Source organism: Gorilla gorilla, chromosome 14 (assembly GCF_029281585.2).
Source record: "Gorilla gorilla gorilla isolate KB3781 chromosome 14, NHGRI_mGorGor1-v2.1_pri, whole genome shotgun sequence".
NCBI classification, from domain to species: domain Eukaryota; kingdom Metazoa; phylum Chordata; class Mammalia; order Primates; family Hominidae; genus Gorilla; species Gorilla gorilla.
The window spans coordinates 35,786,241-36,020,000 of NC_073238.2; the positions used below are offsets into that span (position 1 = coordinate 35,786,241).

General features: G+C 39.8%; 3 protein-coding genes and 2 non-coding genes across 6 annotated transcripts; 1 reads left to right on the forward strand and 4 right to left on the reverse strand.

Annotated features, from left to right (window-relative positions):
• Positions 1-553: 553 nt before the first annotated feature.
• Positions 554-112,098, reverse strand: MICU2 (mitochondrial calcium uptake 2). 2 transcript variants are annotated; one of them, XM_004054244.5, is made up of 12 exons: positions 111,738-112,098; positions 74,546-74,693; positions 47,419-47,450; positions 47,060-47,135; positions 30,364-30,411; positions 29,007-29,089; positions 22,129-22,194; positions 17,864-17,961; positions 10,783-10,954; positions 3,896-4,004; positions 3,019-3,176; positions 554-1,216 (listed from the first exon to the last, which is right to left on the reverse strand). In XM_004054244.5, exons 1-12 carry the CDS (start codon positions 111,945-111,947, stop codon positions 1,112-1,114), a joined length of 1,305 nt encoding a protein of 434 aa, XP_004054292.1. In that variant the 5' UTR covers positions 111,948-112,098; the 3' UTR covers positions 554-1,111. The 2 variants fall into 2 exon arrangements, with proteins under 2 accessions (XP_004054292.1, XP_063553257.1); XM_063697187.1 differs by lacking the exon at positions 22,129-22,194 and having other exon boundaries at positions 111,738-112,005.
• On the reverse strand, positions 35,544-35,644 carry LOC115930494 (small nucleolar RNA U13). Its single transcript, XR_004067130.1, has one exon. It is a non-coding gene; the product is annotated as a small nucleolar RNA U13 (small nucleolar RNA).
• On the reverse strand, positions 59,067-59,173 carry LOC115930510 (U6 spliceosomal RNA). The gene has a single exon (XR_004067141.1). It is a non-coding gene; the product is annotated as a U6 spliceosomal RNA (small nuclear RNA).
• Positions 112,099-137,339: 25,241 nt separating the features above from the next.
• Positions 137,340-137,980, reverse strand: LOC115930422 (small ribosomal subunit protein eS7-like). The gene has a single exon (XM_055360188.2). The coding sequence runs from the start codon at positions 137,940-137,942 to the stop codon at positions 137,340-137,342; it is 603 nt and encodes a 200-aa protein (XP_055216163.1). The 5' UTR covers positions 137,943-137,980.
• Positions 137,981-179,792: 41,812 nt separating this feature from the next.
• On the forward strand, positions 179,793-213,467 carry FGF9 (fibroblast growth factor 9). Its single transcript, XM_004054245.5, has 3 exons — positions 179,793-181,150; positions 189,974-190,077; positions 210,173-213,467. The coding sequence occupies exons 1-3, from the start codon at positions 180,874-180,876 to the stop codon at positions 210,416-210,418; spliced, it is 627 nt and encodes a 208-aa protein (XP_004054293.1). The 5' UTR covers positions 179,793-180,873; the 3' UTR covers positions 210,419-213,467.
• The last annotated feature ends 20,293 nt before the right edge of the window (positions 213,468-233,760 follow it).

Genomic DNA, 233,760 nt, shown 5'->3' on the forward strand with positions numbered 1-233,760 from the left:
CTCTGGCCTCATTAATTTTTGGTGTAAACTCATGAATTCTTATTTCATTCAATAGGCTATAATCTATCAATGACATTAATTATTCTGACCCTCAAACTGAACCAGATTTGACAGGGGCAGCCCCTTCAAGCTGGCTTTGTCCTGACTCTTCACCATTTTGTGAGGCCTTCTTTACTTTTAGGCACAATATATTCTAGGCTTATCTTGGACTTTCCCTGTCACAGCCTTGGAATCAGCCAGTTCTCTAGAGAATGGAACTGGTTTTATATATTTGCAATTTTCTAAATTGTGTGTCTGAGACACAAGTTTTTTTAATTTTTATTTACCATGTTTTAAAAAATGCCATTTGATATTTAGTTTAATGCCAATTACCTTCTGGCAACATTTGTTTCCCACAACCTAATATATCCCATGAGACCCTGACCTTGGGATCAAAATTTCTCCCAACTACACCAGGTTTTAAGAACTAATGAGGCTGGCAAGGGATGAGAGTATTTACAATTTTTTTTAAAGTAGTTTTAAAAACACATGTAAAATAAAAAGCACCTCAGTATTTTTTGTATCTACGTAAATATTTTATTCTGCTTCCAGATAGAACATTGAAGTTTACATGTTATTTTAAAGACAATAAACAGCTAAGCTACTGACATAAAATATACAATAAATTTATGAGATATAAGGTACAGATGAGAAAAATCTGAAATAAGTTTTTAACTTCATTTAGCCTATTAGGAACATGAGGATGTCTGGAATTGATGCTGGCCTTGGTCTCAAGTACTTTTTCCCATAGGTACTTGTTTTATCCTTCCAGAAAGCATATCATATTAGAGTGTCTAAGAAATCAGTGAATCACTAAGTTTTCCATCTTACCGAAGTACAAAACATTATTTCAAACCTAGGCCTTCTGACAGAATCCAATATCTATTTTTATACTTACTTTTCTTTCTACTAAGTTCTTTAATAAAATTATGAATCAGAAAGCAAGTACAAGACATGCTTATATCACACAGAATATCAATGAAGACTTAAGAAGATAAATAGCAAGTACTTCTAAAAAATCACAAATTTTGACATTTGGAACAATATAATTGCCATACTATTATATCTTTTATTAAAAAAGACCTTTTCCAGCTTGTTTCCAGACTTCTTTTACTCCTTTAATGCTTTCTTTCTTCACACACTTCCAGTATTCTTGTATACTCTGATGTTGTGGTACCTGTTAACCGAAAGTAAAAATCAAGGGGTCATTGTCTTCAAGGTTAAACATGATTTCATATGTACTTTACGTTACTGTTTATTTCCTTCCCACACTCCTCCAAAAATAGTTGAGGGTGAATTATGTTGTAAAAGATGATCACAACAGAACTGAAAATGAGGGTAAAAGACAAAAAGTGAATGTAACTACGCTTAAGGTTACTAGGGAGTGGAACCAGACTGAGCACACATTAATGGAGTTTCTTCTCTAAGAGGGTAATGAAGACTTTGGGCCATCTCTTCTTTCACATACTGGCTTTTAAATTTAATTACTTTATAATGTTTTCCTTTTATAATGTTTTATAATCTTTCCCTTTTTTTCTGGTGAACTTTATTTAGCTATATAGAATAAAATTATAAGCCTAAAGCTTTAACATTGGCTAAAATTAAAAAAAAAAGGTCACAAAATATTTGATGAAAAGCTTCAAGAAATAATCTAATTCATGGAAGTGTTTTGTTAGCTAAAAATACATGTGGATTACTACTACTCTCAACAAAATGAGAAGGTAAAGGTTAGGAAATATTTGGATCCGGGGGACCACAGGAGCATAGCACTGATGAAAATTAGCCAAGTGGAAGCAAAATTCTACTCCAGATTATATATGTTCTTTTTCTTATGACTGATTTACAGCTTTTCTTTTTAATGTCGTCTGAGAAAGGGCAAAGAGACTCCCAGGTACACTCAATTGTGAACTGAAAAGACTGGCTTAATTTCCCGGAATATATTTATGGGTGTTGGATAACTGCAAAGCTTATAAAATATTAATATGTTTGCTAATGAAAATAATATTTATTTTTCCCTAAGTTATGTTTGTTGCAGGAAATGGAATTGCTTTTCTAAGTTGTAAATAGCTTTATTTTCATGAATAGTACCATATTCTCTCTCTCTCTCCTTCCTTTTTTCTTGCCTACCTACCGACCATGTAGATTCTCTTTGGACCCTAGTCTTCCCCTGGCAGACTTCTTTTCTGAGAGTGCTTCTAGCACATTCTAATCTGAACAAAAATCTGAATTTGATTTGTCCCACAAGTATAGACTCATATGTGACTTTGACTGAATAATGCTAATAGTGAAATTTACTTCATAATCTCAGCCACTATACTACGTATTTTACATTAAATTCTCACAATAATGCTTTACGGTAGATTAGTTTCCTCATGGTATGGGTAAAGAATCTGAGACTAAAAAAAATTAAGTGGCTTTGCAAGATTAAGCAGTTAATAAACAGTAGAGCTGGGATTTGAATTTACATATATCTAATTACATGTAGTTAGTCAAATCCTAGGCTATGATTTTTTTTCCTTTGTTTGTAGAAACAGAGTCTCATGATGTTATCCAAGCTGGTCTCGAACTCCTGGCTTCAAGTGATCCACCCGGCTCAGCCTCCCACAATGTGCTGGGATTACAGATGTGAGCCACCATGTCCAGCTAGGCTACATTTCTGAATAGTAATTTCTTTTTTAAAAAATTATTTTTTTTTGGAGACAAGGGCTTGCTCTGTTGCATAGGCTAGAGTGCAGTGGTGCGATCGTAGCTCACAGTAACTTTAAATAGTGATTTCTTATTAGATTCAGATTATTTTTTAAAAAGCAAAGATGTTTAATCTCATATATAAAATATATTTCTGTATTTCAATTACAGCTTATAGTCTTTTTATAAGTGATGAAAACTCCATTTAAAGACTGTACAATTGCCCAAATTCTAGGTTTAATATCATTCAGTTAATGACAATATAAACATGTATTATATAAAAAAATCTGTTACCCATAAACCTCGATGCATTCTGTTTTTTAACACTCCAAGAAACTCTTCATGACTAAGACATTCATCACCATCCAAATCAAAGATCTTGAAGACAGTGTCCAAAATATTGTTTGAGAGTTCTTGTCCTGTTGCTACTTTCACAGCTCTCTTAAACTCGGCTAAAAAACAAACATAAAACAACTTATCAACTATGTGAAATAGTCTAAGTGAAATTAATCTAAATTTTCATTATTTGAGAAAAGCAAATCCAAATTTTTATTATTTGGGAAGTAAAAACAAAAATACCCATGAAGAAAATACTCAAACCATAAGCTGATGAATGTCATGAGAGTCACTGCAAGACAGATGAGCTATTGTAATTTAATCAATGCTCTAAACATATATTTGAGATGAATCTTGCTCGTCGCCCAGGCTGGAGTGCAATGGCACGATCTTGACTCACTACAACCTCCGTCTCCCGGGTTCAAGCGATTCTCCTGCCTCAGCCTCCTGAATAGCTGGGATTACAGGCGCCTGCCACCACGCCCAGCTAGTTTTTGTATTTTTAGTAGAGACGGGGTTTCACCATGTTGGCCAGGCTGGTCTTGAACTCCTGACTTTGTGATCCGCCCACCTTGGCCTCCCAAAGTGCTGGGATTACAGGCGTGAGCCACCATGCCCGGCCTTCTTCCTTCTTTTTAGGAGAATGAGAAAAGTATAGAAAGTAACCATTAAACTGGAGTACTGGTATTCTAAATCTAGAATAACCACACTGAATTAAAAGGTCAATCAACTATTTTTACTTATAATTTGTTCCTTGATTGGTAGCATTTAGTTGGAGAATATAGTAAAACTGTTTATAGATGATAAAAATTAAATGGTTTTTCATATAACTTACCTAGTCTGACAGGACGATGAGCTAAACTGAACATCTGCATGGCAATAGCAAAGTCTTCCAAGTGGGTTGTAAAATGGCAAAATGACTTGAATTCATCCAAACTAATGCTCTAATAAAGTAAGAGTTTTTATTACAATTTTGTAAGTACATTAAATAATCTTATAAATGTTAACTATGAACTTTCTTTTCTACCATAGAGACTAGTATCATTCTAAGAGGAAGAGATAACAGGGCTTTCTCTGTCCCTTTCTCTCTGTGTGCACACAGAAATGGCCACACAAAGGGCACAGTGAGAAGGTGCTGTGTGCAGGCTGGGCAAGAGGCCTCACCAGAAACTGGCCCTGCTGGTGCCTTGATCTTGGACTCCTGGCCTCCAGAACTGTGAGAAATAAATTTATTGTTTAAGCTGCCCAGCCTGTGGTGTTTTGAGGTGGCAGCCTGAAGAGACTAACATACTCTGTTAAGTGGTCCACTTCTGCTACGTTTTATTAGTGGACATAGCACTGAGTAAGAGCACAGAGTTTTGGAGTTAGATGGACTTAATGCTGAAATTCCGGTTCTGCCCTTTACAACGTGTATGACCTTAGCCTCTCTAAGTCTTAGGTAAGTAACGCTTCAGGGGTTATGTAGTTTGCCCAAAGTCTACTAACTGGAACAATCAGGATCTGAACCTGGGTCCATCTGACTTCAAAATCTGAGCACTAACAAATAAAACAAACAGCGCGGGCACGGTGACTCACGCCTGTAAGCCCAGCACTTTGGGAGGCGGAGGCGGGAGGATCACGAGGTCAGGAGATGGAGACCATCCTAGCTAACACCATGAAATCCCCTCTCTATTAAAAATACAAAAACAAAAAAATTAGCCGGGCGTGGTGGCGGGCGCCTGTAGTCCCGGCTACTTGGGAGGCTGAGGCAGGAGAATGGTGTGAACCCAGGAGGCGGAGCTTGCAGTGAGCCGAGATCACACCACAGCACTCCAGCCTGGGCGACAGAGCGAGACTCTGTCTCAAAAAATACATAACAAACAAACAAACAAACGGGCTGGGTGCTGTGGCTCATGCCTATAATCCTAGCACTTTGGGAGGCCAAGGCAGGCAGATCACCTGAGGTCAGCAGTTCAAGACCTGTCTGGTCAACATGGTGAAAAAGAAAAAAAAAAAAAATTAGCTGGGTGTGGTGGTGCACACCTGTAGTCCCAGCTATTTGGAAGGCTGAGGCAGAAGAATTGTTTAAACCCGTGAGGTGGAGGCTACAGTGAGCCAAGATTGCGCCACTGCACTCCAGCCTGGGTGATGGAGTGAGACTCCGTCTAAAAACAAACAAACAAATAAATAAAAAAGTTAAAAGAAAACTCAGTTTTTTCCATTAAAACAATAAAAGCTGGGTACGGTGGTTCCTGACTCTAATCACAGCACTTTGGAAGTCTGAGGTGGCTGGACTGCTTGTGCTCAGGAGTTGGAGACCAGACTGGGCAACATAGTGAAACCCCCATCTCTACAAAAACTACAAAAATTAGCCAGGCACGGTGGCATGTGCCTGTGGTCCCAGCTACTGAGGAGGCTTAGGCAGAAGGATCCCTTGAGCACAGGAGTTTGAGGTTATAGTGAGCTAATTGCACCACTGCACTTCAGCCTGGGCAACAGAGCAAGACCCTGTCTCAAAAACAAACAAACAAAACAAAAGTAAACAAAGTATGAAAATTCTCTTAGTTTTTATTTTGTTTTTGAGATAGTGTTTCACTCTGTGACCCAGGCTGGAGTCCAGATCACAGCTCACTGCAGCCTTGAAATTCTGGGTTCAAGCTATCCTCCTGCCTCAGTCTCCCAAGTAGCTGGGACTACAGACACACAGCACCACACCCAACTAATGTTTTTATTTCTATTTTTAGTAGAGACGAGATCTCGCTATGTTTCTCAGGCTGGTTTCAAACTCCTGGGCTCAAGTGATCCTCCCACCTTAGCCTCAGAAAGTGCAGGGATTACAAGTGTCAGCCATTGTGTCCAGCTAAAAATTCTTAATTTGAAAGTAAATTCTTCCCTGCCTGAAAAAAAAAGTTTCTTTTTGTAGGATGCTGAGGATCATGCCCTCTGTAATGTGTGTTCTTACTCAAGGTTCACTGGTTTCCAGCTTTTGTGACTTCATGAAATTTTTATTTTTAAGTATTTCAATAAAGTTTTTGAAAAAGTAATATGTGCACATGGTTAAAAATTCAAACAACATGAAGGATAAATGATGAAGAGTTCTTCCACTCTGATTCCCAGTTCCATTCCCCAGACATGAGTTACCAATTCCTTGTGTCTCCATCCAGAAATATTCTATTCTTTTTTTTTTTTTTTTTTTTGAGACAGTCTCGCTCTGTCACCCAGGCTGAAGCGCAATGGCGCAATCTTGGCTCACTGCAACCTCTGCTTCCCAGGTTCAAGCAATTCTCCTGTCTCAGCCGCCCGAGTAGCTAGGACTGCAGGCACCCACCACCACGTCTGGCTAATTTTTGTATTTTCAGTAGAGATGGGGTTTCACCATATTGGTCAGGCTGGTCTCAAACTCCTGACCTCAGGTGATTCACCCGCCTCAGCCTCCCAAAGTGCTGGGATTACAGGTGTGAGCCACCACGCCTGGCTAATATTCTATTCTTATTAAAGTGTATACATGTACACACACGTCTCCTTGTTTTACACAATGGCAACAATCTCTTCACATATGTCTGTACCTTGCTTTATTCTCTTAACAGTATATTTACAAGATGATAGGCAGAGAGGAAAAAAAGAAAAAGAAAAAAACCAGTGTATTTATCAGCACAAATAAAAGAGTGGCTGCTTCTATCATGACCTCGAAGTAGGCACTGGGTGCAACTTTTTTGATGTCTGCTTTTCTGATAGATGAAAAATGGTATTTTATTAATGTTTGAATTTGCATGTCTTACGGAGTCTTGCTCTGTCGCCCAGTCTGGAGTGCAGTGGCGTGATCTTGGCTCACCAGAACCTCCGCCTCCCTCATTCAAGCAATTCTTCTGCCTCAGCCTCCTGAAAAGCTGGGATTACAGGCATGCGCCACCACGCCCCGCTAATTTTTGTATTTTTAGAAGAGACAGGGTTTCACCATGTTGACCAGGCTGGTCTCAAACTCCTGGCCTCAGGTGATCCACCTGCCTCGGCCTCCCAAAGTGCTGGAATTACAGGTGGGAGCCATAGGCTCAGCCTGAATTTGCATGTCTTTAATTGTGAATGAAGTTAAACATTTTTCACATGCTTATTAGTCATTTGTGGATTTCTCTTCTTGTGTCCTGTTTATGTCCTTTGCCCAGATTTCTAATGGGTTGTTAGGTAACTTACTGTGCAAGACCGTTCTCCATGGGTCTCACATTTCTTTTTTTTTTTTTTTTGAGATAGAGTCTCGCTCTGTCACCCAGGCTGGAGTGAAGTAGCACAATCTTGGCTCCCTGCAAGCTTCACCTCCTGGGTTCACACTAATTCTCCTGCCTCAGCCTCCCGAGTAGCTGGGACTACAGGCACCCACCACCATGCCTGGCTAATTTTTTGTATTTTTAGTAGAGATGGGGTTTCACCATGTTAGCCAAGATGTTCTCAATCTTCTGACCTCATGATCTGCCCGCCTCGGCCTCCCAAAGTGCTGGGATTACAAGCTTGAGCCAGCGTGCCCAGCTGGGTCTCACGTTTCTGTACATCTATCAGAGGCACCGACTGCATTTTTGTTCCAGATTATATCTTCGAGGATTTCACACCTGTAATCCCAGCACTTTGGGAGGCCGAGGCGGATCTCTGAGGCCGGGAGTTCGGGACCAGCCTGGCCAACACAGTGAAACCCATCTCTACTAAACATACAAAAATTGCGAGGCATGGTGGCATGCGCCTGTAATCCCAGCTACTCAGGAGGCTGAGGCAGGAGAATTGTTTGTATAGCGGACAGCACTGTTCCTCAGGAGCACAGGACAGCTTTGCTTACTGTCCAGTATCATGAATACACAATGCCTCCCACTGCAGCAAAGCTCAGGAAGGCTTGTTTACTTGCCCATTACAAAACATTCAGATCACTAAGATGAGGGTCCTCAGCTGTGATGTGAATCTGCTGTGTGGGCAGCATCTACCTGGGCCTCTCAGCATCATGCCCATGGGGCTTGGGAGGCAAGGGGGAACTGACACAAATAAGTTACTCATGTTGTTGCTACATTACGATAATAAAATTCTTTGTGTCTGACTCAATAGTCTTGTATCTTCTGCAAGCATCCATGAAACTGTGCAGGCTAACTTGCAAAGGGATAAAATTTCAGACACTTTACAGTTATTCACATGTTGATTTTCAAGTTCTCATGATATATTAAATAGGGAAAAAAAATCTCAGACCATTTAAAGTTCTTGATACTTACTGATTTTTTTTTTGTTTTTTTTTTGAGACAGAGTCTCACTGTTGCCCAGGCGCGACCTTGGCTCACTGCAACCTTTGTCTCCCAGGTTCATCCAGTTCTCCCGCCTCAGCCTCCTGAGTAGCTGGGACTACAGGTGTGTGGCACCATGCCCGGCTACTTTTTTTTTGTATTTTTTGGTAGAGATGGGGTTTCACCATGTTGGCCCGGCTAGTCTCGAACTCCTGACCTCGAGAGAGCCACCCACCTTGGCCTCCCAAAGTGCTGGGATTACAGGAATGAGCCACCACACCCGGCCAATCCCTACTGATTTTTAAAGATCCCATTATAAATTAAGAAAATTGGTCTTTACATATCAATATCTCCCCCTTCCTCATGTTAACTTTTTCTTTTGACTCTGATTATAATTTTTGCAGGGGATGAGGTGAGGCAACAGAATTTTAATTTTTAGGTATTTCATCAAGTTTTCTTTGAAAGGTTTTGGGTTTTGCTTAGAAACGTATATAACCTAAGATGAAACATTGTTTCCATGTTTGCTTCTACACTTACTCAGTTTCATTTTTTCAACATGTAATTTTTTGATTCATCCTAAATTTATTTTAGAGTAATGAATGGTGTAAAGATTTATGTTCATTTTCTCCCTCAGATGGCCAGTGAATTATCCTAATGCCATTTATTAATAATTCTTTTACCCAACTAATTTAAAATACTATTTCATAATTACTAAATTTTTCATATGCTTAAGTCTATTTCTGGAGTCTGTCAAATTCATTGTCAGTAACAAACTGTTTTAGTTACCAAGGTTTGATAATATATTTTAATATGTTGACATTCTTTTCATATAAAGTCTTTTTTTTTTTGATACAGAGTCTTGCTCTGTCACCCAGGCTGGAGTGCAGTGGCGCAATCTCAGCTCACTGAAAGCTCTGCCTCCAGGGTTCACACTATTCTCCTGCCTCAGCCTCCTGAGTAGCTGGGACTACAGGCGTCTGCCACCATGCCTGGCTAATTTTTTGTATTTTTAGTAGAGACGTGGTTTCACCGTGTTAACCAGGATGGTCTTGATCTCCTGACCTCATGATCTGCCCGCCTTGGCCTCCCAAAGTGCCAGGATTACAGGCGTGATCATATAAAGTTTTATAGCTTGTCTAGTTTCTTCCCAAGAATTCAATGGTATTTTTATTGAAACCCACCAGTGTTCACCAGTATCTGGATCTTTTCTGATTCCTGCACGTATGAAAGACTGAAGTTCCTTGCCTCCCTGCATTCAGGTGGGGTTATGTGATTAGTCTGGCCAATAGCCAAGTGTCATGTGATGTTTCCAGGCCGAAACATTTAGTTGCTGGATTTTGACTCCCCTCCTTTTCCTGCCACAGCCTCTGAGCGTGGTACTTCTTTCAGATGATGTAACTCCAAGATGGCACAGCCTCAGAGAGTCTAGACCCCTGAACGGGTCTAGACCTCTATGCGGACAGAGACTCCTATCAGTCCACAATGGAATTGCGGCATGACTGAGCAAGAAACTCAGTGTCAGACAGGGGGATTTCAGGGTTAATTTGTAACTGCAGTAAACTGGGCTGTTCTAATATAACCATTACACTTATAGACTAACTGAACACAGAATTGCTGTATTTATAATTCTAAGACTTTCTATTCAATAATAGGGGATGTCTTATAATTAGATAAGTTTTCTTTTTATATCCATCAAGGCTATTAAGTTTTCTTCTTTTTTTTTTGTTAAATTTATTTCTAATTGTTATATATTTATCTTGCAGTTATAACTGGGTTCTTCTGCAATTTATTATCTTTTTTCTTACAATAGAAGTAACGTTTTAAAAAGTTACATAAAATACATGTCCATTGTAAACATTTTTTTGGAACAATACATAAAGGTATAAAGAAAGAAAGTAAAAATCACTTGAAACCTCACCACTGTACATGAATAATTATTAATAGCTTGGCAATCATCATTTCATACATCTCGTATATATATACACACACATATGCATGTCATTACATTTTCTACTTGTAATTTGTATATAGGAGAGCTGCTGCTTCTTATATATTAGCATTGTGACAGGTACTTTATTGAATTCTTATTGTTTCTACGGTTTTTCTACTGGATTCTCTTGGGTTCTCTAGGCATATAATTGCATCATATAAAAACAAAGACAACTACTACCCCCTTTCACATTTTTATACTCTTTTAAATAATCTTGTTAATTTGGACTGGTTAAGATTTCCAGAATGATATTAAATAACAGTGGTGATACTTGTCTTATTCTTGACTTTACTGGAAATGGAAAACTTGTAATTGCTACACTGATTCTGTCTTAGGCAGTAGTTTTCCTTTACAGGAGAAGAGCATGTAGAGAACATTCCTCAAGTTGATTTTATATACCATCAAGGGTAGCACAGTCTTGGTTAATTCAGAAGTTACTTTATGTAAACATGTCTAACTTATTATTTCATCTTTATCACATGCATAATAAAAGGGTATACCAACCTCTCCTGCTGACAACTTCTCTCTCACATTTTTCCAATAAATATCTTTATTTTCAGTGTTAGTGAAAAAAAGTAGCCACTCTGCAAAGTCTTCTTTTCTCATGAAACTCAAACCTTTAGAAAACTGAAGGAATTCCATTTCTTGAATCTCTGTTTGTAAATTTTCCATAAATCTGAATGTTAAAATACAAAATTAGTAAGGTAACTAGTGGCATTCAACCTTAAATATTGTAAATGGGTCTGCAAAGTACCTTCACTATTACCTACTGAGTGGCTGCCTCCTGATGGTGAGCAGGATGAAGCATTAGTGCTGTGCAAGGATTGTGGGGAGAGGAAGGATGCAGAGAAACTGATTAAGTCCAACACTGGCTTCCATCAGTAACTCTCTATACTCAACTTGTTTGTGTAAGTTATACCTGGCAACCTACATTCTGATAAACATAAAGACTTAAAAAAAATGTCAAATGTTGCTTTGATACATCCAGAGAAAATAACAATTCCATGGAAACTATTTTCCAATACAGAAAAATTATCAATAATCAGATAAATTTAAAATTGAGGTGGGACACTGCTTTTAGAATGTTAATCATAATTACTACTTCCTAATATTTTTCAAATACCAAAGTTAATCAGTGTAATCAATGGCTTGGCATCAAAAGCTTACCTGTATCTAAAAACATAATCTTTTTGACAATAATACATGTCGATATGACTCAACATTCCTTTCTTATAAAAACAACATGGCACTTCGATCAAACTGTCATCAATGGCTTCCCAGGAAAGGGACATGTTGAAAAGATATCAGATGAAAATATATCTTCTTTGAACAAGAACCCAGAAACATTGCACTTGATTTATTCATAACCTAAATCATGTGAAAAGTATTATCATCTCCATGAATTTTAATATGCTGCAGATCCCTTTATTCACTTTTCCACATGTTAAAAGATCGGTACTATCTGTCATGTCAAATTCAAATGAAAATATACATGGGGTGATAGAAGAGGGACATTCCAGTTCAGTGGGAGAAAAATCATCACTTAAAAAATGACTTGCTTGAAGTTCTACATTTATCCCATAAATCTTAAAAGCATGAAGGAGGAGTTTGATCTTAGACTTCTGTCTACATGGTAGGCAAGAGTTTGTTACTTAAAACATTTTCTGAATGTACTGAATACACGGATTCATCAATGCCATGTTTCTTTCTGGGTCAAAGCAGAACTTTATCTAAAAATTGAAGTATTTCAAATTTGGACTGATAGAGCAACAAAATATTTTACTGATATACTTTGCCTTTTATTTTGTTGAGTTGTCCTGCCCTGTATACTGTAACGACATTCAACTGATTCTTATTAGAACTGTTAAATGTATGCTTTACTTGCAAATGAGTGTACACTGAATTAGGCAAGCAGAAGATAGGGTATAAAAACATTACTAACTTGTTCCTTTCCCTTTTTTCTTCAGGCTCTATGCGAGCCTCTACCAGAGGCTGAAATATTATAAACTTAATTGCTGTTAAACTATACATTGTCTGGATTAAGCTACTTTCATCTTACCTAATTACACTACTTTTAATGAATATAAATCCATTTATGATGATAATCTTTTCCCTTTAAGCCTAAAATCATATTATCTTGTTATAACATGAAAGTCTGGAACATGAGCTGAACATGCATATATGAATTGGAAAATTTATAGTAGATAAGGCTGCCAGACACATTGTGAACAAATTACATACTTTATAAATTAGTGGGTTAATTGGAAACAATGGGAGAGATCTGTTTTTCCTTATTGGAATTGCTTAGGCAGTGTTGTACTGGAGTGGTGTGTACAGGCTGTGAGTCTATCATGCATGTCTTCCCACCTCTGCTTCATGCAGGGGAGCTTGACATTGGCATGGTAGAGTATTTATTTATTTATACTACTAATTGGCAAACACTACAAATCAAGGCTGTTTTTCCTGAGACAGATGATTGTTAAACATATTTACTAGCACACCACTGCCTCTAGACACCTCTGAATTTATAAAAATGCTTCATGAAACTCAGAAATCCTCAACTAATAATTGGTATTTCAGAATTTTTAACAATCTCAGCCCTAAAAAATACATCAGTATCAATATCCTCCCCAATTTTTCCTGACGAGAAGACTTGAGGCCAATTTTCTTCCCTCTAACCATTATATATCTTAAGTCACAGGTTTATTTTCAGTTTAAAAAATTCATTGGAATAAAAAATGAGGTCAAATGTGTCAGAATAGAAATAAACTCAGGGATTATTTCTGGTCACTATCTTTAAGGCTAATCATGGAGTTTAAAAGAAGAGAAAAGAAATGCAGAAGAAGAAAAATCACCAAAGAGAGTAGGAGAGAAGAGTAAAAAAGACCAGAAAAACAACAAAATTAGAAGGCACTGAGGCAGGGCGGGTAAATGCCATCAGGAGCTGCCTGAGTAGCCCAAGAGTCACAATGCTTTCCCCCAGAACAATACGTAGTAGGTTGATAGAAAACTCAGTTTTCAGAATTTAAATTATCTGCTGCTTTCATAACAATAAAAGCACACCAAAATTCTGGGAGACAGAATTAAATTACACTGTGGTTTTTACTTAAACGGTTAAGTGATATTTCAGCTGGAAAATCTTTTTGATTAGTTGTATAAGTAAAAAAAAATCAGAAAAGAAGTGACAAATTTTTCTTTAACTGATGAGTTTCTTTTGATCCGTGGTAGTATCTACTGAATATGACTGTCCTTCTGGTAACCTAGTCTGGTACTTGAAAGCCCATTCAATGCACCCACCACCCACCAGGGAACTGTGGAACTCTTTCAGAAACTACATGATCACTTAAACCTTTCATGAGAAACCTGAATCTCGCCTCTTCAGTTTCTAAAGTATGTGATCCTGTATCAAGTCCCTCAACCTCATCAGATTCTAGTTATAAAGAGAAGACACTTACCTCACCTCGTAAGGATAGGTGAGATGACACATATGGAAAATACTTAGAAAGACGCCATGCACCATGTAAGTACCTGCCAGTTGCTGTGATGGTACTGAGGATGATATGTAACTATCTTTTCGTTTTCATTCTTCATGCCCAGACTCACTTTTTTTTTTTTTTAAAGACAGGGTCTCACTCTGTTGCCTAGGCTGGAGTGCAGTGGTGTGATCACAACTCACTGCAGCCTCAACCTCCCTGGGCTCTGGTGATCCTCCCCACTCAGCCTCCCAAGTAACTGGGACTACGGGTGCACACCACCCCACCCCACCCATCTCTTTTGTAAAGATGAGGTTTCGCCATGTTGCCCAGGCTGCTATCGAAGTCCTGGGCTCTAGCAATCTGCCTGCCTTGGCCTTCCAAAGTGCTGGGATTACAGGTGTGAGCCGCCGCGCCCAGCTCCAGACTCCGCTGTTAATTGCTTTCCACTTTCTCACCCACAACCTCAGCTCTAATGGGCTGCAAAAGGCCTTCTTCAAGTATGGCTTAAAGAAAACCATACTATAACTAACTGCACATAGTGGTATTTGCACAAATTCATGGTGCATATTTTCAACTGGGTCCCTGACCCTTACAGACACTCTTCTGCTAGCCTGGAAATGTGTCTTTTTGATTTTACATAGAGGCTATTTCATTTTCACTCTCTTTTCTGTTTATCCTCAGACTGTGACTTTGCCCCTGCTTCCTATAGAAACTAGAAATCATTGTTTAATAAATTCATTCATTTTCTTATTGTCACTAAAAATTGTAACAGCATCCACATTCATCCTTTTCCCCACCCTCTTCTTCCTGTCACAACAGATGGGGAGTCCCTTTTCCTGTCGATGGCTGCACTCTGAATCTCACCTATATTCCTGTACTTCCTTCCCTTCAGGGACCTTGCTCTTCTAGCGATACCCTGTCACTCCTGTATTTTCAGCCTTTGCCTCCTTACATCATCAGTTAAACATGTTATAACATTATACTCCCAGAAACACAAAAGTATAAGCTCAAAATAATACATATGAAACCATTTTTGTGAAATATCAATGATTAATTTGGCTAGTACATTAGTGTAAGCTTTTGAAAATATTAGAGGCCATTTTCTGTTATTTTATGACTTAACAAAATTTAAGAGATTATCTTATGATTGCCATAAATTCCAGCCTAGTATAATTACAATTTTACCTTTAGGGACACTTTGCAATATCTAAGAAAGCTCTTGAAAAATTTCATTTTTAAAGTTTTTGTTAATTTAATTGGATTAAAAAAATTGCATGATGGTATGACAAATTTCACAGTGCCCATAATTTATAGAAGAACTAATTTAAAAAAATTTAAAGTAAGAATTCTAAATAAAATCATTCCCATTGAAGAAAAGTAAGGTGAGAAGCAACCTTAAAAGTTAACAAGTTAGGGAATCGTAAAGTGAAGTAGAGTGACATATTAGTATCTCTGTGAATACGGTTTGAAAAATTATCCCAGTAATAAGACAATATCAGTATTATGATAATAGCTTTCCTTGTTTTAAATTATGATATTTTTGGAACGTGAAAAAACATTGAGAGACTGATATTTTAAATATACAAGAAGAGGTATGATTTAAAATTTTGTTGAAAAAATTGTTCTAGAGAGCTTAAATGACTCAGTGTAGCCATCAGGTAAACTGGGATTAGTGGGGTTAGAAAAAATCTAATTCAGAAACTTAGATTTTTTTTTTTTTTTTGAGACGGAGTCTCACTCCATTGCCCAGGCTGGAGGGCAGTGGTGCAATCTTGGCTCATTGCAACCTCTGCTGCCCGGGTTCAAGCACTTCTCCTAACTCAGCCTCCCAAGTAGCTGGGATTACAGGTGCCTGCCACCTCGCCCGGCTAATTTTTGTATTTTTAGTAGAGACGGGGTTTCACCACGTTGGCCAGGCTGGTCTAAAAACTCCTGACCTCGTGATCCGCCCGCCTTGGCCTTCTAAAGTGCTGGGATACAGACATGAGCCACTGTGCCCGGCCAGATTTTCTTTTCTTTTTCTTTCTCTCTTTCTTTTTTTTTTTGACAGAGTCTCACTTTGTCACCCAGGCTGAAGGGCAGGAGGCACTTGGATTTTCATGCATTCTTCTTCGTTCCTTAAACTAATCAATCACTGAGCCCTACAATTTTATCTCCTGTGTCTGGAAATCTTTTCTACTTCAAAATCCTTATTGCCACTACACTAGTTCAAGGCTCTTCTTTCTTTCTTTCTTTCTTTTTTTTTGAGACGGAGTCTCGCTCTGTCACCCAGGCTGGAGTGCAGTGGCACGATCCTGGCTCACTGCAAGCTCCGCCTCCCGGGTTCACGCCATTCTCCTGCCTCAGCCTCCCAAGTAGCAGGGTCTACAGGTGCCCGCCACCATGCCTGGCTAATTTTTTGTATTTTTAGTAGAGACGGGGTTTCACCATGTTAGCCAGGATGGTCTCGGTCTCCTGATCTCGTGATCCACCACCTCGGCCTTCCAAAGTGCCGGGATTACAGGCATGAGCCACCACACCCGGCCCAAGGCTCTTATTTCTTTTCTGGAATATCTGAATGGTCTTCTCTCTCATAAAACCTATCCTTTACTCTGCTGCCAGAGTGATGGGCACATCTGACCAAATACCCTTCACGTGGCCTTCTTCAGGGCCTCTCATCACTGAGTTAATCAACAAGCTACCTCTATCTTATGGTGTATAAGACCTTCACACAGGTAAGTTCATACTTCCCAGCCTCCATTCTCCTCACCTTATGCTTCCTACTTTATCAACTCTACTGCTTCTAATTCCCTTTACAAACCATACACTTTCATGCCTCTACGTCTTTGCTCTTGCTGTGTTATCATTCCCTCAAATGCCTCCCCACCTAAACCACTTTTGCCTGTTAATCCCGGCTAGTTTGTCAAGATTCAACTTACTATTTCTTCTGGAAAGCCTTCCCTGATCACCTAGTCCCAACCTTCAACACAGGGTACACTAAGTGATCTTCTGTGCTACCCAAATATCCTATTTATCTAAGAAAGCACTGACTACAATGTATTTAAATGTTTTTCTGCATATTTACTAGATAGTTTCCAGAAGGTACTATCCCTAGTGTTTGAGGGGTAATTTGACACATAATAGCATATATCACATTCAATAAATCTTTATTAAACTAGATTCAGCTGAATAAGATGCAGGTCTCCTGCCTCCCAAGTCAGTGTTTTTCCCCACTATTCTGTACTGCTTTTTGATATCTGTTTTAAGACTTTGGTTAGTGGAGTAGCACAGGGAGGTGCACTGTCTCACTATGCATGGCATTATTATCATTGGGAAGATGGTAGACAGGACACTGTATTTTAATGTTTATAATAATCATATAAGGTAAGCATTATTATGTCTCCTTTTTAGATAAAGAAATGAGCTTAGGGAGGTTAAATAAGTACTTAAAATTAATGTTAGTATAAAGCTTTACTGGAACATGTCCGCGTCTATTTGTTAATGTACTGTTTATGGCTGCTTTCACACTACAACCATGGAGTTGTGTAGTTGTGACAGAGACCATATTTACTCTTTAGGCCTTTGCAGAAAATGTTTGCCAACCCTTGTGCTAGAGAATGAGAGATGACATGAAGCAGAGCTGAGGTGTCCCAGCTGAGACCATCTTAGAAAAGCCAGCAGCCAGCAAACCCATCAGCAGACTGCAAATGCAAGAGTACCGTCAAGATCAGCCAATCCTGTTCCAATCAGGAGAACTGCCCAACCGACTCAAAGACTCATAAAAATAACAAATGGTTGTTGTTTTAAGTTGGGTTGGTTTGTTTCGCCTAAAGAACAACTGATGCTAGGCGCATGGTTCTTTGTTGCAAACATTAAGTTACTAAAAAGAATTATTGTATTCTATGAAACAGATATTACTTTCTATAGTAAGGTACAATATTTTGAGCATACTAATTTTAGTTTCTATTTCATAGGTTTAGTTCTCAGAGATAAATACTATACAGATCCACAAAATCCACAAACAGTATTTTAGTTTTATGATCTGCAGTTCTAGAAAATGAATATATTCTGTTTCTCTTTATTTCTTACCCATAAAATTTCCCTAAATGAATGTAAATATTTGCATTTACCTTCGAAATTCTTTATAATGAAGTTTTCTTTGTCCTCTTTTTCCAAAGAAACGCATCTGAAGAGTTGTATTAATTTCAGGTTCTTTCACTATTGCTTCCTATTAAAAAATCACAATAATTTAAAATAATTATAAATAAGAATAAAAATAGAATCCCAAGAGTAGAAATCTTAGAATAATATCCAGAAAGGATTCTTCTTACAGCAACAACAACAACAAAAGTTGTAAAAGAGGGATAGAGCCATTCCTTCTGTTATTTTGCATAACACTCCATAACCATCGTTGTTCAAGTAGGCAATAAACAATAAGGGCTAAAATACTCAAGGTGGACTTCAGCATGAAACAAGATCTTAGATCAGGCCAAAAAGGAAGTTTAGAATAGTGAAATAAATGTTACTTCAAAATATGATCTCTAGGCCTTTACTAATGAAGCAGCACTGAGAGAGTTAAAGCAAGAAAGTCTTTGAGCTTTTGTTGAATGTTGGAAATACTTGGAAAACACTTGCTTTTCCTAATGATAAAATCAACAGGTGAGAATTCCATTAAATGTAATGAGTGAGGCAGATTCACACATTCTTCAATTCTTTACTAAAATAACAAAAATAACAAAACTGCTAAAAAAAAACAAACAAACAAACCATCAGCAACCAAACAACAAAAGGGGGTATAAGTTTAAGCCACCATTTTGAAAAACAGCAGTCAGAGAAACACTAGACTCAGGTGTGGGATAGTCTAGCATGTCTCCTAATCCTACCACCACCCGACCCTGCTTCTCAGAATGTCAGATTACTGCCTTAGGAGGAATTCATTAAAACCTTCAATTCTGCAATAAGTGGATTAACAGGGTGAGAAGACAACCCTGAGACAAGTCATGGCAAACTCTTTAGCAAGCTCCTCTCTGGAGCTTGGTGGGACTTAAGCAGAGTGAAGAAGGGCTTCAATGGCTTCTTTCAGGGCACTATGTTAAATTGAGGGAATAATCAGAAGCCCACAGGGTGGGATATACCTTGGAGGGTGGAGTGGGCTGTGATCTGGAACATTTTAATAGAATCACAGAGAGAAAGCAGAGTCTAGGTGCTCCAGTAACGGTTACATTTAGACCAGGGAACTTCCTTCTCTCCTTTAGTCAACAAAATGGTGGAGCAAAATGCAGCACCTGCTGCTCAGGGGAAAAGATAAATTAGTTCCAGATATGGTGGGAAGAGTATTAAGGAGAATATCATTCGTGCTCTACCAGAGCAGAGAGGGCCTGGATAGAGCATGGGCATGAGGAAAATATAAGGCATGACAACTATACAAAGACACTGTGGCAAGAAATAGAAAAAGAACAAATCAGGCAAAAGGCACAAAAACCCAGTCTAGAAGAACTGATAACCCAAGGAACAAATAAGTATTTCTCATGAGACCTTTAAAGAAAATAACTTTTTATTTTGGGATAACTATAGATTTCACACACAATGGTAAGAAACAATACAAAAAGATCCTCTCTGCCCTTTACTCAGTATCCTCCAATGGTAGCATCTTGCAAAACTATGGTGAAATATCACAACTTGACACAGTCAACATATAGAACATTCCTTCAACACAAGGATTCCTCATGTTGCTTTTATAGCCACACCAGCTTTCCTCCTGCTCCCACCCTCTTTTTAGCCTCTGACAACAATTAATGCATTCTCCATTTCCATTATGTTGTCATTTCAAACATGTTATATAAATAGAATCATACAGTTTGTAACTTTTAGGTACTGGCATTTTTTTTTTTTTTCCCAGCAATTCTCTGGAGATTCATTCAGGTTGTCGTATCTTTTGCCATATCAATTGTGTTTCTTTTTATTGCAGAGCAGTATTTCATGGTAATGGAGTCCCACAGTTTATTCAACAAAAGATATCTAGATTGTTTCCAGTTTGGGCTGGATGCTGCCCAGCTGAGCTGCTAAGAACATGTGTGTACAGGTTTTGTACGAACAATCCCAGGAGCACAATCACTATTTTCCAGAGTGGTGGTTTTACATTCCCACTGGCAATGAGTGATTCAGTTTCTCTGCATTCTTGCAACCATCTGGTGTGTCAGTGGTTTGTTTTTAGTCATTTGGGTGGCTGTATATCTCTCTATGGTTTTAATTTGCATTGCGCTAATGACTAAAGGTGGTGAATATCCTTTTATGTGCTTGTTTTTGCCTATTTTCTTTGGAGAAATATTAAAAGTCCTTTGTCCAGTTTTTAATTGGGTTGTTAATCACTTTGTGGTTGAATTGTAAGAAGAGTTCTTTATATATACTGATAGACCCTTATTAGATATGTGATTTGCAAGTATCTTCTTCCATTATGTTGGTTATCTTTTCACACTCATGATAGTGTCCTCTGATGAACACAAATTTTTAATTTTTTTTTTTTTTTGAGACGGAGTCTCGCTCTGTTGCCCAGGCTGGAGTGCAGTGGCTCGATCTCGGCTCCCTGCGAGCTCCGCCTCCCAGGTTCACACCATTCTCCTGCCTCAGCCTCCTGAGTAGCTGGGACTACAGGTGCCCGCCACCAGGCCCAGCTAATTTTTTTGTATTTTTAGTAGAGACAGGGTTTCACCATGTTAGTCAGGATGGTCTCGATCTCCTGACCTCGTTATCTGCCCACCTCCGCCTCCCAAAATGACGAATTTTTAATTTTGATGAAATCCAATATATCTACTTTTTCTTCTGTTGCTTGTGATTTTAGTATCATTATCTAAGAAATTGTTGCCAAATCCAATGCCATGAAGCTTTGCTCTTATGTTTTCTTCTAAGAGCTCTATAAGTTTAGCTCTTACATCCATTTGAATTAATTTTTATATGTGGTGTGAGACAGGAGTCCGACTTTATTCTTTAACACATAGATATCCAATTGTACCAGCAACATTTGCTGAAGAGATTTCCTTAGTTTCTGAAAATTGTGAATGGTATTATATTTAAAATTTTTGTGTCCCTGGTGTTCACTGATATATACACGTGACTGATTTTTGTACATTTTTCTTGTACCTAGTGACCTTCCTAAAATCAATTATTAGTTCTAGAAGCTTTGTTTTGTGATTTTTTTTTTTGCAGATTTCCTGGGAGTTTCTACAGAGACAATGCCATCTACGAAAAGAGACTGTTTCATTTCTTACTTTCCAATCAGTAGGCCTTTTATTTCCTTGTCTTGCCTTACTGGAGTGGCTAGAACTTTCAGCACTGTATTGAACAAGAGTAGCAAGAATGGACATCCTTGCCTTACTCCTGATGTCAGGGGAAAAGAATTCAGTCTTTCATCAATAAGTATGTTAGCTGTAGGTTTTTTGCAGATGCTCTTTACCAAGTTCAATGCCCACCTCCCTGCCCTATTTAATGAGTGCTTTTAAAAAAACTACGGGCTGGGCACAGTAGCTCACACCTATAATCCCAGCAATGTGGGAGGCTGAAGCGGGCGGATCACCTGAGGTCAGGAGTTTGAGACCAGCCTGACCAACATGGTGAAACCCTGTCTCTACTAAATACAAAAAATTAGCTGGGTGTGGGTGGCATGTGCCTGTAATCCCAGCTACTTGGGAGGCAGAGGCAGGAGAATCGCTTGAACTGGGGAGGTGGAGGTTGCAGTGAGCCGAGATCCCGCCACTGCACTCTAGCCTGGGAGACTGAGTGAGACTCTGTCTCAAAAAAAAAAAAAAAAAAAGACAACTTTACGTATATTAAGTTAAAAAAGAAGAGTATGGAACAATGTAGAGTATGTTACTGCTTATATTAAAACAGAAAAAATAATATAGATGTATCTATTTACTTCTTTACATGTATACTTATATATACATAAAATCTCTCTGGAAGAATACACAAGAAACTAAAAGTACTAATTGCCCAGGGAGGAGAACTGTGTGAATGAGAGGGAAATTCTGCTCTACCTACATACTCCTGTGCACCACCTGAAGTTAGGAACATGTAAATATAGCACATATATTTAAAATACAGTCATGTATTGCTGAGAAATGCATTGTTAAGTGATTGTCACTGTGCAAACATCAGAGTGTACTTACACAAACCTAGATGGTATATCCCACCACACACCTCTGCTATAAAGTATAGCCTATTGTTCAGACAACCACGTATATGCAGTCTGTTGTTGACTGAAAAGTTATGTGGTGCATGACTGTATTAAAAAAATTAAATTGCTGATACCAAATCTATTGGTAACTATCGGGAATATCTGAACAAACAAAATAGAGTAGCTATTATAAATATCAATTGTTTGGAAATCATCTGTACATACCTGATATCCAGTTTCATTAGTTTTCACTGTCATCAAGTCATCTTGTTTACTTATGATCTTCTGCAGCTAAAAAGATTGCAAACATGAGTTTACGTGTGTGCCTACCAGATTTTTCAAAACAACCTAAAAAATAGATGCCAACTTATTGTTATAAAATATATACTAGTTATTTGCTAAATATTAACTTCTTTTTTTTTTTTTTTTTTTGAGACGGAGTCTTGCTCTGTTGCCCAGGCTGGAGTGCAATGGCGCAATCTCGGCTTACTGCAAGTTTCGCCCCCAGGTTCATGCCATTCTCCTGCCTCAGCCTCCCAAGTAGCTGGGACTACAGGCGCCCGCCACCACTCCTGTTAATTTTTTTTTTTTTTTTTGTATTTTTAGTAGAGACGGGGTTTCACCGTGTTAGCCAGGATGGTCTCGATCTCCTGACTTTGTGATCCACCCGCCTCGGCCTCCCAAAGTGCTGGGATTACAGGTGTGAGCCACCGCCTTAAATTTTTTCTAATCATAACTCCTATTATCTTTTTCTCTTAGACAATGCAAGAATCAAAGGACAAAAGAGATAACAAAGTATTAACATTATTATTACTACAATCTTCTAAGAAAGTTAGCTTACTTAATAGATACATGTTCTTACGCAGCACTCTATAAGAACTTCAAGATTATGCTGTCCTTTCGAGATAATTTTTATTCATAATTAGTTGTATCACTAGTTTATGGTGACATTTTCAAGTATATAGGTTTTTTTTTTTTTTTTTTGAGACGGAGTCTTGCTCTGTCACCCAGGCTGGAGTGCAGCGGCACGATCCCGGCTCACTGCAAGCTCCGCCTCCCGGGTTCATGCCATTCTCCTGCCTCAGCCTCCCGAGTAGCTGGGACTACAGGCACCCGCCACCATGCCTGGCTAATTTTTTTGTATTTTTAGTAGAGATGTGGTTTCACCGTGTTAACCAGGATGGTCTTGATCTCCTGACCTCGTGATCCACCCGCCTCAGCCTCCCAAAGTGCTGGGATTATAGGCTTGAGCCACCGTGCCCGGCCTATAGTTTTTAAAAAGCTATTTATATCATACACATAGTCTTCCTTTTCCCTTTATGCATTTATAAAGCATTAAAATAATTTAAAGACTTACATTTCTACTAATTAGGACACTGTAAATAGTACTTTGAAATTGAGTACATTAAAAAACCTACCTGCCTTTCAGAATCAATTGTATCAATCCTCATATGGAAAGCAAATTTAAAAAAGAAAGCATTTTAAAAGAATCAGATGTAGACAAAATCCCAAACTATGGATTCAAATCAATTAGGAGACAAACCTCTATCCATTTTTTTCTGGGCTATTTAACAGTTTGAAAACTGCTGCAATTAATTCCGTATTAATTATTTTGAATTTAGCTATTTCTATTACGTTTGTTTTAGGCAAGTGGTTTATTTCTAGTTCTCTAAATCTCTCAGCCAGTTTTCAATGCCCCCCTTTCCCCTACTTAATTATTTTCAGGAAAAAAGTTAAAAAGCTTTATATTTATTTTACCTTTTATTTTTAAAGTTGACAATCAAATGATATAATGCCAAGTTCAATATCCAAACATTTCTCCCTGTGCTTATTCCCCTGGAACCTCTTATAAATTTTTATTACAGAAAATTTCAAACTTAAGTAAAATGAACAGAATTCTACAATAAGTCACCATATAAACATTATTAATCTTCAATAATTACCAGTATTCTGCCATTCCTGGCTCTTCTGTACCTCTACCTGCTCCCTGTTCCCCTCCCAATTATTATTCACAGCTCTTCAGGAAAAAATACATATATTAAAATGTACAAATATCAGCCATACAATTTTGACAAAGTTTCTTTGTGTCTCTTCCCAGTCAATCCTGGTTTCTCTTTTATTCTTGTTCCCACAGAGACAGTTCTGATTTTTTTCCCCACCTAAATTAGTTTCCCCTAGTTTAGAAATTCAAATAAATGAAATTAAATAGTATGTATTCTTTTGTGTTCACCTTCTTTCACTCAGCATAATGGTCTTGAGAGTCACCCATGTTGTTTGCCTGTCAGTAGTCTGTTGCCATTTATTGTTGTGTTTTATTACATTTTATGAATATACCACTATTTATTCAATCACCTGTTGATAGGTGTTTTCATGGCTCCAGTTTTTGGCTACTGTGAATCAAAATGCCACAAACATCTTTTACAACTCAATTTTGTGGACGTGGGTTTTAATTTCTCTTGGATAAACACGTAGGAGATAACAAATCTGTTTAACTTTATAAGAAACTGACAAACTATTTTCCAAAGTGAATTCTGGTTTCTTCATATTCTCACCAACATCTGATGTGACCAGTCTTTTTAATTTTGGTCATTTTCTTGAGTGTAGTAGTATGTCATTGTGGTTTTAACTTGCATTTCCCTGACAACTCATGTAAAAGGCATCTATATTTATTTAAAAATAACTCTAGCAGGTGTATTTAGTATGATAAAACTATAATGCTACTATATTAAGTGTGCAGTCCTTCCCACCAATATGAAAGCAATGTGAAATAAAAGGACCACCTAAGGAGCAACCGATACTAGGAAACAGACCTGTCATTAATCTACTGTTTAGAGAGATTGCACTAAAACCCTGGCATGTATCCCACATAAGCACATGTACCATTGATCAAGGTAAAGATTAAATGGATTAACCATTCCTGGCTTTGATCACAGTTGCTATTTTTTATTATTAGCTGACAGAGAACAGCTCACACAGACAGTTGCTATTTTACGAGTTCTTGGGATAAAGAAGTAAGCAATACACTTACTAACACAGTTTTCAGATCTGAATGTTAATAAAACATGAATATTTACAAAACACAAAAGTAACAAACTGAGGCAATCTGTATTTTAGGATATCTTCACAAGGCTTTTATTACCATACTTCATTATTACTTTTACATTTGCTACTCAAATCACTTTGTTACATTTATGTTTTAGGTATTAAAGTGATTCTCATTACTTTTGTAGTACATATATGGCGGGGAGAGCAATAAATAAAATCTACTAGGAAAACATTTAGATAAGCTAAGATAAATCCCTGCCTTTTAAATATGCTTTTTTGATGTGAAAAGAACTATTTGGTTCTTTGAAGAAAATCTCAAATATAAGATGCTACATACGGCCAGGCATGGTGGCTCAAGCCTGTAATCCCAGCACTTTGGGAGGCTGACGTGGGTGGATCACCTGAGGCCAGGAGATCGAGACCAGCCTGGCCAACATGGTGAAACCCTGTCTCTACTAAAAATACAAAAAATTAGCTGGGCACAGTGGGACACGCCTGTAATCCCAGCTACTCGAGAGGCTGAGGCAGGAGAATCGCTGGAGCCCGGGAGGCAGAGGTTGCAACGAGCAGAGATTGCGCCACTGTACCACTCCAGCCTGGGTGACAGAGCGAGGACACACACACACACACGCTACATACTTAGGTTTACTAACACAAAGATCATGGAAGTGAAAAAACTATTCAAATAATTAATGTAAATGTAGTTTTTCCTCTTCAATGCTGTTTTTTTTTTAAAATGACATGCTGTATCACGCTCTATGGGTAATCAACTTTAGTGGTTCATTTCTATGATCAGCACAAAGAACCTTCTTTCATGTTTACAACGGTGACCTTTATATACTTAAAAACAAAATCAATGATGTATCCTTACATATTCTTTTGGATATTTTCTTAATTCATGAGGTAATCACCCAACAATTTTGCAACATTTATGGAGATATCTGTGGTATTCAGAAATTGTTCCACACATTCAGCATGTTAAGCTATTGTGTGAAAAAATGTATTTGAAAAAATTTTAAAGTAGGTATGCATAACAAATTCAGGAGTAGAGGCTGTAGGTACAATAAGGACTGTATGGTAAAAGGCGCATCAGTGTAGCTCTGTGAAAACAACAACAACGATATGCCTTCTATTGCCTTTTTTCATGTTCAGTTTCATGCTCAGGATCTCCTTTGTCTACGGACTTTGTGATTTGGCCACATGTCACTAAACATTACCACAGTGCATCAAAACTTTGGTGCTGATGAGTATGACACCCACTATTATTATCAGGGGCTCCGCTATGCCCACTTTATAAAATCGCCTCCAGCTTTACTATTCTTGGATGTGTGTACAGTGGGTCCAGTAATTCCAAGATTTGGCTGTGTACCTTGTAACTCCCAAGAATAAAAACAGAAATAAAATCCTCCCAGGTCTGAAAGGATTATGGTAAATGCAAATTCTCACAGCTTAACTAACCTAATAGAATTTCACTTATTTAGGTATATGGCCTTTTCATACAAATTACCCCCGTATGAATAATAATAGTTTTAAATCTATCCCCATTTCTTGTCCCTGAGGTAGAATGAAGTAGCTGGATGGTATTTTGTGACTTATGGCACTGGTATTTCAGGTCCCACTTGTGCAAACACATTTCCTTCAAATATTTATTTGAGATATTTGATTAAGTCCTCAAATATCTCAAATGAATATTTTTATCTACTGCTACCAGTTTTGAAGTTCTATTCACTCCTCTTTAGCCTTTTGCTCTGTGGTGTCGGTCCCCACGACTCTTTTGAAACAGCTCTGTAATGGTTCCAACTGACCTACACAGTTTCAGAGGCTCTCTACTCAGTCCCTACCTAGCTGCCCACTTTTTATTCTTAAGAGTTCGGTGTCTTTTTTACTATTTCTGTTATTTTTTTTGAGACAGAGTTTCGCTTGCGATGGCACGATCTTGGCTCACTACAACCTCCGCTTCCTGGGTTCAAACGATTCTCCTGTCTCAGCCTCCTGAGTAGCTGAGATTACAGGCATGTGCCACCACGCCCGGCTAATTTTTTGTATTTTTAGTAGAGACGGGGTTTCTCCATGTTGGTCACGCTAGTCTCAAACTGCTGACCTCAGGTGATCCGCCTGCCTCAGCCTCCCAAAGGGCTGGGATTACAGGCGTGAGCTACCGTGCCCAACCCCGAGAGTTCACTGCTTTTAAACACTCCCTCTCCCATTGCTCTTGTCTTCCTCAGACTCCATTATCCTGCACTCAGACTCCATTATCCTGCACTCTCTGGGCTCTTTGGTACTCTGCTCACTGTTCTGCTCCTTCTCAGGTTCATTCGTTGGCTTCTCAACCTCAGTTTGACCTCATAAATGAAACACTGCTCCCCAAGTCTCTGGTCTTATCCCTTTTCCCTCTATTTCTTCCCCTTTGGGGTCATATACTTTCAGGACTTAATTATCACCCCTATGAGGATGTTCCCCAATCCTGGCTACATTACTGATCTCCAGTTGCTTGCTATTCTTGTCCATCTGTAGGGATGGCCATTCAGTTGCTCAAGCCCAACATTTCCAAGCTCAGAGTCAGGATCTTTCTCAACTCAGGCCTCCTAAGAATTCTTCAAATGAGGAGGGCTGACACTGAGGAAAGAGCAGGGGCTCTACAACAAGATGGATTTGGAATCAATTTGTATACAGTAAAATGTACCCCCTTTAAAACGCAGTTTTTGCTTTCAGGATCATGCACCGGATGAGTTTTGACAAATTTATATACCAGTGTAGCCACCACTCCAAAGAAGATCTAAAATATTTCCAGTACTCCAGAAAGTTCTCTCATTTTTCTTTGCAGTCAATTCCTGACTCTCTCCTGGCCTCAGGCAACCAGGGATCTGCTTTTAGTAGGTAAGTCCCCTTTTCTAAAATTTCAAATAAATGTAATCGTACAGTATGTACTCGTCCATGTTGCTGCATTTATCAGTGTTTTGTTCCTTTTTACTGTTAAGTAGTATTCTATTGTATGGATCCTATTTGTTTATCCACTCACTTGATGAACATTTCGGTTGTTTCTAGTTTTGGCTATCATGAATAAAACAACTATGCATATTAATATACAGGTCTTGGGTGAATATGTTTTCCTTGACTAAGTAAGAGTGGAATTGCTAGGTCATATGCCAAGGATATATGTTACTTTAAAAGAAGCTGCCAATTTTGTTTTCTAACATTTGTGTACCGTTTTATTCCCACCAGCAATGTAAGAGGTTCATTTGCTTCATATCACAAAGGCTTTAAAAAAAAATGTTGTAAGTCATTTATGTACACGCCTAATTTGTCATTTACATAAGTACTCATTAATTCATCAAGAGGGATAGCTAGTATGTGCTAAGCACTATGCCATATATATATCTATGTTTTCTTTTCTCCATAAAGCACTGCAATCGATTAAAAACACTTAACCCTAACTGGCACATACCAAACTGTTGATGTGCATTGAGGTTTTTTTTTTTTTTTTTTAATATTAGCACCAAATTTTTGGGAATGGAGTAAAATTTACTTGTTGGGTGTTCTAGAGTTACATCTTAGAAAATACCATTTAAACACGTTTTCAGCTCTTCAAATATTAGCCTTAGAGCAAATTCCTGGAAAATTTGCACCAATTTGTAACTATTGCAGCATTTTCACTTTTTTCCAATTCTTTATGAAGGCTTAAGTTTTTATTATGTCTATTCTTTTTATATATCTTTAACAATTTTTAGTATAATTTTAGCATATCAACACATATTCTTTAAAAAATATATATCCTATGAAACTCTTCTTACCATATTATTTGCTGAAATCATAAAAATGTAACCCTAAAAAACAGATGCTTATGCTTACTTCTCTTTTTGGAATCTTATGCTCTGTTCACTTACTGGTGTCCTTATGGTTGTATTATAGAAAATTTAATATTTTTGAATGTCCAAATAATTTCCTGATAGTTCATATGTAAACAATGAATACAATTTTGATTTTAATGGAAATGTAAAATTGTCACACAAACATCCAGGTATTTTATGATAAACCTAAAATAATTAGCATCTACTTACCTTAAAAAATTCCCTTTTTTCAATCATCTCATTACCATCTGTATCCAGCATTTTAAAAGCAACATGAAATCCAGAATGGGGTTCTGCAGTGAAGTGAAAAATGAATATTTAAATGTTGATGAAAAGCAAGTTATTTGTAGATAGATAGATCTTCAAATTTGACATACACTAGCAGAAACTGTATGAGTAAGTGCCTACACAGAAAAATAATGATTTCTTATAACAATTCCAAAGGCTGATATTTGGTGTTATGGCTTTGTTCCCTGCCTTCTTCAACACTCTTTCCATAGGTGCTGCTGCTTTGCTAGTAAGTGTTCTCCCTTTCAATGCAAAATTAGTTTGTAGGCTTAATTTATTTCTTTAGCTGTACTAGGGGCTTTTCTATATTCTTACAGTACCTTGGTTATTTTCAAATTAATGATTACTTTTTATTTCCCTTTCTCAGAGTACTTAAACAACAACAACGTATTTTGCAATCATTTTAGACTTATGGAAATTTTGTAAAGATAGTACAAAGATCCACAGAGTCCTCTAATTTTTCTTTTCTTCTGAGACAGAGTCTCACCTGTCACCCAGGCTGGAGTGCAGTAGCGTGATCACAGCTCACTGCAGCCTCAACCTCCTGGGCTCAAGCAATCCTCCTACCTCAGCCTCGACAAGTAGTTGGGACTACAGGTGTGCACCACCACACCTCGCAAATTTTTAATTTTTTTTGTAGAGATGGGGTTTTACCATGTTGCCCAAGCTGGTCTCAAACTCCTGGGCTCAAGCTAAAGTGCTGGGGTGAGCCCCCACACCTGGTCTTCCTCTAATGTTAACATCTTACATAACCACAGTACATTTATAAAGACTAAGAAATTAACATGGCACAGCATTATGAACTACACTATCGACTTTATCTGGGTTTTATGTTTTTTCACTAATGCTGTTTTCCTATTCTAGGATTAAATATAAGATACCATGTTGTATTTAGCTGTCATGTCTCCTGAGTCTTCTCTAATCTGTATCAGTGTCTCAGTCTTTTCTTGTTTTCCATGACCTTCACACTTTGAAGAGTACTGGTCAGGAATTTTGTATAATGTCAGATAAGCATTTTTAAAGCCTAGACTACCACTATGATTCTCTAGTTCAACAAACTTCCTATTAAAGAGACAATGCTATGGGCTGCTATAGTGCACAGGAGGCAGAAGAGACCCAAAGAGATAACCTAATCCAACGTTATCATTTTGCAGATATAGAAACTAAGGCATCAATAATGTTTTTAATGATAAAGACATAAATGCCAAACTTTTAAAATCCTGTTTGGTAAGAACAGAGAATTCCACATGATCTCTGAGAGAAACTGTGGGATACTTACTAGTGAGGATTGTAAGCAAGAAAAGATACTCAGTATATGAAATTAGCCCTGAAAGAGATAAAAACATACCAGAAAATAAGCTTTAGATGGTTTAGAATATACAGAGACATTAACATTGAAATTTCACCTAATTAAAACACAATTTTACTTTAAATTACCTCTCTTTGATACAGTGGAAAATTTTTATAATAGTTGAAGTAGAGGCCTAATACTTAAAAAAAGAAACTATGTTTCATCAGGTACTATTACTAGCAAGGAAGTTGTGATGGTTGGTTTTAAGTGTCAGTCTGACTGTGTCACAGACTGAACATCTTGAGTGTCCAGATTAAACATCATTTCTGGGTGTGTCTGTGAGATTAGCATTTAAATTGGTAGACTCGGTAAAGCAGGCTGTTCTCCCCAGTGTGGGTGGGCATTATCCACTCTGTTGAACAAAAAGCAGAGGAAGGAGAAATTCACCCTTTTTTTCTGCCTCACTTCTTGAGCTGGAACATCTTATCTTCTACCCTCAGACGGGTTTACACCATTGACTCCCCTGGTTCTCAGGCCTCCAAATGTGGACTGAATTACACCATCAGCTTTTCTGGGTCTACAGCTTGCAGATGGCAGATCATGGGACTTCTGTACCTCCATAATTGCATGAGCCAATTTTTCACAGCCAACCTCTATCTAAATCTCCTATTGGTTCTGTTTCTCTGGAGAACATTGACTAATACAGAAGAATCGAAGCTGGCTCACAAATAACAGGCATCCACTACAAGTTTTATTTACATGGCACTTTAGTTACTTCTACTTAAAGTTTTACTATGCATAACATCTCAAGTGAAGCAAATTTATAAATTCAGTAGAATAACAGAGACGGGATATACTGAGAGTCAAATTACATTATTTAAAACATAGTAATTAGTTCTTTGTAGCAGTAACTTGATTTTTCCTTTGGGAAATCATTCTTTGTCAGTCTCAAATATGCAGTTTGGGTAGGATGACCCTACCTTTGCCTCTGCAAGTAAATGCTAATTGGCTGAAGCCAATCACTGCATTTCTGTGGAATTGATGCAGGGATGGGCAAGTAGCTCAGGCCCAAGCTAATAAGGAGGTTGCACTAGTCTGGCTCCAGGGACTGGTTCAGGGATGGGCTAACACCTAAGTTGGGCCACTCAGAGTAGTACAGCAGGATTTCTGATGCAAATGCTGGATCACTGACTTTCACATTTTTATTTTGTGCTGAGCTTTGGTGATGTGAGAATGTTATTCTCAGGAATGTGAGGCAATGGAGAGAGTTCCTGGAACTGCCAGAAGCCAGTATTTAGAGCACAAGAGTGTAGCCAATCTTTAATTGCCAGATCTGGAAAATGAATATGGTGATGTTTCAGCCCTGGATGAAGTTGGGTTTGAAGCTAACTCTGTCTAGTCACTAAACTTTCTTGCTTGCTCAAGTACATTGTGTCAGGTTTTAGGCTGCTTACATAGAAACGATATCTCAAAAACCATGGCTTCCCGATACGCTAAAAAACAATTGTTCCCTCCGGATCAAAAGATTGGTATAATAGCAAAATGCACAATTAACAATTAAAAACACTTTTTTAATCATGGAAAACTTCAATCATATGCAACAACAGAGAGAATAATATGATGAATAATTATATATAATTATATTAAATAACACAATGAAACTCAGCACCAATAATTATCAATTCATGGCAGGTCTTGCTTTATCTATATTCCTTTTCACTCCCTACCTCCCACTGGATTATTTTGAAACAAAACCCACATATACATATCATTTCATAGTAAAAAATTCAGCCTGTATATCTAAAAAAAACCTCCCTGCCAGATAGTTACCACACCTAAAAAAGTATCAATAATTCCTTAACATCTTCAAATTCAAATCAGCATTATCAATTTTCCTGTTTTAGACAAGTTTTCAAGTGTGTTCAAATGAGCATCCAAAGAAAAGTCCTTACATTGCACTCAGTGAGTAGGTCTCTTAAATCACCTGTTTTTAAATATTGTGGTAAAATAAACATAACATACAATTTACCATTTAAACCATTTTTAAGTTTGGTAGCATTAAGTACATTCACGCTGTTGTACAACCGTCATTAGAAATTTTTCATCATGCTAAACAAAAACACTGTACACATTAAATGTTAACTCCTGAATCCCACCACCCATTCCTGCCTCTAGCCCCTGCAACCTCTATTCCACTTTCTGTCTCTGTGAAGTTGCCTATTCTATCTAGGTACCTAAGATGAATCATACGATATTTGTCCTTTTGTGACTTATTTCACTTGGCATAATGTTTTAAAGGTTCATTCATACTGCAGCATATGTCAGCATATCCTTCCTTTTTAAGGCTGAATAATATTCCATTGTACCTATGTGCCACATTTTGTTTATCCACTCACCTGCTGATGGACATTTGGGGTGTTTCTACCATGTGGTTACTGTGAATAATGCAGCTACAAATATTGGTGTACAAATATTTATCTGAGCCCCTGCTTTCATTTCTTTTGGGTATATACCCAGAAGCAGAACTGCTGCATCATACAGTAATGCTGTGTAATTTAATTTTTTTTTTTTTTTTTTTTGAGATGGAGTCTTGCTCTGTCGCCCAGGCTGGAGTGCAGTGGTGCGATCTCGGTTCACTGCAAGCTCCGCCTCCCAGGTTCATGCCATTCTCCTGCCTCAGCCTCCTGAGTAGCTGGGACTACAGGCACCCGCCACCACGCCCGGTTAATTTTTTGTATTTTTAGTACAGACAGGTTTCACCATGTTAGCCAGGATGACCTCGATCTCCTGACCTCGTGATCTGCCTGCCTCGGGCTCCCAAAGTGCTGGGACTACAGGCGTGAGCCACCGCGCCTGGCCAATGCTGTTTTAATTTTTGAGGAATCGCCCTACCTTTTCCACAGCAGCTGTGGAAATACAAATTCCCACCAAATTTCTCCACAGCCTCAACGCTTGTGTTTTCTGCTTTTTTTTTTTTTAACTGCCAACCTAATGAATGTCACGTGATATCTCATTGCGGTTTTGATTTGCATTTCCCTGATGATTAGTGACGTTGAGTACCTTTTCATGTGCTTTTCATGTGTATATCTTATTCTGAGAAATTTCTACTTGAGTCCTTTTCCCATTAAGAAAAGTTTTGTATAGTTCTTTACATATTCTGGTTATTATCCCTTATTATATATATGAATATATGATTTGAAAATATTTTCTCCCATTTGTGGATCTTTTCTTCACTCTCTTGACAGTGTTCTTCGATTCACAAATGTTCTTAATTGTGATGTAGTCTAATTTATTTATTTATTTATTTATTTATTTATTATTATTTTTTTTTAACAAGGTCTCACTCTGTTTCCCGGGCTGGAGTACAGTGGCACAGTAGTGGCTCACTGCAGCCTTGACCTCCCAGGTTCAAGCGATCCTCCCCACCTCTCAGCCTCCTGAGTAGCTGGGACCACAGGCATGTGCCACCATGTCTAGCTAATTAAAATACTTTTTTTTTTTTTTTGTAGAGACAGGGTCTTCCTATGTTGCCCTGGCTGGTCTTGAATTCCTGGGCTCAAGTGATCCTCCTGCCTCAGCCTCCCAAAGTGCTAGGACTGCAGGTGTGAGCCACTGTGCCCAGCCTTCCTGTCTCTTATGTCTCTCTTAATATATAGGTTTTCTCCCTTGTCTTTTTTGCCCCTACCTTTCAATTTAATTGTTGAAAAAGGTGGTCATTTGTCCTATAAAATTTCTAATAGTCTATAAAATTCTGATGACTGTATGTCCTTGGTATCATTTCACATGTTCCTCTACCTTCTGTATTTTCTACAAACGGTACTTAAATCCAGATGTGTGCTAAGATTCAGGTTTGATTTTGACAAGAATTCTTCACAGATGGCATTGTATACTTCCATTAGGAGGCCAAAATGCAGATGTTTACAGAAAATACTAGATACCATAGAGAGATACGAATAGTAAGAGTTACAAGAGTTTAGAAAAATGTGCAGGCATTTCCGGAGTTTAGATGATCAAAGATGTCACAGAGGAAGTAATTCTAACAGTAATCTTTGAATGATTGGTAAAAATTTTAATTAAGCGGATGTGGTACAAATGGGAAAGCTATTTAAGACAGATGAAGCTGAATATGAAAACTGCAAAGTGATTGTCTGAAATAATGCTCATGTGGAAGCAGCAATGGGAAAAAAAAACTACTATGGTAGTTCGGACAGGAAGAATAAAGAGCTGCAGAGGGTGATGACGGTGGGAATGTATTTACCCTTCTGTGCAGGACAACATACCCTAATGGCTCCCAAGCAAATAAAGGAGGGAGTCAGGGCCAAAGGTAGTTCAGAGCAAGGAAAGCAAACATGGTATTATTAGATGATTCCATGTTTTAACTATAAGTAAATATTTTAAATGTTTTCAATGGCTTCCTTTTTTTGAATTACCAACTTTTTGTTGTTTCTATTTTGGAGCAGGTGTACTTTTCTTTAACAAAAAGACTATAGTACATTTTCAGATTTTCTTTTGCTTTAAACTATTTAGTCTTTCTATAAAGGGAGAATAAATTAAATGTGTTTTGTCATATCTTGTACCTGAGAGAAGTGCTCTAATGTTAGCTGAAAGATCAAAGTATTTCATTCTTTGGCAGCCTTAAGAATTTTTCTCATTTTCAAAGGAATATGCCAATGTGAAAAAAATGGCCAAACCTCTAGACTCCACTGGGCTTGATGCCAAAAGGAGACCTTGCTTTTCTTCTCTTTAGACACAGGTACAGGTCCTTTATGCAAGCAGAACTTTTTGAAAAAGAAAATTCCAGGGTCTTTCTTTGAAATACTGACTTAAATAAAAAGCTTGAATAATCACAGAGTTGAGACAGTATAAAAACAGTACCTTTCACTCTCAAGGTGGGTTATAAATAAACAAGGTAGTTCTACAACAGCATTCTAGGCATTTGCCCTCTGAAAATGTTTTTAAAGAAAACTGACACACGAGAATATTGACAGGAGAAACAGCTTAATATATATTTGTTATATCTAATTGTAAAGTAAATGCTGTTAAATGGCAATGATTCAAAACTGCATTAGGACAGTATTTTAAATAATTTATGTTTAAAAGTTTGTTAAAGAATCTTTTAAGAGAGACACTAGGAGAAATGAGTAAGTTCTGACTTTTTCCTCTCTTCACGTCAGACAACCAATATGTTGTCCTTGTAAACAAGGTTTGAGGGAGGTGCATCTCACTCATCAATGTGAAAACCCAGTCATCACACTTAAGATGAATAAATTCTGTCAGTTACAATGCTTATCTAGAAATATTAAGATGGAACCATTCTAAAACATGACCGCTGTTAAGTACAATTTTGTGAATCCTGTTTTCCAAAGAGATTGGATTATCCCACCTATTGCAAGAATATATTTATATCTTACAACATATCTCATAATTTATATTCAGTATATTTTTGAGGATGGTATTAAAATTATGCTCACTTTAAAAAAAATATAATAACCTACAACTTCTTCTTCCTTATAATAATATGTGTTGGTAAATTATTTTCTTATTTTAGGAATGTACTACCTTTTGCTAGTTACGATAGAGTATACATTTTGATAGTTCTTATACGTGGTAAAATGGAATATTTCAAAGGGTCCCAAGTATAACTAAGTTTTACATTGTTTTTCTTCAAATCACTATTAACAGCAACAGCGAAGTATATCTTTAAAAAGTGTATCTTCTGAATCTTTTATAAAATAAACATTTAGTGTTTTTTTCTTTAAGTTGGAAATGTACATGTCAACTCATGTATTTCAGGGAACTAAAAAGTAACTGTTGTCTTTCCTCAAGATGTTTCCCTATTGCACTTGTAAGCACTTTTTTCCTATACTATCAGATCACAATCAACATTACAGACAAGATATACAAGAGTCTCAGCCCTTCCACTGTATTGGGCTTCCTCACAATTTAATAAACAATTCTACTGTTCTCTGTTTGTTCAGTCAAAAACAATTTATTAAGCATATACCACGTGCTAGCCATTGTGCTTAGACCTCATAAGTTTACAAAGAAAAGGGCCTTTTCCCTCAAGGAATTTATATTCTAAGAAGTTAGCAGATGACACATAAACCAGCAATTATAATAAAACGTGGCGAGAAAGAATATATAAAGAATGATGAGAATGCAGGGGAGGGAACAATTCTTTCTACTGAAGAAGTTAAAAACGATTCCCAGAAGAAGTGAAGCTTGCGTTAATTCTCCAATGAGCAGAAGGCTGGGAGAAGGTGGTGAGTCAGAGAGTAGAGGGGGAGATAGAGAACGGCACAGGCAAAGGGAAGAGCGTGTGCAAAAGTATGAAAGCGTAAAAAGACGTGGCACACTGTGCAGAATGGCAAGAGAGGGCAGCAGGGAAGCTTATGCAGGGCACAGGACACAAAGGGCTTATATACACCAAACTAAGGAAGTTAGATTTTATTTATTAAGTGACAAAGTTACCTGATCTGTTTCCTATTCTCTAGAGGTAGGGAGAAGAGAAGATGAATTCGATAAATACTTAGGTAAAATTGGAAAGACTTTGTGTTTGATTGACTATGAAGGGTGGGAGGGGCAAAGAGAGAGAGAAAAGGTTATAAGATATTTCTTGGGTTTGGGTGAGTTAGATGAAAGCTTTTACTACCAAATGAGATCAAGAATACAGGAAGTGTTGGTTTAGGGGGAAGATGATGAGTGCAGTTTGGCATATTCTGAATCCAAGGTAACTGAGAGAGATCCAAAACCAGGTGTCTGGCAGCTAGTTTGTAAATACACAGATGGCTGAGGCTCAGGAGTGTAGCCTGGGCTGGAAGCACTGAAAGAGATTTGGGAGTCATCTCATGAACGCTAAAACCAAGGAGGCTGAAGAAGAGTAGTAAGTGAAGGACAAAATTCTATGAAGTGCCAATGTTTAATAGGCAGGAGGTGGAAGAGGGCCAATGACAGAGAGAGACTAGGACAGTGTGGTTTCAGAGAAATCAAGAGGACTTGTGACACAAAGATTTGCCTAATTAACAGATCTTTTTTTGACACGATCTCAGGCACTGTGTCAGAAGTTTCACGTAAGTCACTGTAACCTTGAAGTAGATATTATCATCTCTATTTTACAGATGAAGTAGGCTTTAAAGCAGCTCATAAACCACAAGCTACACAGGAGCTGGGAGACTCTATACATTCAGCCTGTGAAGGCTTCTCACAATTAGGGACACTCTTCTTCCAGCTAGAATGTGGTACAGTAGATGTGTTGGAGGGATGGAGAAGGGGAAGGATCAGGGTTGAGACCCCAATCAGCGTGGGATAAAAGTACAGAGAAGTCTAAGTATAGAAAAGTCTAAGTTAAGGGTGGCCAGCATTTGGATGAATGGTGAGAGAGCAGATCTTACACCTTGCCCTTTCATGATACTTCTAACTCTTCCTAATTCTGTAACTCTCCAGTTCTGCCTCATCTTTTACCTGCCAATTGCTTAATTTTCTTGTCATCCTTAAGCTACATCTTACAGTCCTGATTTCCCTGCCAGTCCTTTATGAATGTAGGAATGTAAGTTGATTTTCCTCCCACAGCCACTGCATGTACATTTTAAAAATTTATCTTTGACTTTGTAATGAATGCTATGTATATTCTCTATCCTTACAGCCATTTACTGTTTCTGGTTCCTCTTAAAGCCTCCTTCCCTCACCCCTTACCCTCTCATCATGTTCATTCCTCTATTTCTTGTATGAATATCCTCATAGACTTTGCCTAAGGGGGGAAAATCCTATTTTTCTAATAGTTCATCACTAAGGTCTTTCTCCCAATCATCCGAAATACTGGGTCTTAATTCTCCTTCAAAAAAAAAAAAATCCTGGAAATATATGATTAATGCTGTTGTTCATTCTGAGAACATAAACAGTCCTCCAGCTATGTAAATAACAAAGAAAGAAAACTATCTAATGAGGAAAATGTGTGTGCAGGCTGATGAATTTATCTCCTTGATAGTTAGAAAGATTATCTACTATGTCTCTCTCTCTGAAAGTTAAAAAAATAAAAATAAAAATAAGTTACTGGGGTGGCCACTGAGGGGGTCGGGGAGGCTGCACAAGGTGGCAAGCCCAGACAGCCAGAGCAGCCCCCACCTCAGCCGTACCCACCACCGCCCCAGCAGCAGCACGAGGAAGAGATGGCAGCCGAGGCCAGGTAAGCCGTGGTGCCCCCATGGACGACGGGTTTCTGAGCCTGGACTCACCCTCCTACGTCCTGTACAGTGACAGAGCAGAATGGGCTGATATAGATCTAGTGCTGCAGAATGATGGCCCCAATCCTGTGGTCCAGATCATTTACAGTGACAAATATACACTCTGGAAATGATTAAACTAGTACCACATAATGAAAGTGCCTGCAACCATTTGAAAGGGATTTTGCAGGATTGTGGTCTTTCCAAATATCCTAATCTGTTAAGTCAATTACTTGATTTACAACCAAGTCATAGTTCCCCCTACCTAATTGCCTTTCTTGTGGATATCTATGAAGACATGCTAGAAAACCACTGTGACAAAAAGGAAGACATTCTTAATAAAGCATCAGAGTTATGTGAGATCCTAGCTCAAGAAAAGGACACTATAAGAAAGGAATATTGGAGATAGATTGGAAGATCCCTTCAAAGCAAACACAGCACAGAAAATGACTCACCAACAAATGTACAGCAATAACACCATCCAGAAAAACTTGATGGAATGCTTTTATTTTTTATTAAGGGACCCTGCAGGAGTTTAAAACGAGAGTGGTCCTTCCCTTTGCCTGTGGTGTCAAAGTGCATCACACAGGTATTGCTTTTTAACAAGAACTGACGCTCCTTGGGTGCTGCAGCTACTCAGACTAACTCTAAGTAATGGGATTCTTCTAAAGCAAAGTCACTGGATGGGAGGAGGAAGAAAAAGTCCCATAAAGGAACTTTTGTAGTCTTATCAACATGTAATCAAATCCCTTAGCATCAACTCTTCCCTCAGTAGTACATGCGTCAAGATTTGTAGCAGTAATAACTGCAGGTCATTTGTATGTAATGGATATGAGGTAGCTGAAGTTTGGTTCAGCAAGCAGGGAATACAGTGGTTCCATCAGAGCTGGTCTGCACACTCACGTTATCTTGCTATCACTGTAGCCAACTAATGCCAAAAAAAACGGTTTTGTAATAAAAGCATAGCTGTATCTAAAAACAAAAACAAACGAACAAAAAAAGAAGTTACCGATAATCTTTCTCAGTATCCTCTAAAAACAAGTACCTATTTTTTCTCCCTTATGGCACAGAGGCAGCAAAGCTGGTAAAGAAATACTACAATCCTTCTGGAGACCAGAATCCTGACTTCTGGATGTGACTACAATCTAACAGGATTCTCTGATGCAGACTAGCAGGAGGTATGAACTCCCCTCCCAAGTCTTCCTCTGCCAATATGAAAAGCTGCTCCACAAATCTTGCCCCTATACGCAGAGGCTGAATGAAGAGAACACTGATCTCAATTTCAAGAAGAAACTAAAGAACATCCACAGATTTTTCTTCTATCTGAAGAGTCAAAACTGTAATTAAACTGCAATAACTTTCTACCTTGTCTTCAAATCTCACTGTCACTTTCAAAACTTCCATTAACCCATTTCATATAATCTCCACTACCATTTGCTATCTTCATACCAAGAAAATAAAATGTTTGCTTACTGCTCTTTGAAATTCCAACTCTTTTCATACTTATGCCTCAAAAATATTACTTGTCAATAAAAAGAAAAAAATTTTACTTGTCATTTGCCAAGTACTCTCCCAATTTTCTCCAAAGTTTGTTAAATCTCATTCATATCTTCATTATCTCTCACGAGATAGAGAATTTCTCAGTGCTCTTTCAGGACTGACTAGTGAGCCCCTTCCTTCAAACTCACCCCACTAGAATGATCTAATTGTTTGCTTCCCCAGCTTAGGTGGTTCTTGTTGAATTGCATCAAAAGAGATAGAGAAGAAACAACTAGGATGGTGAGAAAAGCAATACAACAAAGCATGGGGTCATAGAAGCCAAAACAAGGAGCTGTTCTGATGTAGATAATATATCAAATACCGCCGAGGTCACATAAGCTGAGACTACAAAATGTCCTCATTGAACTGGTAACAAGGAGGTCACTGGTGATCATGACAAAACAGTGTCCATGGTGGAGTGGGTACCAGGCTGAAATGAGCTGAATGAATGAATGAGAGGTGAGGAAGTGAACACAACACACCAGGGAATATGGGGGTAAAGGAAAAATTTTTTACCCTAAAAAATAGGACATACTTTTAAGTTTACATAAGGTAGGAATAAGGTAGAGAGAAACAAACTGGTGATGTGGTAAAATAGGGAAAAATATCAAAGTAGAAAAGTCTTGAAAGGGCAAGAAAAGAGGCCTAGAGCAAATACAGAGACATGGGCTTATGTTGTACGGAATAGATCTATAAAGATAGCAAAGACAGACAAGATGGATGCAGCTGTAAGATGCAGATGCAACAGCAGATTTGGAGGTGAGTTCTTTCTTTCTTTAGGTAAAGAAAAAATGCCTTAAAAAGTTTATTAAATTCCACGGTGTACAGGATATACTTCATAATGAATCCAACTAATTTTAATAATTATCTTTATGATTCTGAGTATGGAATGATTTTATATATATATTTTTGTAATCAATAGTAAGGCAGTGCAATTTTTTTTTTTTTTTTGAGGCGGAGTCTTGCTCTGTCTCCCAGGCTGGAGTGCAGTGGCGCAATCTCGGCTCACTGCAAGCTCTGCCCCCCGGGTTCACGCCATTCCCCTGCCTCAGCCTCCCGAGTAGCTGGGAATACAGGCACCGGCCACCGCGCCCAGCTGATTTTTTGTATTTTTAGTAGAGACGGGGTTTCACCGTGTTAGCCAGGATGGTCTCGATCCCCTGACCTCGTGATCCACCTGCCTCGGCCTCCCAAAGTGCTGGGATTACAAGCGTGAGCCACCACGCCCGGACAAGGCAGTGCAATTTTTAAAAATTCTATTTGTGTTTAATACTGCCAGAATCAGATTTTTCTTCTTCAATTAAGTGACTGCATTTTGTGACTAATACACTTTGAAATAACTGTATACCGCATTAAATATGGTAATACATCGAATAGCCCTAATTTAAAAAAATAGCTAGGGAAAAGAAAAAATATCCTACTACAGTTGCAGGTCATTAGCTATTAAGCTGATAAAACATTGCTCATTAGGAGGCAGAACTTTCTTCTAGTATATCTTAGAAATAATTCACATCAAAGTCAAATATTTTGATAAAGAACAGATAAAAATTAGAGGATAATTTCATGTTTTTATTCAGATATTTGATAAAGAGGAGGCTGAGGCACGAAAATCACTTGAACCTGGGAGGTGGAGGTTGCAGTGAGCCAAGATCACGCCACTGCGCTCTAGTCTGGGCGTGAGACTCTGTCTAAAAAAAAAAAAGAGTTGATGCATTATTTCTAAAATGTATGAAAGCATTACTACAAAATGGATCTAATTTTGCTGACAAAATAATACCAAGTAATCCTTTTTAAATTTTTAAATATTTCCTTTTCCTTTCCTTTTTTTTTGAGACAAGGTCTCACTCTATTGCCCAGGCTGGAGTACAGCAGTACAATCATGGCTCACTGAAGCCAGCTTCTTAGGATCAAGTGATTCTCTCCCACCTCAGCCTCCCAAATAGAGGGTATTACAGGCGTGAGCCACCATGTGCAGCTAATTTTTTTATTTTTTGTGGAGACGGGGTCTCCCTATGTTGCCTAGGTTGGTCTTGAACTCCTGGGCTCAAGTGATCCTCCTGCCTTGGCCTCCCAAAGTGCTGGGGTTACAGGCATCAGCCACTATGCCTGGCCCCAATTAATACTAATTGGGAAGAAGACCAACATAAATTATTGAAAGTTTTAACTGGGAAATATTTAAAAAAACACGTGGTCTTCATACTTTCAATACACAGAAAGGCTAAAAGTGCATAGCAAAAATACTCAAGGGATTCACTGAAATAGATCAGGATAATTTGTAATTAGCATGTAGTTAATTTTAGATGAGCATCTATTATGTGTCAGAGAATGTTTTTAGGCAACATACCAAGCAACTGGGGATATAAAAATAACCACACATATTTTTCCACTTTGAGATTATGGCTTAATTAAGAAAGATTAGAAATCAGAGAGTACAGTATAACAAAATACAAAAAATGAGAAAGCATAAGACTGTTTATTGGTTTCACAGATGACTTCATAGAGTAGGGTAGCTGAGAAGTGGAAGCTGTTTAGCAGGGAGCAGGAGTATGGTATTCCATATAAAGGTCATAGGAGCACTTGAGGCACTACCAGGAGTCTGGACTGTGAATGCAGCGATGAAGCTGTACAGGTACTTCTTTTCAGAAGCACGGTATGCTTCTAAGGTTTCAAAATGGGGTTCTCTTTTCAGTTTTTAAAGATTAATCTCCTATCTCTCAATTTTTTTTCCTTAAGATGATTTAAATTTTCTCTCTTCAGTTTTTATTTTACTCATTTTTCTTGAAAACACTTTTTAATAGAATTTCTAAAATCACATTATATTTATGTAGAGTTTTACACAAAAGCTGAATTAATCTACTCTGGCTCTCATATTCTGCCTTTAGATCAAAATTATTATAGAACCCTCCCCAGCCTTCCTTACTTCAGGAAAAAACATCAAATAATCATAAGATAACTCAGTTTATATCCACAGAGATTATCTGAGTTTTCACAACTGGTAATATCTTTCTTAAGAGTCTCAAAATGCTTCCAGAAAAGTCTATATCATGGAAAGGTACCTCAAAGCCATAGCTCTGATCTAAATATTGGTACTTGAAATTTAAACATCTTGCTTAAAATCTACTTTAAAATGCCAAATTAGTAATTTCCTAAAGTAAAACCTTACAAAATATTTATTAACTATGATTTTAAAAATACCATTTATTTACAAACTCATTAATAAGAGGCTAAGGCTCAGTTAATATTAAATCTTACAAAAAAACATATAGCAATATTACCAATTATAAACTTAAAATGTACCAGACACACAGCAAGAAAACTAAAACCAACTTGCCCAAGGTTACACAGCTAATAGAGCTAGGAATCTAAACCAGGCTTAAAACCCACGTTCTTAATATTTTTTAAGGCTACATACCAGATACTATAAATGTTTAAAACATCTTATTTTATTAAATTCTTTCAACAATCCCATAAGGAAGGCATTACTGTCTTATTTTAAAAGGTGATGAAAGTGAGGATGAAAGAGATTAAGTAATTTCCCCGGGTCATAAAACTAGGAAAAATTTGAATTTAAGTCTGTCAACTTCAAAACATGCACTTTTGTTCACTAACCATATACTACATTCCAGTAAATTCCCACTATAAAAAATTTAGGAGCTTGTTAACCTCAAAGTCTATAGGGATGTTCTGGTGCTATGACTGGAAGGAATTGGTAAAGGGTGGGGTGAAGTGGGTATAAAGATAAGTAGACAGTTTAGTATAAGGAACTAATACTCGCAGAATATAATGAAAGTCCACTAAATATTGATACAGAATGTACAGAAATAGATATTTATCAATAGACAATAAATGATTAATATTGATTTTATGGAGTTATTATACCTTTGTCATATTTTTCTTCTCCATGGAGTGTTATATGATAAACTTATTCTCAATTTAAAACTAAATTTTTTTTTTTTGAGACACGGTCTTGCTCTGTTGCCCAGGTGACCACACACAGCTCACTGCAATTGCAACCTCAACCTCTCGAGCTCAAGCGATCCTCTCACCTCACCCTCCCAAGTAGCTGGGACTACAGGTGTGCATCACCACGCCTGGCTAATTTTTCTTTTACATTATTTGTAGAGATAGAGACTTGCTATACTGCCCAGACTGGTCTTGAACTCCTGGGCTCAAGCTATCCTCTTGCTTCAGCCTCCCAAAGTGCTGGGATTACAGGCGTGAGCTAATGCACTCAGCCATAAAACTAATGTTGATTTGAGAATGTTGTAAATCTCTTGAGGTAACTGTAAAAGCTCTGCTGCATTCAATGAAAGGTTATAAACCACTGATTTAGAAATTACATTTGTTTCTTAATTCTCCAATTCCTTCTTTAGACAACAGGAAACAATAATTAATTTATCACCAATCTCAGGTGAACACTTTTTCTACACTTATAAAATAGAGTGGTCCATCTCTCAGATCCTTGATAAGGTTCACTAAATTAACTATGCCAACTTCTATTTTAGCTGTCTATTTCTACGGTCACTCCCTGAACCCTGAAATCACCTGCAAGTGCTTCAGCTTAGAAACTGTAAATTCAGACACCTACTCTATGACCATGGTTGTTTTCTGCTCTTGGACATCCACTACATCTGTTTTCAACCTCACTGGCAGCTTTCTCTCTAGGCTTTTTTCTATTCCTGGAGTTTATCATGAAAAGGGGATTTTTTTCCCTCTTGACTTTCCTACCTTCTTTTTAAATTTTTCTTCCTATTTTACTTTATTCTCTATTGTCTCTGCTTAAACTCCATGGCTCATTAGTTAAAACCTCTCTTGCTCCTAACATTGTTAACTCCCTAGGCCGTGACTTCCTCCATTCTTCTGCCTAGCAAATCCTAACTGTCCAACTATTCTATTCTACAACTACACTGATCAATGACTCATTCTTTCATAATCTATGTTCTTCTAGTCCTTGAAGGATTCCCAGAAGTCTGTTTCTCTCATCAGTTCTTTTTCCATATCCCAGAAGCTACTTCAAACCTTCTTTCTCCATAAAGCTCAGACCTACTATATCCAACATTTTCTTTCTTTCTTTTTTTTTTTTTGAGACAGAGTTTCACTCTTGTTGCCCAGGCTGGAGTGTAATGGCATGATCTCGGCTCACTGCAACCTCTGCCTCCCAGGTTCAAGCGATTCTACTGCCTCAGCCTTCTGAGTAGCTGGGATTACAGGCACCCGCCACCATGCCTGGCTAATTTTTTGTGTTTTTAGTAGAGACAGGGTTTCACCATGTTGGCCAGGCTGGTCTCAAACTCTGTATCTCAGGTGATCGGGCTGCCTTGGCCTCACTGGCCTCCCAAAGTGCTGGGATTACAGGCGTGAGCCACCGCACCTCACCCTAAATCCTATTTTATAAAGAAAATCAAGGCTACTCCAAAACACCTCCCTCATTTGCTTGCCAGTAATTTGTAAATATCTGCATAAAATGCTCATTTGTTCACCCTTTTCTCCTGATACAGTGGGAAAGACATCCTCCCTGTGGAATGCTGATCCTTCCAATCCTGTTCTGAAGACAATCCCTTCTTTCCTATTTTCCAGGATTTTGTCCTATTCATACTTCCTTTGTCTTGTCCACCTCTCCTTCTCATCAACAAGAAACATGCTCACCACCTAAAATAAACCAATATTCTCTTGGCCTTTTTTCTCTACCCTTAGCTACTACCCTCTAACTCCTCTGTTCATGACCATGTCTCTCAAGAGGTCTGCGTTTACTTTTCTCATATCCGCCCTCACTTCTCAGTGTTCTGCAACTTGGCTTTAGATCTCATCCTACCACTGACCTGTACAGTCGGCCCTCCGCATCCATGCATTCAACCAACCATGTATCAAAAATATTAAAAAAAAAAAAGGTCTGGTGTGGTGGCTCATGCCTGTAATCCCATTACTTTCAATGGCCAAGTCAGGAGGACTGCTTGAGCCCAGGAGTTTGAGGCCAGCCTGAGCAATGTAGTGAGACTCCCGTCTATACTAAAATTAAAAAAAATTAGCCATGTATGGTGGTGCACACCTGTAGTCCCAGCAGGCTGCAGCAGGAGGACTGCTTGAGTCCCACAGTTTGACGCTGCCGGGAGCTATGACTGCGCCACTGCACTCCAACCCAGCAACAGAGCAAGACCCTGTCTCAAAAAAAAAAAAAAAAAACAAAAAAAACCCCCAAACAACCCACACCAATACAAATAAAAAGAAATAGAGTTACAGAATATAACAACTATATACATAGCATTTACATTGTATTAGGTATTATAAGTAATCTAGAGATGATTTGAACTAAATGGGAGGATGTTTGTAGGTTATACGCAAATATGATGCCATTTTATATCAGGATCTTGAGCGTTCTTGGATTTTGGTATCCAAGGGGGGTCCTAGAACCAATACCCCATAGATAACAAGGCACCACTGTACTTGTTAAAATGTCAAACACTTCCAGCTGCTAAATATAGTGGATACTTCTCAGTCCTTAGCTCACTCAACTCCCTACATTTACTTGGTTTTGACATTTGATAAGTTCCCTTTTTCTTTAACACTTTCTCTGCTTGGCTTCTGTGATAACACTCTCCTGGCATTCCTCTACCTCTCTGATTACTCTGCCATGACCTCTTTCCGTCCACTCCCCTAAGTGGTGGTGGCTCCTCTGGATGCCCTTGAAGGCTTCTCATCTTTTATTTTAGATACTCTGCCTCATACCCTCTCCAGGCTTTAATTAACATTGATGTTTTAATAATTTATCTGTAATTGCTCAAAGACTTTGAAAAAGTTACCTCCTACTTACTTTATGTTTTAAAAACACCTATTAAATAACATGGTACAAATCTCATACCTTAATTCCTTAATAATACTTCAGTTAAATAAAACACATAACTAGAAATTTAACAACAAATCAAAATTACCTTTATCGCCAAGGTCTCTGAAAAAAGTTGATCCACAGCCAGCTGTTTGGATCCCTGACAGTGTATCCTCGATGTCCTTTGAATACACATATTAAAATTAAACTTCTAAAAGTTCATTTTCTTTGTAGCTGGGACTACAGACGCCCACCTCCATAGCCGGCTAATTTCTTTTTGTATTTTTAGTAGAGACAGGGTTTCACTGTGTTAGCCAGGATGGTGATCTCCTGACCTCGTGATCCGCCCACCTTGGCCTCCCAAAGTGCTGGGATTACAGGCGTGAGCCACCGTGCCCGGCCAAAAGTTCATTTTCTATCTTACCAAACACAAACCCTGCCCCGCCCCCGCAACATGTTGCTTACCTTTTTTGTCAGCTTCTTGACTGAAGTTTTACCTACAACAAATAAGAAACATTATTTAGTATCCATATTCTTTGGTAAAACTCAACTTGCACTAAGAAAGAAAATTATTTAAAAGACAAAACAAACAACTAAATATTTATTTAAAAAGCAAAGGCTTGTAATTTTAGCTAATATCCTTAAGCCATAATCATGAGTCAGAGAATTCTAAGACTAAACACAAAGACACTATCATTTTCAATTTCACTCACCCTATTTCATACATATGAAATTGTATATAACCATCTATGATTTATCCTAGTTGTCTGAATCATATTATTAATTCTTGTCAAACATAATTTCTTCACATAATTATTAAAATCACTCTCTTTTTACTTTCATTGATTTAAAAAAAACACTCACGATTTATAAAGCTTCCTTTTTTTGAACTCTGGAAAGTCCTCTTAGGCTTATAACTCTCCAGTCAAATGTAAAAGTCTAGCCAACATAACCATCCATTCTAAAGTAGTTACTTTTAATAATTTCCTACTGGATAACAGAGATTTAAAATTCTTTCAGGTTTTCAGCCACCCTCTTTACTGCCTACATCATTTTCCTAATATCCACCATAATTCTAAAGCTATTACATTGTTTCTTTTTTTTAGGACTTATTCTGATGATAGCCTCAAATCATTTTAAACATCCAGAACAAAACTGAAAAATGTTTTATTTTGTTTCTTACATAAGCAATATACAGCACTAACTTTACTTATTGCTCTCAAAATTATCTTGTCTATGAAGTTCCTTCAGCACAATTATGCAGTCTGTGGAAATTCAGGTGGCACATTAAAAAAGAGTGCTTTTAGATGTGGCTTTTCTGTAGTTTGGGTTGTTTAATTTGGACGATAAATCTACAAGGGCAAATTCTATTATTTGGTATTAGTAAACTGTCAGGATTTTATTTTTACATTATTAGTCAAAACATTACTTGTGAATATGACTACATACTTTTTAGAAACATCTATGACTATGTTTGTAAGCTTAGGTGTTGTTATTTTGGGATAATTTTTATTCACTGGAGAAACTATTATGTGCCAGCCAAAGACAAGGAGCCCCAGATTCTACTGTTAGGTGTTGTTATAGTATCAGATAATCAAATAGATAAAAATTACCATTTATTGTACAAATCTAAGTGAGTGAATGTGTATATAATACGTAGTCATATAATGCTGATAATGAACTCCAAAAAACTGTGTAATACATGTATTTACTTATCTTTACATAGTCAATTAACTTAAAAAAGAAACTGATCATTATTTCTATGCTTGTCCTAAAGTTATGCCACAAATAGTCATTACCATGTACCCTTTTATTTTTAGACAATTAAAATTAGTCTTATCTGTTTTTAAAAGGCAGATTAATCCTTACATCCAACTTAAAGTATTCTAGAAAGCAATGATTGACATTTTGAAGGCAGAAGAGGATCAAGAATTTAAGGTAGCAAAATGGATGGTGTCTAAGAGTTTCTTAGAAATCAGATTATTTCTAAGGGGTGTTATCTGTTTGAAGGCTAGATTCCTTTTTGGTCTTTCAAAAATCTGTTAAAAAAAAAAATCCTTCTACTTGAAACTGAGTGAGTAAAGAAGGTAATGTTTGCTTCCCTCTAGCTAGAAGTCTGGCTGCCAAACAGCTAAGCCAATAAAATTCAATACCAGGTGAATGAAATACCACAATAAAGTCATGAATTGATTGAATAATATAACACCAGAATTACAGGTAAAAAGTAAATTATAAAATCCATGGAGGCAGATTTCATACCTGTCTTACTTTTATGTAGGTCAGTGCTAAACATTAAATATTTGTTGAATGAGTAACTGAATAAACAAATCAGAAAAAGATTTCACAATGTCTTCTTATCCAGGTCCCTGTCTTTTGGATAAATTATTATATCCCCACTTTACATGTAAAACAAATTGGCAAGAGGAATTAGGTAACAATACGGGCCTTGAAGGATTTATTTTCATATCTCATACAGATTTTTCAAAAACAGGTGTTAGACTCTTTGAATTCCATGATAGTAGTAAAAAGAGCCTGCGGCCTACTTTCAACACTTAACAAAACTGAATAATTATGCATGGTACGATTATAGAGGCAGTTTTTCTGCTTTTCATTATTTAATGTAGATTACAAGTTCTATTTGATATGTATATAAAAATTTGATCATCAAAAAGGAGAAAACCAGATACTTAATGCAGTTTAAGTTGTAAAAACATCTTTTTAAATTTTTTTAATTCAAATGGAATAAATAATTAGAAAATAATGAAGAAATTAACTTTCTGATTAAAAGTTTAGAAGCTAGTCTCTTACATAAAATTCATTTTTAGATTAAAAAAAAAAAGACAAGGCAAAGATACTAGGGATGAACACCTGTTCTCTCCTGCTTCCTCTTTCTCTTCAGTTAATGCACCTCTCCCTGAGTATTATGAGAGGTTGTGGTGTTTCTAATCCAGAACACTCTGGCAGGGTTTTCTTGGTAGACAGTTGTCTCACCCAGGTTGCTTACTCTATACTACTTGTTCATGGCTGAGAAGCAAAATAAGAGGTCCACGGTCTGACCTGCACAGCAGGAGCCATGACCTTTTTTCTCCCTACAGCAGTAACAAGGCAAGAGCATATTAAATACACCTAAGTATTTCTGGACAATATTTTTCTATTTAAGGATAAAACCCATCTGGCAAATAATCTAATTTTTCCTTCTGTTTTGGTTTGAGTTTGTTTTTTTCAATGTGGGGTAGGGGGACACTCCTGTCTCTCTTTCTTTGGCTATTTCCACATTCACACAAATAAAAAATTCAGTCTCATTATTTTCACAGCTATTTGATATGTATTCACACACTTATGTATGAAAATAACAGAATGGGGCAAAAAACAGGAAAAAAGATAGATCTAGAGTTGAGGTTGTAATGTTTCATTGTATGAATATGAAAACAAGAAAAACACATTAGGGGTTTTCGTTTTTGCAGGAGGCGGCATAGATCTTGAAGCACTAGGACAGAATTTTGGTTCAGGAAGTAAAATGTTTTAAAAGGATTCCACCTATATTAGAGATTCCACCATGTGGTTTTCACTATTTACAGGGGATTTATGAAGTAAAATCCAGATACAGCATATCCTGTTATAGGTAAGTGGGCCTTTTAATACTTAAAATAGTAAAGCTGCACTGATACACATTAAGTATTCTTATAGATCAAATAAATCTGCCCCTGGCCAAAATAAATTTATTTGATAATCATAATTACAAAAACAATACCAGCACTACATAACTTAATTTCATTTTGTAGAGGTTACTAGTCTAATACATAAAAATAAGACAATAGACACATTTCCTTTATTTCATAACTTTTTCATAAATATATGTGACAACTTGGCATCAATATTAGAATCGGCCTAAGACAGAGCTGATTATACTCTAATACATGCTTTTATTCAGTCACAGCTATTATGGAAACCAAGGCAGAAAATGATGCATTAGCAAAACTAACCTTCCTCATATCACTAATAAAAGTGGTAAGTGCTACAGCTAACATCATACTACAAGCTCTCAGCTTTTCTTCTAAGAACTGAAATGAGACAAGGATGCTCACTCCTTTTATTCAACATAGAACTGGAAGTCCTAGTCAGAGCAATTAGGCAAGAGAAAGAAAAATAAAGGGCATCCAAATTGGAAAGGAAGAAGTCAAACTGTTCCTATTTGCAGACAACATGATCTTATACATAGAAAAACCTAAAGACTACCAAAAAACTCTTAGAATAAATGAATTCAGTAAAGTTGCAGATATAAAATCAACATAGAAAAATCAGTAGCATTTTCTATATGCAAGCAATGAACTAAGAAATCAAGAAGGCAATCCATTTGCAATAGGTACAAAAACACATACACACAAAACAAATGGGAATAAATTTAACGGAGGAGGTGAAAACCTTCACAAAAATAACTACAAAACACTGACGAAAGAAACTAAGGAGGATACAGACGAACGGAAAAACATCCCCGGCTCGTGGATCAGAAGAATTAATATTGTTAAAAGGACCACACTATCCAAAGTGATCTATAGATCCAATGTAATCCTTATCAAAATAACAATGACACTCTTCATGCAAGTAGAAAAAAAAATCCTAAAACTTCTATGGAACCACAAAAGACCCTAAATAGCCACAACAATCCTCAGCAAAAGGAACAAAGCTCGAGGCATCAAACTACCACACTTCCAAATATACTACAAAGCTGTAGTAACCAAAAAACAGCATGGTATGGCATAAAAACAGAAACACAGACCAACAGAACAGAGAACCTAGAAATACATCCATGTATCTACAGCCAATTGATTTTAGTTAGAAGTACCAAGAACCTAATTTGAGGAGAGAACACTCTCTTCAATAAATGGTGCTGGGAAAACTAGATGTCCACATGCAGAAGAATGAAACCAGATCTAACCCCCTCACGTTATATAAAAATCAACTCAAAATGGATCAAAGACCTAAATGTAAGACCTCAAACTACAAAACCACTTTAAGAAAACAGGTGAAATACTTCAGGACATTGGTTTGGGAAATGATTTTATGAATAAGACCTCAAAAGCACAGACAACAAAAGCAAAAAATAAATTAGTGAGATGATACCAAACTTAAAAAATAAATTAGTGAGATGATGTAAAACGCTTCTGTTCAGCAAAGGAAACAAACAAGGGTAAAAAGACAACCTATAGAATGGGAGAAAATATCAACAGCAAAAAATAAAAATTCAATTAAAAATGGGCAAAGAGCCTGAATAGACACTTCAAAAAAGAACACATACAAAATGACCAATAAACACATGAAAAAAAAAAAAAAAACAACTCAACACCGATCATCAGGGAAATGCAAATCAAAACTATAATGAGGTATCGTCTCATCCCAGTTAGGATGGCTATTAGCAAAAAGACAAAAAATAAACTCTTGCAAGGATGCAGAGAAAAGGAATTGTTTTTTGAGACAGGGTCTTGCTCTGTTGCCCAGGCTAGAGTGCAGTGGCATGGTCATAGCTCACTGAGTCCTCAACTTCCTGGGCTCAAGTAATCCTCTTGCTCAACCTCCCAACTAGCTGGGACTATGGATATGCACCACCAGGTCTGGCTAATTTTTTGATTTTTAGTAGAGATGAGGTCTTGCTATGTTGTCCAGGCTGGTTTCAAATTCCTGAACTCAAGCAATCCTCCCACCTCAGCCTACCAAAGTGCTAGGATTACACTTGTGAGCCACTGCACCGGCCAGGAAAGGAACTCTTATACACTGTTGGTGAGAATGTAAACTAGAACATATACTACTATGGACAACAGTATGAAGTTCCTCACAAAACTAAAAATAGAATTACCATATGATCCAGCAACCCCACTACAGGGCATTCATCCAAAGGAAAAAACAATCAATATATCAAAGAGGCATCTGCATCTCCCCAGCATGTTTACTGCAGCACTATTCACAACAGCCAAGACATGGAATCAACCTAAGTGTCCAACAACAGATGAAGAACAGATAATGAAAATGTGGTATATGCATACAATGGAATACTATTCAGCCATTAAAAAAATGAAATCCAGTCATTAACAGCAACATGGATGGAACTGGAGGACATTATGCTAAGTGAAATCAAGCCAAGAACCAAAAGTTAAACACCCAATATTCTCACTGATATGTGGAAGCTAAAAAAAGTTTATCTCAGCCGGGTGCAGTGGCTCACGCCTGTAATCCCAGCACTTTGGGAGGCTGAGGCGGACAGATCACCTGAGGTTAGGAGTTCGAGACCAGCCTGACCAACATGGTGAAACTCAATCTCTACTAAAAAATACAAAAATTGATGGGTGTGGTGGCGGGCGCCTGTAATCCCAGCTACTCTGGAGGCTGAGGCAGGAGAATCACTTGAGCCTCGAAGGCAGAGACTGCTGTGAGCCGAGACCACACCACTGCACTACAGCAAGAGCGAAAACTCCATCTAAAAAAAAAAAAGAGTTGATATCATAGAAGTAGAAAGTAGGACAGAGTATACTAGAGGCTGGGAAGGGTGGGAGTAAGAGAGGTATAGGAAGAGATTTGTTAAAGGATACAAAATTATTGCAAGAATGGAGGGCAAAGTTCTAGTGTTCTATATACCACTGTAAGATAACTACAATTAGCAATAATACATTACCTAGTTTCAAAGATCTAGAAGGAGGAAACTGAATGTTCTCAACACAAAGAAATGATAAATGTTTGAGATGCACATACTAATTACCCTGATATGATCACTACATACTACATGTATTGCAACATGACTATGTACCCCATAAGTATGTACAATTAGTATGGGTCAGTTAAAAAAAAATCAGTAAATAAAACATTTTAAGTGGTAACTGAAGAAAAAAAGAGGACAAATTCAGTGGTGCTATTTTCCTTCAACAAAGTATATGGCTTGTTTATGTTTGCTGGAATATTTAAATAGTGGATGCAAAGATAGTCTCTGGTTGTATTTTTTCTAAAGGGAAACAAATGGTTATTCCCTAAAATACCTAAAACTGGCTTCCTTGCCAATTTCCAAAGTATGGTCTTCAAATACATTTGTTTTGGAAGCGATAAAAAGACTTTTTTTTTTTTTTTTTTGCAACCTCAAGCATTGTGAAATAATAAGAGCATTATACACAACAAATTATTTAATTAGTTTAAACATGATCTAAAGGGGAAATACAGCAGCTAAGAGATTATATAACGTGGGGGAGGGAGAGGTAAGGGAAAGCTTCTCCAAATATGAGCTGCTTAAGCTAAGATCTTAAGTGTATGAATTAGCTTAGAAAAGTGAGGTTAAAAGTATTACACACATGCTATGTGTAAGTTCTGAGATGGGTATGTGTTGCAATGTTCTAGGACCAGATGGCAGGTCCTGCCAGTCTCCTCTATTGTGATGAGAAGGCAGGAGAAGCTAAGTGCCAAGGCTAGTAGTTTTAGCAGAGGAGGCTGAGGTGGCTCCTATCTAATGATTTCCATTTTCTCTGTAGCTAGGTGGTTGGGTAATTTGATAGAGTGTGTAGGGGAAGGTGTTAAGGATAGCTAGAGGCTTGCAGAAACTCAGCATGATACATCTGAGATTGCTAATTTAAAAAAATACAACTGATTTTTATATAGTGCTGCTCAATCCTGTGACCCTGATAAACTTACTATTAGTTCTAATAGCTTTAATATTGATTCTTTGGCATGTTCTACATAGGTCATCATCCTGTACATAAACAAAGACAGCTTTATTTCTCTTTTAAATGTGTAAGTCTCATTTCTTTTTCTTCCCTTTTTGCATTGGCTAGACCTTCCATCCAGTACAATGTTGAAGACAAGCAGTGAAAATGGACAGCCTTGCCTAGTTCCTGATCTTAGGGGCAAAGCATTCAATCTTTCATCATTAAGAATATTAGCAACTGGCTTTATGTACTTACTGCCTTTTATTGCCTAGTCTCAGAAGTCTCTACTGCACATGCTCTATGAGTTGAGGCAGCCACAAAGGTTCAAGGGGAGGGACAAAGGCTCCACTTTTGATGGGGAGTGATAAGGTTCTGGATGAGCATGTGGGACCAGAAACAGTCTTTTCAATTTTGAAAATGCAAATGCTACAGCATCTTAATGATTTATCTCCTCATATGGCATATTCTCCCTTTTCCTGCTTTATCTAGGGAAATTCTATCCATTCTTCACATATCCTCTGTGAAATCTCTGATTATTCCAGCCCTCACAGATCTCTCTGCTGAAATGTTATCAGACTTTAGTCTATTACTGAAACTCTTACACTATATCATGAATTCTATTAATGTAATACTAGTATGTTTTATTCACCATTATATTCCCCAAGGCCTAACACAGTACCTGTTAACATAGGGTAAATCAAATAAAAATGTAAAGAAATGTATGGATTATAACTCATTATTTCATTATGTAAGAGTCTGTACTGATTGATGTATTTATGAATCTATCTGACTAACATCTGTGCCAGGCACTGTGCTAGGTTGGGAATATGATGTCAAGTAAGACAGACCCTGATGCGGTTAACAGAGGAACTGTGGATGGGGTAGGCACAGGTGTCCATGTGTACTTGGGGGTGGGGGTGGGGGCAGAGCATCTGCAGTGCATATAGAGTTGTTTACCTGAGATGCCTCTGGTACTTCTTAGAGATGTTCAAGAAACAAGGAATATTATGGGTCTCGTGGTCAGGTGAGAGGTCTGATCTGGAGATACAGGTATGAAAATCAGTGTTCAGGGAACAAGTCAATCACTGATGTGGATAAGATCATCAAGGAAGAAGAGTCAAAGATACAAGAAAAAGTATATTCACTATAGCATTATTTATAACAGTGAAAAAATTATAGACAAATGTTCTACCACTAGGGAACCAATTAAATAAATTATGGCATATTAATAAAATAGTATTGTGCAGTCACAAAAACAGTATTTTAGAAAAAATATTTGTTGACAAGGAAAATAACTCATGATCCATTATACAGAAAAAGTTAGGGTATAAAAACAGCACATAATGCATGGTCTCAAACTTTGTAAAAAGAAATGTGTTAATGTTGGTTGTTTCTGAATGGTGGTGACAATCTGGTTGACTTTATTTTCTGCTCTATACTTTGTAATGTCTTAGTTTCTAACATGAACATAGGTTTTATTACAAAAAAGTGTTATTTCTTAATCTAAAATATGTAGCTGCTAATGTTTACCTGATGAGTGTGGTTAAGATCTTAACACAGATTTTGTGGATAGAAGGCTTTAATCTTTTAAAATTTTAGACCTTTAATTGAGAATATTAATTTTAACCTATAGCAGCTACAGGTCTTCTCACATTCTCTAATTTAATCATCCCAACAACACTATATGGTAGACACTATTATTTTATAGATCTGGAAACAGGCCAGGTCAGGTAGTTTACCCAAGGTTACAACGGGGCTAGTGAAGCTGTGGAAAGAGGACTGTCTCCAGGTCCTGTTTGACTCCAATAAGCCACCCTTTACCACAATTGACACCTGGCATCCCAAGACACCTTCACATAGGTTATAAATATTTCTCAAACTTGTTTGATCAAAACAATCACCCGGAGGGTGCTTGCTAAGCATACAGGAATCTAAGAGAGGGAGGTAGATAGAAGGTGGGAGGGTTATACAAGGATTCTATCGCCGTATCTCAGACCTTCTGAATAAAAACTTCCCAGGGTGGGGGAGGAGAGAAGACAAGTTTGAGAGTTTTTTTGTTTGTTTGTTTTGTTTTTTGGGACGGAGTCTCCTTCTGTCACCCAGGCTGGAGTGCAGTGGCACAATCTTGGTTCACCGCAAGCTCTGCCTCCCGGGTTACACCATTCTCCTGCCTCAGCCTCCCAAGTAGCTGGGACTACAGGCGCCCGCCACCACACCCGGCTCATTTTTTTTTTTGCATTTTTAGTAGAGACGGGGTTTCACCGTGTTAGCCAGGATGGTCTTGATCTCCTGACCTCGTGATCCGCCCGCCTTGGCCTCCCAACGTGCTGGGATTACAGGCATGAGCCAGCGTGCCCAGCTGACAAGCTTGAGAGTTTTTAAACAAGGGCCCCAAGCAAATTTACTGTCAGGCAAGTTTGTGAAATTCTATTATCACATTAGATAATTGATACTCAGTTTTACAGAGCAGGAAGATGAGCCCCAAATCAGATTAAGCTACAGTATATGGTGGCAAAGACAAGAACTACACAGTTCAACTGCAATTCATTTTCAAATTTAAGATTCATTTGTGGAATTTCAAAGTCCAAGATAAATTCGCAAAGATATGGGGTCACATGAGCAACTCTGGCACGTGCACCATAATAAATTCTGTGGTCACCCTAATTACAACCCTTTCAGAGTAATCAACTGGTTAATCTGAATTTGGCTGTCTGGGTTGGCTGTTCATTTGTTTATTATTTACATATTTATTTGCAAAAAAATCTCATGTTGTAAGTTTAAATAAGGGCATACCATATATTGGTATAAGGAACAGTCAAAACCAGCATAGGGCAAAATTCCTGTGGTGTCTTTCTAAAGGCCTTATTTCTCTCTTCCCAGTTCAGCAACTGTGCAACTGAACATGGTGGAGAAATATAACCACAAGTATGCTGAATAGACTTACTTTATAATAATTAATAACCTCAAGTGGGACTTTAATAGTGGCATCTGTTCTGTGACCCATTTTTGCTTACACTTGGCTAATTATTAAGAAGTTAACAGAGGTTTAAGCTGTGACCTCAGGCTCGTGGATGTATGGAAAAAACCTTCAGGGAACTTAAGCTAAAATCATGGTCTAACAGGTGGTAGAATAGATACTTTTAAAGGGTAGGGCTAGCACTGTTTTAGTTTTCCCTTAAATATTACTACCAACAATGATTGTAAGGTCTAGCTGCACACACAAGAGCCACAAATATCTGCTTGCTTTAACTTAATAAAGACTTAAGGCAAAATCCACTCTATCATCTCATTCCAGACATTTTGGTTTTCCAAAGCTACATAAATTTATTAACTTTTGGTTTGCAGTTTCAACTTATGCTGAGTTACACTTAAAAATACTTACTGCCAGGTATGGTGGCTCACACCTATAATCCAGTGCTTTGGGAGGCCAAGACGGGAGGATCACTTGAAGCCAGGAGTTTAAGACCAGCCTGGGCAACCAAGCAAAACCTCTCTCTCTACAAAAAATTAAAAAATTAGCTGAGTACAGCGGCATGTGCCTGTAGTCCCAGCTACTTCGGAGACTGAGATAGGGGGATTGCTGGAACCCAGGAGGTTGAGGCTGCAGGGAGCTATGATCGCACCACTGCGCCCCAGCTTGGACCACAGAGCAAGACGCTATCTCTTAAACAAAACAAAGCAAAATAAACAAACAAAAACTTTTGCAGCGGTCTACCAATTATGGGAATAACGCTCATTATAAAACGTTTAAAAGCTAGATATAGAAAATATTTAAAAATCTAAAATCACCCATAGTTGAAGAATTCAATTATAATAACTGCCAATATTTTTGCATTTTCCTTAGTAAGAGTGACAGTTTCAGAGCCTCCTATGTGCCAGGTACTCTGCTCTTTACTTGTATTATTGAATCTTTACAACAACGCTTTGACGTAGGTACTATTAGCACTCCCATTTTACTGATGAGGAAACCTAGACTAATAGCTTTTATAACTTTGCCCACAGACACAATACTACTAAGTGGTGGAGCCAGTATTCAAACTCAATTTCTGTCCTATTCCAGGACCTGTACTATCAACTATACAATAATGCCCATTCTTTTGTTATTCACTTATGTGTGTGGACTCCAACTATCCTTTGATCTCACTGGGCCCTACAATCTTTTGAATCTACGACCTTTTCACTATTTCTCACCTGCTCATGTCCTAACATGCCACCTGGCTCAGCTTCCATGGTCAACCACCAGACCTGTTCCCTTGTGTACACACTGACTCCCTTGCTTCTCTTTCACTTTGTCATATGCTCTTGGCTAATTCCAACACTGCCTAGATCCAACTCTCTGCCTATTCCATACCAGCACTTTTGCAGCTGAACGCAGTGGAGAAAAAGAACCACAATCATGCTAAACAGACTTATATATTTTTTATACATTTAAAAAAATAAATGGAATGCTTCACGAATTTACGTGTCATCCTTGCATAGGGGCCATGCTAATCTTCTCTGTATTTTTCCAATTTTAGTATACGTGCTGCCAAAGCAAGCACATTGACTTCTTTTTAAAATTATTTTATTTTTATTTTTTAATTATTATTATACTTTAAGTTTTAGGGTACATGCGCACAATGTGCAGGTTTGTTACATATGTATACAGGTGCCATGCTGGTGCACTGCACCCATTAACTCGTCATTTAGCATTAGGTATATCTCCTAATGCTATCCCTCCCCCCTCCCCCCACCCCACAGCAGGCCCTGGTGTGTGATGTTCCCCTTCCTGTGTCCACGTGTTCTCACTGTTCAATTCCCACCTATGAGTGAGAACATGCGGTGTTTGGTTTTTTGTCCTTGCGATAGTTTGCTGAGAATGATGGTTTCCAGCTTCATCCATGTCCCTACAAAGGACATGAACTCATCATTTTTTATGGCTGCATAGTATTCCATGGTGTATATGTGCCACATTTTCTTAATCCAGTCTTTGTTGGACATTTGGCTTGGTTCCAAGTCTTTGCTATTGTGAATAGTGCCGCAATAAACATACCTGTGCATGTGTCTTTATAGCAGCATGATTTATAATCCTTTGGGTATATACCCAGTAATGGGATGGCTGGGTCAAATGGTATATCTAGTTCTAGATCCCTGAGGAATCGCCACACTGACTTCTACAATGGTTGAACTAGTTTACAGTCCCAACAACAGTGTAAAAGTGTTCCTATTTCTCCACATCCTTGCCAGCACCTGTTGTTTCCTGACTTTTTAATGATTGCCATTCTAACTGGTGTGAGATGGTATCTCATTGTGGTTTTGATTTGCATTTCTCTGATGGCCAGTGATGGTGAGCATTTTTTCATGTGTTTTTTGGCTGCATAAATGTCTTCTTTTGAGAAGTGTCTGTTCATATCCTTCACCCACTTTTTGATGGGGTTTTTTTCTTGTAAATTTGTTTGAGTTCATTATAGATTCTGGATATTAGCCCTTTGTCAGAGAGTAGGTTGCAAAAATTTTCTCCCATTTTGTAGGTTGCCTGTTCACTCTGATGGTAGTTTCTTTTGCTGTGCAGAAGCTCGTTAGTTTAATTAGATCCCATTTGTCAATTTTGGCTTTTGTTGTCATTGCTTTTGGTGTTTTAGACATGAAGTCCTTGCCCATGCCTATGTCCTGAATGGTATTGCCTAGGTTTTCTTCTAGGGTTTTTATGGTTTTAGGTCTAACATGTAAATCTTTAATCCATCTTGAATTAATTTTTGTATGAGGTGTAAGGAAGGGATCCAGTTTCAGCTTTCTACATATGGCTAGCCAGTTTTCCCAGCACCATTTATTAAATAGGGAATCTTTTCCCCATTTCTTGTTTTTGTCAGGTTTGTCAAAGATCACATAGTTGTAGATATGCGGCATTATTTCTGAAGGCTCTGTTCTGTTCCATTGATCTATATCTCTGTTTTGGTACGAGTTACCATGCTGTTTTGGTTACTGTAGCCTTGTAGTATAGTTTGAAGTCAGGTAGCGTGATGCCTCCAGCTTTGTTCTTTTGGCTTAGGATTGACTTGGCAATGCGGGCTCTTTTTTGGTTCCATATGAACTTTAAAGTAGTTTTTTCCAATTCTGTGAAGAAAGTCATTGGTAGCTTGATGGGGATGGCGCTGAATCTATAAATTACCTGGGGCAGTATGGCCATTTTCATGATATTGATTCTTCCTACCCATGAGCATGGAATGTTCTTCCATTTGTTTGCATCCTCTTTTATTTCATTGAGCAGTGGTTTGTAGTTCTCCTTGAAGAGGTCCTTCACATCCCTTGTAAGTTGGATTCCTAGGTATTTTATTCTCTTTGAAGCAATTGTGAATGGGAGTTAACTCATGATTTGGCTCTCTGTCTGTTAATGGTGTATAAGAATGCTTGCGATTTTTGCACATTGATTTTGTATCCTGAGACTTTGCTGAAGTTGCTTATTAGCTTAAGGAGATTTTGGGCTGAGACGATGGGGTTTTCCAGATATACAATCATGTCATCTGCAAACAGGGACAATTTGACTTCCTCTTTTCCTAACTGAATGCCCTTTATTTCCTTCTCCTGCCTGACTGCCCTGGCCAGAACTTGAAACACTATGTTGAATAGGAGTGGTGAGAGAGGGCATCCCCACCAGGCCTGCCCTAAAAGAGCTCCTGAAGGAAGCACTAAACATGGAAAGGAACAACCGGTACCAGCCACTGCAAAAACATGCCAAATTGTAAAGACCATCAAGGCTAGGAAAAAACTGCATCAACTAACGAGCAAAATAACCAGCTCACATCATAATGACAGGATCAAATTCACACATAACAATACTAACCTTAAATGTAAATGGGCTAAATGCTCCAATTAAAAGGCACAGACTGACAAATTGGATAGAGTCAAGACACATCAGTGTGCTGTATTCAGGAAACCCGTCTCACATGCAGAGACACACATAGGCTCAAAATAAAGGGATGGAGGAAGATCTACCAAGCAAATGGAAAACAAAAAAAAGGCAGGGGTTGCAATCCTAGTCTCTGAAAAACAGACTTTAAACCAACAAAGATCAAAAGAGACAAAGAAGGCCATTACATAATGGTAAAGGGATCAATTCAACAAGAAGAGCTAACTATCCTAAATATATATGCACCTAATACAGGAGCACCCAGATTCATAAAGCAAGTCCTTAGTGACCTACAGAGAGACTTAGACTCCCACACAATAATAATGGGAGACTTTAACACCCCACTGTCAACATTAGACAGATCAACGAGACAGAAAGTTAATAAGGATATCCAGGAATTGAACTCAGCTCTGCAGCAAGTGGACTTAACAGACATCTACAGAACTCTCCACCCCAAATCAACAGAATATACATTCTTTTCAGCACCACACCACATCTATTCCAAAATTGACCACACAGTTGGTAGTAAAGCAACTCCTCAGCAAATGTAAAAGAACAGAAATTATAACAAACTGTCTCTCAGATCACAGTGCAATCAAACTAGAACTCAGGATTAAGAAACTCACTCAAAACTGCTCAACTACATGGAAACTGAACAACCTGCTCCTGAATGACTACTGGGTACATAACGAAATGAAGGCAGAAATAAAGATGTTCTTTGAAACCAACGAGAACAAAGATACAACATACCAGAATCTCTGGGACACATTCAAAGCAGTGTGTAGAGGGAAATTTATAGCACTAAATGCCCACAAGAGAAAGCAGGAAAGATCTAAAATTGACACCCTAACATCACAATTAAAAGAACTAGAGAAGCAAGAGCAAACACATTCAAAAGCTAGCAGAAGGCAAGAGATCAGAGCAGAACTGAAGGAAATAGAGACAGAAAAAACCCTTCAAAAAAATCAATGAATCCAGGAGCTGGCTTTTTGAAAAGATCAAAAAATCGATAGACCGCTAGCAAGACTAATAAAGAAGAAGAGAGAAGAATCAAATAGATGCAATAAAAAATGATAAAGGGGATATCATCACCGACCCCCCAGAAATACGAACTACCATCAGAGAATACTATAAACACCTCTATGCAAATAAACTAGAAAATCTAGAAGAAATGGATAAATTCCTCGACATATACACTCTCCCAAGACTAAACCAGGAAGAAGTTGAATCCCTGAATAGACCAATAACTGGCTCTGAAATTGAGGCAATAATTAATATCTTACCAACCAAAAAAAGTCCAGGACCAGATGGATTCACAGCTGAATTCTACCAGAGGTACAAGGAGGAGCTGATACCATTCCTTCTGAAACTATTCCAATCAATAGAAAAAGAGGGAATCCTCCCTAACTCATTTTATGAGGCCAGCATCATCCTGATACCAAAGCCTGGCAGAGACACAACAAAAAAAGAGAATTTTAGACCAATATCCTTGATGAACATTGATGCAAAAATCCTCAATAAAATACTGGCAAACCGAATCCAGCAACACATCAAAAAGCTTATCCACCATGATCAAGTGGGCTTCATCCCTGGGATGCAAGGCTGGTTCAACATACGAAAATCAATAAACGTAATACGGCATATGAACAGAACCAAAGACAAAAACCACATGATTATCTCAATAGATGCAGAAAAGGCCTTTGACAAAATTCAACAATGCTTCATGCTAAAAACTCTCAATAAATTAGGTGTTGATGGGATGTATCTCAAAATAATAATAGCTATCTATGAGAAACCCACAGCCATTATCATACTGAATGGACAAAAACTGGAAGCATTCCCTTTGAAAATAAATAGACTTATTTTAACTTCAAAATTAATAACTTCAAGTGGGGACTTTAATAAGGTTACTGGCAATCATATTGTATTTCTCAATCCATCAACTCTCTCACTGTTTTATAAGGCTATTTCTGTAAACCTCAATACCTTCCCCCCTCTTCACTCTCAGCTGATAACCTGGCTTCCCAATTCACTGAGAAAAAAAGAAAGAAAGGTAATGACCAACTTGACCAGCTTCCATTAGATGTCATGTGGTGTGCATGCCTTTTCTCCTGGTATTATGAAGGAACTCTGTGCTCCTACCTAATCCAAGCTTCCACTGTGCTCTCAAACTCTTTTCCGTCTTGTCTTCACAAGGACTGTGTTTTAGAAATTTTTCCTTCTTCCTGCACTGCCAAGTTTTCCTGTCTCACCTACCAACACATATTAAAAGATCCTCTTGATCACATTTCCACCTCCATCTACTGCTTCATCTCTCTCTTTCTCTTTATGGCAAGCCACTCTGGAGTCTTTTTTTTCCCCCCATTTCTTCCTAAACCCACTCTAGTCAGGCTTTCATGTTTACACCAATGCACCAAAACTGTTCTTATAAAGGTCACCTATAACCCTCATATTGCCAAATCTAATGGTCAATTCTTAGTCCTCATCTGACTTGATTTCTCAACAGCATTTTTCATAGTTGATTACTCCTTCCTTGAAATGCTTTCTTTACTTAAATTTCACAACACTCTGCTTTCCTGGTTTTCTTCCTACCTTTTAGCTGCTCCTTCTCTGGGTTTTCCTTATCTCTTCACCTCCAAATGTTGGAATAACTCACCACTCAGTCCTTTGACTTATCTTTTCTACCCAAACTCATTTTTGAGATCTCATCAAGTATTTTAGCCTTAAACAGCACGTATATACTGAAGATTCTTAAATTTACATCTCTAATGTCTACGGAGTTTTCAGGAGAGCGAAGACATGAGACTATTTGGAAGTTTTAAAGAATGAGACAGTGGAGAGAAAAAGTGATGGAACTAGAGAAGGGGGTGGAGGAATCAGCCTTAGCAGGGCAAGAGCACTACTTCCAGTTTAAAAGGCCAGGAAGCATGTAGGCAAGTTCTCGGGCAGCAAGGGAGGGATCTGAAGAACTCCCTAGCTTATGGCCTTAATTTGCTCAGTTAAAAATAGGTGAAATAATATTATAAATGTGAAAAAAGGATGTGATAAAAAGTCTGAAAAAAGCAGCAAGAGTTGAGAAGAGCTGACGAAGGAAATAGGAGAAAGCTAATTCATGTGTAAAATGATTTGAAAACTCTAGGTGAAGGTGAAGACTATCAAAATTAGTGGCTCCGATCTGCACAATCACATGATTTTCTCCCAAAGTTGACAGCAGGCTAAGTCCGACAAGAACAACAAAGGGGAAAGATATTTGCAAGTAGTTATTAAACAGTGACAAAATGACAAACCTGTAGCTACAGGGGAGGAAAAATATCCAAGAGGAGCAGAGAGCTTGGGAATAATGGGATAGTTGAGACTAGAAGCTTTTATTAAATCTGAGAATAGGTGCATTGGGTATTAGAAAGTAGGCAGGGTGGGGACAACAGTAACTTGTTGCCAGAGAATGGGATTCTGCAATTTGAGATTTTAAAACTGGAGCAATTCCAGGTAATGGACGTGGGAAGTGAATAAGAATGAAGGTCACTGGAAATGAAAACTAAAGAACTATAAGGCTAAAGAAATTCAGTAGAAAAGAACGTAAAGAAGGGAAACGGTATTCTGGCTAGATAAGCTAGGTCTCAAAGCAGCACATTTGATGGTTTTTAGAGTGCACAATGGAGGACTGAGGATGACACTGATTTCCCTCAAGCCTACCATGGAAACAGGAAGAATGAGTATCTACTTGAAAGGAGCATGGGGAGATGGTTTACAGAAGCCTCATTAACTACTATTAATAAAGTGTATTATTTGCAAAAAATCCTAAAAGATACATACCAAGTAAAAATGAGTTTAGGATCTAATAAATCTTAGACTGTTTTGTATCTTTCTGTTTATTCATGGAGATCATGGGTCAGTGGGTTGGCCCTGTTTTTCCTTATTTTGCTGTTCATAATGATCTGTAGGAATGCAACCAAGATTATTATCCTTCTTATCCATGATGAAAAATGAAGATGAAGTACATCATATGCATAAAGGATGTATTATTTGGCCTGCAAAATTACTGAATTCTTGATTTAGCTAAATGCCTTCTGATAGTTTAACTGCATTCCAATGAATAATAAAAGTGGAAACATTATAATCTTTAATCATGGTTTATTTTAGTTCTTTGAATATATTTACAATGGCTATTCTAAAGTCTTTTTCTGGTATATCTGATATCTGGTTGCAATCACAAGCAGTTTCTGTTACCCGCTTTTGTCCAGTAGGGTCATATATTCCTGTTTCTTTGCATATTTCATAATATTTTGTTATAAAAACTCACATTTCAGATAATATACTGTAGCAACTCTGAGTACTATTAACAATTCCCTGCTCCCCCAGGGTTTTTACTGCTATCTGCTTATTTGCTATTTGTTTAGTGCCAAGCTGGATTATTTTAATGAAGACTATCGCCCCCCAGTGTTAAGCCTATGATGTTGCTCCTCAGGGAGGCAGTTTTGGGTATGCCTTCAGTCATCCTGGGATGAGAGTAATTTGGGCAGCACTCTAGTTTCCGTTTTCTTGACCATACCAAGATGTTAAGCTCCACTAATTTGGGGTCCTTTGAAGGAATAATTTCCATTGTCAGTGTTTAATATTTGTAATGACCCCAGGAGGGCTTCTTACAGCTGTCTCTTTCCCTAGTTCTCTTCTGCAAAGCAGCCAGCCTACAGTTTAGCCTGTTATTTTAATTGAATTTGTTAGTGTCCTCCCAATTACCTTTCACCACAACCTCCACCTGTTTTTGAGTGTGGATCTTAGGCTTGAACTTCTCCATTTTCTGTTGATGGTGAAGTCGGTTTCTTTGGGAAGAGATAAGGAGCTATTTGTTTTACCTGTTGCCCACACCCTCCACTTCTCACCCCACAAAATCTGTGGGCTGGGGTTCTGGGGTTGGGAGTGGGACCAATGGTGTAACTTCAGGTCTTCTTGACTTGCCTCTCTCAGTGTGGAATCTGTCTTACAAGTTGAGACAAGAGCAATCAGGGTCCCAGTATTCTGAGGGGTACAAGGCCCAAGGTAGAGCCTCCATTTCACAGGTGAGGGCTGGCAGGGAGAAGGGAGCTCCCACTTCTCAGCTGCACTCCCCAGAACTAGCCTCAGCAACAAGTAGCTGGGGGCAAGATGAGAAATGCTGATATCTGGTTTCTCTGGGAAGAAAGCCCTCTGAATGGGTACTGAGGGGAGAGGAAACCCTCTGTTCTTGGCTGCACCAGTTTGGAATAAATTTCCATTCAACAAACTGGGACAGGGTAGGGAGGGAGTTCTTAGTTCAAGCATCCCAGACTCTTAGTTTTCTTATCCAATTTTAGTAGATTTTCTTAAACAGATGTTTTTTAATGTGCTATACGACTCCAAGACCACTTCCAGAGACTTTAAAGGAAGGTCTTAAAATTTTTTTACCAGTTTCAGTGGGAAGTGGGCCAATGGAGTTACTCATGCTGCCATGATGAAAGTCGACCGTCTAAGTTTGTTCACTTTTACTCAGTAAAATTTCATTGTGTGAATACACTGTAGCACAGTTTATTTATCCAGTCTGTTATTAAGGGACAGTTGAGTTGTTTCCAGCTTTTGCTAATATAACACTGCTACTATAAGCATTCTTATACATATATCCCACTGCACAGGGGCAAATATTCCTGTTGCATATAGAGTGTATATATAGGAATGGGATTTGTATGTTCAAAAGTTATGCTAATGTTTAATTTTATATAACAGTTCTAAGTTGTTTTCCAAAGTAGGAGTTTCTTTCTTTTCTTTCTTTTTTTTTTTTTTTGAGACAGAGTCTTGCTCTGTTGCCCAGGCTGAAGTGCAGTGGTGCGATCTGGGCTCCTGGCAACCTCCACTTGTTGGGTTCAAGCGATTCTCCTGCTTCATCCTCCTGAGTAGCTGGGACTACAGATGCATGCCACCATGCCTGGCTAATTTTTGTATTTTTAGTAGAGACAGGGTTTCTCCATGTTGGCCAGGCTGGTCTTGAACTCCTGACCTCAGGTGATCCACCTGCCTTGGCCTCCCAAGGTGCTGGGATTACAGGGGTGAGCCACGATGCCCAGTCCAAAGTAGTAGTTTCAATTGGCATGTCCAACTAACAGTGTATAAAAATCTTTGCTGATCTACATTCTCTTCAACTTTTGTCTTTAACAAAATTAATTGTTGCTAATCTAATATATATAAAATTATATCTTATTGTAGTCACTAATAAGGGTAAACATATTTATGCTCTTTTTTTGCATACATTTCCTCTTCTGTGAATGCCTATTTACTACTTCTGTCCCTTTTTTTAAAAAATTGTCTTTTTCTTATTGATTTGTAGTTTTCTACATATACTAAGTATTGTCTTAAATTTTGGAAGTTTTTGGCTTACCTTTTCAATTTCTCTAAGGCAACTTTTGATCAATAGAAGTTCTAATTTTAATATGGTTGAATTTTATCAATCTTTTATGTTAGTGCTTTTTGTGGCTTATTTAAGGAAGATTTCTCTAACCTAAGGAGACAGATTTTAAAATTTTCTTTGAAAAATGTTTGCTTGTTTTCCATATGCATATCCAACTGCACTAGTACCATTCTTTGAACAGTCCCTCTTTTTCCACTGATTTATAATGCCACCTCTCTCATATATAAAAGTTCCCTTGTGTTTCTGGGCTCTTTATTCTGTTCCACCGGTCAGTTTGTCTATGCCTATGCCAATGCCATTTGATCTTAATTACTAAGGTTTTATAATAAAGCTCATTAACTGTTAGAGTTAACTTCTCCATTTTTTTTCCTTCTTTCAGAGTGTCTTTGCCAGTTCAGGCTTGTTTTTCCGTATAAATTTTCAAATCAGCTTGTTAAAAAACACAAACACACACACACGTGTGCATACATGTGTGAGCACACATTTACCTACCCCATTGGGATTATTGCAATTACACTGAATTTATAGATTAGGGGTTACAAACTAGGCCAACAGGCCCAATTATGCTTGTAGAAATGTCTAGGTAGCAGAATGTTCTGTAAAAATTTTCAATTTGAGTGCCTGTAACAACATCTAGACTCTAGTTAGCTATATAGCTTGTCCCACCGACTATATTATATTGATTTGATTCAAAACTATTCTTTTTCTGACTGGTCCTGTAAGGTTTTAAATTTTCCACTTGGTCATCTAAACTATTCTTGCCTAGAGTTCTCTTCTAGGGACCAAATACTCTTCTGAAGATGCCAGCTTCACTTTCATTGGTTGAAAATATTTTAAAATTTCTTTTGAGATTCCTTATTTGACCCATGTGTTATTTAAAAGTGTGTCATTTAATTTCCAAATACTTTGAGATGTTTCAGCTATCTTTTTGTTACTGATTTCTAGTTTAAGTCTACTGTGGTGTAACACCATACTTTGTATGATTTCTATTCTTGTAAATTTTTTAAAACTGTGTTTTATGATCCCAAATTTGGTCTATCTTGGTGAGTGGTTCCAGGTTAGCTTCAGAATGTATATTCTGCTATTGTTAGGTGAAATATCCTATAAGTGGCAATTAGATCCAGTTACTTGGTGGTGCTGTTTTATTCAGGTATATCCTTATTGGTTTTCTGTCTGCTGAATCTGTCAATCAATGACAGAAGGCTCTTGAAATCTCCAAGTATAATAGTTTCTAAGAACACATCTGTTTCTCCTTGCAGCTCTATCAGTTTTTGCCTCATGTGCTTTGATGCCCTGTTGTTAGGTATACATACATTACAGATAGTTATGTCTTCTGGAGTACTCACCCATTAAAAAAAAAATCACTACGCAATGCCTCTTTTTATTCCTGATAATTTCCCTCATTATGAAATTTGGTTTATCTGAAGGCTAGCTACTCCAGCCTTCTTTTGATTAGTGTTAGCAATTACTCTATCTGTATCTTTACATTTAAAGTGGGTTTCTTTTTTTTTTTTTTAGTCTTTTTTTTAATTATTATTCTACTTTAAGTTTTAGGGTACATGTGCACAATGTGCAGGTTTGTTACATATGTATACATGTGCCACGCTGGTGTGCTGCACCCATTAACTTGTCATTTAGCATTAGGTATATCTCCTAATGCTATCCCTCCCCCCTCCCCCCACCCCACAACAGTCCCCAGAGTGTGATGTTCCCTGTCCTGTGTCCATGTGTTCTCATTGTTCAATTCCCATCTATGAGTGAGAACATGCAGTGTTTGGTTTTTTGTCCTTGCGATAGTTTACTGAGAATGATGATTTCCAATTTCATCCATGTCCCTACAAAGGACATGAACTCATCTTTTTTATGGCTGCATAGTATTCCATGGTGTATATGTGCCACATTTTCTTAATCCAGTCTATCATTGTTGGACATTTGGGTTGGTTCCAAGTCTTTGCTATTGTGAATAGTGCCGCAATAAACATACATGTGCATGTGTCTTTATTGCAGCATGATTTATAGTCCTTTGGGTATATACCCAGTAATGGGATGGCTGGGTCAAATGGTATTTCTAGTTCTAGATCCCTGAGGAATCGCCACACTGACTTCCACAATGGTTGAACTAGTTTACAGTCCCACCAACAGTGGAAAAGTTTCTTATAAACCACATGCATAAAATACATATCTACAGTGACTGTTGATATATCTGGATTGATATCTACCATATCTAACTATTGCACTTGAGTTTTGTTTCATTTTTTTGTCTTCCACTCTTTTTTTGCCTTCTCTGATTTTAGCTGAGTATTTTACATAACTTAATTTTCTCTCCTCTCTTAGAATGTCAATTCTATTTATTAAAAATTTTTTTTAGTAGTTGTCCTAAAGTTTGCAATATATATTTGCAACTAATCTAAGTCCACTTTCAAATAACACTATACCGCTTCATGGGTGGTACAAGTATCTTATAACAAAAGTATTCCCAATTCCTCCCTCCTGTCCCTTATACCATTGCTGTTATATATTTCACTTATCCATACAATTTGATCATCCAATATTGTGTTGCTATTATTATTTTGATTAAACTGTTATCTGTTATATCAATTTTTAAAAACGTGATTTTATATTCATGTATTCCTTTTCTACCTTAACTGTCTTCCTTTCTTCATGCCAAGTTCCTGATATATCATTTTCCTTCTTTCTGAAGAACGTCTTTGAACATTTCTTGTAAATCAGATCTACTGGTGACAAATTCTCTCAAATTTGGTTTGTTTGAGAATGTATTTCTTTTTCACTTTTGAATGATAATTTTCACTGGATACAGAATTCTACATTGGTAAATTTTTCTTTCAAAATTTTATCCACCCTCTTCTTGCTTAAAAAGAAATATATAATTCTTACCATTGTTTTTCTACAGATAAGGTGTTTTTTCTTCTTTGGCTTCTTTCAAGATTTTTTTCTCTTTCTTTTGTTCTCTAAAATTTTTCTGGCCGGGCGTGGTGGCTCATGCCTGTAATTCCACTTTGGGAGGCCAAGGTGGGCAGATCACGAGGTCACGAGATCGAAACCATCCTGGCTAACACGGTGAAACCCTGTCTCTACTAAAAATACAAAAAATTAGTCGGGCGTGGTGGCGGGCACCTGTAGTCCTAGCTACTCGGGAGGCTGAGGCAGGAGAATGGCATGAACCCGGGAGGTGGAGCTTACAGTGAGCCAAGATTGCACCACTGCACTCCAGCCTGGGCTATAGAGTGAGACTTTGTCTCAAAAAAAAAAAAAAAAATTTCTGCAGTTTGAATATGATACACCTAGGCATTTATTGGTATTTATTCTGCTTGGTGTTTTTGTGAACTTCTTGAATCTATGGCTTGACATTTGTTAATAGTTTTGGAAAACTCTCAGTCATTATTATTTCAAATATTTCTTTTCCTCTTTCTTTTTTTCCTGGTGTTCCTGTTCCTTATATGTTACACCTTTTATAACTGACTCACAGTTTTTGAATATTCTGTTTTTCTCAGTCTTTTTGTTCCTCTTTGCTTTTCAAGTTGGGAAGTTTCTATTGACATATCTTCAAGCTCACTGATTCTTTTCTCAGCCAGGTCCGTTACACTGATGGGCCCAACAAATACATTTTTTTTTTTTTTTTTTTTTTGAGTCAGGGTCTTGCTCTGTCACCTAGTCTGGAGTGCAGTGGTGCAATCATAGTTCACTGTAGTCTCAAACTCCTGGGCTCAAGTGATCCTCAGCCTCTGAAGTAGCTAGGACTACAGGTGTGTGCCACCACACCTGGCTAATTTCAAAGGCATTCTTCATTTCTGTTATACTATTTTTGATTTTGAGCATTTCCTTTTGGTTTGTTCTAAGAATTTCTCTGCCTCTGCTTACGTTACTTTAAATGCTGTGCACTTTTTCCATTGGAGCCCTTAGCATATTAATGTTATTTTAAATTCCTGGTCTGATAATTCCAAATATCTGCAATATATAAATCTGATACTGATATTTGCTTTGTCTTTTCAGATTGTGCTTCTTCTTTTTAGCATGTCTTGTGACTTTTTTTGTTCTAAGTCAGGCATGATGTATTTGGTAAAAGTTACTGAGGTAGATTGGTCTTTTATGTTTATCTGGGTAGGAATCGGTTGTGTTTACTGTTTCCTGTAGTTGTAGGTGACAGAGGCTAAAATTTCCTCTGGTGCCTTTTTTTCTTCTCCCCCGTTGTCTTTTCTCTCCTTAAATAAAATCTAAGAGGTAAGTTCTTTCAGTACTGCCTTATTATTGCACAAGGGCCTGCTCTATGGATGTGGTGGTGAGGTGAAAAGAGAGGTAGGTATTGTACAGTCCTATGATCAGCTGTCAGTCTTTCAGTCGGACTGTGTGACTGTGAAGGGATGTACCCTTCAAAAGTGGTTCTCAGTTTTTTTGTTTTTCCACTCCCCTTGGTGAGACAAGAAGGCCAGAGGGGGCTAGATTTGGGGATTTCCATCCCCCTAGGGTGGCTGGGCTCCAGTAAAAAAGTTTCCTTTCTGTGCAGGCCTTTGTTAAGGAGAATGAAATGCTCTGGGAGTATCTAAAAATGGCTACTTTTCCCTCCCAATGAGGGAGAGGGGAGAGCATTTTTCTTAGATCTTCACTGTGAGAACCTGGCAGAGTTCCTCAAGGTAAAACTCACAAAAGCGTATGGGCTTCTCCGTGGCTGGTTCTTCAGGAGTTGTTATCTCTCAAGCTAGTTCACACTCAGATTCCAGCAATTAATTACCCTTTAAATATTCCTATCTGAAGCTGGCTCCAGTGGTGGGTTCTTAGTGGTTTCTGTTGGTAGTAAGCTGACTCTATGGATCTGCCTGCCTTCAGTTTCCAGCTCAAGTGTGACCTCAATTCTCTGATGAAATCTAACAGGAATTCACAACGTCCAAGTGCTTTACCTGTCAGAGGCTAAACTACTTTTTAAGAGAAATCTTTTTGCATATCTTTGATTACTTATATTATGAACTTACTGTACTAATGTGGGTAAATATCTTTAAGGTTTCTAGTATACACAAACTTCCCTGCAAAAAGCTGTAATAAAATAACCTAGGCTGGGCGAGGTGGCTCATGCCTGCAATCTCAGCACTTTGGGAGGCCAAGGTGGGTGGATTACCTGAGGTCAGGAGGTTGAGACCAGCCTGGCCAACATGGTGAAACTCCATCTCTACTAAAAATACAAGGCCGGGCGCGGTGGCTCATGCTTGTAATCCCAGCACTTTGGGAGGCCGGGGAGGGTGGATCACGAGATCAGGAGATTGAGACCATCCTGGCAAACACAGTGAAACACCGTCTCTATTAAAAAGTACAAAAAATTAGCTGGGCGTGGTGGCACGTGCCTGTAATCCCAGACACTTGGGAGGCTGAGGCAGGAGAATCGCTTGAACCCCAGAGGTAGAGGTTGCAGTGAGCCAAGATCGCGCCACTGCACTCCAGCCTGGACGACAGAGCGAGACTCCGTCTCAAAAAACAAACAAACAAAAACAAAAATTAGCCAGGCATGGTGGTGGGCACCTGTAATCCCAGCTACTCGGGAGGCTGAGGCACGAGAATTGCTTGAACCAGGGAGGCGGACGTTGCAGTGAGCTGAGATCATGCCATTGCACTCCAGCCTGGGAGACAGAACAAGACTCTGTCTCAAACAAACAAACAAAACCCTAAACATATTTTTACCACCTTATTTTTCTGCTCACAAACCTTCAATGCCATTCATCCCTGCCAAATACCATTCATCTGGTGGTTGGAGAGAGCCACTGAAATCTTCTGGATAATCCAGACCTTATCTGTTTTTCAATTTCATCCCTCACTACTGCTTAAAGTAATCCTTTCGTTCCAGTGATCACTGAATTTATTGTCCCTAGAATACACCATGATCACTCATTTTGTTTTTGTTCGTCATCCCTCAATGTTTATAATGCTGTCCCATGTTCTCTCAGCCTTTTTGAATTCAATCTATACTACTCTGACTGCTCACTTTGCTCTCACCCATTTCAGCTGCTGCATATTTATAGAGAGTATTCCAGTACACTTAGGAAGGCGTCAGAAAGCCAACAAGTTTTCAGACTACTTCTTCAATATGGGCACAGAGGATGGGGTCAAATCCACTCTATGCAAAGTGAGGACTAATTTAGATAATAAAACTAAGAATTTCTGAAATCTGAAACAAATGCAAGTTGGCTGCTTATTAAATAAAATCATGTAATTATAGTTTTTCAACTTCTTGTTTCTCATTTTTTTCAGGATTTTCTACCTGTGACTCATGACTGCATTAAGCAGCTCTCCTAACTTCTCAAATCTAGTTTCATTTTTTTTTTTGGCCCAATTTATAACATGGACAAAGTAATTACTAATGACATATTTAGTAGCAATTAAAACTTAAACTATTTTTCCTGTCTCTTTAGAGAAACATATATACAAAACAACTATTTCTAAGATAAATATAGAAGTATAAGTAGTGTCACAAGAAAAGTCTAAATAAGCAAATGCATGGTACAAAGATGATAATTAAAATGAAGAAAAGCTGTTATCAATCCTGAAAAACAGGTTTTTCAGCCCTGAAGTTTGATTTTTTTAATTAAAAAAAAAAAAGACCCAACTCACGTTCCATTTGCTCAAACATCACTGAGAAGAGGAAGTCTCGTGGTGTCATATAATATTCTCCTTCATGTTCGAGTGAAGAAAACTGCATGAAGCGCTGCTTACGAAGAGACGGTTTCCCAATATATATTATTCCATGTTCAACATTTTTCTAAAAGACAAATAAATTGCAATTTAAGATTTTTTCAGTGTTATTCCCAGTCACTTCTAGGACAATCTTTAAAAAGTAATTTTCAAGCTTGGATCTGACAATCCCCAAACTTTTAAAATCATTCATTTAACAAATATTAACTGAGTGCCTACTTCGCACTGAAGATACAATAGTGAATAAGACTAACTTGAGGGAAGTGACATTCCAAAAAGGGAGAATGGCAATTAATGAATAAATGTATAAAATAATGTAAAACGGTAAGAAGTACTACATAGAAATATAAAGCAGGATAAGAAAGGGATAAGGTGGTAATACCTTAAGATAGTCAGAGAAGGTCTTTCTAAAGAGGTAACATTTAGAGAGATTAAACGAGGTGGAGTTAGTGTGTCCTGGGGTTGGGGGGTCTCTGGAAGAAAAGCATTCTAAGCAAGCACAAAGTCCATGAGGTGGGAAGAACAAGCTTGGTGTGGTCAAGGAACAGCAGAAAGGCCACGTTACCAGAGTGACTGAGGAAAGAAGAGAGTGGCAGAAGAGAGTCAGGAGGGCAACAGAACATGTGAAGTTGTGCTTTCATAAAGATAAAATATATCATATTAGATAAATAGCTTTGCTTTCAGAAATGTGAGAGAACCATGGGTAGAAAGAGCTAGAAGAAGGATGGGTAAAATATTGCGGAATATATAGGAATATGGTGGAAGAGTTTGCACCTCAGGCAGTAGGACTTAGACCTTGACTAAGTGCTAATGAAGAGAGTACTGAAATCTTTATAAAGAACTTTTCGTTGAGCATTTCCATGTATTAGGCACTGTACTAATCAAGTATTCACATAGATTATTTAGTTAATCCTCACAATAACTTTGAGCAGTAGATACAGAAACTGAAAAGTAAATGGCAGAGGCAGGCTAAAAAGCTAGGTCTGACTCAAAGGGTTTTAATCTCTTAACTACCACACTATCCTCCTACACATGACTGGGCATTGTGAACTAGGGAGACTGGAGGAAGATGACACAGCAGTTAAAAGACACCTATGTCAATGCACGAATCTTGATACAAGAACATATTATCTGTGAAATCCAATAGCAGGCTTTCATTCTGGATTGCTCTCCTGAGACACTGCTCTAACCTGGACCACAGTATCCTTCCTGGACATATCACCTTCTTTTGACACTGAATACTGATTCTATAATACTCTCTGACACACAGGCAATGTTCAGTGACTGCTGACTTGAATTGAAATGGGAAAAACATGAATTCCAGTTGCTTAAATCTCTCTTAATTCAAAGCTGTCAACCCCTTCTTTTGGCTGATTTCAGTTCTCTGACCAGTATTAATTCTCTCTCTTAATTAGACAACAGGCTTCCTTTAGCAGCTAGTTTTACACCTCTTTTGTGTTGTCAGTGTCTACCAGAATATTGCACGTGTACAGAATATCAATAATATTGTAATGATCTGTACCCTCACCTTCCCTATGCCTTTTCTTTTCTTTTCCCTTAAATGACTACTACAAAAATAGCTGAAGGGGAATGTTTTAATTACATAAGTCCACACTTACCATCCCAGTAATCAGAAAACTAAATTTTATTGATACTTTCTGAACATTTTAAACGTGAGGCAAATATACATGTTTTCAACCAACAACTTGATCCCTTTTGTAAAAATAAACAAACTCTCCTTTCCAAACCTCAACCAACTAAAAAAGGTCAGCTACTCGTTTATCCCTGTCCTCTACTGGTGCCATAACAAGATAGGCCATTAACTCTATGTTTCTTCTGATTGTCCTTTAACTTGTAGCAATCTTATTCTTTCCTGGTCCTAACTAATATCAAATCTCATCAAGAAGTAAAAACACTAACCTCCCACTCTCTTACAGCAAGACATGAAAACTGTTTTCAAAGAAATTATGTTTTTTTTTTCTTCTAGGAGGTTCAGACCCCACAAACTCCTCTATCTTACAGTTACCATTTTTATATGCTTATACATGCCTATAACTCATACAGGATAACATTTTTGAAGAGGCTTGAGTCAGTTATTCAGGGAAGTGCCATCTTACTGAGTTGAAAGGTTGAGTGAACTGTCACTCCTTTGAATTTTGGGTAAATATCCGCTGTAGTGAACAAGAAAAGGTAGAGGAATTGAAACTAAAGCTCGCTTTCTTTCAGAGGTTGATTTCCGAGCTTGAGGCTGTCATTGAATTGCAGACCATGAATTTAGAAGGTCACTTATATAAAAATGACCTCTGAATTTGTCCGACTGCCATGACTCTACCACTACATGGTGAGGTATAAAACCTTCCAAAAACCCTATCAACATCCCCCCAATTCATTTTGGTATGGTAGCTTTTCCTTCCTGCTACTCTATAGTCTAAATAAACCTATTCTACTACCCCCAAACCTTTCAACTCCCACTGGCAGCACTAATAATGTCTCTCCTTTTCCTAATCCTTTCCACTACCTCTCATGCTCTGCTTATAGAGTACAAAACTATCATCTGAAGGTCATCACCACGGCAGATTGTAATCCTACCATTTTCCTTAGGAAATATGCAGAGGAAGCCCCCAAGTCACCATCTCCTACTATTAAAGTCTTTCTGTTCATCCTAAGCCCCACCTTCTCTGAAGAAAACACTGAATTGACCATTTACTAATTTGAGGAGACTCTAGGAAGAAACAGAAGACATAAGCATCAAGGGGGCAACTCTGTAGTAGTATAATATACTGTAGTATTATATATTAATATATAATACTCTGTATTATAGTATCTAATGTTTGTTAAGTATGTAGTATATGCAGAGCAGGGTGCTAATATCTTTACATACATGTTCTTACTCAGTCTCCACAATGCCCTTAATAGTAGACACCATTTTTGTCATCTTCGTTTTACAAAAAAAAAAAAACAAAAACACTTACGGCTTGTGAAAGTTAACCAGCTTGCCTAGATTGTAAGTGATAGCACAGGCAGTATGACATCAACCCCACTGTCTCAACCACGATGCTATACTAGCTCCTGTTAGAATAATATAAATTAGGAAAATAGAAAAAGCAGTGTGGGTAATGGTAGTTGGGAAAGTTTTTATGAAAAGAATAGGATTTAAGCTAAACTTCAGAGAATAAATAACAAAGAACAGAACTAGAATTAGTCATCCTTTAGTCCCTGGGCTAACTGTTGTCAATTTCCTAAATGGTATGTATTATTCTCTAGTTCAATCAAATTTAAAGTAAGTAGGATGCACTGAATGTGTTTCTTTGCTACAACAAAATTTATGTAAAGGAAAAAAAATGTATTGTTCTGAAATTACCAGAGCCTTTCTAATTCCAAGTTGATGAACCAACATAGTTTTTTTAGGTCATCTTTATTATACGGTAGTAGAATTTTAAAAGTACATTTTAAAGGATCACTAATATAATCAATGTGCAGTCTACTATATTTATGCTTATTTCATAGAATTTGGAAGATTAATTTGCCAATGCCATTTTTAACCTTTTATTCATCTGTCAGGCTTAGCTTGCTTTACTTCATTTTTATAATAATTCTGATCAAATCCCAGATAGATTTAATGGTCAAGAATGTAATAACCACAATATTGTTCCCAAGAAGAAAAAAGGTGCCTTATTATATCATTTCCACGAATGCACTGTAATAAAAGACAAGTCTGTTTTTTGTCTATTTTGTCAACTAAACTCTTGAAGCATACATTTCATCTTTGTTTCACTGTACTGTGCAAAGCATTTGGCCTGGTGCCTTACACATATTGGGACTATAACTGACATACGACATAGAATTTTAAAGAGTTAAAAGGGACTTAGAGATCATCTAGTCCAACACTTCTGTGTAAAGGACCAGAAGTCATGTCTTCTGAGTTCCATACCCTGTTTGGTTAACTAGTTTGCTTATTAACTACTTCAGATAAACGTTGGGAACAAGTGGCTAAGGTCCAAATGCTGCTAATTTATAGCCTAGGGAAATGCATGTCAAATTATTCCTTATTAATAACTTGAACAACTAAAAACATAGTTTACAATAAGCCTTTGGCAGAAAATGTAAACTATTTCTTAATCTGTTCTTTTCCTTTCTTTCTTCACTTCTTCCTTCCTTCCGTGTGCTTTTCCTGGTAACATGTGTGCGTGCTCTCTCTTTTCCCAGTTTTCTCTTCCCTCTTAGGTTTCAGGTTGCTTTTTTTTTGTTGCTGCTATTTTCATGTTCCCTGAACTAACCATGTTGCTTTGGGCACTCATTTACTTTAATCTCTGTTATCTCTTTTTCACTGTGGCATATTCGTGGTAGGTTAGGCTTGGTAAACTGAGCTAAGGCAAAGAAAACGGCTTGTAGACTTAAGTAAGCACAGTTAGAATATCAGTTTGGATGGGGAGGATAAGGAGATATAACAAACATCAAGATATCAAAGTTATTTGAGACCAGCCTGAGCAATGTAGCGAGACCCTGTCTCTATAAAAATAATAGAAATTAAAAATTTTTTAAAAATCAATATTAGGCTGGGCACGGTGGCTCACACCTGTAATCCCAGCAGTTTGGGAGGCCGAGATGGGCGGATCACGAGGTCAGGAGATTGAGACCATCCTGGCTAACACAGTGAAACCCCGTCTCTACAAAAAATACAAAAAAATTAGCCAGGCGTGATGGCAGGAGCCTGTAGTCGCAGCTACTCGGGAGGCTGAGGCAGGAGAATGGCGTGAACCCAGGAGGTGGAGCTTGCAGTGAGCCAAGATCGTGCCACTGCACTCCAGCTTGGGCAACAGAGCAAGACTCTGTCTCAAAAGGGGAAAAAAAAGAAAGGCAAAACAGAGTAGGAGATATTTAAACTGGATCTTAAAGGATGAGCAGGAGTTTGCCAAGACAGGGAACAGCAGTAGAGCACGCTACACTAAAGATGGCTCTGACAGCTGGGGAGCCAGACTCATGATGTAGAGGGTCTTTGAGCTACGTGACAAAAATGGACAGAGAAGAGTAACAGCAGCCATACAATACTGCAAAGATCATCATGAACTTTCACATTTTCTTTTGTTAATCTATAAAATAGCCACCAAATATGTAAGACACTGGAGCCTATATGGAAATTTGGAATTGGATATCTGATACCATGATTCAGCACTCTTAATCTACCTATCTAATAAACTTAGTTAGTTTCAAAACCCTGCCATATTAAAAACATTAAATTATAAGTGCTAGATTAAAATACACTAATGGTAGAAGGGAGATCTAACAGCCTGACAGTAAGGCAGGAGAGAAAAATAATACAAAACAGTGACAAGTGAAATGAGTGACTGTGGCATAAGTTTTAATCATTGAGGTTTATTAAGCCAGCTGTACGCTGTGTCCGGGAAAAACATAAGCTACAAACGTATATGTGGCTGTTTTTCTGGAGGTTTTCAGGAGTTTTAGTATTTATACATTTCCTTAAAATGAGGGAGGGCATGTAGGAAGAGGGGCAGGTAGGGGTAAGGTGAATGGTTACATTCCTGTGAGACTTCCGTTAGTGCCAAGTGAATCTACATTTTACAGAAGATAAGGTGAGTGGAGAGAAAGGGAGTAGTCCTTTTCTCTTTGTACTTCCACTGGGGAGATACATTTGTAATTCACATTATCAGTGTAGAATTTAACAGACTTTAGTTTTAGGAGCTAGACTTAGACTGTACACCTAAAGTTATAATTGGCATGTCCTTGTTTATGGGAGGCTAGCAAAGAATTTAATTATGAATAGTCTGTGGGGTAGCCCTTCCCACATGCCTAAGGCTTTTTTCCTTTCCAGGAGGACCTTGCTAAAGTATACTGTTGCATGATTCAGCCTCCAGGCTTAAGTTTGGGGGTCCTGGGATTTAAAATTTTTTTTTATAGTAGACACAGCTGCAATTGCCTGGACCAATCAATGTTATTACAACCAATCAACAGGCCCAGGTCTACACATGGTGATGATTTTCTGTCCAGAGTAATTTATTATTAGGGAATATCAGAATGTAGAAAAATATGAAATACATTTTAGCTGTTTTTAATGTAAATAATACAAAAATGTTTTCCTGCTTACACGGCTAATTTTAGTTACCTGGAAGATTCACATACACCACACGCCTCATACTCGACTAATGCCATATAAATTCAACATTACTGTCTGATTTTACTATATATTCAAAGTACTTCGTAGAACGTATGTTATATAAAAATACCAGGGCTATAACTACATAAACTGAAAATAGAGCTGTGAGTGGAGACGTAGTCTTTCAGAAAAATAAAGGTAGACAGTTTGGGGTTGTCAAATACTGTTACGTGTCAAATAAAATTATACCACATGATGCAAATGCTTTCACCTTTCTAACAATGTTAACATACACTTTTTTTTTTTTTTTCCTGAGACGGAGTCTCGCTCTGTCATCCAGGCTGGAGTGCAGTGGCGCGATCTCGACTCACTGCAAGCTCCGCCTCCTGGGTTCACGCCATTCTCCTGCCTCAGCCTCCTGAGTAGCTGGGACTACAGGCGCCCGCCACCACGCCCGGCTAATTTTTTGTATTTTTAGTAGGGACAGGGTTTCACCGTCTTAGCCAGGATGGTCTTGATCTCCTGAGCTCGTGATCCGCCCACCTCGGCCTATAAAAGTGCTGGGATTACAGGCGTGAGCCACTGCGCCCAGCTTGCTGCCATCTTATGTTTAAGCATACTAAGTATGAACAATCCTAGAGGACCTCAGGGGAAACTGATCCGTTTTAGTTTCTCAGAAAATGTAAATAAGGTTAGAACCATAATGCCTTGACTGCTGCATTCAACCTTTTAAAAACTGTTGTCCAAGGAGTTAATAATTAAAAAAAAAAAAGACAGTAGAGGATTAGACATAATTAAGATTATTCTGAAAAGGCACACATTGCCTTCATATATTATGTGAGAAATAAAAGCAGTACAAGGCGGGTAACAGCACTGCTACTATTCAACCTGCAAAATTGGAGAGAATTTTTTGTCCCTCCTCACCTCAAACTGCTTATTGTAGTTAAACACAGTATTTCAGAAGGAGTGGAACAAAAAATATTAATCTTAACCTTCATTTGAGATTTCCTAAGTTGCTTCTACAAACCTACTCGGTTGGCAGTGTATACAGTTACATATAAATAACCAATGGACTGGCAGGAGAAGCAGCTGCCTGAGAAACTAGCTGGTCAGGAAGAGAGGAAGGGTATGGAATGCAGTGGTGGAGATCAAAGAGCTGCTGAGGGCCTGTTGGTGGCTGTTATCCTATCCCTACCCGAGATGCAACTTACAGTCTTCTGAGGTGGAAAGTGGTGGGAGTGGAGGGATGGATTCCTTCTATTGCCATGATTTGCTTCTCAAACCTGCATCTACTACTAAATATATGGAAAAAGAGGAGCAGAAGAAATGCTGGGATTTGGGGCTATACTGAACACATGAGAACCATCCACATGGTTCTAGTTATATATAAAATGCTCCATGGATTTCAAGGATTACTTGTAATGCAGTAAAAAATGTGACAAAGGAATTAAGAGCAATGAGTGATGTGAACTGGATAAAAGAGATCTTTGAAAGCTGATGACTTCTGTTAAAACATTTCACTAGTTTATTGCCTCTAAAGCAACAGGTGCTTCACCACTCTGTCTCTACTTTTTATCCATGAAGTGACATATTGGAAAAAGTTAGTTCTCTGTTCTTTGTTTAACATTCTTTGGTCTCCACATTTCTCAGGAAGAAAGTGGGAAAAGAAAGGGCCTTCCCTATAGCTTTCAATATATATATACATGGCATTAGACAAAATATAGTGAGACCTATTCATTTGGGGCCCTTATTTTCGAATTTGTAATAATCTGGATAAAATATAAAATTGCTCTGTTGTCTTTGAACTTTCTGTGGTGTAACTGGATGACTATCTTTCCTTCTTAAAGAAACCTTTACAATCAGAAATTTTCATTTCATTAGACACAACTTTTCCATTTTGTTCTGAATTAGGGAGATTTTATTGCATATGAAACAAAATACTGCCAGACTAAATTAAAAATATTCACTGCATAAGCTATGCCTCATAATACATTCTACAAAATGACAGCCAATGAGACAACTGTCATTCCTGGGAAACCTGGAAGCTCTGGGAACTACTCTCTCTGGCTTCTGAAATATCGTCTGATCTATGATGGTCTAGTCTAGACTTTGTCCCAGAGACTGGAAGAAAGCTAGCACGGCTTTTTTTAGATGAGGATGGTAAAATGAAATGGCATATGCTTACACACACAGACACACATAATTTTTTTTTTAACCCCATAGATTTCTATCTGGAGAACAGTGGCCACTGTCAGGGGATGCTGATGAGTAAATAAACAAGCATCTTCTCTTTCAGTGCTTTCTCTTTCCTGATTAAATAACTGAACGGAATACTCATTTTTGCTTCTTCCATAATTACCTTCCAAGAGGTACACCATAACTACATATATTTCTGTCTCTGTTTGAAACAAAAAGTTTAAACTAGGTTTCGAATGATTAAAAAAAAAAAAAAGAAAAGACTAGGCCGAGTAGGGTGGCTCATGCCTTGTAATCCCAGCATGTTGGGAGGCCAAAGCGGGAGGATCCCTTGAGCCCAAGAGTTCGGGACCAGCCTGGGCAACACGGCGAGACATCATATCTACAAAAAACACACACAAATTAGCTAGGCATGGTGGCTCACACCTGTGGTCCCAGCTACTTGGGAGGCTGAGGTGGAGGTGGGAGGATCGCTTGAGCCTTGGAGGTCAAGGCTCCAGTGAGCCGAGATCGCACCACTGCACTCCCGCCTGAGCGACAGAGTGAGACTCTGTCTCCAAAAAAAAAAAAAAGGCTAGAGCCTTAATTTAAAATCTGAATACTCCCACCAAGGTATTATCAATATCATTTATTGCAACTATAACTAAATAACATTTTTCTTAAGAATTGAATGAGCTACTTTAGTTTATTTTCCTCCACAGGAGAAGGTAAAATACTACTTGTGAACTCTTTCTACAACTATTCAACATTATCAATGTATTTAATAAACCTGTCTCCCATGACCAACTATCTTACAGAGATAAAATGGTGGGTGAAGAGGAACTCACTCCCTAGTGGGGAAGGCACAATAGAAGGTGATGTTAGAGCAGAAGTATGAAAGGAACAACAAACATTTAGCAAATGTGTATGTTCCACAAGGATAAATTTAAGTATTTTTCACACATTATTTCTCAACCATGACATTTTGATTTCTTACTTTTCACAATGAGATATGCAACAGACTAATATTTTTCAGTGTTATATAATTAAATTTGAATAGAAAACTAGCAACAGGTCTGGTATCCTGATTTATCTTGACTGTGATCTCTTTTTTTTGGGCAGCTGAGAAGTAGATGCAGAGCAGTAACAAGGAACTTCTGTGATATAAGCTCTAATTTCAGGAATCTTATGTACCCATGCAAAAAGGCTTCCTGGAAACTGAGAACTTCAAGTAAGTGGTGCTATTGGGGGTCTGAGTCATAAACAGAGGCTACCACTAGGGATAACAACATTTAGGATATTATATCCTATAATATATGACACAGTATGAAGCAAAGAGGAGATGGATTAAAGGATCCCTCTCTTCTTCTATCCCTTCTTGGGGAACAGCTGCAGTCTGTAGCTGTATTTTACAGTTTGTGACTGCAGTAGGAAAGTGATTCATTCATATAGTATTTTGCCCTGCTCCCCCATTTTCTGTGACCCACTCAGACTTCCATACCCCAGTCCTCAGCAAATGGCTGTCACCTCCATGTGCTTCCCCAGCTTACAGGAAACTGACAGTGAGGATTCTTAAAGCTCATGGCTGAATACTGACTGATAGCAGTTTGCCTCTCTATCATCAAATCTCTCATGCCCCACCCCTAACCCTATATGAAATTTGCTTAAATACTGGAATTATTTTTTAAAAAGCCCTGCAAAGTATGTTGATTGCATACAAATAGATTTTTTTGAGACAGTTTTGCTCTACAAATAGAAATTTTATCCAAAACAAAAATAGAACAAAAAATTTTAAAACTTTCAGGTAAATGGAATAACGAAGGTTTGAACTCAGGAGCAGATTTGCAATTTCTTACTTAAAAAAAATTATATTTCTTTTAAAAAATTCCATTGACATTTTTTCTGAATTGGTCTTTGTACAATTCAGAAAACAAAACGTGTGTAAAACAAAGATAGTACTAGCTGTCTTCAATGTCAATCTCAGTTTTGATCACTGTTAACAAGATTTTCCTAAAACAGATTTGACTTGCTGGGGTGTCCTTAGAGCTTCAGCATTCACTTGACTGACTTATATTAACTTGAGTAAACCTTTCCAAAAGACAGATTAAATAACCACTTACTTGCCTCTAATTAAAACACCTTACAAAGCTAAGCATGTAATATAGCCTCCCTTTTTAATTTGGCTAACTTACTTGTTAAGAATTAATTCTGGGCTGAGCTTGGTGGCTCATGTCTGTAATCCCAGGACTTTGGGAGGCTGAAGGAAAAGGATCACTTCAGGCCAGGAGTTGTAGACCAGCCTGGGCAACACAGCAAGACCCTGTTTATACAAAAATTTAACAAATAAAAAAATTACCCAGATGAGGCCGGGCGTGGTGGCTCACACCTGTAATCCCAGCACTTTGGGAGGCCAATGTGGGTGGATCACAAGGTGAGGAGTTCAAGACCAGTGGCCAACATGGTGAAACCCTGTCTCTACAAAAATACAAAAAAATTAGCTAGGTGTGGTGGCATGCACCTGTAATCCCAGCTACTTGGGAGGCTGAGGTGGAAGAATTGCTTGAACCTGGGAGACAGAGGTTGCAGTGAGCCAGGATCATGCCACTGCACTCCAGCCTGGGTGACAGAGCGAGACTCCATCTCAAAAAAAAAAAAAAAAAAGTTACCCAGATGTGGTGGCACACACCTATAGTCCTAGCCACTGAGGAGGCTGAGGCAGGAGGATCACTTGAGCTCACGAGTTCAAGGTAACCAGGAGCTATAATTGTGCCACTGCGCTCCGGCCTGGGTGACAGATTTTGTCTCCAAAAAAAAAATTAAAATAATAATAATAATAATAATAAATTAAAAGAAAAAAATTCCAGTAGTTATCTGCTCTAGGAGTCCTTCTAGAAGTAGCTATTTTGGGTTAGGTGTCCTCCCTTGTGGGCATATAGAACCCTGAGTAAGTTTTTATTAAAGCTGTAGTAACCCTGCACTGGAATTGCCTGTTTACTACATTGAAGTCCTCAAGAATAGAAAGTATCTTTTTTATTCTGTATCCCCAGTGCCTAGTGCATGGCTAACATGGTAACATTCATGGGTTTTTATGAATGGGAATCAATTCCAAACTCAAAGTGTGTCCTTAAAAAATAATTTTAGAGCTGGGCTTAGTGGCCCACGCCTTTAATCTCAGCACTTTGGGAGGCTGAGGCAGGAAGACTACTCTAGCCCAGGAGTTTGAGACTAGTCTAGGGAACACAGGGAGACCCCATCTCTAAAAAATATTTAAAAAATTAACTCAGGCATGGTAGCACATGTCCATGGTCCCAGCTACTCAGGAGGCTGAAGTGGGAGGATCACTTGAGCCTGCGAGGTTGAGACTGCAGTAAGCCAGTGAGCCATGATTGCACCACTGGACTCCAGTCTAGGTCACAGTGTGAGACCACATCTCAAAAAAAAAAATATTTTAGTCTGTGAACCAATATGCAAAAGTGGGTTATGCTGATGTATTTTAAAGCCTTATTAATAATTTACTGAAATATCTTTAGATAACCAGGTATATACTCTGCTATGTGCAACCTCACTAAAGATATACACAAATAGGGGCCCTTTAGTTTCCCTTTAACTGTAAATTACTGCATATTGCTAATTACTTTAGATTTTAAAAATGCCTTTGTAACACGAGGAAAGAGGTAAAGCCATTGACAGGTGGTGGCAGTGTTAATTGTACCAAAGGATACTGCCTTATTTTTTGCTTAGCATAGAAATCATGGAATCTTAGAAACAGAATGCTCTGAAACTGGATTACACCAGCTGCTTCACATTTTCCTTCTGTAAATCTGAATGAATGACTTGATGGATTTCAGGCCTTATACCATGGTTGATTAAGGTTTTAGTGGAGTTTTTCAGCTTCATCTTGGAGTACATTGACAGACTGTAATGAGATATTTCCAAGATAAAATTCTGCTAATAAAATGTACTTACAGGAAATGAGCAGAGAATGAGCCAGATATTATACCAAAACAGGTAGTTTACTAGCAAAGGTACTAAGATACATGCAATTCATATTTCTGTTCTTGTTTATTAATTAAATCACCAGTAAATAAACATATAAATTGCACAATACAAAAATAAAGTAATACAGATATGATTATATAATATTCTGGCAAATTAATGTATTATTTAAGCAAAGCTCTGCTTTTTTTTTGAGATGGAGTTTCATTCTTGTTGCCCAGATTGGAGTGCAATGATGCAATCTTGGCTCACTGCAACCTCTGCCTCGTGGGTTCAAGAGATTCTCCTGCCTCAGCCTCCTGAGTAGCTGGGATTACAGGCTCCCGCCACCACGCCAAGCTAATTTTTTGTATTTTTAGTAGAGAAGTGGTTTCACTATGTTGGCCAGGCTGGTCTTGAACTCCTGACCTCAGGCGATCCATCCACCTCAGCCTCCCAAAGTGCTGGGATTATAGGCGTGAGCCACCACGCCCGACTCAAAGCTCTGCTTTATATCAGTTATGAACACATATAGAGCAAATCATTGAAGATCTAGCACAAATTTGCCAAAGTCTCCCTTTCTGCTTTTACCTTATTCTTTTTGAAATATTTCATAAGATACCCATGGTCTCAAAAAAAAGATATATTAAATATATGATCCAATAAAATACATCATTAACTGAAAAAAAAATCCATGCTCTCAGTAATTTCTGAGGATACTTTTAACAGTGAAGATTCTAAAAAATTTCATTGCAGAATTTGCAGTATAACGACGGAAACCAAACAAGTTTTGTGGTTTTTTTGGTTATTTTTCTGTTTTGCTTTACAGTAGCACCAAGCATAACTAAAGTAAAACTACTACTAAATATGTAGAAAACAATTTCTCACTTTACTACTTCAATTGCCACCACTACTAGAACCAGGGTCACTTTTCTCCTTCAACTGCCTCTACCCATTTTTCTTTTACAACAGTTGGTGTCAAATGGGGAAATGTGAGTGCTACATCTTAACCTCAAGCACAGGAAGCAGTATAAAATTATGCCAGTGAATCATATACTAAGTAAAATTGTTAGCATTTGCCCAGGCAGCAGTGAGGTCTATACCAAATACAAAGTTCTCTGGTGCAGGTTAAAGAAAAATCTTTACCTTGATCCCCAAGAATTTTGGAATCTTATATGAGAAACAAAACCAGTGAAAACTTGTAGTTTATAAGTTGTTACATACATACTTTTAAGGGTAGGCATGGACAGAGCTAGCATTTGGGTAATCTTTCCCTTTTAAAACTTATTGGCGAATCTACTCCTGTGTCTTTATAATCAAGAATAATCCTAGTTAGATCTTGGGAAGAGAGGGGAGCAGACATTTGTAGACTAGAATAGACAGAGCCTGATATTCTACAATGATCCAGGCAACCTAAATCTCCAAACTTGAATTGCTTGTGAAGTACTCTTAAATATTTAAGAGTAACTCTTAAATATTTGAAAACTCAAATGAATTTTGTCACTTTTAGTCTAAAATTAGTTTCTAAATATTTATGGGCTATTGTTTAGATAGTCTCTTAACTTATAACTTTATAAAACTTCATGTAAGTAACAAATATTATTACCAGTATTAATAATATTCCTGAAATTATGGGTATACTCCTTAGGCTGTGAAAACTTGAATACCCCAACTCACTTACAGGCTGGAGGATGAATAAACTTGAAGAAGCTCCCTTGAACAATGAAGGTTAGCGGCAACAGACAAAGGTGTCTGTTCCATTTATAAAGGTGTAAACAGGATAAGCTAGTAAAACAGGGCTAACTGGGTTAGAATAGAGAATGTACAGAGTCAGAACAAAAGAGATGAACTAGTGAAGAGCAAGAGGCAAACATCAACAATTACCTGATCTGAAGGTAACAGCAGGTAAAAGTTAGCAGTAATATAGTGACATAATCAAAGCAGTGAAGTGGAAAATAAGTTTAGATCTAGCCTTTGGAACATTTTATGTGAAGGATAAATACTAAGAACTAGGAAGAGACAAGGATGTAACCTGAAAATTTAGAGCAGAGGTTCTGCAACCTCCACCTCCTGGGTTCAAGCAATTCTCGTGCCTCAGCCTCTTGAGTAGCTGGGATTACAGGCAGGCACCACCACGCCAGGCTAATTTTTGTATTTTTAGTAGAGATGGGGTTTCACCATGTTGACCAGGCTGGTCTCAAACTCCTGGCCTCAAGTGATCCACCCACTTTGGCCTCCCAAAGTGCTGGGATTACAGGTGTGAGACACTACTCTGCCTACAGCAGAGGTTGTTAACCTTACATGACATAATCATACTTCTGGGGTTCATAACTCCCTGAAATCTGTGTGAAACATGTTTGTGCATTTTTTTGGGAAAGAGTATGTAACTTTTACCACATAATCAGATTCACACCCTATTCAAAGATCAGGAAAAATGACAAAGATGAATGATAAAATGGTAAAATACAATAATTAGTAAAATAAAATGTCTCAATTTTAAGTACTGCACATGTTAGAATAATGTATATAGTTAATGAAGTTTAAACAGCTGAGATGAATATTTGACTCTGTCCCTTTTTGATATCTAGTAGTAAAGGTCTCTTTTAAAATTTAAGTGAAAAGACCTTCCCCAACATGACTAAGTATGAAATGTAAAATCTATTAATTCCAGGTCGTCTAAAAATGTCATCAGCTAAAGCAGATTAATTAAAATAAAGAATACACACAACTGCTATCTAGCACAAATAAAGCAAAGAACTACAGGAAATCATTGCTACACAAAATTTTTTAATAAAAGCTTGGTCTTTAACAAAACCTTACATGCATATCTGCATAATTCTGATTTTTGTTTTCACTATACCTTTTCCTGGATGTGGCAACAAAGCCACCGCGGGGTGCCTTCCCCTGCTCTATATAAGAAAGTGGCCATCACATTAACTATGATAAATACTTATAGCTTTTAGTAGAGAAACAACTAAAGAGAAATACAGGTGACAAGAGACTGGAGAGCAAGGAGACAGGGGCAAGGTCTAGTCTCCAAAAGGGCCTGGACAGCTTACTTTCCCTCTAATGACACAATGTGGAACTACAATAATCATGTCTTAGCTTCAGCACTAATAGCTTTATTTCTATAAAAAACTCTATCTACTGAAGATACAATAGCCAAAACTTTTAACAGTAACTAGTCTTCTCAAGTCATCATAAGAAGAGGATGGTTTTTACAAGTTTCCTTTTGACTTTTCCCCTAATTTTTCTATAATATACATGTATTTCAATAAGAAAAAAAGCCAACATAAGTAATTTTTAAAAAAGAACTGAGAAACAAGCAACAGCTCTAGCCCCCTTCCTGATATATATCAAAGAATTTGAGTAAACATAAAATATTATTATTAGATGTGAGTTCTAAATTTCTCTTCAAAGAATATGTACGTTCAATTATTTGCTTTCTACTTTTAAACTTAACTTCCTCCTAAAACAACCTTTTTCGATTACCTGCTCCACCCTGACTCATTCTAATTACCTGCTCATTCTCCACACTGACTCATTCCAATTTCCTGCTCTGCCATAAGCGTTTTTCCCACCAAACCACTCACCCCGTCACTCTCTTTAGCCAGTTGGAATTAGTTTAGCCTGTGCAGTCTAACCCTAGCCAACAGGGGAAAGACGCAGCAGCAGGGGCCACGTGCGTCAGGGGTAAGAACCCCTTCCCCTCCCTTGTCCAAGTGTGCGCTCACCATTGCTTCATCTGTAAGGGCGCACTCTTCTGTACAAGTACATTGCCTTGCTGAGAATTAAAAAGAAAAATTTATATTCGAGTGCTATTTCTTTTGCAGCATGGAAACTTCATTTATAACCATTTCTTCAGTGTTTCAGGAAGCAATCTTTTTACGACTATAATTTAAGATGGATTTAAGCACTGCCTAATGGTCAAGTCTACTAATGAAATACAAAGTACTAGTTTAAAAACAAAAAGGCTGGGCTAGCTTGTGCCTGTAGTCCTAGCTACTCGAGAGATTGAGGAGGGAGGCCTGCTTGGGTCTAGGAGTTTGCCTTGAGCTATGATTGCACCACTATGCTCTGGCCTGGGCGACAGAGACCTTGTCTATATAAGTAGAAAACAAAAACAAAAACAAAAAAGTTGCAGTATTAAATAAATAAACATGCTTCAATCACTGATAAAAAGTGATCAGTCAGTATTAAGTTTTTTAAAAAATAAAAGTGTCTCTCTGTAACATACACTACTGATTGCCTTCTTTGTATTGCAACGGTTTCCTGGTTAAACCCCAATGCTTCCTCATAATCATTATTTTCTGGCTTGCCATTAAAGTATCTTACACTTCGTATGTCTGAGAATAGGAAATACTAGGACAGACAAGTCTTTCATATATACTTCAACATATGTAGGCAGCTGGATCAGTTATCATCTGATAATTAAATGAGCCTTTGGGAAGTGCTCAGCTGTTTCCTGTTTTTCCTTTGCAGTAGGGCAGTCACAGCTCCATCCATGGGGCTCCCGCTAAAGCAACAGTCAAAGCAATACTACTACCATCACCGAAAGAGCAGTTGACCTGAAATTCAATCCTGGAGCATTCCAAGCATTCCAGAACTTCCCAGGACTGGGCCTGAATGGAGGCAGAGCCATATTGAAAATGTGCTGATTTGAGCTGGCTTAATTGGGCAATTATGACCAAGTTAAACTGAAAAAGTTTTTGTCCTTAAAACAACAGTGTGATTTAATCTCCTGACATTTAAGAAACATAGAAATCAACCCATTTACAGCTTCTCACTGTATATAATCTTCTAATTGCATATACTAGTGAATAAGAAAAATGACATAATTTCAAACAGTAGATATGCTGCATTATTCATATTTTCCTTTGAAATATCTGGAACAGTTTGTGGAAACACATTGTGCTTTCATATTTAAGGTTCATTTTGCCTAATTTTAAAAATGGTTTGCATTGGCCAGGCACGGTGGCTCACGCCTGTAATCCCAGCATTTTGGGAGGCTGGGGCGGGTGGATCATGAGGTCAGGAGATCGAGACCATCATGGCTAACAGGGTGAAACCCCGTCTCTACTAAAAATACAAAAAATTAGCTGGGCGTGGTGGCGGGCGCCTGTAGTCCCAGCTACTCGGGAGGCTGGGGCAGGAGAATGGTGTGAAGCTGGGAGGCGGAGCTTGCAGTGAGCTGAGATCACGCCACTGCACTCCAGCCAGGGTGACAGAGCGAGACTCCATCTCAAAAAAAAAAAAAAGGTTTGCATTTCCAGGGTACATACAGCTAAGTGATGAGGGACTGAGGACAAATATGCCTGCGATCTTAAGGTATACAAGTTTCTAGTACACAACACACAAAGCTAATGATACCCATGTGGATAAATTTCAGATTTTATAACACCTTATTTCCTTAGAAATATCTATGAACTATCTATGGAGCCACATATCTATGGAACTTTCATAGATGTCTATGAAAATTTTAAGTCAGGCTATACTTAAAAAACATGATTCATTATTATTTTTATATTGAAATTACTTATACTCTGAAAACATTTAATAATGTTATTTATGAAGTTATTGAGACAATATATTTACTACTAATTTACTCTACCAAATATTTACTGCTTTTTAAACTATAAATAAAACATTTAAATTCATATACTGCTACTATTAGTGGCTTATGGTACGTTTATGCACTGTTGTAATTCATAAAACTCCAAAATTCACAGTAACAGAAGCATAATTTGTATATATTAGCTACTAAAACACATGGTTTATAGAACAAGAACAAACAGTAATATTTACTTGGATTCCACTAAACAATATAAATGCAAAAGAAAAGGTTAAATATACTTCGCTGTTACAATTTGTTGTTCTTTCCCCCAGAAGAGTCACTGTATAGATTTACAGTAGGATCGTTAACTACTGTCCTATTATACAATGAAGGAATGTAAGACAACCTCTCATTCATGCAGGACAAACAGCTATGCCAAAAGCACAAATTACATCTAATTACAGGGTATAACTTTGTCATCTCTCTTTTCACAATCTAGCCATTTACAACTTTGATTTTTGACTTCCATTTGGGTTTATTAACATCATAGCTTTGTCATCACCTGTTTCTACAGACATTTTTACCTGAGGCAGTAAAGTATAAAAACTTCTTTGCATTCTTCCTTTACTGTTGCAAGAAAGCTTTAGTCTACTGGGATTACAATGTTTCATGGTTATTAAACTTCTGTATGTTGCTATAAAGTTTACTGCTCTTGGCCTACCAATTTTACATGTACTGTCATTAAACCAATGCACTGCACACAAATATACTAGCAGTACACTCCAATAAGTTCCAGTTTTACCTACTGTTAATGTCCTATTAGCATATATATTTTTTCTTTTTCACAAAAATAATCACTACAAATCTATGGTCAGACAGCTTGAAATAAAAGAAAACAATGCCAATTTAATTTTACGGTTAGGGCTCTTATAGCAAATTCAAATAGATCCATCTTATTACCTACATTGAGTGTTTAAAATATTCACTGACATGCAATAGACAAAGATTCTACAACTAATAAAACTGCAAATTCACTTCCTAAGTTATTAATAATATAGTTCTGCTTGTTTAAACATAACGGTCCACATTTCTTGCTTTTATTTAACATTTGTAATCATCTCTTTTAGTCAGATTGTACTCACAAAATAAAAAATGAGTTCAAAATATGAATTTAAATAATATCAAAGAAAAGCAAACCATCTAGTATTCTCTATTTTAGAATTTTGACAATTTTTAAATTTAATGCCCAATATATTACTTGTATTAAACTCAAATACCAAGGTTTATGAAAAAACATTTTTTAGATAATACTTTACAGCAACATTTAAAAACCCCAATTAGCTGACTCACTAGAAGAAAGCCATTAGAAGTTTGTGGCAATTGGTCCTATATTCATCATAATTGTTGCATCTCAGCTCTCATGGTTCAGTTTCACAGTTTTGTAAATTATCCCCTCTCCCCCTAACTATCTGGGTTACCCGCTCCAGTAGCAGATTAAGATCCCTCTGATGATTACAGATCCCTGAATCTACTTCTTTTTCAGAGCAGTTCACTATCCGTTTTTTTCTTTAAGCCTTTTTTAACAGAAGGAAAATGTAGAATTAGTCTATAATCAGCTTCTAGAATTTACCATACCCTCTGCTTTCATTCCTGTTGCAACAGAAAAAATATCCTTGCTGCTATGAAAATTCAACTTTTCTACTTGTGTTTTTTGTTTGTTTTTTTAGAGATAGGGTCTTGCTCTGCCGTCTAGGCTAGAATGTAATGGCGTGATCATGGTTCATTGCAGCCTCAGCCTCCCAGGCTCAAGAGATCCTTCCACGTCAGCCTGCCAAAGAGCTGGGACTACAGATGCGCACCACCAATCCTGGCCATTTTTTTTTTTTTCTATTTTTTTGTAAAGATGAGATCTTGCTGTTATTGCCCAGGCTGGCCTCAAACTCCTGGCCTCAAGTAATCCTCCTGCCTCGGCCTTCAAAGCACTGGGATTACAGGCGGGAGCCAACACACCTGGCGTGTTACAGCATATATTTTAGTCTTCCTTATAGCTTAAGCTTATGTTTATTACTCTCATTTTTCTCTCCATTTAAAAATTCTAACTTGTGCAGCATTTTTCTAAGTCACTTTAAATCTTTCTAGTATCAAGGTCAGCATAAATATATAAACATTTAAATATAGTATGTAAAAATGATGCATTAAAGTTGGTGAGAGAAGATGCTTAATTTTGTTTTCCTAGAAGCTGCTCTCCCAGGCATCTTCTTCCCTCTTTCCCATTATTAACATTATTTGTCTGACATTCCAGAGAGTACAATCTATATCCTAGGAAAATTATCTGTCATTTTGTACATCAAAGCTAAAAGCTCTCCTCTCTTAGATGGGTTAATCAAGACTTGGCTGCACCCTCTCTTCCTTCCTCCCCTTTGCCAGGGACGAGGGGAGGAGAGAACCGAGTATTCAAGGCACCAGCTTTCAGGAGACTGGTTACATATGGGGCAATTGAGTATCAAAATAAATGGACTCTTTGAGTAAAATGGGAATCCATAAGTCCGTAGATATAAATGTAAATGAGTAAACAGTGGAGAGGACAAAGCCCTATGAAGCCACAAAATTATCTCCCCGCAAAATACTTATTAATGAGTATAAAGTACTTATTAAATTTTTAATGAAGAAACCTGACAGATGTCTTCTTACCAAATGATAAAAGTAATTGTAATTATCAGCAGTAGAAATCTAATTTGTTTACCTCCTAATATGATGCACTGAAAAGGACACAGCATGGTTTTAGTGGTATTTGTGAAAAAAGTGCATGAATCATGAGGAAACATTAACCAAACCTAAATTAAGGAAGATTCTGGAGATAGCCACTACTCAGTGATAGGTGAAAATGCTTTAAAACTGCAAATGCAAGTAGGCATAGGAACAATATGAATGGATTATAGATCGGAGGAAAAGCATGCTGATTTCGAAATGAATTTAGCCATTTTAAGCACAGCTTTAGCTGGACACTCTTACCATTCATTCAACCACTCACTCACTTAACAGTCATTAATTAGTACCTATCACGAATTAGGGACTATACTAAGTATTAGTAAAATGATGAATAAAAGCTGAATAGTTAGGTATAAGTACTTCAGAATGGTAGTTATAAGATACTAAAAACTAAATGTGCACTTTAAGTAGATGACATTTCAGTGAATACTGAATCTTGATTTTTCTTTTTTGATAGATTCAAAGAAGTCAGACTTTGAACTGCATAGGTGGAGGCATTCTGCTTTCTCTGAACATGAAGACATCCAACTTAAATTTTATTAAGTAAATAATATCAAATTCAGCATTTCAAAACAGACCCCAGTGTCAACCAGGAGTCTTGCCCCCCGATGTAGAGCTTTTATGCCATAGTTGGTCCAACGTTCTGTGGACCACTAAAGAGCAAGGATGGACTGCCCCAACCGGTTTTTGTAATTTCCTAAAATCATACATTCATTTTACTAGAGGATCATAGAAGTTAAAGACTTACAACAAACTTTGGCAATTAAGACAGGATACCAAGATGCAAATGCCTGGTTGGAATGGATCAAATATTCCATCCACACCTTAAACAAAACAATTGTTATGCTTGTGTGTATGGCAGGCCAGAGGCCCAAACTGTCCCCTTTCCACTAAGGTGGTCCTCCAGTTGACCAGGCGTGGGCTGCATGGTAGTTCTTTTCCAGGATTCTACAGCCTCAAGTAATAAGTCATCCCAAGCTCTCTCTGCTATATCCCGAAGTCCAGCACCCTGCAGGTCAGCCCCCAAGGGCCATCTAGCTTCCATCTCCCAACACTAAGTTCACTTCATGTCTCTCATGACAGGGAGGAAATTTAGCATTCCTTGGAGACTGGAAGGATGCAGTGAGCTTAAGAATTTTCAAGAGCTTATCAATGAGTCAGTCCTTGTTCATCCCCGAGCGGATGTGTGGTGGTATTGCGGTGGACCTTTACTGGACACTCTGCCGAATAACCAGAAGTGGCACTTGTGCTTTAGTCCAGTTGGCTATCCCTTTCACCCTGGCATCTCATCAACCAGAGGAAGGAAAAATAAGACATCGTAAAGCAAGAGAAGCCCCTTGGATCTTTCGACTCTCAGGTCTGTTTAGACACAATTAGAATCTCGCGGGGAATACCAGATCAATTTAAAGCCCAAAATCAAATAGCTGCAGGATTTAAGTCAATATTTTGATAGGTAACAATAAAAATGTAGATTAGATAAACCACATCTACTACAACCAACAGCGATTTATTAACTACACTAAAAATGCTATTAAAGGAAAGCTGAACAATTAAGGGCTACTAGCCAGATGGCTTGGGAAAATAAGATAGCCTTAGACATGATATTAGCAGAAAGAGGAGGAGTTTGCATCATGATTAAAACTCAATGTTGCACCTTCATCCTAAACAACACTGCCCCTAATGGAAGTATAACAAAGGCACTGCAAGGTCTGACTTCTCTACCCAATGAGTTAGCCTGCAACTCAGGGGTAAATGACCCCTTTACAGGATGGCTAGAAAAGTGGTTTGGTATATGGAAAGGAATAATAGCCTCAATTCTTACTTCCCTCACAGCTGTAATGGGTGTACTTATTCTTGTCAGGTGCTGTGTCATACCATACATCTGTAGGTTGGTGCAGAGGCTCATAAAAACGGCACTTACTAAAACCTCCCTTAACTATCCTCCACCTTATCCAGAGAAGCTTCTTCTTTTGGAAAATCAAGCAAAACAACTAAGCCAAGACATGTTAAAAAACTTTGAAAAGAAAGCTGTTAAGGAAACACAAGGGGAGGGGTTGTTAGATATGAGTCCTAAATTTCTCTTCAAAGAATCAATATGTCAGTATGTTCAATTCTTTGCCTTCTACTTTTAAACTTAACTTCCTCATAAAGTAACCTTTTTCGATTACCTGCTCCACCCTGACTCATTTCAATCACCTGTTCCACCCTGACTCATTCGGATTACCTGCTCCACCCTGACTCCTTCAGATTACCTACTCCACCCTGACTTCATGATTCTGATCACCTGTTCTGTCATAACCATTTTTGCCACCAAACCACTCACCCCGTCACTCTCTTTAAATTACCCAATTGAAATTAGTTTAGCCTGTGCAGTCTAACCCTAGCCAATAGCGGAAAAATACAGCAGCAAGGGTCATGTGCGTCAGGGATAAGAACCTCTTCCCCTTCCTTGTCCAAGTGTGCGCTCACCATTGTTCCGTCTGTAAGGGTGCACCCTTCTATAGAAGTACCCTGCCTTGCTGAGAATTAAAAGAAAATTTTATATTCGAGTGCTATTTCTTTTGCAGCACCAAAACTTTATATATAACACTAGCAAGACAGGCCAACATGCAGATTCAGGAAATACAGAGAACACCATTAAGATGCTCCATGAGAAGATCAACCAACCCCAAGACACATAATCAGATTCTACAAGGTCAAAATGAAGGAAAAACTGCTAAGGGCAGCCAGAGAGAAAGGCCAAGTCACGTACAAAGGGAAGCCCATCAGACTAACAGTGGAACTCTTAGCAGAAACTCTACAAGCCAGAAGAGACTGAGGGCCAATATTCAACATTCTTAAAGAAAATAATTTTCAACCCAGAATTCCATATTCAGCCAAAGTAAGCTCCATAAGCGAAGGGGAAATAAAATCCTTTCCAGACAAGCAAATGCTGAGTGATTTCATTACCACCAGGCCTGCCCTGCAAGAGCTCCTAAAAGAAGCATGATATCAAATATCTTGTTTAAAAATAAATCTTCTCTTTGTGGCCACTTTCAAAATTTAAACAAAATAAAACATCCATTAAAACATGTTCCTATTCTTATTATTCACACCCAGGAACTGAAAATGTTAAAAGGTTAGAAAATAAGAATTGGTCAGGCGTGGTGGCTCACGCCTGTAATCCCAGCACTTTGGGAGGTCAAGAGATAGAGACCATCGTGGCCAACATGGTGAAACCCCTGTTTCTACTAAAAATACAAAAAATTAGCTAGGTGTGGTGGCATTCGCCCGTAGTCCCAGCTACTCAGGAGGCTGAGGCAGGGGGATCGCTTGAACCCAAGAGGTGGAGGTGGCAGTGAGCCAAGATCGCGCCACTGCACTCTAGCCTGGTGACAAAGCGAGACTCTGTCTCAAAAAACACAAAACAAACAAACAAAAAGAAGCACTAAATATGGAAAAGAAGAACCGATACCAGCCAGTGCAAAAACACACAAAAATATAAAGAGCAATGACACTACGAAGAAACTGCATCAACTAGTGTGCAAAATAACTAAATAGCATCATGATAACAGGATCAAATTCACACATAACAATAGTAACCTTAAATGTAAATGGGCTAAATGCCCCAATAAAAAGACACAGACTGGCAAATTGAATAAAGAGTCAAGACTCATCGGTGTGCTGTATTTAGGAGACGTGCAAAAACACATACAGGCTCAAAATAAAGGGATGGAGGAAAATTTACCAAGCAAATGGAAAGCAAAAAAAAAAAAAAAAAAAAAGCAGGGGTTGCAATCCTAGTCTCTGACAAAACAGACCTTAAATCAACAAAGACAAAAAAAGACAAGGAAGGGCATTACATAATGGTCAAGGGAACAATTCAACAAGAGCTATTCTAAATATATAGGCACCAATACAGGAGCACCCAGATTCATAAAACAAGTTCTTAGAGACCTACAAAGAGAAGAGACTTGGACTCCCACACAATATTAGTGGGGGACTTTTAACACCCCACTGTCAGTATTGGACAGATCAATGAGACAGAAAATTAACATGGATATTCAAGACTTGAACTCTGCTCTGGATCAAGTGGACCTAGTAGACATCTACAGAACTCTCTACCCCAAATCAACAGAATATACATTCTTCTCAGAGCCACATGGCACTTATTCTAAAACTGATCACATAATTGGAAGTAAAACACTCCTCAGGAAATGCAAAAGAACTGAAATCACAGCACTCTCTCAGACCACAGTGCAATCAAATTAGAACTCAGGATTAAGAAACTCACTCAAAACCACACAATTTCATGGAAATTGAACAACCTGCTCCTGAATGACTCCTGGGTAAATAAAGAAATTAAGGGAGAAATCAACAAGTTCTTCGAAACCAATGAGAACAAAGAGATATCTCTGGGACACATCTAAGGCAATGATAAAGGGGAAATTTATAGCACTAAATGCCCACATCAGAAAGCTAGAAAAATCTCAAATCAACACCCTAACATCAGAATTAAAAGAGCTAGAGAGGCAAGGGCAAATTAATTCAAAAGTTAGCAGATGACAAGAAATAACTAATATCAGAGAAGAGTTGAAGGAGATAGAGACAAGAAAATCCTCCAAAAAAAAAAAATCAACAAATCCAGGAGCTGGTTTTTTGAAAAAAAATTAACAAAATAGATAAACTGCTAGCTAGAATAAAGAAGGGAGAGCAGAATCAAATAGACACAATGAAAAATGATAAAGGGGATATCACCACTGACCCCACAGAAATACAAACTACCATCACAAAATACTATAAACACCTCTAGGCAAATAAACTAGAAAATCTAGAAGAAATGGATAAATTCCTGGACACATACACCTTACCAAGACTAAATCAAGAAGAAGTCGAATCCTTGAATAGACCAATAACAAGCTGGGAAACTGAGGCAGTAATTAATAGCCTACCAACCAAAAAAGCCCAGGACCAGATGGATTCACAGCTGAATTCTACCAGAAATACAAAGAGGAGTTGGTACCATTCCTTCTGAAACTATTCCAAGTAACTGAAAAGGAGGGACTCCTCTCAAACTCATTTTATGAAGACAGCACCATCCTGATACCAAGATCAGGAAAAGACACAACAAAAAAAGAAAACAAAAGGCCAATATCCCTGATGAACATCGATGCGAAAATCCTCAATAAAATACTGGCAAACCCAATCAATCCAGCAGCACATCAAAAAGTTTATCCACCATGATCAAGTCGGCTTCATCCCTGGGATGCAAGGGTGGTTCAACATATGCAAATCAATAAACATAATCCATCACATAAAGAGAGCCAAAGACAAAAACCACACGATTATCTCAATAGATACAGAAAAGGCCTTTGATAAAATTCAACATCCCTTCATGTTTAAAAACTCTCAATAAACTAGGTATTGATGGAACATATATCAAAATAATAAGAGCTATTTAAGACAAACCCACAGCCAATATCATATTCAATAGGCAAATGCTGGAAGCATTCCCTTTGAAAACCAGTACAAGACGAGGATGCCCTCTCTCACCACTCGTATTCAACAGAGTACTGGAAGTTCTGGCCAGGGCAATCAGGCAAGAGAAAGAAATAAAGGGTATTCGAATAGGAAGACAGGAAGTCAAGTTGTCTCTGTTTGCAGACGACATGATTTTATATTTAGAAAATCGCATCATCTCAGCCCAAAAACTTCTTGAGCTGATAAGCAACTTCAGCAAAGTCTCAGGATCCAAAATCAATGTGCAAAAATCACAAGCACTCCTTTACAACAATAGGCAAGCAGAGAGCCAAATCATGAACGAACTCCCATTCACAACTGCTACAAAGAGAATAAAAATACCTAGGAATACAGCTAACAAGGGATGTGAAGGACCTCTTCAAGAAGAACTACAAACCACTGCTCAATGAAATAAAAGAGGACATAAACAAATGGAAAAACATTCCTTGCTCATGGATAGGAAGAATCAATATTGTAAAAATGACCAGACTGTCAAAAGTAATTTATAGATTCAATGCTATTCCCATCAAACTATCATTGACACTCTTCCCAGAATTAAAAAAAAAACACAAAAACTATTTCACATGCAATCAGAAGACCCCATATAGCAAAGACAATCCTAAGCAAAAAAAAAAAAAAAAAAAAAAAAAAACAAAGCTGGAGGCATCATGCTAACTGACTTCAAACTATGCTACAAGGCTACAGTAACCAAAACAACATGGTACTGGTACCAAAACAGACATATAGACCAATGGAGCAGAACAGAGACCTCAGAAATAACGCCACACATCTACATCCATCTGATCTTCGACAAACCTGACAAAAACAAGCAATGGGGAAAGGATTACCTATTTAATAAGTGGTGCTGGGAAAACTGGCTAGCCATATGCAGAAAACAGAAACTGGACACCTTCCTTACACCTTATACAAAAATTAACTCAAGATGGATTAAGACTTAAATGTAAAATCCAAAACCATAAAAACCCTAATAGAAAACCTAGGCAATACCATTCAGGACACAGGCATGGGCAAAGACTTCATGACAAAAATGCCAAAAGTAATTGCAACAAAAGCCAAAATTGACAAATGGGATCTAATTAAAGTAAAGAGCTTCTGCACAGCAAAGGAAACTATCATCAGGGTGAACAGGCAACTTACAGAATGGGAGAAAATTTTTGCAATCTACCCATCTGACAAAGGTCTAATATACAGAATTTACAAGAAACTTAAACATATTTATAAGAAAAAAAGAAACAACCCCACCAAAAAGTGGGCAAAGGATATGAACAGACATTTCTCAAAAGAAGACATTTACACGGCCAACAAACATGAAAAAAAGCTCATCATCACTGGTCATTAGAGAAATGCAAATCAAAACCACAATGAGATACCATCTCATGCCAGTCAGAATGGTGATTATTAAAAAGTCAGGAAACAATAGATACTGGCAAGGCTGTGGAGAAATAGGAACACTTTTACACTATTGGTGGGAGTGTAAATTTAGTTCAACTATTGTGGAAGACAGTGTGGCGACCTCAAGGATCTAGAACCAGAAATACCATTTGACCCAGCAATCGCATTACTGGGTATATAACCAAAGGAATATAAATCATTCTACTATGCAGACACATGCACACGTATGTTTACTGCAGCAGTATTTACAATAGCAAAGACATGAAACAAACCCAAATGCCCATCAATGACAGACTGAATAAAGAAAATGTGGTACATATATACCATACAATACTATGCAGCCATAAAAGGGAATGAGATCATGTCCTTTGCAGGGACATGGATGAAGCTGGAAGCCATCATCCTCAGCAAACTAACACAGGAACAGAAAATCAAACACCACATGTTCTCACTCATAAATGGAAGCTGAACATTGAGAACCCATGGATGCAGAGAAGGGAACAACACACACCTGGGCCTGTTAGGGGGTGGGGATTGAGGGGAGGGAACTTAGAGGATGGGTCAACAGGTGCAGCAAACCACCATGGCACACATATACCGATGTAACAAACTTGCATGTTCTGCACACGTATCCTGTTTTTGTTTTGTTTTTTAGAATAAAGAAAAACCAACTAAAGACAAAATTAGAAACTTTATTTTAAGAATAAAAACCAGAAACTTAAAAAGAAAAAAGAAAAGAAAATCTTTACCCTGTACCATTACAAGTAGTCAACTGGGGGTTTCCTTGCTTCTTGAAACCTGGGTGAAACTCTCTAGAACTGTATACCGGTTATCAATTTATTGTCTCCCAGCTAAAATCCACACTTCTTTGCTTGGTGATACTAGAGCTGGACTCTGTAAACTCTTCTCCTTTGCCAGCTGGGATAACTCTGTCCACAGAAGGCATGGGAGTGACACTGCAAGACAGCAGAGCCAAAAAGGCACTTTCCTCTCAGGTCTCAGTCCACCTTTTGTTATTCAGAACTGGAGCCCAAAGGCCCTCACAGACCAGCCAGAACCACTTCCAATCAGTACTGGTAGGCAGGCATAGTGACTTCAGCTGCACCTTCAGGACACACTGGTGGGTGGCTTCCAAACAGCTTTAATGAACAGCTTCCACGGCAGCTCCAGGGGCCCTTAGGCCACACACAACCCACCAGGCTGCAGCTATGAGCTGCTCCAGGGCACCACCTCTGTGGTAGCTCTAAGCCAGGCCCTCAGGCCACATTCTTCCACCCAGCAGGTCAATACTGTACACTAGTTCCAGCCCACTCACCCCTTCCACCAATGGCAGCCTCCTTCTACAGACTAGTTGTGGCCTGTGCCATCTGACAAGTTTCTTCAGCTGCAGCAGGCTTTATATTCTTGTGATAGGCACAGCCTCTTGGAAAAGGCTCAATCCCTGCTTTGGGGTGGAGGAGGATACCTCTCCTAAGTCTTTAGTTCCTTCACGGTCCACTCTCCTTCAGCCTATAGGCAGTAGCTACTTTTTGACACCTGCTACTTCTGGACCCCTGTGAGTATTACTCCCTTAGTAGTCAATCACCTTCTACTAATTTTTTACATTAAATGTCCTTCTTCAAATTACTGGTTTGATTTCTTTCTCCTTATTGGACTCTGATAGAGATAAATCCTACCTTTAATTTCACAATCTAGGAATATTCAAAATCCTTCCAGGAGTGTTGCTAAGAACTGCAATGGAGGTACTTGCAAGGGAGGTTGCAATGGAGGTACTTACATTCTCCACGTCTCCTCTTTTCATTATCACTTCCATTCAGTGCTACTTTTGCTTAAAACCACGGGAGCCTTGTGCAACTCTATCGAAGCACTTTGCATTTGCTAGGCTTTACTTAAGATGGGCTGAAAGAAGGGGAGATCTTAAGACTACAGAGTTGCTTTTCCAATCCTGTCCTTCCTTCTCCCTCCATCTCCACTCCCAGGACTCACTTCCCCCACATTTCCTTATATGCTCCAAATTCTTCTGCTTGCATTATGCAAAGCAGCTTTCTCTCACCCCTGAAGCCTAAGTCAGCCACATTCAGGTTCTTTTTTTTTTTTGAGACAGAGTCTGGCTCTGTCACCCAGGCTGGAGTGCAGTGGTGCGATCCTGGCTCACTGCAACCTCCGCCTCCAGGGTTCAAGTGATTCTCCTGCCTCAGCCTTCCAAGTAACTGGGACTACAGGCATGCACCACCGTGCCTGGCTAATTTTTGTATTTTTGGTAAAGATGGGGTTTCGCCATGTTGGCCAGGCTGGTCTCAAGCCCCTGATCTCAAGCGATACACCCGCCTCGGCCTCCCAAAGTGCTGGGATGACAGGCATGAGCCACTACGCCTGGCCTCACATTCAGGTTCTTATGGGGCTTACTCTCTACCTCAAACACATAGTATGTAAACCAAAGCCATTCTCTTGCTAAGAAGATTTTCAGCCAATTGTTAAGATACAGAGCTTGTTATATCTTCAGTTGGTGTAAAATGTGTAACATGCATTTGACTAAAATGCAAAAATAGTTTATTAATATAGTTGGTTTTTGCCATGTCAGGATTATTTTCCAAATTTAAAAATAATTTAATTGGCTTGAGGTTTACCAGTTGAAGCATCTCAATAACTGAAATGAAAATATAATCTTATTTAAATTCTAAAATGAATATTTGATATTTTAACGTGATAGCAAAGGACAAAATCTTGCTATATAAAGACAAATATAAATGTTAATAATATATATTAAAAATGCGATCTTATATGTAGTCACAGGTTAAATTGACCCATCTTTAAACTTCAGAGACAAAGGTATATCTATTATTAAAACATTATAGATGTCATCAATTAATTCACCCATTCAATAAATATTTACTGCACCTACTATGTGCCAGACTTTTTTCTAGGCCCTTGGGACATAGCAGATAAGAGCAAAGTCTCTTATTTACTTATGTTTTCTAATGGGAATATGGGATGACATGTCTCTATGGCTCTAAGTGTGTAATTTAATATATCTGGGACAGTTAGTAACTTAGCTGATTCTAACCATTTCTAGATATTGGTTGTCTAATATTTCTATAATTGCCAATCAAACCGAAGTTAGAGAAGGTCACTTTGTTATCTAATGCATTTCAGTTCATTCATTCACCCTAGATAAACATTTATGATGTGACATTATGTGACTGCGATTATTCTAGGTACTAAGAATACAGAGATGAAAAAGACAAGAGGCCATTCTAGTAAGGGGAGACAAAATAAACAAGTATATAAAATAATTTCAGGGCCGGGCGCGGTGGCTCATGCCTGTAATCCCAGCAGGGATTTTGGGAGGCCGAGGCGGGTGGATCACGAGGTCAGGAGATTGAGACCATCCTGGCTAACACGGTGAAACCCCGTCTCTACTAAAAATACAAAAAATTAGCCGGGTGTCGTGGCGGGCACCTGTAGTCCCAGCTACTTGGGAGTCTGAGGCAGGAGAATGGCGTCAACCCAGGAGGTGGAGCTTGAAGTGAGTGGAGATCACGCCACTGCACTCCAGCCTGGGCAAGAGTGAGACTCTGTCTCAAAAAAAAAAAAAAAAAAAAAAAAAGAATTTCAAAGAGCGATAAGTACTATGAAAGAAAAAAAACAACAACTGACAACAGAGAAGACTTTTACGTATTTATAAATACAAATGTAAATAAACATATCGAAGAAAATATCAATGAATTTGTATAATAAGGAATTTGTATTTACTTACAATAAAAAATACAGCATTATAGAGAATGCTATGCAAAATAATCTTATTTTTCAAACAGTAGTGGAAAAATTTTCTATTGAAAAGCAAACAACAACAACAAAAACCTGTTATGAATTAAAAAAAACTAAAGTATCCAATATTACGTATAATTTGGAAAGAAAATTTAGGGAGTAAATGAAATATTCATGCAATTAATGAGTGAACAATAACAAATAAAATATCACTGATATCACTGTTGTCAACTGTGAACTATATTGTATTTTACTTTGGCTTTGCTGTTTTTACTTTTCTTCCCCAGTTTTGGGCATTATTACAATGACTTAAAACAGTAATGGTGCCAGGTGCGGTGGCTCACACCTGTAATCCCAGCACTTTAGGAGGCTGAGGCGGATGGAGCACCTGAGGTCAAGAGTTCGAGACCAGCCTGACCAATATGGTGAAATCCCGTCTCTACTAAAAATACAAAAATTAGCTGGGCGTGGTGGCATGCACCTGTAGTCCCAGCTACTTGGGAGGCTGAGACCAGAGAATTGCTTGAACCCGGGAGGCGGAGGTTGCAGTGAGTCGAGATCGCACCACTGCACTCCAGCCTGAGTGACTGAGCAAGACTCCATATCCAAAAAAAGAAAAAAAAAGTAATGGTTCAGAAAGCTTTACTTTTAGTCTGATCATCTACTGTTGAGTATCTACTTAGTGAAATGGAGGTTTGTTTAAATCAGTTTGGATTTGCCAATATATGATTTTAGCTTATAATAACGAAATACAATAGTAACCACAACACAGGGGTCCCTAACCCATGGGCCATGGACCAGTAAGGGTCCATGGTCTGTTAGGAACTGGACCACACAACAGGAGGTGAGTGGTAGGTGAAAAGAGCATTACCACCTGAGCTCCACCTCCTGTCAGATCAGTAGCATTAGATTCTGATAGGAGCGCAAAACCTATTGCGAACTGTACTCCTATGAGAATCTAACTAATGCCTGATGATCTGAGGTGCAACAGTTGCATCCCGAAACCACCCCCACCTCCATCAGTGGAGAAATGGTCTTCCATGAAACTAGTCCCTGGTGCCAAAAAGGTTGGGGACCACTGCCTTAACACTTTTATTATTTAAATTCCTGCAGGAAAGAAGTACACTTATACCTTTGCAACTCTAAAACTCTCTAGTTCCTAAACCTCCCTTCTCCATTGAAATAACTTTTTATAATTTCAAAAAATGTATCAAGGCTTAAGAATGAAGCTATCCTTTTATAGCAGAATGGACTGGAACAACAGAATAAGTCTGTCTCCTCCCTTCTATGATTTCTGATTTTACATGTCTGAATCAAATATAACATTGTAATGGGAGTAATACTAAAAGCTTAGAAAAGTTTTCAAATATTGTTTTAAAAGCAGCAGTTTACATAGAAATAACTGATGTGCCAACATGATCTAAAACAAGTTCCACTAAGAATTTCTTTGTAGGAGGCACTATTTTGTTGGCCAGGTGTAACAACACCATACGTAGACTTGCAATTCAGAGTCTTTACGAATTTATCTTTTAAATGTCTTTTGAATTCATCCACTAATTTAGCTATCATCAACTCTCTCCTGAATTATTGCAACAGCTCCCTAAATCTAATTTTCAATTCACTCCCTTTACTAAAGTCCCAATACTCTTTCCAAAGGTCAGAAACAAATTTGTGATATAGTATTACATGGATTTATTTATGCATTAAATAATATGATATGGTGGCAGGTTTAAAAAGTGCTTTCATTTTGAAGAAGTGATACTCTGAGATACTTACAACAACTCTAATATAGTAGGAAAATATCTGAGATTTCTGTTGATGACAAAGGCAGTTACTGTAATACCACTATAGCTTGTTGCCTACATTCATTAAATGAAGAAAACATTAAACAATTTATGAAAACAATGAAACAAAATTTTTGTCAATGAAATTTTGTCAATGAAAACAAAAATGTAATCTTTTTTCTAAGTTCATGGATCCCCTAAATTCTATGCATGGACATATGGGGGTCCATGAGGGTTAAGAAATCCTGCAATGGCTTCCTGCTGTCCTCAAGATAAAAATTCCTGTCACATGGCTTATGGGACACTTAATGATCTGATTCCCAGCCATTGCTCACACCCAGTTTTGAACCCCATCTTTTGCAGCTCTTACTCTGCTGAGTCCAACTCTTACTTCCAGATCTCTGTAAAGCTATCTCCTTTGCCTAGAAAACTCTTCCCCTTCTCTTTGCCTAGCAAACTTGCAATCACCCTCCAGGTGTCAACCTACACATAATTCCTTCAGGAAACCAAGACTTTGTGAAATACTCTTCCACTATGCTTCCACAGCACCCAGTATTTAACCCTACCACAGCATTTATCACATTGTATTAAAACTGCCCTTCCCCATTAAACTGTAAGCACATAAACTGTGTCTCTAATCCCTGCTCCTGGCATATTGTCTAGCGCAGAGTAAGATTTCAATACTTGTGAAAGGAAGAAAGTAAAGAAAAAAGGAAGGTTCCAATTTATCTACTGTTTCATGACATGAAACTCTACCCTTAATTCCCGACTGACCCTCACAAATGCAAGCTGTTGGTCACAATGGGAACTAGAAAAGTGTAGGACTCCATTAATATAAATTTATATTATTGGAAAAAAGCACTTAGTGTAATGACTGAAAATGAAGGACATATTCACTATTATTATTATTATTATTATTATTTTGAGACGGAGTCTTGCTGTGTCGCCCAGGCTGGACTGCAGTGGCAGGATCTCGGCTCCCTGCAAGCTCCGCCTCCCAGATTCACGCCATTCTCCTGCCTCAGGCCCCCGAGTGGCTGGGACTACAGGCGCCCGCCACCACGCCCAGCTAATTTTTTGTATTTTTAGTAGAGACGGGGTTTCACTGTGTTAGCCAGGATGGTCTCGATCTCCTGACCTCGTAATCCGCCCATCTCGGCCTCCCAAAGTGCTGGGATTACAGGCGTGAGCCACCAGGCCCGGCCGGACATATTCACTATTATTATAGGGCCGCGTCAGGAAGAGTTTACCAACTAGGAATACAAATGTAACTATATTAATGCATAAAATTCTATTGCAATGAAAGATTCATCACAAGCCAAAATTCTGGTATATATCTAGCTCAACTATGCACACCTGTCCCTAAAGTAGTGGTGGTAGAGGAGAATTAACAGGCCCACTTCTTAGGGAAATGTATCAAAATCACTGAAGTGAAGGCAAAGTTTTCAACCTATAGGTCCTCTCAATCCTTCCTGTATTCAGCCACTGATGCTGAAAGGAATGTCCACCGTGGTGGCAAAAGGATGAGAACCACTGTCTCGGTCCAATAGCAGATCAGGCAAATGCTATGCCAACAGACCTTATAAAACGATTGATAATAAAATGGTTTCTGTATTACTTTAGCTAAGATTAAACTTACAAAGCTGCAGGGAAGGAGAGCTGAGAGTTGGGAAGAGAATCCAAAATAACTACACTAGTGTGAAGCTTTTAGAATCAAGTCAGGGATTTAAAAGGAGAAAGATTAGAAGTGGGCCAGAAAAAAAAAACAATTAGATGGATAAGTGAAATCAAGAGTCTACAAATTGCAGCTGGCGGGTGAGTGGTATTTAAGTCTTGTTCTAGGGATAGTGAGTGAATCACTTTAGTGGGAAGGTGCCTGAGTAGTGTCAGGTCAGAGTGTGACTATAAAAGGCTCTGAAAGACAAAGTTTTAAAATGTGCATTTTGGCCGGGCGCTGTGGCTCACGCCAGTAATTCCAGCACTCTGGGAGGCCAAGGCAGGCGGATCACGAGGTCAGGAGATCGAGACCATCCTGGCCAACATGGTGAAACCCCGGCTCTACTAAAAATACAAAAAAAAAATTAGCTGGACGTGGTGGCGTATGCCTGTAATCCTAGCTACTTGGGAGGCTGAGGTAGGAGAATTACTTGAACCGGGGAGTTAAGAGGTTGTAGTGAGCCGGGATCACGCCACTGCACTCCAGCCTGGGTGACAGAAAGAGACTCCTTCTCAAAAAAAAAAAAAAAAAAAGTGCATTTTACTCTTGGCAAAATGAGACACTGAAGAAGAGTACACTGTGTGGTTACAGTGATACTCCGGAGAAGATTAACCTAAGGGTCTTAAAAACAGGATGAATCGGCCGGGCGCAGTGGCTCACGCCTGTTAATTCCAGCACTTAGGGAGGCCAAGGCGGGCGGATCACGAGGTCAGGAGATCGAGACCATCCTGGCTAACACGGTGAAACCCCGTCTCTACTAAAAATACAAAAAATTAGCCGGGCGCGATGGCGGGCGCCTGTAGTCCCCGCTACTCGGGAGGCTGAGGCAGGAGAATGGCGTGAACCCGGGAGGCGGAGCTTGCAGTAAGCCGAGATAGCGCCACTGCAGTCCGGCCTGGGCGACAGAGCAAGACTCCTCTCAAAAAAAAAAACCAAAAAAACAAAAAAAAAAAACACAAAAAACAAACAAAAAAACCAGGATGAATCAAGGGGAGAGAAACTAATGATGAATACACTGAACTCCTTGGCACAAGATTCACAAAAATGCTATAAAAACACTAGATAATAGATCTTTCCATTATATACGTTTACAATATAATTATAACGTATGTTAATACAAATAAGGAATATCAGTTGCCAATACTTAATTTTAACTCACAAGGCCTTCTTTCCTCTCTTTTTTGTTGTATCTGAATGTTCCTTGAGTTTTTCGCTAGAAAGGCATAATGTAAATCTAAAAAAAAATAATATACTACTTTCAATTTTCAAAAAAGCTCATATGTAAAAACTTACTAAGTCTACAAAAATTTTAAAGCACTACTCATTCAAATTTTCAAATGCGTTACAACATCATTTATCCTGAAATACGGAACTTGAATCTTTTTTTTTTTTTTTGAGACGGAGTTTCGCTCTTGTAGCTCAGGCTGGAGTGCAATGGCTCGATCTTGGCTCACTGCAACCTCCGCCTCCCGGATTCAAGCGGTTCTCCTACTTCAGCCTCCCGCCACCACACCCAGCTAATTGTTTATATTTTTTAGTAGAGACCGGGGGGGCGGGGCTGGGGTGGGGAGCGGCTTCACCATGTTGGCCAGGTTGGTCTCGAACTCCTGACCTCAGGAGATCCACCCGCTTCGGCCTCCCAAAGCCCTGGGATTAAAGGCGTGTGCCACCGCGCCCAGCAGACTCTTGTCTTTAATAGATGGAGGTTTTAGGAGCAATTTTTGCTTAGAACTTATGGTCCACTAAGATATTAAGGTTTATAATCGTGCAATGTTCCTTAAAGTTGATAATAAAATCTGGAAATCAACTGGTTAATTTTTGTGGCTGACACATTCGTGACTTAAAAAAGCAATCGACAGAACTTCATCATGCTATACAAAGAAAAGATCGTAAAACTTAGTTGCAAAGGTTAACAAAGGTATATCCCACAGGGGTAACTGGACGCAAACCACCCGCGGATGTGAATGCCACTTCACTGACCAGAGAGGTAGCAAGAGGCGAGGCGCAGTGAGATTCTGAATTAGGAGCCTCGAATTAAGACACGCCCACACTCATCACCACTAAATTAGTGTGGCCAGTTTTGTGGGCCGTGGTGTTCAGCGTCCGCGGGGTTCTCCCAAGGGAGGCAGAATCTCCGGTCACCAGCCTCGAAGGCCCTCGGGGGCTCAGGCCGGGGGCCGGTCCAGGAAGGAGCGAGTCCCACCAGTCGCAGGGCGCTCCGATCCGCAGCAGCACCTCCACCCACCGCTCCGGGAGAGCCGCCCAGCGCCAAACCACTCCCCGCCAAAGGGCGTCAGGGGAGGGAGGAGCTTGACTGGGGCTAGCAGAAGGAGTTCGTCCCGTACCTGTGCGGAGACTGTGAGACTGCCATCCCGCGCCGCGACATTGACGCAGCTGTGGTGCCAGGCCGCTCCTGCTCCTGCCAGGGCCGCGCCGGCCACTGCCGCTGCCAAGGGGCCGGGACTCCGCACAGCCTGTCGGCTGACAGCGAGCCCCCGTCGCAGTTTCCCGCCCCAGGCCGCCAGTCGCGCGCAGCTACCCACAGCCGCCGCCATCTTTGCGGAAGCGCAGCTTCACGGCGCTTCTCTCCCGGAGCCGCCGCCTACCGCATGGGAACTCTCGCGACATCCGACAGGCTTCCGCCCCGCCTACCGGGCGTGCGCCGTGGGTGCGGTTGCTGAGGCGACGCTCGCAGCCGCAAGAGGTGGCCTTCGGTTCCGGGGCTGCCTTTTAAGGCTGTGGGGATGGCATGACAGGAAGAGTATCAAGACAGTATAATATGACTTCCTAGTCCAAAACAAGATAGTGCCCTCGGTTGTGTGGGCAGGTTTCTCCATTTTTTCATCTTGTAAAACTGTGAAACGTTTTTTGAAATAGTCTCTTCTGCATCTGTGTTGTTCATGTCTTCCTATGCTTATAGTCTTGACTGTTCTTTCATTTCTGCTAAAACAACTCTCAGACAAGGCATTCTGTTTATTTCAGTCACTCACTATTTGCTTATAATGAATTTAAATTCAGTTTCAACAAAAGGTTTGATAGTAGCTCTTATCCTACCTAGAACTAAAAGTCTGAGACAGCAGCACACCAGCCCCATGTCTCTATCATCAGGGACCCAGAGGTTTTCCCCAGTGTAGATTCAGAACGATACCTCAGTCCTGGCTGTTCCATTGGTGATAAGTGATGTAGCTGAGGCAGACTACTAGGTTTTATTTAACAGCCTCCAATCCTCCATTCTTTGGTCTTCACTTTTCCTGAGTAACTCTTTTTAATAAACTCTTTGTTCAGCCTCTGAAATGTCCCCAGCTATTAGAAGCTTTAGTTGGGCATGCAGTAACGGAGCCAACATCAAAGGGGCCAAGACTCCTAATCACATAATCACTGCTGTCTTGAAGTTTTGCACGAAACAAAACTTCAAGAAACAAAAACAAAAACCTGTCACACGAAATCTAATTTGATCATTCAGTGGAAGTTCCGTGGATCCCTTTGTTATTATCTGCCCTTAATCCTTGCTCCCTTTCTCTTAGCCCGCTTGTCTAAATTAATCTGCAGTCAGAGGTTCCTCACTTTTCCCTCAGCTTCTGGACTTACTTTTCAGTGTGCCTTCCCAGGTAGGAAGTAGAGAGATGAGCCTCACTTCACAGACTTGTGAGCCAGACCTCAAGGTTTGAATCTTAGCTCTACCAGGATGATCACTGTGGTTTGGGGCAAATTATTTAATCTCTCTGAGTCTCCATTTTCTCATTTGTAAATAACTCACGATTTGGTAGATGATCACTGCTATTTGGGGTAAGGTATTTAATCTCTTTGAGTCTCAATTTTTTCATCTGTGAACAACGCTCTTACAGTTTGGGGTGGGGAAGCTAAATGAGATATTTTATATAAAGTGACTAGCCAAATGCCTGGCACATGGTAGGCTCATGACAGATGTGCGTTTACTGTGGTCAAGGTTTGGTTTACTTCTGCCCTGTGAACACAAATGAGCTTGACTGAATGTCCATGATTCCAGATCACTAGCCCATCTTAACCTGAGATTTTCCTGCTTTTTCGTATCTAGCCTGACTTTTGTCAACCTCTGGACTGTTTTTCACCTCTGCTAACTCTGGTAGCTTTGGCACATGTCCTACTTTTCTGGACTATTGACATCTAGCTTGTTTCCTGGTGATAATAGGACTTCTAGGATATTTTGGACACCCTGGATGTCTTACCTTGTAGTTTATTCTTGATTTCCAGAAACCACAGTCTTTACGTGTATACTTCTAACTGCCTAATTCACACAGTTCCTCTAGGTATTTAATGAAACCTGGCATCTATTACTCAGTATTGCCTTAAGCCCAAGATAAGTTTAGATTCCTATTAAAACATGTGGCATATTTAAGAACATTGTCTTTCTCCCACAATTTGACATCCTTGTGGGTGAGATGTCTTCCTTTTCCCTGTTTCTCTAGCACCTAGCACAATGCCCAGCACATAATAGACATTCAATGAGTGAGTAAATAAGTGAATAAATAAATGGCACAAATGAAACTCAAGGGTTCATATTTCTATGCTTTGGCCATCCGAAATACAGAAGTATATTATTCCTTTGGGGTACTTTATTTTCAAAACAAAAGCTTCTTTTTATTTTGCCAAAAATCTTTGAACCCACTTGGAAAACAGTGTAATTAGTTATTTTTTAAATTTTCATTATGTGCCCAGGCATCTAGAACTCACACTTATAATTTAATGTATTCAAACTTTTCTTATGCAGAGGAAACAAATTCTTATAATAGAACCAATCTCTAGTCGAATAACCATTCTAAGTATGAAATCTTCCTTGGCAGCTGCTGACATTTGTCTAAGCACATTGACTATATTGGTCTTTTTGGGTTCCAGCTTTGTTCATTTCTTCATCATCAGCTGTAAAGTCCTGGGCTGGGATGTATTTTCAACCATGCAGTTTATAAACCAACCCCCAAATAAGAAGCTGCTTCTAAAGCTGTACATTGTATGCTGTTTTAAATAACTGGACGAAAACAGGATGGAAATACTTATTGTTTCAAAGTATTCTTAATTCACTTACTCCTGCTCTTTTTTCTGAAGAAGAACGAAAGTGATATGTCAGAAAAACTGCTCTTAAGGAGCTTTATTTTCACTGGAGAGGCTAGGCTTGAATTTCAAAACAATTGTCTCTGACTTTTATACTGTACAGAGAGGCAAGGGGGAGGTGGGCTGGCACAGGCAGAAAAGCATCTAGGGAAGACAGAAGACTTGATCTGGAACTTGCTGGGGTCTGAGGCAGGGTGAGAGCCTGGAGGAGGCTGCATACAGTGTGTGCTGACAGGCTTGGAGCAGAAGGGCTAGCTGGGGACTGGCTTGGAGTGTCCTGAGGGCCAGGCAGGGGCCACACAATGATCTCCAGTCTGTGGAACAGTTGTCAGCCCCCTTGTCCCTCTGCACATTTGTCACTGGCGTATTCATGCTTCCCTTTCAGCATCCCCACCTGCCTTGAGGCTGAGCTCCTCTTCTGAATCTCAGATGCTCCACCAGTGTATTTCTTCTGCTTGCCCAGACTTTATCCTCGCCTTTCTTAGCCACTATCCACACGCTTCTTCAAATTATTGTCCTTTTTACTGACAATCAAAACTTCGACTCCCTCTGGGTTACTGGTCTTGAACAAAAGAGATAACTAGTTTTTCTTACTGAAGATATCTACTCCTTTGTATTTACATTTTAAAAGAAATTATTAACTCAAACACGTCTTTGATCTTAGCATGTGTGGGGAGAAAGACAAAAATTGCTATTGGATTCTGAAAGATTGTTTACTGCTCTATTCCAGAATAATGTGCACTGAGATAGATTATCTTAGGTGGAGGAGAAAAAATATGGGAGATCTCAAAAGATTAGTTAAAGAGGTTGGACTCCTATAGGAATGAAGTAAAAAGCATATGCATGGACACTATAAAGAACCGTTGCTTGGAATAGTCAGAGGTTGAACTATATTTATGGTGGATAATTGTGTAGCAGAGGGTATGAATCACTCTCAGAGGCCCTAAATGAGTCAAAAGAACTGCTAATTACGTCTTTTTGTGCAGTTTGGGGCCATGAGTAAAAATATCTGGGTATCATGATTGATACCAGCATGTGTAGAAATAGGTTAAAATGAAATCTTACTGACAGTGAGAAAGCAGTGCCCAGAGGAGCGTTTTGTATGTCTTTGAGATCCTCGTCTGCATCTTATTACCTTCCCTTCCTCCCAGTGCAGCTCCCATTACCTTGCTCTGTGATTATTGTGACCATCTCTTAACATGTGCCTTTGCTTCGTCTTTCTCTTCTCTGAAGCATCCCACAGATCTATGTTAGATCAATCTTCCTAAAACATTTCTTTCACCATACATCCATTAGCTCTGTGATTTACCCTTCCTAAGCCTCTGTCTCCCAGTTGGAAAATGAGGAGATGGGTTTTGGTTTATTTTTACACTTCTAAAATTCTTTTTGTATGCCACTCCGAAGTGTCTTTTTTTTCTGCTCAGTTGACAAACTGTATCGAATGTGAAATATGTGCCAGGCATGGGACCACACGTTGGAGACAACAAGCACAAATAGGATAGAGTTTCCTGGGCACGGGCTGTGCTCTCACACGTTGGCTTATGCCCTCTATGCTGAAAACTTTTTAAAGTATGTAACCTGCCATTTATGTATGCTTATTTCTTAAATCTACACATTTACAACTAAATGTTAAAAGCCACATAGTAAGAATGTAAATGGTGATGTAAAGATGAACTAGTATTTACAAAATAAAATTGTATTTTTATTATTAAAGATGCAATGAATGTTTTATTCTAAAACTGTTAGTATTTTAGTGAGATCTATGTGATTAAATTGGCTTCATTAACTTGGAAAATGCTGATTTAGGTTTTATGAGATACAAGGTCTGGTATTATGTTGAGTTAATTTATACATTAGTTTTTGATGACTGTCATAGCTCAAAAGGGTACCTCACAAAAATATATTAATCTGAATGGAAGGAGTGACTGTACTATTAGTTGAGGTAATGAAACCATTATACTTGTCTTTTTTTTAGCTTTTTCTTATAAAAATTCAAATATATATAAAATTAGACTAGAATGATGAGTAGAGCTGGACTTCCACAATTACAAACTCACGGCCAGTCTTATTTCATCTCCACCTTCTCCTTTTCCCTCAATTAGATTATGTTGGCATAGCCCTCAGGCTCATATAATTTTATTCTACATATTTTATTATGTATTTTTATTTTTATTTTTTATTTTGTGCGTGTGTGTGTGTGTGTTTGAGACACAGTCTCACTGTGTCATCCAGGCTGGAGTGTAGTGGTGCGATCTCAGCTCACTGCAACCTCTGCTTCCGAGGTTCAAGCAATTCTCGTGCATCAGCCTCCCGAGTAGCTGGGATTACACGCGTGTGCCACCTTGCCTGGTTAATTTTTGTATTTTTTGTAGAGATGAAGTTTCACCATGTTGATCAGGCTGGTCTCAAACTCCTGGCCTCAAGTGATCCTCCCTCTTTGGCCTCCCAAAGTGCTGGGATTACAGACATGAGTCACTGTGCCCAGCTCATTATGTATTTTTAAAAGATGAGTGCTCATAAAAAGAAAACCCACACACCAATATTTTGTTTTTGTATTTCTTAATAATGCTTATAATCCAATGGACACAAACATTTACTGAAGAAAAAAAGTTGTGTAAATTGCTGAAAATGCTAGGAGGCTGGGGGGACACTAACAGAAAGGAGATTAAAAAGTCTGTTGTATGAGTGTTGTGTAACACTTCCACATCTCAGGGAGAGGGATCTGTGTTGTCATAAAGTACACTTATGAAAATTAGTGACAGCACAACATTTGAGGTTGCAAAAAAATATTTTTTATGGAAACACATTTATGGAACAGATTGTGTATGTCAGAAGAATTTGATTGGTATTTTAAAATCCGTTATAATATCTCCAAAGTTCGGTGTAGCCCACCAAAGGAGACAATTCACACTTTCTTTCCTTTGCTCCTTTTCAGCTGTAAAATGTACATCTCAAGCACATCAAAGATGGTGACAGAGAAGAGTTAAGAAAGACAGCACATCCAGAGGAGCAAGGGACAAGATCTAAATAATTTCATGAAATGTTCCTTGATCCCAAGATTTCTGCAGAAATGTTCAAGTCTGTGATATGTATTCTTGTGCATTGAGACATCCAGAATTTAATAGCCTGTTCTTAACTGTGCAGAAGACCAAGCCACTAAGTAAATGCAAATGCTTTGACATTTTTATTGTTTCTTAAAAACCCAAATGAAAATTTCAATTTCATCATTCATTCCTTTTCCCCAAAGCCAGTCTGCTGGTTAGCTGTCTTTAGTCTACAGCATGGTGTGAACACGTGGTGTTGGCGCCACCACCCAGAGGCCATCAGCAGGGCAGTAGGCTGGGCATCTGGCAGCAGGATCTGGCTTTTCTCCAGAGCTTCTTTCTCCAATTGACTGGGTTGCCCTGAGTTTCTTTTGCGCTTCTGAGACTTCGATACACTGAGATGGTCACCATTCAGTGGCTCTCACAGACAATGACCTTATGGTCTTGTCTCCAGCTAGAGACAGTGGAAACCTGGCAAGGAGGGTGGAGCAAGGTATGACAGGTAACTCCCAGGTGGGCAGGCCTGCACCTTGCACACAAGCAGACTGGTGGCCGGGAGTGTTGGCGACTGCTGCCACCTGCTTGGCCTACAGGCGGGTGATACCACAGCTTTGATTCATTCACCTCATCACTTCCTCTGGCCAGAGCCACAGTGACCTCTTCCAGTTGTGAGGACTTCATGGCAACCTTTGGGTGTTGAGAGTTTCCTGGGAGTGCTTCAGATGGGGGCAAAGACCTAGGGGCCAGGACGTGTTTGGCAGAGACAAAGAGGTGTCTCACAGGAGCTCCTGCCATCGGTGGGCGCTTCACATGTGGAGCCCAGACACCGGGACTGTGGGGTCCGCTGCAGAGCTGTACCTAGTCTGGGGGCACCTCAGCCTGGGGGCTTCCCTAGGCAGAAGCACCAGCCGGGTAGAGTGAAAGGGTCTTCTGGGCTGCTTGGGGAAGTGGTGACCACGGAGGTCCGTCTTCCAGGAGACGGCCACAGGATGCGCGGGAGGTGTGATCTGTTTCCACCCAGGGCCTCTGAGGGTGGGCGCCAGGCCCAAGAGGTCCCCTGGCTTCCTGGGGTGCCTGAGGCCTGCGGGCTGGTGGCTGGCAGGGCTGGGCCACTTCCCAACCTGCGGACCTGTGCCAGAACCCGGGCGGGGTTCGCAATGAGGAAGCACCCGGACCCCAAGAGTGTGCACTGGGCCCTGGAGCAGGCCGGCCAGTGGGTCGAGCAGGTGCAGCCCCAGGTGCCGGGGTCGTGAGAGGTGAAGCCTTCCAGGCTTCTGGGTCGGGTGAGGACTTGGAGAACTTTTAAGTCTAGCTAAAGGATTGTAAATGCACCAATCAGCGCTCTGTGTCTAGCTAAAGGTTGTAAATGCACCAATCAGCTCTCTGTAAAATGAACCAATCAGCACTCTGTAAAATGGACCAATCAGCAGGACGTGGGTGGGGCCAAATAAGGGAATAAAAGCAGGACCCCCCCCCCCCCCCCCCCCCCCCCCCCCCCCGAGCCCATCACCATAACCAGCTCTGGTCACCTTCTACACTGTGTAAGCTTTGTTCTTTCGCTGTTTGCAATAAGCCTGATTGCTGCTCACTCTGGGTATGCACCACCTTTATGAACTGTGACACTCACTGGGAAGGTCTGCAGCTTCACTCCTGAAATGAGCGAGACCACGAACCCACCAGGAGGAACGAACAACTCCAGATGCGCCGCCTTAAGAGCTGTAGCACTCACCGCCAAAGTCTGAAGCTTCAGTCTTGGTCTTTAAGAGCTAACACTCACCGCGAGGGTCCGTGGCTTCATTCTTGAAGTCAGAGAGACAACCCACCAATTCCGGACACAGTCGCATGGTGGGTGAGGAGGCAGTCGCTGCAGTGCTGCGCGTGGGCGGTCCGACCTGCTCTCACGCAGGGGCCTGGCGGGTGCGGGGCATGGCAGGGAGGGTGCTGCTGGGGTGCCCCACACTTCTGACTGCAGGCCCGAAATATCCTGTTGGTATTCCTATGACATTTGCGTCCTCCACTTGGGGGACGTTTGTCTTCTGAAGTCTTCAGACTCTTTGATGCCATCGAATGAAATGAAAAAGTGTTTCATAGCCACATTCTGACTTATTCCAGAGTACTGTAAAGACTAGATACATTAGCCATTTTATTGTTACAAAATTAAACGGTGGTGGTTTCTCAATCTCATCACTATGGACACGCAGGGACAGAGAATTTTTTGTTGTTGTTGGGGGGTGGGGGGCTGTGCTGTAAACTGCAGGGTGTTTAGTGGAATTCCTGGCTTCTACCCACTACATACCACCTGCCAGTAGCACCCCCACTCCTCCCTGCGTCAACTGTGAAAAGCAAATATCATGTCTCCAGATGTTGCCAAATATCCCCCAGGGAACAAAATCACCCTCAGCTGAGAACCACTGCCCTAGAATGTCAGCTCCAGGAGGGCAGTCAGTTTTGCATGTTCTGTGCATCCCTAAATCTGTGATGCCTACAACAATGCCTAGCCCTCAGTAGGCACTTAGTAATTACTTCTTGAGTGAATGAATATTATCTTAGTGATTTTTACTACAATGGGAAAAACCTGTTGTAATAAAACTCCTGTTTTTTCGATGGGGTTTGTGAGTTTCTCACTTGGGACTTATGAATATGCAAGCTGAGTAAAATTTTGTCAAGTACTGGATTGAATATTCCTGAAAAAAATGTATTTGTAGAGGCTGGTCTTCATGCTTTGGATAGTAGTATTGAGTTCTTATTCTGCCTTCATACCATTAATAGTTAATATCTTAGGGCTTAATGTACATTTAGGATTAGGCTCATTATTAATGATAGTGGATATAAATCTTTTTTTCAAATTACCTTTTTTGGGGACTGATTTTGTCTGATTAGATAGTTGTTTCTATCTTATAATAAAGCTGGAGAGCAGAAGCATGAGCCCTGCTAGTTTGTTCTTGTTCACTGGCATTTTAATGTTTTAGCATCATCAGTCTGTAGAGTTTTCGCAGGACTCTTTTAAAGCCAGATATTGGCCAGGGACGGTGACTCAGTCTGTAATCCCGGTGCTTTGGGAGGCCGAGGCGGGCGGATCACCTGAGGTCAAGAGTTCAAGACCAGCCTGGCCAACATGGTGAAACCCTGTCTGTACTAAAAACACAAAAAATTAGCCGGGCATGGTGGCAGGTGCCTGTAATCCCAGCTACTCGGAAGGCTGAGGCAGGAGAATCGCTTGAACCTGGGTGGCGGAGGTTGCAGTGGGCCGAGATCATGCCATTGCACTCCAGCCTGGGTAACAAGAGTGAAACTCTGTCTCAAAAGAAAAAAGAAAAAAAAATCCAGGTATCCGTTCTCAGGAGGCTTATTTTCGTTAACACTAGATAATATAACTGGTAAAACCACGTAACTGAGTGCACAAAAACTGCAACCCTTAACAATTTATTGAAAGCTCACGGTCAAGTAAGGACACCTCTCATGAATCCTTCAAGTCACAGAACTTATGCTCTTTTGTCTTGCATATCATGACATGAGGTCATCTTACTTAGGGCCTATATAATATATATAGATATAGTTCTTTTTTTTTTTTTTGAGGTGGAGTTTCCTTCTTGTCACCCAGGCTGGAGTGCAATGCCTCGATCTTGGCTAACTGCAATCTCTGCCTCCCAGGTTCAAGCGATTCTCCTGCCTCAGCTTCGTGAGTAGCTGGGATTATAGGCACCCACCACCACGCCCAGGTAGTTTTTGTATTTTTAGTAGAGACAGGGTTTCATCATGTTGGCCAGGCTGGTCTCAAACTCCTGACCTCAGGCGATCCACCCACCTCAGCCTCCCAAAGTGCTGGGATTACAGGTATGAGCCACCGTGCCCAGCCTATAGTTCTTAAAATATATATATAATATATATAATATATGTAATATAATAATATATATAATATATGTAATATATGTAATATAATAATATATATAATATATGTAATATATGTAATATAATATATATGTAATATATGTAATATAATAATATATATAATATATGTAATATATATTATATATATAATATATAATATATGTAATATATATTATATATATAATATATAATATATATGACATATATTATATATTATTATATTACATATATTATATATTATATATAATATATATTACATATATTATATATAGTTATATATTATATATTATATATAATATATGTTATATATTATATATATTATATATAATATATGTTATATATTATATATTATTATATTATATATATAATATATAATATATGTAACATATTATATATATTATATATTATATAATATATATAATTATATTATAATATATATAATATATATATATTATTATATTATAACATAATATATGTTACATATATTATATATAATTATAATATTATATATGTAATATATAATGTATATAATATATGTAATATACATGTGCAATGTATGTTATATATGTAATATACATCGTGTGCAGTGTATGTTATATATGTAATATACGTCGTGTGCAGTGTATGTTATATATGTAATATACGTCGTGTGCAGTGTATGTTATATATGTAATATACGTCGTGTGCAGTGTATGTTATATATGTAATATACGTCGTGTGCAGTGTATGTTATATATGTAATATACGTCGTGTGCAGTGTATGTTATATATGTAATATACGTCGTGTGCAGTGTATGTTATATATGTAATATACGTCGTGTGCAGTGTATGTTATATATGTAATATACATCGTGTGCAGTGTATGTTATATATGTAATATACATCGTGTGCAGTGTATGTTATATATGTAATATACATCGTGTGCAGTGTATGTTATATATGTAATATATATTATGTATGTAATGTAATATATGTAATGTAATATATGTAATGTAATATATGTAATATATATTATATATAATATATGTAATATATATTATATGTATTATATGTAATATATATTATATGTATTATATGTAATATATATTATATGTATTATATGTAATATATATTATATGTATTATATGTAATATATATTATATGTATTATATGTAATATATATTATATGTATTATATGTAATATATATTATATGTATTATATGTAATATATATTATATGTATTATATGTAATATATATTATATGTGTAATATATATAATGTACATATTTGCTGTTTGATTAAAATTAACAATGCGTAGAAGTTTTAATATTTTGTTCTCATACCATTAGTTTATCCCATGTGGTATGATACTCCCCTTTAAGAACCCCAGGCTAGTGCATTTTACATCACATCCAATCTCCACAGCCTGGCATTCTCAGTTGTGGCAGAGACAGTGTTATACATTCACCAAATCTCATTTTATTTTCTTTTTCTGGGGCACACGGAAGATATATTTCCCAGCTTCCCCTGCAGTGAGGTGTGGCCATGTTCTCACACTCTGGCCAATGGCATGTGAGGAGAGCTGACTGTGTCCATTCTCAGCCGAAGTAGCTAAGAGCCAATGTACCTTCCTCCATGCTCCGCCTCTTCATCTTCTGCAGGGCTCTTAGAGGCCATGCATGCCAGCAGGGATAGCTAGGGTAGGTCTCTTGTAGACGGAGAGCTGCTGAGGAGAAACACACAATGTACATTTCACTGACTTTCTTGTGTTAAGAGACTGAGATTTTTGTGGTTGGTTGTCACAGCAGCTGGCATGGATTACCTTGACTAATACACTGGCTATCTATTAATATTCCCTATGTAAATTCTCCAATGCAGCTCTCAATTATTTACTGTCTATCATTGCCATCACTTTGAAGAACGTTGTACAGCAAAATGAAACCCAATATTATATTATTAAAAGACTGTTGTCGAGGCTTTAGCTCAGTAAGCCATATTGTATGCCCTGATAAGAATCAATAGGGGAAGTTTCTCTTAGTTCTAGTGATAATAAAAGACCCCTCACCTTGTACCCAGCCTGCTCTTTTGGACACTCTGCGTCTTGGTTGTGATCATGTTTTCCTCAGTTCTGACTCTGTGGCTCATGTCTAGTAATTGTGTGGGCTTTCTGATCTGCATTATTCTAGTTTTCTACCTTTGTTTTCCTGCGACACCACAATTTCGTGCTAAAAAATAAAAACAATTCCTTTTTAGGTGTTTATTCAAATGTCTCAAATATTTTTTGGTAAAGAAGCTGATATAAAGATATTTTAAAATATGTAGACTTTTATCATTTTATTTTATTTATTTATTTTTTTGAGACGGAGTCCTGTGCTTCTTGCCCAGGCTGGAGTGCAATGGGGGGATCTCGGCTCACTGCAACCTCTGTCTCCTCGGTTCAAGCAATTCTCCTGCCTCAGCCTCCTGAGTAGCTGGGATTACAGGTGCCTGCCACCACGCTGGGATACTTTGTTGTATTTTTAGTAGAGACAGGGTTTCACCATGTTGGCCAGGCTGGTCTTGAACTCCTGACCTCAGGTGATCCACCCTCCTCGGCCTCCCAAAGTTCTGGGATTATAGGCATGAGCCACGGCGCCCGGCCAATAATTTTTGGATTGTCATATTTTTCAGTTAGGATATTATCTTCTTGAGAGTTTGCAACATGTTTTCTAGATTTTTGGTAGCTCTCTTCATAATTTTTAAGAATTATTTATTGGTTGATTGATTAATAAAGATATTAGTATATGTGTTGATTTAAAGTGTTAAATTTAAAATGGAATTAGATGAGACTAATGGAACAGGAGAACTTAGGAAAGGGGACATTATAATACTAAACAATTAGAGAGCAGAAACAAATCTATAGGTGTATTTAGATGTGCACACATCTTTTGTTACATATTTTCTATATTTCAGTTCAAAGGATCTCAGAATGTATTACAATCATTTTGTAAGAAACATTTAATTTCTCATTCAAATGTATAGATTGAGAAGCACAATAACCTAAGATATTATTTAAGCAGAACATAGTGCTCACGAATTTCATTAAAAATCTTTTAATAAAGTAAAAGGAGAAAAGCAGTGAGATAGCACATGTACACATGCAAAATTTTTTATTATAAGAATTGTCTAAGTATATTTTCCCCTAGTGCAAATACCGAAATTATCATAGCTGCGGAGAAACACATACTGACACACGGTATTGTGACTTTTTTCCAAAGATGGTGGCAATGATGAATGACACAGCACTGTAAGTGCAAATAAGGACATGACATTAGCCCTATCTTAAGGCTGCCAGTATTGGATGGGAAGGCAGCTCTGCATCCTAAAGGCCACCAGTCCATACAGAAGGTGCTGTAAACCATTTCCATCCTTCCCTAGAGATTTGTGATGTTCCCCTGGGACAGGCTTTGAAAACTCACCATGGCTGTGGGTCCTTATTAACCAGCCACTCCTCAAAGAGCTGTCTGCAGCTTCAGAAAGATACACAGTGTTTGAAAGCATAATCATTCTGAATGAATATTCAGAAAACATAAATATATATGCTAATGTATATGTATGTGTCTAACGTTCGCTTATTTGAGGAACAAATAAATGCTTATTTGAATTTGTTGGTATAAAATACCTTTTTGTCTATGGTAATACAGTGTGCCCAGAAGGATGAAAAATTCAAGAATAAAGTAAAGTACTATTCATCCATATATAATACAGTATTAAATCGTATAGTATAGATCTGAAGCATTCTTGGAAAAAAAAAGAAAAAAAAAGAAGGTAGCTCTTTGTCAGAATTTCACAGTGCTTCTTACTTTCTGAAGCCTTATCAAAGTTCTAAATCCTTTTTTTGGCATGTGCGAGGGTCTTCAAAAATACTTTCTTCAGAGATCAAAATTCTAACTTTCAGATTGGGTTAAATACATTTTATAATTCATCCTGCAGCTGTTGGAGCTGTAAGGAAGTAAAATGAGAATTGCTTTTTAGGGTATATTTCTCAGCAAAGCAGTTTTGAAAATGAAACCAAATCTTCATGCTCCACTTGACATTGGAATTTAAAGTTATTTTTACAAGCTCCAATGTAGTAGCTATGTGAAACATTAAAGACATATTAGAATATAGTAAGTTAATAGTTAAAGCAAGTTTTCTTCTAACAGTTTGTTCAATAAATAAAAGCCACGAATACAAATTATATCTTGTTATCAGCTTTCATGCCTTTTTTTCACATTTACGCTTAAACCAAACCACACATTTTCTTGTGTAAAATGTTTCCTCCCTTTTAATTATAGCCTGATTTGCTGCCTCAGCAGGTAGAGCTTTTATTAACTTGAAAGTGTATTTGGTGCAAGTGGGAGATGTGGAAGCAAACCCTTAAAGGAAAATCACATTTTCCCTGAAATGCAGTGTGGCATCTAAATATAATCTTTACTATGTCCCTAGAATATTGAGGGACTGGAACATTTTCAGGAATCCTATCGGGGATAGATCTGCTTTCGATTTTACAAAAGAGTGACTGTATGGAGTCACTGAAACCAAACAGGAAAAAAAAAAAAAAGAGGAAAAAAAGGCTTCACATTGAAAGTAAAGGCCAAGAAAGAAATAAGCCACACAAAAGTGTGAGCAAAGGAAAAGTGTCCATCTTTTTTGTTTGTCTTTGACTGGAAAGGCCTTTGACCCTAGGCAATACTGTGCAGTGAATACTTTTGTCCTTTGTCATATTTTACTTCCTCCTTTCATGACACCCCCAACAAGTAGCCTGTGTACCATTCCTGGAGGGTCTGGCCCGGAGCTGACAACTAATCCCTGGTAAGGTCTATATAAAAGGCTCTTTTCAGAAAAGGGTGACTTGCGTCCCTCCACTGACTGCAAGGACACAGGCTGAAAAGACAGCTTAAAGATCGAGGGGTTTAGGTTCATTTACAGTCAAGACTGTTAAATATCAGTTCCATGTGAATTCTGGAAGTCTTTAAAAATGAGAGAACTTCTCACATGTCTGAGACAGCTTAAATCTTGACTTTAATCTGGGGCAGCAAGGAAGATGTGGTAGCTAAAGTGCAAATTCTGGGTAACCTTATGCTTAAAGGCAGAATTCCAATGTCAGGCTTTTTTTATATACAAAAAGTTGTTTGAGGTCTTATCATTCCTGTTTTGTAAAATTCTAAAGAGCTGCGAAGCCCAGTTTGGGAGCAATTAGTAGAAAAACCTCATGTTATATATTTAAATGAATAATAATTAAAAACAAAACCAAAGTAACTGAAACTGAACAAAAATAATGGCTTGCCCAACAGACAATGACAGAGTCAAAAACAGAAAATTCAGGTTTCCTCGTATCAATTTAGCACCCTTCCCATAACAACATACTACTTTTCAAATTCAAGTTACAACTAATTAGCTAGTTGATGAGCTTTTTACAAATAACTAAAACATTCCATTAAATACAGTACAGCTGAAGACCAACCTATCTTTCTAATAAGCACAGATATTTACTGGAATCAGTGTGGAAAATTCTGACTAGTTTAGATCAGTGCTGTTCAATACTGTAATGTGCAAACAAAATAACTTGGGCACCATGTTCAAATGTAATTTCAGGTTCTGTAGGAATGAAGTAGAGCTGGCATTTCTAAGAAGCTCTTAAGAGTTTCTGATGCTGCTAGTCTGAGGACCACTTCAAGTAGCAAGAGTTTAGACTGAGAATGGAGGAGAATGGAGGAGGTATGAGTAGTTTTCACCTTAGGCAGGTGACATATACAGTAGGAGATGAAACAAATAAGCAAAAGTAAGATGACACATAAATATATCCTAAACATCTGATTTTTACATGTAAATTATTTCTTTGTGAATGATGGATTTTTTCCCAATTAGATGGAAGGCCCCTCCCGGTCAATACCTTTTTCATTTTTTACAGGGTGTCTAGAAAACCACAGTTAAGAAATGCCACCTGACTGACATGATCATAGATCACTGGAAATACCAGATGAAAATTCCAGGTGGAGCCTGGTTATTTAAATTCATTCTTGTGATAAAATTCCTTTCAGCAATGGATTATCCAAACGACTGGGTTGTGGGTTTCTTTGCAACTTCATTAATTCCCCAAGTATTTGCCACTTCAGAGGCAGCATAGAGGCAGGCAATCTCTTTGATGCCTGGGAGATTCTGCAGATTTCAAGGCCAATGGACAGAGTGTCTGTAGATAAATGGCTGTGAACTGTCTCTGGTTAGACCAGAGTCAGGGTAAGGAAGCAATGAAAAAGACTGGAGTTTCCTCAAAAATAGTTAAAAGCTGCACTGTCCAGTAGAGTAGGCACTAGCCACTTGTGGCTTTTTAAATTCTAATTCATTAAAATTAAATAGAAAGCTTAAATCAAGTTCAGTAGTCTCACTAGCTACATTTTAAGTGATCAATGACCACATGTGGCCAGTGCCTACTGCATTGAATGGCACAGATACAGAACATTTCCATCACCACAGAAAGTTCTACTGGACAGCGCCGCTACTCAGGGAGATAGAAAGGATGAAAGCTTGATTCGCGTGGTGGCTGGAAGTTCTGAAGAATGTTTAACTAGGCAGTGTTTGCTCTCATGACAGCATGTAAACTGGAGTAGGAAGCTAATGGAATGGGCAGGTTTAGACTGGGCAGTAAGGGTCTTTGTGCACAGGGGAGGGAGAGATTCTCATGGTTGGCCAGGGATAATGAATGGCTCAGTACCTCAGAGCCTCTGACAATTAATACATCTTCTGTCTATTGAAAGGCAGCTTACGGCTGGGTGTGGTGGCTCACACATGTAATCCCAGCACTCTGGGAGGCCAAAGTGGGTGGGTTACTTTGAGTTCTGGAGTTCAAGACCAGCCTGGGCAACATGGTGAAACCCTGTATCTACTAAAAATACAAAAAAATTAGCTGGGCTTGGTGGTGCACACCTGTAATCCCAGCTACTTGGGAGGCTGAGGCTGGAGACCACGCCACTCTACTCCAATCTGGGCAACAGAGAGACACTGTCTCAAAAGAAAGAAAGAAAGGCAACACACAAATGATGGAAAGGTAAAGTACGGGGAAAAACAAAGGAAGGTGAAACATTACTTGTTCACATTATAACCCATATTTTTGACTCACATTTTCTATGAGCAGTGGGTACACACCACCTTACCCCGCCAATCCTTCCTAGAACCCATCAGCCTGTGAAATCTTACTTTTGTGCTCAGGGATCAGGATCAGAGGTTCTGCTTTTATGTCTTATGACATTTTCTGATAATTGTTTCCATTCATTCATTCAACAAGTATTTTTATTAAACACCTGCTAGATACCAGACATTTGCTGACTCTTCTATTTTCTTCTCTTCTTCAGTGACAGCTTCATTGTTCTGGTTGAGATTTAAACATCAATAAAATGAAATTGCAAAGCCAGAACTTAATATTACAAAATATGTTCTAAGTAGAGCAAACCACATTGTTTAGAAATCTGGGCCAAATGGATTAACATCTATCTCAGGAGCTGAGAAACTTGTATGGCTTTATGCTGTGGTCTAAGATCTCCTCTGAATACTCAACATCCTTAAGTCCCTGTATCAGTTTCTTAGAGTTGCCACACAAATCACCACACACTGGGTGGCTTAAAGCGACAGGTATGTATTTTCTCACAGTGCTGGAGGCCAGAAGTCTGAAGTCAAAGTGTCAGCAGGGCTCTCTGAGGGCTCGAGGGACGCGTACCTCCCTGCCTCTTCCCGGCTCTGCAGGTTACTGGGCCTCGTTGGCTCTTGCCTGGCCTGAGCTGCATCGCTCCAATCCCTGCCTCCCTCACCAGAGGGCTGCCTTCTCTGTGTGTCTGTGCCCAATCTCCTTCTCCTTTCTCTTAAAAAGATACCCGTCACTGGATGGAGCTGGAGGCTATAATTGTAAGCGAACTAACACAGGAACAGAAAACCAAATACCACGTGTTCTCACTTATAAGTGGGAGCTAAACATTTAGGACACATGGACATAAACATGGGAACAACAGACACTGTAGACCACCAGACAGGGGAGGGAGGGAGGTGTGGGTTGAAAAACTACCCATCGGGTAGTATCATCACTACCTGAGTGCAAAATACACACGTAATAAACCTGCACATGGACCCCCTGTATCTCACATGTAAGTTGAAATTAAAAAAAAAAAAGATTCAAAAAAAGATTAAAAAGAAAAAAAATGCCAATCGCTGGATTAAGGTCCATTTTAATACAGTAGGACCTCATCTTGGCTTGACTGCATCAGCAAAGTGGATTACATCTGACTCATTTCCAAATAAGGTCACATTCACTGGTACCAGGGGCTATAACTTGAGCATATGTTTTTGGAGGACACAGTTCGACCCACAACAGTTCCCTCAAATATATATACACAGACTATACATGCAGGTCATTGATTCCAGCCCTGATACAAGTAGTAAGGAAGCAGGACAGCAGAGAGAGGAGAGTGTGAGGTTTAACAAGAGAAGAAATAACATTACTCTGACCCTTGGTCCTTCCAGCTCCTCCAGGCAGCAGATGGGACGAGCCGTGAGGAAGATCAAAGACAGTCTGGGACCAGAGGGCAGAGTGATGAGCACACTAGACACCAAACGGGTCATAAGTCACTTCTGGTCCTTTTAAGTTGCTTTTTGTGCCTTTTATTTTCTCCCTCCACTCTTTCCTACCACTTGCTTCTTCTCTCTCTGCCCTCACCATTCCATTTTCCATTCAGTCTCTTCGTCATCCTCATTCTTTGAGCCCCAAAGCAAGGAAGAAATACATTATGTGATCAAAGAACTTCCAAAGAACATTTATGTTTCCCCATTTGATTATCAGTACTTTATGAAATTTCATCATTTATGAACAAAACAACTCGAATGCAGCATTTTGAGGACAAACTGTAGAGCAGGTTTGTAAAGTTCTTTGTGCCTGATGTCAACCAAGGTTTGCTTGAGCCAGTTTTCTTAAATCTTCCATCCTGTCTTACTCATTTCCAGAGTACATGGTAGCAATGTACAGTATCTTATCAACCAATATATAGACATAGAAACAAATTAAGAAAACAGGAAGGACATCTCCTAACATTTCTTAAAGGGTTGGCTCATGTTACTGGTTAATCTACCCTGATTTCAATGAGACTTTTGGTCATTCCTATTACAAATATTTATAATATGCCCACTATAAACAAAGGATTTTGCTACCATGAGTGGATGATAAAGAAATAAATAAGACAGTCCCTGCTTTCAAGAAGTTTGAAGTTTTGGGAGAAATATATAAACAACTCTTACATAAGGTAAAATGGGATAAATGCTGCAAGAAAGGTTCAAAGTGTTTGGGGTATATTTGAGAAAGAAGGGATTAATTATGACTGGGAGTGTTCTTAGAAGAGGTAATAGAGTTTGTGTTGGGAATTCAAAAGTGGCAAGTACACCAATAGTAGACATTCCTCAAAAGACGTTACCACTAGAGCTACTTGAGCAAAGCTGCTGAGGCAAGACAGAATAGACTATATTCTGGGAGAACACCAACAACTGTTGAGTGTGGTTCAAGAGAAGTGTCATGCAAGATAAGGCTGAAAAGAAGTTTAAAGATCCAAGAGTGAAGCATTGTGCTTTGAATTCTATGTTTAGAGGCGAATCACCAAAGTTTCTAATTGGAGGATTAGGAGATCAGTTAGAAGGCTGTTGAAATGGTCTAAGAGTCCAAAAATGAAGAGTTGACTGAGGACAGGAGCAGAGGATGTGGTGAATGGGGAGCCCGGAGGCATAAGGTAGAGGTAGAATCAAAAGGTCCTGGCAGGTGATGGGATGTTGAAGATGAGGGAAACCACGGAGCAATTAGAATCTTGGCATTGCTTTGCCATGAACGAGGAAGGGCCCAGGGAGGAGCAGCTTTATGAAGGGAGAAGAGATGGGGTGAAGAAGGAAGAGTGACAACTTCATTTTGGTCTAGTGGTATCTGAAGCTTATTACTATTATTTTTTTTAATCAGAGTCTTGCTCTGTGGCCCAGGCTGGAGTGCAGTGGTGTGATCTTGGCTCACTGCCACCTCTGCCTCCCGGGTTTAAGTGATTCTCCTGCCTCAGCCACCTGAGTAGCTAGTACTACAGGTGCCCGCCACCATACCCGGCTAATTTTTGTATTTGTAGTAGAGATGGGGTTTCACCATGTTGGCCAGGCTGGTCTCAAACTCCTGACCACAGGTGATCTGCCTGCCTCGGCCTCCCAGAGTGTTGAGATTACAGGCATGAGCAATGGCACCTGGCCTCTGAAGTATTTTTGTAATAATGATGTAGGGAAGTCCAGCAGGTAGTGAAAATGCATTTTTGGAATTTTGAAGAGCAGTCAGGGTTAGGTTCTTAGGCTCAGAGATGAAGAGTATTAACTAAAGAATGAAGTTTACAAAGAAAGGGGATGACGAGCTCTTTTTATACTATAGAAATACTATATTATTGGCCAGGTGTGGTGGCTCAAGCCTGTAATCCCTGCACTTTGGGAGGCTGAGGTGGGTGGATCAGGAGGTCAGGAGATCGAGACCATCCTGGCTAACATGCTGAAACCCCGTCTCTACTAAAAAATACAAAATATTAGCCAGGCGTGGTGGTGGACGCCTGTAGTCCCAGCTACTCGGGAGGCTGAGGCAGGAGAATGGCTTGAACTTGGGAGGCAGAGCTTGCAGTGAGCCGAGATCGTGCCACTGCACTCCAGCCTGGGCAACAGAGCAAGACTCTGTCTCAAAAAAAAAAAATAAAAATAAAAATAAATAAATAAAAATAAATAAATGCTATATTATCCACATTTGAAGTAAATTTATTGTATTGGGAGACACAGAAACAAAAGCATTAGCATTTACTAAGCATAACTGCCTAAAGAGGAAAAGGTATACAAAAAGGAAAAACATTAATAGGGTAAGAAAAGACTTAAGGATTCTAGGGAAAGAAGTATGTATCACCCTCAGGGCCTAATTGAAAGAAGTATTTGATTGAAGGATGTCTCATTATTGGGGGATTTAAAATTTTCTAATGGGTCATTGAAATGTTGTATAATATATTTACACAAAATTTGGATAGGACAGATTACAGGGCTTTCCAGGCAGCCATTGAACTGGAAAAATACTTTTACCTGCTATACTTAAGTCCTTCTAATCAAGTAAAAGACATTTCTAGTTATATGTAATTTGACTATGATTTCCCCAATGGTTGCCCAAAATGGAATGGGCTTCATTGGGAGGCCTTACATTTTCCACTCAGGAAATGTTCAAGAAAAATCTGATCGGCCATTTGTTGAGGATATTTCAAAAGGCATCCCTACTTTGAGTGGGAAACTCACCTCAGTGACACCCTGAATGTGAGAGGTTTCCATGTTGTTTCCAGGATTGGTTGCTCAGGACTGTGTCAGGCACTGTCTATAAGAAGCTGGTTACTGTCCTCTGACAATCCTGTTGTTAATTCTCATGGAACCCAAAGTGGAAAGGACCACAGAAAATTGTAAATAATTAGTGGCTTTCATCTTTCCTCATGATTCTTATTTTTCTAACTTTTTTTTAAAATTTGAGACGGAGTCTTGCTCCGTCGCCCAGCTGGAGTGTAGTGGCATGATCTCGGCTCACTGCAGCCTCCACCTCCTGGGTTCAAGCCATTCTCCTGCCTCAGCCTCCCAAGTAGCTGGGACTACAGGCACACACCAGCATGCTCAGCTAATTTTTGTATTTTTAGTAGAGATGGGGATTTCACCACATTGGCCAGGATGGTCTTGATCTCTTGACCTCGTGATCTGCCTGCCTTGGCCTCCCAAAGTGCTGGGATTACAGGCGTAAGCCACTGTGCCCCACCAATTCTTATTTTCTAACCTTTTAACGTTTTCAGTTCCTGGGTGTGAAGAATAAGAATGAAAACATGTTTTAATGGATGTTTTATTTTGTTTAAATTTTGAAAGGGGCCATAAAGAGAAGATTTATTTTTAAACAATATCTTTGAAAGTGCATATCCCCCTTTGCATGTGTCTGCTTTGCCTTCAACTTTCCACCCTGCTGTGAGTAGCACTAGAGCTGAGCCAATGCCCCTTGAACTTCGCAGCCTGAAAAACCATGAGCTAAATAAACCTCTTTCCTTTATAAATTAAAAAAAAAATGTTGAGCCAACTTTTTGGGTTTAAATGAAAAAATTATCAAAGTATGTTATCATAGTTGACAACTTGATACCAATACAAAATGCCTTATATGTTTTTGAATTGACTACAACATTGAAAATTTTGTCTATACATACTTGATACACTTAATTACTTAGCTTTTTTTTTCTTTTTTTTTTTTGAGACATAGTCTCACTCTGCAGCCTAGGCTGGAGTGCAGTGGCACGATCTCAGCTCATTGCAAGCTCCGCCTCCCGGGTTCACGCCATTCTCCTGCCTCAGCCTCCCGAGTAGCTGGGACTACAGGCGCCCGCCACCACGCCTGGCTAATTTTTTTTGTACTTTTAGTAGAGACGGGGTTTCACCGTGTTAGCCAGGATGGTCTCGATCTCCTGACCTCGTGATCCACCTGCCTGGGCCTCCCAAAGTGCTGGGATTACAGGCCTGAGCCACCGCACCCAGCCTATTTGAATTTTAATTGCTTTTCTGTGCTTGGAATATGTGTTTATGCTCACTATTGTCATATAATTAGTCCAACTGAAAATGGAAAAACTGAAAATAGTCTTCATAAATCTTTTTTAAAACATTTTTTAAATAAATTTTTTTTGTTTTAATAGAGATGAGGTCTTGCTGTGTTGCCCAGGCGGGTCTCAAACTCCTGGGCTCAAGTGATCCTGCTGCCTTGGCCTCCCAAAGTGCTGGAATTACAGGTGTGAGCCACCATGTAAAGACAGCCAGTCTTTGTACATATTAAATAAAAATAAAGATAAAATATAACTACTTAGTATCTTCGTCTACTCCAGTAGTGCTTTTATAATAGATTAAAAATAAGATTTTTGTTCTATCGTTTTGCCGTTTTGTAGTCAGAGTCAGTATTAGTTCAATGTGTAGTCTCGTTAGCAAGCATCATAGTCACATCTACTTTGCTAACAATAGGTGGCACCAGCACACAAGCATCTCATCTGTATTCAACCCAACAGAAATACCAAGAGATAGGAGGGAAATAGAAAATATTCAAAATGCTCGAAGGCAACGAATTCAATTCTGATGAACAGATATGTTGGGGAGCCACGTGAAATAAGAGTTGTGCTCCAGTGGGTAGGCGCTTCAAACTATGGACATAAATGCCCAAATATGTGAGGTAGTTTGGTCTTTTATTGAGAAAAATGAAAGAAAAACAAGCTGTCTTGGGAAATGTCTAACCAGAAAATCTATCTGATTTCTCAAAATAAATTCTGAAGAACAGAGGACACCAACGATTGTACCTGTGTGTCACACTACAACACTGGCAGAAGTAGAAGCTGCATGAGAGAGTGGGGAAGAAAAAGCAAGAAGGGTAGAAATAGGATGATAATCAAATGCCCCAGGACTTTGAAACTTCAAAAAAAAGGTGTTATGTACTTTCTGCTTATTTTTTCCTAAAATGTATAAAAAGCGTGCTGATCATGTAGATGACTAAGAAAATGTCCTCAGGGGAGAGAAAAACCCATGAAGATGGAGAATTGATTACAATTATCATACGTTTCTCGTCACTTAGGTTTTGCATTTGTAAAACTAGCACACATGAAAATTTACTTTTATTAATTTTTTCTTATTCTTTTTCTTTCTCTTTCTTTCTTTTTCTTTTTCTTTTTTTTTTTTTTGAGACGGAGTCTTCCTCTGTTGCCTAGGCTGGAGTGCAGTGGCACAGTCTTGGCTTACTGCAATCTCCGCCTCCTGGGTTCAAGCAATTCTCCTGCCTCAGCCTCCCGAGTAGCTGGGGTTACAGGCAGCCGCCACCATACCCAGCTAAATTTATTGTATTTTTAGTGGAGACAGGGTTTCATCATGTTGGCCAGGCTGGTCTCAAACTCCTGACCTCAAGAGATCCGCCTGCCTTGGCCTCCCAAAGTGCTGGGATTACAGGCGTGAGCCACCATGCCTCACCCTTTTATTAATTTTTTCTTAAGAAGCAGTGCAATTTGGGTGTTTATCACCAGAGTGGTGCCAACCTTCACTACACAAAGGTTTCTTTTAAAATAAGCTAAATTTAATTGTATATCACCTTGTAAAAACCTAATTGCTGTTAAATTTTCTCTTTAAACTAAAATCTTTATTGAAATAAGAGCACAACAATCAATGGATTAATTTAATACCTCTGAGTCTCCTTCATTTATTTGTGAAATGTAAGGAAGGAATATTTTAAATGTTCCTCCACTGTTGTATAAGAATGATATATGATTTAGAGCAAGAATTAAGGAAATATAAACACCCAAGTACAACAGTACAACTAAATATCTTATTATGAATACTTTAAAGTTAATTAATTTTTTTCCTTCTAGTTATAGGTTGACAAATTTATTTTGAATCTTTTTTTTTTTTTTTTTTTTTTTGAGACGGAGTCTCACTCTGTCTCCCACGCTGGAGGCCAGTGGCACGGTCTCCGCTCACTGTAAGCTCCGCCTCCTGGGTTCACACCATTCTCCTGCCTCAGCCTCCCGAGTAGCTGGGACTACAGGCGCCCGCCACCACGCCCAGCTAAATTTTTGTGTTTTTAGTAGAGACGGGGTTTCACCATGTTAGCCAGGATGGTCTCGATCTCCTGACCTCGTGATCCGCCTGCCTCGGCCTCCCAAAGTGCTGGGATTACAGGCGTGAGCCACCACGCCTGGCCTATTTTGAATCTTTCCTAATACCAAACATCTACAGGGGTATAGTATGGCTCAGGTGGTTTTTGGACTTTATGGTCTTTGGAGTAAAAATACATTGCTTTGAATATATACACATTACTTGAATATCTTTTGCTAATAAAATATTTCTTCTATTATCTACTTTTCTTGCTTGCCTATGGAAGCTATTATTACATCTCAAATCCTAATTTTTTTTTTTTTTGAGACGGAGTCTCGCTCTGTTGCCCCAGCTGGAGTGCAGTGGTGCGATCTCGGCTCACTGCAAGCTCTGCCTCCCGGGTTCACGCCATTCTCCTGCCTCCCCAGTAGCTGGGACTACAGGTGCCCGCCACCACGCCCAGCTAATTTTTTTTTTGTATTTTTAGTAGAGATGGGGTTTCACCGTGTTAGCCAGGGTGGTCTCGATCTCCTGACCTGGTGATCCGCCCGCCTTGGCCTCCCAGAGTGGTGGGATTACAGGCGTGAGCCACTGCGCCCGGCCTCAAATCCTAATTTTTAAATCAAATACTTAAAATTAGTAATTCTCCTTAGCAATTCAATAAGTTTTGTAACCTAACCTTAATACTCATCAATGATACAAAATACTTTGGAAGGTGAAGCATTAAAAAGCAACTTTAAGAAACATACACTACCCATATAACATATGTTTTTAAATATTAGGTCAAATTATTTTTTTTTCATAAAATCACTCCCAACATTCCGAATTACCCAGATTGCCTGAGTTTGATAATTGTCTTTACTTGTATATATCTCTCTCCAAGTAGATGCTAAGGTACTTGAAGCCAAATTACTTTCTTGAGTATTTCACTGATAATTTTTTGTGCTACTTTCTCTGCCTTCCCCAATCCTTGAATCCTTCTTAGTCTGATGTCACAGTTCTTAGATGGATTCTGATCCTGTCTGGGTTTCTGTCAGAAGTAATCCAGTATCCTTATTATTTTGTAAGAAACCTGCGTTTTTCTTCGCTGTGCACTTCTGCTACCACTATTCCAACCGCTTTCTTCCAGAACTTTGTAATTTCTCACCTGCTGATGTGTCTCTCCTGATCTCATTATTACTTACGTTTGTATTTTAACAGAGTATCAGAAAAGAGAGAAGATAAATGTGTGTGTGCGATCTGTCTTTTTTTGTGTGTGAATATATATTTTTATGTAGTCATTTTTGTTTGTAATTGAAACTCTGGGAATTCAAAATTAACATCCTTGCCCGTGAGCTTCTTATAGACACCAGAAAAAGTTTCAACCTTGTGTTCCACATTGTTCTGCTGTGCTTTGTCCAAATGAACCTTTATGAGCCGGCTGCCATCTAGTTTCACGCGGATTCTCTTGCCCACAATTTCGCTTGGGAAGACCAAGTCCTCAAGGATGGCATCGTGCACAGCTGTCAGAGTATGGCTCCTGGGACGCTTTTGCTTATTTTTTGTACGGCTTTTTCGAGTTGGCTTAGGCAGAATTCTTCTCTGAGCGATAAAGACGACATGCTCCCCACTGAACTTTTTCTCCAATTCGCGTACTAGCCGGACTTGAATTTTCTGGAAAGATTTCAGTTGAGGAATGGGAACAAAGATTATGATAGCTTTCCGACCACCACCAAGTTCAATTTCCTTGGCTGCCGTAATATTCAGCTCCCTGAGCTGAGCTTTGAGGTCCGAGTTCATCTCCAGCTCCAGAAGAGCCTGGGAGATGCCGGACTCGAACTCGTCCGGCTTCTCGCCATTGGGCTTCACGATCTTGGCGCTCGAACTGAACATGGCCTTCTCCTGGGAGAACTCGCCGAGCGCCGGCTTAGGAAGAGGTCTTCTTTAACTAGAACTGAAAGTAGTTTTATGGTTATTTGGGTGAGAATTTAAAACATTAACTTAGATTGGTGGTTCTTAAAGTGTGGTCCTCGGACAGCAGCATCAGCATCACCTGGGTGTTTGTTAGCAATGCAGAATCTTGGACCTGTCCTGGACCTGCTGAATCAGAATTTCAGGGATAGGGCCAAGTAGTCCTTGCTTTGAGAAGCACTCCGGGTGATTCTATTGCAAGGTAAAGTTTGAGAGCCACTAATTTAATTGGACATTCTTAGGGCGTCGATTCTTTGTTAACCTCTTTGTTTTTATATTGAGTGAATGTTTGTACTTCTCTTTATTGTTTCCTTCTTTTGACTTTCTTTTTGTTTATTTATTTATTATTAACTTCCTAAGGGCACGTCTAAATTCTAGTCTTTATTCTTTTCTAATATCAGCATATGTCTTAAAATTTTTTTGAAGTACCAATTTTGCTATATCCTCACAAGTATTCAAATATAGTATTTCTAGCATTCATTTACACATACTCAAAATTTTCCATTACAATATCTTCTTTTACCCCTTTTTCGAGGTTTAAAAATTCCAAATACAGACTTTGGTTTACCTTTTTGTTACTGTGTTTCTCAAGTTTAGAGAATGTGGCCAGTGTGATATTTCTTTAAAATATAGAGACTTGCTTTATTTTACTTTCTGTAAATATCTCATTTGTGCTTGAGAAGAACGTATATTTTCTAATTATTGACTGTGTTCTGAATATGTTCAGTAAGTCAAGCTTGCCGTTGTGTTGTTTGAATTCTCTATAGCTATAGCTGCTGGTTTTTATTGTTTGTTTCCTTGACTTGGCTTTTCTCTTTGTTTGAGAAAGATGTGTTGAACTCTCCTGCCCCCCACCTTATGATGGTAATTTCTCAATTTCTTCCTGCAGTTCTAGCAACATTTGCTTGATACACTTTGAGATACATAAATTTTAGAATTACAGTGATTTGGAATTTCTTTTTCTATATCTTTACTTTAAAATTTTCCATAGTCCAGATGTTTTAGGTCTGATTTTTGTGAACTGCATATGGCTGGTTTTTGCCTGTTTTTTATTGGAAAATTTGACCCACTTTTATTGGGATTATAGATATATTTCATTTTGTTTCAATCATCTCACTTGGTACTTTCTATTTGTCTAGATTTTCCTATGCTTTTACCCCTTCCCTCTTGCCTTTTAAATACTGATTTAAAAAATTTTATTCATTTAATTCATTATTTCCCTGTCTACTGGCTGAAAATTATTACATTCAAAAAAAAAGAAAAGAAAATCATTACATCTATTTTCATGCTTGAAATCTCGCTAGGCATGCAATTATCCCCTGTTATCCATGGGTGATTGGTTCTAGGACCCCTAAGGATGCCAAAATTCATGGATGCTCAAGTCCCTTATATATAAAATAGTATAGTATTTGCATATAACTTATGCATATCCTCTCATATGCTTCAAATAATCCCTATTACAATGTTAATGCTATGGAAATAGTTGTTACACTATATTGCTTAGGGGTAAAGACAAGAAAAAAAAGTCTGTACATGTTCCATATAGATGGAACCATTGTAGGCTGAAGTCTATTTTCCATCTGTCGTTGATTGAATCTATGAATGTGAAACCTGTGGATACAGAAGGCTGACTGTACTGACTTTATCAACACTTCCAATTAATATTTTCGTCTCCTTTTGAACAATTCAGGTCCTTAGAATGCTTTAGCACTGATCACTTTCTCCCAGCTTACATGTGATTTTCATCCATTATTTCATTCTATCCTTTTGCTTATCATTACAAATCAGACACTGCTGTTGATTCAAAAGACAAATACTTCCTTGGATTTTCCCACAATTTAAACAAGTTATTTGCCCACTGTTTCTTCCTGTATTTCAGTTCCTCCTTCTGAGATAACTTTTTCTTTTTTCTGAATACATCTTTTAGAAGTTCCTCTAGTATAGTCTATTGGTGGTAAACACTCCCAGTTTTTAATTTATCAGAATATTTCTTTATTTTGAACTCTTGAAAGATAATGTTTCTGGACGTGTAATTCTAGATTGATAATTACTTATTCTCAGCATGTTGAAGATATTTGACTGCATTCTTGCTTCCATTATTGCTTCTGAGATATCTACTTACTATCCAAGTGTTAATTCTTAGTGATTTGTCTTTCTGCTGTTAAAAAGTCTTTCTGTAGTGATTAGTAGTTTACTAAGACGTATCTAGATGTAAATTTTTTCTTGTCTTCTTACATAATGTGGTGCTTCCAATGTCTATGAATTCATATCTTTCTTTAGTACTGGAAAATTTTGTCATTATCTTTTTAACTACTGTCTCTTCTCCATTTTATTTCCTCCTTCTATTAGACTTTTATTTTCCATTCTCCTGTATCTATTAATGCCTTTTTCAAATTGAACAGTTGGCAAACATCACTTTTGAGTTAACAGAGTAAAGGTTGCATGTATAATTCTCTACACTCTCTCTTCCCTAAATTCTTGCCCTCTATGCTGTTTTCTGAATAATTTCTTCAGATCAGCCTTCCAGTTCACTGATTTTTTCTTCCACCATGTTTTCTGCTGTTTAATATGTTGATTTTTTTTATTTTGACAATTGCTATTTTTTATTTATAAACTATAAATGTTTCATTTTTGATAATTTCCTATAGTTTGATTTTTTTGATTCCATCTAAACATAACATGCATAATATTTTATAGTCTATGGGTGGTAATGTAAATATCTGAAGTTCTTGAGTATCCAATTCTGTTGTTTGTTATTTCTGCTGACTCCCGCTCTTGGTGATTTATCTTTTCTTTTTTGGCTTCATGATTTTTTGATTGGGGGCTCATATTTGGTTGATCTTAATGTATGGAAAACCTGGGGACCTAAGTTGAAGTTGTTTGTTTCTGCTGGAGGCCAGGGTTTTCATTAGGCCTTTGTAGACGCTCTGGCCAAACCATTGTATCTTAAGTCAACTCCCCTCCCTTTGTGCGGGCTAGGTTAATGTTAACATTTATCCCTGGGGCAATGCTGCTCTTTACCTATTCTTGTAGCTCACCGTTTATTTTTTATTCTTGTGGGTTTTTATTATGAATCAATTAGAGTAGGATAGTTTGCATGATTTTAATAAATAATGCAAAAAAATCTCAGTGATTTACAATAATACAAGTTGAATTCTTAGCCATTCAAGGTCTGCTCCAGGTCAGAATACCTGCATCTACAGCACACCTGTCCTCCATGCCATGATCTACCTGCCCAGGTTACTTTGTTCTTTTGGCTCCACTATCTCAAGGTGAGGCCTCAACTTCATGGCATATAAGGAAGAGAGAGTGTAGAGAATTATACATGCAACCTTTACTCTGTTAACTCAAAAGTGATGTTTGCCATCTGTTCATTTTTAACCATACAGAACTAGTTATGTGACTTCCCTCTGCAGGGGACCTGAGAAGTACAGTTTTTCATGTGCCCAAGAAAGAATAAAAAACCAGGTGTCAGGGAACCCTAGTAATGCCTGCCATATCTTAATTACCGTAAGCCTAGTGATGCAGCAAAAATTGTATATTATGCAGAATTTATTTGTTTCACAGTGAGAGGGCCTACCAGACTATCTAGCCTACCATTCTGCTGGATTGGAAATTCCTAGGTTATTCTGATGTGGCACTAAGATTGAGAAGCAATAGGTGTCACAAATCCTATTTTGACTTTTAAAAAATTTAATTGACTAGTTCTTCTGAGATGTGTGGAATTAGGAGATACTATATAATTTGATTTACCTAAGGGCAAAAACTTGTACTCTTTAAATTTAATAAATGGAATTTAGTAGATATGAGTTTGGACAGAGACAGAATAGAGTAGGTCATATAAATGTAAAGGAAGGTTTTTTAAAAATGTGGATTAAACAGGCTGGGTGCCGTGGCTCATGCATGTAGTCCCAGCACTTTGGGAGGCCGAGGCGGGTGGATCATGAGGTCAGGACATTGAGACTATCCTGGATAACATGGTGAAACTCCATCTCTACTAAAAATAAAAAAAAAAAAAAATTAGCGGGCGTGGTGGCGGGCGCCTGTAGTCCCATCTACTGGGGAGGCTGAGGCAGGAGAATGGCATGAACCTGGGAAGCAGAGCTTGCAGTGAGCTGAGATTGCACCACTGCACTCCAGCCTGGGCAACAGAGCGAGACTCCATCTCAAAAAAAAAAAAAAAAGCAAACAAACGTGGATTAAACAGGACTGGGAAAGGTAAATAATTTTTGGGAAAAATGTAAATAATTTTTGGAAAAATGTATAAGGCACACATGCTATAATTCAACACTATCCTTTGAGCATTTTCAGATTCCTCTCAGGTAAGTATCAATAGTGATACTCAGGTGAAATAATTAATTCCAGAGCATTAAGGATGTGTAACATTAGTGGAATTAGTTCTTTTTAATTTTTATTAAGATGATTAATCTTTTTACTTCTTTTATTGATTAAAAAAACATGTTGTGATAGAAGTTTATATATGTTTTTCCCTAGGCTCTGAAATAAGCTAAATTAAGAAGCACAATGAAACAGGTCAAGAGTAACAAAGTTAATTGATATATTTTACTCCAAACTCTAGTAAGGCTTATTAGGATCTCTGTCTCTAAGTCTAATGTGAGTTACAGAGTTTTGAATAATTGCCCTGTATGCAGCTGGAAGAAACAACTTAAACAGGAAAGAAATGTATTATGTCACAACACTATTAAGGAAGCAAATATAGAGTTACTAGTGTTTAAATCTATTTTCAGTATTTTAAAATTATATGTTGCATAAAAATACTAAACTCAAAGCAGCTTATTGAGTCTCTCTTTGAGCAGCTGCCAAGGGCTAATGATTATAATTAGTATTATTATTGTTAATAATAATAATAATTAATAAAGTCTATCTTAAAATGTGATACTTTAAAAAATAATATTGAAGATGACAAAGTATATATTTCTCCCTCAATAAAGTTTAAGATTGTAAAACTACATCATAATTATTGTTTCCAACAAAGCATATCGTTTTTTTTTTTTGAGACAGAGTTTCGCTCTTGTTTCCCAGGCTAGAGTGCAGTGGCACGATCTCAGCTCACTGCAACTTCCGCCTCCCAGGTTCAAGAGATTCTTCTGCCTCAGCCTCCCAAGTAGCTGGGATTACAGGTGCCTGCCACCATGCCCAGCTAATTTTTGTATTTTTAGTAGAAACAAGTTTCGCCACCTTGGCCAGGCTGGTCTCGAACTCCTGACCTCAGATGATCCACCCGGCTCAGCCTTCCAAAGTGCTGGGATTACAGGTGTGAGCCACCACGCCCAGCCAGCACATCATATTTTAACTGGGATTATATCCTCTAGTCAAGATACTTACAGAAAATACTTATGAAAAATACATCAAATTCTTTGGGAAAAGAGATGCTATCTGAATAGAGGAAAAGTTATGATTATTCTAACATCTGTACTAACTGCAAGAGAGAAAGACTTGTTTTTTTCATTATATGCATTTATATGAAGGTTTGAGTTTTCTAGAAGTTAATTTTATTTTTTAGTAAAATTGACCTCAAATTTTAAAGATATTGTTTCCCAAAGTAAATTGTGGTATAGGATTCTGCAGATTTCTTAAATAATGACCAATAAAAGGAAAAGGTTTTTGTTGGCACTTAACTGTGGTATAATAAAAGGTAACATGAGCGATACCTCATGCCTTGCACTGATGCAGTGTCCAACATGTTTGGGCTCACTTACTGATCCAAAAGCCCTAGGAGGAAGTCACCGTGTTTGACTGCTGAGGACGGAGGCTCGTAGAAGTTAGGTGAGTTCTGTCACCCAGGCTGAAGTGCAGTGGTGAGATCTTGACTTACTGCAAACTCCACCTCCCATGTTCAGGCAATTCTCCTGCCTCAGCCTCCCGAGTAGCTGGGATTACAGGAGTGTGCCACCTTGCCTGGCTAATTTTTGTGTTTTTAGTAGAGACGGGGTTTCACTATGTTGGCCAGGCTGGCTGGTCTCGAACTCCCGACCTCAGGTGATCCGCCTGCCTCAGCCTCCCAAAGTGCTGGGATTACAGGCGTGAGCTACCACGCCATGCTCAGTCTTCCTTTTCAACTCAGTGTTGTGCTACTTCTCAGGGAGAAAGTCATTGAACTACACTATTGATATATCGCTCTTTTTAAAACTAAACTCCCACCTCAACTAATGAATTTTCAGTGGGATAATAGGTAACATCTGAAATTGGAAAAGAATTGTATACTTTTAGATCTGGGAGAAATCTTTGAGAGTATTTATTAACTTTACTTTTAAAAAGGAAATAAAACAAACTCAGAGACTTGAAGTTTTTGCATTGGATCCAGCAATAGAACCCAGATCTACTGACTCCTAGTTACGCACTTTCTTCTAAGTGAAGATTTTACCTTTTTTTTTTTTTTTTAAAAAAAAACACCAGTTGTTGTTAGGCTTTAATAATTTAGCATACTCTAAGATAGACTAATAAAAACAAAGCCTAGCATGTTAGATTGTTAATGATGAAAGTCTTGTTTATTTCTTACCAAATAATCATGAAGCTACATTTCCTACCTCCAACACTTTCTTTTTTCTTATCTGTCTTTACTAATTAATTCTTGTAAAATGTGCATCCAGTTTCTTTAAATGGGAAAGTGACAAGAAGGTAAGTCTACTGCTTTTATTGATGATAAACAGTGATATAAAAATAAATGCCCTACATGTGCCTGAAAATGTCTTTGGGAAACGTTTTACCTCCTGGGTATTCTGTTGGAAGACTTTGGGAGATTGGCTCCGTAGCTTGTGGTCACCAACCTGATGGCCTGGTAACAATATTTTGGGGGCCAGTCTGTACCTCACACTTCTGTGTCAATTTATTCACCAGAGGCATCACTTCTCTGGGCTGTGTTGTAAGAAGGTTTTTCAATTGACCATTGCCCCATCATAAGCACCCTAGCAGATGCTGTCTTATTATAGCTTATGGTAGCTACCTTTCTGTAGTCCTGTTCTAGCTCTCCTGTGACAGCAACAGCAGCTCTGGGGTTTGATGACATCCACGGTTAGGCAGCAATATCAGCCACGCCCCATGGGAAAGGCTCAACTCTCATTGTGGAAGTAGCATAGAGATCGCTGAAGTGTGGACTCATCATTTCCAGTGGTTTCTTAATTGTGGGATAGAGAGAAGACCAACAGCTTTGATAGCAGAGGAGCAGGGAGAAGAGAGGGAAACTAATGTTTATAGGGCACCTGCTCAGGGCCAGCGACATGCTAGGGTCAATTATTGAATCTAGATATAATCTCCATTTTATGGATTGAAGAATTCCATTTCTGAGAGGTCAGGTAACTTGTCCGAGGTTACCCAATTTACCTGGGCAGACCTGAGATTCAAGTCCATGTGGCCAGCTTTGGGCCTGATCGTGCTAGGACCCTCACAGTTCTGCTGAGCCTGCCCGGCTGCATTTCCCAAGCTCCAGGTCAGGTGGCTTCTGCATTGGCTGGGTTAATAGGAGACACTGGTTGGAGCTTGGCAGGAAGGGAGAAGCCAGTGAATCTCCCTTTCATTCTCTCTCTTCCATGGCTTTGCTAGGCCCATCGGGGTCCTGCTGCACCAGGTGACTGTGAAGGCCACTCACCCCTCTCGCCCTTTCTTCAGGTTGGTGGCAGTTTCCTGGTGTTGCTAATCCCTGAATTGCTTTGCTCAGCTCTTCCATCCCCTCTGTAGCCAAGCTGTTTATTAAATTCTCCAAGAGGCTTCTGGTTCCCTAGCTGGACCCTGACCTCTATTCCAAGTTTACCTAACTCTAAAGGTGGTATTTTAAAAGAAATCATCTGGCTTAAGTCCAAGGGCTCCCATTTATTACTTCAATTCTTTTTCTTTAAAATTGAGCTACATTTTTTGCTTTCCTTTCCCCCCAGGATTGTCTGAGGTGCAAATGAGATAATATAGGGGAAATCTTCGCCGTAAAGTGACGTGTTATTGTATGTTTCTTTCCATGAAACTGATAACATATACACAAAGCCCTGGACTTTGGCCAAGACTTTCTGTCTATAGTCTTCTGCCAGGTGGGGTGGGGGTGGAGCTGAAGATGACTGCCACCTGAGTCTCCCCCATAGGGATTTCAGTTGTCTTGGACGTGGTGTGGCCGACCCACATTTTCAGAAGTCTCCAGGTGTTCCTTATTTGCAGTCGGAGTGTGAATCAAGCACTGCTTTACCTCAGTGGTTTTCAAAGTGTGCTCTGCAGACCAACAGCATCACCTGGAAACTTGGTAGAGATGCACATTCTGGGCTTCACGCCAGAGCCACTGACTCACAGCCTCTGGGGTGGAGCCCAGCACCCTGCATTTAACAAGCCCTCCAAGGGAGCCTGATCCCACTGAAGTGTGGGTGCGGCAGAGTGAGGTGGATGTGTCATACTTCAGCCTCGGAAGTTCGGCCGCCATGGCCTTTCCGTCCTCTCTCCCCTGCAGTCCCCGGTTTGCAAAGCGGAGCTTCCGGGCACCTCAGCCACAGTTCCTGTTTGCATTGCCGCTCCCTTCTGCGCGTTACTACCTATGTGGCTGTCTTGGCTGCTGCTTTCAGCAAACCAAATCTGGATGTGGAAATGGGATTTATTTGTGCAACACCTAGTTATTAAGCACCCACTGTATACCAGAAACCATGAAAGGCCCTGACGGTGTGAAGTCAAAGGAGGGAAGGGTCTCTGCCTTTCCAGTGCTTGTCACCTGAGGAGAGACGGAAATAGCTCAGCAATTTTGGAAAACCATAATAAATGCTATGAAACACTGCTTGCTCTAGCTTGTTCTCGAAACATAAGAACAGCACAATTATTGCTCTTAGAACAATGACTGCAAGATGTATTGATAACAGGTTTTCTTTTTCAAATAATGAAGATAAAATTAACGTACAATACAGAGAAAGACCAGTTCATCAGACATGTAGTAACAAGGGTCAGTATGTCCCCAGAGGGGCAGAACCTGAAGTGAGACCCTTAAGAGTCACAGCCCTGGCCAGGCTGGCCCCAGGCATTGAGGGAAGTTCCAGTAAAGGAGGCACTATGTATATAGGCCCTTGGCGAGGTCATGGGGTTATGGTAACTCACAGGTGCGTCAGCTGAGTTAACCCAAGAACTAGAATTTGGAAGGCAAGGCCTCTGATTGCAGAGCAAATGAAACTACGAATCCCTTGCTTAGTAGCACAACTATTCACTTGAGCAATAATTAGGAAGGCGAGTTCCTTTAAAAATGAACATATGATTTGGGACATGGTCTGAATTGGAGAAAGCTAGCAATTTTGAAGTAGTAGTGTTGGTTCTCTCCACAAGAGGGCGCCTCTATTCTTTGTTTTTATTTTCTATCTGGAAGCAACAATTTATGTTTAATACTGGCACAGAATAAACAGAAGAGTGACTTATGTTTTGCTGTTTGCAGAGCTGACTTCATGTAAAATTTGGACAGTTTTATTACATTCCAAACGGTTACAGTTTTTTTCCGTCAGGACTTTGGGATATGTGGTTAGCACTGTTTCTTTTAACAGTATCCTTATAATACATGAGCTCTATGCTATTTAGATTATCTGTAAAAATATCTCGTTCATTAGTGCCCATGAAAAAGATGTCAGTAAAATAGCCCCCTCCAAAATATGCTTCTGCATATTTGAAAGAATATTTACATAACACAGAAAGCAACTGGTTGCTTCACTTAAAATAGTGAGACAATTGAATGATACATTTGCTTATTGCAGCACTATGGAGACATTACCACTAACAAGTTCAGACAAGTATCATGACAGTTTCTCAGATCCCATCCAGAAATAAGAAAAGGGCTGCCTGTCCCAGAGATAGTCCTGGGGATGAGGTGGACACCAGTGAGGATGAAGACATCTGAAAATCAAAAAGTGGTGGCTTTTGAACTTAGTGTGAATTGCAACATAAATAATCAACTAAGCAGATAAGAGAGCATAAAAGCAGAACTGAAATTTTAATGGCATTGGACAAAAGTGTGTGAAAGTCACAGGCTCTGCGGCCCAGGGCCCCGTTATGCCTGGTGGTATATGATACAGTGGCAAAGGGAGATGCAATTTTTTGAGATTCTTGCAATTTTATGCTTTTCTGGGAAATAATTCTCTTTCTCTCACCCAGCCTTTCCCCCTGTACCCCCACCCCCACAATCTTTTTGCTGCTGAACTAATATGACTTTGGGAGGGGATATCTGGGTTAGCATTTAAGTTCTCTACAGTTTTCTGCAAAGGTTAGAAATATAATATTAAAACTTTTGAGACTAATGATTTTGCTTCACCTTGCTGTGAGAGTTTCTTTCCTTGTGAGAGGAAGAAGACGTGGAAGAAACAAAACAAAACAACTTTCTGGGCTATGCTATTATGTTAAGCATTTCCCCTAAAAGTCTCATATGTAGATTAAAAGGCTCAGCCTTTAAATTAATGTGACCAGGCGTTCACATGGCTGATTATGTCGACAAGCTTGGCTGTGCGAAGATTTGGGGGTCTGGAGTTTATTTCTGTGGATGTAATCAACAGAGATCATGAATGAGAGGAATGGCTGTGGAGCTCTCAGAGTTTCTACTGTGCTCCATGTTTTGTCATTATCCCAGGGTAATTGGAGTTGAGAGGGGAGGACCTCTAATGAGCTGCTTCTCTCCCCTAATGGATGGGAGAGTGGAAATTAGCGCAGCTCCTGCTGTTCTACATGAGTGAACCGCGGCTGCTGGAGCCTCCAGTGAGTCCCTCCAGGAAGTTTTAGGCAACTGCCTAATGGTAGCCTCACTAATGGCAACAATTACAGAATAGCCTTTTCAATAAGACCCGTGTGCATCAGTTAGAGACTAATCTCATTGAGCAACAACAGGCCTGCAACAATGTGCATTCAGTGACTAGCACTTCTGCGTTGTTGGCTAGAAGTGGTTTTCACGTCTCCTGGAGGTTGAGGAGCTCCTGAGAAAGCCAAACACGTTTCATGCGACACGAACCTGTTCCCATTGGCAAAAACAAAGTTGGAATAGCGAGTGAAAAAAGAACCATGCTTTCTCTCAAAACCCATCTTCTGCAGAGCTAGCCTCTTGCTGATTTCAGGCATTCCATTCAACAAGTATGGAGCAGTAAGTCACAGACAGATCCATTTGCCAACCCCCAACCTCTGATTTCACGTTTACAAACTGCAACACTTCGGAAGGGAAAGTGGAGGGGCAAAAGACAGAAGGGCGCTCACCTGACGCTAGTCCATAAGGAAGGCTGGATTCACTCCAGCGGCAAGAGCTGTTCAGTGCTATTTAGGATAACTGAACCAGGCTACTATCACAGGTTTTAATAACACAAGTGTGACAAAAACGAGTGCTGCCTGTCCTTGCCCAGGTGAGCCCTGTATCTTCAGGCCACAGGACGGCTCCCGGTGGCTCATATGGTTGGCTTTGCCTCATCTGTGAGAATAACCAGCCTTGCCCGATCATGGCAGCATTGACTGGACCCCAGAAGGAAATGAACTTGTCTGACCAGAGTGAGGCATCCCACATGCAAAATGTAAGTACCTCATGTGCTCCCTCTCGGGGTCATGCCAGTACAGGTCTAGCTCCCGAGAGGGAGGGAGGGACGGAGGGCCTATCAAATTTTGCAGCAGAAGCACCTTGCTCGCTTCATCCCAGTCTTAGCCCTGAGAAGAACCACTGAATTTTCAGTCATGGGAATCCTTTCTCTAAATGATGTGATTAATTTATTTTTACTAAATTTAATACATTGCTAAATTTGACATAATATGGACATATATAGAGACTATATCTTCTGTGTAGAAAGATATAGGCATTGAATGAGTTGCAAAATATGTGTGTGTGTGTGTGTATATATATATATATTTATTTTTTATTTTATTTTTATTTTTTTGAGGCAAGGTCTCTCTCTGTCACCCAGGCTGGAGTACAGTGGTGCAATCTCGGCTCACTGGAACTTCCACCTCCTGGATTCAAGGTATTCTCCTGCCTCAGCCTCCCAAGTAGCTGGAACTACAGGTGTGCACCACTATGTTTGGCCAATTTTTGTATTTTATTGGTGGAGACGGGGTTTTACTATGTTGGCCAGGCTGCTCTCGAACTCCTGACCTCAAATAATCTGCCTGCCTTGGCTTCCCAAAGTGCTGGGATTATAGGCATGAGCCACCGCTCCTGGCCAAGTTGCAAAATATTTTTAATATAAGAAAACAAAACTTAAGACAACAACTAAGTGGTCTCAAAGATAAGCTAGGTCTTTCCCACCATAATAATTTTCTTTCCTTGAGCATAATTGACTGACACGTCTGGTTACTTTTGTTCAAAAAAAGAAAAATGAGACAGTTTGGATGTGGTTTAGATTTTTTTGGATTTTTGTATGTATGATAGCTGTTGCTTTATCATCTTAGAAAAGAGAGCATGAAGGACAAGATAAAATCACAAATATGTCGTGTACTAAGTTTTAAAAGAGTTGTGATTGGCATTTTTAGGGTTAAGCATTTGTCTCAACTGTAGCATGCAGACACAAAAATTGCTCATGGAATATGATTTCTCCAGATCATCCCTTATTCAGTCAGAATGAGGAGCCAGTGCTGAATTCAGCTCCCAAATGACCAACTTCACTTCTATTATTTGTGCATGAAAATAATTGTAGGTGCAAAAAGGGAGGGGAGCTTCCAAGCGACTGGCCTTAGGTGTGCTGTGGTAATAATGTCCAGGCAAGCTGGGTCCTGCAACAGTCATTCTCAACTTTGGTTTGAGTCATTTCAGTGACTTGTAGCTTTAAAGAGGAAGAGGTGCAAAGAGAAACAGCAGACCTAATGGTGTTTAAAAGAAGAGCTTTCTATGGACTGAATTTTACTCTTTTCATTGCAGAATTGAGAGATGGCAAGCAATTCACGAAGCAGCTATTTCTGGTTTGAAATACAAGTATGGTTTCCCATTGGTTAAACATTTGATGTATTTTTTAAACACTTTGCCTAAGAGTTCATAATGTGCTTGTAAAGTAATGGTTATTGAGGGAGTTTTTAAATTCCCCAAGGAGCCAATTTTTTGTTGTTATTCTCCAAATAGAATGGGAATTTGCTTAAGACAGCAGTGGTTACCTGCGCCGATTCCTAAATCAGAAGTAGGGTAGCACAGGAAGTCACGTTTGCACGTGATCTTTGGGTTCAGAAGCAAATTCCTCAACTTCAAAAGCTCGACTGAATTCTTTCCTTTGGAGAAATAGAAGAAAATCCAATGGGCTTCATAAACCTTCTTGTCCCACACTGACTCAATCCATAGAATGAAACTGATCCGTAATTTAGGGGTACCAAGGTGAGGTGATGGCATTAGGTGCAGTTTTTGGTCCCCAGAAAACCTCAAGCACGTGAGCAGAATGGTGACCCCTGGCAGCCACAGGACTGTGAGGACGACGTGCCAATTACTGAGGAAAACAAACAGCCACAGTCTCTACATACCCATCAGGAGATATGAAAAACACAGTGCATATATTTTTTAATTTAGTGCATTTTTGCTGCTCAATAAATGTATAATAATAATAATCATTGCATTTTTATTAGACACTGTGCATTTATGAGCAAGCTTGGTGGTCTCTTTGGGCCTCTGCCAAGGTCTAATGGAGCCTTCATAGTTTCTCAGATTCCTCTTTTTAAGTTTTTCTCTCCTTTTTGCATAGTCTAAGGAAAAACAGCAAAACTCCTTAGCATAAAGAAGTGAAGAAGGTAGTTTTTAGTTTATCTGAGAGTCAATCTACCCCAGCTTTTCCAAGCCAAGGAGCTTCTTAGAGAAATCACGGTGCTCTATAACAAAAGTTGAACAGAAAATAATCACCCACAAAGGAAAAGAAAAATGTTAGCATTAGCCTTTTGTTCCAAAATTGGTTTCTACTCCAAGTCTCAATATTCATTGACCTATAATGCCAAACAGTATGCATTCTTATCAATAATTGCACAGCTGGAACTTGGCACAGAAACACTGCATTGTTTTTTAGAAACCAGAAATGAAACATGGGTGAAGGCAAAGTTAATGCTGTAACATCAAGGCTGAAGAATATAAAATGCCTTGAGTGAGTGACAGAAGTTGGGAAAGTAGTCACTTTCCAATAGTATGTCTATCTGGAAGATAGACATACTATTTGGCATTATAGGTCACAAAAATAATTTTATAGAACTTAAAAACTTCTCCCCTTATATTCAAGCAGATGGCTTTAAGGTCTAATCAAACATCCTGATAACCAGTACAATCATGATCAGGAGGGGAGAACTTAATTTTTTGGCACATAACCTTAATTGGTACACTTGTCAGATATAATCAGACCTGAGACGTAGAAGGGAGAGACAGGGAGATTCATTTAGCCAGACAACAAATTGTCATTGAGTGCTTAATATGGACCAGCCCCCTTTCTTAAGACTTGGATACATCAGCAAACAGGACAAACAGTTACAACTGGGTGGGCATGGGGAAACATATTCTACTGAATAGAGAGTTCGAGGAAATCTAATATATAGTGTAAGGTTGGAAGGTGAAGAAAATGAAAATGAAATAAGGAGATCAGTGTTACTCAGTTTGGGAAGACACAGTTAGAATGAGACTCATTGATGGTATTCACATATACGAAGAATTGTTACCTTGGTGACCATCTCCATTGGAGGATAGTGCAGAATGAACCAGGCCAAATGCTAGGAAAGTAATCTAAACTCGAAGATGTGGAAGAGCAGCAATGAGAACTAGCATGCAATGTTGATGCAAGGAAAAACAAGAGCTAAATTATATGTAGTCTTCCTGAAACTGGAAGAGGTCTGGGTTCCCCAGAGAAACAGAAATATATATAAAGACATTTGCTGTAGTGAATTGGCTCATTTGATCATGGAGGCCCATAAGCCCCAAGATCTGCAGTTGGCAAGCTGGAGACCCAGGAGAGACTGAGGTATAGTTCCAGTCTGAGTCTCAAGGCCTGAGAACCAAGAAAAGTGATGGTGTCCATGTCTGAGTCCTGAGGAGAAGGCCAATGTCCCAACTTCTAGGCAGTCAGGCAGACAGAGAATTCTTTCTTCCTCAACCTTTGTATTCTATTCAGGCCTTCAATGAATTGGATGAGGCCGCATTAGGGAGGGCCATCTGCTTTACTCAGTTCACTCATTCAAATGCTAAGCTCATCCAGAAACATCCCCACAGACATACTCACACATAATGTTTGATCGAATATCTGGGCACCTTGTGGCCCAGTCAAGTTGACACATTAGATTAATCATCACAGAATCTTTTTTTTTTTTTTTTGAAACAAAGTCTCGCTCTGTAGCCCAGGCCGGAGTGCAGTGGTGTGATCTCTGCTCACCACAACCTCTGCCTCCTGGGTTCAAGTGATTCTCCTGCCTCAGCCTCCCAAGTAGCTGGTATTACAGGTACGTGCCACTGCACTCGGCTAATTTTTTGTATTTTTAGTAGAGATGGGGTTTCACCATGTTGGCCAGGCTGGTCTTAAACTCCCAACCTCAGGTAATCTGCCTGCCTCGGCCTCCCAAAGTGTTAGGATTACAGGCGTGAGCCACCGCACCCAGCCCATGAAGAATATTTAAGCTTTATTTATTCTATCTTAAACACTTGAAACAGCTGTAAACTTATTGAACATAAATTAATACTGAATCATTGTTTCAGAGAGATACATACAAAATAGTAAACCATACATAGTTCTGTGCATCTAGAGAACAAATACATTTTGTGTCTAACTTGTAGGTAGATGAGTGGGATTATACAGAGGGAAAAGTTTTTTCCATCTGAGGTAATGAGTACTGTAACATCCATGCACGAGGCTGGTTTATCACTTCTAGTGTGTTGTATGCACACACATAATGTATATATGTGTGTGTGATATATAATTTATTGGTTTTTGCAAGACGTACAGTCAACATATCTCCCACAGGAGAAATGTTTGAGATGTTCTTAGAGTGATGTCATCTCTTGAAAGTTAGGCAGGTATTGAGATAGCAGCTGGGTTATTCTGGGAGCATAATTAGTAAACATTTGAGCAGAGGTTTAGATCAGGGGCTGGTGAGGCCATTCTGTCCCCCTTGGCTCTCCCTTTGCAGCTGTTTCTATTACTAGATTGCGACTTGACACCTGGCATTATGGCAGAGCTTCTTGAGGGCAGAGACCACGTCCCACATAGTGTCGGATCCCTAGCATCTAGCACGGGGCTGAGCACTTAGTGGGTGCTCAGTCCAGGTTTATGGGTCTGAGCTGAATTCTACAAAGTGGCAAGGAAAGCCTCCTCAAGGAGAACTGTAAGACCAAGAACTATGCTAAAGGAGCCGTCATTTGGGGCAGGCCTTTCACCTCAACTCCAGGGCATATCTTTTGTCTTCTCCAAGCCCCACTCCCTGCAGTTGTGCAAAGAGAGGTGTTCACTTCAGGAGGGAACTGTGCTCAGTTTTTAAGTATGTTCATCATGGCATTGTCTGGAAGACTGAAAAACTGTTGACAATCCAGAAATCCACCAGTAGAAGTTCTTAAATCATGGTACGTGGATAACTATGGAGAATGAAGTGGCCATTAACAAAGAATGAGACAAGCCTGAAGGTTCTGACTGAGGAGGATATCCAGGGTATAGTATTAATTTTTAAAAATCATGCTGAATATCAATAGGTACACTTTGTTCCTATTAAAGGAACAACCCTATGCATATATGTCAGTACTTCAAAAAAGTTCTGGGAGGATCTGCACCAAGTACTAGTGAGTGCCTTTGAGAGGATGGGAGGGGTTCTTTAATTTTACTTCCCACACTTCTGAGTTGTTTGAGTGTTTTAAAACAAGCTTGCATTACTTTTGCAATACCCTATATATTTTGTGTGTGTGTGTGTATTATATATATATATACACACACACAAATATGTATATATTCCTAGATAAGGAGGGTCCCTCAGCCTTATGAAAACTTCTGTTTTAGTAGCCAAAAATAAATATATAAATATCTTAAGCACTTATTAAATATTTAATAAATATTTAGTTATATATAATTTAATAAATACTTAAGTATTTATTATTTCTTTCTTTGCTTTTGGCTAGCTAAAGCAGAAGAGTTCTCATGAGGGAGTGGCACCCTCCTTTACTAGTGGAAAAATCCTATTTTCTCTGACTGAAAGCCCTCTTATTTGACTGGGCTTGGATTTCTTTTGGTGGAGAGTAAAGAGCAGTGTCCCCAAAGGGCCTCTCTGGGATTGTGTCCAGGATGGGGAGGCTTCAGTTCAGAAGGGCCACTCTCTGTTTAGCATGAAGGTCTGTAATCTCTGTGATTTTGTTGTCCCCTGAAGTTAGGGTCTTGGCCCTGGGCACCCTAACATGCAGTTGGCTCAGGTACTTACAACTTGGTGATGAGGCTGGCAGAGTGTGCCAGGGGGCCAGTTACAGCTGGTTTGCACACTACTGATGACGTTCTCTAACTGGACTGACACCTGGGGAGCTTTACAAAAATTCATGGAGGTAGGGTCCCCCTAGACTAATTTACTCAGGATCTTCGAGGGTGAGGTCTGGCTCCCACGTGATTCCAACACTCAGCCAAGTTTTTGAACCATTAGGTTAAGAAGGAAGCCAGGTGAGAGAATGCAAGTCAATCAGCAAAAATCACAACAGGTGGAACAAGTCAAAGGCTACACTGTATAGCAGAGTCTCTCCAAGTATGTGTTTCCTGATCACCATTCCGAATCACTTAGGGTATGCATTAAAAATGCAGCTGTTTCACTCCCCCTACCTCCGACCCCACCCAGAGATGCTGAATTGGAATCTCCATGAGGTTGATCTCAGGAACATGCATTTAAACAAGGATCCCATGTGATTTCCAGGTAAAGCTCTAGAACGCTCTGTCCCCAGAGAGTGGTTCAGTAGCAGCATCCTCATTTGGCAGCCAGTTAGTTATAGGAGGCTGTTGACTGTGAGAAAGAGGGTGTTTGATAAATTATTGAATTAAGCTTAATAATTAGTTCATCAACTTTTTCAATAGGGGAAACTTATTTCAGTAACTGATTTTGCAAAACGAAAGAAAAATTTTCTGATTATGTTGGTTACGGCAGTTGTAATAATGCTGTGGCTTCAGAGTTTGTCTTTATGTGGCACCTTTTATCTAATGATCTTAATGTGTTTTATAGTCATTCTTCTTATAATGGTTCTTTTGGAGTTTGTACTGTCCTCACTTCTCAGTACAAAAGTAACAGATTCATAATTTTTTTATTATGTATGTATTTATTTATTTTTTAGCATACTTTAAGTTCTAGGGTACATGTGCATAATGTGCAGGTTTGTTACATATGTATACATGTGCCATGTTGGTGTGCTGCTGCACCCATTAACTCGTCATTTACATTTACACCAGTAGGAGAAGTTCTTATCCCTCCCCGCCTCCCCCCCACCCCACAACAGGCCCTGGTGTGAACACCTGTGTCCAAGTGTTCTTATTGTTCAATTCCCACCTATGAGTGATAATATGCGGTGTTTCATTTTCTGTCCTTGGGATAGTTTGCTCAGAATGATGGTTTCTACCTTCATCCACGTCCCTACAAAGGACATGAACTCATCCTTTTTTATGGCTGCATAGTGTTCCATGGTGTATATGTGCCACATTTTCTTCAGATTCATAATTAAAAGTCATATCCTGGCAATAAGAACCAGTGTTTCTTTGGAGTTTGTTGCAGTTCATGCATACCACATGGTACGAGAAGAATATTTTTGTCAATATCAGAGCTTTAAACTCCAATGGGGTGGCATTTAGACATATAAGTATTGTGAACAGATAGAGGTATTCTAAGTTTATAACTGAATTCTGAAACGTTGGTCCCAGACATAGATAAACTTAAAATCAATACTCTGTATTTTTACTTTTTGGTGATTATCTTCAGAAGTGACTTTATAAGACTTTCTCTGATCAAAACTTTATTTTACAGGTGGAGAAAAGTAGTTCTGAAAACACTGCTTTTGAACTTGTAGGCCTTTAAAAAAATTGTAATTTGCATGTCCAGTGTGTTTTTTTCTGCTTTTTGCTTTGGCACGTCTAAATAAAGCAAGCCAAAAGTTTGAGTGAATTCTCAATTACCATTCTCTACTGAAGGGGAGGGAAATCTCAGCAGTAAGTCTGACATGGGTCCCATGCAACTGTAATTTTATGTCACTCCACACATAGTCCTGAGGTACAGCCAGGAGTAAGACCTACTCCTGGAATTTCCTTTGGATGCTAGCAACAGTCTCTACAGAGTGTCGACTGGTCTCCCTATGCCATCTTGACTTTCAGAAAAAATAGCAATAGTGGAACATTATTTACCAACACAGGTCTGTACTTTCCCTATTCATTTTGTGGTCAGCATCAGATCCTGATTTCATATTTAAATGCTTATTACTTTAAAAGTGTCTGGAATCAAGTTTCCGTCAATAATTTCAGATAAATTGAAAGCACTGCCTTACTGTTCCTTAAGTCACTCTTAGGGGGGATTTGGATGAGATGATCACAAAGTTTCCTTCCAGCCATATGATTCTATTTTATGGGTTTAGTAAGTGAGGACCTGAGCACTCTAACTGAGTTCAAATTTATAGGCTGGGATGAGTTATATCTCAAGGTACTATAAACATTCATGTCTATGATTGCAGAGACCTGGTCAATAGTATTTAAGAAACCTTTCCATGGCACTAAACAATCTTCTACCACACTAAAAAGCAATCATTTATAATATATCTGTGTGGCCGAATTGTGGGCCTGATGGCCTTTGGATTGAGACATGGCCCCTTCCTGGTTCTACAGCAGCTTCTGGCCTTTGGCCTTGAAGTGGGAAATCTGCTCTGCAGATCTTGGACTTGCCAGTCTGCGTAATCATGTGAACCAATTCTTTATAAGAAAATCTCTCTAGCTTATTATATATATATCTTTATATATCTCCTGTTGATTCTGTTTCTGTGGAGAATTCTGACTAATATCATGGGCAATGAAAAACACATGCTTTTCAGTGTATTTTCAGCCCTTTTTTCCTCTCAAACAACAAACATATTGGATTGTTAGCAGAAAATATGTGCTGTGTTCATTATACACTGGACACATGGGGCATGAGGATGCTACTGTTACAATCTAAAAAAACTTCCTCTTATTCCTCTTTTGAGACAAAAGAGATTTTGAAATGAGCAAATGGTGTTTAATGTGTAAGTTCAATTCAAAAATGTTAAGTGAAAATTGAATAAATCTCCGGAGATATGTAACTTTAAAAATTAATAACATAGGCTGGGCGCAGTGGCTCACGCCTGTAATCCCAGCTCTTTGGGAGGCCGAGGCCAGTGGATCACGAGGTCAGGAGATCAAGGCCATCCTGGCTAACACGGTGAAACCCCGTCTCTATTAAAAACACAAAAAATTAGCCAGGCATGGTGGTAGGTGCCTGTAGTCCCAGCTACTCAGGAGGCTGAGGCAGGAGAATGTCGTGAACCCGGGAGGTGGAGCTTGCAGTGAGCGGAGATCGTGCCACTGCACTCCAGCCTGGGCGACAGAACGGGACTCCATCACCAAAAAAAAAAAAAAAAAAAAAAAAAAAAAAAAAAAAAAAAAAAAAAAAAAAATTAATAACATAAACTATGTTTCCTGATAAACTAATTAACGGCAGGTTGGTAGACATGTTATACATGTGATTGTATTTAAAGTTTTAATGCTTTTACTATAGGCAGTAACAATAACTTTCACTAATTCAGGAAATTCGTATTTTCACCTGTTTTAAAAAAGGACACGATTTTTTCCTCTTACCCTTCCAAAATCACTCAAAACTTTGACACAAAAGGCACTTTCAGCAAAGCCAGCAAACTAAAGGTTAAGAAAATTTAACAAGTTTATTTTCTTTTTCTTTTATTGAGACAGAGTCTCGCTCTGTCACCGAGGCGGGAGTCCAGTGGCGCGATCTCGGCTCACTGCAAGCTCCGCCTCCCGGGTTCACGCCATTCTGCAGCTAGTCAGGATGGTCTCGATTTCCCGACCTCGTGATCTGCCCTCCTCAGCCTCCCAAAGTGCTAGGATCACAGGCGTGAGCCACTGCGCCCGGCCAACAAGTTTATTTTCTTTACAGACCTGTTTTTTGAGGAACGAGACTGTAATTTGTGGCCGAACTCCTACAAGGATGGTGTAGACTAGGGTGTCTCAACCTCAGAACTAATGATGCAAAGTCAACTGATTGTAGATGTTGATCACATCTGGCGAGATAGAGATGAGTGTTCGTTTGACTTTAGTAAGGCAGACGATCCTAGATAATCTGGGTGAGCTTCATCAAATCAGTTGAAAGACCTTAAAATCAGAACCAAGGTTTCCCTGAGGAAGGAAAAATTCCGCCTGTGGACTGCAGGGTTAGCTTCTGTCCCAGAACTGCCAGCCTGCAGCCTGCAGCCTGCCCTACAGATTTCGGTAAGCCAGTTAATTTCTTGTAATAAACCTCCCTCTCCCTCTCCTTTCTTTTCCTTTTCCCCTCTCTCTCTCCCTCCTCCTCCCCAGCCCCCTCCTTCTTCCTCTTTCTCTGTTTCCCTGGTGGCATCCTGACTGATACAGTGACCCTTAATGCTCACACTGATTTACAATGGGAGAACCACCACCATTGTTATTATCAAGGGACATAATGAGGACGGGACTTTATCTCATTTATTTTGTTTCCTCCTGGAGGCTGGCATATGGCTCTCAATAAATGATGGATTGAATGAAATCATTGTTAGCAATAATTGCAAACAGCTCTGGAGCATATAAAACACTATCTGCTAGGAAGTAGGTAATTTGTTTTAAAAAGGCATTATTTAGCTTTATATATATGTATAGACATATATATAGACATATATATATATATAAAGTCCTGTGATTCTGTTCTATTTTGCCCTGTTTTCCAGAGTTTCAGTAGTGTGATTCTATTACTTAAATGATTCTATTACTTAAATAATGAAATACACACATATATACACATATATTTGTATTTCATATATATGTATTGAATATATGTATATATGTATTGAATACGTGTGTAAATATATATGTGTATTTCATTATTTGAGTAATAGAATCACACAGCTGGAACTCTGGAAAACAAAGCAAAAACACCAGTAAATTCATGATCCTGACATCACTAATGCCAGTATTTTGGGGTATTTCCTTCAGGTTTCCCTCCTGAACCCCTACCTTATTATGCATTTATCTTTGTATAGTGGTAATCATACTATACTTACGTTTCTTCCCTGCTTTCCCCCTCGTTATTAGTCTTCATATACATCATTTTTTTCTTTTTTTTCTGTTGAAAATATCTTTACTGTTTAGATAAAATTAGTTTATGCTTATTAATAAGATGTAGCTAGGCCGAGGGGAGCAGATCATCTGAGGTCAGGAGTTTGAGACCAGCCTGGCTAATATGGTGAAACCCCGTCTCTACTAAAAATACAAAAATTAGCCGGGCATGGTGGTGGGCGCCTGTAGTCCCAGCTACTCAGGAGGCTGAGGCAGGATAATTGCTTGAACCCGAGAGGCGGAGGTTGCAGTGAGCCGAGATCGCGGCACTGCACTGCAGCCTGGGCGACAAGATCGAAACTCCGCCTGAAAAAAACAAAACAAAACAAAACAAAACAACAAAAAAGATGTAGGCTTATTGAGCTGTGTTTGGATGCCATACACTGAACTATGCATTTCACATGGTCTATCTCTTTTTATCCTCAAAACAAGAATGTGGTGAGCGTTACTACCGTTCCCAGTGTGCCGATGAGGAAATTGGTCTTGGAACAAATAAAGAGCTCCCTCAATCTGCCGGATGGGAGAACCTCTGAAGAATACGCTCCTTCTCCCTTGCTATACTGCCTCTTTTTGCTAATTTTACGTTATATTTTCTTTTTCTTTTCTTTTCTTTTTATTTTGAGGGGGAGTCTCGCTCTGTCGCCCAGGCTGGAGTGCAGTGGCGCGATCTCAGCTCACTGCAAGCTCCGCCTCCCAGGTTCACGCCATTTTCCTGCCTCAGCTTCCCGAGTAGCTGGGACTACAGGCACCCGCCACCACACCCGGCTAATTTTTTCATATTTTTAGTAGAGACGGGGTTTCACCATGCTAGCCAGGATGGTCTTGATTTCCTGACTTCGTGATCCGCCTGCTTCGGCCTCCCAAAGTGCTGGGATTACAGGCTTGAGCCACCGCACCCGGCCTTATGTTGTTTTCTTTTGTGGATGAAGGGATATATGAACTATGGGAGAGCATTCCTTTTCATCTTGCTCTGTGAAAAAGAACATGTGCCAAGACTCAACATGTGGCTTCACCTTTTACCGTCTAGTTTATCAGAGTTTCTTAAACTTAGCAAAGTGAACCATACCTTTTTTCTTTTAGGTGCGTGACTACTGATGTTTCACTTCTGTTCATGTTTTCAAATTTAGTTCACATTTCAATAATTTTTTACTGAGGATAAAGCCATGAAGTCTGTAGGCTTGGAGTCAGTCACTGGTAATTATACCATTTGAACTCCACATAATCAGGTACATATTTGAAGCCAACAGAAAAAGTACTACAGGGTCGTCATGTAATCCAAGTGGAAGGATGCAAAATAAAATAAATGAATGAATACATACATTTTGGTTATTGTTAAGGAAATGTTCAAAGATTAATATTGGGCACCATCAGGGGAGTTCTTAAGTTTCAGGTGCGAGAAGTGATTCAAAATACAGATTTCCCTCCCTGTTTGGTTCTGCTTAGAAATACTAAGAAATTTTCATTGTCTTTTCACTGTGTGTTCAACACATTGAAACAAACAAACACTAAACTCAACAATCCCAAATATGGGTGATAATTAAAATATGTACATGATCAGATTATAGCACTGCAGAGAAGGAAGGATTACCATTACTGGCATTTTAAAACACAGTTTCACTTCGTTTGTCCTCAAGTAGCTCCTGTGTATTCCAAGAGTGGCATATTTTCCTACTTTTCTTGGTACCCATGCTATTCAATTATTCTTGAGTAAAGGCTTATATACAACTTGAAATTAACTGTGTGTCTTCTGGGTCTGGCTAGTTCATGAACAAGATTTGCTCTCCTCTCCCCTCTGATTTTTAAAAAAATTGTGCTAGTGCTGGTGGAGGTTTTGAGCATTGAGACGTTCTGGTCCTCCTTCAGAGGACAATACATAAGGGCTGCTGATCGCTATGCCAAAGACTAGCTCAGCTGAGTAGCAACTACCCTGCACAACGAAAGGAGCTTTGCTGGATTACAAAAGCTATCTAGAAGATACGTAAGGATGTTTTCCATTCCACTTCTTTGAAACTTCAGCTTGGTAAGGCTCTCTAGAGAGGTGGTAAGCACAAACATATCCTCTCAGTCCTATGTAATATTGAGAAGCCAGGATAGATGTTAGGAGGTGAGCCTACACACCAGCATAAGTCACGGAGTTAACATGCCAGAAGGTTCATACAGGGTACAATTTTAGCCTTAGAAAAATTTGGAATGCTATTTTTGATTTCCTGTTCTCTCCAGTCAGCAACCCAGTGGAAAATGCTGCCTGAGGTGATGGTTTTATAAATATTATGAACTTGCCTTTACCAAGATCTAGGAAAATGATTCAGGAGTAAGTTTAAATCTCAGCTTGAATCTGCATTCATGCAGTCTTATAAACAAAGACTAATAAGTGCAACTCTGGGCAGGGCGCGGTGGCTCACGCCTGTAATCCCAGAACTTTGGGAGGCTGAGGCGGACGGATCATGAGGTCAGGAGACAGAGACCATCCTGGATAACACGGTGAAACCGCGTCTCTACTAAAAATACAAAAAAAATTAACCGGGCGTGGTGGCAGGCACCTGTAGTCCCAGCTACTCGGGAGGCTGAGGCAGGAGAATGGCGTGAACCTGGGAGGCGGAGCTTGCAGTGAGCCGAGATCGCGCCACTGCACTCCAGCCTGGGCGACAGGGCGAGACTCTGTCTCAAAAAAAAAAAGCAACTCTGTTGAAGATTTTGGCCTAGTGCCTTTCTTCTATTTATGTATATGTCCTTAAATTAGAGAGAGTGTAGACAAGCTAGGCCTCAGAAGAACCTGGAAAAGCCCTCCCTGTCTTTCACATGGACAGTTGTGCTCAGGTGGTGTGACTTCAGAGACTCCCTGCTGACTCAGATACCCTGGTTTACCTACATCACAGACTTAGGAAAAGGTTTTATTGAGAAAGTGAATGTGCAAGGCCTTTGAAAACTATAAAACACTATGAAATATAGGGTAGAATACTTGATATAATAATTTTCTCATTTTCAAAAATAAAATATGAGACTACTACTTTTGGATAGAATATAGCTAGTTCTACTGCAGCAACTAGAAAAAACTGGAGAAATTACAAAAATCATATTTTTTAAAACCTGAGAGTTGTGGAAGAAACGAGTACTAGATGAGCTAAAATTACAGAGAGGGGTAAACTGTTCCAAGGTAAGCTGATGATTGACAGTTTTCTTTGGCCCTAGGGGCATTTGTTGATTCTGGACACAGGATGAGGATTGGACTTGGTTCAGGCAGAGGGTCCTTGTGAAGGCAAGACAAACCAGCAAAGCTTTAACCAACATGAGGCTAGTGTGATGAATTGGAAACTTGGAGTGGTTCAAACTCAGAACTGATTTTCTTCACAAGATATTTTCTGAGTTCTTGGACTTTACAAGATACCGAGGAGTGAGTCTGAAAATGTCTAAAGTAAAATGAAACCTCCCACAGGCTTATGCTCTTAAGAAACAAGAAGCATCTAGAGGGTAGAGCCTGCCATAAGCACATGACTGTTTTCCCCATTAAGACCTTTGCCAGATGTTGAAATTTTCTGGGGCCAGGAGACTGGTGAGCTTGTTTGAAAACCTCTGAAGGGTAGAGATACATTTCTCACAATCTTTCATGATTGAGGAAATTGATACCCACCAGACTCTCCATCAAAGGTCTGAGAGGGGTATACCCAAGGGACAGGGATGAACCAAAGATCTATGAAGTCTTACTAAAACTGTAACCAAGCCCCACCTCAATTCAATTCCTGATTGGATTAAGGTGCATAGCCTCTCACCCAGTCTGTCTAAAAGAAGGAAAAAAAAGACACATTCTCTGGTGGAATATAACATGGTTTGGTGGCTCCACTTTTATGCACAATGTCTGGCGTAACAATTAACAATATATAGACATACAAAAGTACAAGAAAATGTGAATGATAATAAAGAGACAAAAAAGACATCAGAACCAGACCACATGATAAAGCTATTAAAATTAGTAGACAGGAACTTTAAAAATAATGTTCAAGAAAAGAAAGAGAGAGATGGAAACAACAGATGAAAATATGGAAAATTTCACCAGAGAATGAGAATCTATTAAAAATTCAAATAGACAGTCTAGAATTGAAAAAAGCCAATATCTGAAATTAAGAGCTAAGTGAATTGGTTTAACAGCAGAAGGGACAAAGTAGAGACTAAGGTTAGTGAACTGGAAGACAGGTCAATAGAAAATAAACAAACTGAAGTCCCAACTGAAGCACAGTGAGAAAAACTAATAGAAAAAAAGGTCCAACATACACATAATTATAGTCCCAGAAAAAGAGAAGAGAGAGAATAGGGAAGAAGCAATATTTAAAAACATGATTAAAATTTTCCAAATTCCGAGGACATTAATTATAGATTTAAGAAGCTCAGAAAACTCCTAGAAGAGTAAACACAAATTTTATCTAGGGACAACACATTAAACCTGCTGAAAGTTAAATACTGAAAAAGAAAAATCTTAAAAGCATCCAGAGATAAAAGACACATCACCTGCAAAGTACAACAATATGACTTGCAGCTGACATCTCATCCACAGATACAGAAGTTAAAGACAATAAGATGACAACTTTAAAATAGTAAAGTAAAATAACTGTCAACCAAGAATTCTATTCCTGGTGAAAATGTCCTTAAAAGGTGAAATGAACACATTTCAGACTAGCAGAAATGGAGGGAATTTGTGGCTGGTAGGCCTCACTAAAAGAAAAACCACAAAGAGTTTTTTAAATAGAAGAAAAAAAATGATTCCAGATGAAAATAGGGAAATTCAGGATGGAATAAAAGAAAGCACAAATGTAAGTAAATACAGGCCATAACAAATAAAAGTTGAGATTCAGAACCATGTTTTATATGTAGTATGCATGTCCCAAACAAACTCTAGCACAATGTCTTATACAAAGTATGTGCTCAGAAAATTTTTTCTGGATATTTTCCCCTAAAGAAATTCTGATCTAATTATAAAGGCAATTATTTAATGATATGAAATTTTTGTTGGCAGAGAGATAATAGGAGTTAGATGCTCTTCTTTAATAATTTTCTTTTTACCATTTTTCTTTCTTTTTCACTCATCCTTCATCATATTTGATATATGACTTGTACACATTTAAGTCACATCTGATATTATTTTATTCTTAATATCCATTGTATTAGTCCATTTTCATACTGCTATGAAGAAATACCTGAGATTGGATAATTTATAAAGAAAAGGAGGCTTAATGGAGTCACAGTTCCACATGGCTAGAGAGGCCTCACAATCATGGTGGAGGGTGAAGGAGAAGCAAAGGCACATCTTACATGGAGGCAGGCAAGAGAGCATGTGCCGGGGAACCGCCCTTTATAATACCATCAGATCTCATGAGACTTATTCTCTATTATGAGAATAGCATGGGAAAAACCTGCCCCCATGATTCAATTACCTCCTGCTGTGTCCCTCTTATAATATATGGGGATTATGGGAGCTACAATTCAAGATGAGACTTGGGTGGGGCACAGCCAAACCATATCAATATAATTTATACTTTTATAGTTTTTCTATTCTTCCTATGTCTTATGTTTTAAGGTCATACTTACTACAAAAATGGTAACTTGGTAATTATTCATTGAATCACAAAAAAGCATAGAACTATAAGAAGTAAAGCAGACCAGTGCTCCATTATTCATAGTATCCTCATTAATGAGGATAACAAAGGCAAGAGTTGGAAACAAATGGAGAAGAAGAGAATATAGGCAGATAACTCAGTGAGAGTCGGAGTATAAATTAGGTTTAAGTTGGAGAGAAGTAGAAGTAGAGGAACCAGGTGTGTGTGGGGGGTGTTGGGAGGGAGATAGGGTTTTGGAAAAGGATAATTAGTGATAGAAAGTATTGGGAAAGGTAAAGTCTGTGATTCTAATGAGAGTTACTCAAGTTCCAGGCAGAGGATTTCATGATTGTTATTCAACACTGCTTAGCATTTGTTCTGTTTGAAAAGTGAAGAAACTGCATTGTGCAGCCTGTGGATTCTTTTAAGGGAATCGTCATCCATCACAAGGGTTGCTCACCATGCTTAGAGTAACACTCAACTCCTGAGCAAGGCTTATATGGTACTACGAGATATGGTCCATGTCTATCTCCGACTCATTTCACACGACTGGGCTCCTCACTTATTCTGCCACTGCTATTTCTTTCTACTCTTTGATCATTTCAAGCTCATTCCTGCCTCATGGTCTTTGTGCTCAGTAATCCCTCCACTGGAATTCCCTTTACAAAGGTTCCCCTGTTATCCATGGACCATACGTTTCAAGACCCCCAGTGGATGCCTGACCCCGTGGATAGTACCAAACCCTACATATACTCATGTTTTCTGATAACCAAGATGGCTACGAGTGACTAATGGGTGGGGAGTGTATACAGCATGCATCTGCCGGGCAAGGGGATGACTCATGCCTCGGGCGGAATGGAGCAGGACAGCACAAGAGTTCATCATGCTACTCAGAATGGTGCATGCAATTTAAAACTCATGAATTGTTTATTTCTGGATTTTTCCATTTAATATTTTCAGACTTCAGATGTCAGTGGGTGGTGGAAACTGCAGAAAGTGAAACCTGGGATAAGGGTGGACGACTATACTGAAATCTTAGCAAGGCCAGCTCCTTTTTGTCATTCAAGTCTCAATTTAAGTGTCATCTTCTCAGAAAGCCCTAGAAAGCAGAGCTTCAGCCCCTTCCACAGCACTGTTTTATTTTCCTAATAGCACTCAGTACTATCTAGAATTATCCTGTTGACTTGCTTATTGTTTCTCTCCACAAAATGTAAGCTCCACAACAGCGAGGTCCTTGCTTGTCTTATCATTGTAAATATGTCAGCCAGTAAAAATTATTATAACTAATTAGATATATAATCATTATATTACAATTAATTAAATATATAATAATTATAATATTATGAAGGAAAATAGTGATAGTAGGTGATAGGTGAAGGATTATTTTAGAATGATCAAAGCAAACCTCTCTGAGCAGTCACAATTCCATAGAGAGCTTACTGAAGCCAGGGAACAAGGCATGGACAGTTGAGGGAAAAGCAATCCCCCAGTAGGTCTGCTAGCAGTTGGGAACATTCCAGATCTTGAGAAAAAACAGGGAGACCCATTTTGCAGGAGTAGTGTGAACACGTGAGATGGTGGTAGGAGATGGAATGATAGCGGGAGGTGGAGTCAGCTAGTGAATGCTCTTGTAGGTAATCCGGTATGAGGGTAACAGAGCGACACGACTGGGCATATGTTGTGTGGCATGTGGGTTTGATGCCTATCCTGGGAGACTGTGAGGAAGTCACTGCAGTAATCCACAGGGGGAGATGCTGGTGGCTAGAGCCACCATGGGATCAGAGAAGATGGCAGAACATGGTTGGACTTTGGATCTTCTTTGAAAGCAGAACTGTTGGGGTTTGCATGGGTGGCTGAGTGGATGCAGTGCTGTTTGCTAAGACAGGGAACACCTGCAGCCCAGGTTTCTGGGGAGAGAGGCTGTGGAGATGCAAGAGCTCCAGGTATGTATTGTTGGGTTTTGCAGGTCTCCTAGAATATGGAGCAGAGGTGCCAGGGAAGCAGCTGGGTAAACACTGGAGTAGGGAAGGGCTAGAGATGTAGTTTGGGAAGCCTCAGTGAGTGGATGGCATGTAAAGCTTTGGGAGTAGATGAAATCTGGGAAGTGAGTATAGGGAAAAGAAGAACCCTGAAAACAGAGCTGTTGGATACTCCAAATGCTGGATATTGAGAAGAAGATGCAGCCAAGGAAACGGAAAAAACGATCTGTGATGTAGGAGTAAAACCTAGAATGTGTTCATCTGTCATAGATGACAGATGAAAAAATAAGCATATGAAAGCCAAGAGAGGGATTAAGTCTGCCAAATTCTGCTGAGAGGTCAATTGAGTAGGTTGAGAGCTGACCCTGGATGTACGTAGTTGGACATTAATTTCAGGAGATGATGGCAGCACCAGTGAAAAGCAGTTTGTTCCTACTCATCCTTGGAGAATACTGGGAGCATCCCACTAACTTCAAGAGAGAAGCAAATATTAAAGGTGTCTTTGCAAAAAAAGTAAGAAAGTCTTCTCCGCTCACATGTTCAATGGAAGCTAGCTATGTAATAGATTAAAAAAAACTGTTTTAACTCATTCTTACATTCCAGTGGACTAAGTAGCAGAGAACACAGGCTATGGTGTTGAAAGATCTGTGTTAGAATCCTGCCCATTAGTTCCTAGCTGTGTGACTTTGGTCAAGCATCTTAACCTCTCAAAGCCCCAGTTTCCTCAACTTTAACTAATAGAGATAACAATGTTGAACTTGTAGTGTAATGAAGTTAAATGAAATATGTGAAGTTCTTTTACATAGTGTGTATTTGATAAATATAATTGTTGTTAATATTATTATTTATGCCCCATCTATATTATGAAAGTAGGAAAAGTTAAAATGGGTTATGCTGGAGTGAGACCAAAAGAAGAGTGAAGTGCAATGGAAATGAAGAGGCAAATGAAGAGGAGGAGGTCACATCAGGAAGCTGGGCAGCTTTACCGGCCATCAGGCTGGACTCAGAGAGGGAGATGGGACAGTTTGAACCAGCAATGTGATGTAATATGGGGACAGTGATAAGTGAAGAAAATCCCAGGGCTTTGTCAGCCATCTTTTTTGACAGGAGAAATAGAGAGAGGCTGGAAAGTAAAATGACCAGGAAAAAAAAAAGCCAGACATGGCTGAGGAAAGACAAGAGTTACAGTGGAAAGCTGGAAAGCAGCAGACCTTGCCAAGCTCCCCAAAGGCCTGATGAGTTTGTCTTCACATTTTCGGAGATGTATCCATGCACACACCTGGGATATGTGAGGGAAAGTGCTCCCTAATTATGTCATTTTCTGCAGTTGCTCACAAGATCTTTGCATCAGGCACAGTACTTCCATGCCTTTCAGACAGGAATATGTAATAATAGTGAAAAGTTAAACTTTATTATTTTTGTAAATAAATAACACATTCAATAAAGTGTATTAGTGAAAATTCTCCCTCCCACGCCTTGTCCCCCAGCTATGCAATTTTCTTTTCCAAAGGTAGCCAATGCTGTTATAATTGTTTCTTATATATATTTCTGGAGATATTACTGATATGTATAAATATAAAAGGTTTCTCCTTAGGATACAAATAAGGCATGCCATATACACTCTTCTGGAATGTATTTTTTCCTTAATATTCTTTGACAATTAGTCCCTACCACTATCCAAAAAGCTTCCCTATTTTTTCTTTTAACAAGCTACATAAGATTCTATTTTATAGGTTTACTGTAATTCACTTAATCAGTCATTCTGGATGGACACACAGCTGTTTGCAATCTTTCGCCACAGTGTGGAAACTTTGGCACACAAAAGTCTGCATATGCATGCATAGACATATATAAGGTAAATTCTAGAAGAGAAATTGCTGAGTCCAAGGGTCCATGTACTTGGAATTTTAATAGATTTTACCAAAGTGCTCTTCATAAAGACTGTGTCAATTTAATCTCCATTAGTAATATATTAGAGTGCCTGGTTTCCCAAACTCTAACACATATTGTTTTATATAACTTTTTAATATTTGTCAAATTTATAGGCTAAAAATGGTATATTGATGTAATTTTATTTTGCATTTCTTTTATTATGAACAGAGTTAAGCATAGTTATTAATGTTTAAGAAATGTTTGTATTTCCTTTTCTGTAAACTGATTATTCTATTCTATTGTTGATATATTTTTCTTTCAACACTTTAAATATTTCATTCCACTCTTTTCTTGCTTGCATGGTTTCTGAAGATAAGTCTGATGTAATTCTTACCCTTGTTCTTCTATAGGTGTCCACTTCCTGTTGCTATAACAGAATACCTGAGACTGAGTAATTTATAAAGAAAAGAGGTTTATTTAGCTCATGATTCTGGAGGCTGGGAGGTCCAAGATTGGGCATCTACATCTGCTCAGTTTCTGATGAGGGCTTCATGCTGTGTAATAACATGGTGGACCATGGGTGCATGCAAAGAGAAAGATGAAGCCAGCTGACCTGTTTTGTAACAACCTGCTCTTGAAAGAACTAATCCAGTCTCTTGAGAACCGCATTAATCCCTTCATGAGGGCAGAGCCCCCATGACTCAAACACCTCTTAACGGCTCCATTACCTCTCAGTACTGTTATGTTGGGAATTTAATTTCAGCATTAATTTTAGAGGGGACAAACCACTTCCATAGTATTCTGCCCCTGGACCCCCAAAACTCACATACTTCTCACATGCAAAATACAATCATTCCATCTCAATAGTACCATAAATCTTAATGTGTTCCAGCATTAACTCAAAAGTCCAAAGTCTCATCTGAGACTAAAGCAGACTGCTTCCAGCTGTGAGCCTGTAAAATCAAAACAAATTATCTACTTCCAAACTACAATGGTGAGATAGGCACGGGGTAGACATTCCCCTTCTAAAAGGAAGAGGTAGGCAGGAAGAAGGGAGTAACAGGCCCCAAGCAAGCCCCAAATCCAGCAGGGAAGACATTAAATTTTTAAAGCTCCAGAATAGTCTTTCACACCATATGTCACCTCTTGGACACACTGGGGTTGGGGTAAACTCCTGAGTCTTCAGGCAGCCCCACTGCTATGGCTTTGCTGGGTACAGACTATGTGGCCACTCTCCCAGTGCCTGTTAACTGTCTCAGGCAGGTGTTGCATGCTGCTGGTGGCTCAACAGTTCTGGGGTCCCAGTGGCAGCCCCACTCCCATGGTTCTACTAGGCATTGACATGGTGGGGACTCTGTGGCAGCTCTACCTCTGTGGCAAGTTTCTGCTGGTCCCGTGGGCTTTCTGTGACATCCTTTGAGATCTAGGTGGAGAAAACCATGCCTCCAAAGCTCTTGTATTCTGCACACCTGCAGAGTTAGCACCATATGGACACCACCAAGGCTTATGGTGTGTGCCCTCTTGAGCAGTGGCCCGAATTACACCTGGGGTCATGTGAGCCTTGCCAGGGCAAGGACTGCTTCCCTGGGATGTGGGGGAACAGTCTGGAGGTGGCCCTAGGCAGCAAGCCTGTTCTGCCCTCAAGGCCCTAAGGTTCTGAGTCCATGATGAGAGGAGCAGCCTCAAAGATCTTTATAATGCCTTCAGGACCATTCTCCCATTGTCCTGATGAGCAAAACCTAGCTTCTTTCTGTCTGCTAATCTTTTTAGCAAACAATTGTCTGGCTGCATCTTTGTATTGACTTTTTGCTCCCTACATGGCCACACTGAATTTTCCAAATCTTTACACTCTGCTTCCCGCTGCTCCTGTAACTCACTGTAAGTGGCCAGAAGTAACCATGCAGTATCTTGAGCACTTTCCTGCTTAGCTATTTCTTCCACCAGATATTCTAGTTGTCTCTCTTAAATTCCGCCTTCCATAAAGCCCTAGTGCATAAAAACAATGCAGCCAAGTTCTTTGCAACTGAATAACAAGGATGCCTTTATTCCAGGTTCCAATACCTTGTTCCTCATTTCCATCTGAGACCTCAGAATGGTTCTTCCTGTCCATATTTCTATCAGAATTCTGGTCACAACCACTTAAGTAATCTCTAAGAAGTTCCAGACTTTCCCTAGTCTTTGTCTTCTTCTGATCCCTCACTAGGATCTCCCTCAATGCTCTGCTCACAGTATAGGGTTTTTCTAGCCGACTCCTTCAAATTCTAGACACTACCCATTACCTGGTTCCAAAGCTGCTTTTACATTTCCAGGCATTTGTTATAGCATCAACCCCAATGTTGTTACCAATTTTCTGTCTTAGTTCGTTTTCTGTTGCTGTAACAGAATACCACAGACTGAGTACTTTACAAAGGAAAAAGGTTTCTTTAGTTTATAATTTTGGAGGTTGCGCAGCTAAATTTGGTCAGCTTCTGGTGTGGGCCACCCGCTGCATCATGCATGGTGGAGAAGTGAAGGGGGAGGCAGGTGCGTGCAAAGAGAAAGACGAAGTGGGCCAACCCACCTTATAACAACCTACTCTTGAGAGAACTAACCCAGTCCCAAGAGAACTGCATTAATCCCTTTGTGAGGGCGAAGTCCCTGTGACTCACCTCTTAAAGGTCCTATTACCTCTCCATACTGTTGACATTGGCAATTAAATTTCAACATGAGTTTTGGTAGAGACAAACCACATCCAAACCATAGCAATAGTAAAGGTGTCCCCTGCTCCCCTCCTCCACCTTAGCTTCTTTCAAGATATTCTCTTTATTTTTGACTGTCTGCAGTTTGAATATATGCCCGGGTGTAGATTTTTTTGGTATTTATCCTGCTTAGAGGTCTTTGAGCTTCCTAGTTGATGGTTTGGAGTCTATAATTACTTTTGAAAAATTCTCAACTATTATTACTTCCAATTTTCTGCTATTTATTTTTCTTTTCTTTCTGGCATACCCATTAGAATATTTATACTTTTTATAATTGTCTCACAGTTCTTTCATATTCTGATCTATTTTTTCAATCTTTAAAAAAATCTTTGGATTTTAGCTTGAGAAGTTTCTGTTGACATATCTTCAAGCTCCCTAATCACCTAATCACTTTTTCAGCTGTGTCCAGTTTACTGACAATCTCATCAAAGGCATTCTTCATTTCTGTTATAGTCATTTTGATTTCTACCACTTCTTTTAGATTCTTCCCTTTAGTTTCCATCTCTCTGTTGACCTTACCTATCTATTCTTGCATATTGTCCACTTTTTCCATTAGAGACTTTAGCAAATTAATCATTGTTATTTTAAGTTTTCAGTGTGATAATGCCAAAATCTCTGCTGTTTTTGAGTCTAGTTCTTGTTTGTTTTGTCTCTTCAGACTGTACTTTTTTGCTGTTTAGCATGTCTTGTAATTTTTTGTTGAAAGCTAAACATGATATATTGAATAAAAGTGACTGAGGTAGATAGGTCTTTAGTGTGAGGTTTTATATTTATCTGGCTAGGGGTTAGGCTGTGTTTACTCTCTGCTGTAGCTGTAGGTGTCAGAGGCTAAAATGTCCTCTGATGTCCTTGTTTCAGTCTGCTCTGTTGTCTTTGGGATTCCCTAGAGATTCCTGGTGTCTGAGTCTTGCAGTTCTTTTAGTTCTAGTGTAGTTTAGTTTAGTTCTAGTGATGTAGTGGTAAGGTGTGAGGAGACGTGTTATAGATTACTATGATTAGGGCACAGTCTGTTAGTCAGCCTGGGCTGGGTATTTCCCTATCTCCACGCTGAAGGCTAGAAGGGGCTGGAGTTGTCTATTTCCCCTTCTCCAGGTTGGTTAGGCTCTGCTCAAATAGTTTTCCTTGAGGGCAGGCCTTGCTAAGAAGAGAGAACCCTGGGCATATTTCAAAATGGTCACTTTTCCTTTCTTCTTGAGGGATGTAGAAGAGGATTTTTCTCAGATCTTCACAGGGAGAACCTGGTAGGGTTCCTGAAGGTAAAACTCAGGAAAGTGTGGGGACTCCTGTTAGAAAATTCATAGGAGAGTTTTTCGATGAATTCTTAACTCTCAAGCTTGTCACAATGAGCCTCCAGCAATTACAGTTTGAAGTGTTCCTACCGATACCAGCTCCAGCTGTGGGCTCCTACTCTTCTCCTTCTGCTCTGGTAAGCTGTGATTCTCTGTATCTGCCTGTCTGCCTCTCCAATTTTCAGGGCAGCAGTTTCTCCTATGACCTTAATTCTTGATGGATCTAAGAAGAGTTCTTGATTTTCAGTTCATTCATCTTTTTCCTTGTGTGCATGGGAATGATGACTTCCAAGCACTTAACATGTTGGATCAGACACCAGCTTTTCTTATTGATTTGTAGGAGCTTTACATAAACAGGGTCAGATGAGTGCACATATAAAAATATATATATGCTCACATACACACAGACACAGATACACACACACATATATCACCATCACTCAAACTGGAGTGCAGTGGCATGATCACAGCTCATTGCAGCCTTGACCTCCTGGACTGAAGAAATCCTCCCACTTCAGCCTCCCAAGTAGCTGGGACTACAGGTGTGTGCCACCACACCCAGCTAATTTTTTAATTTTTTTGTAGAAACATGGTCTTGCTATGTTGCCCAGGCTGGTCTCAAACTCCTGGCCTCAAGTAATCCTCATGCCTCTGCCTCCTAAAGTGTTGGGATTACAGGCATGAGCCATCGTGCCAGCCAGCATTTTTTTTTTTCGAGACAGAGTCTTGCTGTGTTGCCCAGGCTGGAGTCCAGTGGCGCGATCTCAGCTCACTGCAAGCTCCGCCTCCCAGGTTCATGCCATTCTTCTGCCTCAGCCTCTCGAGTAGCTGGGACTACAGGTGCCCGCCACCATGCCTGGCTAATTTTTTGTATTTTTAGTAGAGACGGGGTTTCACCGTGTTAGCCAGGATGGTTTCAATCTCCTGATCCGCCCGCCTCGGCCTCCCAAAGTGCTGGGATTACAGGCATGAGGCACCACATCTGGCTGCCAGCCAGCTTTTTATATATTAGAAAAATGAGTCCTTTATATGAGATGCATTTTTTCCATTTCATCATTTATCTTTTGAATTCATGTTTTTCTCCCATGCAGTTAAAAATTTTTTTTGTGTGTGTGTGTGGTTGCATTTATCAATATTCTCTTTTAGGCATTTGGATTCTATGACACATTTAAAAAGGCCTTCACAATTCAGATCATAAGGAAAATCTTCCATTGTTTCCTTTAGGACTTGTTATAGTTTTATTTTTTACATTTAAAATATTTGCATTTGGGTTTTATCGTCATGTAAGTATGAAGAATAAACACTATTTGTGTTTTTTAGTTGTTTATTCTGTTGTTTCAAAACCATTTACTCATAGTTCACTTTTTCCCCATTAGTTGATTATCATATATAAAATTCTAATATGTATTTGGATCTATATAATTTCTATTCTGTTATTGCTTTATCTGTTTATTCATAGGCTAATATAAATAATTCATATGACACTGTTCTAATTATTATAGCTTTAAAAAATATTTTAAAATATTGTATGGCTAGTTACCCCTTAATTTTTCTTGTTAAAAAAATTTCTTGTCAATTTTAATTTATTTTTCCATATTACCTGTAGCATCAGTGTATCTAATTTTAAACATCTTGGCATTTTTATTATTATTGTGTTTAGATTAATTTAGGAAGGATTATATATTTATGCAATTGAATTTTTCTATCTAAGAACATGATATGCCTTTCAATTTGTTCAGGGCATCTTTTGTATTCCAAGAAATATCTTAAAATATTTCTTGGTCAGGCCGGGCATGGTGGCTCATGACTGTAATCCCAGAACTTTAGGAGGCTGAGGCGGGTGGATCACCTGAGGTTAGGAGTTCAAGACCAGCCTGGCCAACACGGCAAACCCCATCTCTACTAAAAATACAAAAATTAGCCAGGCTTGGTGGCACATGCCTGTAATCCTAGCTACTCGAGAGGCTGAGACAGGAGAATCACTTGAACCTGGGAGGCAGAGGTTGTGGTGAGCCGAAATCAGGCTACTGCACTCCAGCCTGGGTGACAAAGTGAGACTCTGTCTCAAACAAACAAACAAACAAACAAAAAAACCCCAAAAAACCACATATATATATATGTATTTCTTGGTCGGGAGCAGTAGGTCATGCCTGTAATCCAAGCACTTTGGGAGGCCAAGGTGGGAGGATCTCTTGAGCCCAGCAGTTCGAGACCAGCCTAAGCAACATAGTGAGACCTTGTCTCAAAAAAAAAAAAAATTTTTTTTTTTCTTCATATATATAGATCTTGTACATTTTTTTGTTGTTGTTAATTCTGCTCCTGGGGATCTTATGTCTCCTTTCCTTCCTTCCTTCACTTTCCTTTCCTTTTTAAAAAACCTGTTGTAACTGGGGTCTTTTCCTTCCTTCATTTTGTCTTCTAACTGGTTGCTGTTCATATACACTCAGTGTAACTGGTTGTTGATATATACAAGTATATATGCCCATCATTTATTTCTGTGTATTTTGAGAAGGCATGCTATTAAAAAATTTAAAACTATATGCCTGTTATAATCGAGGGCGGTGTTACACAACGAGGGTCTGATGTCTGTGAACTTGGCTCCACCATTTATTAGCACTGTGGCAATAGGCATGCTACTTAATTTCTATAAGCCACAGTTTCCTCATCTATAATATGGGATAAAATAATACCTCATAGGACAGTTTTCAATATTAAGAAGATAAAGCACAAAAGCACTTAGCAGGGTGTTGGAAACACAGTAAGCAGTCAATAAATGGTGGCTACAAAGGTTCTATCTTTTTACCATGAAACTCAAACCTAGTTCCTGGGGTCACACTGGGAATAGACTTCAACCTTCCCAAACCATTCCCCTCCATCCCATGCTCCTTACAGCTCCTAAACAAAAGCCCATAAGTAGATTGAAGGGTTGTGGGGTGGGGAGGAGGAGAACGAAGGAAACAGATGGAAGGGCAGAGGCCCAGTGACGCCTTTACTGTAGAGAAGGAATGAAATGACTCTGTACTGATTTGCATCTGGGGGTCCAGGGAAACTGAAGGAAGACAAGCTAATGAACAAAGAGGGGAAGGTGGACTTTTTCCAAAGGGCCACTTCAAATTTGCAGAGGACTTTATAGCTGACAGGCCACTTTAACCTACATGAACCAGTCTTCACAGCAAAGAGCTGGGACCCGTGAGGAGAGGGCCCGTAGCCACACATGGAGTAGGCAGAGGGTCAGATGATGTGTTTCAGATCTGCAGACTCCCATTCCAGTGCTCATTCCTTTTCATAGCCCTCTTTTACTTCTCTTGTCATTTATTCCCATTTGGGCCTAAGTACTAAATTGACAACAGAAAAGACAGATGACAAACATGATAGAAAACACAGGAAAGGGGAAGAAAGGAAAGCAAGAGGAGTTAAAACGTTTTGAGAAGACAGAGCCTCAGGGAGCTTTGGGATTAAAATCAATAACAGTATTTGCTGAATACCCGCATGGGAGAAATCCATGGGGGAACTATATAAGGAATAGTGTAATGATAGCGACTATGTCTTGAGGGTCTATTGTGTGCTGCTTGTTTTGTGTGCATTTTTTTTTCCTTTTACTCCTAACAACAGTCTTTCGAGGCAGGAGTTATTAACCCAATTACACCACGTGTCTCTAGAAGGCAAGGCCTCAGTCTTCTTTGAGTACTAACATCTATGTACTCACTGAAGAAGACTTGTAAAACATACTCATAGTCCTGGACATAGGAGTTCATGGTTTTGCCAGAGCTGTGAAGGAACCTTGAGGATGTCAGCCCTAACGAGTGGGGTGAGTACAGGAAAAATGTGATGTGGCCAGTGCAAGGAAGGACACTGTTTCTCTTACTACAATAAGAAAAACAACCAGACCAAATCAACCAACAAAACCAAGCAAGAGAAATCTGATGGGGAAGGGGCGAGGAAGCAGCAAAAGCTTCTTGCAGCTGGAGTTAGGGATGCGGATGAAATGTGGATCAAGCCAACTGCAGTGGGGGAGGCTGCTCAACCTGAGAAAGTGCTCCATCAGCTACTTCGCCCTCTCTTCCACTGCTGCAACGCTTTTTAAAGCGACAGTCACACGCTGCAGGATTCGGAAGCGGAAATGGTCTTTGCTCATTGGATGACAATCTAAATTCAGATCGAAAGAATGTGGTTGGAGACAGCTGGTGGAAATGGTCCCAGTCTTGTCTTCACTGGAAATGTCCAATGTCCACGTGCTGCTCGTTTCTCTTCTTATGAAGCGTCTCCCTGTCTCTCTGGGCCTGTCTCTGTTTCTTCCATCGCTTTTTTTCCCCACTAAGTAACCATCCCGGCGCATTGTACCCAACTGGTCGAGGAACGCCCCTGCTGTACCCATCGCTGCTGGCTGCCTCGGAGATTAATGCGAGCGACTCGGGTGGTTTATGAGAAGTGACACTTACTACCCAGCTTCTTGTATCTGCCGCCGAGCAGTTAACGTTAAAGCCCGCTCTGTACCACCGCGGATGTGACTGCTGTAAATACCACGGGGCAGGGCTCTCATGCTTCAGAAACACGTAAGCAAGACGCACCGAGCCAGCCCCGGACACCCAATGACCCTGGACTGCGGCAAAGGGGGGTGGGAAAGGAAGAGGGGAGGACCACCTCGCTCTTCTCTCCTTCCTCCTCGCCCGGGCCGGAGCACGCCTTCCTCCCCGGAGGGCAGGGGAAGGTCGCTCCAGGTCGCTGGCACCTCCAGCGCCCCCGAAATCTGCAAATTCATCGCTCCCTTTCGTCTTCAGGCGAAGCCCTCCCGTCCGGAGTAGGGCCAGCCCCAGTTATGCATCTCCAGCCTTTAGCTGACTACTAAGGCGGATCCGACTTCTCCCCCATAACCAGGTTTTGATTCGCTTCCCCACCGCAGGGGTTCAGTCTCTGCTTTCGACTTTGCTTCTCAGTTGCACGCCCCGCAGTGTGGAGCTGCGCTCAAGTCTCGGCAACTTTCACCATCTTGACCCGAGAGTCGGGCCGTTTCTAAGACAATGTGAACAAAGAGGAGCAGGGGGAGGGAAGGGGGGCCCCGCGGGAGGGCTGTGGGCGAGAGTGTGTGTGTGTGTGTGTGTGTGTGTGTGTGTATGTGTGTGTGTGTGTGTGTTGGGGGGCGCCGCGCTCCGCGCCCGCCGCCACTGGGGATCCGGGCGCAGGCAGGCTGTCCCGGGCGCAGAGCGCGCCGCCTCCAGTCTCTCGGGCGGGCCCGGCCCGGCAGGGCCCCTGGCGGCCCCCGGAGGCGGGTTTCTTTGTCCCTGACTCCCGCTGGGCGCGAAGGCCGCCGGCGGCTAACAGAAACCCGAGCCCGCGCAACGGAGCTCAGGCTTCCACGTGCGGCCCCGCAGGGCAGAGCAGGAAGGAGCGGCTGCAGCCCCGGGGCGCCCCGCAAGCATCCAGTGCCCGGCCCTCCCAGCTCCGCGGCGGGCTTCGGACGGTGGAGTGAGACACCAGAACTCGCCTTTCGCGTCCCCGAGCCGATGCAGGGCTTGGGATGGCGCCGCTCGTCCTAAGCAGCGTGGTCTGGGGGCGAGAAGACGCCTACTGGAGCGCTCCCCTCCACCCAGACTCCCGAAGACGCGCGCCCGAGTCGAAGTCGGGGACATTGAAGGTTCTCTGGCGCCCCCCTGCCGACTGCTTTGCGGCCGCCGGGACCCGAGCAGCGGGGCGGGACCTAAACATAGCCCCAACCCAAAGATGCCCAGCAAAACGCTCCAAACAAAACAGAAACGGTGGCCGCATCTGCGTGTGTGTGTGCGTGTGTGTGTGTGTGTGTGTGTGTGTGTGTGTGACGGGGGAGAGGAGTTGATCTTACCTGAAACATAGTTTGCGCTTCTGTGTGTGTGGCCGAAGAATGGAAGAGAAACTGCCATGGCCATCCGAGCCCATTAAATCAACTCCCATTCCCTCCGACTCTCTCAACTCAGTCATATTCTATAATACAACGCAAGGTTACAGAGCCCCAGTGAAAACTAGTTTCCCAGTTTCACTCTGACCCTCCATCAATGTAGCCAGCCAGCTAGATTGTAGGTTACCGGCTTCAAGTCTGCAGGAGAACTTTGAGTCTCGGGAGACTCAGGGTTTCTTCCTCCCGCCTCTCGCAGTGCATCTTTCATTTGCTTTTCTTTGTAAAGCCAGGGCTCCTCGGCTGCCTCCCAGGAAGTCCTGCGCTCTGGCGCGCCGCACCTCGCCTGCCGCAGAGCGGCGCGGGCAGTAAGCCGGGCGCTAGGACCGCGGGGAGCCCGGGCTGCGGCGGCGCTACCTTAAACCCAGCCCAATGCCGCTGCCTGCGCCACTCTGCGCGCCGGCGGGGGCTGCGCAGGAGGAGCGCTCCGCCCGGCTACAACGCTCCGCGAGCCGGCGCGGCAACACCTGTTCGCGGCAGCCTGGGCGGCACGCGAGCTCCCGGACGCGGCTCTCCTCGCTCGCCGCTCGCCACCCGTTCTAAGCCAATGGACATCTGCCGAGCCTCTGGAGAATCCTGGATACTAGCTTTGGACGCCTAAAGTTTCTTCTTCTTTTTGTTTTATTATTATTATCATTTTTTGGAGGGGGGACCGGGAGGGGAGATTTGTCGCCGCCACCAACGTGAGATTTTTTTTTTTCCCCTTGAAGGATTCATGCTGATGTCTGCAGAGTCGGTTAGAGAGTAAAAACAGCGCATGCCTTCCTGGAGTCAGGATCCGTAAATTCTGACGTAGCCCGTGCATCTTAAAAATCCCTATAATAACGCCTAGGCATTTAAGTTGCTATGGTCATTCTGATCTCAAACCAAATGGAGAAACTACGGATTTTTTTTCCTTATTACGGTCGGATGGGATGAAGACCTTCCTGCCTGCTAAGAGCTGGGGATCTATCTATAGAGATACATAGATATGTTTATCAATATGTCAGTGTGTGAGTATAAAGTGGTGGTTTCTTAGACTATCAGTGGTTTGACCTTGAACCTGTGCCAGTGAAACAGCAGATTACTTTTATTTATGCATTTAATGGATTGAAGAAAAGAACCTTTTTTTTTCTCTCTCTCTCTGCAACTGCAGTAAGGGAGGGGAGTTGGATATACCTCGCCTAATATCTCCTGGGTTGACACCATCATTATTGTTTATTCTTGTGCTCCAAAAGCCGAGTCCTCTGATGGCTCCCTTAGGTGAAGTTGGGAACTATTTCGGTGTGCAGGATGCGGTACCGTTTGGGAATGTGCCCGTGTTGCCGGTGGACAGCCCGGTTTTGTTAAGTGACCACCTGGGTCAGTCCGAAGCAGGGGGGCTCCCCAGGGGACCCGCAGTCACGGACTTGGATCATTTAAAGGGGATTCTCAGGCGGAGGCAGCTATACTGCAGGACTGGATTTCACTTAGAAATCTTCCCCAATGGTACTATCCAGGGAACCAGGAAAGACCACAGCCGATTTGGTAGGTATACCATTAACCCTTTAGTGTCCATGAGATGACATGTCGAAATTATAACTACCAAGAAGGTGGTGGCCGGGTGGGGGACGTGGGAAGGGTTCTCCCCTCCTCCCCTCTTTCTCTGTATCTCTGTCTCTCTCTCTCTGTCTTGCCAGCTCCGAAAAAAAAAATGCCTCCGGAATTGCAGATCTGCTGCTGGCACTGATGCAAGTATACACTGAAAGGCCCCCTACTTTTAATTTAAAGGGGGGCATAATTTATAAATATAATACAAGTTTCCAGTTCTTTTGCATCAGATACACGGGTTTAGGAAGTTTCTTTTAATTGCACGAGTTTAAAGCTTTAATCATTAACTACTAAGAACTTAATGCAGTTTCTTGAAGGCAGTGGGTATCTTGTGCCCAAATTAAGGTTTTTTTCCTTTCCCCCTTTCCTCTAGTAAGTATACTGCTTGAATTGTATATTAAGCGCATTGTTTATTCCCCCCTGTGAGGGTCTGAAAGCCCCATAGGCGAAGGTTGCTGACGGATTGTCCTGTTGGGAGGACTAAAGTCATATTTTAGGCTCCGTGAAAAGCAGGGGCAGAGGCTTGGGGGAAAATGACTTGGGAAGAGGCAGGACGCTCAGGGGTTTTTGTCCTTCCAGCTATCAAGTGATAACCTCTGCTTTTAAATTTCCATAGTGTGCAGCCCTGTGTAGGTCTCCTGCGTGGCTCTCTGGTGTGAGTGTGTGCGCGCGTGCAAACGCTGCGAGCGAATTTTAAAGGGCATTCCGAGGATTTCATTTTTCAGCGGAGGGTATTTGTGACTCAGCACCGAGGGCTGCAGACTCGAGGGCTGGCGGCTCTGCCCACTTTATGCCTGCACACACGTGCTTGCCAGGGCACCCTGAGCCCAACCGCACGAAGTCAACTAACACAGTCCCAACTGGGTGGACTCTTGAGTTTTTTCCTTACTTAAAAAAAAAAAATTAAGCGCCAGTTTGGGCAACTAGACTGTTGGAAGGAGTTAACTTCTGAGTGAACCCACCTGACAACACTTAAAGTAGGTCGTAAAAAACAAAGTCCTCTGGTGATTTTTCTTCCTCATGCTTTAGTGCCAGATGTTGAACACAATCTAAACTGTATGTTTAGCTTCGTGCGGCTGCGGATGATGCCAGAAGGTGAGGAGGACTTAGGCCTGGGCTGGGGATGGTCCCAGATCCACGAGGCCCAGGATTTGCTCCTCATGCTCACCCCTGAGCCTAAGACCACAGCTGAGCCTAGTAGTGTGAAATTGCTCTGGCCGTCTCCACTCGCTGCTTAAAAAAAAGTTATAGCTCTTTGCTTTGCAATTATTCAGTTGAAATATAACTATCCCCTCCCCACCCCAGAAGTAAAGGTAGATTCTAGTTGTTGCAAAGAGAAGACTAAACTTTACTAAAAGTGCCGTTTCCATCTGGCCTCTTTAAGGGCTGCCACCCTGCCTAGCGTTCGATACCAGAACAACAGGCAGTGGGCGGCCCTGGGTGGGCGAGCGAGTGTGTCCAGGGCGGCGGCGGCCACCCGCAGGGTGTCGGGGCCGCGCCGACCAAAGCGAGCGGCGTGGGCGGCCGGCCTAGGTGTGCCAGGCGGCCGGAGCTCCAGCCCTCCCGCGCTCGCGGCCGGCAGGTGCCCGCTCGGCCGCCCGGGCCCCGCGGCGCACTTAGCGGCTGCCGGGCCGGCTCCGCGCGGTCCTAAACGCGCTCGCGTTCCGGCTCCCTTTCCGCCTGGCTCGGGTGCGCCCTTCAGTGCTGCGGGGACCACGGGGGCCGGGGGGCGGCAGGCAGGGGCTGACACACTTCTGGCCGCGTTTAGGGAATCCGGTTTTTCATTTTGGCCCAAGTTGAGCCCATTCGCTTTCTCTTTGTGTGTGAGAGTGGGTCTGGCGGGGCTGACAGCCGCCGCCCCGGGCTGCACGGTGGTTTGCGGTGTGGGAACGGCTGCAGGCGCGCGCAGCGGCAGGAGAGTTGGTGGCGGGGACAGAGGACGGGCTGGAGGTCGGACCCCTGAGCTCCCCTGTCCCATTCCGTGTCCTTCTTCTGAAGCACGCAGCCGGGTTTTGGAGACTCGAAGGGCTCCGTGGTGCCCGGGAGGTGGGTCGGGGGCCCCTGGCCGGAGCCGCAGGGGAAGGAGTGGGGGTGGGGGGGACAAAGGGCCGCGGAGGCGGGCGGAGGGGGCGGCGTGCTATTGTTAACCGCTTTCCGAGAGCAGAGCTCGCGAGCTCGCCGATCGCGATCTGGCTTTCCCGCGCCCCCGCCTCCGCTCCGGCTTCACAACCGGGGGAGCCCGGGGTGTGCGCGGGAGCGCGGCGGGGGCGCACGGCTGCAGGGGCGCCGCGGCGGGCCCAAGCCGGTTTTATTGTGTGAATCAGCCGAGCCTGTCTTTGAGAGACCCTGTTAGAACTCCGGTGCAGCACGACTGGGCCCTGGTGTGCAGAGATTATGGGATATTCTAGTTGGGGCTTCTTCACGCACCCCTTCCCTCCATGAGCATTTTTTTTTTTTTGATGCAGTCACCTTTAGGATAGGACGTTTGCCACATGCAGTCGAGTCATTAGAAATCCCGTAACTCTGCTACTGGAGAGAGCGCGGATGCAAGGGCGGGGGCCACGCGGGAGGGGAGGGCAGGAGAGGCGCATTCTAGGGTGAGCGGATGAGGACCGCGGCGGGCTACAGTGGCTCAATAGAAACCGTTAAACAAAAAGCTAGACCCCTCACCCCTAGAGGTCAGAGAAAGGTGTTGTTAGGGAAGTGGCATCTCCACTCCTTAGACGCTCTCGGTACAGTGTTGGGGGGGATGTGGGGGCTGGGGGGGATGTGGGGGCTGGGGGGAGGGGCTAGGGGTAGTGTTGGATGGGAGGGGAGCGGAAGCCCCGGCCCAGGTTGGGGACTGGGGCCCCGAGCCGCTAGCTAGCCCGTCGGCCTGGCGTCGGCCGAGGGGGAAGGGCGCCCTGGCGCTCCGCTGTGCCACTCACTCTGGCTGGGATGGAGTTGAGTGGGTGGCTGTGCGCAGTGGGGGTGGGGAAGCAGGGTGAGGCAGGAGGGTTATTTAAGTCTTTCATCCGGTTGCAGTGAGAAGCGGGCCCCCGGGGTGACAGCAGTGCCGCGGTCTCCCGCTGCTGCCGCTGCGGCAGGTCCCAATATTAGCAACCTCCGCAGAGCGGTGGTGCGTGTGCCGGGAGCCTCCTACCCTCGCCTTCCCAGCCCCGCCCGGAACGAGGCCGCGGCGGCGCTAGGACACCGCGGCGCGCGCGGGGAGGGCGGAGGGAGGGCACAGGCGCCGGGAGGGGGCGAGGGGGCTGCGGTGCCCCGGCTCTGGCACACCTGGCGCTCCCGCGCGCCGCCGCGGCCTCACCTTCGGCCCTCCTCCTCCTCCGGCAGCAGCCTCTCCTCCGCAGCCCGGCTCCCCTCTGGGGACTTCGTCCTCACACTCAGTTTCTCTAGAAAAGAGTAACTGTAGGTGGGGGGTGGGGTGGGTTTACACCTTGATTAAAATAGAAGGTGCATTTTCTACCTGAAATCAAACAGCAGAAGGAAACGCGCTGGAAAAAGGATTTTTGCCGCCCCCATGCAGCCGCAGGTGACTGCAGCTGCTGGCAAGCTTGGCAGTGACACAGCAGCGGCAGTGCAGAGGACGTGGGGGTGGGAGAGTCTTACTGTTCCAGCAGGAGCTGCAGAGGTGACAACTTAGGTGGGACCTTGAAGGAGCCTTTTTTTTTTTTTTCCCCCTCGGGTTGGTGATGTGGAGATAAGATTGAACGACGAGAAAAGGAACTCGCAATTGTATCTCTGTGCAGTAGGCTAGGGGAGCGAGATGTCTTGTTTCATCTGTATATCTATATACCTATATATAGAGCTCACTTTTAAAGCACTCCAGCCTTGCTAGATGGATAGAAATATGAGCAGAAAATCATTTGGGGAAATAGTAATGTAAAATAATAAAAACATGAACGCTGGGCCTGATCTGCTATTTAACTGTTCCCTTTTTGGCTGGGGTTAGGTAGCTCTGAAAGGCCGGTCTTCATCAGGACCTCAGATGAGCACCCGAACTGGGGCTTCCATTCAAATTGGGTCAGGTGAAGGTTTTACTAGAGGGGAGAAATATGATAGTATGATTTTTTTTAAACAGGTGTTTAAAACTTATTTCCAGGGTTTTGAACTTTAATTCTGTTCTATGTATCTGACTCTTCAATGTCTCAGGAAAACACTGGGTGTTTAAGGAAATGGTTTTAGGATTGCTTCAGGTTCTGGAAAAATTAGTGGAGTTATAACTCCCATTCAGTTAGTCATTTCCTATATAAACTCTATGAGATGTGCTTAAGTTGCTACAGATCCGAACTTACCCCGGTGCAGGATCTGAGATGGTTGATCTGGCAGCCCTGGTTCGAGCTTCTCTGGGTGAGCAGGAAGCTCTGCAGGGAAGAGGCTTAATCATTAATTTTCTGCAGCCTCATGCCCTGCCCCTCTCGACAGTCTGCTTACATTTGTGTGGTCTCAAGAGTGCGGTTCTGTAATGCGTTGGGGGCTCTTAAGTCAGAGAACCATGTCATGAGGGCCAGAGTGGAGCAGCTCTGACTGCCTTGCCCTCCCGTTGCCTTGCCTGGCCTTGGAGGTGAGGCCCAGCACAGATGGGCTCTAGGGGGCGGTGCCAGCTTTGGGATAATGGTCCATGTGAACAGAACTGGGGCAGCCCATCAGCTCTGGGGATAGTCACTAATAGTGAGTCTGGGGCAATGAGGAAGGTCCGGTGTGGTGATTTTCCTGAAATAGTCCAGGCATTGACCTGGTCTCTCATGGACCATGGATGATCTCACACCTCATCAAATCCAATGGGGTCCCAGTGAGCATATCCTCATTTGGAACTGTTGACTGCTGTGGAAGAGAACAAAGAAATGACAGCAGTCATCGACCCTGTGCTTCCCATGTCACCCTATCACTACCCATTACTGTGGGCCGTCTGAGCTAAGGTTGTCAAGGCTGTGTCTGCCCAAAATGAGCGACAGGCTGCCATGGTACACATGTGTGTGCCACAGTTCTAATTTTAGGCACAATCTCATCATTCCCTCCCTTCCTCCTCCCCTCTTCCTTCCTTCTTTTCTTTGCTCTTTCCTTCTTTCCCTTTCTCTCTCCTTGATCATTAAACATTCAGATGTCTCTGCACAGAAGGCTCCTCCTGGCTGTTATTGATCCAGCCCCCTCTGCTGCCCAGTCATGTGAGCAGATAACATGTGGAGTGGGTTGTACTCAGGGAATGTAGTTGGAAGCACTTGCCTGGCACCAGCTCCACCCCAGAGAGAGCTGAATGGACCTGCTTGAGGTTATAGAATTTATTGTGGACTAGAGGGTACCAGGAATGATGAGGTTTCTGGTCTGGTTGGGGTGGGATCCTGTTGTGGGGTTGCTAGATCTTCCTGACCTTACAACAGTGGAATTCTTTGCATGGGGGAGAATGACTGTGACTCCTACGTTCTGTTGGTCTGCTTGTCCTTGCATCACTGAGGTGACCACATAAAAAGCTGGGCTGTTATTTTGACGTCTCTATTTTTAAGGAACTGCAGAGAAATGGGTGGTGGTTTGAGGTGATGAAATCTTTTCCACCTGGGATCTGTAGGTAGTTCCTTCTCACCTGGATAGCTTTTTGGAGACTTATCTCAGGTATTTATTTTCTTGGGAAGCCTCTGACTTGCCTTCAGAAACCCAGATGAGCTGCCCATCTTTGGACTGCCCATACCCTGAACAGCTCCCTCTCAACTGCATTTGCCACACTGTTGTTACATTTATCTGTTTACGTGTCCTTCTTCCCAACAGATGGTGAGCAAAAATTTGAGGGTAATAGGACCTAGGCTATATCCGGTTCATCTTTATATACTCAATAAATGGTATGGTGCTTGGCTTACAATAAACCCTCAATAATAGCTTCTTGAATGAAAAAGTGAACGAATATGAATTACAGCTGTCTTGTCAATGCCAGAAAAAGAAACGAGATAGATATCTTGATATCTTCATTTCTAAATTATATAATAATACTTTCAGAACTCAGCTATATGAAAATGGTACAGAAATCACAGAAACATTAAAAAAGGTAAAACCAAATGTAAGATGTGCATAATAGTTAAGGAAATAGGTTTTGGAGTCCAGTTGCTTGGGGGCTAATTATTAACCTCCTTAAACCTCAATTTCCCCATTTGTACACTGGGGATTAGAATATTGTAATGCCTAGAGTTGTTCTGGGGATTAAATGAGAGAAGGCCTCTCATTTGGCATAGACTAAATGCTCAAGAATTTTCACTATTACAATTATCATTGCTGCTGCTGTTATTTTTTTTTCTTGATGTTCTGCAGACCAGCCAGTGAAAAGGTTTTGTGAAATCACATGCACCTTATTCTTTGTTGGACCTGATGGGCAACACTGGCTAATATTCATTATTAGTCCTCAGCTACTCCGTGTGCAGGGAAAGCAGAAAGATCATCACATGCTCCCTTAGAAGCTGCAAATATTTTTTAGTTTTATGATTAAACCTTTCCTTATTGAACTGGTAAATTAAATCATTCAGACCTCAAAAGGGGCCAAATGTTTCCTGCATTTCATCTTACGACGAAAATTGAACATTAATTAACTCATTACATTAATTTCAGGGTATGTATGACCCACATTTTGGTGTGCTTTCAGGTTACTAAGAAGATATTCACATACATATGACTGCTAATAATAATAAAATGCCACAATTTTAGTTATTTTGACTCAGAAGAATAGTACAATGAAATAAAATGCATCAAAAAGGGACTGCATCTCATGAAAAATGAATCTCATGGAAATATTGCCTTATTTGTATTCCCATTTGCTTTTGAAGTAGGGAAGGCTAGTAATAAACTGGCTTCTTTTAGATGTATTCTCCATCATAGAGTCATAGATTATCAGATTCAAAACACAATTTGTAATTTCACTTTTTTTAATATACTGTTTAACATCCTATTAAAATAATTAAATTAAGCACAAGATAAATTTGTTACATTTTGTCCTTATAAAAGAATTAGGAATACCCCTTTAGAAGAAATAGCTCTTCTTTTTTACATCACCTTGAAATAGTTTCCTCTTGAGTTAATCCTTTATTAGATTTATGCTGTTCATGCCTTCTTTTGATTGCAGTACCAGTGTATTTCGTGAGAGTTGCAAAATTAATAGTTGAAAAATTCATGTAAGTGCTTTTTTATTAGTCACATGAGACTGAGTATAGCACATTGTTACCCTAAGTTTTTTTCTGCACTCTTAAATGTAAGTAAAATTTTTAATATTTGAAAGTATTTTTAAAACAAGAACTCAATATTTGATATGCATTAATGTAAGGTCTACATAAAATGTAGCACTTTAATTTACAATAAAAAGGAAAAAATGGCTGAGTACAAATAATATTAGCAGTGTCCAGACAGGCGCGGTGGCTCACGCCTGTAATCCCAGCACTTTGGGAAGCCGAGGCGGGTCGATCACGAGGTCAGGAGATCGAGACCATCTTGGCTAACACAGTGAAACCCCGTCTCTACTAAAAATACAAAAAAAAAAAAAAAAAAATTAGCCCGGCGTGGTGGCTGTCCCAGCCTGAAGTCCCAGCTACTCAGGAGGCTGAGGCAGGAGAATGGTGTGAACCCAGGAGGCGGAGCTTGCAGTGAGCCAAGATCGTGCCACTGTACTCCAGCCTGGGCAACAGAGCGAGACTCCATCTCAAAAAAAAAAAAAAAAAATTAGCAGTGTCCTAAATATACTGTGGGCTAATCATCTTATAACCACACTATAGTTACAGAAATTGAAACTGCTGTTATGTGGCCATAAAATTCTGGATTTATGCCCAGCTTAGGTGTTATTCTTAGTGAGGTAAGCAAGGGGAAAGAAGGAAGTAAAATAAGATCATTGTGTTGATTTGATTTTGGAATACAGCATTCCATGCCTGCTTTAAATCAAGAGCAGTATTTATCTCTTCAGAATATTATTATTTTAATTGCTTAATTATCTCTTTGAGGTTTAGATAAGTATAGCAAAAACCAATACTTTGTTTAAGCAAAAATAATTGGGATGTATGTGGGCAGTTTTAGTTTTCTAGATAGAGTTAAAAAAAGTTAACACAATAGAGAGCTGGATAATTTTCTGTATAAACCAATCAAGGCTTTAGTTAGCACTTCATTCTCTTATTTTGAGAGACTATTCTCTAAACAGAATACTTTTTTTTTTTTTTTTTTTTTTTGCTACTTAAACAGGTATTTATTTCTCCCAGTTCTAAAGGCTGGGAAGTCCAAAAGCAAGATACGCACACACAGATACTTAACTTCATGTTTATAAAGTGGAAATAGGTTGTCTTTTCTAAAAAAGTATTCTGTTTAGCGAATGGTCTTATGTCTCTCAAAATAAGAGAATCACAGACAGATGCTTAACTTCATGTTTACAAAGTGGATGTAGGTTGTCTTTGTCTAAATTCTACTCTTTTAAGTTAATTAGATTATGTACACACTGGTTTTTCTGTCCTATTACTTCTTAGCATATCTATGTAGACTCTAACTTTTTAATTTTTAAAATGTTTTGTTTTTTGTGTAAGTCATGTTGGTAAGTATTTTTGTGTCATTATGATAAGATAGAATTTAGTTGAAAATCAATTCTTTTACACAGTGATTTTCAAAGAGAAGACACTTCTTTAACTAGCGTGGGGTTATCCAAGTGGGGAGCTGGGCTCAGTGTCCTCTCCAAAACCCCAGGGATGCTGGGACTCTAAGGACATGCTCCGTGATCTGACCTGTCCTCTGCCTTCTACCCTTTGTCTACAGGCATTCTGGAATTTATCAGTATAGCAGTGGGCCTGGTCAGCATTCGAGGCGTGGACAGTGGACTCTACCTCGGGATGAATGAGAAGGGGGAGCTGTATGGATCAGTAAGTACTGGAGGGACTTCATCCAGCTTTATCTCCATGTTTGATTTGAACAGCTGTCTTTTCTCTGGATTAAAAAGGGCCAGAAATGCAACTGAGTCTGTTTGGAAGGCGAGTGTAAGTTTTTACTTTTTGAGGAAAGCCATTTTATTTTTATTAATAGATAAACAGCTCTGCATCTTCACTAGACCAAAGTTGCTAAGAAAATGCTTTATTTATATGCCAAACCATCTTAATTATCAAGTAAATAAAAGAATTTACAAGTGTGAAAAATCCCATCTCTTTGTATTGAATGAGAGTTATTTTTGAAATGAATTGAAATGATCTCCTCCTAAGCTTTGCCAAGCATTGTAATTAAAACTAGAAATAGACCATGCAGTGAATCTAAACTCTCTCTGAGCTACATCCAAGATTTTCATTATGCAGAGAAGAAGGGAGATAGAAATTGTTGTCAGATATTTTTGTACGTGAATAAGAATATTACGATATTGTAATTATTTGCAAATGTTATGAATTTCTTTTTTTCCCACTGCCCATCCCCACTAGGTTGTAAGGTCCTCATGGGAGACAGTGAAGAAGTATTTATTGTGCTCTGCCAGGTGCCAGACAGGCGGCACTGTTATAGGTGCTGAGGTGTGAATGAGACAAAGTCTACTCTTCCACTCTGTGGCGGGGACTAACTTTCCATCATGGTATCACTTTACTCCTATTAATGCAGTACCTAAAACACAGTGTGTGGTACGCAGCAGGGACTTAATAAATTTTTGCTGAATGTATAAGTATGAATAATATATACTAACTTGGGTTTTCAACATTCAAACTTGTAATGAAATTAATCTGTAGTGTTTCTTTCTCTCTTTCTTTTCTTTTCTTTCTTTCTTTTTTTTTTTTTTTTTTGAGATAGGGTATTGCTGTTGCCCAGGCTAGAGTGCAGTGGTAATCATTGCTCACTGCAGCCTGGAACTCATGGGCTCAGAAGATCCTCCTGCCTCAGCCTCCTGTGTAGCTGGGAATATGGGTGTGCATCACCACACGTGGTTAACGAAAATTTTTTTTTTTGTGGAGACAAGGTTGCGCTATGTTGCTCAGGCTGGTCTTGAACTCCTGGCCTCAAGTGATCCTCTTGCCTTGGTCTCCCAGAGTAACTTATCATTGCAATTACTGGTGGTCAAATGAGAATTTAATCCATGTTTTCTGAAATATGAGAACTTTAGTTTACAAAAAGTTGAAAATGAAAAGAAGCTTAGAATGAGGAAAGATTTGGAGTTCTCAATACACAGAAATGAAGGGCAAAAATTTTTCTAGATATAATTTTCTACCATTAGGCTTGTAAAAATATGTATATATAGATACACACATACATATATATAAAATGCTAAAATGTATTTGTAAGTATAGGATTGACTTTAGCTTTTTAAACACAGTGGATGGTTTATGCAAAATTATTAACTCCCTACACAACTTTTGTGAATACCTTTAAGTGTGAAGAAAGATAAGATACAAGATAAAGGAAACTTACATTAAAAAAATAGAAAATGATGTTCCTTTTTGTCACAACTTCAGTTTTTTTTTTTTTTTTTTTTTTACTTTTAGGTATGTAGTGTGGGTTTGAGTGGGTCACAGTTGAACTCAATAAAATGCTTTTTTTGTGTGTGTAGAAGAGAAGTTCTGACTTTTAGTGTGTAGATGGAACTTTATCACAGTGGCCTCCAAATTTTTTGATCACGTATCCCCACCAAAAAAATTTTTGTGAATATGCATCTCAACATATGCATTTCAAATAAATATACTTAATTTGAGTATGCATCTCAAATATTAAATTATTTTAAAATTGTTTATCTCAAAGTATAGTTTATATATGTTATTTTATAAGAGATACAGCAAAGTAAACAATTTTAAAGAATAGAATGAATGAAGAAACCGAAATAGGGCCCTACTATTTGTTCCCCACTCCAAGGATCACCCCTCTGAATTTTTCCCAGTTGAGAGCTGACCAGTCTTTCAGATGAAATCACCAGCATGATTCAGACTCCTGTGGTTTATTGGTTGACAAGGAGAGCATGTCTAATTTTGTGTTCAGCAAAGCTGCTGGTAGGATTGTTGCCCAGGCTGTCTCATCTCTCCTTCTGGATGATTTAAATGGTTTCTTACTCATGCCTTCCTGCCTGGCACACCCCAGTTCCTAGCACAGTGCCTGGGGCAGCATGAGAGGGACATTGAGTGTAGACCCATGGAGTGCCAGTGACAATACTGTGGGACACGGCAGCCAGGTAGACAGCTGGAGAGCACCATCTTTCCTCTTTTCTGGGAAGCCCAGCTGTCTTCTTAGGTTTTCTGTGACTCCTGGCTGCCTCACCTTGGGCTTTTTGAGCACATACACAGTGCGTGGGCAAGAGTAGACTTGTCACTACTGCCATACAGCTGCACATCTTGCCGACAGCCCAGTCATGGAGTCCCAGCCAGGCAAAGGGCAATGAAAGAAAGGGTAAAATGGCTCTTCTTCCGTGTGTGCTTGAGAAGCACACATCTTCTCTCGTGAAGAGTGCCCAGGCTTGGAAACTGCTCTGAGGAAAGGTGGCTGTGAGAGACACTTTTCCGTATTATGCTTTCCTTGTGGAAACGTCTTCAGCTGCTTCCCTGCCTTCCTAGTCTTCTGTCTCCAATCCATTCTGCACACTGATGGCAGAAGTACCTTCAAAACCCAGACAGGAGTGTCACTTGTGCACAGAGATCCCTTCAAATACTTGCTTTTGAAGGATACAGCCCATGTTCTTTAATGTGGCATCCAATGCTTAGGATGAACTGCTGCCTGGATCTGCTTTGCCAGGAGCACCCCGTGTGCCTCTTTGCCTATGCAACTCGAGTCTGTCTATTTGCTGTTTTCCAAACACATCATGCAGTCTGATTTATACTTGTGGCCAAGTGAATTTCTCTCTCAGATGCCTTTCTCTTGCCTTCTCCACCTGAAGAAGCAGGACTCTTTATTTAAATTCAATGGAAATATTACTTCTTCTGCAAAACCTTCATTACACCCCCAGTTCTAATCCTATTTATTCTAGTTAGCATTTCTTATGTTTTCCTTTCGGCCCTAGGAATACTTTGTTCCCATTATTACATAAGTCACAGTACAGTTTATAGTGTGGTCAATTGTATTTCTCTATTCCCTAATGTATCTAAAGGGCATGGACCACATTCTTTTTTTTTTTTTTTTTTTTGGTTTCCTAACACACAGCAATGGCTCTTGTACATAGTAGGTGCTCGATGAACGCTCATTGGGTTGAACTGAATTAAAAATTATGATTATTTCTGTCCCTCATTGGATGCATAGATGTGGCCTCACAGTATCTCCCTTGTATGGCTGCTGTGTATTTAAGTCTCCAGTTGAAGGAGGAATCACCATCTTCCATTTCTATGCATAATTGGCCTGTGTGTGCCTGTGTTGTCTCTGGTGTGTGTGGCCCGAGGGGGATGAGGCTGAAGCTGGAGGAAAGATAATGTAGTGTCAAGAGCATGGTTAACTCTCATTCTGTATCTGCTACGAAGTAGGCACGAGGCCCTCTTTCTCCTCTTCTGTAAGATGAAGAGCTCGAGTTAGACATCTGGAATGTTTCTTCCCAGTCTGGATGGATCCCAAGAATTCTGTAGTTTGAATTTCTCAGCCTTCTTTCTCGAACTCCAGAGCTCAGGCAATCCACCCGCCTCGGCCTCCCAAAGTGCTGGGATTACAGGCGTGAGCCACTGCGCCCGGCCTCTCAGCCTTCTTTCTCAAGTCTTCTCTGTCTGACCCATGATGTTCTCTGTGCACACAAAATGTTTGTGCAGTGAGACCTTTTTGTCTCTTTTGTAAGGAGCTTGGAGGGAGGCTCCTGGGCAGCAGATTATTTCCCTTTGGTCTGTTCCTCCTGCAGGTGAGGGGGAAGGTGAGAGTGAAAGTCTTGTTCCTCAGGGGCTGGAATCTCATATTTCCCACTGGGTTTGCGGTTATCATGCCTCGTGTGGCAGTGAGAATGAGGAGTGACTAAAATATCTCATTTTCATTGTGATGAGATTGAGAGAAGGAAAGAAACGGGCAATGGTTGTGTTACTAAATACACTAACATTTGGAGCCTCTAGGAATCTTTATCTGTGTGAAGTTTCATGAAGCTCAGTAAACTAAATTGGAGATTTTTTTTTTTCTAAACGGTTAGAAACTGATCTCATTATGAAAGAAGGTAAATAGGAGATTTGGGGAAATCACTTTTATAAAGTAAATGTGTAAATGTGAAATTCATTTAAAGCGTATTTTCCTATTTTGGGATTAATTTTCTCTTTTCATCTATGTAGTTTTTGTTTGCTTGTTTTTGTCTTCAGGTTTACCTTGAGAGTAGATCTAAAAGGTCAGAGGTAAATGGGTTAATACTTCTTCAGAAAAATATACAGGATTCTGATATCCTATTAGAATGTGGAAATAAGAAAAACTATATTGCTAATGGGTATAATGATTTGATTAGAAGGAGAATATGAATAATTTTAACTTGGGGATGGTGTTTGATTATTGTATTCACGTGATAATTTGTCCATGTATCCATTCATTCATTTGCTTATTTATTTCATATTTGTAGCTTTGACTCATCCAGCACTGTGATGAGTGCAAAACAATGAAACAGATAGCTATACTTGTAAATAATTCAGGGCAGTGTGAAATTTCCCATAGTAGAGGAATGGACAGATGTTTTGGCATCCCAGAGGAGTGTTTAAATAACTGCTTGGGGAGGTTGAGTGGTAGCATTTAAAATGGGTCTTGAGGGATAAATAGGAGCCTCAGAAAAGGAAGGGCAGGCAAGTTAGGTCACATGACCCTTCAAATGTCACAATTAAAATACGCTGCCAGGTTGAAATTTTGAGAGGATGTTAGATTACACACTTGGCCAGGGGATTAGAGTATTCATTAACATTGGTCACTTTTGTTCTTATCAGAAAGTTTAGAGGCATGGCTCTGATAATTACTTTTAGAGTCTTAATCTAAACTGTTTGAGTATTATAAAAATACTTAAAGAAGTTTTCTGATGGAGTCTTACTCTGTCACCCAGGCTGGAGTGTAGTGGCATGATCTCAGCTCACTGCATCCTCCTGCCTCAGCCTCCCGAGTAGCGGGGATTACAGTGCGCGCCACCAAGCCTGGCTAATTTTTGTGTTTTTAGTAGAGATTGGGTTTCACCATGTTGACCGGGCTGATCTTGAATTCCTGACATCAAGTGATCTGCCAGCCTCACCCTTCCAAAGTGTTGGGATTACAGGCGTGAGCCACCATGCTTGGCTTTCAAGATACTTTAAAACATCAAGAATAATTGACCATAATAAATGCCTCCTTAAAAAAGAATGCCATGAAAAAATTAATCTCCTTCAAGAAGCTTGCATTTAACAAAAGGAATTGACCTTTTCATTAAAAAACGTAGCTGGCACAGGTACAAACATTGTAAGGATGTTGGAACATACAGCATGGAGTCTGCAAAAGTGACACTGGAGGATGGCGCAGAGATGGGGGAGGTGCTAACATTTCTCGTTTGTATCCCTTTGTAGCACTTACATTATTTTGCCCAGAATTGTAATTCCTGCTGGTCTATTTGTTAGATGAAATTTTTTGGAGTCAGAGTCTTTGGCTTTATAATTTTTCTATTTCTTGAAGGCCAGGCAGGGCAATTTATGTGCAGTTGGCACGTGGTAAATGTTTGTTGACCCAAGTATTCACTCCGTCATGAACACGCACATGCAGTGTCTACTGTACATGAGCATCAAATAGTGATAGCACTGATACAGGGTTGTGAACTTGTAGAGTCAGGGTGTTTCCACAGGAATTAGTCAGCTACTGAAACTGAAAATGAGAGAGGTTAAGTGACTTGCTCAAAGGCCCAAAACTTGTAGATGCAGAGTGAGGACCAGCCTCGTGCTGACTGCCTCAGACCAGTACTTTGTAGCTGTTCCTAGCCTCATCCTGACAGGTGCTTCTTAAAACAGGTGTTTACTAGTAGGTTTGGTTATGTTTCCAAGGACACAGCAGGGCCCTGGTTTATATGGTTCCATGTAATCAGTAACCAAGGTATGATGGGTTTCAACTCTGTTTCCAAAGCACAGAAAGTTTCCTTTAGTAAATACCTCATTTGGGGCAGTTTTTTCTGCTGGGCAGACACACATGAGTCAAAGAAGTTTCTTGCATGGTGTTCCATATTGTGGGGCAGGTGGCAGGAGCCCTGTAGGTCCCTCTGTCCCAGAATTGAGGGACATATCCACCTCTTTAAAAGCAGACAATGAAGTATCTCAGATCCTTATAATCCTATATCGACTTAGATTATTTTTATTATGTTATTTGAATATGTGCACACATTAAACTAGATAACTAGATATAAATTCCTTATACCTCTTTGACAACTGTAATTCAAAACATTTATATGCCAAAATTCAAGTTAAACGGCAAGATCAGTAAAATGCACACTGACACAGTGGATTTCATATGAAGGAAGATGCTCCCTGACTGAGACGAAGATGCTGCCTCACTGTAAATCCAGCCTTGGCGCTTGGTGCAGCTTCCTGTGAGCTCAGGGTGCCTGTTCTGCAGAGCACCTCAGGATGACTTGTTCCCCTGCCCCACTTCTTCCTATGTGAGTTCCTGGGACAACAAGTGATCTCATCTGATCTTCACTTATCTCAGACACACCACCGATGTACTCAGTGTGCCTTTTCTTTTTCCTGTTGGTCGTGATGGTGAAAGTATTGTAGCACCGTGTACCACTGACAATAATTTTAAACCCCAGTCCATTCTTGGGGGACAGTTATGTGGTTGTGGGATGGTCATCTCTGGGCTCCTAGATACCCTTAAAACAATTCTAGTACTTTTTCATTGACATGGAAAGGCAAAGTAAAAACATTCTTGGAGGGAACTTGTGGCCCTGCAGATTATGCCCTTTGCCTTCTAGGTATCTGCGGCGCCGGTGTTGGAGAACACTGCATAGGCACGAAGCTCTGGGCAGGGTCAGAGTTGGGGACGGAGGCCAACCCATGCAATTCATCAGAGACCCCTTTGTCTCCGTCAGGTGCTCTGCAGGAGCAATTTGGAGCCACTTTTGAACAAGGAGAATGACCTTATGTGTTCATGGAACAGGATACCACACCACATGGCAAGGACCACTCAGCTTCTGATTTGTCACTGTAGTGGTTCAGTTCCGATTGCTTTGATGGGAGACGTTCAGACACGTCCTGTACAAAGAATGCAGTTCACACAAAGGAGAAGAATAGGTTCATTTCCTTAGTAACCTACCTGATAACAGGCATGCCCTGGAGATGGGTGGTTTTCAACGGATATTTTGAGTAATTGAGCATTGCCTTATGCTGTGTTTCATATGTGCGTGACCAATTTTCAAAGAATTGAATAATATAATTCTTAGATGATATGGAGGGCAGCTTCTTCTGTATGACTGAGTCCATACATCGTCCTGGTTTTAGAGACGAGGAGGTGAGATTTTAGTGGCTTAGTGACTTGTTGAAGGTCACGTAGATGATGACAAGTCAGGATTTGAATGTAGGTAAATTAGTAAATCTTGTCTGATACATATGCATGTTAAGAGTGGCCATCCATTTTTGTAAATAAAAATATATTTACTAGAATTAATCACATGAATATTTTTAACTGGAATTAACCATATAGTGGGGCAAGGTTTTAGTATTTCTTACACAGATGTGATTTTGGAGGATTTTTTTTTTTTTCCAGTAGCCTAGTTTTAACTTAGTGGTTCATTTGTTTCCTTAGCATCTATACTGCTGGCCATTAGTGGACAATCATCTTTTAAAATAATGTATCTATTTGATTTTAGTTACAGTGTTGAGCATGGTAGCTACATTTACTAATTGTCTAAGGCATACTTAAAACATCCCAAGCTAGTATAGAACACAGGTCTGGAGATTTTCCAGGTTTGGGAAAGGATTATTTTAAATTATTAGTTGCTCAGCAGAGACATTTCCCGTCTGGGATGCGAATTTGGAGGAATATTGTCGTGGGTTCCCAGGAACAAGCTCAGGAATCCCGGAGCAGAGTTTTCCGGAGGACAGGTGCAGCTTTCGCACATGAGCCCAACGCCCCTCTTTCCCACGCTGGATTTTACTCTTTTCCCTGCTTCACACTGCTGCATTTTCTGAAGTCCCCTGCCTGGGTCCCTGCCTGAGAAGCCTGATAAGAGAGCCTGAGAGAGTAGTTTTGGGAAGCCCTGAGTCAGACGCCTATTAAAGCTGCCCCATTTTGTAAAGCAGAGCTCTGCGAAGGCAGGGACTTCGTGACTGTGGTTCCCATGGTCCTGCCAGTGCTTAAAACCGGGTCTTGCATGCACTTGGCACCTAATGAATGTTGAACGAATGAATGTATTGTCAGTGGGATCCCAAATCATCTTTTTTTTTTTTCTTACAAAAAATGGACTAGGCAGACCCTAGTTGATAAGTACTTGATTCGTGAATAGGTATTTGAGAGCTGGAGGAGTTGACATGTAGACCTGTGGTTCCTGATTTTGAGTATAAGGTTCCTTTTTTGATAAAAAGTGTTAGGGAGCCCCACATGCTGGTAATTGCACTTTTAAGTGTCTTATGATTGAAAGAATGCATTATGACAGCAATTCCTCTGAATTCATTAACACTTTCAAATGAATTCCTCACTGAGCAGTCTGTGTGAGGGTCTTTCTTGTCTGTGGCTTCCTGACAGTGCTGACTCCTGCTTCCCCTCATCCTGAGCCTTGAGGCACACTGGAGAAGTCTGATCAGCTTGTAAGTTAGGGTCTGCAAGGATAACCAGGTGACAGTGGCTTCAGGGACAACAGAGGCCCAAGCCCAGCGTCTCCAAGCTCTTTCTGCTTCTTCCACCTCCTGGCCTCCTAAATCCTGGCATTCCATCCTCTCACCTCTCCCACATCACCCCTGTTTTCAGAATGGATTGTTCATCGCATGGAACCCTGGAGAACCCCTCAACCAGAGCCTCAGTGTCATGGACAGTTCCTGAATTGCAGAGCTTCCTGCTTCTCTCCAGGGTAGCGTAGTCTCTCTGGGTTCCCTGAGTTAATACTGCTGCACAGCCTGATTCAGAATAGGGCTCAAATTGGAAGCTCTCTGTAATCAGTCACACATTCGCACACTCGCTCACACACTCACACACTCTTCCATCCACACATAACATGCTTACATGCTCATGTACACATTAACTCTTCTGTTCACACACTCCCATTCACACAAGTACTCCCATGCTTACACACTCATTTGCTCAAACACATTCTTCTTTTCACAGTTCACTCACACACTGACTTGCTCACTCTTCCATTCACAGACATACCCACGTGCTTATACACACTCACTTGCTCACACCCACTCACTAGCATTCACCTACAAAACACACACCCTCATACTCATGCACTACCTCACAACCCCTTCTTTCTTGTTTTCTTTCCCAAAGTCAACAAGTCTTATTGATTACCTACTAATAATGCATGCTGGGTGCTTTGTAGGTGCTGGAAATACGTTGATCCTCATTGTTCACAGATTCTGGTTTTTGTGAATTCGCCTACTTACTAAAACTTGCTTGTAACCCCCAAATCAATATTTGTCTGACTTTCATGGTTATTTGTGGTCATGGGCAAAAAATGTGAGTAGCATCCATGCACACGCTCCCAGCTGAGGTTGAAGAAGATGCTGTTCTTGTCTCAGCTCTGCTGGAAGCAAGGGTCCTTTTTGGGATCTGTTTTGTGCCATGTGTCACGTTTTGTGCTTTTTATTGGTGATTTTGCTGTAGAAAACATCCTCAGTGTAATACTGAAGTGCGGTCAAGTGTTGCTAAGCGCAAGAAGGCTGTAATGCGGCTTAAGGAGCAAATATGTGTGTTAGAGAAGCCGCTGGTTGTGAGTTTGATGTTAATTAATCAGCAACAGATATTAAATGAGGTGTCGTTCAACAGAAACACACATAAAACAAGGTTACGTATCTGTTGGCTGACAAAAATCTTATGACCAGAGGCTCACAGGAACCCAACCCTGTATTTCCCCCGGGAGCAATGGTTCAGTATTCTAGGAGACTTTATAGAACTTAACTACCTCAAATAAGGAGAATCAGCTGTACCTACAAATGCAAATGTACTTCCTCATGTGGGTGATCTTAGAGCTGATTCAGGAAGAACTTGCAACTTCATTGAGGGAGTCAGACATGTAAACCAAGAATTATAATTTGGTGTGATGAATGTTAGAATTATAAACAAAAGGGGCTTGGAGAGCTTGCAGGAGGGAGCTTAATTCTAGGAGTAGGAGAGAATGTCAGGATTATTCACAGAGGAGATGGAGAAAAACAGGCAGGTGTTCTCAGTAGAGAAAGCTTTTCAGCCAAGAAGGCAACTTTGCTGCAGGGTTTAGAAACATGGAGGCTTCTGGATGTCTCCAGATTCTGTGGTCTTTCCTCTGTCCCTGCCTCATCTGCCTCATCTTGTCTCTGCTTCTGTTTATCCTAGTTGCTGCCAGAGGCATCTTTGCTGACATGTGGAGAGTCCTCCCCTGTCAGCATCAGCAGCCCCTCCGGGGCTGTTGTTCAGCGTCCTGGCCTGAGAGATGCCCTCCATCCTTACAAAGTGGAGTGGGAACCACTGTCCTGGGCCAGCTTTGGCAGTGGCCTGGTCGCCTCACCCCTCCTGACTCCCCCTCACCAGGGACTGACTTGAACTTGGTCAGAAACATCATTTGTCAGCTGGCTGGCCTGGTGTGCCTCAGTGGCACTGTGACAACCTGCTGAGAAAAATGTCTGCATCCCTGACACCCCCGTTGCAGAGGGCTTCCCCCGAGGACTAAAAAGTTATGGTGCTAAGTGTGAGAGCCACACTCAGAGCTGTCTTTCTTCATGCTGTCTGTAAATGCTTACGATCCTGACATTCGTTGATTCCCTTTTAATCTTTTTTTTTTTTTTGTAATTCTTCATTGAAATCTCTGTTGAAGTTTGCTGCTTCTTTGTAATGAAGTGCCCAAAGCTTAATGCAGTATTCTAAGAACAGACTTGCCAAGGTCGTACCAAAGACATCCCTGTCCCCATGGTACATAGCGTGATTGTTTTGCTGTAGCCCTGAATTATTTTTGCCTATTTAGCTGCCATGTTGCATTGTGTGTTCACACAGAATCAGCTGTCCGCTCTCAGCTTTAGGTTCTCCTGCTCTATTCCTTTCTTTCTCCCTCCTCACTTTGCTTCCTCCCTTCCTTTTTCCCCCTTCTTTCGTTTTCCATGTGAATTTCTGTGTTTCAGATATTTTTCTTCTGGTTGTGTTGACTTGGCTTGTATTCTTTTTCGTTTTCTCTCTTTTTCAAGCTGATTTTCATTTTGCTGCGTTTTGATGGGAGACTCTAGTCTATACTTGCATGCTGACCAGTTGCAACTTGGAGATGAAGCACGGTTAGTGGAAGCACAGGCCCTGGGATCGCCACTTTGTCACTCACTGGCCCTGCAGCCATGGGCCGTCTTCTCCCTCTTTCTGAGCTGAGGCTATAGAACGGGCTAACGATAGACACTTCATAGCTGGGCTGTGAGGATTAGAGAAGATGACGCCTACAAAGTGGCCCATGTAGTGCTTGACTTTTGTGTCTGCTCAGCACATAGTCGCGCTCCCAAGTGTGTGGGGGTGACAGAAATGCTGTACTCACACGAGAGATGCACTGACACTGTGTTTCTTGCGAGTTTGAATTCTGAAATTAAGACCCATGACACAGCCTCCGAAGATAAATAAAAAATTTCCTCCAGATCCCAACATGACATTCCTCAAATTATATATTAAAATGCCAACAATAGAGCCTTATTTACCAAGATTAATTTTACATACTTTATTCTCATATGCTGCTCATGATTATTTTATCTGCTCAATTAAAGAAATTTATGAGGGGTTTAATTTACTTTGTGATTATACTTATTATTTTTTAAATGGTGAACTTACAGGCTGCCATAGCACCCAAAATTCTGTCATCAGAGACGGTCTCTCAGGGTTAAGGCACAATTTTTAAAAAGGTCCATGCCAGCATATTCATTTGGTGTCTTGGAGGAATGGAATGACCAGATGGTCAGGTCACCTTATCCTTGAGAGAATTAGACATAGCCCACCACAGTGTTGAGGAGGGGAAGGGCCATTTCTATTAATCTATCAAAAGGTGGTGTCAGCATAAGGGATGAGTTCCCGAGAAATCGGGGCTGACGTGAGTATAGTGGGGGCTAGGAGTTGGGGCCCAAGGAGTGGGGAGGGTGCCAGGTACAGCTTCATCTCCCTTGCATTCTTGCTTAGGACTTCTCTGTGGGTATTGGGTGGACATGGGGGTGCTGAGGGGACATGGGCATCCGCTGTGGGTGTCTGAGAAATTCAAGAGCCACGTGGAAATATCATATAGTGCCCAGGGATCCCTGGCATCATTGATCTTCAGGGTGCGTTTTCTCTGCCTTGTGCTTATGTCCAGCTGCTCCCCCAGATTTGAGTGTGCTATGACATTGCTAACTTTTTGTTTTCTTATGGGATTTGGCTTTTCTTCCCAGTAAGTTCTCTTTGGGTAGTTCATGATGTAGGGTTTATTGGTCAAGCAGACAGTTCATGAATGAGCCCTGTCTGTTGAGGCCAACATTGGGAAGAGGATGTGGCAGGCCCCAGAGTGCAAGGAAGTAGCGATGCCTTCGAGGACTGTATCCTCCCAGTGGTCTCCCGGGGAAGAGAAGGAGAGCCCCTGGGGCCAAAGTGGCTGTCTTCTTCCCTGTCCTTTCCTCCTTGAAACAGCAATCTCATTCTCTGCCACCTTCTGGAAGCGTGAACGCAGTCTGTGTTTTCCGTCCTCTGCCCCTCCCTGCTGCAGTGGGCAAGTGATGCAGCCCGTTTCATTTGGTTTCTTTCCCTGTTTTCCAACTGCACTGAGTCCCTTTTTACATTTCCTGTTCAATATGTCCTTCCAGAGTTACTGTGGATAACTTTGCTTTCCACATTTTGATGTTTCTAAGACTGAATCACTAGAATCTTAGGCTTACAGGGACTTTAGACATCTTAGTGCAATTTTTTCATTTTTACAGAGGAGAAAATGGAGCCCCGGGAATGTTAATCGACTCGCCCACAGTTACCGGATTATGTGTGTGTATTGCTGGAAGGTCAGCATGCCTCTACTAGGGACACTCTGTGCATCTTTTAGTTTTCAAAATCTGTTTTTGAGCTTATACTGTCATTCTATTTGTTAATCTTTCGTTTTCTGTCCTTTTATTTCTACAAATCATGTGCTGAATTTAGTCTGCTTTCTCTATCATAGAAAGTCTGGTACATTAAAAAAAATTCTGCCCCTTCCAGTATCTCCCATGATTATCATGGGAACAAAGTAGATGTAGTCAATTGTCTTTGTAGCATGTCTTTCTTGAATCCTTATTTCCTTAATTTTACTCCTCAGCCTTTTAGCTTTCCATTTCTCTGTTGTCTGCCAATCTGATCCTTCAAGGGCATTCTACTCTCGGCTTTTACTGAGTAATGTTTAATTTGAAGTATTTTCAGCTTTTGCATATCTTTGATGTGCATTTTAAGTGATCATTGAATTATTTTACTACTCTTACCAGACACTAGTCTATGGGGGAAAAATGTTATATGTGATTTTTTTTTTCAACTTGATGTTGTAAGATGTTAAATTTGATGAATTTTTCCTGTAGGTTTGTTTACGGAATGATTAAATGTACATTGACTAAACATTAACACAAGCAAAAATACTTCTCAAAGTAAATACTAAACTTTGAAAACTTGAATTCTATTATTCCCTGACAAGACTTTCTTTCCTCTGTGGGAGTACCCCTCTGAACATGTGTTAAAAGTTTATGAGCTAATATGAGTTATGAGCTCATTTTTATAGGCAGCTTCCAAGGAAGACCTCTCAGTTGTCTAGTTTGTCCTGTGGTATATTTGGCAGGTTCTGTCCTTGGCAGCAGACTGGGTACCACATGGTTGGTGAGCATGCAGCACTGAAGATGTGTGCGTGCGTGTGTGTGTGTGTGTGTGTGTGTGACTAGATTCAGCCTGGGACCTCTATCATTGAGTTCCCAAATATTGACGTAAGCAGCTTCTGGGAAAGGGTCTTTTCTGTTTTCCTTTTCGTTTTTTGTTTTAGGTGGAGGAGGAGTGGAGAGAATTTAGGAATTCTTAGTTTCCTATATACTTTGATGAGACAAAATGAAAAATGGCCTACCTACTTGGTTTATTTTGTTTATGTGGACCAGACACAACTGATTCAATTGTTCCCACAATTCTGGTGGCAATTTTGATGGCCAGGAATGTGGATATAAAAGCAGGGCCCATCTGGAATACTGGGGAATTTAGAGGTTTTGGAAAACAGGGCTTGAGGTGAGCCATATTGGGTTGGGTCTGGGTGGGAGCTTCTCATGAAATAAATAGTGCCCTCTTGCCTCGTCTCTCTGTGTTTGTTGCTTTCTGTGTAGTTGGGGACTTCTCCCATGAGAGGAGAGTGAAAAGACCTGGCTTCTTATTAATGGTCCTTTAGTCATTATATTTAATCACCCTGATCCTTGCAACAACTCCCATTAAGGCTTTACTGCTAGATTATTAATGAGGAAGAGTACAACTGTACGAGTAATTGTGGTTAAGGGAGGTTTACAATATCATGACTGTAATAAACAGTAGATATGAGAATGAATGATTACATTGAAGTCATTAACTTATGAAATGTTTGGGACCTCTACAGTGAAGTCAATGTCTGTACAGTCACTGATCATAAGCTGATGCATTGTAGTAGTTTATAACATAGCAGCAAGTAGTCTAAGCGGCCCATTGAGTAGAATAAATGCAACCATGTGGACAAAACGACACCACATGTTTATTAATATGGAAATTATGTTTTAAAATAACAGCATGGCATAAGTCTATACGTTTTCAATAACTATTACTAAGCCTTGACTTTTGAAACAACTCTGGCTTCATTTTTTAAGTGGGCATAGATACGAATCGAGCATAATGTTGCCCATGTGGATTACACTTTTTCAAATTGTCTAATATTTTTAAATAGTGTCAGTATAAGTTTATGTGTTATAACATTCCTAAGCATTCCCTGGGCTGTACTATAATTTTCACATTATTATCTCATACTTTGGTTTTAATAGGATTTGGTAAAAGTTTTGAAGTTTTAATTTCAGTTTTTCCCACCGCTTGGAATTTGATGATATAAAATGAAAAGAGGTTTCCATCGTTGCTAACATTCACCAGATTTTGTTCCAAAGCATGGACTTTAGTAGACTTTTGAATTAAATCCACATTCTCCACCCAAGCCTAGTGATATAATCCAACAGTTCAAAGATAAGTATGCCATAAACAGCTATAGTTAAATAATCTAAAAAAAAATTAAAACATGGAAATACAATAAAACAAGAATTGATCACTTTATAGTGGAATACTCTATAAACTGTCTGCATTAGAAACATGTGGTGAGTTTTAAAACATCTGAGTTCTATAATTCTAGAGTGTATAGTTTATTTGAAGGCAGACACTCCCTCCCCTACCCCTTCCCTTCATCCGCACATCTATATAAGAATACAGGTTAATATTTTTTGCTATCCAAATTTGCATTCATTTACTTATTTTTTATTTAGAGAAATGATTTTGGAGTAGAAATACATAACATAAATATTTTCACCTCAACTAAATATTGTATCACTAAGTACTGAAGTGTGATCCTAAAGAGATTATTTCTGTAGCTCTTGCTACTCCGTCTAAAACAAAAATCACACATTGGCATAATCCCCAATAAGAGGAAGAAATTATTTAAAAGCATATGTAAGATTTAGATGAGTAACACAGTCTTTATCACTTTTCATAATTTTAATTTTTAAGGGATCTAAACTGATCTGTGTGGCATAATTGGTGTAATTGCAGGAGCTAAAATGTACCGGTGATTTTGCAATGTCATGTTTGCACAATCTCATTTAACTTGTTGACTGAAGTTATATAACCCTCCTGTGTATGAGACAATTGGAATTGGACTCAGCCATCACAAAAAATGCTGGCTGTAGATTATACTGTTTTTCTTTTGTTTGTTTTTGATTTTTAGAAACAGGGTCTCACTCTGTTGCCCAAGCTATAGTGCAGTGTCACAATCACGGCTCACTGCAGCCTCGACTCAAGTGACCTTCCTGCCTCAGCCTCCTGTGTAGCTTGGACTACAGGTGTGCACCACCATGCCCAGCTAATTTTTTGTTTTGTAGAGATGGGGGTCTCACTATGTTTTCCAGGCTGGTCTTGAACCCCTGGCCTCAAGTGATATTTCTGCTTGGGCCTTCCAAAGTGCTGGGGTTACAGGCATAAGCTGCTGTGCCTGGCCAATTATACTGTTTGAAATTGAATAATTGGCTTTATATTCTGAGTTATGTGTGTGTGTGAACGATGCTCTAATAGCCTGCTAGGGAAATAGGGCAGTGTTAACTGGCAGTGAAAAGGTCAGTTCAATTTCTTAGCATATTTACTTTTTTAAAAGGGGGATTTTCATATTCTTTAAAAGAGTATAAAATGAGAATCTTTTCTTAAGCACTGAAAACAATTTCATGTTTCATTCTTAGATAGTGATACCTCTACCACTGCGGAATTTTGTTCATGATTGCTATTTTCCTGCCCTCTCCACTCATTCCTCCTGCAGATAAATAGAATTATTCAAAAATTGCATTTTGAAATAGACACATAGGACTCTTTTTTTTTTTTTTGAGACGGAGTCTCCCTCTGTCGCCCAGGCTGGAGTGCAGTGGCATGGTCTTGGCTCACTGCAAGCTCCGCCCCCTGGGTTCACGCCATTCTCCTTCCTCAGCCGAGTAGCTGGGACTACAGGCGCCCACCACCTTGCCCGGCTAATATTTTTGTATTTTTAGTAGAGACGGGGTTTCACCGTGTTAGCCAGGATGGTCTCGATCTCCTGACCTCGTGATCCGCCCGCCTCGGCCTCCCAAAGTGCTGGGATTACAGGCGTGAGCCACTGCGCCTGGCCTCCACGTAAGACTCTTTTTACTTGCTTAGTGAAAAGTGAAAAGTGGAAGGGCCTGGTCCCAAGAGGGTGGTGGCTGTGCTAGGGCTCCTGGAAACTTCTTGCTCTGGTGGCTTCATTACATAATAACAAGATCCTGTGGCACAGACCAGGCGCAAATTGCTTCACATCTGGGCCTTGCTGTCCCATGTATTTTAACTGGAAAAGTTGCATTTGCTGTTTTCTAAGGTTTATTCAGGTTCTAAGATGTTAAGATGTTAATGTGATATTAACAACACTGTTGTTGACTGGGAGCTTCCTCGGTGTTCAGCACTGCTCTCTGATTGGATCTCTGTCACAACCCTGCCTCAAGACACTTATTACTAACCTGTTTTAAAGATGAGGTTACTGAGACTTGGAGAGGTGAGAGAACCAGTTGTAAAGCCCTGCAGCTAGTGACGGCTGAAGCTGGGATAGGAGCAGGCTTCTCACTCCAAAGTCAGGCTTTCCCATCACATAAAGTCATTATCTTCTGCTGGGATTTTTGTGTATCTGTTTCTGATCGAAGAAAAACCATTGTGCTATGGGTGTGCTATGTATGCAGAGGAAATATAAGCTAGCGCCTCACTCATGGCTCAAAAAGGAGGAGGAAGTGTTCTACATTTAAAATAAAGTTTAATTCCGTAGTATTTGTAGGTGATGTGATTTCCTGCTGGAAAAAAGAAAGCTGACTTTTAATTAGTTTTTCTTGTCCCTTGTAGAACTAAAAGCTCATCCAATCCCATCTTTTGGTCTGTTTTATTAATGATAAAAAAATGCACATATTTGTTTAGAAATTTCACTTAATTACAGCAAACCGAAACCAGCTATTTTTAGCCAGGAATAATCTTGCCTGTGAGGAGACTATTATGCAAATGGAAGTAAGGACTAAAATAGCCATTAATGTCTTTAACACACTTAATCTTCTATCCGTTTCAATAGAGATGAGAGGGAAGTCACATTCAGCCCAATCTCCCCAGCTTAGGAGGAGGTTGGGTTGCCCCAGAAGAGCACCCCTCTAGGCCCACATGCAGAGGAGGGTGCAGGAGTGCCTCTCTCCTGTGCACCCCTCCTGCGGGGTAGAGCTGCTTCTCCCGGCCACCCTCAGATGAGAGTATTCCAGTTTGGGGTGGGGCTTGGTTTCTGCGATTCATTCTGTTCCCATGAACACAGCACCAGAGGTCTAAAGTTTTCCCATCCTTTTTGTCCTTGCCTGATGCATTGTTTTTCCTTTCTGCTTCCCCTTTCAGCTCACTTAGCAAAACTTGTCCAGTGAGATAGTATTTTGCTAAAAACCTACTCAGTGCTTCCAAACACATAGAAGAGCACCTGTCAGGAAGTGCCGGCCCTCATGACCTCTTGAGTGTGGTTTAAGCCTTTGGATTAGGGAAGGGACCTAGAGAAGGTGGCCTCATGATGGGCTATTGATTGATTTTGTCAAATTCTGTCCCTTTCTCCTCTCCTTTGCTCTCCTGACTTACTCTGCAAGGAGTTGGGGATGATGGATTCTACCCAGCTGATATCTGTGAATTCATTTTATTAAATTGTGTCCTTAACTACATACATGGAAAGAGAACTGTCTGTATTTTGGTGGTGTATAAAGTTTACTGTCTGTCCCCTGGGTCTGAATGACAGAAACGAATGTCCTTATCTGTATTTGCTTATTTGTTTTCTTATTTATATAAGGCGCCAGGTAGGTAAGAGAAAAGAAACTATTTCTAACAAGTTGTTTTTGTGTTTACTGTTTAAACACTAAAGATATCGATTTTAAAAGTTTCAGTTGAACAGTGAGAAGAGCAAAAAGGCCAGTAAGTCCTGTCACCTTATTTCTCTAGGGGCCAGCTTCAATGCACACAGTTTTGCCTGGGGCATGTTCACAGCTTTGGGATGTGTGTGTGTGTGTGTGTGTGTGTGTGTGTGTGTTATTTTTGTTGTTACTGCCCATGAGTTTTGCAACCCCAGGAGCCCTAGGTTGTGGGGTTCAACTGAACCCCAGCTTTCATAAAGCTCGAGTAGAGAGGAAGTGTAGTCCATCTGGGAAGATGCAGAACCTTTGTGATCTGGATCAATGCACGTTTCTTCTTGGTATCTGTGAACCTGAGAATGTAGCTTTTTTAGTTAGGGGTCTCTTCTTCTATGTAAATTCAAGGAAAAGGAAGGCCAGAATATTTGCTTTTACGTTGGATTCAGGAAAACTCAGTCATGATAGAAGCATTATGTTTTAAAATGTAGACTGAGAGTTAGGATTCTGCATTAGAATTCTCCCAGGGGCCTGTTAAAAATGCATATTTTGAGAATTGCTGAATCAGAGTTTTAAAGGTTTGGGGCTCAGAAGTCTGCATCTTGAAAAGGCATCTCAGGTGATTCTGCTACACACGGAATGAAGTTTAAAAACCACTCATAGAGAGTAGTAAGTAAATGCTGCTGCTAAAAAGGGCAGAACATATCTGACATCACTGATCATGTTGCTAATGTTGATCTCTGCAGCAGGTACTTTATAAAATATATACTGGGTGTTAAAGCTGTTATATCTGAGCCTTGCCACAGGCACAGGCTCTCCCTCCCAGTGTGGTCACCACATAGCTGCTCTAGGAAAAATGGGAACAACGTATGACATTAGGTGTTCCTTGCATTTGACTCATTCAAATGATTGGCATGTTGAAGAGTTTAACTAGAAAACGTTTAGACTCTTTTGTGTTTTAGTCATTATGAGTTAGAGATTAGAATGTAGTTAAATTTGTAGGGTTAGGCAGTTTTTGCAAAATGCATTAAAATGGTTAAAATGGGCTAAAACATCAGTGTTTTCTCATGGGGGTTATACTGTGTAGCAACGGAATGTTACTTTTAATATTGAATGTAGCTAATTTTGCAACATATTTATTTACCTTTTTAAAAGATTTTAATTTTAATTTTTAGTTCTGGGGTACATGTGCAGGATGTGCAGGTTTGTTAAATAGATAAACATGTGCCAAGGTGGTTTGCTGCACCTATCAATCCATCCCCTAGGTATTAAGCCCAGCATGCATTAGCTATTTTTCCTAATGTTCTCCCTCTTTTTCTTTTTACAGGAAAAACTAACCCAAGAGTGTGTATTCAGAGAACAGTTCGAAGAAAACTGGTATAATACGTACTCATCAAACCTATATAAGCACGTGGACACTGGAAGGCGATACTATGTTGCATTAAATAAAGATGGGACTCCGAGAGAAGGGACTAGGACTAAACGGCACCAGAAATTCACACATTTTTTACCTAGACCAGTGGACCCCGACAAAGTACCTGAACTGTATAAGGATATTCTAAGCCAAAGTTGACAAAGACAATTTCTTCACTTGAGCCCTTAAAAAAGTAACCACTATAAAGGTTTCACGCGGTGGGTTCTTATTGATTAGCTGTGTCATCACATCAGCTCCACTGTTGCCAAACTTTGTCGCATGCATAATGTATGATGGAGGCTTGGATGGGAATATGCTGATTTTGTTCTGCACTTAAAGGCTTCTCCTCCTGGAGGGCTGCCTAGGGCCACTTGCTTGATTTATCGTGAGAGAAGAGGAGAGAGAGAGAGACTGAGCGCTAGGAGTGTGTGTGTGTGTGTGTGTGTGTGTGTGCAGCGGGAGATGTGGGCGGAGTGAGGGCAAAAGGACTGCGGCCTGATGCATGCTGGAAATAGACACGCTTTTCATTTCTGATCAGTTGTACTTCATCCTATATCAGCACAGCTGCCATACTTCGACTTATCAGGATTCTGGCTGGTGGCCTGCGCGAGGGTGCAGTCTTACTTAAAAGACTTTCAGTTAATTCTCACTGGTATCATCCCAGTGAACTTAAAGCAAAGACCTCTTAGTAAAAAATAAAAAAAAATAAAAAATAAAAATTAAAAAAAAGTTAAATTTATTTATAGAAATTCCAAAGGCAACATTTTATTTATTTTATATATTTATTTATTATATAGAGTTTATTTTTAATGAAACATGTACAGGCCAGATAGGCATTTTGGAAGCTTTAGGCTCTGTAAGCATTAAATGGCAAAGTCTGCTATGAACCTGTGGTAAATTCATGCAAGTAGATATAATGGTGCATGGATATAAGAAATTCTAATGACCCTAATGTACTAAAGGCGACAATCTCTTTTGTGCCCATATTATTGTAAACTTATGCACATCGCTCATGACACTGAGTATTCACTCTTCAGACTGCTTGTTTCATAGCTTATCCCAGAGGATTAAAGATAAACTGGGTCTCAAACTTTGATTCTGTGTCTGCAATATTTCCTCTCTCATAAGTGACTCCACTATTGTAACTTCATGGTTGGAAAATATGAGGGTTGATATATGTCTTACTTGTTTAAATCTGTCGCAGAATATACCAAAGCTAAATAATAACTATGCTTTTATTTTAGCCGATCTCCAGAATGACAGTATTAACATCAAACATTGTATTGATTTAGAATTCTCAAAAAAGGAAAAAAAAGTACATAGCACAGACTATTTTTTTAAAGACGTAAGAATCAGATTAACAGGATCGTACTTGTAAACTTTTTTTGGTTCACTTGGCTATCAAATATGAAATTATAGAAGTATCATAGGGGTCATTGTAACATCTTTTAGAGAAAATGGCTATCAGTGTGAACTGTCATAATTACGTGGTAATAGCACCCTTAGTAAAACTTGCAAAATGAAACTAATAAATCGTTATCAATAATGACAATGAGGGGGAAAGTATTATACTTGTTGACTGTGTTTTGTTTTTTAAAATGGTCTCCACAAGCGCTCAATTTTTTTAGAGGGGATGTTACTATATAGAATATCTTTTACAAGGCTTTTATAACATTTTATGCTGAAAAGCATAAGAATACGTATTTCTTTAGTAGCAATAATTTTGGAACTTGCCCTTGGGCAAGCGAGACTATTTCTTACTATATACTAAGGAGAAAAGAGCCAAATTCTTAAAGCAATATTTAAGAAAAAAGGAATTTATAACAAATTCTCATCTACATATGACACTTTCTAGCCAGTTGTGTTGAGAAGTGGAAAGTGACGGTTTAAACATGTGTTGGGATTTATTGAACTAATTTTAAAATTTACTATTCAAACTTTATTTTGCTCTGATGCACATTCTCTATGAAAAATAAAAGTGTGTCACTGGTGAGTGACAGCTGTTATGAGCTAGAAGCGCATGACTTACTGCGACGATGTCTTGCCTTTCTGTGGTCCAAGTTGGAGTACATGGCAATGCCCTCCTGCTGATGTGCATTAAGGATAATCTAAGTCTAATATTTGGAATTAAGAGATATTTTAGGGGGGAGGGGACAGAAGCAATGTAAAATAGTTGATTTATGATAACGCTCAGAATGTCCTCTTCATTTATTTTCTTGTTTTATTTTCCTTTCTAAACAGAAACTGCATTTAATTCCAAAAAGTAGTATTCTTATTTATTATTTAACCCTTTGCTGCTGCTAAAATGTGCACATATTCAGGCTTTAGTTTTTCCAAAAGGCATTTTTTTTTGGCTGAAAAATATTAAACATTTGACCACAGGGAAGAATCAAGTTTCTAGGATGTCATAGGTATACTATGTAGCACTGAAAAAATTGATTTTAGGTGACAGCCAAAAGTAGTCTTAAAGTAGCATGAGACCTTAGATAATCGACCTAAAAGAAAGAAAATTGTGAAAAAGATAAAAATCTTCATGCATTCCTATAAAATGCTACTTCAAGGTCTACTTTTGGAGTTAATTTTGTTTGGTACTTTTTTTTTTTTAAGACGAGCAAATTGTTATATGCTTTTGGCAATTGATACAATAAACTGTAATGGTCTGTAAATAAATAAATATTGACTCATGCGATTTATGTAAATAGTCGAACTGGGAGAGTGGATGGCTCAGGGTTTCGGTGTGGGCATTGTCTATTGGGCAGTAGAGTGAGTCATCCCCAGCTCATGGGTTTGCATCCGGTTCTTGTCTTAAGAGACCCAAAGCCCAGTGAATGGCAGCCCTGAGCCACTGTGGAATGGAGGTTCTGGTTTCACAAACAGATGCTTAGATAGCCAAACCACTGTCTTGTTGGTGCCAACACTTGCACTGTGGTCAAAGACTTACCGAGCATGGGCTGAACAACCTTCCCATCTGTCATGCGAATGTCCCCAAGCAGTGGTGAAGGACATGCTAGGTCAGTGTTGGGGAACCTGCCCTGCCAGGTCCTGTTTTGTAGATAAACAAATGGCTGCCTTCTGGTGTTTTTATTCTATTTCATCTCATTAACACTACAACCTTGTGTTATTTACTTGATAATCTGTAATTGTATGTAAATACATACAGGATTATGTAATTTGTGTAAATACATAATTACAGAGTTTTGAAAACTGGTATTTTTTACTTGATGTCCATTTTGGAGCTGCTTCACATTCTGTGCCTACATGAGCCAATGGAATTTAAAAAGCATATTCTCCTTGCTCTTACAGCTGTGCTATGTGTTGAGGGGTTGAGGGTTATGGGGGATGGAGGGGAAGGAACAAACATATCCAGATGTGTTCTCTCTGTAAGTGTTCGATTAAGAAGCAAGTAATGTTCTGGGATGAAGATTTATGTACTTGGAGCAAGCGAGGCTAAGTGTGTGTGCACATTTACGTGGACGGGTGAATGGACAAAGGCATATTGTTTGAGGTCAGATTCTGTTTGCTGCATCACTTGACCTTGACATGTGCCAAATTTAGATCCACTGTTTGTGGTCACTTGCACGAAAAAGCAATGAAATGGTGGGGGTGGGGGAGTATGCCAGATTAATAGAAAGAAATATTAGCCACCAAGGCCCTCTCAAGTGTACGTGTGTATACATGTGGCCTACGTGCTCTATGATACCCACATGTATCCATAGACATTTCACGTTTTAAAACTTATATTTTATTCTTAAAAGTGGAATGGGGAGGAATTATAGCAATAAATTGTGTTTACTTCTTTAGGACACAGTCCAAAATTCAGGGCTTCAGGTTTGTAGGATGGACCCTGGCCACAGAACGTTTGGTCACGAATGTGTGAATAAACGGCTCAAAGTGTGATTTGTACCTTTTACTTGCAGCATGCTTCTATCATTGCCCTGAGGTCTTTAGAAAAAACTTTTTGAAGTACCCTTCATTAGAGAGGAACATGCAGAAATAAGAAATAGACACTTCTGTAATTTTCTTTTGGAAGAAATTGAAAATGAATATTCTTAATGTGTATTCTCCACCAGCTTAGTCACCAGGTTGCTAGACAGACATCTGGCTCTTAGGTCAGCCAGTTATGAGGACTCTTTGCTGTTTGGGTTCATAGGAAAAGAAAATTCTTACTTAAAATTCTCATTATTCTCCAACCATATTCCAGCTTATATATTGGAATTTTTTTTAAATTTAATTTTAATTTAAAAATTTGGGCCAGGTGCGGTGGCTCACGCCTGTAATCCCAGCACTTTGGGAGGCCGAGGCGGGTGGATCATGAGGTCAGGAGATCGAGACCATCCTGGCTAACATGGTGAAACCCCGTCTCTACTAAAAATACAAAAAAAATTTAGCCGGGCATGGTGGCAGGTGCCTGTAGTCCCAGCTATTTGGGAGGCCGAGGCAGGAGAATGGCATGAACCTGGGAGGCGGATCTTGCAGTGAGCCAAGATTACGCCACTGCACTCCAGCTTGGGCGACTGAGCAAGACTCCGTTTCAAAAAAAAAAAAAAAAAATAGGCATAATTGGATATCTGAATAGCCTTTGGCAAGCTGTGCTCTTGCTATTTTTTTTTTCTGTCCCTTTCTGAAGGTCCTTCTAGCTATGCTGTTTTGGTTATGATTCCCATTGTATTATTATTATTGTAATGATCCTATTAGTAGACTTAGGAAAATCTGGAATTAAAAGGAGTTAAAAGAAAAAGTTGTGTTTGAGAGCATTCAGAGCTGAACAACCAGTGCTGCCCTCCTCACACTGGGGAAGGGCAAGCATTATTGACAATGTTCATGGTCCAGCTTGGAGAAACTTATTTTTGGAAACACTCATGCAGGCTTTTTGCTTACCATTTTGTGCGATGTTGCAAAACATTCTCTAAGTTCCTCCTGGCTGTTGCCTCTAGCTCCTGGTGTATGCACAGGCACAGGGCTGCAGCCTGGTGAGATTTCTGTTTCTTACCACTTACTAATAAGAGGGCTCTTCCTAGTCTGTGAAGATATTAGAATTACAACTCCTGTTTCAGAGGGAAGCAATACTCCAGATGTCCCCTTACTCTGTGGTTGACCACACTTGTCCTCCCTCTTTCCTGCCTATTTTTCTTCTCAGTCCCCTCCCTCCTTCCTTAATTTCATTATGTGGAGCTGGAGTCAGGATGAAGAAGACAGATGTCACTGGTGGCACACACACAGTTTAGACAAATAGACATCATGGTGCATCGTGATGAATACTGGGATAAGGAAGGTACTGGGGGCTGTGGAAAGTAAGTTGCACGCAATCCGGACTTACAAGGGCCTAGGGATGTGATGTTTATGGTGAAATGCAAAGAATGAGAAGGGTTACCGAAAAGACAGCTATAGATTCTATGGCGTTCTATATGTGTCAAGAAAGTGCTTTCTCCCTTGTGAACTTGGGCTTATTCTATCTCTGATGTTTCCCAGATAACCGTGGCTGAGCCTGACATAAAAGTGACGTAAAAAGCCTGAGGTAAAAAGTGCTGGCTGATGGGCCAGCTTTGGTCTTGCAGGGTTTCCTAAGCCTTGTGTGGGGGTGTTGGTTCGTGGAGACAATCAGAACACAGTCTTTGCGTCAGATCAGCATTGTTGCCCTGGGCTCACCTGTGGCCTCTTTCAGAATGCTCTTCTGTTGTTCTTGGTTTCTTTCCAGAGAGAGGTTATCCTACTCATTTTTGTTTTAATTTAATTTAATTTAATTTTTTAAGGCAGGGTCTCACTCTGTTACCCAGGCTGGAGTGCAGTGGCATGATCTCCACTCGCTGCAGTTTCCGTCTCCCAGGCTTAAGCGATTCTCCCACCTCAGCATCATGAATAGCTAGGATTACAGGCACGCACTACCACATCCCACTAATTTTTTGTGTTTTTAGTAGAGATGGGGTTTCACCATGTTGGCTAGGCTGGTCTCGAACTCCTGGGCTCAAGCAATCTGGCTACCTTAGCCTTCCAAAGTGCTGGGATCGCAGACATGTGCCACTGCGCCCCTACATGTTTTTATTAATGTTACTTATTTTAATTATCCCTCTCACATTTACCTCATGTCACAGGCAATATCTGCAGTGTAAAAATAATTAAAATACAGGAAAATAAAAGAGGCAAAAACATAATCTTTAAAATATCCAGTTCATTCTTTCAATAAATTTGTATTGAGCAACTGCTATATGATATGAAACAGGGCTGGGGATATAGTAGTAAAAAATAAGACAACATTCTGATCTTGTTACTTAAATACCAAGCTGAGTTCTATGTCACTGAATCCATAGACACATGGTACCTGCTCAAGAAACTGTAGGACTGGGGTGCCCACATCCAGAGAAATTAGGACACCTCGGCAATTCTTCATGAACTTTGCTCTTCTTCAACTATGTATTTAATTTACCTTAATATGTAAGAACTCAGTTCAAAGCAGCGCTATTCAAGTTCTGTTGGTTTAAGTAGGATGGCATGGAAAGAATGTCCTCAAATTTGATGATACAGATTGTTTCGGTAGATGAGCAACTGCTTGGCAGAAAATGAGTTTCTTTTGAAATAAACAGAATGTAGTCCAGCCTGTTCCCTGACCTCCTCTCCTTGGGAAAATTCAAAGGAAAAGGCAATGGCATTCCAAGTTTTTCAGTTGTAGATTTGTGATGTCTTTTAAGGTTATGAGAGCTCAGTGAAGACATCACTTAGTGGGCTAAAAGGACTGATGGAGCTTGGAAAATGCCTCCTCTCCTCCCATTAAACCCTTCTCATTGGAATATCAATGGGCATCTAATATATGGTCATAGGTTTAATGCCAGAGAGATGAAATTGTACATCTTGGTTAGAGAGATGAAACCTTTCATTTTGCTCATCTTCACCAAATGACAAATCCGTAATTAATCTGTCTCTGGATTCCTTGTGGCTTGCTTTGATTTCCTTTCCTAGTTGAGAGGGTGGACCATGGATTCCTACTCTCTTGGGTCTCCCTTTCCCTAGCCCATGTTTAAAGAGTAGAAATGTTTAGGTTCATATTACAGAATAAGTAGAACGGACAGAGTGTGATGGATGGTCTTTAGAATTTTCTCAGAAGAGTCTTACGATCTTAAATTTGGCTTAGGAAATAAGAGCGAATTGAATCAGAGCAGTATTCAAAGCAGGGCATCTTGGCAAACAAAGACACTCTCCATTCTTCAGGAGATACTTCATGACTGACACTGGTTGAGTAAAGCCTAAACATTTCCACGATGCTGCCATTCACCTAGCATCTGAAGTGCCATCTGGAGATAGATGAGAGTTATGAATGACTCTTGGTAAGTGGGCACAAAATTAGAAATCAGGCCATTTCTTCTGATTATTTGCTTCAAAGAAGGGACTTAAAATTTGTAGTGACTCTAATGTGCCTAATGTATGCTTCCTCTTTCTTCCTTTTGGCATATTTCCTGTGCAAGCAGGCTGAATTCTACTATTTTCATCTCAGAGCATTCATTTTGTTCCAGATGCAAAATGCTTATTTCTTTTAAAATATAGATTATTGGGTGGAAGAGTTGTATTGAATTAACAATGCTTTTTGTTGAAGTGGATAAACTCACCTGACTGAAAATATAGTCTAGTCACCTCTAGTGCATATCCATGAGCCCAAAAGCACATTTCTGTGTTTTGGCCCCATTCTGTATTCCATGTGGTCCTAAATGTGTTTCAAAAGTATCAGTACCTTGAAATGGCCAAATTACATCTCAGATGAGTTGTTTTATGTCCTAATGAACTGATTTTAATAGACACTTGGGTTGTATATATTTTTTCAAATATCAAAATGTCAGCTTATAGGAGAATTAAAATACAAATAGCAAATATTATAGTATGAATAATAAAGGTTATTTTTGTAGTCATGAATCATATTTGGTGCCTTTTTAAAACAACAACAACAACAACAAACCTTTAAAAACTGGCCAACAGTTGAAGTTTAGTCTTAGGTAAACCCACGATTTTTCACCATGTCTATAATTCCCATATAGCTTAGAACCTGACCAAAACTCAAGTGAAGGGAACTTTTCATTGAAACTTATTAATATATTCAGCAAGCAATTATTGATAAATAGTATGTTCTAAGATTAAAGCAAAAACAATTATTAAAATCTGTTTTCATGTACAATATGAATATATATTGATCTGTATGGTTTTTGCATGCCTCTTGTAGAAGTGAGGTGAACTAATTTTCATGAGCTTTTTTTTCTTGTCTTCCTTATGGAAAATACCACTTCTTGGTGGGGAAAGGGACTGGGATATGACTTAAAATAGAGACTATCTCTTTTTAAGTACTTTAAATAACAGACCTAGGCCATTTGGAAATATTTTGTTTCTCATTCAGCTGGGTGCTTAAAATTGTTCCAAAAGAATTCCTCTTGGTTTGATTTTGAATTGTGCTTCTGAAAAATAAAACATACATAAAGTCAATATGTGGTAATTTAGCATACCTTTTTGGCATGTTTTATAATGATTAGTTCTATATTTTTAGTTCAGGACAGTAGTTAAGATTCAAAATTCCTATGTGACTGTTTTTATCTCAGAAACATGTGACAGCTTGTCATGAGGCTATCTTATTTGGGAACCACACCCAGTAGTTCTGAGCACGCTCAAGGAACTATATTAAGGAGCATGTGGCAAATGTATGAACAATTTATAAATATATTTGATTAGCTACTACTCTCTAGAAAAGGGCTGTGAACTGATTAGTGCATGAGTTTCAGGAACCTTCTTAAGGACAGGGAAAGAACCACCCTAAAACATGAGAGGTAACAGTGCTTGGCACTTACAAAGGGCCAGGAAGAGTGCTTGTTCCTACAGCCAGACTAGAAAACGTCAAGATTCATAGAGACCTGGGTAGAGTACAGAGAAGGGTTTTGCCTCGGTTATGGAGAACAATTAGTCCTAAACACTTTTCCAGCCCCACCTAACATATTTTAAAAGCAACACCAAAAAGGATAAAACTATATTCAAGAGGCTCATCCCAGAGCAAAGCTCAATAATATGTATAGAATTAAAAAAATCCAGCACCCAAGAAGATAAACAATGCCTGGCATCCAACCAAAAGCCACCAGACATGCAAAGAGGCAGGAAAATGTAACTCATACTAAGGAGAAAAAGATCAATCAATTCAACCTGACTGTGTTAGGTCATTCTTGTATGGCTATAAAGAAATACCTAAGACTGGGTAACTTATGAAGAAAAGAGGCTTATTTGGCTCGCAGTTCTGCAGGCTGTACAGGAAGCATGGTGCTGGCAACTGCTTGGCTTCCGGTGAGGGCCTCAGGAAGCTGACAGTCATGGCAGAAGGTGAAGCGGGAGTGGGCGTCTCACATGGTGAGAGAGGGAGCAAGAGAGAGAAAGTGGGGAGGGGAGGTGCTACACACTTTTAAACAACCAGATCTCATGAGAACTCACTATCACGAGGACAGCACCAAGTCATGAGGGATCCACCCCTATGACCCAAACACCTCCCACCAGGCCCCATCTCCAACACTGGGGATTACATTTCAACATCAGATTTGCGGGGACAAACCAAATTATATCACTGACCTAGAAATAGAAAGATGTTAGAATGAGTAGAAAAATACATGGAAACAGTTTTTGTAACTGTGTTCTACATTTTCAAAAAGAGACATGGAAGATACAAGAACAGATTAAAATTTGACTTCTAGAGATGAAAACTACAATGTGTGAGATGAAAAATACACTAGAATGAATGTATTTTAAAAATGGCAATTTAAAGCAAAAGAAAAGATAAATTCTCTTGAAATTACAGCAATAGAGACTAAAATGAAAAGCAGAGAAAAGAGAATTTAAAAATATTGAATTGTGGGACAACTTCAAGTAGCTCAATATGTATGTAATTGGAGTCTCCAAAAGAGATGAGAGGGAGAAGAGGAGGAAAAAAAATTTGGATAAATAATGGTCAGAAAATTTCTAAATTTGATAAAAACTGTATACATACAGATCTGGGATGCTCAATAAACCTCATGTATAAGGAAAATAAAAAAATCCAACTATACCAATGCACATGATAATCAAATTGCTGACAACCATGGATAAGAGAAAATCTGAAAAGCAGCCCCTTAAAAAACACACTGCTTACAGAGGAACAAAGTTAAGGATTAGAGATGATTTATTATCAGAGACAATATAAGAAAGAAAACAGAGTAATATCTTTAATATCTTTATTAAAGGATTAATATCTTTTTTTTTTTTTTGAAGTGGAGTCTCACTCTGTCACCCAGGCTGGAGTGCAGTGGCGTGATCTCTGCTCACTGCAAGCTCTGCCTCCCAGGTTCACGCCAGTCTCCTGCCTCAGCCTACCGAGTAGCTGGGACTACAGGTGCCCACCACCACATCTGGCTAATTTTTTTGTATTTTTAGTAGAGACGGGGTTTCACTGTGTTAGCCAGGAGTAAAATCTTAAAAGTACTGATAGAACAAAGCTGTGAAACTAGAATTATATACCTAGCAACAATATATTTCAAAAACAAAGGTGAAGATTTTTTCTGACCTACAAAAACTGAAAGAATTCATCAGCTGACCCTGACATGCTGTAAGAAATGTTAAAATTGTAAATGTTGGCCGGGCGTGGTGGCTCACACCTGTGATCCCAGCAACTTGGGAGGCCAAGGCGGGTGGATCACGAGGTCAGGAGATTGAGACCATCCTGGCTAACACAGTGAAACCCCGTCTCTACTAAAAATACAAAAAATTAGCCGGGCGTGGTGGTGGGCACCTGTGGTCCCAGCTACTCAGGAGGCTGAGGCAGGAGAATGGTATGAACCCAGAAGGTGGAGCTTGCAATGAGCCGAGATCGTGCCACTGCACTCCAGCCTGGGTGACAGAGTGAGACTCTATCTCAAAAAAAAAATTTTTTTTAATGTTAATTGTTGATGTTAAAAATGTTAAAATCCTTCAGGAAGAAGGACAAAGATACCACATGAAAATATGGATCTATACAAAGGACTGAAGAACACCAGAAATGATAACTATGTGAATAAATGTATAATATTTTTTCTTTTTATTCAAATCATTTAAAAAGATAATTGACTGTTTAAAAATAATAACAATGTGGTGTGAAATTTATTGCCTATGTAAAAGTAAAATAGATGACAGCAATAGTACAAACCTGGGAGGGTGTTAATGAAAACTTACTGTTGTAAGGTTCTCATATTACACCTGAAGTGGTATATTACAATAAGTTAAAAGATGTGTGGTATCAATCCTAAATCAATCACTAAAATAATAAAGAGCTATAACAAGATGATATAGTTAAACCTACCCATACTAATAATCACATTAAATGTAAATAGCCTAAACACCCAGAGGCAGAGATTGTCAGATTTTCAAAAGCAAGACCCAACTATATGCTGCCTACAAGACAGACATGTTAAATATAAAGACACAGATAGGATAAAAGTAAAAGAATGAAAAAATGTACACCATGCTAACAATAATTAAAAGAAAGCAGGAATGGCTATGTTAATGCCAGACAAGATGATCTCATAGAAGAGAATATTATCAGGAATAAAGAAGATCGTGTCAAAATAATAAAGGGGTCGATTCATCAATAAAACATAAAAATCCAAAATGTTTGCGTACCTAATAAACAGAGCTTTAATGTACATGAAGCAACATGTGATAAAACCTCAAGGAGAAATAGACAAATGCACAATTATAATTTCAGATTTCAATAACCTTCTTCCAATAATTGATAGAACAAGTAAACAACACATTATTACCAGTACAGAATGTTTATACAATACTATCAAACAATGTGATCTAATTGATATTTATAGAAGACTCCATCCAACAATAGTGTATTACATAGTCTTTTCAAGCACACAAGGAATATTTGCCAAGGTATTCTAAGCCATAAAACATATCTCTTGTAAATTTGTTTAAGTTCTTTGTAGATTCTGGATATTAGCCCTTTGTCAGATGGGTAGATTGTAAAAATTTTCTCCCGTTCAGTAGGTTGCCTGTTCACTCTGATGGTAGTTTCTTTTGCTGTGCAGAAGCTGTTTAGTTTAATTAGATCCCATTTGTCAATTTTGGCTTTTGTTGCCACTGCTTTTGGTGTTTTAGTCATGAAGTCCTTGCCCATGCCTATGTCCTGAACGGATGAGTTCATGTCCTTTGTAGGGACATGGATGAAGCTGGAAACCATCATTCTGATCAAACTATAGCAAGGACAGAAAACCAAACACCACATGTTCTCACTCATAGGTGGGAATTGAACAATGAGAACACTTGGACACAGGGTGGGGAACATCACACACCGGGGCCTGTCATGGGGTCGGGGGAGGGGGGAGGGATAGCATTAGGAGATATACCTAATGTAAATGATGAGTTAATGGGTGCAGCACACCAACGTGGCACATGTATACATATGTAACAAACCTGCACGTTGTGCACATGTACCCTAGAACTTAAAGTATAATTAAACAACAACAACAACAACAACAACAACAACAACAAAAAACATATCTCAATACATTTAGAAGCATTCACAGAAGTATGTTCTCTGGCAATGGAATTCAGTTACTGGAGAGATCTGTGGATCATCCCCAAATACTGGAAACTAAATGATATTGTTTTACCCAAGGCTCAAAGAAGAAATCACAGTGAAATTATAAAGTCATTTGAATTGAATAAAAATTGAAATACAATATATCAAAAATTCTAGACCACTGCTAAAGTACAGACCAATATCCCTCATGAATATGGATACAAACTTTCCAGTAAAAGAAAGTTTCTTTCTATTACTAATTTATTATGGGCATGGTGGCTCACTCCTGTAATCCCAGCACTTTGGGAGACCGAGGCGAGAGGATCACTTGAGGTAAGGAGATTGAGATCAGCCTGGCCAATATGGTGAAACCCCATCTCTACTAGAAATACAAAAATTAGCTGGGCGTGATGGCGGGTGCCTGTAATCCCAGCTACTTGGGAGGCTGAAGCAGAGAATCGTTTGAACCCAGGAGGCAGAGGTTGCCGTGAGCTGAGATCGTACCACTGTGATCCAGTCTGGGTGACAGAGTGAGACCCTGTCTCAAAAAAGAAGAAGAAGAAGAAAAAAAAGAAACTTTCTCAACCTGATAAAAGAAGTCTATGAGAAAACTATGGTGAACATCATACTTATGAAAGAATGAGTACTTTACTACAAAACTCAGGGAGATGACAGACATGTGTACTTTTATCACTCCTACTCAGCATTGTACTGAAGATCTAGACAGTGTGATAAAGCAAGAGAAAGAAATAAAAGACATCCAGATGAGAAACTAAGAAAAAAAACTGTCTTGTTTTTTTTGCAGATGGCATGATCATGTATGTAGAAAATTTGATAGAATCTACAGAGTTGCTACTGGAATTAAAAAGTGAGTTTAGCAAGGCTTCTGGATGCAAGAACAATCGATTGTACAAAAAACAACTGCATTTCTACATATTACCAATAAACAATTGGATATTGAAATAAAAGTACCATTTAATAGGATAAGAATGAAATAGAGATGAGAAATGACAGGAGATGTTCAAGACCAATATACTGCAAACTACAAAACATGGCTCAGATAAATTTTAAAAAGTCTAATAAGTGGAGCGATATATCATGTTCATATGTTGTTATCATGTCAATTTCCTGAAAATTGATCTATATCTTTAAGGCAATTCCGATCAAAATTTCACAGGCATTTATACTTTTTTAGTTTAAGAAATTAGCAAGCTGATTCTAAAATTCATATAGAAGTGTGGAGGATCTAGAATAGATGAAACAGCTCTGAAAAGGAACAAAGTTGGAGGACTGACACTACATAAATTCAACATTGTATATAAAGCTGCAGTAATTAAGACAGTACGATATTTGTAAATTATGTATCTGATAGAACTTATATCCAGAATGTAGAAAGAACTCTCAGAACTCAAGAAAATAAACAACTAAGGTGAAAAAAATGGCCAAATATTTGAACAGTTCACCAAAAAATATATGAATGGCAAACAAGCACATGGAAAGATGCTTAACATCATTGCTCATTAGGGAAATGCAAAATAAAACCACAGTCATACAACACATATTAAAAGGCCTAAAATTAAAAAAAAATGGAATTTACTATGTGTCAGTAAGGATTTGGAGGAACTGGAACTCTCATACACATCTGGTAGGAATGTAAAATTGTACAATCTTTTTGGAAAACATTTTGCCAGTTTCTTAAAAAGTTAAACATATGCCTACCATATGATCCAGCCATTCAACTCCTATGTTTGTACCCAATAGAGCTAAAAGCATATGTTCGTACAAAAACATGCAGCTTTATTTGTAATAGCCAAAAACTGGGCAAAACGCTGCCGGTGAATGAATAAATGAACTACAGCATATCTATACTGTGCAATACTGCTCAGCAGTAATAGAGAATTAATTACTGCATCACACCCCAGCATTGATGAATCTCAAAATAGTTGTACTGAAGGAGAAATGCTAGAGAAAAAAATGGTACACATTGTACATTTCTATGCACATACAATTCTAGAAAGTTAAAGCTAATATAGAGTTCTAGAAAGATCATTGATTGCCTGGGGATGACAAGGACAGGCAGGGGTGGGAGAAGGGATCACCAAGAGGCATGGGAAAACTTTTGGGGGTGATGGATATGTTAACAATCTTGATTTACAAGGCGTATGAATATGTCAAACTTGTTAAAATATATACTTGTGTGCAGACTATTGTATGCCAATTGTACCATGATAACACATTTTAAACATATAATATGAAATGCTCACAAACCATAATGATCTTCCAGAGCTGCCATGCAGTTAATGAGGGATGCTGGCGTGATCCTGGCATGTCAGGGAGTCCAAATCTAAGTCAGCCCCCTTTCCTTGCAACTATAGACTGACGTTTTCCCATCAAGGACATGCTCCTCAAATTGCTAAATAGCAAAGATAGAAAAAATTCAGAGGAAGAGAAACAATATCGGGATATTTGCTCCTGACTGCCATTTTCTAAAATTCAGCTCTAAGAGGTGGAGTGATCTGCCAGAGACAGGTGGATGAATCTGGGGACAAGGGAGAGCATTACAGAGGGTGAAGGTTCAAATAGACCTCCACCTGGGTTCTACCAAACCTGCGTATGGGAAACTCTAGCCTTCCGTTACAAAGTGACTTGACTTACAATATACAGTAAAGGAGATGTGGAAGCAAATCAAAAAAGAACATCAAGTCATATATGTAATGTCATACGGAATATCTTTTTGATGCGCCTTGGAATGATTAGCTCTATATTTTTAGTTCAGGACAGCAGTTAAGTTGCAAAATTCCTGTTTAGCTGTTTTTATCACAGAAACACGTGACTGTCAGGAGGCTAAATTAGGAACCACGCCCGATGGTTCTGAGCACATTCAAGAAACTATATTAAGGGCCATGTGACAAATGTATGAACACATTACAAATTCACTTGATCAGTTAACTGTTCTCTATTAGAGGCTGAGCATTTGAAGCAAATGCCAGAGTTCAGACATATGCTGTGAAGTTCACGAGAGATGAGGGAAAAATTAATACGACGATGACTGAATTACCCATCTTTAGGGCTGTAGGACTTTATATTTAAAATATGACACAAAGAAAGGTCAAGACTGTAGGATGATGGATGAATGGTCTGAAAACAAGTTATGTGTAAAAGAGAGGAGATCCAATCAAAGCCTTATTTTTGCTTTCTACAACTGGACATGAAACCTTTTTATTAGGAGGGCAGTAAATAAGTCAGCTGTGGTTTGTCTCAATGGAAATGGGGACTTTTTAAAAAATTTTTAAACTTTTTATTTTTTTGCTTTTCATTATGTAGCATTGTGCCCAACACTAAAGGGGAATATTCTGGACTTAAAAATTACACATTCTGACTGTGATGCTGAACTATTAATAGTTAAAAAGGAGACTCGAGCCCATTAAAATATTAATCATTTGTGCTGGTACGAATTCACACTTGGGTAATAATAGTTTATAAATAATATTTATTTGAATTTTCGTGGGATGCTGACTGAGGGAGATCAGTGAGACATCAATATTTTAAGGATAGTGGAGGTAACATTATAGTGTCATTCTTCCACATCTGTTAAACACCCTCCACCAGGCAGCTGAGCAGTGTTTGAAAGCATGGACACTGTAATCAGGTCACTTAGATTTGAATCTCATCTTTACCATTTCTTCTAACTTTGTGACCTGGAACAAAATTACTTACCTCTGTGCCTTAGCTTAGTCCTCTATCCCTGCCTCTGCAGGGACTGTCAGGATTAAGTGAAGGTCTGTGAAGCATTTTGAATAGCGTCTGGAACATAGTAAGCACTCATCAGATATTGGCTGTCCTTACATCTCTCACACCGGAATCCTTGAAGTAACATAAGAAGGAGCTCTGATTATCCCTGTTTTATGAATAACAAACTAGGTAGTTCATATCATGTGTGTGATTGGACCTAGGCTTTCTGACTTGGTCTTAGCTTTCTTCTCTGTACTATATTATAGCACCTGAGGGGTGCTGCCCACTAAGATTTCTACTTTCCAGAAAGTTCCACCTAGCATTTTCCTTGCACTGTAGTGGCCTTTGGGGTGCCCCTCCTGCCTCTGCTCTGGCAGTTCAAATGTGGAGTCCATGATGTTCTTTGCAAGCAGTGGTGCCTCTTGGAATGCAAAGCAGTGGGCAGGCACAATCTCACTTACCTTCACCACATTCCAGAGAGGTGATGCAATGGCCCTGCGCGAGCCTCCTTTATTTCCAAATTGAAAACAAATGGAAATTCAAGAAATGATGTGACTTGATTTGGTTTGGTTGCCACTGGGAGTGAGATGCAGTCCACCTTTGAAGCCTGATTGTCCAGTTCTCACATATGTCTCCCAATAACATGCCGTCTCCCTTCTGTTGCATCTTCTAAATCCCTCTATTCCCTCCTCCATGCTGAGGAGATTGGGCTACATAGGTAGTCAGGGGATCCAGAGGCAGCACTGGCTTGGGCCAAACTTATCACTGGGCACGATGGCAGAAGACCTCAGACTGTACAATAAGGTGGGGTCTTTTTTTTCCAACTGGTGGGTAGCCAGGCCCATGAAACACATCTGACCTTGACACTCAGCTTTGACCTTGCAGCCTCGTGGCTGGTGGCATGATGGAGGTACAAGAGAGAAAAGACCCTAGTTCCCTAAATGTCCTCATGGAAGAGAGAAATTCACAAGGACATATTTGAAATCATAGAAGCAGAGTAGAAAGGGGATGGGGTGGGAGGCTTGGGAAGATATTGATTAAAGGACACAAAAGTTTGGGTCGATAGGAGAAACAAGTTCAAGATATCTATTATACATAATGATGACAATAGTTAAAAATAATGTATTGTACACTTAAATATTGCTAAGAGAGTAGATAGTAAGTGTTCTCACCACAAATTAAATGTGAGGTAATACCTATGTTCATTAGCTTGATTTAGTCATTTGCAATATTAGTATATACATTTATAATATACACATTTTTCTTTTTTCTTTTTTTGAGACAGAGTCTCGCTTTCTCACCCAGGCTGGAGTGCAGTGGTGCGATCTCAGCTCACCGCTACCTCCGCCTCCCGGGTTCAAGTGATTCTCCTGCCTCATCCTCCCAAGTAGCTGGGATTAGAGACACGTGCCACTGCACCAGGCTAATTTTTGTATTTTTAGTAGAGGCGGGGTTTCACCATGTTGGCCAGGATAGTCTTGAGCTGCTGACCTCAAGTGATCCACCTGCCTCAGTCTCCCAAAGTGCTGGGATTACAGGCATGAGCCACTGCGCCCAGCCTATGTATACATTTTTCAAAACATCATGTTTTACAACATATATGCAATTTTATTCATCAATTAAAAAATAAATAAAGGAAAAAACCCACAAGGACATATTATTTGAGACTATAATATTGGTTCTCTTTGTTTTATCTTAGCCTTAACCTTGGCTTTATGCTGGGTCTTTCACAATGAAGTTTTACCCACTTTAAGTGAGTAACAAACCCCAAAGACAGAAACAAAAAATGGCTCATAGACGGTGCTGCCCATCTACATTCACTGAGTGAGAATAATTTGTTTCATAGAAAATGACTTTGCAGGCTTGGGTAAATCATTGTTTGTTTTTCTCTCTAGAACTGCACATTTGAATAAAACCACCTCGTTAGTGACCCTTTGCTGGGTATACTGTTAACGCATTGCCTCCTGTTTGGAATTTGGGTGTTTGTTCTAAGGATCATGCCTGCATTTTATAAATGACTTTTAAAAACACTTCAGAGATATCTAGAGAAGAGTACAAAAATCTGTATACATGGAACCGAGCACTAGGAGAAGTGCAGGTGGGAGGAGACAGGAATGTTGAGTCATTCACTCTACCTACACTTAATAAAAAGCCGGCACAGGAGGTCGCGTAACTCCTTATTCCACCAATTTTAAAACATACCCAAATCCACATTCTTCCACCTCTGTAACTCAAAACAAATAAGCGAAACTAAAAAAAACAAATACCAACAATGTGTTTTTATTTAGTTATATAATGGAGCTTGAATTGGTACCATGTTGCTCACCTGACAACTTGTCTCTGGAATTAATGAAAGAGGCCCTTCGCGGTGACAATCCTTGGGAGGCAGTGGAGGCTGTCTAGTCCAAGGAGAGGTGTTTGGGTGCCGACCTGGGCTGACGGGAGTCAGCAGCTTTGTATGCGACCAAGCCAGCACAGGGCAGGCAGGAGGAACAGAAAGTTGGGGCAATTCAAGAGCTTCTTCTCTGACTTCCAGCACCTGCCTCAGCATAGATGGCTGATCATCTTTAGGAAGTTGCTGGAGAGCCTGGCTGGAGTTTCTCTGCCTTCTCTTCTTGGTAGGTGGAAAAGAATTCTCTGAATTGCCTCTTCTCTCTTCTCTCTTTTCTTGCTCAGTATCAATTTACGAAATTTTAATTTACCACCATGCATTGCCAAACATCCCCCCTGAGCTAGCTTATGACTTGTGTATCCAGCTCCTTGTTGGATAGCTCTATCTGGATGTCTCCTTGGTGCCTCCAACTCAGTGTATCCCAAACGGAACATATGATGTTACTCCCTAACCTACTTCTGGGAGAAGCATCTCAACAATGTACCACCATCTACCCTGGCAGTCAGGGAGAAACTTGACAGTCCTTGTCCCCAACCCTCCAAACTTACATGTCACAATAATAAAATCCTGCAGATTTATCATCAAATTATTTTTCAAAATCATTTCCTTTCCTCTATCTCTCTTGCCATGTCACAGTTAGGCTCCCCCAAGTCATCTGAGCTGGACTCCCCGCCTAGGCTCATGGCCCCCATCCATCCTTCACAGAGATGCCAGGACGGTACAGAGCTGCAACTTCATACCTCTGGGGCCTGCTGTGTTTTGGAATGGTCCAGATTTCAGAAAGGTGATGTAGCATACACACCATATATTATGTAACACCCAGCAGGGTCTGAGGTAGCACCTTATGTTCCAACACATTAATGTTTCTGCATGGAAAAATTGACCACATTAAGTGGATAAAATAAAGTCTATACATAGCTTCAGACCAAGGCATGTCAGGTTTTGCCTATGTCCTAAGCTTAGATTGGGTCTGATTTTTTCATCCAATATGTTAGGAATTGATTCTTCACGTTCTGAACTTTTTGGATTCCAAGTTGTCTACCCTCAGTTAAATTTCACTGTGCCTGTGCCACCCTATTTGCATTAGGAACTTCCCGTTAGCCTGCAGGACAAATTCTAATAGAGCATCCCATCTGCCATCACCTGGGCTCCCTGGACTCCTTTAGGGTCAACATTTGCTCCTCTTTCTCTCTGTCCCAGCGTCCCTGAAATGCTTGCATCTCCCCTGCACACCCCAGCGATTCTTGACTTTATGCTTTTGCTCACCTTTGCTCATGCAGCCCATTTCCCTAGGACCTCTCCTGCTCCCTTGCTGGGCTCCCACAAGATCACAGCTTTCCCCTCACTAGCCTGGCAGCACAGTGGTACAGCGCAGTTTGTTTTTGTCCCCAGGTTGGTGGAGGAAAAGGCTCAGTCTCCTTTACCTTTGTCTTCCCAGTGCCTTCAAAGGGCCAAAGGCTGGAGGGGCACTAGGCAGGTGTACTGAGCAAACTGAAGAAAGGGCTCTCTCTCCTAGCTTTCTGCCTGGGATATATTTGCCATTTTCTTGTGGGTGTTAATGGGGGAGCTGGAGTTCCATAGATGGACTTTAGGCTTTAAAGTTAGCTTTTGCAGAAACAAATGTTTGCATCAAGGGATGCCTGGGCTTTGCCTCCAAATTTTGTAACTGTTTGGACAGACTGACAAAGAAAATTGTTCACCAGCAATCTCAATGAGCCTGCGCTTGGTAGCTTTGTTTGATGACCTGGTGCAGAGGAATCTGTGGAGTGGGTAAGGCTCTGTAAGGAAGCACGGCAGGGCATTGGGCAGGTGGGCTCCGCAGGTGCTCAAGCCAGCCTTCACCACTCGCTCTAGGCAGCTCTTTAACTTGTTAAACCTCAGTCTCCTCATTTGTAAGTAACAACAGCATACTAAGAACCATGCTGGTAAACCCAGTCAGTCTGAGGGATCACTATAGTTTTGAATGTGCTGTGAATTGGGTTGTCTGGGGAGCCATGCCACCTAATCTGAAAAGGAAGATGTTGAGCTAGAATGGTGGTCTCCAGCCCTCTGTTTACCCCAAAACACAAGTCACAGTCACATGACTAATGGAACAAATACTGTTGTTATTCAAAACTCAAAACAAAACAAAAAAATATTCTCAGGCACCTAGGAATGTGCTGGACCCCGCTTCAGGGCGGAGGACATGCAGAGAACCAGGCAGCCCTTGTCTGCAGGGATGTTAAAGCCCAGGAGGGGACACAGATTGTAAGTAAGCAATGCTCAGGGGCAGTCATGGAGGACTAATACAAACAGCCCACGAATTATTTACTTATTTGTTTTTAACAGATAAGAGTGCCATCAAGGTTATTCATGTAATAATGCCACTCTCATTTGGCTGTGTTCTGATAAGTGTTTTTTTTTTTTCCTTTTATTTCACATTGTAGAAAAATTGTTTTAACAACTTTATTGGGCTATCATTGACAAATAAAAGTTGTATCTATTTAAGGCTTACAACTTGCTGTTTTGATATATGATACCCTGTGAAATGATCCCCTCAATCAAGGTAATTAACATATCCATCACCTCACATAGTTACCATTTTCTTCTTTTTTGTGGTGAGAACACTTAAGATCTACGCTGTCAGCAAATTGCAAGCAAATGATCCAATGTTGTTAGCTACAGGCACCGTACAACAGCAGAGCTGCAGAACTAAGGCACCTCGCAAACTCAAACTTTGCACCCTTTGACCAACATCTCCTCATTTTCCTCTCCCCACAACCTCTGTTAACCACAGATTCTATTCTCTGCTTCTATGAGTTTGACTATTTTAGATTCCACACATACGTGGATCATGCGGTGTTTGTCTTTCCGTGTCTGGCTTATTTCACTTAGCATCATGTCGTCTAGCTTCATCCAAGTTGTCACGAAGGACAGGATTCCCTTCTTTTTTTAAAGGCTGAATAGTACTCCATTATATGTATATACCACATTTTCTTTATCCATTCATCCATTGACTGATACCCATTTCCAGAGGTGGAAAGAAAGAAACAGAAATGTATTAATGTCCTGAAAACTGTGCATTAATATAGGTATGTACATGTAATGGTTTTGGAAAAAAAGTTGAGAATCATTGAAATATGACTTTTAATGGCCCCTCTCACTCCCAAATTTTATATCTTACAATCCATAGCAAAGATCTTGCGAGATCTTTGGTGCTTTAAAATGATCAATACCACATATCATTTTTGGTAATCAATTATTTCATTCTATTTCTTTGAAAACTGTTCATTCAGTTTTCCTTTCAGCCAATATTTATGGAATAATGGCTATGAGCTGAGTACTGCATTAGGGGCTATGGAGTCAACGGTGAGCAAAACGGATGCATTTCCCCTGTTGCCGGGTTGACAATCTATTGGGAAGGAATGGCAATAGAGTGTTATATAAGTTGGGGTAGTAGATTTGCAGAGACCGGAAACCAGTATGATATAGAAAAATAGGATTTTCCGCCGGGCATGGTGGCTCATGCCTGTAATCCCAGCACTTTGGGAGGCCAAGGCAGGTGGATCACCTGAGGTCAGGAGTTCGAGACCAGCCTGACCAACATGGTGGAATCCCCTCTCTATTAAAAACACAAAAAAATTAGCCATGTGTGGTGGCAGGTGCCTGTAATCCCAGCTACTCTGGAAGCTGAGGCAGGAGAATCGCTTGAACCCGGGAGGCAGAGGTTGCAGTGAGCCGAGACGGCATCATTGCACTCCAGCCTGGGCGACAAGAGGGAAACTCCATCTAAAAAAAAAAAAAGAAAAAAAGGGATTTTTTTTCTTCTGCTGAGTTGGAACATTACTCCTTGGTGTCTTTAATTTCTCTGCCTTTCTTGCTGTCTTAAAACAAAACAAAACCAAACAAAACATCAAAACCCAAAACCCAGCGACACAACTTTCCCAGCGTTCTTCATACATTGTCCTTTCCCATCGTCTCCTCCTCCCCGGGGGCTGTGCCTCCTTGCACCGTGTAGATAGTTCTGCCCCGGTGTTTACATGGCCCCATTATTTATAGGCTGCGAGCTTTCCCCCCGCTGCTCCCAAGCATCACCACCCAGACGTGCTGTACATAGTTAGTTATTTTAATCTTTCCTAGTAAATCAAGTCTCCCAACCTCCCCATCATTTTTATTACTCTTCTCTGAACTCCCTTCAGCTTTTCTACATCTTTATGGTATTGAAGTGCCCGGAATTTAATGTAATTTTCCAGGTGGGGTTGGAGAAAGGCTATTAGAAAGGCCTCTCACCCCTGTTCTCCGCTGATGAAACCGTTGGGAACAAAGCCCACAACTGCATTAGCCCTTCTGCTGCTGTATCGGCTTGACTAACTCATATCTCATTTTCTTTTCTCCATCACCCTGGCAGCTCTTCCACACAGCCAGAGCGGCTGCTTGATGCGTAGTGCTGGCTTTGGTGCTTCTACAGTGGTTTTGCTAGCTTTCAGCTGTTAGGGATCAGCAGCGAGAATCTGAGGAAGAAAAAATCGAGAACAGAGACCCAGGGAGCAGGTCTAGCTGTATAATTAATTACGGTAATAGTCGCCGCTTGTGTCCAGTGCTGCCTACTTGCTGGGCTATGTGCTGAGGCTTATTTATGGATTCCCCTATTTAATACTCCTAAGAATTCTATCTAGCCGACTGAGGAAACTGAGGCTCAGGGACATTTAGGTAAGTGTCCAGATGTCACTCAGCTGAAGGTGGCTCGGCTGGGTTGGAATCTAAGCCGGCTTGACTCCACATCCTCCCCCCTTCTCCAGAGGGGACGTGAGAGGCAGGCGGCCATGACGGACGCGGCAGTGAGGTTCAGCT

Coding starts and splice junctions, on each gene's coding strand:
- MICU2 (XM_004054244.5), bottom strand. CDS start 111,947: ATGGCGGCGGCTGTGGGTAGCTGCGCGCGACTGGCGGCCTGGGGCGGG. Junction 74,694..111,737: donor GTCTCACAGTCTCCGCACAG/GTACGGGACGAA, acceptor TTTGTCTTTTAG/AAAAATGTTGAACATGGAAT. Junction 47,136..47,418: donor TCAAGAAGCTGACAAAAAAG/GTAAGCAACATG, acceptor GTGTATTCAAAG/GACATCGAGGATACACTGTC.
- LOC115930422 (XM_055360188.2), bottom strand. CDS start 137,942: ATGTTCAGTTCGAGCGCCAAGATCGTGAAGCCCAATGGCGAGAAGCCG.
- FGF9 (XM_004054245.5), top strand. CDS start 180,874: ATGGCTCCCTTAGGTGAAGTTGGGAACTATTTCGGTGTGCAGGATGCG. Junction 181,151..189,973: donor GAAAGACCACAGCCGATTTG/GTAGGTATACCA, acceptor CTTTGTCTACAG/GCATTCTGGAATTTATCAGT. Junction 190,078..210,172: donor AGGGGGAGCTGTATGGATCA/GTAAGTACTGGA, acceptor TTCTTTTTACAG/GAAAAACTAACCCAAGAGTG.